Source organism: Ranitomeya variabilis, chromosome 2 (genome assembly GCF_051348905.1).
Source record: "Ranitomeya variabilis isolate aRanVar5 chromosome 2, aRanVar5.hap1, whole genome shotgun sequence".
In the NCBI taxonomy this organism is placed as follows: domain Eukaryota; kingdom Metazoa; phylum Chordata; class Amphibia; order Anura; family Dendrobatidae; genus Ranitomeya; species Ranitomeya variabilis.
This window is the reverse complement of record NC_135233.1, coordinates 39,441,478-39,670,770: the sequence shown is the minus strand read 5'-3', so window position 1 is coordinate 39,670,770 and position 229,293 is coordinate 39,441,478. Positions and strand designations below refer to the sequence as shown.

Below are 229,293 nucleotides of genomic sequence, written 5' to 3'. Positions count from 1 at the left end.
TTTTCTGCCTGAAGTTCCAAATGAGGTTCCTCATACAGCAAGCCCAAGGCCAAAAAAAACGCATCCACATTGCGCAACGCAGGATCCCCTGGTGCCAATGCAAAAGCCCAGTCTTGAGGGTCGCCGCGGAGCAAGGAAATCACAATCCCAACCTGCTGTGCAGAGTCTCCAGCAGAACGAGATTTCAGGGACAAAAATAGCTTACAATTATTTCTAAAATTCTGAAAGCTAGATCTATTCCCTGAGAAGAATTCCGGCAAAGGAATTCTCGGCTCAGATACCGGAGCATGAATAATAAAATCTTGCAAATTTTGTACTTTCGTGGTGAGATTATTCAAACCTGCAGTTACACTCTGAAGATCCATTATTAACAGGTGAACACAAAGCCATTCAAAGATTATAAGGAGAGAGAAAAAAAAGAAAGACTGCAGCATAGACAGACTGGCAAGTGATCCAATTAAGAGCACAGAGGAAAAAAAAAAAAAAAACTCTCAGCAGACTTCTTATTTCTCTCCTTTCTCAGCCAAGGATTTTAACCCTTTAGTGGGCCGGTCAAACTGTCATGATCTCCATGGCCAGAGAACTAGCATAAGCCTCTATAGGAACAAGCTCTTGGAAGATGTAACTGTACTGACCATGAACTAAACCTACCGCATCATCTAGAAGTAGCCAGGTAGCATGTCCTACTTTTTATCCCTATATGCCCAGCGCCGGCCGGAGAACTAAATAATGCTAGCAGAGGGAAATATAAGACCTGACTCACCTCTAGAGAAATGCCCAAAAGGAGACAGAAGCCCCCCACATATATTGGCGGTGATATGAGATGAAACAACAAACGCAGCAGGAAAATAGTTTTAGCAAATTTGAGGTCCGCTTTCTAGATAGCAGAAGACAGAAAGCATACTTTCATGGTCAGTAGAAAACCCTAACAAAACACATCCAGAAATTACTTTAGGACTCTGGCATTAACTCATAATACCAGAGTGGCAATTCCTGATCAACAAGAGCTTTCCAGACACAGTAACGAAACTGCAGCTGTGAACTGGAACCAAAATACAAAAACAAAACATGGACGAATGTCCAACTTATCTAGTAGATGTCTGGGAGCAGGAACAAGCACAGAGAGGCTTCTGATAACATTGTTGACCGGCAAGCATCTAACAGGGAAGCCAGGTTATATAGCGACACCCAGATCTAATCAGAACAGGTGAACAGGGAAGATGATGTCACAAGTTCAATTCCACCAGTAGCCACCGGGGGAGCCCAGAATCCAAATTCACAACAGAGCCCATACTAGAATGTAATGGCTGTAGTCAGGACCTGCAGGGAGCCCATACATTCTAGCTACAGCCGAGCAGGAGCTGCGCAGCCGACTAGGTAAGATGGCCGTGGACAGCTCCAAAGAGGCTCTGGGGCCCCAGCGCCGACGTGTGCACTGCAGTGCACAGTATTTTAGTGCACGATGGGCCCGATCAGTAGAAGCACAACAGTGGGGCACCGGATCTGCAAGCCCCTCTGTGTACTGCTGCTGACCGGACCCCATACAGCAGTAAGGGCAGTAATGCCCTGATGGCGGCCCTGGGGACACCAACAATGAAAGGGGGTCTGGTTTATGTAAGCTCCATCCAAAAGTGTATATTTTATGGGAGTGGTGGGACATTCCCAGGAGGGAAGGGGGCTGAACCTAAAAACCCATCCCAGGACAGTTACCAATATTGTAACTACAGTAATGAGCTGTGTACCTGTGCATCCAGCACATGACCCAAAAGATAGTATCGGGCTGACTGGGTATACTGAGAGTTGTAGTTACGCTACACAGTAGAGACCACTGACTAAAGACTCATTCAGACTGCCAAAGTGAGAATGCATGTAAGTCTAAATGTCAGAACTCCGCACAGTTCTTGCGATTTGAACCAATATCTTTTTATTGAGGTCCAAATTGAGTTCACTACTACCAGATCTGGCAGACACACAATATGGACATTGTAGCTGCATTACAACCGTTTACACAACAGTCTGTGCACAATTTTACAAAAACATGGCTATTTTTTCCCCAAATCAGCTCCACATTTTACTGCAGGTTGAGTTTGGTATTACAGCCTAGTTTTATTCACTTCATTGGAGCTGCAGTACCTGGCACAACCATCGGACAGGTGGAGTGCTGTGGAGTTATACATCTCTTCCCTCAAAGTGGCGGGTACTTCATCTTTAGGCACCGCCTTCTGGACACTTTGTGGGAGTGCTGAGCGCCAGATTAAAGCTACAGCTACACTTTCTCATTTATGCTGCTCTTAAAACCATACAGGACATATTTAAACACCGGTACACCTTTTATATCTCAGATTCCCTTTAATTGCAAATATTGTAAACCACGGGGCTGTCTTTTATCCCTCACCATTTATTTTTTTTTAAACTAATCCTATGTGGCATATCCACTTTATAAAGTTCAGGTTCCGGCAGAGTCATAAACACATTGTTTTATTTAGTTTTCATCACATTAGCAACAAGGAACAACTTTCTTTTTTATATATCTCATCTGTTGATTTTTCATTGTGTGTTTTTACCCCGGCATGTAAAAAAAAAAAAAACATTTTTAATTGTGGCCTTTGCTTTTGCAGAAGTAATAATGAAAGTGGTTGTATAAAATTGGCCAGTCTTCTGTAATTTAGAAGTCAGCTGTACAGAATGTTTGGTCTCATGATATCTTACTTACTCTAGGAAAACACAGAGTCTTCTTGTTGAGGTGTTGAAGCCGAAACTCAAAGCTTTTTAGGAGTTTTGGAGGATGAGTTGGAGAGAATTCGCTCCTCGAAAAATGGTGTGCCCAAAGCTTTAGGCTATGTTCACACATCGCGTTTTTGAAGCTTTTTTTTTTTAATGCCAATGAAGTTGCTTTTTACAGTACCAGCAAAAGCTATGAGATTTCAGAAGTCTCCTGCACACTCTTGTTTATTTGTTTTTTTTCCTGACGGAATTGAAAAACTGCAGCGTTTTTTTTAAATCTGCGACGCGTCAATTCTTTCAGCGTTTTTGCAGCATTTTTTTCACCCATATAATAAAAAAAAATGCTGAAGCATTTTGGTGAATAAAACTAACTTTAATAAACATGTGCTGCAGACAAAACACATGTAATCCGCAACTTAAAAAGTCAGCAAAAACTAACAATAAAAAAAACAAACAATCACAAAAGGTGCAGAAAAAAACTCTGAAGAACTCGCACTTTAAAAGCAGCATTTTCACTGCCAAGTGAGCAGGTTTTGGCTGCAGAAAAAAAAACACAGCTAAAATGCTGCATGTGAACATAGCCTTACGGAGTTATTGCAACCACTTTCAAGATACGTCCTGCTGTATTTGGTATAGAAAAGTCAACAAAAAATTGAGAATAATTTTGGCTGCAAAATGATCACCGGAAGAGAAACATGCTGATACCTCTGTAACTACATACAGCCACCCCCTTTAACTACTCCTGTAGACCAGTCCATCAACCTCTATATATCCCACTTACTCTCCCTGCATATCCCAAAAAATACCCTTTATAAGTCTTCTGCACCAGCATGGTCCGGTCCGATGGCTGTTTCTAGCCTGCGCCTCCTCTATCAGCAGAATTGCCATCCTGGACATGATCGTTGATGTGGACATGATCGTTGTCATTAGGGTTGAGCGAAACGGATCGTTCATTTTCATAAGTTGCCGACTTTTGGCAAAGTCGGCGTCTCATGAAACCGAGCCGATCCCTGTGTGGGGTCTGCCATGCGGTACGCGACTTTCGCGCCAAAGTCGCGTTTCAATTACGCTAAAAGCGCCATTTCTCAGCCAATGAAGGTGGACGCAGAGTGTGGGCAGCGTGATGACATAGATCTCAGTCCCCACCATCTTAGAGAAGGGCATTGCAGTGATTGGCTTGCTTTCTGCGGCGTCACAGGGGCTATAAAGGGGCGTTCCCGCCGACCGCCATCTTACTGCTGCTGATCTGAGCGTAGGGAGAGGTTGCTGCAGCTTCTTCGGAAGCAGGGATAGTGATAGGCAGGGTACATAAAGCCACAAACCGCTTGTGCTGTAGCGATTTCCACTGTCCAACACCACCTTTTGTTTGCAGGACAGTGGAAGCTACATTTTTTTTTCCTCAGCGCTGTAGCTCATTGGGCTGCCCTAGAAGGCTCCCTGACCCTGATAGCTGTGTTGCTTTGTGTGTGTACGCCGCTGTGTAAACCAACTGCTTTTTTCAAAGCACAAATCCTGTTTTTCCTTCCTTTCTGCACAGCTATCTTGTGTGTTTGTCCACACTTTTGTGTGCAGCAGTCCTTTTTATAGCTGCCTGCCATACTTTTCTGAGATTACTGCAGGGAGATAAAGATTGGCAAGTCTGCCTCTGTGCCATTGCTGTGGGTGGCATCTCTCTCTCATTCTGTGGCACCGAAAACACTGTGTAATACTTGGCCTTTTTTTTTTTTTTTCTAAATTCTCCCTTTTCCCAAAAAAAAATTAGTGGGAGATAAATATTGTCAAGTCTGCCTCCGTGCCATTGCTGTGTGTGGCATCTCTCTCTCATTGTGTGGCACTGAAAACACTGTGTAATAGTTGGCCATTTTTTTTGGGGGGGGGTACATTCTCCCTTTAAAAAAAAAAAAAAAAATATTGGGAGATAAATATTGGCAAGTCTGCCTCCGTGCCATTGCTGTGTGTGGCATCTCTCTCTCATTGTGTGGCACCGAAAACACTGTGTAATACTTGGCCTTTTTTTTTTTTTTTACAAATTCTCCCTTTTCCAAAAAAAAAATTAGTGGGAGATAAATATTGTCAAGTCTGCCTCCGTGCCCTTGCTGTGTGTGGCATCTCTCTCTCATTGTGTGGCACTGAAAACACTGTGTAATAGTTGGCCATTTTTTTTTGGGGGGGTACATTCTCCCTTTTAAAAAAAAAATAAAATATTGGGAGATAAATATTGGCAAGTCTGCCTCCGTGCCATTGCTGTGTGTGGCATCTCTCTCTCATTGTGTGGCACCGAAAACACTGTGTAATACTTTTTTTTTTTTTTTTTCCCTAAATTCTCCCTTTTCCCAAAAAAAAAAATTAGTGGGAGATAAATATTGTCAAGTCTGCCTCCGTGCCATTGCTGTGTGTGGCATCTCTCTCTCATTGTGTGCCACTGAAAACACTGTGTAATAGTGGGCCTTTTTTTTTTTTTTTTTAGGGTAAATTCTCCCAGAAAAAAAAAAAAAAATAGTGGGAGATTAAGATTGGCATTTCTGCTTGAATGCTGGGCCTGTGTGTGCCATCTGTCTCAAATTATTGGGCCACAGAAAACCTAGTGTGTAACATTGGGCCTGATTTTCCTTTCAGTGTCAGGCACCTATAAAGGTATATATAAATCCTACAGAAGTTTGAGTTCACCTTATAAGTTGTTTTACAGTAACAAATAGTGTTACTTTGGTCACGTTTTGCAAGCAATGAGGAAGTCTAGTGGAAGAGGTCGTGGCCGTGGGCGGTCATTGTCAGCTGGTAATGATGGTAGTGGTGGTGGAGCATCAGGTGGTCGTGGTAAAAACAGTACAGCACCTAAGTCTCGAGTTGTTGAGCCAGGTTCGTTGTCTGGCTACACAAGGCCTCGAACGCTCTCTTTTCTGGGAGTAGGAAAACCACTTTTGAAGCCGGAGCAGCAGGAACAAGTATTGGCTTTCATTGCTGACTCTGCCTCTAGCTCTTTCGCCTCCTCCTCGCAAAGTGCCAAATGTCAGAGCAGTGCATCGTCAGTGGATGCTCCCGGTCAGGGACAAGTCGCTTCCTTGTCTTCTTCACCCAGAACAAGAGAGAAGGATGCGTCAGGAGACACAACGGGTTACTCCATGGAGCTCTTTACACATACCGTTCCTGGGTTAGACAGTGAAACAGTTAACAGGCCATGTCCATTAGAAGTTGAATCGGACATGGAGTGCACAGATGCACAGCCACAGCCAGATTACTATGCTGTTCCATTGACTCAGACCAGAACATTGCCCTCGCAGTGTACTGAGGCAGAATCAAACCCAGCGGAGACTATGGTGCCCCGTCACGGACGCTATACCACCGGCTTACACGGTGACACAGACGAAATCGCACACGACATAGAAGAGGAGGTCATAGATGACCCAGTTGTGGACCCCGATTGGCAGCCATTGGGGGAACAGGGTGCAGGCGGCAGTAGTTCTGAAGCGGAGGAGGAGGAGCCGCAGCAGGCATCAACATCACAACAGGTTCCATGTACCGGGCCCGTATCTGGCCAAAAACGCGTGGCAAAACCAAAACCAGTTGGAGGACAGCGTGGCCATCCGGTTAAAGAAGCTCAGTCTGCAATGCCTGAAAAGGTATCCGATAGTAGAAAGAGTGCAGTCTGGCATTTTTTAAACAACATCCAAATGATCAGCGCAAAGTCATCTGTCAAAAATGTTCAACAACCTTAAGCAGAGGTCAGAATCTTAAAAGTCTAAATACAAGTTGCATGCATAGACATTTATCCACCATGCATTTGCAAGCCTGGACTAACTACCAAACGTCCCTAAAGGTTGCAGCACCCTCGGCCAATGAAGCTAGTCAGCAACGCTACATCCCTTCCCTCCCTGTAAGCTGACCATTTCCCACACCACCTGCAGTATCTGTGCAGCTTTCGTCGCCAGGCCAAAGCAGTCAGGGAATCACCAGTTTAGTAGTAGGAAACACTGCATGTAGGGTACCGGCAAGTCACCCATGTCCACCGGCACCACCGCTAGTTCCACGATCTCCAGCTCTCCAGTCCAGCTCACCCTACATGAGACTCTTGTTAGGAAAAGGAAGTACTCATCCTCGCATCCGCGTACACAGGGTTTGAATGCACACATTGCTAGACTAATCTCATTAGAGATGATGCCCTACCGGTTAGTTGAAAGCGAAGCTTTCAAAGCGCTGATGGACTACGCTGTACCACGCTACGAACTACCCAGTCGGCACTTCTTTTCTAGAAAAGCCATCCCAGCCCTCCAACAGCATGTTAAAGACCGCATCGTCCATGCACTCGGGCAGTCTGTGACTACAAAGGTGCACCTGACAACAGATGCATGGACCAGTAGGCATGGCCAGGGACTTTACGTGTCCATCACGGCACACTGGGTGAATGTGGTGGATGCAGGGTCCACAGGGGACAGCAATATTGGGACAGTTTTGCCTAGTCCACGGTCAAGGAAAGAGTTGGCTGTAGGCGTTCGCCCCCCCTCCTCCTCTTCCTCCTCCTCATGCAGAAGCGAGAGCTCGTCCACACACCGCAGTCGCACATCCACTCCATCCGCAGCTGCCACTGTTGCACACCAGGTGTGCCATTATGGGACAGCTAGTGGCAAGCGTCAGCAGGCTGTATTGGCAATGAAGTGTTTGGGCGACAACAGACACACCGCGGAAGTTCTGTCAGAGTTCTTGCAGAATGAAACTCAGTCATGGCTGGGCACTGTACATCTTGAGGCAGGCAAGGTTGTGAGTGATAACGGAAGGAATTTCATGGCTGCCATAGCCCTTTCCCAACTGAAACACATTCCTTGCCTGGCTCACACCTTAAACCTGGTGGTGCAGTGCTTCCTGAAAAGTTACCCGGGGTTACCCGACCTGCTCCTCAAAGTGCGCAGACTTTGCTCGCATATCCGCCGTTCGACCGTACACTCCAGCCGTATGCAGAACTATCAGCGGTCTTTGAACCTTCCCCAGCATCGCCTAATCATCGACATTTCAACAAGGTGGAACTCCACACTGCACATGCTTCAGAGACTGTGCGAACAGAGGTGTGCTGTTATGTTTTTGTGGGAGGATACACATACACGGGCAGGCAGTTGGATGGCAGACATGGAGTTGTCAGGTGTGCAGTGGTCGAAGCTACAAGACCTGTGTCAAGTCCTTCAGTGTTTTGAGGAATGCACACGGCTGGTTAGTGCAGACAACGCCATAATAAGCATGAGCATCCCCCTAATGCGTCTGCTGATGCAAAGTTTGACGCACATAAAGGAGCAGGCGTCTGCAGCAGAGGAAGAGGAAAGCCTTGATGACAGTCAGCCATTGTCTGGTCAGGGCCGTGTAGAGGACGCGGTAGCGGGCGAAGAGGAGGAGGAGGACGAGGAGGATGATGGGGATGAGTACTTTTTTAATGAGGAAGCTTCTCCTGGGCCAACAGAAATTAGTGGCGTTGCAAGGCCGGGTTCTGTTTTTTTAATGGAGACAAGTGACGTAGATTTGCCTGTAACTGCCCCTCAAACCAGCACAACCGCAGATTTGCCAACAGGAACTTTGGCCCACATGGCGGATTATGCCTTACGTATCCTCAAAAAGGACCCACGCATTACTAAAATGATGAGCGATGACGATTACTGGTTGGCCTGCATCCTTGACCCTCGCTATAAAGGCAAATTGCAAAATATTATGCCACATGAGAACCTCGAACAAATCTTAGCAACCAAACAAGCTACTCTTGTAGACCGTTTGATTCAGGCATTCCCAGCACACAGCGCCGGTGATGGTTCTCACACAAGCTGCAGGGGGCTACATGGCAGAGGTGTTAGAGGTGCACAAATCAGAAGTGGCGTTGGACAGAGGGGTTTTCTGACCAGGTTGTGGAGTGATTTCGCAATGACCGCAGACAGGACAGGTACTGCAGCATCTATTCAAAGTGACAGGAGACAACATTTGTCCAGTATGGTTACTAACTATTTTTCTTCCCTTATCGATGTTCTCCCTCAACCGTCATTCCCATTTGATTACTGGGCATCAAAATTAGACACCTGGCCTGAATTGGCAGAATATGCCTTGCAGGAGCTTGCTTGCCCAGCAGCTAGTGTGCTATCAGAAAGAGTATTCAGTGCTGCTGGTTCAATATTAACCGAAAAAAGGACTCGTCTGGCTACCCAAAATGTGGATGATCTCACCTTCATTAAAATGAACCACTCCTGGATTTCAAATTATTTTGCCCCACCTTTCCCGGCTGACACCTAGCTTTCCTATAAAAAGGTCTTGCTTGTGGACTGGTCTTACTGAGTGTTCCAATCTGTTAATTTGCAGCAGCTGTTTGTCCAGCATACGACATGTTTACACCTCCCCCAATGGGAAAAATCACCCCACGGGGCCGTTGTCTCGCCACTTGGCGCAAGCACCCGTTACAGTGCTGATTGTCTGAGGAGGCGGGTGTGCCCGCTTTTGGTTGACGGCATTGCCACTGGGTCCCTCATAGTACAATGTAGTGTCTCTGGCGGTGGTGGTGCGCACCCAATGTCAGACACACCGTTGTAACATGAGGGGCCCTGGGGCGGTACCGCCGGCCACAAGAGAGTTCCCCCCCAGCTCAAACTGTGCTCTACCACGTGCAAAATTATCTCGCACAGCTCCACCAATGTTTAGTCTATGCGCTGACATCATTCAATGCCTGGCACTGACAAACAATACCAATTTGTTTGCATCTATGATGCTAGTTAAAGTAGTCTGGGTCAGTGTCCTATATTGACACCAGTAAATACTAATTTACTGCCAAATTACTTTGTCATAAACTCTGCAGATGAGCCCACCCCTGTACCTAAGCATGCCAAACCTTTTTTTACTTATAGTTGTTTTGCGAGACATTAACATCTATTTATTTTTTTGTAGTACTAACTGTGTCAGACACTCCTTGCAATACTCCTCCACTGACCACAATGCTGCCTGGAGTGCCTGCCTGTGTATCCATGTAACCGATTTCAAACTGCCATGACTGCCTACTGTTTGTTATTTTAGGCCTTAGTGAGCCTGTCTGCGGCCCCTACTTGCAATACTCCTCCACTGACCACAAAGCTGCCTGCCTGTGTATCCATGTAACCGATGTAAAACTGCCATGAGCCTATTGTTTGTTATTTTAGGCCTTTGATAGCCTGTCTGCCGTCCCTACTTGCATTACTCCTCCACTGACCACAATGCTGCCTGGAGTGCCTGCCTGTGTATCCATGTAACCGATGTAAAACTGCCATGACTGCCTACTGTTTGTTATTTTAGGCCTTTGTGAGCCTGTCTGTGGCCCCTACTTGCAATACTCCTCCACTGACCACAATGCTGCCTGCCTGTGTATCCATGTAACCGATGTAAAACTGCCATGACTGCCTACTGTTTGTTATTTTAGCCCTTTGTGAGCCTGTCTGCGGCCCCTACTTGCAATACTCCTCCACTGACCACAATGCTGCCTGCCTGTGTATCCATGTAACCGATGTAAAACTGCCATGACTGCCTACTGTTTGTTATTTTAGGCCTTTGTGAGCCTGTCTGCGGCCCCTACTTGCAATACTCCTCCACTGACCACAATGCTGCCTGCCTGTGTATCCATGTAACCGATGTAAAACTGCCATGACTGCCTACTGTTTGTTATTTTAGGCCTTTGTGAGCCTGTCTGCGGCCCCTACTTGCAATACTCCTCCACTGACCACAATGCTGCCTGCCTGTGTATCCATGTAACCGATGTAAAACTGCCATGACTGCCTACTGTTTGTTATTTTAGGCCTTTGTGAGCCTGTCTGTGGCCCCTACTTGCAATACTCCTCCACTGACCACAATGCTGCCTGCCTGTGTATCCATGTAACCGATGTAAAACTGCCATGACTGCCTACTGTTTGTTATTTTAGCCCTTTGTGAGCCTGTCTGCGGCCCCTACTTGCAATACTCCTCCACTGACCACAATGCTGCCTGCCTGTGTATCCATGTAACCGATGTAAAACTGCCATGACTGCCTACTGTTTGTTATTTTAGGCCTTTGTGAGCCTGTCTGCGGCCCCTACTTGCAATACTCCTACACTGACCACAATGCTGCCTGCCTGTGTATCCATGTAACCGATGTAAAACTGCCATGACTGCCTACTGTTTGTTATTTTAGGCCTTTGTGAGTCTGTCTGCGGCCCCTACTTGCAATACTCCGCCACTGGCCACAATGCTGCCTGCCTGTGCATCCATGTAACCGATGTAAAACTGCCATGAGCCTATTGTTTGTTATTTTAGGCCTTTGATAGCCTGTCTGCGGCCCCTACTTGCAATACTCCTCCACTGGCCACAATGCTGCCTGCCTGTGCATCCATGTAACCGATGTAAAACTGCCATGAGCCTATTGTTTGTTATTTTAGGCCTTTGATAGCCTGTCTGCGGCCCCTACTTGCAATACTCCTCCACTGGCCACAATGCTGCCTGCCTGTGTATCCATGTAACCGATGTAAAACTGCCATGAGCCTATTGTTTGTTATTTTAGGCCTTTGATAGCCTGTCTGCGGCCCCTACTTGCAATACTCCTCCACTGACCACAATGCTGCCTGCCTGTGTATCCATGTAACCGATGTAAAACTGCCATGACTGCCTACTGTTTGTTATTTTAGGCCTTTGTGAGCCTGTCTGCGGCCCCTACTTGCAATACTCCTCCACTGACCACAATGCTGCCTGCCTGTGTATCCATGTAACCGATGTAAAACTGCCATGACTGCCTACTGTTTGTTATTTTAGGCCTTTGTGAGCCTGTCTGCGGCCCCTACTTGCAATACTCCTCCTCTGACCACAATGCTGCCTGCCTGTGTATCCATGTAACCGATGTAAAACTGCCATAACTGCCTACTGTTTGTTATTTTAGGCCTTTGTGAGCCTGTCTGCGGCCCCTACTTGCAATACTCCTCCACTGACCACACCAATGCTGCCCGTGTACCCCTGGAACCTATTTAAAAGTTCATAGAGCCTAGTTATATATTTTATTTACTATTAATAAGGCCATGATGGACTACGCTGTACCACGCTACAAGCTAACCAGTCGACACTTCTTTTGCGAGAAAAGCCATCCCAACCCTCCACCAGCATGTAAAAGACCACATTGTCCATGCACTCTGGCAATCTGTGAGTACAAAGGTGCACCTGACAACAGACGCATGGACCTGTAGGCATGGCCACGGAAGATTACGTGTCCATTACGGCGCAATGGGTTAATGTGTTGGATGCATGGTCCACAGGGGACAGCCTACTAAGTCTGTCTGCAGTCCCTAATTCAAATTGTCCTCCACTGTCTAAATCGGAGCTTCCACCTTCTGGCTTTCGGCCTATAGTATCAGAAATTAAACTGCATTTGGCCTTCAACTTTGGTGAAGGCCTACTAACGGTGTCTGCCCCTGCCTGGTGTTTTTCCTCAACTGAATAAAGCTGAGCTTCAACCTTCTGGCTCTCATTAAGTGCTGTGTTTTCAAAAATTGGTGGTTAGAGCCTACTAACGGTGTCTGCCCCTGCCTGGTGTTTGTCCTCAACTGAATAAAGCTGAGCTTCATCCTTCTGGCTCTCATTAAGTGCTGTGTTTTCAAAAATTGGTGGTTAGGGCCTAATAACGGTGTCTGCCCCTCCCTGGTGTTTTTCCTCAACTGAATAAAGCTGAGCTTCAACCTTCTGGCTCTCATTAAGTGCTGTTATTTTAAAAATTGGTGGTTAGGGCCTAATAACGGTGTCTGCCGCTCCCTGGTGTTTGTCCTCAACTGAATAAAGCTGAGCTTCAACCTTCTGGCTCTCATTAAGTGCTGTTATTTTAAAAATTGGTGGTTAGGGCCTACTAACGGTGTCTGCCCCTGCCTGGTGTTTGCCCTCAACTGAATAAAGCTGAGCTTCTACCTTCTGGCTTTGGCCTATAGTATCAGATATTAAACTGCATTTGGCCTACTAGTGTGGTTGGGCCCTTAAAACAGTGTCTGCTGCTCCTGGGTTTGCTACTCCACTGAACAAAGCAATGCCGCCTGTTTAGTCCTGTCCTCTTACCAATTTTGAACTGCATTTAGCCTACTTTATTCTTTGGCCCTATATCTGTTTCCTCCTCATCCTGCCCATTGCCCAGCCACTGCTAGATGAGTCTGCTGGTACATTGACCTAGACCACTACATTCCCCTTATACTCTACACAGCCAGAATCTGACCTTGCTGAAAGTAAGGTTCCCCTTCCCGCATGTTATACCACCTTACACAGGGACAAAGAGGAAGGTGCAGATGAAAGTGCAGGTTCCTTCATCAGGTGGGGGGGGCATACTCGTTGGCGATGTCACTGGCACAGGGCCCCTCAGAGTACGCAAAAGTGTCGCTGCTGGTGGGAGGCGCCCCCGCCGTGCAAACACACCGCTGTACTTTGAGGGGCCCTGTGCCAGTGCCAATGCGAAAAAGTGTGCCCCCTGCTTGCTCAGGATCACAGCACTTGCAACGTTGAAATACTTTCCTCTCCCTGCTCCACCGCCGTGACGTAGTCCACGATTCCTGGGCCCACTAAAACCTTGAACCAGCCCTACCCCCCACAAATTTGCCAAATGACCCCCAAGTTCCATTGAACAACTATTATTATAAAGTTAATTAAGATTGACAAGCTTCAGAAACAAGAATGGATGTTTTTGGCATTAAAATGGGCACTGTAGGTGTTTTCCTGGCCTCCACTTACTGCCGACTATGCTTCCCCATTGACTTGCATTGGGTTTCGTGTTTCGGTCGATCCCCGACTTTTAGCGATAATCGGCCGACTTCACTCGACTCGACTCTGGACAAAGTCGGGTTTCACAAAACCCGACTCGACCTTAAAAAAATGAAAGTCGCTCAACCCTAGTTGTCATTTCTCCAAACTTTGCATAAATCAATAGTCTAAGCGAATATACAAAATTCCTTAACCTGTTTTATGAAATAAATATGCTTCTTTCTCAGTGTATGAGCCACTTCTCCCCACTGCCTCAAAAACTCATCAGTTACTTTTACAAAAATCACTAAAATCCAGACAAGAATAACAGCAAGCTCACTGAGGGATCAGGTTACAGCTGCCTACTGAAGTCTATAGAAAAGGGATAGGAAGGAGCTAAGCAATGCAGAGAGCCACACAGACAAGTGCTGCTGTTTTATGGTGTGTTTTATCTCATCCCAAGAAAAGATGCATCGAGAGGGCGCAGCAAAATATAATGGGGGGGCTACAATTGCAGGTTATTATAGAAAAGCACCTGTGTTTGGTGGGAAAATATGGCATACATGTACAACAATCATGAAGTGGAATAAGAAAGAGATAAGTGTGGGTTACACCAGATTAAAGTACTGTTTTATATGATATACGATATACAGTACAGACCAACAGTTTGGACACACCTTCTCATTTAAAGATTTGTCTGTATTTTCATGACTATGAAAATTGTACATTCACACTGAGGGCATCAAAACTATGAATTAACACATGTGGAATTATATACTTAAAAAAGTGTGAAACAACTGAAATTATGTCTTATATTCTAGGTTCTTCAAAGTAGCCACCTTTTGCTTTGATGAATGCTTTGCCCACTCTTGGCATTCTCTTGATGAGCTTCAAGGCTTCAAGAGGTAGTCACCGGGAATGGTCTTCCAGCAATCCTGAAGGAGTTCCCAGAGATGCTTAGCACTTGTTGGCCCTTTTGCCTTCACTCTGCGGTCCAGCTCTCCCCAAACCATCTCGATTGGGTTCAGGTCTGGTCTGTGGAGGCCAGGTCATCTGGCGTAGCACCCCATCACTCTCCTTCTTGGTCAAATAGCCCTTACACAGCCTGGAGGTGTGTTTGGGGTCATAGTCCTGTTGAAAAATAAATGATGGTCCAACTAAACACAAACCGGATGGAATAGCATGCCGCTGCAAGATGCTGTGGTAGCCATGCTGGTTCAGCATGCCTTCAGTTTTGAACAAATCCCCAACAGTGTCACCAGCAAAGCACCCCCACACCATCACACCTCCTCCTCCATGCTTCACGGTGGGAACCAGGCATGTAGAGTCCATCCGTTCACCTTTTCTGCGTCGCACAAAGACACGGTGGTTGGAACCAAAGATCTCAAATTTGGACTCATCAGACCAAAGCACAGATTTCCACTGGTCTAATGTCCATTCCTTGTGTTCTTTAGCCCAAACGAGTCTCTTCTGCTTGTTGCCTGTCCTTAGCAGTGGTATCCTAGCAGCTATTTTACCATGAAGGTCTGCTGCACAAAGTCTCCTCTTAACAGTTGTTGTAGAGATGTGTCTGCTGCTAGAACTGTGTGTGGCATTGACCTGGTCTCTAATCTGAGCTGCTGTTAACCTGCGATTTCTGAGGCTGGTGACTCGGATAAACATCCTCAGAAGCAGAGGTGACTCTTGGTCTTCCTTTCCTGGGGCGGTCCCCATGTGAGCCAGTTTCTTTGTAGCGCTTGATGGTTTTTGCCACTGCACTAGGGGACACTTTCAAAGTTTTCCCAATTTTTCAGACTGACTGACCTTCATTTCTTAAAGTAATGATGACCACTCGTTTTTCTTTACTTAGAATTTGTATTATGGCAAGAAAAAAGCAGCTAACAGTCTATTCAGTAGGACTATCAGCTGTGTATCCACCAGACTTCTGCACAACACAACTGATGGTCCCAACCCCATTTATAAGGCAAGAAATCCCACTTATTAAACCTGACAGGGCACACCTGTGAAGTGGAAACCATTCCCGGTGACTACCTCTTGAAGCTCATCAAGAGAATGCCAAGAGGGTGCAAAGCAGTCATCAAAGCAAAAGGTGGCTACTTTGAAGAACCTAGAATATAAGACATAATTTCAGTTGTTTCACACTTTTTGTTAAGCATATAATTCCACATGTGTGAAAATACAGAAAAATCTTTAAATGAGAAGGTGTCTCCAAACTTTTGGTCTGTACTGTACAGATATAAATTTACCTAATGACTTGACATCAGTTTTTGATGTAAACCACACCAAAACAATGCCAAAAATCATGACGGGTGTCATATTTTATGCCACACACTATAAAAAGTGAAAACCGGTGTGTGGTCTTATACCTGAAAAGCTGTGCACAAATTGTGTGACTTTCCTCGTTTTTACTTACGCCAGGCCCGGGCTAGCTTGTGATGTGTGGAGTTTGAGCAGGACAGGACATAGCCCATCAAACCACAGAAGTGGTGTGAAAAATGAAGGAAATGTATACCAGACCCCGGTAGCGCACGGTAGTTGAACCTGCACCAAATTCAATAAGAAGAGTGTGTATAAAATGCCAGGCTTAATGAATCGGGTCTTTCGTTCACCTTTGCACTGCAACTCTTCTTATTTTGATTTACTGCTGCACAAGTTCACAACAAAAACCATTCCCAATTTATCATGGTGTTTGCACACTTTCTGGAGTAAAAATGGTTTTACGAGTGACATAGGCCTCATTCTTTACAAGTGACATAGGCCTCATTCATTACGAGTGACATGGGTCTCATTCACACGTACAATTTTTCCAAGTACGAGAAAGACAGACCAATTATCCTGATCAGACTTTGATTAGAGTGTGGTCTGAGCGTCATCCATTTTTCTTGTACGTAGATGTAAGGAAAAAAAAGTCACATAATAGACAGAAAAAGAGGATAATCATAACAACTCCATGGATCATGGGCAGCACACGGGCTCTCTGTAGATGTTCTCTGTTGGAGATGCTTATTACACAGCACAGATTCTGATTCTCCATTTCTAGGTGACAGTTCCCGAGAAGTACCTATAGTGAGGAGATTACTGCAGTCATTGCGGATTCTTTGTAGGATTAGCTGCTGCCCTGGATATGTTAATCAGAGCAGCCGGACTGATACCACTAATGTAAAGAGCTGGATTATCAGTCTCAGAATCCTGCCTGCAATAATCCAGATTAAAAGGAAGCTCTGCTGTCTGCAACATACCTAGACATTAGGGTCTCTGTCAAATATCGCCCCCCCCCCCCAAGGTGATGCATGTGAGAAGTTATGGTGAGAAGGCGACAGGTGATCAATGACATAACCTCTATACACTCCATATAATTATAAATATATACATTTCCACACAAAGTGCCCAATTTGCCCCTGGTCAACACATTATAGGAGGTTTATATAGATCCGATACAGGTAATTTCTGTCACATTGTATGTATCCATTTCTATTTTCAATCCCGGATTTGTATAATTTTTTTTTTCCAAGGCTCATCCTCATTGCTTATTTTTGGAAGATCAAAGACAGCGAAAACTGAAATTTATCTTTAGCAAATGAGTGATAGAGCAGAAAAATATAATATGTCTACTTCATCATATCTTAATACTTAGGAGACACTTACAATACTGTATATTCTTGTACATAGGAGCATTATTATAGTAGTTATATTCTTGTACATAGGGGCAGTATTATAGTAGTTCTATTCTTGTACATAGGAGCAGTATTATAGTAGTTATATTCTTGTACATAGGGGCAGTATTATAGTAGTTATATTCCTGTACATAGGAGCAGTATTATAGTAGTTATATTCTTGTACATAGGAGCAGTATTATAGTAGTTATATTCTTGTACATAGGGGCAGTATTATAGTAGTTATATTCTTGTACATAGAGGCAGTATTATAGTAGTTATATTCCTGTACATAGGGGTAGTATTATAGTAGTTATATTCCTGTACATAGGAGCAGTATTATAGTAGTTATATTCCTGTACATAGGGAGCAGTATTATAGTAGTTATATTCTTGTACATATGAGCAGTATTATAGTAGTTATATTCTTGTACATAGGGGCAGTATTATAGTAGTTATATTCTTGTACATAGGAGCAGTATTATAGTAGTTATATTCTTGTACATAGGAGCAGTATTATAGTAGTTATATTCTTGTACATAGGAGCAGTATTATAGTAGTTATATTCTTGTACATAGGGGCAGTATTATAGTAGTTATATTCCTGTACATAGGAGCAGTATTATAGTAGTTATATTCCTGTACATAGGGAGCAGTATTATAGTAGTTATATTCTTGTACATAGGAGCAGTATTATAGTAGTTATATTCTTGTACATAGGAGCAGTATTATAAGTAGTTATATTCTTGTACATAGGGAGCAGTATTATAGTAGTTATATTCTTGTACATAGGAGCAGTATTATAGTAGTTATATTCTTGTACATAGGGAGCAGTATTATAGTAGTTATATTCTTGTACATAGGGGCAGTATTATAGTAGTTATATTCCTGTACATAGGAGCAGTATTATAGTAGTTATATTCCTGTACATAGGGAGCAGTATTATAGTAGTTATATTCTTGTACATAGGAGCAGTATTATAGTAGTTATATTCTTGTACATAGGAGCAGTATTATAGTAGTTATATTCTTGTACATAGGGGCAGTATTATAGTAGTTATATTCTTGTACATAGGAGCAGTATTATAGTAGTTATATTACTGTACATAGGGGGCAGTATTATAGTAGTTATATTCTTGTACATAGGGGGCAGTATTATAGTAGTTATATTCTTGTACATAGGGGCAGTATTATAGTAGTTATATTCTTGTACATAGGAGCAGTATTATAAGTAGTTATATTCTTGTACATAGGGAGCAGTATTATAGTAGTTATATTCCTTTACATAGGAGCAGTATTATAGTAGTTATATTCTTGTATATAGGAGCAGTATTATAGTAGTTATATTCCTATATGTTAGAGTTTTTTTTAATTGAAATAAGGTATTCAAAGTCTTTTACTTTCATAAAAGTTTTATTTTTTTTCTTAAGAAAATATTTGCAGATTTTGAACTTTATAAACAGCAAAAAATTTAGTAAAACACAAAACCTTAATTAATGTAAATGGATTTGTTAAGTCCAACAATAAAAGCAGGAATAAATAAAAGGTCTGCAGTGATGTTCCTTGATTCAGAAGGTTATAAAACAAACAAACTTAAAAAAATAAACTAAAATCTCGTGTTATAGCTCCAGCCGGAACTTGGCCAGTAACGAGAGGTGATCCGATGAGTTGATCTCATTAGGAAGGCCATTTACGCTCCAGAGATCCTGTTCGTTGAGAAGTGACAATCGGCCGAGGAGCTGCAGGCGATTACATGCGATATCGGAGCCTGGAAAGAGAAACAATGCAACTTCTGATTATTGATCATGTGAGCCAGATAAGCGGTGTACCTACCATCAGAGTAAGCCATTGCCACTTCTAGGAGTTAAGGTGACAATCAAAAACATCACATCTAAAAGTATTAAACATGGTCTTTGTGCCATCTAGTGTTTGGTTAAGAGAAATAGCATATAACTTATGCACTGGTTGATACATTTATCATTTTTTCATTTACTTTATTAACTATTTTACTTTTTGAAGTTTTCAAGCATATGAAAAAAAAACCAAAATGCAAAAGTAACAGATTTCTCAAATTTTACTTCCTGGATTCACTCACAATGAGGGATATTTACTACTGCAAAAGTTTACATCAGATTCGAATAGAAAACTGCATCAGCATTTCGGGCCACGGTCTTCGCGCCATTTTAACATAGAAATGTACCACAATGAGTACCGAAAAGACAAGTGTGACACTTTAGTGTATTGTTTGACGGTGGGTATTGCTAATCTGTGTCTATTTTGTCCATACATTTATTGAAGAGGACCTTCAATCAAATTTGTTTGTGTTGAATTGGACACTTGATGTTATAGTGGCTGCAGAGCGGAATAAAACATTTTTTTCATTGATTTCAAATGCCCTTTGCAAGATATTATCAAAGTATTTGGCAGCTAATGAGTTAAAATAAAAAGTGTTAAGTTCAAGTGGGTGTTATCAGTTATTTTCCACTAGGGGCGTGTACTTCTTCACCCTGTATGAGGGGTCCAATCATAAGCAAGTAGTAACACAGCAGAAAAAGAACACGCCCCCACAACAGCTCAGTTTTCTTAGTGTGGAATGCGAGGATACAGCTCTAATCTCCTACATAATTAAAAAGTGCTGGGAGATTACAGCACAGATAACTCACTCAGATAAGGTCCCTGTGGGGCAAGGGGTTAGCTGTGTCACATTACAAACCCTCCTCCCCTTTGAGCACTGTCAGCTCTCCTGCACTACACCTCCTCCACACTGCCTAGTCGAAGAGGAGTCACACTTATGTCTGATGTGCTAAGGGCAACTTGTAATCATTTGGATTATTCCCAAATGCTTCTTTATATGATACAAATAACACAAGAAAAAAAAATAAAAGTGTATTAAAAATGCCTGTAAGGTATAGCTCTCTTGCTCCCAGCCTTTCCTGACATTTGAAAAAGATTGGACACCACTGTTGGATTTGATAGGAGCAGCTGGCAATCTTGCCACTTCGTGGATTACCCTTCCAAATAATGTCTTAACCTTACTGCCTGTTCCCTGAAGAGTCAAGGTAGTTATTGCAATTTAACAAAGGGCTGTGTTTTTAGGACAGTTAGTCGGTCAACGCAGTCAGACAATGTGTGTATTTTCTTCTCACTTTCACAATGCTCTCTTATTTTTGGAAAGCAAGCAATATTATCAGTCATTAATTAAAAGGAGATATCTGGGACTTGGTGCATAGTAAAAATAAATAAATAAATAAAAACTGCCTAACAGCCAGGTAGTAGCTACCCCGCCTGTTGTGCCCAGCGCCATTCTTTGAAGACGGCTCCTGCAGGCGATTCAGCTGCATTTGCTGACATCACGCCGACAGAGCAGCGGCTTCTTTTCCACTTTCCACTCCTCACTCTATGGGACGTGAATGCTGAAGTCATGCTGATTGGCAGTCGGATCCTCGCTGCCCAACTGGGGGAGCCAGCTGTCAATCAGAATGACATAAAAAAAAATCACGCCCTGGCGACAGAGCAGAGTACAAAAGAAGCCGCCGTCTGTGACCGCTCTGTGCTGGTAAAGATTGGCACCGGGCACAACAAGGAAGTAGTTAGTAACTACTTGTATTTTAGAGCTTAGGTGTAATATATATATATATATATATATATATATATATATATATATATATATATATTTATTTTACAAATTCCCAGATATCCCCTTTAATATAATATTGGCAGCAGTGAAATATAGATCATATTTTTCGGACTATAAGATGCACCTTACCATGAGACACACCACAGGTTTGGACAGCAGAAAATAGTAAAAACTTTTTTTCCTATTATTTAAAACTTTCTTGGTGGTGTAAAGTGGTCACTATCACCAATTTTAATGTACTAGGGTAGAATAGGGAAGGAATATATGCAACGCTGGTGTTTCTCTGCATTGTATGTATTATATACACAGCTCTGCTACATATGCACATACGGTACAGACTAAAAGTTTGGACACACGTTCTCATTTAAAGATTTTTCTGTATTTTCATGACTATGAAAATTGTACATTCACACTGAAGGCATCAAAACTATGAATTAACACATGTGGAATTATATACTTAACAAAAAAGTGTGAAACCACCTTTTGCTTTGATGACTGCTTTGCACACTCTTGGCATTTCACCTGTGAAGTGAAAACCATTCCCGGTGACTACCTCTTGAAGCTCATCAAGAGAATGCCAAGAGTGTGCAAAGCAGTCATCAAAGCAAAAGGTGGCTACTTTGAAGAACCTAGAATATAAGACATAATTTCAGTTGTTTCACACTTTTTTGTTAAGTATATAATTCCACATGTGTTAATTCATAGTTTTGATGCCTTCAGTGTGAATGTACAATTTTCATAGTCATGAAAATACAGAAAAATCTTTAAATGAGAAGGTGTGTCCAAACTTTGTCTGTACTGTATAGACACACAGCTCTGCTACATATGCACATGTAGACACACAGCTCTGCTACATATGCACATAAAGACACACACAGCTCTGCTAGATGCAGACTACATACACACACTACATTACCCCATCATGGAGTTCCTACCAAGCATGTGACTGATCACATGACCTGAGAGGTCCTTCAGCTGCTCCGGTAAGCTTCCTCGTCTGCTTGACACCAATCACATAGATCAGTGTGGGGCAGTTGGAGAGAGCAGATCTGTGATCGGGAAGGACGCTAGGTCAGTGTTCTCCTCCTTCACAGGAAGCTGCCTCTGCAATAAAATACGCTTTTTTTTTTTTAGTTTTTCCATGTTAAAAAGTGGTCTTCTAAAGAACCATATTTTTCTGACTAGAAGAGGATAGAGGATTAGGCATATCATCATGTGGTGTAAAGAAAAAAAAGAGTGAGTGAGAAGGAAGATTTATTTCAATGAATGCTGCTCCTACTGTTCGCTCCATTATCCAGTGGGGATATAGAGCGGGAAGAAGAAATAAGAAAATACACATTTTTATATATTTTTCACCAGTTCACTATTCTGCACATAGATAGTAGAAGTTAATCATACCCTTGCCATTTTAAACAGTGAAATGACGGATGTGGTTTGTCAGGGGACTATTTGCATCACATTTCATTGACGTCACTCACTGTGCACCCATTTTGCTCATGTAAGTGGTACACAGGGGGGTGACTGCTCGTACCTGGCTGCCCGAAAACCTCATTATTAGCAGCAGAGTAGAAGATATAATCCACAGTGATGGCAGACTTGGAGTGGCAGGTTGTGATCTCAGGCAGTCCGGTGTCAGGGAAGTAATGGGAGTATACAGAGGACAGGCTGAAGTGATGATGCAAACTGGATTCCACCCTATTAAAAACAAACCAGAGGAAAATAAAATGTGGATGTTGATTAATTAAAGGCTATACTCAGAACAGCATGCACAGTTCTTACTTTACTTTAAAAGATTCTTCCCATTTCGGTCATTAATTTCAGATGTCTGAGATGGAAATAACCCTTTAAACCAGGCTGCCCCCACTTACAGCTGTCACTTAAGCTCATCTATAAAACACATGTTGGGAGGATGTATGTGAAAAGGGCAAAAGTTTTTAAAAATGATCTGATTGAAGAACAAAGGGGCAAACATTTGACTGCAGGATCAGACTACACAAGGTTTGTTTGTAGTCTGTTACCATAGAGACACAGATCAACATAGAATCTGTGCACACAAAAAGTTCCGTTGGGAAGAGAAGAGGATTCTTAAGAAAGTATACCTTTTATCCGATTCTGCAGTCCACTCATCGGGCTTCTTGGTTTGTTCTTCTGAACATTTCTCTAACAAATAAAGATATTGAATGTTACATGTATAATCTGCATCAGACACATGGCACAATTGTTACAACACATCCTTACATGATCTACATTAAATGTCCCTTTATTTTGCTCCCCACCCACTGTATTCTGCAGGGTGTAGAAATTAAAGAGGTATTCCCCACATAATTCTATGGCAAAATCTACAAGATCAACCATGTGAGATCGGGGCGGCCCTGCACGCTGAGGTCAGTGGAGAGGTAGTTGGAATTTTCACATAAATGAATAATTCCGACCATGTCTCCATAGAGCGGCGCTCATCAGGGCCCTGTTATCAAGATAGATGTGGCTCCTACCAATGGAACCAGCCCACAGGTGTGAAAATGATGGGAAGGGTGGGGACCCCCAACATTTTCTGAAAGCCTGGACCCCGCAGCAGCCTTGCACCACCGGACACCCCCTCATACCATCCATTTGCCTGCAGCATCAGCCCCACTCCTGCCACCACCAGCGACTCTGCCTCCTTGGACCCCGCTCCACCGCAGCCACCCCACCCACCCGGTAAGCTAAGACGCAAAAAAGTGCATCTTGTAGTCCAAAAAGTTATAGTTTGATAGGTCGGACATTTCAGAGCACAGTGATACCAAATATGTGAATTTTTTCAAATCTTTTTGTTTTAAATGGGGCAAAAGGAGGGCGATTTTAACTTTCGCATTTTAAAAAAAAACAACTTTTTACTGTATTTAATAGTGAGAAGACTTGCATGGGCGATCATCCGATCTACTGCGCTATGTGTAGTAAAAATAAAAAAAATCACAATCTCCTATGAACGCTAGCCACAAGCCAGTGTTCACAGAAGGATCGTGATAACAAGCACAGGGGTCTTCTGCAGACCCCCAGCTTTTATGACAACCCATCAGCACCTAGTGATCACGTGACGGGGCGCCAATGGCAGGGATGTATGATGCCCTTCATGCCTGTGCATGTTAAATGCCACTGTCAGTAATTGCCAGCGGCATTTTGTTGGTTAACAGCCGTGGGTGGATCTTGGATCCACCAGCGGCTGTTAGAGGCACATGTGCAGGGAAAGATGCGGCCCCAGCATGCGAGTCTGCATCAAAAGCAAGGACATGGTCGTCAGTTGTGAAGGGGTTAAGTTATACGGATTCATTTAGGCTCCAAATTATGCACTTCATAGGTGTTGGCCAGGATTAGAAAAACAACATGGATACTTTATTTACAAAAAAAAAAAAACTGCCACCTCCGTCCATTACTTACACCTGCTCCTGCAAGTCAGTTTCATAGAATCGAGTAGGGCGAAGCTGAAATACCCTACACTACCTGTAGACCAAGTTTTGGAAAAAAAAGCAGCCATGTTTTTCAAATTCTAGAGGACCCCTTTAAGGATAACTTGCAAAATAATAGGACAGAAATAAGAGATTGTAAGTGATGTGCCATCAGTGTCTGGAGATTCAGGACTGATGTGGCGGTCAGAGGGAAGGTGGACTGTGTCGCTCGCAATTTAAGGACTTGTTAAAACACTGAACTTTAATAAAAAGTCCTTTTTGGTCTCAAGACTGGAGGGATGTTTAAATTTTATCGATAACTGCACATTTCCTAGCTTACCGGCCACCTCTGCAGTTTATCAAAGGTGGCCGGTCTCATAGGCGACAAGCACACACAGTGATGACCAGCTTTGTTATAGAACTCGGAAGCACTGCGTTGGTACAGATTCAGTGCCCCATTCAGTGCCCCCTCCTCCCCTTGTGAATTTAGGGTGCAAGAATATAAAAACTAGAGATGATGCACAGTATTGGCTATTTTGAGGTGAAAGAAAAAAAAAAAAAAAAAAAGATATTGGCTTCCTAAAACCGATCTGAAAACGCAGGATTCATAGTTTGCGACCAGACAGAATGCGGACTATTATTATTTATTATTATTATTTATTATTATAGCCCCATTTATTCCATGGCGCTTTACATGTGAAGAGGGGTATACATATTATATAGTATATTATTCAGGCGTCATGGTACCTGGCTGCTCCTGATCCCTTTCCGGCGATTCGTACACACATTTCTGGTTGATGCCCAGGCTTCTCGGCCATATTGGGATAGATAAAATCCTTTGTCCTTTGTGGTACTTCTCTTGGCCGGACACCTGCAGAAAATGATGGCAGCAGTTTTTACCTTTTTTTGTGATGAAATGATAAACTTACTCTGCTGTTAGTTTGGAGTAACTTCTACAAGCCCCTGGAGCGAGGCTTCTGCGTTCATCGCTACCTCAACGTATGGTACAATCAGATGGATTGTAAGAGGATTTAAAGGGGTTGTCCACGACTCGGGCAACCCCTTCTGAATCCTTTTTTGCCCCCAATAAAATAACAATAATTACACTCTTCAGTGGTGCCGGCTCTTTCAGGGCTCACTTGACATTGTTATGTCATGCAATCACTGTGGCCAATCAGTGCTGGCTTCACGCTCCCAGATGGTGGACAATTCAAGAAATCTGGAGAAAATGAGAGAGCAGCTGCAGCTCTAACTTCTTCCGAATGTCAAGGAGGAGAGTGAAGCCAGCGCTGAATCTCAAGAGCCAGTGCCGACACGGTGTTATTATTTTACTGGGAGAAAACACAGGGATTCAGAGTAGTGGACATCCCCCATTAAATCTTGTTTTTTCCCATTCCATCAGCCACAGACGATTGGGAATACCACCTCTTAGATGATGGTAGCCATGGCTCTATCTTTGATTAGCCAACCTGGGGCAGAGACAATGACGCTGCACCCGGATTTTGGCAGGTAAGAGGCAGTGCTCCTGCTCCAGTACCGCGGTCATAGACCATGGTCACCAACTCTAGTGGGCGGCCATTGAGGGGTTTATGTTGGATCGGTTGATTATTACCTTCCCGATGGTCATCCCCTCATAGTGAAGTCTCCCTTCCTTTATAAATCGATGCAGTGGTGACCCCGGCACAGAGTTAAAATCACCGCATAAGACAATGGGGCAGAAGCCCCCATCCTGTATCTGGGCGACCTCGGTAATCTCCGCCAGGAGAATGGCCAGCTGGGTCAGCTTGATGTCTCCCCTCCTGGGGTTGTACAAGAGGTGGGTGTTGGCCACACAGATCATTGGGACGTCTCTTCTCTGGGTTTTAGGTTGTAACATCAGCACCAAACCGATGTTGTCTCGGTCTAGAAGGGCGATGTGTTGTCGGAAATATTCCACCGGCTTCACTAGACGCAACTGAAATCTACTGGATTTGAAGCAAATGGCGCAACCGTCGGGTTTACTTCCGGTGCGGGCCTTGTATGCGCACACGTACCCTGCGACACGGGAAAAGTCAGAGCAGAACATTAGAAACACAGACAATATAGACATAGAGCATTTACCCCGCACCTCTATTACCGCACAGTCTGCAGATTATACACCGCCTCTGAGGGTAGGGCCGACATGAAAATCAAAGCAGAACGTGTCATCAGAAAGTTCCCCATTGTTTACTTCATGTACTGGCACATTGGTGAGGGGTCTTGGTCACGAGACCCCCACAGTTGGCGTAATAGACCCCAAACTGTGTGACACAGCAAACAAAAACACACAGTTCTCCACAAATCCGCAGGCAATTATACATGGTCATAGATTAGTTACTTTTATTGTTAGGACCATTTTTTATCCAGATCCATGTTAAAAAAAAAAAAAAGCAAATATTCTCTTCCCCTATAGGAAGTAGCGAAGCGATCCTACAAGTCAATGTCTTAACGAATCTTACCACATGACTTAGCATAAAAGCCAAACCAGAATCTCAGTTTGCAGACACGGTGTTTCGGGTTATTTGCTCCTCATCAGTGCAAAGCAGAATAGATTTGTTTGGGGCAAGTGACCTCTGACGAGGATCTCTCCTTGTTGAGAGGGCCAAGTCAGAGAACAACCTGAAACACGTATTTAATAAGTGGCATTACAGTTCTAGTCCTCTCTGAAGAGACTCTTTGCATATTAATTTCTACCTACGCTGACCTGGCATTCTACAGAAGGAGAAACTTACCCGTAAGACAATATGTTAGGAAAATATAGGAAGCCTAATACTACAATATTAAAGGGCCACTGTCGCCCCCCCCAGCCGTTATAAACTAAAAGAGCCACCTTGTGCAGCAGTAATGCTGCAGTCTAACAAGGTGGCTCTTTTAGTTTTTGATTCATTTATTACCTCAATAAAGCGTTTTAAAAATTGGCCACAAATACCAGATATTGTACCTGGAGGCGGTCCAAATCGTTCTCTATGAATCTCCCAACTGCCGTCACTCTTCTCTTCAGGGGCGATGGTCGCCGCCCCCTTCGCGGTGTTCCTTCTTAAATCCGGCGCCTGCGCTGTGCGTGCCTGCCTGGGGCCTGCGCAGTGTTCATTGTCCGTCATCGCTCAGATGCCGGGTGCCTGACTGCGACTGTGCGGGCAGTGCGCCCACCCTGTTGCTGAATCCCCGCCCCGCACTGTGTTATTCATTATGCACAGTGCGGGGCTGGCATTCCTGGGCATGCGCACTGCGCTTGTCAGACGCTCCCCCGGTCCCCCGCCTTCCAGCGTTGTTCTTTGTGGCTGTTCCAAACGTCGGCAATGAAACCTGTATATTCGGGCAACGCTGGAAGGCGGGGGACCGTCTGACAAGCGCAGTGCGCATGCCCAGGAATGCCAGCCCCGCACTGTGCATAATGAATAACAGTGCGGGGCGGGGATTCAGCAACAGGGTGGCCGCACTGCCTGCACAGGCGCAGTCAGGCACCCTGCGTCTGTGCTGTGACTGACAATGAACACTGCGCAGGCCCCAGGCAGGCACGCACAGCGCAGGTGCCGGATTTAAGAAGGAACACCGCGAAGGGGGCGGCGACCATCGCCCCTGAAGAGAAGAGTGACGGCAGTTGGGAGATTCATAGAGGACGATTCGGACCGCCTCAAGGTACAATATCTGGTATTTGTGGCCAATTTTTAAAACGCTTTATTGAGGTAATAAATGAATCAAAAACTAAAAGAGCCACCTTGTTAGACTGCAGCATTACTGCTGCACAAGGTGGCTCTTTTAGTTTATAACGGCTGGAGGGGGGTGACAGTGGCCCTTTACAGTAGGCATCACAAAATGTACTATTCACAGTAGGTGATGTCACAGCTCACCTCCTCCTCCTGTACAATGACTGATAACACCTCTATATACTGTAGATAACACAGGATCCACCATTCACAATAGGTGATGTGACAGCTCACCTCCTCCTCCTGTACAATGACTGATAACACCTCTATATACAGTAGATAACACAGGATCCACCATTCACAATAGGTGATGTCACAGCTCACCTCCTCCTCCTGTACAATGACTGATAACACCTCTATATACAGTAGATAACACAGGATCCACCATTCACAATAGGTGATGTCACAGCTCACCTCCTCCTTCTGTACAATGACTGATAACACCTCTATATACAATAGATAACACAGGATCCACCATTCACAATAGGCGATGTCACAGCTCACCTCCTCCTCCTGTACAATGGCTGATAACACCTCTATATACTGTAGATAACACAGGATCCACCATTCACAATAGGTGATGTCACAGCTCACCTCCTCCTCCTGTACAATGATCTTCGCCCAAACCAGAGCATGCTCATTAAACACTTCTAAGTGCTATCTGTGTTTTTTCACTGATAGCACTTGTACCTATGATAGCGAAAGGGGCCATTCACACGTCTGGGATTGTTTGAGGACTGTGCGGTTCATGCAATATTGCGAAGATATGCCAGGTATTGAGTGACAGATCATATTGGCAATGTAAGCCTATGGCTCTGTGGATGTTGTTTCAATCTGCTGAAACTCTTGATTAAAACAGAACAAAAAACAAAACAAAAAAACACTGGCAAAACACGGACATGGCACTCATTTTAAAAAAATATTTATTGCATTAGTTTTTTTTTTTTTTAAACAAACTCCCAACATACTAGCCAGAAGCTGGAGAGCTACATACCAAGGGCTTCCAAAATGGGCTTCATCTGTTCTTGATAGTGATCTTCTTGAACCTCTTGTAAACAAAGAATCTAAAACAAACAAACAAACAAAAAAAAGCAGCACAATGTGAACAGGCTTTATGGTACAAAAAGAAAACAATAAAAAATGTGACTTATTAAAGCAATGACTGTGTGGGTGTGTGGAGTTTTTCAAAACCTTATGTGGAAGAAAACCCCAAAAAAGACTGCACCAGCTTGAAAAAAAAACACCTCAAAATACTCCATGTGAACACAGCCCTATACTGAACTGACCGCTGCCTGCACCGCTGGAGTCCACAAATTCTAACGATCTAATGACACTAATTAGTGGAGATTTTTAGTACAACTCCATAATGATGTCACCATTGCACCATCCCATGCTGGAAGCAGCCGAGCGCTGGACTCCTCCGGCAGGACAGTGTGTTCCAATGGGGCATTTCAGGGCTCCGTGCCCGAGATCACAGGGGGCTGCAAGGTAGAATTTTGCAGCTGGACTGTTGAGAACTTTTAATGATGGGAGTAACCCTAAATCAACTACAATTACAGCCTGAAATTGTCAGGGCATGCTGGGAGTTGTAGTTTGTAAACAATTAGAAACTCAAAGTAGTGAGTTGGAGACCAGTGCATGTATGTATCTGTCCATTTCAAAACATCTTTGAATCTAAGTGCAGTATAATCCCAGATCTACTATATAATTGTCTAAGGGTCACTTCCGTCTGTCTGTCTGTCACAGATATTCATTGGTGGCGGCCTCTGTCCGTCATTGAAATCCAAGTCGCTGATTGGTCGTGGCCGTTTTGCCGCGACCAATCAGCGACGGGCACAGTCCAGTGGCAAAATGGCCGCTCCTTCCTCCCCGCAGTCAGTGCCCGCTCCATAATCCCCTCCGGTCACCGCTCACACAGGGCATCAATAGTTAAAAGATCTAATGTTAAAAATAATAAAAAATCGTTATATACTCACCGGCTGTCGGCCCCTCGAATCCAGAACCGGCCTTTCCCGCTCCTCGCGACGCTCCGGTGACTGCTCCATGCATTGCGGTCTCGCGAGATGATGACGAGACCGCAATGCACTCTTGGGACTGGAGCGCGCGAGGAGCGTCGGTAAGCGCTTCGCCTGGATCCGGGGGCCAACGGAAGGTGAGTATATAACTATTTTTTATTTTATTTTTTATTTTTTTTAACAGGGATATGATGCTCATATTGCTATATACTACGTGGGCTGTGCAATATACTACATGGCTGGGCAATATACTACGTGAGCTGTGTTATATACTGCGTGCCTGGGCTGTTATACACTCCGTGGGCTGTGCTATATACTCCGTGGGCTGTGCTATATACTCCGTGGGCTGTGCTATATACTCCGTGGGCTGTGGGCGGCCGCGAACAATCAGCGACAGGTGCAGTCCAGCTGCGAATTGGCGCGGGATTTGAACCACGCTTCGCTAATTGGTCACGGCCGACCGAATCCTATGTATTCAATGTATTATTCTAAAATCTTTAAATAAACTACATACATATTATAGAATACCCGATGCGTTAGAATCAGGCTACCATCTAGTATACCATAATCCCAGTCATGCTGTAATCCCAATCTCCGATGTGCTGTAATCCCAGAGGTACTACAAATACAATCCCAGATAAACTATAATCCCAGATGTGCTGTAATCCCAGATGTGCTGTAATCCCAGATGTGCTGTAATCCCAGATGTGCTGTAATCCCAGTCCCATAAAACCAAGACTAGATGGGTAAACCAAAGAATAATTATCCAGATTAGGGTCCTCATCTGGGGACCTCCTCTATTAATTCAAAATAAGGGATTTCAAGTGGGTTCTACATCAGACAAGTGCTTCAAAAATGTATAAATCCTGGTACTTACATCAGCGTTCATCTCCTGCAGCTCTCGCAGGATGTTCGGGAGCCGGTAATTCCAGAATAAGTATGGCCGCCGGCAGTGGCTGTACAGACTAGAGTTGTCCTCCAGCAGGTCCTGAGATAAGATGTTATACGACATCACCGTGAAGTCAAACGTCTCTTTACTAGATCCGTCCTGGGAATGATGGCCGACGTCCTCCCATCTTCTCTTCACTATGGCTGCTGAACAGGACAGGCAGACAGGGTCACTACGCCGCCCTACATCTGGTTCCACACACCAAATCTTATGTGTCAGTCCAAGGCCAGAACTCAGCCTTGTCCTTTGTTTTATCATGGTTTGTAATTTTATCCCTTAAAGGGGTCAGACTAATCATTAATTTTATTTTTTTAGCCAAACATTGATTAATAATAAAAAACGGAGGCGTACTCCCCTTTCAGTGCCCCCAGCAGTCAGGTGACCAGTACAGCGCTGCACATCAGCACCGCGGCAGAGGTCAGGTGACCAGTACAGCGCTGCACATCAGCATCGCGGCAGAGGTCAGGTGACCAGTACAGCGCTGCACATCAGCATCGCGGCAGAGGTCAGGTGACCAGCACAGCGCTGCACATCAGCACCGCGGCAGAGGTCAGGTGACCAGTACAGCGCTGCACATCAGCACCGCGGCAGAGGTCAGGTGACCAGTACAGCGCTGCACATCAGCACCGCGGCAGAGGTCAGGTGACCAGTACAGCGCTGCACATCAGCACCGCGGCAGAGGTCAGGTGACCAGTATAGCGCTGCACATCAGCACCGCGGCAGAGGTCAGGTGACCAGTACAGCGCTGCACATCAGCACCGCGGCAGAGGTCAGGTGACCAGTACAGCGCTGCACATCAGCACCGCGGCACAGGTCAAGAACAGCGCTGCATTGGATGTTTGTCCTCTATTCACCTGCAGTCCTGTGAAATGGGACCATATCTCCTACCGGAGACCTCAGGCGCGACCTGCACTGGATCTGTGGAGGCGCTGTAAGGTTACCATGTCTCCATTTATTTATATAGGTGTATAAAAAAAAAATACTGTTGGCCAAACCATTTAAAAAAAAATCTCAGCCTATCATAGGACGTCAGGATGCTGTAAATAAGTCAGAATAGTTTGTCCTCTTATGGACAACCCCTGCCCATAAGTCGTATTTCAGCATGTAAACCCGATATTTGGGGGTCTCCCTCCTCTGAGTCAGAATGAAACGTTACTCTACACGGGGCAGCCATTAGTGATGAGCAGACGTGCTGGGATAAGGCGTTATCTAGGCATGCTCGGGTGTTTTCGGTGTGTTTAAAAAATATATTCGAGTCCCCGTGGCTGCACATTTCAGAATTCTATTGCACTGTTGGTTCCCCCAGGACTGTCAGGTCGTCAGCTAGTTGTCAGTGACAGCTTTAGAAAGATCAGTGATCTCTTTGTTAGCAGCTCGCCAATATAAGGGGTCCCCCTCCTTTGACGCACACCCTGATAGAGCTTGTGGAGAGGTTGCGGCCCCCCGTAAGCTGATTATGAGGGGACTGGATGACCCACCGTAAACTCTACATGGGAGATGTGTTATTTTATGGTCGCCCTGTACACAAATCGGGTCATCATTTATATATATATATTAAAAAAAAAAGCATTCTGATTAGCGATGGTCCAACCGCATGGACTCCATCCAATCTGAGAACCAGGCCTTGTCGGAAAGCTGCGGTGGTCCCGCACGTGGGCCACCACTTTATTCACCCTTTATGAAACTGCTGGTAAATCCGAGCACTGTGCTTTGCCATCTCTGGTAGCTCCATGGAGACTGTATAGAATGGCGGAGAAGCATGGCGACCTATACAGCATGATGGGGACTTCAGAGCCCTGTTCTGAGGATGGGTAAGGGGTCTCAGAGGACAGCCCCCTCGACCAGAAAATTTATCACCTACACTGTGAATAGCCGATAACAATCAATACAGATAATAACACTTTAATACATGTTATGCAAAGATGTCCAGTGGGGTCCTCCAGTAGCCCCATTAAAGGGGTTTTCTGGTTTTGGAAATGAGTGGTACCAATGAATTTACAATCCCGCATACTGCCCCTTAAGGTATGTGGGTTGTAACGTCATTGCTAATGCTCACTTCTGATGCAGAAGGGAATGGCGGTGGACAGCCCCTTTAATGTTCCCCCACAGCCCACCTCCTGTAATATATATTGTTGTTATAAAGGGGTAATAATGACGTCCTTACCTTTAGCTTCCATTTGAGGACCAGTTGGGACAAACACCTCTGGCGTTCCAGGAATGGGTGGAACCCGTAGATCACTTGCTGGAGGGTAGGGTCTTTTAGTCCACGGTTTACCCTTGTGCTCGTCGTCCTCCGCACTTTTCTTTCGTTTTCTGAATTGTTCATCTCCTTTGGCGTCCATATTGAAATTAGATATGTGAAGCCACGATGACTGAGGTGGGAACCAGGGAAACGAATAACTGGCAGGAAGGGCAGGACTGTGGGGTCCAAAATAATAATATGGCCTGGAGTTGTCCTGAGGGGGCCAGATGTTCACTGGGAAGAAAGTAGATGTCTGGTAATGTCCAGTCCACCATTGGTGTCTAGGGAAACTTCCACTCATGCAAAGGGATCGTGAGGAACTGGCACGGGTGATACACCTACCACCCACAGTCTGCAGATGCCGAGGCAACATCTGATACCCTGCGGAAGACACAGGTCATTAGTGAAGGGTGCAAACATGATGGTCACCATTAGAGCTCAAAGAGACGTCGTCACTCAGCTTTCCCAAAATCCTGAATGGCAAATAAGACAAATATGAAGTCCATGCAAATATCAGGAGTGACTACAGGTGCACTCTGCAGCCATGGAGACACATACGTCTGCATAGGAGCTGTAGACACAAAGCTGTAGGAGGTTTTATATCAACTATTGAATGGTTGCTTCATTTATTTTGCACCAGACCTTTAAAAAAATGGTTGCAAAGATGAACATAACCCCTAAAGGGCAAAGCTAGTAAGAATCTGATCATTGGGGGTCCACTGATCATTAGAACGAGGGTATCTGTAATCCATCCCTTGTACCTCCTCTCAGTGAACAAGTGTGGAATTCGGCCATCTCCATCAGTCCATTGGATATTAACGGGTGCAGGAACAGTCGTGTAACTAACTATGTCGCATCATCTAATCTCAGAAAGGAAGAATGGCGCCCGATCTAATGATCCTGGGGTGTCAATTAGAATCTATCCTATTGATAACTGATCCTTCAAGAAAAAAAGAAAAGAAAAGAAAGCCTTTTAACCTCTTCCCAACGTGGGACATACATGTTGCCGCCATCTTTGTATTCCCAAGACGCTACAAAGCTTGAATCGCCCTGATAGAGATTATAAACATTTAGTATCGCCACATCCATAAAAGTGCGACCTATCAAAACAAAGTCAAATGACCCCGCACAGCAAACGGCATAAAGTGAAGATCAAAATGGCAGAATTGTGGCCTTTTTCAGACAACTTCATTTCCCTTAAAAAAAAGTGATCAAAACAACATATGTATCCCAAAATCAGTCATTAAAAGTGACAGCTCACCAGGCAAAAAACATCCTCACAAAGCTTCATCAAAGGAGTCTGATGTTGTGATTTTTTTTAACCCGTTAAAATATAAAAATAATAATAAAAAAAAATTCAATCGCTGTACTTGTACTGACCTGGAGATTCGTGCTGTCGGGTCATTTTTAATCGCACAATGAACACAGTAAAAACGAAACCTAAAAAAAAACAATTGCGGGATTGTGTTTATTTTCACCATTTTAGTGGATTTAAAGGGGTTTGTCCAGGACTTTCAGTGATGTCCGATCCTTAGGATAGATCAATGCTGAATTGGTGGTGGTGGGGGGGGGGGGACACTCGGCACCCCAGCTGTTCTCGGTGGCGGCCAGAACAGGTCAGCACAGTGCTGTCGGCGGATAGTTCTCACGGCCGGGCACTGCACATCCGCCCCCTGTTGATTTGAATAGTGGATGTGCTGTACCCCGCCACTGCCATTGTTGGTAGACGGAGCTGTGCAGCCTCGGCCACCGGAGGTGCGGACTGCTCCAGCCCCAAACATCAGCCGTTGAGGACCTATCCTAAACATGGGCCATCAATGTTAAAGTTCTGGACAACCCCTTTAAAATTTTTATGTCCCCATTTTTCAGCACATTATATGGTAAAGTGAATGGCGATAATCAAAAATTACAACCCGTCTCACAAAAATAAAATTAAAAAAATACAAAAAGTGGCTTTTGGAAAAAAAAAAAAAAAAACACAGAAAAATAACCCGGATGGGTGGTCTCATGTTATAAAGTGATGGGTTATTGTTAAGAAATTAGATTACAGGCTCAACCAGCTGATAACAGAGAACAATAGCACCTGGAGACATGGCGACTTCCGGGTTGGAGACCTGCGGGCCCCTCACCCCGGGCAGCAGCACACAGAGCGGGCCCCAGCACGTACCTGACTAGCTCAGCCCAGCCGGTGCAGCTCCACTATGGCAGCAACCACCACAGCCGGCGTCCATGTCAGGGAGCAGAGCATGCCGGGAGGAAGAAAGGTCAGAAATGCTCTCGCGGCTGATTGGTTAATGCAGCCGTGATACATTGTATCGTGTCAGTCATCAGTCAGTGCTCACGTGACTGAACCTGAACACGAATACAGTCTCTCTATCCACCAATCAGAAGCAAGAACTATCATCCAATCAGAACGCTCCTTACAGCTCCAGCTGGCGGAAGGGCTCTAGGCTCAGTACGGTTATGCGGTTCATTCACCGGAAGCGGAAGTCGGGATTGAGGTGTGGCTTACAGGGCTGTGTGAGAGTGGGGCAGGCTGTGTCTGTAGGTCCTGTGACACAGTGTGCGGTATATGGAGGGTGCTGTGTCCTGTGTCTCCGGCATTATGGCTGCCTGGGGGTGAATGATGTGTGCACTGGCTATGGGCAGTAGTGAGTGAGAGGTGCAGGTTACATGGCTGCTGGTCAGGGTGCTGATCCTTTGATGGACTCTCTCTGGGTGTAACTGGAGCAGTATGATATCCCAAAGAGACAAAGCAGGGGATCTGGCCCGCTTCTACACCGTCACCGACCCCAGGAGGCACCAGAAAGGCTTCACTATCTACAAAGTCACCGCCAGGGTAAGTGCCAGTGTGCGTGCAGGCGACACACTGACCAAAACGGATCGGCGACTAGTCTGTCTGTGACCGCAGAGCGGATGTGTATGGTCATGTGACTGCGCACTGGCGCTGTCAATACCGAGGAATCAGGACAGTGTGGACATTGCGCTCCGTCATCCACAAGTCTGTAGTAACGTACAGGGACGCTTTGAGTATGGAAAACCCCTGTGTATTCCAAGATCCTATCCCAATATCTATTAGGTGTAATAATATTAGCAAATACCTCCAATTAGAAATGTAGACAGTTCTTCTGATAAGCAATGTCGCTTACCCCATGTGCAGAACAGCAGCAGCTTAGGTAGCCATGGTTATGACCACTAACAACTAAGTGTCACTTTATGAGTGGTCGTAACCATGGATAGCTAACCTGCTGTGATGCCTGCACATAGGGTAATCGAGATAACTGATCAGAAGAACTATACTACATTTCTAATTGGAGGTGTTTGCTGTTATTATTAATACATATTGGGATATGATAATATCCCTTTAAGGATGATACTTTGACTATACATTAAGACTTGCATTGTCAGCAGAGATATGGGGAATAGGGAAGAACTGCCGCGGTTATGACTTCTCTATTGTCCAGAGGCTGAAAGAAAGGCGCGCTCCTCCCAGGGCTGGGGAGTCGGATTTTTAGGTTTGGCTTACCAATTTCACAGCCCTGGCTCCTCTGACATGTCACTATGGGGACAAAGTTGCTGGGTTTGTGCTCCTGCTCACAAAATTGCAAAGTGCTTAGAAAATCAAACAATTTTGCACTTAACCCCTTATTAAAAATCCTTTGTGCTCTCAAAAATGGAGGGATTTTTAATTTGATAGTGTACTGCTCATTGCCTAGGTTACCGGCCACCTCTGCAAAGACAGTTACCCACTTAAAGGGACTCTGCAAGCAGAGACTGACTGTTCAAACCAAGCCCAGGCGCTCGGTGCATCATGGCGGGGCCAAACATTTAACTCTACCTCCCCATCTCCTTGTTTTCCCGCTATCTCTTTGCCCACCTCTTCTTTGATTGACAGTTCTGGCTTTATAGAGCCGGGGAACGGTGGAGATAGATAGAAAAACAAATAGAGGCAAGGTTTTTATAAAAGATTGGGGGCTGGCGCTTCCCTTAATTTGCATACACGATACAGAAACTTTCTAATACCGTATATGCAGAAAAGCTTGTGCCCCCTGCAAATTCCACCCCAAGAGCTTTTCTCACCTCCCATTATACAGCCATAGACATTAATGTGGAGTCAACCCCTCTGCAGATATAACGGCTTCTTATCTTCTGGGAATGAATTTCTATAAGATTTTGGAGGAGTCTTTTGGAATTTTTGCCCCTTCATCCAGAAGAACATTTGAGGAGCGATATTGAGGTTGGGGAGAGTCCGGGCTCACCATCTCCATACTATATAATCCCATGCTGGGGTCCGGGCTCTGCGCGGCCGGTCATGGTCTCCCCTCCATGTCTGTATGGACCTTGTGCACTGGGCACAGTCATGGGGAACAGAGAAGGGTCTCCCCAAACTTCCACAAAGATGGAAGCTAAAAGGGTGTCCTTACCAGGACTTATACAGTCGTAACCAATAGTTTCAGTAGTAAATGGTCCTGACAGGTTGCGGCGCCTCCTGTGCCTCCGGGAACAGACTATTGCTGATTTCCATCTTTCTCGTTCATTAGTGTCATCCGCTGTAAGTTGCTGCTTGTAACATGAAGCCTCCTCCGAGCCGCACGTCCGCTGGTGTTTTCTCCGTCTGAGAAATGTAATGGATGTCGGCGATGTCTCCTGGGAGGCGGCTGCTGCTCTGCACGGCTGTTACGACCTGACGTGACACCGGCTCAGTGGCAGAAGGATAATAGCAGTGGGCCTGGCAGCCGCAGGGTGGGGTGCTGGTCATATTTTAGGCTGTGCCTCCATCAGGGCTTTTGGTCATTGTAAAATTGCAACCGTCACACATCCTTAGGGTAAAAAAAAAATGACAAAGTGAGGGATTCTGCACAATCGCCAGCGCCATTTTCTTGTAGCCATTTTTTTTTCTCTAGCAAAATGGCGATACATGCTAGTGCGAATGCGCCCCCACCATTTTCATGAAGGTAATTTTATTTATTTTTTTTTTTAGAGGCATAATCCTTTACATGCTACTGTGCCTCCGCCATTTTTCTCAATGTAAATGTATTTTTTCGAACCCCACAATATTCTATGCAATATGTAAAATAGGGGGCCGGTTACTGAGTAAACCGCAAGCAAATGGTTGTCAGCTATAAGGATGAAAATTGTGTTTGACATTGTTTTATCCCTTTTTAGTTTTCAACATTTCATTAGTTTAAAAAAAACTTTTTTAAGTTTTTGATTAAAACAGAGGCAGATTTATCTCCAGATGTCAGGAAGCTGCATATTCTGAGAATGAAGTCAGGCAAAAGCGAAGAAGAGGGAACTAAGGAATTTACCTGTTCTCAGTCAAGTGTCGCCTATAATAAAGAAACGGAAAAAAAAGTTCTAGAACAGCTGACAAACCTAGAAGTGGATGACCACCGAAAGCTTCCTCCAAAGTTAATCACTTAAGAAAAAATCAGTATCTGATGTCCATAAGTGCTGTACAGATTTTGTAGGAAATGAAGAATATGGGGCCGAAGTGAATCGCCAAACTGTGGCACGACGGCTAAGAGCAGTGGGGTTGAATGCACGAGTTCCAGTAAGGCCAGTCTCACACGTCTAGATAATTCCGGTACCGGAAAAAAACGGTACCGGAATTGTCCGTGTGCCCCTGCGTTTCTGTGGCACATCAGTGTGGCACACGTGTGCCTCCCGTGTGCCCACTGGGTACCACACACACCATGCAGGAGACAACGCTAAAGTTTAGCGCTGTCCCCTGCATCATGCTGAAGCCGCGATTCATATCTTCTGTGCAGCAGCGTTTGCTGTAAAGAAGATATGAATAATCCATTTTTTTAGTGGTATTTCGTGATTAAAATAAAGCTCCATGTCCCCCCCCCCGCTGTTCTGAAAATACTCACCCGCCTCCCTCGTTGGCTGTCACTGCTTCCTGTCCTGGCCGCATCTTCTACTGTATGCGGTCACGTGGGGCCACCGATTACAGTAATGAATATGCGGCTCCACCTCCCATAGGGGTGGAGCCGCATATTCATTACTGTAAATGAGCGGCCCCACGTGACCGCATACAGTAGAAGGTGCGGCCAGGACAGGAAGCAGCGACAGCCAACGAGGGAGCCGGGTGAGTATTTTCAGAACAGCGGGGGGGGGGGGGGGGCAAAGAACACTGTTTATGGAAAGAGACAGATTGGTCTACGGTGTAGTAGTCGGATGAATCCAAGTTCACTCTATTTGGTAGTGATGACAAGCACTGTACATACTGCCCAGTTGGAAAACGTAATGATGTAAGATACCAAACACTTACAGTGAAACATGGTGGTGGCAATGTATTGGCTTGGGGCTGCTTTTCTGCATCTGCCATAGGCCCTCTGCATAGAATTGATGGATAAATGCTACCATGTATTAGGATATACTGGAGGTGGTAATGCTGCCACATGGTAAAACCAAAGTAGGCCGGGGCTGGAAATTCCAGCAAGACAATGATCCTGTGTTCGCCTGTTGCAATGGCCGAGCCAATCCCCTGATTTACACCCTATAGAGCACCGTTGGGATGAGTCAGGGCGACGAGTTGGGGGCCGTACCCATAGCAATAAAGATGAATTGTTTGCAGATTTGCAAATGGAATGGAGCAAGATCCCTCAGGATGTCTTATACCCAAGTGGCTTCAATGCCCCATCGGTGCGGTGCAGTAATTGCAGCAACCAGACAGAAGTAATCACACTTAACAAAAATGCCACTGTATGTGTGTATATTTATATTTACAAATAAATATATAATATACAGGTTTGCTAACTCCATAATTATCCTGACCTGGAGAATCATGTTAGGTTATTTTTTTTTTCTTTAAAATGAGCGCTGTAAAAAAAAAAATTGATTTTGTTTGTTTTATGGGATTTGTAATATATTCTTTATTTTTCTGTTACCTGGAACTGTGTGAGGGTTTGTTTTTTGCTTGCCGAGCTGCAGTTTTCATTGATACCATTGTGGTGTTAACAGAACAAATAGATCAAAAAAAAAAAATAAAAAAAATAAAAAAAAAAAAAAAAAAAATATATATATATATATATATATATATATATATATATATATATATATATATATATATATATATATATATATATTCTACTGTGGATTAGCCACTGAGCCCCTGAATCCCATGTACTTCTCTCCCTCTGTTCTAAGTGGTACTTTGCTTCTTTTTCCCTGACGTTAATTCCTGTATCATTCTGAAAACTTTTCTGACTGCATATTGATATCTCTGTGCTCCTCACACCTAGCCCCATCTTTTGATCTTATCCTGCCTCTGTCTCCATCTTTGGTAGTCAAATCTTGTATTATCTGCAATCTGTTAATTGTCCCCTGCTGTGGACTTTCCTCCACCTCCTTCCTCCGCTCCCTGTCTCACCTGGCTTCATTTCTTGGTCATTAGAATGGTATAAGTTGCATGGAGCGGGTTAGATTTGACTTTAGTCAGATGTGACATAATTTCAAGTTACATATTTGAAGTGTGTCATCTGAAATATACCAGAAATAGTCCAGAAATCGGCCAGACGGTAAGACTACTCACTGTATTCTAACTTTACTTGCCTTTCTTTTCTCCCCCGCTCTTTAACCCCTTACCGACATCGGACGTACTATACCGTCCGATGTCGGCTCCCCTGCTTTGATGCAGGGCTCCGCGGTGAGCCCGCATCAAAGCCGGGACATGTCAGCTGTTTTGAACAGCTGACATGTGCCCGCAATAGGCGCGGGCAGAATCTAGTTAAATGCTGCTGTCAAACGCAGACAGAGGCATTTAACTACCGCATCCGGCCGGGCGGCCGGAAATGACGTCATCACCGACCCCCGATCATGTGATCATCGGCGATGCATCAGGAAGGTAACCATAGAGGTCCTTGAGACCTCTATGGTTACTGATCCTCGGTAGCTGTGAGCGCCACCCTGTGGTCGGCGCTCACAGCACACCTGCATTTCAGCTATATAGCAGCGATCTGATGATCGCTGCTATATAGCAGAGGCGATCACGTTGTGCCTGCTTCTAGCCTCCCATGGAGGCTATGGAAGCATGGCAAAAGTTTAAAAAAAAAAAGTAAAAAAAAGTGAAAAAAATAAAAAAAACATAAAAGTTTAAATCACCCCCCTTTCGCCCCAATCAAAATAAATCAATAAAAAAAAAAATCAAACCTACACATATTTGGTATCGCCGCGTTCAGAATCGCCCGATCTATCAATAAAAGAAAAGCATTATCCTGATCGCTAAACAGCGTAACGAGAAAAAAATCGAAACGCCAGAATTACGTTTTTTTTGGTCGCCGCGATATTGCATTAAAATGCAATAACGGGCGATCAAAAGAACGTATCTGCACCAAAATGGTATCATTAAAAACTCCAGCTCGGCACGCAAAAAATAAGCCCTCACCTTTCCCCAGATCACAAAAAATGGAGACGCTACGAGTATCGGAAAATGGCGCAATTATATTTTTTTTTTTTGCAAAGTTTGGAATTTTTTTTCACCACTTAGGTGAAAAATAACCTAGTCATGTTAGGTGTCTATGAACTCGTACTGACCTGGAGAATCATAATGGCAGGTCAGTTTTAGCATTTAGTGAACCTAGCAAAAAAGCCAAACAAAAAACAAGTGTGGGACTGCACTTTTTTTGCAATTTCACTGCACTTGGAATTTTTTTCCCATTTTCTAGTACACGACATAGTAAAACCAATGATGTCGTTCAAAAGTACAACTCGTCGTGCAAAAAATAAGCCCTCACATGGCCAAATTGACGGAAAAATAAAAAAGTTATGGCTCTGGGAAGGAGGGGAGCGAAAAACGAACACGGAAAAACGAAAAATCCCACGGTCATGAAGGGGTTAACCATGCTCACATTTCCCACACTTTTTTTTGCTCCACTAATACTCACTCTCCTCCAGTAACCCCATACCCTCGCACCCTCAACCACATAACTACCTCCCCTCTCTCTTACCCCCCCCGCCTCATTCATCACTAATCCTCCACCTATCCTTCTCACACTATGAGAAACTATTGCAACCCCTCACACTTAAAATCTGTGCCACTGACCCCCACCCCCCTACTTCCTCTCCCTGGGGCACTTTGGAATGCCCGCTCTATATGCAACAAGCTCCACATGATCTCTTTACTTCCCGCAACCTTTCCTTCCTGGCCCTCACTGAGACCTGGCTGACGCCCCCTGACACGGCCTCACCTGCAGCACTGAGTTATGGTGGCATCCAATTTACCCACACTCCTCGCTCTGGCAACAGACATGGTGGAGGAGTGGGTATCCTTCTTTCTAAAAACTGTTTTTTCAACCCTATCCAAACCCCACCCTCCCTTATCCTCCCTTCTTTCGAGGTTCACTCTGTCCGTATCTACGCTCCCTCCAATCTCCAAATGGCTGTCATATACCGACCACCGGGCTCAGCCACTGCCTTCATCGACTAATTCTCCACCTGGCTCCTTCACTTTCTCTCCACTGACATCCCCACCATCATCATGGGCGACTTTAATATCCCTACTGACACCCGCCAGCCAGCAGCCTCCAAGCTACTGGCCCTTACTTCATCCTTTGGGCTCACCCATTGGTCCACCACAGCCACCCACACAGACGGACATACACTAGACCTCATCTTCACCTGCCTCTGTTCCTTATCTTATCTCACAACCTCTCCCTTCCCCCTATCTGACCACCATCTACTCACCTTCTCATCCTTGTCCTCCTCACCCGCCCCCCATGTCCAGCCATTACCACATACACGCAGAAACCTCGCACATCTAGACATTCACAGACTCTGACTCTCTCCTACCCCTGTCCTCCATATCTTCACTCCACAACAGGGACAGCGCCACCGCTTTCTATAACTCCACTCTCACATCAGCCATAGACTCAGTCGCCCCTCTCAGGCATGGCAAAGTGCGACGAACCAATAGGCAACCCTGGCATAACAATCTCACAAAAAAACTTAGACAAGCATCCAGGGTTGCAGAGCGACGTTGGAAGAAAACACGCCTGCCAGAGGACTTCACTGCTTTCAAACAAGCTACATTTGACTTCAAATTAGCCCTCACCTCCGCTAAACAGACCTATTTCACTAACCTTGTATCTTCACTATCCTACAACCCAAAACAACTGTTCAGCACATTTAACTCCCTCCTCCGCCCACCACTGCCACCTCCAACTCCACTCATCTCCTCCGAGGACTTTGCCACCTACTTCAAAAACAAGATCGACCAAACAAGGCAAACCTTTACTTGTCCACCACCCCAACCACTCCATCTACCAGACCTCTGCCCTTCCCTAATAACCTCCCTCTCCAACATCACTGAAGGAGAGCTTACTCACCTCTTCTCCAGATCACACCTCACCACCTGTGCACTTGACCCCATCCCCTCCCACTTGCTCCCCAACCTCACTAACACGCTCATTCCAGCTCTAACCCATCTCTTCAACCTATCGCTATCTTCTGGCACCTTCCCCTCTGCCTTCAAACATGCCACCATCACACCCATCCTCAAAAAAACTAACCTTGACCCAACTGCTATGCCCAGCTACCGCCCCATATCATTGCTCCCGTTTGCTTCAAAACTCCTTGAGCAGCATGTCCATGGTCAACTTTCCTCCCCCCTCTCACCTAACTCTCTCCTTGACAACCTCCAATCTGGCTTCCGCCCCCACCACTCCACCGAAACTGCCCTGACCAAAATTACTAATGACTTACTCACAGCCAAAGCTAACAGACAGTTCTCCATCCTCCTCCTCCTTCTTGACCAGTCCTCTGCTTTTGACACAGTCGATCACTGCCTACTGTTACAGATTCTTTCTTCCCTTGGCATCAAAGACCTTGCCCTGTCCTGGTTTGCCTCGTACCTTTCCGACCACACATTCAGCGTCTCCCACTCCCACACTACCTCCTCATCCCGCCCTCTCTCTGTTGGAGTCCCTCAAGGCTCTGTCCTAGGACCCCTACTTTTTTCCATCTATACCCTTGGCCTAGGACAACTCATAAAGTCCTATGGCTTCCAGTACCACCTGTATGCGGACGACACTCAGATCTACCTCTCTGGCTCAATGTCGCCTCTCTTCTGTCCAGAATCCCGGAGTTTCTGTCAGCCATATACTCCTTCTTCACCTCTCGCTTCCTAAAACTCAATGTCGACAAAACCAAACTCATCATCTTTCCCCCATCTCGCGTATCTCTCCTACCTGGTCTATCTATTATGGTAAACGGCATCACGCTCTCTCTCGCACCTGTAATCCGCTGCCTCGGGGTAACTCTCGACTCTGCCCTGTCCATCAAACCGCACGTTCAAACTCTTGCCACCTCCTGTCGCCTCCAACTCAAAAATATTGCCAGAATCCGTCCCTTCCTCACACCACAATCTACTAAGACTCTTGTGCATGCCCTTATCATCTCCCACCTCGACTACTGCAACACCCTCCTCTGTGGCCTCCCCGCTAACTCTCTTGCACCTCTCCAGTCTGTCCTCAACTCTGCTGCTCGGCTAATCCACCTCTCTCCTCGCTACTCCCCTGCTTCTCCCCTTTGCAAATCCCTTCACTGGCTCCCAATTCCCCAACGAATCCAGTTCAAACTACTAACACTGATCTACAAAGCCATCCACAACCTGTCCCCTCCCTATATCTCTGAACTAGTCTCCCAATACCTTCCCTCATGTAATCTCCGATCCTCCCAAGACCTCCTACTCTCCTCCACACTTATTTGTTCCTCACACAGCTGCCTCCAAGATTTCTCCCGAATATCCCCCATCCTCTGGAATTCCACGCCTCAACACGTCCCGACTATCCTCCACCCTCGGATCCTTCAGACGGAACCTGAAAACCCATCTCTTCAAGAAAGCCTACAGCCTACAATAACCGAGCTGCCGCCTCACCACCGCCAGAGCTGCCGCACCTCTGACCTTTTGTCTCTTCACCACTATCCCATAGAATGTAAGTCCGCAAGGACAGGGTCCTCTCCCCTCTGTACCAGTCTGTCACTGTAAACGTGTTTACTGTAAATGATATCTATAACCCTGTATGTAACCCCTTTCTCATGTACAGCACCATGGAATTAATGGTGCTATATAAATAAATAATAATAATAATAATCTACTATACAATTGTCTAAGGGTCACTTCTGTCTTTCTGTCTGTCTGTCTGTCTGTCGCGGATATTCATTGGTCGCGGCCTCTGTCTGTCATGGAATCTAAGTCGCTGATTGGTCGTGGCAAAACGTCCCCGACCATTGCCACGACCAATCAGCGACGCGCACAGTCCGGAAGAAAATGGCCGCTCCTTACTCCCCGCACTCAGTGCCCGGCGCCCGCATACACCCCTCCGGTCACCGCTCACACAGGGTTAATGCCAGCGGTAACGGACCGCATTATGCCGCGGGTAACGCACTCCGTTACCGCCGCTATTAACCCTGTGTGACCAAGTTTTTACTATTGACTCAGCCTATGCAGCGTCAATAGTAAAAACATCTAATGTTCAAAATAATAAAAAAAATAAAAAATCGTGTTATACTCACCCTCCGTCGGCCCCTCGGATCCACAACAGGCCTTTCCTGCTCGCGACGCTCCGGTAACCTTATCGCTCCATGCTGCATAGCACGAAACGGCCGTTGTCTACTCCTGCTCACAAGAGCTCCACTCCTCACTCCCCCGACCATGTAATTTTTAATATGAAGACGGAATAAAGTTGGGAATTTTAGATTGGTGAGTGCCTTCTCTTTCTTCTTGCATACGGTCATGGAATTTCATGTATTTTCAGAAGAGCACCTATGATCTTTCATGTGCGGCTGATGCCAGGATATTTATTTATCAACACCTGGGCCCGAAGTACTGGATAACCTCGTTTCACAGACAGTGCCGTTCACTGTTGGTCTTGCTGGCGTTTTATATAAAATATATATATGTTTATATTATGTATAATATATTAATATATATATATATATATATATATATATATATATATATATATATATATATATATATATATATATATATATATATATATATATATATATATATATATATATATACCGTATATATATATAAAATTTATTTTTGATGGAACTGAAATGACTGCAAAACTTCATATCTGGATTCTTGATTTTTTTTCTTTCTTTTTTTTTCTCTTTAACGTTCATTGTAGGTTTTGTATAGTTTTATATTTTATCATGCACACAATGATACCGTGTTTCTTATTTCGTTATTTTAAAATTGGTATAAGGGGAGTAATTTAAACGTTTTATATATGTTTGTTTCTACACTTTTTTATTTTAAAATTTATATGCTAGACCCACAGCTTTTGAGCTGCACTACCTGAGAACGACCACTACACAGTGTGTGGCGCTGTGGTGTTCGCTCCGGTTTTGGTTACTTGCAGATGTGTTCACAATGGGGGAACTTTAGACAACACAAAGTTTCGCGTAAAAACAGATTTTACGGATTTTTCTGGTGTTATGTTACATTGAGATTTTCTTTCTTTTTTTTTTAGATTGTTTCCAGGAAGAACCCTGAAGATGTGCAGGAGGTAATCCCGCTCTGAATAATTTCTGTGTGCACTCAGATTGATCAATATCAAAGATTATCTCCAAGAAAACTTTACTTTTTAAGTGTAGTTTATCCCAATCCTTCTCTACCCACAAATCTGTCCTCTCCGGGGTCTTGGGAGCAGAGATCTAGGCTGCTGTATCCGAAAACCACAATCGTTCCAGCGCCCATTGACCGCCGCCGTGCAACAATGGAGGACATTATAGATGGCAGATCAGTGATTTATCTACATACTCAGTACTGTAGAATTACAATGTAAAGAACAAGTGATAAGACTGTCTTGGTCTTGACGGGGACTAAATAAAATAAAGGAAAAATTCATTTAAAAAAAGTAAAAAGCTTTAAAAAAAATATTAAAAAGGTAAAGAAGTTTAACTTCAGATCTATCAAAATATGAAATGATTTAAACTGTATGTTTAAAAAGAAAAATCAACGTGTCAGAGTTTTGCAGCATTTTTTAAAAAAACAGCAAAAGCAATGAAAATGTCACATACCTCCAAAAAGTATCCACAAAATGTCTCTTCACTTTGCTCTCATAGAGGTCTAGAGGCAGAAAAAAAGTTGCGGGTCACATAAAAGGGCGAGTCAGTAATCTGAGCGTAATTCCCAGCGCACGGAGTATAAAGGGGTTATCCTCTGATGGAAAGGCTTTCCCTATAAGCTCCATTAGGGCTTTTCTCAATATTCCCAGGTCCAGTGCTGAGTCTCCGCTGCTTCAGCTCCCGGCATATATTATTGTCTGATGTAATGCCGACAGCACTGCAGCCAATCGCTGAGCTCGGTGGCTCTGCTGAGTTGATGACAAGATGTTCTGAACCCTGTGATTGGCTGCAGCTCTGTCAACGTGATATAAAAAAACTCTGCTCTGGACCTGATGAGGGTGAGTAAAGCGCATTTATTTATTAGTTTTTACTAGTAACAAAAGCTGATAGGAAAAACTTTTCTGAAAGGGGACACCCCTGTAATTCATGTAATCTGATTTTTTTTCTTTTTTTTTTTTTTTTTTACATCCGGAAAGTCTGATAATCTCGCCTTAGTATCGGCACAGAACGGATGGGTATGTTGGGCAGGGAGTATTTCTGCACCGGGAGGATGCATTTACTGTGACGGGCGATATTTGGGTGTTGTCCTGATTGCAGAGTGACTCCTCGCTCTCCTCTCTCTTCAGATTGTGACTTGGAAAAGATTCAGCGACTTTAAGAAGCTCCATCGGGATCTGTGGCAGATACACAAGAATCTCTTCCGGCAAACTGAGCTCTTCCCTCCTTTTGCTAAAGCGAAGCTGTTTGGTGAGTGCCTGCAGAGGACGGCGCGGTGCACACGGCCTCCGCTCATGTCTGCACTTGTCCTCCGTGCCTGACGCCTGCTTCACACCCTCCTGTTCTCCTTATGCACATCTGTGTCTTTAAAGGGATTGTCCACTTTAGCTTAATTTTTCACAGACGTGTTCGGGACATAATTCTGCGGCACTCACTGATCTGTAAGTATTACCGGTTCTCCTCCTTCTTCCTTATAGTCTGCACAGATCTCCTGATCTCACAATGGCCGCTGATGGCCCTCTGTGATGGACAGGCCTGGTCAGACGCTCCTCCACCTGTGGCCATCGTGAGATCAGACATTACGGCCGCAGACGTCCTGGAGTCATTGGATCGCGTGGAGCCATATATTAATGTTAACCACGCATTATACAGATTATATACCCATAACCTGATGGCAGTATTACAAGTCACATGCCGACATGGAGTCGTCATCATCATCGGCACGTACGCACCATCGCCCTATATGAAAAGCAATGCAATACAGTGTAGATACAAGATAGAAACAACTATACACCCATGGGAATTGTGAAATATATCTTTTATTTAATGGAAACGATAATATCAGACAAATTTATTAAAACCATACATAGATATTAAACACGCAGGGTAAAAAATCAAATCCTAGCTTAGTCCCCATAAAAATGCGAGAAAATTCCTTGCAAATTATTGCTGCAACTTGATAATGCACGTGAAATATATATAAAAGAATAAAATATATAGATTATTATAGAAAAATGAGAATCGATAATATGCTAAAGTGACCAAGTGCATCAAAGTTATAAATTTATAAATAAATCACTCAATAAACCAGCTCCAAAAAATTCTATAAGGAGCAAACTAAAGTGCAAACAGTGCCTCACACTAGGGTGTTGGTTGCTCAATCAGCTTAGGCTCAGAGCAGTATAAGACCCAAACTAATACCATAATGTGCAAGAAGGTGCGTGAAAAAAAGTTCAGCAATATCACAATAAGGAAGGAAGAGCTTATTGTCCCCCCAGGTATTTATGCATGTGATATTGCTGAACTTTTTTTCACGCACCTTCTTGCACATTATGGTATTAGTTTGGGTCTTATACTGCTCTGAGCCTAAGCTGATTGAGCAACCAACACCCTAGTGTGAGGCACTGTTTGCACTTTAGTTTGCTCCTTATAGAATTTTTTGGAGCTGGTTTATTGAGTGATTTATTTATAAATTTATAACTTTGATGCACTTGGTCACTTTAGCATATTATCGATTCTCATTTTTCTATAATAATCTATATATTTTATTCTTTTATATATATTTCACGTGCATTATCAAGTTGCAGCAATAATTTGCAAGGAATTTTCTCGCATTTTTATGGGGACTAAGCTAGGATTTGATTTTTTACCCTGCGTGTTTAATATCTATGTATGGTTTTAATAAATTTGTCTGATATTATCGTTTCCATTAAATAAAAGATATATTTCACAATTCCCATGGGTGTATAGTTGTTTCTATCTTGTATCTACACTGTATTGCATTGCTTTTCATCTATTGTAGGCAGTGGTCTCCACTGTAACCTTGCACAGTGCACCTGGTGGTCACTTTTTGGTATTATAAGGATTTCCTCTATGATATTGTATATGATAATAAGGAGATAAAAGGGTCACCAGAGCCTACACTGTGTTATCAACTAAACCATCGCCCTATATGTAGACTTAAATGGAACCTGTCACCCCCAAAATCGATGGTGAGGTAAGCTCACCGTCATCAGGGGCTTATTTACAGCATTCTGTAATGCTGTAGCTAAGCCCCCGATGTAATCTGAAAGAGGAGAAAAAGAGGTTATAATATACTCACCCAGGGGCGGTCCCGCTGCAGTCTGGTCAAATTGGCGTCTCAGGTCTGCTCCGGCGCCTCCTATCTTCATTCCATGACGTCCTCTTCTGGTCTTCACGCCGCGGCTCCGGCGCAGGCGTACGTTGTCTGGCCTGTTGAGGGCAGAGCAAAGTACTCCAGTGCGCAGGCGCTGGGCCTCTCTGACCTTTCCTGCCCACTGCAGTACTTTGCTCTGCCCTCAACAGGCCAGACAACGTACGCCTGCGCCGGAGCCGCGGCGTGAAGACCAGAAGAGGACGTCATGGAATGAAGATAGGAGGCCACGGACCGGACCTGAGACACCCATTTGACCAGACCGCAGCGGGACCGCCCCTGAGTGAGTATAATCTAACCTCTTTTTCTCATCTTTCAGGTAACATCAGGGGCTTATCTACAGCATTCCAGAATGCTGTAGATAAGCCCCTGATGACAGTGAGTTTACCTCACCATCGATTTTGGGGGTGACAGGCTCCCTTTAAAGGGAACCTGACAGCTGATACATGCTGACAAAATCCCAGGCAGCATATTTGTATAATAGAGATATATATATATATATATATATATATATATATATATATATATATATATATATATATATATATATATATATATATATATATATATATATATATATATATATATATATATATATATATTTATTTTTTTGCTTGTATAACTATTGAAGGAGCTACAGCTTGCTTTTTATTGTTGTTTTTTTGCACGGCATGCTATAGTTTTTATCAATGCCATTTTGGGGAACATGCGCTGTTTTGATTAATTTATATTGCAATTTTTTGTACTTAGATTTTCAAAAATTGCTGTGCTAAAATTTTTAAATGTCATTGGGTTTACGGTTGAAAAAGCTGAGCCCAATGGTTTGCTGTAGTGGGTCACTAGGAATTATCCATCCGAAGGGGTAAAAGATGCAACTAAATGTATACTTATTGTTTAAAATACTCACCAAGCCCATCATAAAGTTGTATTCTTGTACCTTTTTTTTTTTCTTCTTCCCATTTCCTTCTGCTCCTCTTTGTTTCCTGCTGGACAGAGCTGAATTTTTGGTCCTATTCTTGCACTGCTAAATCTACATTTCTAAGCAGAAATCCTCCTCCCCTGTGTGCTCCTAACTGGTCCCAGATCTCTGAATTCATGACTCGGCTGTGCTGGAAACTGGCTGACTATTCAATGTGTAAAATAGCGCAGGCTTACACCACAGCATGCTCCTGTACACAACTCTGCCTGAATGATTTTATCTTCTGCCTTATGCATCAGTATAACTGCATGAGCGTGTTCTTACATTATGTATCTGCTAGATGGATTTCAGCAGAGATCAACCGTTCTGCACTCCGCTTTGCACTTCCTAAACAGTTGACAAAAGAAGGTCTGCGTTGCGACAGTATACCAGTGATGCAAAATCGCATATTCTTTGTTGATGCACATGGTAAAGGATTGTTTTCTGCCATATGCATTGACAAAGCGGCATTTGCATTTTCGCATCGCTGATCTGTGGGCTGGAAGCATAAAATGCAGCCCTGCAGTGCTCCGTTGAGCAGGACGGTTGATCTCTGCTTGAAACCAGCTAACAGATCAGTGAAGTCAAAACACATATGCTGCTAAACTGATGTAGATGGCAGAAGATAAAATGACGGACTACTGTACAGGACCATACAGTCCGCACAAGAAAAGTGTGTATTCTAAATGTATACACTCTGCCACTGGTGGAGGCACGGCAGAACTATGGTGGCGCGCCACTAAACGAAATGGAATTGCACAGGATCGACCATAAGCTGGATGATTGAATGGCAAATGAAGGAATAACTGGATCCCAGTTGTTACATACAGCAATATTTGCCTGTAACCGCAGCAAACTGGTTCAACCACTTAAGTGCTGCACGATTCAACTTCTTTTGACCATCCGCAGCTCAGTCATGGGAAACAAATGGGTTATCATTCCAGCCGGGGGCCACATTTAGACCCCTATAATTTCTGTCTTGATCCTCCTGTAAAGCTCAACCACAAGCTCAGCTCCATGGGAGACCTGCGATTTCACTATATATTCGGTAACTGTGTTACCGAATATAGTATACTATAAGCCATCAAATGATCGCAGGTTCAAGTCCCAAGATGGGAACTAAAAAAAAAAAAAGAAAAAATGTAAATCCCTGACCTTTTCCCATACATTACATGATAAAATTCACTGTCTCCTTCAAATCTACAACTCATCCCTGTGTTGACAGAAAAAGTTGAAAAAGTTAAGACTTTTAGAACAAAGGTCGGAAAAAAGCAAAGATCAAACTTGGCTGCGTCCTAAAGGGCTTAGCAATAAGTAATATTGGCACAAATTAGCTATGTGCCCACGTAGCAGAAATGCGGAAATGTCCACAGCATTTCTGCAACTCCCTGCCGCGGGTAAAACGCATACGGAATTTGCATGCATTTTCCTGCAAAACACAAGCGTTTTTAGCTTGCAGAATGCTTGCGCTTTTCCAAGCTATTTGAACCATCACTTGGAAAAGTGATTGACAGGTTGATCACACCAGCATAGTGCTTGACAAGTGTGACCAACTTTTTACTATTGATGCTGCCTATGCAGCATCAATAGTAAAAGATAGCGTGTTAAAAATAATAAAAAAAAATCTGGTTATTCTCACCTTCCGACGGCCCCCGATCTCTGCAGCGCTCCCGGTACGTTCCGTTTCCAGGGATGCTTTGCGCGAAGGACCTTTGTAACATCATGGTCGCGTGACCGCGACGTCATCTCAGGTGATTTGCGCAATGTTTCCCTGGGAACAGAAGCCGCCGCGTGCACCGCTGAGAGCAGGGAGGACTCCGGGGGCCATCAGAAGGTAAGTATATCCCTATTTTTATTTTAATTCTTTTTTTTACAGGTATGTGGTTCCCAGGGCCTGGAGGAGAGTCTCCTCTCCTCTAGACTTTGTACTCTCCGCACATGAAGCGCTCACTTTACGCATGGTGGGCATAACCACATGCATAAAGTGAGCGTTTCAATGCAATCCTAAGGCGGCGGAGTTGCCGCGATTCCGCAGAAATAATGAACATGCTGCAGATTTTACCGCTATGTGATTCCGCAGCGGGAAAATCCGCAGCATGGGCACGGCAACTGCAGAATCCTATAGGATTGCATGGGAATGCTTTTTTTAGCGTTTCTGCTGCGGCAAAAAGCGCGACGTGGGCACACAGTCTAAAAGGTAGAAAACCACCTTTGATTGGCTCCTATTTAGCCTGTTAAACAGGTCTCCCTCTGGTGGTCTCTTCTGGCACAACATCTATTTTCTATACTACTGAACCAGCAGTGAGTCTTGTACAATATGTATTTTTATTTATTTTTTTTTTTTTTACAAATGCACAATTTTGTGAATCTAAATAAATATCAATATAGTTGGATTTGATGTAAAGGGTCTGTATGGGAAGTCTTCCCAGAGGGTCTGCATTGGAAATCCTCTCCATTCTCATGTAGATTCCGCAGTGATACAACAACATGCACTGCTTGCAACCAAGTGTACCTTAGTTACGGACAGAGCGTTACCACATTAGCACCTTATTCTCTATACGTTTTATGCCACTATTTATATTGTCTTTTTATTTTTTATTTTTCCTCAACAAATTTGCTTATCAAAATGTTTAGATAGATTCATAAAATGCAACTTCTACGAAATGTCACCTTTTAAAAAAAAAAAAAAAAAAATTCTAGTCCCTGCTTGGAGTAAGGTTTCTGGAGGAGCTTTCAATTTGGTGCATTTTTACGATTTTTGATGCTTTTTAAAAGTTGCAGAAACTGGTTAAAAGGGTTGTCTGATCCCTAAAAAGCCCTCTATAAATGTCTATCTTTAAGCCCTAACCAATTTTGTAATTTTTTTTTTATTATAAAAATTATTATTGGTACTCTCCCTATGCAGCTATACAATTTCTGTCATTTTTTTTTCTTTGCTTCCTGTGATGTTTTGTTTGAGGGGAGTCTCAAATGGGACATCACAGGAGGATGTGACTGCAGTTTCTGTTCTCACCACCCACATCTGATTTAAAAAAACAAACAAACATTTTTTTATTGATTATTTGATATTATAAACTATTACATACATTATAGTACAAACACAGTAAACTTAATAAACAAGTTTAACCGTTAAAGTTTCACCCACATCTTTAATGGCTGCTGCCTCTTTTCCTGAAATGAGATCAGGGGGTGGTGATAGAAGCACGGTGAGTGTCAGCAGCGCTGGTCCCTGATAATGATTCGTTTCATGGTGGTCATGGACACTGTGGATTGGCATTGCTGTCACTCACCCTGCTTCTATCACCGCACCCTGATGACTTCTCATTTCCGGGAAAGAGCCTGCGGTGTCAGAACTTGGGACTGTGCTGGCGGCAGCCACTGACCAAAAAATGAAATAAAGTTACCTTAAGCGCCAACTTCTCCTTCGCCTCATTGGGGGACACAGGACCATGGGTGTTATGCTGCTGCCACTAGGAGGACACTAAGCAAATACACAAAAAGTTAACTCCTCCGCAGTATACACCCTCTGCTGGCTCTCTCGTGAACCAGTTTTTGCCTAGTGTCTTTAAGAGGCACTAGGGTCTGATTTCAGACCCAGACTTTGTTATTTTATTTTTCAATTTTTTTTCACTCCCTGGGTCGCCGCTTTCGCCTGGCACCCAGAATTAAGCAATCTCTCAGGTGGTGGACTGAAACATCATCTTTAGATCAGGGAAAGTCCTTTCTGCCGGTCCACTGGCTGGTAGTGACCACCGATGCCAGCCTCCTTGGATGGGGTGCGATCTTTCATCACCACACGGCTCAGGGACGTTGGTCTACTCAGGATGCCAACATTCCGATCAATATCCTCGAGATCCAAGCGCTAACGCCAGCTCTTCATTAATTCCATCACCTCTTGGCCGGACTTCCTGTCTGGATCCAATCGGGCAACGCCACAGCGGTGGCATACATCAATTTCCAGGGAGGCACGCGCAGCAGAAGAGCGATGATCGAAGTTTCGCACATTCTACAATGGGCCGAGACAAATTATTCGCTTATTTCCGCAGTTCATATTCCGGGAGTAGAGAATTGGGCGGCGGACTTTCTCAGCCGCCAGGGCATAGCCTCAGGAGAGTGGTCTCTTCACCCAGAAGTGTTTCACAGGATTTGCCAGCGTTTCGGCACTCCAAATGTGGACCTCATGGCCTCCAGGCTGAATGCAAAGATTCCGGCATTTGTAGCCCGATCCTGCAACCTGTTAGCCATCAGCTCGGATGCACTAGTACTTCCATGGAGCCAATTTCGCATCCCTTTCCGCCTCTTCTGCTGCTCCCAAGGGTCATCCGGAAAATCAAAGCAGAAGGCATTCCGGTGATCCTTGTCGCTCCAGACTGGCCAAGCTGAGCTTTGTATGCGGAGCTGGTACATCTAGTCACAGATGTTCCCTGGCGGTTACCGGATCATCCGGATCTACTCTCCCAGGGACCCATTTGGCGCCAGAACTCGAGAGTTCTGAGTTTAAAGGCCTGGCCATTGAATCCTGGATCCTAGCCCAGGCCGTCTTCTCGTGTTAAGTGGTGTCTACCATGATCAATGCTAGGAAGCCTGTTTCCAAGCGTATTTACCATCGCATTTGGAAAACGTTTTTCTCATGGTGCAAAGATAAGGATCTTTCTCCATTGGTGTTTTCCATCCCCTCCATTCTGGAGTTTCTCCAGGCGAGTTTGGATTCAGGCCTAGCACTGGCCTCTCTCAAGGGCCAGATCTTGGCTCTATCCATCCTTTTCCAACAACGGTTTGCTTCCAAGCCTCAGGTTAAGACCTTTATGCAGGGAGTTTAGCATCATGTCCCTCCATACAAGATGCCTTTGGAACCTTGGGACCTTAACTTGGTCCTCAGTGCCTTACAAGAGACCCCCTTCGAGCCATTACAGGATGTTTCTCTCTTTCATGGAAGGTTGCCTTTCTCGTGGCAATAACATCCATCAGACGGGTCTTGGAACTGGCAGCTTTGTCGTGCAAACCTCCATTTTTTATTTTCCACTAGGACAAAGTGGTGCTCAGGACGTCCCCGTCCTTCCTGCCTAAAGTCGTCTCGGCCTCTCATCTGAATGAAGACATAGTTCTGCCCTCGTTCTGTCTGGCTCCAGTCCATCGTACTGAGAAAGCCCTTTACACTTTGGACTTGGTGAGGGCTCTCAGAAAGTACATTTCCAGAACAGCGTCTTTTTGCAAAGCTGATACCCTTTTTGTGCTTCTGGAGGGACACAGAAAGGGTTTGCCTGCCTCTAAGGCCACGATAGCCAGATGGATTCGTTCAGCGATCCACGAAGCTTACCGTTTCAAAGGCCAGCCTATCCCCACGGGGATTAAGGCACACTCCACTCGGTAAATGGGGGGCCTCCTGGGCCATTCGGCACCAGGCATCCGCACAGCAAGTGTGTAAGGCTGCAACTTGGTCCAGTCTTCACACGTTTGCTAAACATTACAACATTCATGCTCAAGCCTCCTCAGATGCGACCGTCGGCAGACAGATTCTGCAATCGGCACTTTCGCATCTGTAGGACTCATTTAATCACTTAATTCTTTAAGCATTGGGTGCGAGAGGTTTCACCTGTTGTGACGTTTTCCCACCCAGGGACTGCTTTAGGACGTCCCATGGTCTGTGTCCCCCAATGAGACGAACGAGAAACAGAGATTTTTGTGTACTCACCGTAAAATCCTTTTCTCCGAGCCATTCATTGGGGGACACAGCACCCACCCTGTTAGCCCGTTGGCTTGTAGTCATTGTTGGTTTTGACATATTGCAATTCTGTTGGTGAGCTCCTACTGCTTTGGCACTGAACTGGTTCACGAGGGAGCCAGCAGAGGGTGTATACTGCGGAGGAGGAGTTAACTTGTTGTGTATTTGCTTAGTGTCCTCCTAGTGGCAGCAGCATAACACCCATGGTCCGGTGTTCCCCAATGAGTGGCTCGCAGAAAAGGATTTTACGGTGAGTACACAAAAATCCCTGTATTCATTGGGATCCTGAGCTCCTACATTTTTTTTTCTTTTTTTTTCAGATCGGATTCCTAAAATTAATCGAGCGTCCATAATTTATCATACCCTTATAATGGACCCCTACGAATTATCATTACAGCCCAATACAGATTCCTATAATTACACCTCCTTAACAAACCCCTAAAATGAGTCGTATCCCCCTCAAATGTGACCTGACAATTTATAAAACCCTAGAACAGTGCTCTAAAATTAATCATGCTGCAGGACAGCCCCTAGAGTTAATCATGCACAAGAGCAGACCCCCTAAAATATATTATCACCTATAACAGAACCCAAGTCTAATTATTATGTGTCCAGAGGGGAAAAAAAAATAAAACCTTAACACTCTGGCCGACGCACTTATGATGTTAGGTCTGCAGGGTCCGGAGCACTGATGCCCCTCGGTACGCAGCTAGACTGCACTTTGCCTGTTAATTACATCATATATACAGGACATCACTGGGAACAGCACAGCAGACCCTTCTTCCTCTCTGCACAGGTACTGGAGCATGCTCAGTACACTCTCCCATAGAAGTCAATTAATCATTTTCTGTGATGTGTACATTATGGCTGCCACCGTTATCATGTAAAAAAAAAAAAAAATTATCGACCTTAATGAGAAAACAAGTTTAATTTAACCCTCGGCCTTGGATCTTCGCCCTGAGTAAGTCTGGTCAGGGGTATCTGGGAATTTCCACATCACGTTGCTTCATTTTCTTTTTTTGGGTATTTCCACATTAGTCAAAAAAAAAAAGTTAACTGCTAAATGGATTGGATCCCACTCAGAAGACCCCTGGCAGCGTCTCCTGTTGTTTTCCGTCCACTCCTTTTGCAGGAAATAAACTCGCGGTTTATCATTGATGATAACGGATCCATCCTGTCATATCTGCACTTTGAGTTCCAGCCGGCGCTCCACTACCTGTTATAGGGGGTGATAACATCGGCTTGTTGCAATGTGAAATCCCCCTCTGTTATGTTGTTCTGTTTACCTATCCAGAGGGGGCATTTATTTCCTGTAAGACCCCCCGTCCTGATTCAACGTGTTGCTGTGTACTGCCTCCGTTATACTTTATTTACAGGCAGTGATCTAAATAAAATCTGTGCTGTCAGTGGATGGAAATATTTTCACTTACACTCAGCAGCAGGTGCAGCTCGTTGCCTTCCTGAAACGCTCAGGGCGTGTTCACACGTACAAGTTTTCCTCTGCAGATTTCACCTTGTGCTTTACAGGGTAAAATCTGCAGCTTGTAAAAGCAAAATGATGCTAAATTTTAAATGAAGCCCAATTACAAAAAAGTTTAGCCCCAAATATATGCAAAAAAAAATAAAAATAGTGGTCCCATCTTCAAAGGTGGACCCCAATTTATTAACCGGTCTCCAGTTTTCTATGAATTATAAATAACTTGTAATATTATACTCAAGAAAAGCGTCCAGCCCCATTTTGTACTTCTTTTACTGATTGCACGAATACCATTTTTTCAGGTAGAGGCTCCATAGTCTTGCTGCTCTTACAGTAAAGAATCCCCTTCCATTTGGCTGCAGAAACCGATAAGTCTTGAATAGAGCTGGGCGAACCCGAACTTTAAAGTTCGGTGTCCTTACCGAACACCTTGTGTCCATGCACGAACCCCAAATACTGACTTCTCCATGAAGTACATGTTACTGTTCAGTTTCTGCTGCCCGAACATTTGGCGTTTTCCATGTAGTAATCTGTGTGACAGCGTGAGAGACACCAGGTCTGATCAGCGGTAAGTCCGTTGCCGCCAGTCATATCGTGTGCATGCACATGACAGCTTGTGAGCCAGCAGCTGTGACTGGCGGTAAAAAGGTTACCACCGGTCACAGGCGTCAGGTGATAGAGTACTATTGTCATCATTGTACACCTGGTCTCGCTGAGACCAGGTGTACGTTGATGAGACTGAGACTATTCATAAGCGGGCACCTGTGCAATAAGTAAAATTGAAAAATCAAATGTAGGGTCTCTCCTATTCTTCATAACCAGCGCAGGTAAAACAGACAGCTTCAGACTGCAGACCTCAGCTGTCAGCTTTATGTTGGCTGGATATCAAGAATTGAGGGGTCCCCACGCCATTTAAAAATAAAAAAAATTATTTAAATAAATAATTTAAATAAAAAGGCGTGTTGTGCCCCCCTCCCCTTTTGACAACCAGCCAAGCTAAAGCAGACATTTGGAGGCTGGTATTCTCTGGCTGGGAAGGGGCTATGGACAATGGACATAGCCCCCCAGCCTAAAAATAGCAGCCCACAGCCGCCCTTAAAAAGGTGCTACTGTTAGATGCGCCAATTCTGGTGCTTTTCCCGACGCCTCCCACGTTCCAAGGTGCAATGGCAATTGGGGTAATATTTATGGGGTTGATGTCAGCTTTGTAATTTCAGCTGACATCAAGCCCAATGGTTAGTAATGGAGAGGTCTCTAAGGCACCACCATTGCTAACCCTAAATAAAGATACACACAGAAAACTACTTTATTTGAAATAAACACTCCCCACCCTTTTTTACCCATTTATTAATGTAAAATTAAAAATAATAAAATACCATGTTCCTCATCTGTCCGCCGATAATCCATTAGTCCCACAAAGAGGCCAGATCTGCTTCATCTGGATTGCATGGCTGAGCGGTGGCATGATGCAACCGCTCAGCCGTGAATCCAGGGGACCTAGCTGCGCCTGAGAACTGCTGCCTCTGTCACTGAAGCTGTGCTCTCAGGCTCAGCTAGGTCCCCTGGATTCATGGCTGAGCGGTAGCATCATGTCACCGCTCAGCCATGCAGTCCAGGTGAAGCAGAGCTGGCCTCTTTTGTGGGACAAATGGATTATTGGCGGACAGATGAGGAATATGGTGTTCCATCACTAGTCTTGAACCCTTCCTCACTACAGAACATAGAACATTACGCTGCCTTCCCTTACAGTCAATCTGATAATTGTACTGCCGTGAAACCATGCATCTATGTGATTAATCACACGACCGCGGAGAGATCTATTCCAGATTTACTAATGTGTATGCGCCTAGAGATGTGTAGAAATGACCTCAAATTTAATGCATTTTGGCTCATGATGTTGCACTGTTTTTTACTTTTTTTTTTTGCCGATTGGTTAATGGAGGTGTGGCCTAGGGGAGTGTCAAATGAGAAAGGGTGTGGCTTAGTGAAAGGGCGTGGATGACTGCGTCAATGTGTCCAAATTGTGCCAAAATTTAAGAGCAAAAAATTGACATAAAAAAAAAAAAAAAGCAACAAAGAGGTGTGGTGTCAAGTTAGACAAAAGTTTCTGCAAAGAAAGAAAAGAAAGGGTGGCTGCCATGAATTTAATAAATAACCCTCTTATAAAAACACTGGTAATTAATTGAAAGATCTCTTTAGTTTGTTGCAAATTGAAATTAAAAAAAAATTCTATTCCCTTGTGTATATAAATCATCGTCACAAAAAGAAGAGCACACCCTTAAAAACACGACTATCCCATTGCAAATTCCCTAATCCTCTTGAGGACACCGGTAAGTGGGGAAACATTTAGAGGGGACCCTGTTCTGTTTTAATGTCAAACTGATTCTCTATTGTATGACTACTGTGGACTTCAGCTTTAATATCAGTACCGTACTTATATACCGGCTAGTCTTTACTGGTGAAGCAATTGGTCAATGTAGTAATCCAGTACATGAACATAATTGGCAGTGGGATAGTCTTTGTTTTTGACCCTTTTGTTTTCTCTTCTATTTTATGTTTTCTTTTCTTGATGGTATGTAGTGATGGGCGAACATGTTCGAATAAAGCTTTATCCGTGCAGGCTCGGGTGTTATCCAACTCTTTTGAGAATGCTCATTTTTTATGTTAGAGTCCCTGCAGCTGCATGATTTGTGGCTGAGACAGCCTCAACACATGCGGGGATTGCCTGTTTGTTAGACAATCCCCCCCCCGCATGTGTTGAGGCTAACAAACAGGCAAACCCCACATGTGTTAAGACTGTCTAACAGATTTGCCCATCACTAGTCATAAGTAGTGTTGAGCGATACATTCCGATATTCAAAAGTATCAGTATCGGATTGGAACGGCCGATACCGGCAAAATATCGGATCTCGCCGATACCCGATACCAATACAAGTCAATGGGACACAAATATCGGAAGGTATCCTGGATGGTTCCCAGGGTCTGAAGGAGAGGAAACTCTCCTTCAGGCCCTGGGATCCATATTCATGTAAAAAATAAAGAATAAAAATAAAAAATATGGATATACTCACCCCTCTGGCGGACCCTGGACCTTAGCGATGTAACTGGCAGCCTCTGTTCCTAAGAATGCAGGGAGTGAAGGACCTTCGATGACGTCGCGGCTTGTGATTGGTCGCGTGACCGCTCATGTGACCGCTCACGCGACCAATCACAAGCCGGGACGTCATCGCAGGTCCTACACTCACTGCATTCTTAGGAACGGAGGCTGCCGGTTACACCGCTAAGGTCCAGGGTCCGCCGGAGGGGTGAGTATATCCATATTTTTTATTTTAATTCTTTATTTTTTACATGAATATGGATCCCAGGGCCTGAAGGAGAGTCTCCTCTCCTCCAGACCCTGGGAACCATACACTGGGAACTTCCGATTCCGATTTCCGATATCACAAAAATATCGGAACTCGGTATCGGAATTCCGATACAGCAAATATCGGCCGATACCCGATACTTGCGGTATCGGAATGCTCAACACTAGTCATAAGCAATAAATTTGCCAAACCCAATTGGCAACATCAAGTTACTACAACTGTATCTGAATTTTTTTTTAGATAGATAGATAGATAGATATATAGATAGAATACATACTCGAAATAAACAACATTCTGTGTAAAAACTTTGCAGGTTTGGAACGTCATTTGCATGTCTTGAATTGCTGGGAACAAAACGTTGTTCAGACTCAAACATCAATATTGTTCATAAATAGAAGTGTTATTCAGCATTCCCAAATCAGAGTATTGCTTTTTAGATCTAATAATATAGCAAGCGGAAAAATGCCAAAATATTGAAGTACTGCAATACAATCTTTTATTATACTCACAGAAAAGTAGATTTTTTTTTTTTGCTCCCTGGATGAAGCGACTTGGGCGAAACTCAAGACTAATCTTGTTTATATATGCTGTGTTTTTTTTTTTTTTTTTTTTTTTACCAGTTTTCTGTGGTTTATAATAAGGATCTTGAAGTCAATTTATTACAATGTATCTCCCTTTGGGGATTTCTCCGGCATTTTCTGTATGATTAGAGCTAAGAAGCAATGATCTGGGTGATTTTAGAAAGCTGAACTTGGATGATGTGGGAAATAATCTATTTGTGAAAAACCTAGATGTTTGATCCTGAAGAAAGTTTATTTTCCAGCAGATCAATTCATTTCCTGTCCCAGAAATGAGGATTGGTTTGATCCCTATGGAGTATTCATCCTTATTCCGGTGCTGCGTCGCATGATGCAAGATTTGTATCAGTCTGTATGGTCTTCTCTGCCTTCTAATGAGTCGTGTCTATTCCAGGGAGATTTGACGAGTGTGTCATAGAGGAGAGACGCCAGTGTGCCGAGGATCTGCTGCAGTTCTCCGCCAACATCCCGGCTCTTTACAACAGCGCCCAACTGCAAGACTTTTTTAAGGTAAATGCAATTAACCTGCATGAGCAACACGTGTGAATAGGTCTTGATGTAAACTACATAAATGTTTCCTGCACTGACAGCACAGATATTGGAAATTTTGAGAAAGTAAAACTTCAGTCTAATCGAACTCTTTTTTTAAAGTTTGGTTTTCAGGCATTTATTTTTTTAGACTCAAATTCTTAATGGCTTTTGTGCCATTTTTACACTAGTTTTTTTTTTAGGTTTACTTAACGATCTGGGACTGGTTTTGGACCTATTGATCATGCTAGACTAAATGTTAGTAAATGTTTCTGTAATTGTACTCTAGAGGGGTGCAAATTATTATTATTATTATTATTATTATATTTTTCAATTTACTAACATTTTAAAGAATATTGAGACATTTAAAAAGGTTCAAAAAAAGAGAAAATAGAGGAATCTTTGAAATTGAGCCTAATTTATCAAACCTCATGCACCATTTTGAGGAATTTGGTGCAAAATCTGCCAGCACAAACAAAACAAGATGAGAAAAATTACTTAAAGAAGTGTCCCTCCTCGCTCTCCTGTCCCTCCTCGCTCTCCTGTCCCTCCTCGCTCTCCTGTCCCTCCTCGCTCTCCTGTCCCTCCTCGCTCTCCTGTCCCTCCTCGCTCTCCTGTCCCTCCTCGCTCTCCTGTCCCTCCTCGCTCTCCTGTCCCTCCTCGCTCTCCTGTCCCTCCTCGCTCTCCTGTCCCTCCTCGCTCTCCTGTCCCTCCTCGCTCTCCTGTCCCTCCTCGCTCTCCTGTCCCTCCTCGCTCTCCTGTCCCTCCTCGCTCTCCTGTCCCTCCTCGCTCTCCTGTCCCTCCTCGCTCTCCTGTCCCTCCTCGCTCTCCTGTCCCTCCTCGCTCTCCTGTCCCTCCTCGCTCTCCTGTCCCTCCTCGCTCTCCTGTCCCTCCTCGCTCTCCTGTCCCTCCTCGCTCTCCTGTCCCTCCTCGCTCTCCTGTCCCTCCTCGCTCTCCTGTCCCTCCTCGCTCTCCTGTCCCTCCTCGCTCTCCTGTCCCTCCTCGCTCTCCTGTCCCTCCTCGCTCTCCTGTCCCTCCTCGCTCTCCTGTCCCTCCTCGCTCTCCTGTCCCTCCTCGCTCTCCTGTCCCTCCTCGCTCTCCTGTCCCTCCTCGCTCTCCTGTCCCTCCTCGCTCTCCTGTCCCTCCTCGCTCTCCTGTCCCTCCTCGCTCTCCTGTCCCTCCTCGCTCTCCTGTCCCTCCTCGCTCTCCTGTCCCTCCTCGCTCTCCTGTCCCTCCTCGCTCTCCTGCCCCTCCCCGCTCTCCTGTCCCTCCCCGCTCTCCTGTCCCTCCCCGCTCTCCTGTCCCTCCTCGCTCTCCTGCCCCTCCCCGCTCTCCTGCCCCTCCCCGCTCTCCTGCCCCTCCCCGCTCTCCTGCCCCTCCCCGCTCTCCTGCCCCTCCCCGCTCTCCTGCCCCTCCCCGCTCTCCTGCCCCTCCCCGCTCTCCTGCCCCTCCCCGCTCTCCTGCCCCTCCCCGCTCTCCTGCCCCTCCCCGCTCTCCTGCCCCTCCCCGCTCTCCTGCCCCTCCCCGCTCTCCTGCCCCTCCTCGCTCTCCTGCCCCTCCTCGCTCTCCTCCTCTTTCCATCAAAGTTTTATCCTCCTAATATATCACAGTCATCATATTATACATATACAGCAATGTGCACTTACAATTGCTCATTTTGCCTTTCTACCAAGATAATTCTTCTCTTTTCCATTAGGTTTATGATATCACATCTACTATATAATTGTCTAAGGGTCACTTCCGTCTCTGTCCTTCTGTCTGTCTGTCTGTCTGTCTGTCACAGATATTCATTGGTCGCGGCCTCTGTCTGTCATGGAAATCCAAGTCGCTGATTGGTTGTGGCTGTTTTGCCGCGACCAGTCAGCGACGGCCACAGTCCGTAAGAAAATGGCCGCTCCTTACTCCCCACAGTCAGTGCCCGGCGCCCGCATACTCCCCTCCAGTCACCGCTCACACAGGGTTAATGGCAGTGTTGAGCGTGGTGTAACACACTCGGTTAACGCTGCTATTAACCCTGTGTGAACAGCGTTTACTATTCATGCTGCCTATGCAGCATGAATAGTAAAAAGATCTAATGTTAAAAATAATTAAAAAAATAAAAAAGTTACATACTCACCCTCCTTTGGCCCCGGATCGAAGCGGTTACCGATGCTCCCGGATCGAAGCGGTTACCGACTCTCCTCGCGACGCCCCGGTGACCGCTCCATGCATTGCGGTCTCGCGAGATGATGACGTACGGTCTCGCGAGACCGCTACGTCATCTTCTCGCGAGACCGCAATGCACTCTTCAGACCGGAGCGCGCGAGGACCATCGGTAACCGCTTCGATCCGGGAGCCAACGGAGGGTGAGTATGTAACTATTTTTTATTTTAATTCTTTTTTTTTTTTAACAGGGATACGGTGCATACTACGTGACTGGCCAATATACTACGTGACTGGGCAGTATACTACGTGGCTCTGTGCTGTATACTACGTGGTCTGGGCAATATACTACGTGGTCTGGGCAATATACTACGTGGTCTGGGCAATATACTACGTGGTCTGGGCAATATACTACGTGGGCTGGGCAATATACTACGTGGGCTGGGCAATATACTACGTGGGCTGGGCAATATACTACGTGGGCTGGGCAATATACTACGTGGGCTGGGCAATATACTACGTGGGCTGGGCAATATACTACGTGGGCTGGGCAATATACTACGTGGGCTGGGCAATATACTACGTGGGCTGGGCAATATACTACGTGGGCTGGGCAATATACTACGTGGGCTGGGCAATATACTACGTGGGCTGGGCAATATACTACGTGGGCTGGGCAATATACTACGTGGGCTGGGCAATATACTACGTGGGCTGGGCAATATACTACGTGGGCTGGGCAATATACTACGTGGGCTGGGCAATATACTACGTGGGCTGGGCAATATACTACGTGGGCTGGGCAATATACTACGTGGGCTGGGCAATATACTACGTGGGCTGGGCAATATACTACGTGGGCTGGGCAATATACTACGTGGGCTGGGCAATATACTACGTGGGCTGGGCAATATACTACGTGGGCTGGGCAATATACTACGTGGGCTGGGCAATATACTACGTGGGCTGGGCAATATACTACGTGGGCTGGGCAATATACTACGTGGGCTGGGCAATATACTACGTGGGCTGGGCAATATACTACGTGGGCTGGGCAATTAACTACGTGGGCTGGGCAATATACTACGTGGACATGCATATTCTAGAATACCCGATGCGTTAGAATCGGGCCACCATCTAGTGATTAATAACTGACTAGCTGAATTCTTGTAAGCTCTATGTAGGAACTGGAGGTCAATTTTCTCTGCGTGAGTCATGAGTCACTGCAAAAGTCCTTGGTATTAGAAGGAGGGAACAACTGGTTCAGGAGATGAAGAGAGGAATCATAAATGCAGGGACAAGAGACTTCCTATTTCTAAATAGATTAGAGAAAAGAGAAGTTTTGTGATCACAGGGCGCCAGTGGGCTGCCATAAGGGATGTTCAAGGGATTTATTTCACTATGGGAGCTAACTAATACATGGTAAAGTTTAAAACATAAAAATTTATATTAATTCCAAGCTCTGCCCCCTGACTCCCCCAGGTAAAAATAAATAGATCAGTAACACCAAATATATTTTTTATCAAAATAATAAATTATATAACCCAGATGTCAGACTCCATAAATAGAGAAAAAAAAATTTAAACTACCAAAACAGTCTTTTTTTTGTTTTTTGTTTTTGTCCCCACCAAAGCCCTGAAAAAAAAATTTGCCTCCTTAAAGGGAGGTTTCTCATTAAGTTTTATGTTGCATTTTTCTGAACATGGAAATTGTACTGGCTGTCTCTAGTTTGTACTAGTCCGATGTTTAAAAACAAAAAACAAAACCCTGCAGCTCCTCTATTGAAGGAAATCACATTAGATCCCCCTACTCGCTGCCTCATGATCCTAATTTGCAGCGCACAGATATTAGATCCCGTGCATCTTTACTACAGAAGCAATAGGCGCAGAAAGCCAAGAAGAGACGCGTGGGTTAATGGTGAGTTTCTGTGCCAGACTTCTATTTTCCAGGTAAAAAAAAAAGTGTTCCCCTTTTCATCATTGCTGGGACACGGCAGAATTTCTAAAAAGTCCAAATCCAATGATGAAATGCAGCCACTAGGGGCAGCGCACTACATATATTCAATCTAATATATAAAGCTGAATGTGTGTGTGTGTGTATGTATGTATGTATGTATGTATGTCCGGGATTGGCATCTGAACCGTAGCAGCTACAGCCACAAAATTTTGCACAGTCACACGTCTGGACCCCGAGAGCGTCATAGGCTATGTTGTGAGGTGAAATTTTAACCCCGCGCTTTCCAATTCACCAAACAATTTTGCCCCTATCTACATAATGGGGAAAAAGTGAAAGGAAAAGTGTTGGAGGCGTCGCAGCTACAGGCACAAAATTTTGCACAGTCACACGTCTGGACCCTGAGAGCGTCAAAGCTATATTGTGAGGTGAAATTTTAACCCCGCGCTTTCCAATTCACCAAACAATTTTGCCCCTATCTACATAATGGGGAAAAAATGAAAGGAAAAGTGTTGGAGGCAAATTAACAGCTGCCAGATGTGAACAAGGGGGACTTAAAGAATGACAGCGATGGCACCAAAGAGTATATACTGTACAGTTGCTAAGGTGGGGCCCCAACATGGGATAATCACACCACCACGGGGATATGAACACACACACAAAATGCGCCACACACTACCACGTGCTCGAACACATATACCACCCTCAGTGCACATTTCACCACACATACACCAACCTCGCCACATAAAAGTAGAAACACAAAAGTCGCCGCTCAAAACTCGCCACGCGCAAAACTCTCCACATGCAAAACTCGCCACACGTGCAAAACTCGCCACACGCAAAACTTGCACACGCAGAAAAATTGCCACACGCAGAAAAATTGCCACATGCACAAAAGTTGCAACACATGCAAAAGTTGCCTCACACAAAACTTGCACATACTCAAAAGGCACCACACATAAAACTCGCCACGCGCAAAACTCGCCATGCGCAAAACTTGCTGCACACAACTTGCTACACTAACCTGTCACATGCAACTCGACACACAAAAAGTTGCTACACGCATGTCGCCACACAAAACTCATCTCACAAAAGTCCCTACATGCATGTCGCCACACGCAACTCAACACACACAACTTGACACACGAAACTCGCCCTAAAACACACACAAGTCTGGTATCCTTCAAAAATAAAAATCTGATTAATAAGCAGACAAACTACAAGAGCAACAAATGTACCATATAGGAATCCGGCAGCTGTCAGTCACATGACCAGTCTATTATGTGTATGTGTGAGCTAATATATACTGCCAGGGGGTGGGCTTACTGTTGGCTGGGGATTTATCAGGCTGCCATTTTAGCTTACAAATACTGAGGTAAAAATACTGACCAAATAACGTGTGAACGAGGGCTAATACAGGAGGAGATGGCATACAGCTATATACTATATACAGGAGATGACACACAGGTATATACTATTTACAGGGGAGATGACACACAGGTATATACTATATACAGGAGGAGATGACACACAGATATATACTATATACAGGAGAGATGACACACAGGTATATACTATATAGAGGAGGAGATGACATACAGGTACATACTACATACAGGAGGAGATGACATACAGGTATATACTATATACAGGAGGAGATGACACACAGGTATATACTATATACAGGAGCAGATTACCTACAGGTATATAGTATATACAGGAGGAGATGACACAGGTATATGCTATGTATAGGAGGAGATGACATACAGGTATATACTATATACAGGAGATGACACACAGATATATACTATATATAGGTGAGATGACACACAGGTATATACTATATACAGGAGATTACATACAGGTATATCTAATATATAAAGCTGAATGTGTGTATGTATGTATGTGTGTATGTCCGGGATTGGCATCTGTACCGTCGCAGCTACAGCCACAAAATTTTGCACAGTCACACGTCTGGACCCCGAGAGCGTCATAGGCTATGTTGTGAGGTGAAATTTTAACCCCGCGCGTTCCAATTCACCAAACAATTTTGCTCCTATCTACATAATGGGGAAAAAGTGAAGGGAAAAGTGTTGGAGGAAAATTGACAGCTGCCAGATGTGAACAATGAGGACTTAAAGAATGAGAGCGATGGCGACAAAGAGTATATACCGTACAGTTGCTAAGGTGGGGCCCCGACATGGGATACTCACCACACACGGGGATATGAACACAAACACAAAATGCGCCACACACTACCACGTGCTTGAACACATATACCACCCTCAGCACACATTTCACCACACACACACACCAACCTCGCCACATAAAAGTCGAAACACAAAAGTCACCACTCAAAACTCGCTACATTCAAAACTCGCTACATGCAAAACTCGCCATATGCAAAACTAGGCTCACGCAAAACTCGCCACACGTGCAAAACTCACCTCATGGAAAACTCACCTCATGCAAAACTTGCACACACAGAAAAATTGCCACATGTACAAAAGTTGCACCACATGCAAAATTTGCCTCACACAAAACTTGCACATACTCAAAATGCACCACACATAAAACTCGCCACGCGCAAAACTCGCCATGCACAAATCTTGCTGCACACAACTTGCTACACTAACCTGTCACATGCAACTCAACACACAAAATGTTGCTACACGCATGTCGCCACACAAAACTCATCTCACAAAAGTCGCTACATGCATGTCGCCACACGCAACTCAACACACACAACTTGACACATAAAACTCGCCCTAAAACACACACAAGTCTGGTATTGTCCTTCAAAAATAAAAATCTGATTAATAAGCAAACTACAAGAGCAACAAATGTACCATATAGGAAATACGGCAGCTGTCAGTCACATGACCTGTCTATTATGTGTATGTGTGAGCTAATATATACTGCCAGGGGGGAGGGCTTCCTGTTGGCTGGGGATTTATCAGGCTGCCAATAGCAACCAATCACAGCTCAGCTTCTATTTTGCTACAGTTAATTAACCTGAGCTCTGATTGGTTAATATAGGCAACAAAGACATTCTCAGTATAACAAAGCTAATATATGTTGTGAAATGCTTCTATTTGCTTAGTTTTTGCCTTTTAATAATTACATTTCTATCTATTTGTTTTGTGGTTTTTGTGTGCAGAATAAATTTTTGTTAACACATTCTATTTTGCTAACAGCAGTCATTAACCCGGGCGAAGCCGGGTAGTACAGCTAGTCTAATATATAAAGCTGTATGTATGTATGTGTGTGTGTGTGTGTGTGTGTGTGTGTGTGTGTGTGTGTGTATGTCCGGGATTGGCATCTGCACCGTCGCAGCTACAGCCACAAAATTTTGCACAGTCACACGTCTGGACCCCGAGAGCGTCATAGGCTATGTTGTGAGGTGAAATTTTAACCCCACGCTTTCCAGTTCACCAAACAATTTTGCCCCTATCTACATAATGGGGGAAAAAGTGAAAGGAAAAGTGTTGGAGGCAAATTGACAGCTGCCAGATGTGAACAAGGGGGATTTAAAGAACGAGAGCGATGGCGCCAAAGAGTATATACTGTACAGTTGCTAAGGTGGGGCCCCAACATGGGATAATCACCACACCACCACGGGGATATGAACACACACACAAAATGCGCCACACACTACCACGTGCTTGAACACATATACCACCCTCAGCGCACATTTCACAACACATACACCAACCTCGCCACATAAAAGTTGAAACACAAAAGTCGCCGCTCAAAACTCGCCACGCGCAAAACTCACCACATGCAAAACTAGGCTCACGCAAAACTCGCCACACGTGCAAAACTCACTTCATGGAAAACTCGCCACACGCAAAACTTGCACACGTGGAAAAATTGCCACATGCACAAAAGTTGCAACACATGCGAAAGTTGCCTCACACAAAACTTACACATACTCAAAAGGCACCACACATAAAACTCGCCATGCTCACAACTTGCCATGCGCAAAACTTGCTGCACACAACTTGCTGCACTAACCTGTCACATGCAACTCTGCACACAAAAAGTTGCTACACGCATGTCGCCACACAAAACTCATCTCACAAAAGTCGCTACATGCATGTCGCCACACGCAACTCAACACACACAACTTGATACATGAAACTCGCCTTAAAACACACACAAGTCTGGTATTATCCTTCAAAAATAAAAATCTGATTAATAAGCAGACAAACTACAAGAGCAACAAATGTACCATATAGGAATCCGGCAGCTGTCAGTCACATGACCAGTCTATTATGTGTATGTGTGAGCTAATATATACTGCCAGGGGGAGGGCTTCCTGTAGGCTGGGGATTTATCAGGCTGCCAATTTAGCTTACAAATACTGAGGTAAAAATACTGACCAAATAACGTGTGAACGAGGTCTAATACAGGAGGAGATGACATACAGATATATACTATATACAGGAGGAGATGACACACAGGTATATACTATTTACAGGGGAGATGACACACAGGTACATACTATATACAGGGGAGATGACACACATAAATACTATATACAGGGGAGATGACACACACGTATATACTATATACAGGAGATGACATACAGATATATACTATATACAGGAGGAGATGACACACAGGTATATACTATATACAGGAGAGATGACACACAGGTACATACTATATACAGGGGAGATGACACACATAAATACTATATACAGGGGAGATGACACACACGTATATACTATATACAGGAGGAGATGACACATAGGTATATAGAGGAGGAGATGACATACAGGTATATACTATATACAGGAGAGATGACACACAGGTATATACTATTTACAGGGGAGATGACACACAGGTATATACTATATACAGGAGGAGATGACACACAGATATATACTATATACAGGAAAGATGACATACAGGTATATACTATATACAGGAGGAGATGACACACAGATATATACTATATACAGGGGAGATGAGACGGATATATACTATATACAGGGGAGATGACACACAGGTATATACTATATACAGGAGGAGATGACATACAGGTATATACTATATACAGGGGAGATGAGACAGATATATACTATATACAGGAGGAGATGACACACAGGTATATACTATATACAGGGGAGATGACACACAGGTATATACAATATACAGGAGATGACAAACAGGTATATACTATATACAGGAGGAGATGACACACATATACAGTGGGGCAAAAAAGTATTTAGTCAGTCATCAATAGTGCAAGTTCCACCACTTAAAAAGATGAGAGGCGTCTGTAATTTACATCATAGGTAGACCTCAACTATGGGAGACAAACAGACAAAAAAATCCAGAAAATCACATTGTCTGTTTTTTTTATCATTTTATTTGCATATTATGGTGGAAAATAAGTATTTGGTCAGAAACAAACAATCAAGATTTCTGGCTCTCACAGACCTGTAACTTCTTCTTTAAGAGTCTCCTCTTTCCTCCACTCATTACCTGTAGTAATGGCACCTGTTTAAACTTGTTATCAGTATAAAAAGACACCTGTGCACACCCTCAAACAGTCTGACTCCAAACTCCACTATGGTGAAGACCAAAGAGCTGTCAAAGGACACCAGAAACAAAATTGTAGCCCTGCACCAGGCTGGGAAGACTGAATCTGCAATAGCCAACCAGCTTGGAGTGAAGAAATCAACAGTGGGAGCAATAATTAAAAAATGGAAGACATTCAAGACCACTGATAATCTCCCTCGATCTGGGGCTCCACGCAAAATCCCACCCCGTGGGGTCAGAATGATCACAAGAACGGTGAGCAAAAATCCCAGAACCACGCGGGGGGACCTAGTGAATGAACTGCAGAGAGCTGGGACCAATGTAACAAGGCCTACCATAAGTAACACACTACGCCACCATGGACTCAGATCCTGCAGTGCCAGACGTGTCCCACTGCTTAAGCCAGTACATGTCCGGGCCCGTCTGAAGTTTGCTAGAGAGCATTTGGATGCTCCAGAGGAGTTTTGGGAGAATGTCCTATGGTCTGATGAAACCAAACTGGAACTGTTTGGTAGAAACACAACTTGTCGTGTTTGGAGGAAAAAGAATACTGAGTTGCATCCATCAAACACCATACCTACTGTAAAGCATGGTGGTGGAAACATCATGCTTTGGGGCTGTTTCTCTGCAAAGGGGCCAGGACGACTGATCCGGGTACATGAAAGAATGAATGGGGCCATGTATCGTGAGATTTTGAGTGCAAACCTCCTTCCATCAGCAAGGGCATTGAAGATGAAACGTGGCTGGGTCTTTCAACATGACAATGATCCAAAGCACACCGCCAGGGCAACGAAGGAGTGGCTTCGTAAGAAGCATTTCAAGGTCCTGGAGTGGCCTAGCCAGTCTCCAGATCTCAACCCTATAGAAAACCTTTGGAGGGAGTTGAAAGTCCGTGTTGCCAAGCGAAAAGCCAAAAACATCACTGCTCTAGAGGAGATCTGCATGGAGGAATGGGCCAACATACCAACAACAGTGTGTGGCAACCTTGTGAAGACTTACAGATATACTATATACAGGAGGAGATGACACACTGGTATATACTATATACAGAGGAGATGACATACAGGTACATGCTATATACAGGGGAGATGACACACAGATGTATACTGTATACAGGGGAGATGACACCCAGGTATATACTGTATACAGGGGAGGTGACACACAGGTATATACTATATACAGGGAGATGACACACAGGTATATACTATATACAGGGGAGTTGACACACGTATATACTATATATAGGAGGAGATGACACACAGATATATACTATATACAGGAGCAGATGACACACAGGTATATACTATATAAAGGAGGAGATGACACACGTATATACTATATACAGGAGGAGATGACATACAGGTATATACTATATAAAAGAGGAGATGACACATAGGTATATAGAGGAGGAGATGACATACAGCAGGTATATACTATATACAGGGGAGATGACATACAGGTATATACTATATACAGGAGATGACATACAGGTATATACTATATACAGGGGAGATGACATACAGGTACATACTATATACAGGGGAGATGACACACAGGTATATACTATATACAGGAGGAGATGACACACAGGTATATACTATATACAGGAGGAGATGACATACAGGTACATACTATATGCAGGAGGAGATGACACACAGGTATATACTATATACAGGAGGAGATGACACAGGTATATACTATATACAGGAGGAGATGACACACAGATATATACTATATACAGGAGCAGATTACACACAGGTATATACTATATACAGGAGGAGATGACTTAAAGGTATATACTATGTACAGGAGGAGATGACACACGTATATACTATATACAGGAGGAGATGACATACAGGTATATACTATATAAAAGAGGAGATGACACATAGGTATATAGAGGAGATGACATACAGCAGGTATATACTATATTCAGGGGAGATTATATACAGGTTTATACTATGTACAGGAGATGACATACAGGTATATACTATATATAGGAGGAGATGACATACAGGTATATAGTATATACAGAAGAGATGACATACAGGTATATAGTATATACAGAAGAGATGACATACAGGTATATACTATATACAGGAGGAGATGACAGCAGGTATATACTATTTACAGGGGAGATGACATACAGGTGTATACTATATGTAAGGGAGATGACAAACATGTATATACTGAGGGGAAAATGAGAGGTGTGAGGTGAAAATGAGGGGTGTGAGGTGAAAATGAAAAGGTGTGAGTTCAAAATGAGAGGAGTGAGGGAAAATAGTGGAGTGATCGGAAAATGACAGATGTGAGGTCGAAATGACAAGTGTTAGGGGGGAATGAGAGGAGTGAGGGGGAAAATAAGAGGAGTGAGGGAGAAAATGAGAGGTGTGAGGGGGTAAATGAAAGATGTGAGGGGGAAAATGAGAGGTGTGATGGGAAAATAAGAGAAGTGAGGTGCTATAACTAACCACAGATATTTACTATGCCCAGGCAACGCCGGGCTCTTCAGCTAGTATATTTATAAAGCTGGAGGTTTTCAGCTATGAATAGCATTGTCGTCAATTGTACAGGCGATCGAGAGATTCAAAACATGAAAAAAATGTTTCCCCCTACCCCATAACTATAAAGTCTACTTCGCCATCCTTGCATCTGTGCGGTTTTCTTCGGTGGCGATGAGGTCTTTTTCGCCAGTGACCGTCCCCCCTCCTTACATTTGTTCCCCTGCGCTTCTGTGTAAATGGAGGGCAGGTTTGAACATGTGATATATTCTTTTTTTTTTTTTTTTTATTCTGCAGGGTGGAGACGTGCATGACGGCTCAGATCTGATCGGTCCAGCAGAACCTTTTGGAGATTTTCCCGATAGCCTCTCGGACTGTAGTTCTGATGGTGAGTTGTCTTGTCCGTAGACTGTGTCTGGTATTGAAGCTCGACCACTTATATGGGCTACTTAAAATGTACTAACTTTAGTACTTATTTTAAAAAAGGGTCCACCAAAATGATGATAAAAAAAAATATAAAAAAAAAACTGATCGCAGCCTATGGTACTGTATGTGGTAGGTGGAATAGCAAGGTGCTTGACCCACCGGACCATACACATTGCATTTACGGGAACCTGTCGCCAGGTTTGTTCTATGTGAGATGCGGCTACCACCTTTCCGGGGAGATATAAAGCATTCTATAATGCTCTACATCTGCCCCCAATGCGGCCTGCAGGACAAGAAAAAGACCTTTTATAATACTCGTCTCGTGCCTCCCTTCTTCTTGAGGTAGCCTGACTGCCATTAGGTACCGAGATGAGATCCTCAGACCATATGCTGGTGCGGTTGGCCCTGGGTTCCTCCTAATGCAGGGCAATGCCAGACCTTATGTGGCTGGAGTGTCAGCAGTTCCTGCAAGATGAAAGCATTGAAGATCTATGGACTGGCCCGCTCGTTCCCCAAACACATCTGGGGCATCATGTCCCGCTCCATGCACCAACGTCACGTTGCACCACAGACTGTCCAGGAGTTGGTGGATGCTTCAGTCCAGGTCTGGGAGGAGATCCCTCAGAAGAACATCAGGAGCATGCCCAGTGTGATGCAGCGTCCCATACTGTAGCTAGGGGGCGCTGTGTGTGCTCCTCGGGCTATGCATGGAGGCGTATCTGTTAGGCTAGGTTCACATTACGTTTACAGCAGCCCATTCAACACATACGGTAACGGGCTGCTGTAAACATAAGTGCCGGTATGGCAGCATACTAGCGCAGATAGAGCATCTGCTAGCTCTATCTGCGCTAGCAGTGACGGACCTGGAAACGCTGCAGCCCGCGTCTCAGGGTCCGTCACTCAATGACGGCACATCCCTAGCGCACGCCCATTGTGGGCGGGCGCTAGTGATGCGTCCGACATTGGAGTCAATGGTGGCGTTAAGCAGACTACGTTACACCGCGTTATGCCGCTGTGTAGCGTAGTCCGTCTAATGGACGCCACTAACGTAATGTGAACCCAGCCTTATGGTGATAATGAAACAGTGTCCGGCATGATTGTAAATGGCCGGTATGTTTCGCAGAGGGAGTCTGCTCTGTAAGCCTGAAGTAATGTTGTTCTGGGACCTGTAGTTCCACAAGTATTTGTATAGTTTGTAAGGGGAGGCTTGCTGAGCGGGTCTGGCTAACCACACACATCTCCCACCCAGAGCGTCAGGTTACAGGTTAATAATGTGACCAGGATGTGGGTTACATGGTTCTGAGTGTATGGATCTATTTGGTCCATGTGCAAGGTCCTGGAAGCCTATGTGTTGGGAGTGATCTCTCCCTGAATAGAACGTGGTGGGGCTTTGGCACTGAAGGCTTGTGTGTTGGGAGATCCTGGGAGTAGGATCGGATCCCTGTTTAGCGCACTGAGAGGCCGTCTGAGAGGTCCAGAATGTGGACCGGATTCCTGAAGAGCACGAGGTGAGGCCATGGATTTGCAGAGTCGGTGACGGCTACTGTGTTGGGGAAGCTACCGTCCCTCAGTGGGTCTGGACTGACTGATGTGTGCCTGGCAGGCAAGTTGGTGATCCCGGAAGGCTGCTTCCCAGGGAGAGCGAGAACTGACAAGGAGTCAGCGTGTGGAGCAGGAGCTCCCATAAGGTACCTTCAGACTGTTGGTGCTTATTGTGTTCCACGATCTAACGAACGGTGCGGCATGCTTTCACCCATGGCAACTGGACAAAGTAAGGGCCAGCATGTGTAGTGTCTGTGATATGAGCCGTATATGTTCGTGGTTGCGGTTTATGACACCTGAATAAACCGCATGGACTGTTTTTGTGAGAAAAACATGCCTGTGTGACTGAATCCCATTGCTAAGCGAGTGTCTCCAAACACATGCTGTAAGCGCTATCTCACACCAGGCGTTGTAGGGAGGTCATACAGGCACGTGGAAGCCACACACAATACTGAGCATCATTTCCTTGTCTTTAGGCATTTCCACTGATTGTGCAGTAAAAAAAAACCTAACTATGCAATTTGATTCTTCAGGTCAGAAGGAAAGGGTTAAATGATCTAGCAAAAATAATAAACTTTAGACTATTAAAACCAAGTGTATGAAAACACAGCAGTGTGTGCCTTGTCTTGATAAGACCAGCCGTGCCATACATTTTTTTTTTTTTTTTCTCGATGGCTGTAGGCTGGCATTTTTATCCTGTAGCATAAATGGTAATTTTCCACAGGACATTTGATAAATCCATTTTCCGATGAGGCAGGATGTTGTCGCTGACAGCCGTGCACCTCCGGTATAAACAATAGGGATACCATGGGGAAGTAAGGTGCCGTTCCAGCTTCCGCCTCTTGGTGGCAGCATTGCTGTGCGTTGTCGCCTCTCCCCGCCCGCGGCTCCTGATGAATCCGCTGCATAAATATTTGGAATTTAATGTCGGAGCCTGGAAACATCTGTGATTGAGAGATGCAAATTTGATATGTTAACAGCATTCAAACCGGCCTTCAAAACACTTGAAACATGAATACCTGTCTTTTTTTTTCCTTTATTTCCTTTTTTAAAATTTTTGTTTTTTACCCATTTAATTTTTTCTTTTTCCTTAAGTGACGGCGCCAATTAAGTGTTGTGGCACTCGGCGTCAATGATTGCTCATAATACAGCTGTCAGTGGTGACCCGCAATAATCTACAGAATCTGAATTAATCAACTGCTAATTTTGTGGGGCAAGTAAATGGCATTTTTATGAAGGATGGTGCGGCGGTGGCCACATACGCCGCAGACCCGGGAACTATGCAGTCCTTATTCCTGCCTGGTTAACCGTTTAAAGACATCTGACTCCTGGAGTATTCAAAATCGCTCGTTTTTAGGGCGTTTCCAAATAGTGAAGGGCTCCATATTACCCATCTTCGGTCCACATGCAGTTTATAGCTGCCAATGTGAACAGGCCATAAAACAAGCGTCCATGTATATAGTCGCTCAGCTCTCATTTTTGGCAGAAATCGGCCCGTGTGAACAGACCTCACATCTCAATGTCCCCTGATCGTAGGCTTGTCATAACTTATCCCCCCAGTCCCCATAGGGTCCTTAAAAAAAGAAATAGAAGTTTGAGAAACCGCCGTTTTTTTAAAAGAAAAACTGAAACACTAATGAAAATTTTTCAGTTTTCACACGTGACCTTAAGACGACCGTCTGAGGTCTAAGGGTATGTGCACACGGTCAGTATTTGCAGCCGAAATATCTGCTGCAAATACTAATGTGATAGCAAGGAAACCCAGTAGCATAAATTTCATGTTTTTTTTTTTTTTTTTTTTTTTTTTTTAATGCATTTCCCCCCCCCTTATTTATTAGCATGGTTGATGTCTACAGCAAAAACGCTGAAATGCAAGGATAACCTAACCAATGTGTGCATGAGACATCAGGAATTTTTCACTTGCTGTGACTAGGAAATCCTTAAGGTTTTGTGACAAATCTGCGAAGAAAAAAAAACTTGATAAAAATGCAGTGTGTGCATGTACCCGAAGTGTGCAGTTTTCCTACAGTACCACCGCAGTAGAAATGAAGCATTACATGCTGTCAGCTCATATCAAAACCTGATGGTTGGTTATAGAAATATGTTCTATTACACTGGAACAATAAACAAAAACACATACATACATACATACATACATACATACATATATGTACACACACATACACTCACTCATATAATATATATAATATACAGTACACATACAGTTGAAACCAGAAGTTTACATACACTATATAAAAAGACACATTCATGTTTTTCTCAATATCTGACCTGAAATCAGAATAAACCTTTCCCGTTTAAGGTCATTTAGGATTATCATAATTTATTTATATTTGCCAAATGCCAGAGTAATGAGAGAGGGAATGTTTTAAGGCATTTTTATTACTTATTGCAAAGTCAAAAGTTTACATACATTTCATTAGTATTTGGTACCATTGCCCTTAACCTGAATGACTTCGGTTAGACGTTTGGGTTCTCCTTCCATGAGCTTCTCACAATGGTTGGTCGGAATTTGAGCCCACTCCTCCTGACAAAACTGTTGTAACTGATCAACGTTTGTAGGTTGCCTTGCTCGCATCAGCCTTTTCAGCTTTGCCCATATATTTTCTATTGGATTGAGATCAGGACTTTGTGATGGCCACTCCAAAACATTGATGTTATCATGAAGCCACGTTGTTACCATTTTGGCAGTGTGCTTCGGGTCATTGTCCTTTTGATAGACCCATTTATGCCCAAGCTTTAACTTCTTGTCTGATGTCTTGAGATGTTGCTTCAGTGTTGCCCCATAATCTTCTTTTCTCATGATGCCATCTATTTTGTGAAATGCACCAGTCTCTCCTGCAGCAAAACAACCTCACAACATGATGCGGCCACCGCCGTGTTTCACAGTAGGGATGGTGTTCTTAGGCTTCCAAGCTTCTCCCTTTTTCCTCCAAATGTAACGATGGTCATTATGCCCAAAAAGTTCAATTTTATTTTTTCATCAGACCACATTACATGTCTCCAAAAATTAAGGTCTTTGTTCCTGTGTGCATTTGCAAACATTGATGTGGCTTTTTTATGTTTCTTTTGGAGTAATGGCTTCTTCCTGGCATATTGATACAGTACTGGTTTCACTGTAGATATTGACACAATCTTACCAGCTTCCACCATCATCTTCACAAGGTCTTTTGCTTTTGTCCTTGGGTTGATATGCACATGTCAGACCAAACCATGTTCATCTCTGGGACACAGATCCCTTCTCCTTCCTGAGCGGGATGATGGCTGGACATTCCCATCTTGTTTGTACTTGCGTATAATTGTTTGTACAGATGAACGAGGCACCTTCAATTATCTTGAAATTGTACCCAAGGATGAGCCAGACTTGCTCAAGTCCACAATTCTCTTCCTGATATCTTGGCTGATTTCTTGACTTTCCCATGATGCTTCACAAAGAAGCCGTGTGTTTCAGGTGTGCATTAAAATATATCCACAGGTGTGTCTCTAATTAACTCGGACCTAATTGACGTAAAACAGGAAAGGTTTATTCTGGCTTCATATCCGATATTGAGAAAAACATGCAGATGTGTCTGTTTATATAGTGTATGGAAACCTCTGGTTTCAACTGTGTGTATATATGGTATATATATATTTTTATTAAACACAGTGTTCAGTTGTCGATGTGCATCACTTTTATGCCTCTTCTCTTTCTCAATTTGCACAACTTAACCTTAAATGAAATATTTTCTTGCTTCAAGTATCATGTATTAAAAAAAAAAAAAATGTTGAATAGCGCATAATGCACTCCTTTCCTCTGTGGGGAATGTTACAGTCATGTGCCATTTGTAGTATTATTTTTCCTTTTTTTGTCTGTTTTCCGTCTCGTGGATAAGTCCCGCTTTCTTTCAGCGCCTTCTTTGCTTGCTCACCTGTAGCACAATAATAATTGTTAGTTTCTTCTGTCTCGGCGTCGGAGGCTGAACAGGGAGCGGCGCTGCCAGGAGCGGGCGCAGAAGTGTGCATTCATGAGCACCTCTGAAGGATGGCTGCCGCACTTACCATGTGAAAGGCTTGTCTGTAATCATGTAAGATGCCTGCGAGACAATCTCTCCTTCTGACAGAGGTCGAAACTGATGCATATTCATTTTTATCCTGCACTTACATTCAAATTGCCTGACAAGCATTTACAAGGGGAATGTTAAGTTCATATTATGACACCTTACATGGGGCGCTGCCCGGATTGTGCTTTTTTTTTTTTTCTTTTCAAATAGCTCAAAAGAGTCTGATAAGACTGAAGATTTTTTTTTTTAACGTGTGTGTGTGTGTGTGTATGTATATGTATGTATGTGTGTATATATATATATATATATATATATATATATATATATATATATATTTATTATTATTCATTATTATAGCCCCATTTATTCCATGGCGCTTTACATGTGAGGAGGGGTATACATAATAAAAACAAGTACAATAATCTTAAACAATACAAGTCATAACTGGTACAGGAGGAGTGGGGACCCTGCCCGCGAGGGCTCACAATCTACAAGGGATGGGTGAGGATACAGTAGGTGAGGGTAGAGCTGGTCATGCAGCGGTTTGGTTGATCGGTGGTTACTGCAGGTTTTAGGCTTGTCGGACGAGGTAGGTCTTCAGGTTCCTTTTGAAGGTTTCGATGGTAGGCGAGAGTTTGATATGTTGTGGTGGAGAGTTCCAGAGTAGGGGCGATGCGTGAGAGAAATCTTGTATACGATTGTTGGAAGAGGAGATAAGAGGGGAGTAGAGAAGGAGATCTTGTGAGGATCGGAGGTTGCGTGTAGGTAAGTACCGGGAGACGAGGTCACAGATATATGTGTATATATACACATGCCACATTGGGGGGGACACAGGACCGAGGGTGTATGCTGCTGCCACAAGGAGGCTGACACTAAGTGAATACAAAAAAGTTCGCCTGCAGTATACTGATTGAACAGTGGTGCTGCAATGGGCCGGACGGTCCCTCTCCACCTCCCCTGCAAAAGGGGACAGTGGATTGAGGGTTCCTGCATCGTCCGCATAGCAGCCCTGACCTGCAAGCAGAGTGGCAGCTCTGCTTTTCCTCCTCCTCCAGGCTCCGGTGGTGAGTTTCGGATCTGGGGGGGGGGGGGGGGCTTCTGTAGCGTGTCGCGGGACCGGTCACCTTTTCCGGCCCGGCACCGCTAATTTAATCGCAGCGGCGGTCCCACCCACATGCTTGGCGCTTCTCGCTCATTGCGAGAGCGCCTTCCTGATCTCGGCGGCCTTCTTCAGTCCACACACACCGCTCCAGGAGTAAAGAAGGACTGGATTGCGTCTTTCATTGAGCCCATACAAAGCTGTTCCGGAGTTTCTGCAGCCATACCGCACCTGCAAAGGGACAAGGCTACAGGGGCACAGGACCTGGGTAAGTGCTCTGCCACATTACCCACAGACCTCCCTCCCTCTTTTTGTGCAAAATGCACTGCTGCATTTTTTTTTTTTCAGAGCTGTGTTGCCTTAGAGCTGTGTGTATGTATGTATGTATGTATGTATGTGTATATATATATATATATATATATATATATATATATATATATATATATATATATATATATATATATATATATATATATATATATATATATATATAATATATATACATACACACAGTTAGGTCCATATATATTTGGACAGAGATGACATTTTTCTAATTTTGGTTGTAGACATTACCACAATGAATTTTAAACAAAACAATTCAGATGCAGTTGAAGTTCAGACTTTCAGCTTTCATTTGAGGGTATCCACATTAAAATTGGATGAAGGGTTTAGGAGTTTCAGCTCCTTAACATGTGCCACCCTGTTTTTAAAGGGACCAAAAGTAATTGGACAATTGACTCCAAGGCTATTTCATGGACAGGTGTGGGCAATCCCTTCATTATGTCATTCTCAAATAAGCAGATAAAAGGCCTGGAGTTGATTTGAGATGTGGTGCTTGCATTTGGAAGGTTTTGCTGTGAAGTAAACATTCGGTCAAAGGAGCTCTCCATGCAGGTGAAACAAGCCATCCTTAAGCTGCGAAAACAGGAAAAACCCATCCGAGAAATTGCTACAATATTAGGAGTGGCAAAATCTCGCTATTAGGAGCAGTGCCTAGTAAAAGGCTGTAAAGGCACAGATGATTGGCCTCGGGGAGACCAAAACATCCAACACCGCGGAGACACCATCACGTGTTTCTCAACGCAGTGATCCAGAACACTGCCCCCATCCCTTATGGGAAATATGCAAATGCATGTAGGATAGCTGCGGAGACACCATCACGTGTTTCTCAACACAAGCAGTGAATAGCCAGGCCTTTCCCCGGGAAGGAACAACCACGGGAAGGGCAGCATCCAATAAAGGAAAACATCCAATACAGGAAAACCACCTATGCCAAGCATGGTATCCATCCACAGACAGCTGTTTCGGGGTGTTTGCCCCTCATCAGTGTGGAGTAGGAATCTACAGCCTTTTAATTGGCACTGCTCCTAATAGCCAGATTCCTACTCCACACTGATGAGGGGCAAACACCCCGAAACAGCTGTCTGTGGATGGATACCATGCTTGGCATAGGTGGTTTTCCTGTATTGGATGTTTTCCTTTATTGGATGCTGCCCTTCCCGTGGTTGTTCCTTCCCGGGGAAAGGCCTGGCTATTCACTGCTTGTGTTGAGAAACACGTGATGGTGTCTCCGCAGCTATCCTACATGCATTTGCATATTTCCCATAAGGGATGGGGGCAGTGTTCTGGATCACTGCGTTGAGAAACACGTGATGGTGTCTCCGCGGTGTTGGATGTTTTGGTCTCCCCGAGGCATATCATCTGTGCCTTTACTAGTGGTTATTGATGATGTGACACAGGACAGAAGCAGCCGAATGAATTCTGAGGTATTCAGAGCCGCCATACTGTGTGCTCAGATCCAGCCAAATGCAGCCAAACTGATTGGTCGTCGTTTCATACTACAGATGGACAATGACCCAAAACATGAAGCCAAAGCAACCCAGGAGTCTATTAAAGCAAAGAAGTGGAATATTCCTGAATGGCCAAGTCAGTCACCTGATCTCAACCCAATTGAGCATGTATTTCACTTGTTAAAGACTAAACTTCAGACAGAAAGGCCACAAACAAACAGCAACTGAAAACCACCGCAGTGAAGGCCTGGCCGAGCATCAAAAAGGAGGAAACAGCGTCTGGTGATGTCCATGAGTTCAAGACTTCAGGCAGTCATTGCCAACAAAGGGTTTTCAACCAAGTACTAGGAATGAACATTTTATTTAAAATTATTTAATCTGTCCAATTACTTTTCGTCCCTTTAAAAACAGGGAGGCACATGTTAAGGAGCTGAAACTCCTAAACCCTTCATCCAATTTTAATGTGGATACCCTCAAATGAAAGCTGAAAGTCTGAACTTCAACTGCATCTGAATTGTTTTGTTTAACCCCTTTCTGCCAGCTGACGGAATAGTACGTCAGCTGGCAGATCCCCTGCTTTAAGGTGGGCTCCGGCGCTGAGCCCACCTTAAAGCCGCGACATGTCAGCTGTTTTGTACAGCTGACATGTGCGCGCAATGAGCGCGAGCGGAATCGCGATCCGCCCGCGCCTATTACCTAGTTAAATGCCGCCGTCAAGCGCTGACAGTGGCATTTAACTAGCGCTCCCGGCCGCGCGGCCGGAAGTGCTCGCACTGCTGACCCCCGTCACATGATCGGGGGTCAGCAGTACATCGCCATAACAACCAGAGGTCTCCTTGAGACCTCTATGGTTGTTGATGGCCGAATGCTTTGAGCGCCACCCTGTGGTCGGCGCTCAAAGTACACGACCATTTCTGCTACATAGAGGTGATCTGTATTTCACCTCGATGTAGCAGAGCCGATCGAGTTGTGCATGCTTCTAGCCTCCTATGGAGGCTATTGAAGCATGCCAAAATTAAGAAAAAAAAGTGTTTAAAAATATTAAAAAAATAAAAAATATATAAAAGTTCAAATCACCCCCCTTTCGCCCCAATCAAAATAAAATAATTAAAAAAAAATCAAACCTACACATATTTGGTATCGTCGCGTTCAGAATCGCCCGATCTATCAATAAAAACAAAGGATTAACCTGACCGCTAAATGGCGTAGCGAGAAAAAAAATCAAAACGCCAAAATTACGTTTTTTGGTCGCCGCGATATTGCATTAAAATGTAATAACGGGCGATCAAAAGAACGTATCTACACCAAAATGCTATCATTAAAAACGCCAGCTCGGCACGCAAAAAATAAGCCCTCAACCGACCCCAGATCATGAAAATTGGAGACGCTACGGGTATCGGAAAATCGCACATTTTTTTTTTTTTTTTTTTTTTTTTTTTAGCAAACTTTGGAATTTTTTTTCACCACTTAGATAAAAAATAACCTAGACATGTTAGGTGTCTATGAACTCGTAATGAGCTGGAGAATCATAATGGCAGGTCAGTTTTAGCATTTGGTGAACCTAGCAAAATAGGCAATCAAAAAACAAGTGTGAGATTGCACTTTTTTTGCAATTTCATCACACTTGGAATTTTTTTCCCGTTTTCTGTTACACGGCATGGAAAAACCAATGGTATCGTTCAAAAGTACATCTCGTGCCGCAAAAAATAAGCCCTCACATGGCCATATTGACGGAAAAATAAAAAAGTTATGGCTCTGGGAAGGAGGGGAGCGGAAAACGAAAAAACGGAAAAAGCTCCGGGGGTGAAGGGGTTAAAATTCATTGTGGTAATGTTTATAACCAAAATTAGAAAAATGTTGTCTGTGTCCAAATATATATGGACCTAACTGTATATACACTCACCGGCCACTTTATTAGGTACACCATGCTAGTAACGGGTTGGACCCCCTTTTGCCTTCAGAACTGCCTCAATTCTTCGTGGCATAGATTCAACAAGGTGCTGGAAGCATTCCTCAGAGATTTTGGTCCATATTGACATGATGGCATCACACAGTTGCCGCAGATTTGTCGGCTGCACATCCCAAAGATGCTCCATACAAGGCAGGATGGATCCATGCTTTCATGTTTACGCCAAATTCTGACCCTACCATCCGAATGTCGCAGCAGAAATCGAGACTCATCAGACCAAGCAACGTTTTTCCAATCTTCTACTGTCCAATTTCGATGAGCTTGTGCAAATTGTAGCCTCAGTTTCCTGTTCTTAGCTGAAAGGAGTGGTACCCGGTGTGGTCTTCTGCTGCTGTAGCCCATCTGCCTCAAAGTTCGACGCACTGTGCGTTCAGAGATGCTCTTAGGCCTACCTTGGTTGTAACGGGTGGCGATTTGAGTCACTGTTGCCTTTCTATCAGCTCGAACCAGTCTGCCCATTCTCCTCTGGCATCAACAAGGCATTTCCGCCCACAGAACTGCCGCTCACTGGATTTTTTTTCTTTTTCGGACCATTCTCTGTAAACCCTAGAGATGGTTGTGCGTGAAAATCCCAGTAGATCAGCAGTTTCTGAAATACTCAGACCAGCCCTTCTGGCACCAACAACCATGCCACGTTCAAAGGCACTCAAATCACCTTTCTTCCCCATACTGATGCTCGGTTTGATCTGCAGGAGATTGTCTTGACCATGTCTACATGCCTAAATGCACTGAGTTGCCGCCATGTGATTGGCTGATTAGAAATTAAGTGTTAACAAGAAGTTGGACAGGTGTACCCAATAAAGTGGCCAGTGAGTGTGTGTGTATATATGTGTATATATATATATATATATATATATATATATATATATATATATATATATATCTATATATCTATATATATATCTATATATATATCTATATATATATCTATATATATCTATATATATATCTATATATATATCTATATATATATATATATATATATATATATATATATATATATATATATATATATATATATATCCATATATATATATATATATATATATCCTTCCCTGCAGTATACATTGGAGGTTGCACAAGAGTACAGCATGTCCCTAAGACTTCCAAAAAGGCTAACAAAACAGTGTTTTTCACCTCATGTATCTCCTATGTATGTCAGGCTGCGTTACCGAGGGGACGCAATACCCCGCTTTGTGAAACCTGTGATCCAAAATGCGCTCAGGAGCCCCCCCGCCGTGACCAATCCCACCGTGGCTAGTCCCCCTGAGTTGGTTTCTTCCATGTCGCAGTCCATGGCTTCCCTAACTAAGGCAATTGAGTCTCTTCAGGATCCCTCCAGGTGCAGGGGCAGTAATCCGCCTGTCTTAGAGAATTTCTCTAGATCACGGGCATCGTCGGCCTGCAGAGGCCGTTCTCACTTAAAGCAGACACAGGCATCTAGGAAACGGATGCATAGCACGTCTCCCAGGCACTCTGGCGCCTCGTTATCCGTAAGCTCCGTTTCTCGCTCTCCCTCTCCAGGGATTGATAGCGAACTAGAATCTGAGTACGAATCTGATGGGCCCCTCGACCTACAGTCACCGGGTTACCAGACAACAGTAGATAGTCTCATAGAGGCCGTCAACCAGACGTTGCAGGTTGACGAGGAGCCTACTTTTACCCACGTGGATAACGCGGTGTCCCATTCTGGACCTAAAGCTCCTAAACAAATTTGCCAGAGTTCTACATTTCAGGATGGAGTCTCTCCGTTACATCATCTTCTCGATGGAGCAAGGGGAGTTCTTAGCCTCCATCGATATTCGGGATGTGTATCTTCACATCCCAATATTTCCCCCTCACTAAAGGTTCCTGCGCTTTGCTGTTCGCGAAGAACATTTTCAGTTCACAGCCTTGCCCTTTAGCCTTGCCTCCGCCCCTAGGGTGTTTACAAAGGTCATGGCTGCCGTCATGTCCATTCTACACTCTCGGGGCTTGGTAGTCTTCCCTTACCTAGACGACCTCTTGATAAAGGGACAGTCCTTCCAAGCCTGCGCTGAGTGCGTCCGCATTTCATTGGATACCCTTTCTCAGCTTGGCTGGTTGATAAACCTGAGCAAATTTTCTCCTGTCCCAGCTCAGCAAATTTCCTTCCTAGGGATGATCCTGGACACTTCCTGAGGGTTGGTGCTTCTCCCTCAGGACAAAATCTTAGCCCTTCACCAGGGGGCCCAAGCACTTCGTCAACCATCTCCTCGTTCCATCCGCTTTGGCATGAGGGTCCTTGGAAAAATGGTGGCCGCAATGGAAGCGGTTCCATCCTCTCAGCTGCATCTATGTCCCCTACAACATATGCTTTTGGATGCATGGGACAGGAGCCCCTTCTGCCTTGATCGACCGTGCCGGCTACCCCTGCGGGTCAAACAGGCACTCAGGTAGTGGATGTTTCGGTCCTCCTTACTTCAAGATAAATCCTTTCTCCCGGTCCATTGGCTGGTGGTCACTACCGACGCCAGCCTTCTGGATTGGGGCGCTGCTCAGGGGCGTTGGTCTCCTCAGGAGTCACATCTTCCCATCAATGTCCTGGAGATTCAAGCGATTTGGCTGTCCCTGCGACGGTTCCATCGTCTCCTGACAGGCCGCCCCTGAATTCAATCAGACATCAGACAATTCCACGGCCGTGGCTTACATCAGTCATCAAGGGGGGCACCCACAGCAAAGCGGCAATGCGCGAGATGGAACACATCCTTCGTTGGGCTGAAAGAAACCACTCGGTTATCTCGGCTGTTCACATCCCGGGCGTGGAGAACTGGGCTGCGGGTTTCCTCAGCCGCCAAGGCCAGGCCTCTGGTGAGTGGTCTCTCCATCCGGAGATTTTATAGCGGATCTGTCTTCGCTGGGGGACCCCGGATGTGGATCTGATGGCATCATGGTTGAATGCCAAGGTGCCCGAGTTTGTAGCTTGGTCCTGGGACCCGAGAGCCATCGGGCTGGATGCGCTGGTCCTTCCATGGAGTCAGTTTCGCCTTCCTTACCTGTTTCCCCCATTGCCTTTGCTTCCGAAGGTCCTCAGGAAGATCAAAGAGGAGGGGGTACCGGTGATCCTAGTTGCTCCAGATTGGCCACTCCGAGCGTGGTATGCAGAATTAGTGCAACTTGTCGGAGACGTCCCTTGGCGACTACCAGATCGACCGGACCTGCTTTCCTAGGGCCCTATTTACCACCAGAACTCAGGGGCGCCCTGTGTTTGACGGCTTGGCTGTTGAATCCTGGGTCCTAACCCAAGCTGGTTTCTCCCAAGAGGTGGTCTCCACCATGATTAATGCTTGGAAGCCGGTGTCTGTACGCATCTATCATCGGACTTGGAAAGCATTTTTTGGTTGGTGTTGAGACCGAGGTTGGCCTCCTCTGTTTTTCTCTGTTCCCACCTTTTTGGAATTTCTTCAGTCTGGTCTGGACTCTGGCCTAGCGCTGAGCTCCCTCAAAGGACAGGTCTCTGCCTTGTCTGTCTTGTTTCAGCGTAAGATCGCTTCCAAACCACAGGTGAGAACTTCCTTTCAGGGAGTCTCCCACGCGGTACCTCCCTACAGAGTGCCCTTAGACGCCTGGGACCTTAACCTGGCCCTACGTGTCCTACAGTAATCTCCCTTCGAACCGTTGCAGAACGTCTGTCTGTCTCTCTCTCTCTCTCTCTCTCTCTCTCTCTCTCTCTCTCTCTCTCTCTCTCTCTTCTATCTCCTCTCTCTCCTCTCTTCTCTCTCTCCTCTCATGGAAGGTCGACTTCCTAGTCACGGTAACGTCAATCAGAAGGGTTTCGGAGTTGGCTGCTCTGTCCTGCCGGGCTCCCTTTTTGACTTTTCATCGGGACAAGGTGGTTCTCAGGCCGTCCCCACTCTTCCTACCAAAGGTGGTGTCTTCATGTCATCTTAACGAGGACATTGTCTTACCCTCGTTTTGCGTGCACCGTGTGGAGAAGGCTCTTCACACTTTGGATCTCGTGAAAGCTCTCAGAAGGTGTGTTTCGGAACGGCGTCTTTTCGTCAGACGGACGCGCTGTTCGTGCTTCCGGAGTGCCACCTGAAGGGATTGGCCGCTTCTAAGTTGATAATAGCCAGGTGGATTAGCTCGGCTATTCAGTAAGCTTACCGCGTCCGAGGCAAGCCTACTCCAGCGGGGATCAAGGCACACTCCACTCGGTCGGTAGGTGCTTTATGGGCCATTCGGCATCAAGCGTCAGCAGAACAGGTTTGCAAAGCGGCAACCTGGTCTACCCTGCACACTTTCTCAAAGCATTGCAATGTCCACACTCAGGCCTCAGCCGATGCGGGCCTCAGCAGATGTATTCTGCAGACAGTGGTGGCGCACCTTTAGACAGCGGGTACCTGGGGTTTACTCTGTTGTGTTATTTCCCCACCCAGGAACTGCTTTAGGACGTCCCACGGTCCTGTGTCCCCCAATGTGGCGAAGGAGAAACATGGATTTTTGTGTACTCACCGTAAAATCCTTTTCTCCGAGCCTCTCATTGGGGGACACAGCAACCCACCCTGTTGCCCTGATGGCTATGATTGTTCACTGGTGTGACATGTTGTACCTATTGTTGTTGATCATAGTTTTTTACTGCTTGGTCACTGAACTTGTTCGGTCTGTATTTTTGTTTTCCTTTTTTGGCTCTGGTAAGTATGGTAAATAAGTCAAATCAAAAAGAAGCATTTTTTTTTATTTTTTTTTATAAATGTTACTCTCAATACGATACTTTGACAACTTTCTTTTTTTTTTTTCTTTCTTTAAGTCAGAGTATTTGCATGTGCATGGAAAACCATTCTATGTATTTAATTATCACTGACAAAAGAGTTTTTGTTCTTTCCTCTTCTTTATTTGATAAAGCGCAATTAAACAATCTCTAGATCAGAAAGTGGAAACTTGCCAACGAAATGCCAAGTTTTTTTATTTTCACCAATATGTCAATGTATGTGCTCATCTACAAAACAATGTATGTGAATATGAAAATGTATATGTATATGTCTACACATCCCTGTTTAAAATGACAAGTTTTTGTCATGTAAAAAAATCATACGAATAAAAATAACTTCATAACTTTTTCTACCTTTTTAATGCCTTCTATTATCTGTACAATTCAATCGAAAAATAAACTGAAATGTTTTTTTGTGGAAAATAAAAATAAGCTAAAATAATGTGGTTACATAAATATGCACACCCTTAAACTAATACTTTGTTGACGTTCTCATTTAATTTAGGGTAACATTTCATATCTGGAATTGTCATTCTTTGCCTACTCTTCCTTGAAGTAGCTTCACATCTTTCAGATTGTTGGGGCATCTCTTGTGTACAGCGCCCTCTTCAGGTCTTCCACAGATTTTCAATTTGATTCAAGTCTGGGCTCTGGCTGGGCCATTCCAAAATGTTTATCTTCTTGTGGCAAAACCATTGTTCTGGTAATTTCCAGGTATGCCTAGGGTCGATGTCATGCTGGAAGGTGAAATTCCTCTTCCTTTTCAGCTTTTTAGCAGATGCCTGAAGGGTTTTGATGCAAAATATTGAATGATATTTGGAACTGTTAATCATTCCCTCCACATTCTGTAAAGCCCCAGTTCCAGCTGCTGAAAAACAGCCCCAGAGCATAACACTGCCTCCACCATGCTTTACTGTGGGTATGGTATTCTTTTGGTGATGGGCAGTGTTGGTTTGCACCAAACATAACCTTTTGGAATTATGGTCAAAAAACTCCACCTTGGTCTCGTCAGACAGAAGACGTTTTCCCACTTGTTTTTGGCAGACTTGATGTAGGATTTGGCAAAATTTAACTGGGCTTTAATATTTTTCCTTGTAAGAAAAGGCTTCCATCTTGCCACTTTTCCCCAGAGGCCGGACAAATGCAGAAGATGGGAGAGTGTACATGCAGTACACAACTAGTACTTACCAGAATGTCCTGCAGCTTTAATGTTTCTGTAGGCCTCTTGGCAGCTTCCCGGAACAATCCATGCTAATTACATGTTGATGTAATATATAGACTGCAGGAAACTTATGTTTTATTGTAAATGTCTGGTATATTTTATGGATAAAAGCCGCATTGTGTGAATAGAAGCTAAACCCAGTTACATTATATTTTGTCTGTAGCAGAAAAAGTCTATTCTGAAAATGTCTGAATATTGAAAGCAATACTTTTCATTATTATTTAGTTATTTATTTAACCTTTTTTTATTTTATTTTTTTTTTTAGTAAGGAAGGACTCTTGTGGACTAGATGAAGTGACATTTACCAGCCAGTCTGAATGTGGGGGTGAGTTATTTATTGGCACACTTGCACCTGAATTTTTATAATTTTTACTACTGTGGTTAACTAAACCTGTTGACTTTTTAAAACGGGCACTAAACTTATAAAATTAATCAAGAAATATAGCCCTCTTCCCTGTTTTATTGGTCCACCACATCTTCTGCATGATCCTGAAACTGTCAGTCTTGTAAAAATCATACAGAGCGCACAGGGCTTAATTTCTGCTGCTGAATTCCATCTTCAGATGATGGATAACTGAAAGCTGGAAGTCAGAGGGGCAGGGCTATGGTTCTACTGCAGTCAGTAGGGGGAGGCTCCTGCTGCAGGCAGTTGTATTACAGTGACCCACAGGACAGTAAAGAGGAGGAGGGGGTATGGCTGAGTTTCTATGACACAACGAGAAGGCTTCTTTATATCTTTCTGTGTTATAAGGTCTGTAGTTAGTGGGGGATCAGCTTTTCAGAATACTTTAAAGGGAACCTGTAACCTTATACAGTGGGACAAAAAAGTATTTAGTCAGTCAGCAATAGTGCAAGTTCCACCACTTAAAAAGATGAGAGGCGTCTGTAATTTACATCATAGGTAGACCTCAACTATGGGAGACAAACTGAGAAAAAAAAAATCCAGAAAATCACATTGTCTGTTTTTTTAGCATTTTATTTGCATATTATGGTGGAAAATAAGTATTTGGTCAGAAACAAAATTTCATCTCAATACTTTGTAATCTATCCTTTGTTGGCAATGACAGAGGTCAAACGTTTTCTGTAAGTCTTCACAAGGTTGCCACACACTGTTGTTGGTATGTTGGCCCATTCCTCCATGCAGATCTCCTCTAGAGCAGTGATGTTTTTGGCTTTTTGCTTGGCAACACGGACTTTCAACTCCCTCCAAAGGTTTTCTATAGGGTTGAGATCTGGAGACTGGCTAGGCCACTCCAGGACCTTGAAATGCTTCTTACGAAGCCACTCCTTCGTTGCCCTGGCGGTGTGCTTTGGATCATTGTCATGTTGAAAGACCCAGCCATGTTTCATCTTCAATGCCCTTGCTGATGGAAGGAGGTTTGCACTCAAAATCTCACGATACATGGCCCCATTCATTCTTTCATGTACCCGGATCAGTCGTCCTGGCCCCTTTGCAGAGAAACACCCCCAAAGCATGATGTTTCCACCACCATGCTTTACAGTAGGTATGGTGTTTGATGGATGCAACTCAGTATTATTTTTCCTCCAAACACGACAAGTTGTGTTTCTACCAAACAGTTCCAGTTTGGTTTCATCAGACCATAGGACATTCTCCCCAAACTCCTCTGGATCATCCAAATGCTCTCTAGCAAACTTCAGACGGGCCCGGACATGTACTGGCTTAAGCAGTGGGACACGTCTGGCACTGCAGGATCTGAGTCCATGGTGGCGTAGTGTGTTACTTATGGTAGGCCTTGTTACATTGGTCCCAGCTCTCTGCAGTTCATTCACTAGGTCCCCCCGCGTGGTTCTGGGATTTTTGCTCACCGTTCTTGTGATCATTCTGACCCCACGGGGTGGGATTTTGCGTGGAGCCCCAGATCGAGGGAGATTATCAGTGGTCTTGTATGTCTTCCATTTTCTAATTATTGCTCCCACTGTTGATTTCTTCACTCCAAGCTGGTTGGCTATTGCAGATTCAGTCTTCCCAGCCTGGTGCAGGGCTACAATTTTGTTTCTGGTGTCCTTTGACAGCTCATTGGTCTTCACCATAGTGGAGTTTGGAGTCAGACTGTTTGAGGGTGTGCACAGGTGTCTTTTTATACTGGTAACAAGTTTAAACAGGTGCCATTACTACAGGTAATGAGTGGAGGAAAGAGGAGACTCTTAAAGAAGAAGTTACAGGTCTGTGAGAGCCAGAAATCTTGATTGTTTGTTTCTGACCAAATACTTATTTTCCACCATAAAATGCAAATAAAATGATAAAAAAACAGACAATGATTTTCTGGATTTTTTTTTCTCAGTTTGTCTCCCATAGTTGAGGTCTACCTATGATATAAATTACAGACGCCTCTCATCTTTTTAAGTGGTGGAACTTGCACTATTGCTGACTGACTAAATACTTTTTTGCCCCACTGTATAATGCTATTTACTTACGGTTGTAGGATAAATGCCCAGTGTCTAATGATCCCTAGGAAATGCAAGTGTCTCCCTCATCCTGCATGGGGCAAACACAACCTGACTTCCACCTCTGACACTTCATACACTGCCTTTATTATGGTCATTCAGAGTGTAATATGGGGGTAGGGAGTGGTGTGCATGTGTCAAGAAGGATCCTCCCCATGGGTGGGCCCAGGAAGGAGCAACCAGCCTAATGAATGGATTATTTCCCAGCTAGTTGGACTTGTTCACACTCCTGACCCATGACCCTAGGACCGGGAGAGGACTTTACTACAGAAAACTGCTAAGTATAAAACTTTGCTGTTTTTCATCTTTTTGTTTTTATAACTTTTCATGGTGTGTGTGTGTGTGTGTTTACATGCATACATACATACACACACACACACACACACACACACACACACACACACACACACACTAGATGGTGGCCCGATTCTAACGCACCGGGTATTCTAGAACATGTGTGTATGTATTGCCCAAATAGTATATAACACTGCCCACGCAGTATATAGCACAGCCCACGCAGTATATAGCACAGCCCACGCAGTATATAGCACAGCCCACGTAGTATATAGCAGTGTGGGCACCATATCCCTGTTAAAAAAATAAATAGATAATTAAAATAAAAAATAGTTAGATACTCACCCGCCGGCGTCCAGCGAAGCCGTGTCGATGCGAGTGCGGCTGCTGCCGGCTTCCGTTCCCAGGATGCATTGCGAAATTACCCAGATGACTTGGCGATCTCGCGATCTTTTTACTATTGATGCTGCATAGGCAGCATCAATAGTAAAAAGTTGGTCACATAGGGTTAATAGCAGCGCTAACAGAGTGCGTTACACCGCGGCATAACGCGGCTCGTTAACGCTGGCATTAACCCTATGTGAGCGGTGACTGGAGGGGAGTATGGAGCGGGCGCCGGGCACTGACTGGACGGAAGTAGGGAGGGACTAATTCTTGGCCGGACTGTGCCCGTCGCTGATTGGTCGCGGCCTGGCGACTGCGACCAATCAGCGACGGGGGCTTTCCGTTACAGACAGACAAACAGACGGAAGTACCCCTTAGACAAATAAATATATATATATTATAATATAATATAATAACACCTTAATATTTGGGGAATTTTCTCCCCTGATTCCAAGAGCCACAAGTTTTTTTTTTTTTTTGTCTTGTCGACACAACCATATGAGGCTTGTTTTTGTGGGACGAGTTGCACTTTTGACACCATCCATTTCAGCATGTGATGTACTGCAAAGTGTGGCGATATAGCAAAAAAAATCCCGCACAATTGTGCAATTTTTTGGGGGGCATAAACTTCTTTTATATTATAATAGATATCAAATATATGTTTTTGTGTTTTTTTTTTCATTTTTTTAACGGGTGGGTGACTGGTAATTTGAACTTGTATTTAAATAATTTTTTAGATACTTTTCACTGTATTTTGTTAGTCCCCTTAGGGGACTTGAACATGCAGTATCTTATGTTATACACATCAATGCAACAGAATTGCTGTACTTGAAAAAAAATCACTGTGTCTCCATGGGCTGGCTTTCACAGGAGTATCCTCCTGACAGGACTTGGGGGTCTTCAGCAGACCCCTGCCTATCATGGCAGCCCAGCGATCCCGTCACGGGAGCTCCGACAGGCACATAGAACGCCGTGCCCCCCTTACCGTCTTTTCGGTAAGTGGTGGCTGCATTGGGGGTGTGGACTGGTTTTGTGTACCTACTGCGTTCAAGCTGATGGGCGAGTGTGAGATTGAGGTCTACATTGATGTGGACCCCCTATAGTCCCCCCCCATCCCACGTCACGGAAGTAGACTGACTGAGGGCCTGACCGTGATGGACAGTTTTACTTTTTAGATGCAGATCCTACCTCTGGGACTGGCTCCTATCCTGAAAAGGGTCGCCCCTTCCGGAATAGAGGGGTGCATGGGTCCGTCCATTGACTTCTATGGGTCATTTTGATTTTCTTCTCTTTCTCAGGTCTCTCCAGTGACAGCGACCTCCTCTCCCTGACCGTGGACATAGACTCTCTCTCCGGCACAGATGATGGAATGGCTTCCAATCAGATTTCACCCAGTAAGCCGTTCTCCGTTCCTCCGTCCCCTGGTTCGGTAGCGTTGAACTTTCCAGGTTCCAGCTACGAAGGGGTTAAAACGGAGTCAGAAAAAGAGAGCCGCAGCTTGTTCACCGTCAAACTGAAGCAGAAGCTCGGCAAGTCGGATTACCTGGCGAGGGCCGGAGAGCTGATCACCTTGGCCATGAAGAAGGAGACGGAGCAGGACTACGAAGCCGCGTTCGGGTTTTACAGAAAGGGTGTCGATCTCCTCCTGGAGGGGGTACAAGGTGACTAGGCCAAGGACGTAGCCTTACCTGCAGATTGCTTAAAGGGTTATTCCAGAAAATGAAAGTTATTGCCAAAGTTTGTAGTTCAGTTTATAGATTATTTTTGCCATAGGGTTTTTATTAAAACTTTGCACGGTTTGGTTTCTGTAAGCTTCGGTTTCCCTGCACCTCTGTGGGTGCAGAATGAGTTATCTGAGGATCTGTCAGTGAGCTCATTCTGACTCCTTTTATGAGTTCCTCTGCGCTGATTTATGACCCCAGACCTCATGAACGTTTATCTAAACTTTTGATGTGGTTTATAGTCATACATCAGAACAAGAGGAGCTCAGAAAAAAAAAGTGTGAAGAATTATAGAGTCAGAATTATATAGTCAGAAGTAGTTCACTGATTGATTCTCAGTTAACTCATTCTGCAGCCAGGAATGTGCAGAGAGCCCAAATGTGCAAAACACAAAAACTTCAGGGAAAAATAATTTCACACCACAATACATGCATTTAAAGGGATTGTCCAGTCATGAGGCTTTGATGAATAATAAGTCGTCATCATCATGTCTTATCCCTATGACAGGTCATTAATGTTGCATTGGTGGGGGTCCGATATCTATGACCCTCACTGATCAACTGGTGTTCTCTCCAGTGTCGCAGGGTGGAAACATTGAACACAGCTTTAATGCTCAACTCAATTCAATGTGTAGTGGCCACTGCCGGGTCCCGAAGTTCAGTGTTTACATCTGGTCACCCCACCAGAGCATAAAACGGGGGACCCCCACCAATGCGATATTGATGACCTGTCCGAGGGTTAAGCCATAATTATCTTGCAACCAGACAACCCCTTTAAGTAAAAAAATAAAATAGTTATAATTGTCCTTGAAGGTGTCCATATCTTTCTAAGTCATCATTTCCCGCTGGATATAAAATTAATGGGGCATGGAAATTAGTGCTGTGGGGTCTTTTCACCAATTTCGAAAAATTCTCCAAACATCTACAATACTGTCAGAGGGTCTGCACCTCTATGGAAACTAAGGTAAGTGATCGTTATAAAGCCAAATACGTACTTCTCACCCCCTCCTAACCCCAAGTGCTCCTGGAGTTGTGCCACTACCATCTGCAGAAGGAGCCGGCTGTTAAAGGGGTTGTCCACTCCTCGAACAACCCCTTCTCAATCCCAGTGCCCCCCCTTCCCGCTTGTAAAATAATAACACTTGTACTCGCCTCTGGTGCCGGTGTCGGCGTTGCATTGGTTGTGATGACACTGGCATTCCCGGGGATCGCATGACATTGTCACACAATCCCTGCTGCCGATCAGCGGCCGCTTCCCTCCTACCGATGAATCTCATATATCTGGAGGAAGTTAGAGAGCAGCCATAGCTGTCATTTTATCCCATCTCATTTTCTCCGGATATATGTCTGGAGGAGGGGAGAGTGAAGCCAGCGCTGATTGACCGCAGGGATTGTGTGACATAAAAATGTCACATGATCTCTGGGAGAGCAAATGCTGATTCTGGCAACATAGGCGAGTATAAGTGTTATTATTTTACAAGGTGGAAAGATGGGGATTGAGAAAGACCTGTCCGAGTAGTGGACACTGCGGTGTGTACTCGTTGGATCCAATCGCAGCACTGAAACTGTTCACATGCCGCTGTCAAAAATGACCGCAGCGTGTGAGGCGGTTGACAGAGGAAGATTGCTGCATCTGCGCCCATCGTGCGCTGTATCATACTTTTCTTATTTTTAGCTTGTGTAATGAATCGGTGCCATTGCTTCTGGTTAGAATCAAGCTTCTTTCTCACAGAGCTGCCCATAGGCATGTGCCTGTGGTGCCTAAATAAAAATCTGGTTTCGGTTAACCTCACGTCAACATCCGATAACCATTTGGTTTGTTGTGTGGTTGTCCTGGGACCCCCCAATTTGTACAGTGGGTGGCCTAATTAGCACGAATGGATACAACCAATGGTCTCCATATGGGGTATTAGTCTATATGTTGTGTGTCACGCTCCGGGTTACAGCAATCCAGTGTCTCGCCTCCGTCTGCACCATAATGTTTTCCCACCGCGCGCATTATTTACATTCCGCATTAGAACAGTTATTTGCCTCCCTGCGATTCCGACGCATTTCTGTAGGTCGCATTGTGTAAAGCAAACTCTGCCCCGTTAATTGGCATTCTCAGACAGCGCGTTGTTCCCGGGAGATGGGCACCGAGGCGTGTTATTGGGACGTTTCGGAGCAAAGGAGTAATTTCTCGTCTGCCTGGAAATGTGCGTTAAGTTTGGTTTTACAGGTAATTAAGTAGCTTTTTGAGTTTATGTTCTGTTTGCACTACCAGAAAAAAAAGGCCTGCGAAATAAGCACTTGCACATCGCCGCCGCGCCGTCATTTGCTTAAAAAGACTTATAATTACAGTTGACGAAGCATGGACACCATAAAAATGCATTAGTTAGGCTTGACACGTTAATTACCTGTTTTTGCAGATGTTTTTATGTATTGTTATGCGAGCAGTTTACAAAATAATTACAGGAAAGTCAAATGGAAAATAAACCGAGGGGGAGGATTCTGTAGCTGAAATATTTTCATTCATGCGGATCTGGATTAGACGCAGCTGCTGATTTCCCTGGTAAAAGCCGGGAATCTCGAAGGGTTTATATTAAGGGTCTTTAATTTCGGGAGCTGTGCTGCATTTTTATAAGTGTGAGCAGACAATATATCATCAGTGCAGGCGGCAGAGAGCGCTCCATGGATATGCACAGGCGACAGGAAATGGCGCGTCTAATTATGGAGAGGATTTAGGTGTAAGGTTTATATCTGCTGCTCAGGGGAAGAAATTGTCTGAATGGAAGACTGTTGTGCGCTCTCGCTCCCTAATTTATTCTAAAGAGATCCAGCTCCTGCCATCTCTCTTCCTCCCATGTTTAGTGTACCTCAGCTCTTGTGCTCCCAGCTGCTGCCCCTTCTCTTGTGCTCCCAGCTGCTGCCCTGCTCTTGTGCTCCCAGCTGCTGCCCTTTCTCTTGTGCACCCAGCTGCTGCCCCCGCTCTCGTGCTCCCAGCTGCTGCCCTCGCTCTTGTGCTCCCAGCTGCTGCCCTGCTCTTGTGCTCCCAGCTGCTGCCCTTTCTCTTGTGCTCCCAGCTGCTGCCCCCGCTCTTGTGCTCCCAGCTGCTGCCCCCGCTCTTGTGCTCCCAGCTGCTGCCCTCGCTCTTGTGCTCCCAGCTGCTGCCCCCGCTCTTGTGCTCCCAGCTGCTATCCCCTGCTCTTGTGCTCTCAGCTGCTGCCCCCGATCTTGTGCTCTCAGCTGCTGCTCCCGCTCTTGTGCACCCAGCTGATGCTCCCGATCTTGTGCTCTCAACTGCTGCCCCCGCTCTTGTGCTCTCAACTGCTGCCCCCGCTCTTGTGCTCCCAGCTGCTGCCCTCGCTCTTGTGCTCCCAGCTGCTGCACTCGCTCTTGTGCTCCAAGCTGCTGCCCTCGCTCTTGTGCTCCCAGCTGCTGCCCCCGCTCTTGTGCTCCCAGCTGCTGCCCTCGCTCTTGTGCTCCCAGCTGCTGCCCTCGCTCTTGTGCTCCCAGCTGCTGCCCTCGCTCTTGTGCTCCCAGCTGCTGCCCTCGCTCTTGTGCTCCCAGCTGCTGCCCTCGCTCTTGTGCTCCCAGCTGCGGCCCCCGCTCTTGTGCTCCCAGCTGCTGCCCCCGCTCTTGTGCTCCCAGCTGCTACCCCTGCTTTTGTGCTCTCAGCTCCTGCCCCGATCTTGTGCTCTCAGCTGCTGCCCCCGATCTTGTGCTCTCAGCTGCTGCCCCCGCTCTTGTGCACCCAGCTGATGCTCCCGATCTTGTGCTCTCAATTGCTGCCCCCGCTCTTGTGCTCCCAGCTGCTGCCCTCGCTCTTGTGCTCCCAGCTGCTGCCCTCGCTCTTGTGCTCCCAGCTGCGGCCCCCGCTCTTGTGCTCCCAGCTGCTGCCCCCGCTCTTGTGCTCCCAGCTGCTACCCCTGCTTTTGTGCTCTCAGCTCCTGCCCCGATCTTGTGCTCTCAGCTGCTGCCCCCGATCTTGTGCTCTCAGCTGCTGCCCCCGCTCTTGTGCACCCAGCTGATGCTCCCGATCTTGTGCTCTCAATTGCTGCCCCCGCTCTTGTGCTCCCAGCTGCTGCCCTCGCTCTTGTGCTCCCAGCTGCTGCACTCGCTCTTGTGCTCCAAGCTGCTCCCCCAATCTTGCATGATCCTGGAAGTTGTTCCACTCGCTCATCCCAGTGTCAGCTGCCCCCGAGTTTGCTCCGCCTTAGCTTTTGCCAGAGGCAGCTGCCCCCCTTTCGGGAGCTGTCACCCCCCCCCCCCACGCTCTTACTCCGCTCTCGACAGCCGTGCCCCCCCCCCACTCCTGCTCCGCTATCAGCAAACAACCCCCTCCCCCAGTCTTGCACCACACTCTGCAGCAGATGAGCCCCCCTTCCCCCTCCTCTGCTCTCTGCAGCTGCCTCCCCCCCTCCCCACGTCCATGCTCCACTCCTGGCAGCTTAAATATAGTGTACGTATCTTTGAAGAGCAGCAGTTGAAAGCAGCTTGTAAAAGACCATGAGATGGGACGAGCAGAGTGGTGTTTTGAAAGAGAAGGGGCAAATTGAATATTTGTTTACAACAAATCATAACTTTGCATCTCCTAAAGTGTAAGGAAATAAAAAAAATAGTTGCTCTTTAATTTAAGATGAATGATGGTCTGTGATCGGTTGGCAAAAATGATTAATTACGTTTTATCCGAAAAGTGATCGTTTTGGTTGAAATTGACCATTTTCATAAACTAATGTGTATGCGCATGCTTAAGCTCTTGGACACATCCTTCTGCCCTTTATGACACTCGTGTATTCTTGGACCCACTAAAGCACCTCCTCAAAAAGTCATATTAAAGGGCTATTTTCATTTTCATAGATGGACATTGTCAGAGCTGGTAAATACGAGCACTTTTGCAATTTTCTGCTAAAATTTTCAGCCTTTTTCGAGATATTGAAACTTTCTTTTGTTTACAGCTCGTTGCCTAGGAGACCGACCACCTCTGATGACTAGCTTTTAAGTAATGCGCTGAAGCTGGCCGGGATTATGAGGAAACAATGTGCTGCAGCGATGCTGGCCAGCTTCAAAACAGCGCTTACAGGCTCCGTAGAAAAGATCTGGTAAGCACTGCGCATGTTCTGCTGCCTAGCAGCGGTGGTCGGTCTCCAAGGCAATGAGCTGTAAACAAAAGTGCTAATATCTCCAGAACGGATGAAAATTTGAATAAGCAGTAAATTGCAAATTTTCTTGTATTTACAAGCTCTATCCGACAATATATCATTTATGGAAATGAGAATAACCCTTGTAAATCTAGATACACAGGTAAATAAGCCCTTTAGTAATGGACCATAATGTCGGTCTCTACATGAGATCACAGCTAGAGATGTCACCGCAGTGTTGCTGCTTTCCTGCCATTTTGGCCATTGTTCCTCGAGCCGTAAATGTCACGCTCAAGACTTTCTGTGCCGTCCACGTCCCTCGCCTCTCTGGGGCTCGTACAAGATGCGAGGAACCTTCCAGTGTTAGTTGGACTCTGTACACTGGCCGTGAACTGGTGAGTGATGGATGGATTCATGCATTGCTTGGTCAGCATCTGGTTATCAGATCGCTCCCAAAAGCTGCCATTATCCATCTGCCCGGTAAAGATTGCCTGCTGCCGTCCTTTATCCAGGATCTTGGGAGCTGCCGATTACACAGTCCATGTGCGCTTTTTGGACTCTGCATTTGTGACTCCCTTGTGAAAAGCCCACAGCCGAGACCTTCACAAATGTGCCACAGTCTTAAAATCCACTTTTTTTATTTATTTATTTTTTTATTTCAGGTTTATTTCTAACAAAGGCTTTTCTATCTCGAGTAAAGAGTTGAGTATATACATTAGTGATATAGAAACTTATTGGAGAAAAAATAGCTGTGCACAAGGATATAAAGTAATAAACTAGACATGACAGGAGGTGAGGAAAAAAAATAAAAAAACATATACATATTAGAAAAAGTGTTACATTGCAATCATATATAGGAAAAAAATATAATATATAATTTATTTGTATTTACAATTCTAATCAATTTTTTTTATATATATATACTAGATGGTGGCCCGATTCTAATGCATCGGGTATTCTAGAATATGCATGTCCACGTAGTATATTGCACAGCCCACGTAGTATATTGCACAGCCCACGTAGTATATTGCCCAACCACGTAGTATATTGCCCAACCACGTAGTATATTGCCCAACCACGTAGTATATTGCCCAACCACGTAGTATATTGCCCAACCACGTAGTATATTGCCCAACCACGTAGTATATTGCCCAACCACGTAGTATATTGCCCAACCACGTAGTATATTGCCCAACCACGTAGTATATTGCCCAACCACGTAGTATACTGCCCAGCCACGTAGTATACTGCCCAGCGACGTAGTATACTGCCCAGTCACGTAGTATACAGCACAGTGCCACGTAGTGTATTGCACAGCGACGTAGTATACAGCACAGAGCCACGTAGTAAATTGCCCAGCCACGTAGTATATTGCCCAGCCACGTAGTATATTGCCCAGCCACATATGTCACAGGTTTAAAAAAAAAAACATATACTCCCCTTCCGAGGGCGCCTTGTAGTCCAGCTTCCGGTCCCAGTGTTGGTATGAGCTTAGGACCTGTGATGACGTCGTGGTCCGGTCACGTGACTGTGACGTCATGGCAGGACCTGTGATGACGTCGCGGTCACATGACCGTGACATCATGGCAGGTCCTTGTCGCATACCATCCTTGCCACCGGAACCTGTCGCATGGATCGGTCACCGGAGCGTCGCGAGGAGCGGGAAAGGCGGCGGAAGGTGAGTATATAATGATTTTTAATTTTATTAAATTATTTTTAACATTAGATATTTTTAGTATTGACGCTGCATAGGCAGCATCAATAGTAAAAACTTGGTCACACAGGGTTAATAGCGGCGGTAACGGAGTGAGTTACCCGCGGCATAACGCGGTCCGTTACCTCTGGCATTAACCCTGTGTGAGCGGTGACTGTGGGCAGTATGGAGCGGGTACCGGGCACGGACTGCAGGGGAGTAGGGAGGGACTAATCGGACTGTGGCCGTCGCTGATTGGTCGCGGCAGCCATGACAGGCAGCTGGCGAGACCAATCAGCGACTTGGATTCCATGACAGACAGAGGCCGCGACCAATGACTATCCGGGATGGACAGACAGACAGACGGAAGTACCCCTTAGACAATTATATAGTAGGATATGTACAGTGGGGCAAAAAAGTATTTAGTCATTCAGCAATAGTGCAAGTTCCACCACTTAAAAAGATGAGAGGCGTCTGTAATTTACATCATAGTTAGACCTCAACTATGGGAGACAAACTGAGAAAAAAAAATCCAGAAAATCACATTGTCTGTTTTTTTTATCATTTTATTTGCATATTATGGTGGAAAATAAGTATTTGGTCAGAAACAAACAATCAAGATTTCTGGCTCTCACAGACCTGTAACTTCTTCTTTAAGAGTCTCCTCTTTCCTCCACTCATTACCTGTAGTAATGGCACCTGTTTAAACTTGTTATCAGTATAAAAAGACACCTGTGCACACCCTCAAACAGTCTGACTCCAAACTCCACTATGGTGAAGACCAAAGAGCTGTCAAAGGACACCAGAAACAAAATTGTAGCCCTGCACCAGGCTGGGAAGACTGAATCTGCAATAGCCAACCAGCTTGGAGTGAAGAAATCAACATTGGGAGCAATAATTAGAAAATGGAAGACATTCAAGACCACTGATAATCTCCCTCGATCTGGGGCTCCACGCAAAATCCCACCCCGTGGGGTCAGAATGATCACAAGAACGGTGAGCAAAAATCCCAGAACCACGCGGAGGGACCTAGTGAATGAACTGCAGAGAGCTGGGACCAATGTAACAAGGCCTACCATAAGTAACACACTACGCCACCATGAAGTCAGATCCTGCAGTGCCAGACGTGTCCCACTGCTTAAGCCAGTACATGTCCGGGCCCGTCTGAAGTTTGCTAGAGAGCATTTGGATGATCCAGAGGAGTTTTGGGAGAATGTCCTATGGTCTGATGAAACCAAACTGGAACTGTTTGGTAGAAACACAACTTGTCGTGTTTGGAGGAAAAAGAATACTGAGTTGCATCCATCCAACACCATACCTACTGTAAAGCATGGTGGTGGAAACATCATGCTTTGGGGCTGTTTCTCTGCAAAGGGGCCAGGACGACTGATCCGGGTACATGAAAGAATGAATGGGGCCATGTATCGTGAGATTTTGAGTGCAAACCTCCTTCCATCAGCAAGGGCATTGAAGATGAAACGTGGCTGGGTCTTTCAACATGACAATGATCCAAAGCACACCGCCAGGGCAACGAAGGAGTGGCTTCGTAAGAAGCATTTCAAGGTCCTGGAGTGGCCTAGCCAGTCTCAAGATCTCAACCCTATAGAAAACCTTTGGAGGGAGTTGAAAGTCCGTGTTGCCAAGCGAAAAGCCCAAAACATCACTGCTCTAGAGATCTGCATGGAGGAATGGGCCAACATACCAACAACAGTGTGTGGCAACCTTGTGAAGACTTACAGAAAACGTTTGACCTCTGTCATTGCCAACAAAGGATATATTACAAAGTATTGAGATGAAATTTTGTTTCTGACCAAATACTTATTTTCCACCATAATATGCAAATAAAATGATAAAAAAACAGAAAATGTGATTTTCTGGATTTTTTTTTCTCAGTTTGTCTCCCATAGTTGAGGTCTACCTATGATGTAAATTACAGACGCCTCTCATCTTTTTAAGTGGTGGAACTTGCACTATTGCTGACTGACTAAATACTTTTTTGCCCCACTGTATATATACTTACACATATATAATGTACTTGATGGTATCCCGATTCTAACGTATCTGGTATTCTAGAATATGTAGGTAGTATATAGCACAGGCTATGTACTATATTTCACAGTGACATAGTATATAACACAACCGACGTAGTATATACAAAGCTACATAGTATATAACAGAGCTACGTAGTATGTAACACAGCGTACGTAGTATATAGCAGAGCTACGTAGTAGATAACACAGCCACGTAGTATATAACATAGCCACGTAGTGTATTGCACAGGCACATAGTATATTGCATAGCCACGTAGTATATAACACAGTCACGTAGTGTATTGCACAGCTACGTAGTATATTGGTCAGCGACGTAGTATATAGCAGAGCCACGTAGTATATAACATAGCCACGTAGTATATTGTAGAGACGCGTAGTATATTACATAGCTACGTAGTATGTTGCACAGCCACGTAGTATATAACAGAGCCACATAGTATATTGCACAGCTATGTAGTATATAACACAGAGCACGTAGTATATTGCACAGCCACGTAGTATATTGGACAGTCAAGTTGTATATTGCCCAGCTACATAGTATATAGCACAGAGATTTAGTATATAACAGAGCCCACGCAGTATGTAACACAACCCACGTAGTATATAGCAATATGGGCACTATATGCGTGGTTAAAAAAGACTTAAAATAAAAAATAAACATATACTCACCTTCCGAAGGCCCCTTGAAATCCTGGCGCCTGTGTGCGGTGCACGTGGCAGCTTCCGGTCCCAGGGTTGGTATGAGAGCAGGACCTGTGATGACATCGCGGTCACATGCCGTGACGTCATGGCAGGTCCTTCTCGCATAGCATCCTTGGCACCGGAACCTGCCGCTTGCACTGCCGAGGACAGCGCGCGACGTCGGAAGGTGAGAATAACCTTTTTTTATTATTATTTGCAACATTAGATCTTTTTACTATTGATGCTGCATACGCAGCATCAATATTAAAAAGTTGGGGACACACAGGGTTAATAGCAGCGTTAACGGAGTACGTTACCCGCGGCATAATGCGGTCCGTTACCGCTGGCATTAACCCTGTGTGAGCGGTGACTGGAGGGGAGTATGTGGGCGCCAGGCACTGGCTGCAGGGGAGTAGGGAGGGACTAATCAGACTGTGCTCGTCGCTGATTGGTCGTGGCAGCCATGACAGGCAGCTGGTGAGACCAAACAGTGACACGGGATTTCCGTGACGGAAGTTGCAGACAGAAAGACGGAAGTACCCCTTAGACAATTATATATATATATATATATAGATGTCTGTGCATTTTATACAAATAAATATTAAAATTAAATACATATATTAATAATTATATATTTTTTCTAATATGTACAGGTGCTTCTCACAAAATAAGAATATCATCAAAAAGTGAATTTATTTCAGTTCAATACAAAAAGTGAAACTCATATATTATATGGAGTCATTACAGATCTATTTCAAGTGTTTATTTCTGTTAATGTTGATGATTATGGCTTACAGCCAATGAAAACCCAAAGGTCATTATCTCAGTAAATTAGAATACTTTATAACACCAGCTTGAAAAATGATTTTAAAATCCAAAATGAAGGCCTACCGAAATGTATGTTCAGTAACTGCACTCAATACTTGGTCGGGGCTCCTTTTGCATCAATTACTGCATCAATGCGGCGTGGCATGGAGGCGATCAGCCTGTGGCACTGCTGAGGGGTTATGGAAGCCCAGGTTGCTTTGATAGCAGTCTTCATCTCGTCTCCATTGTTGGGTCTGGTGTCTCATCTTCCTCTTGACAATACCTCATAGATTCTGTGTGGGGTTAAGGTCAGGCGAGTTTGCTGGACAATCAAGCACAGTGATACTGTTGTTTTTACACCAGGTATTGGTACTTTTGGCAGTGTGGACAGGAGCCAAGTCCTGCTGGAGAATGAAATTTCCATCTCCAAAAAGCTTGTCGGCAGAGGGAAGCATGAAGTGCTCTAAAATTCCCTGGTAGACGGCTGCGCTGACTTTGGTCTTGATAAAACACAGTGGACCTACACCAGCAGATGACATGGCTCCCCAAACCATCACTGATTGTGGAAACTTCACACTAGACCTCCAGCAGCTTGGATTGTGACCTCTCCACTCTTCCTCCAGACTCTGGGACCTGATTTCCAAAGGAAATGCAAAATTTGCTTTAATCTGAAAACAACACCTTGGACCACTGACAACAGTCCAGTTCTTTTTCTCCTTTCCTCAGGTAAGACGCTTCTGGCGCTGTCTATTGGTCATGAGTGGCTGACACAAGGAATGTGACACTTGTAGCCCATGTCCTGGATACGTCTGTGTGCGGTGGCTCTTGAAGCAATGACTCCAGCAGCAGTCCACTCCTTGTGAATCTCCCCCACATTTTTGAATGGCCTTTTCTTAACAATCCTTTCAAGGCCGCCGTTATCCCTGTTGCTTGTGCACCTTTTTCTACCACACTTTTTCCTTCCACTCAACTTTCCATCAATATGCTTGGATACAGCACTCTGTGAACAGCCGGCTTCTTTAGCAATGACCTTCTGTGGCTTCCCCTCCTTGTGGAGTGTGTCAGTGACTGCCTTCTGGACATCTGTCACGTCAGCAGTCTTCCCCATGATTGTGGAGCTACTGGTACAGACTAAGGAAGCTTTATAAATGCTTAGGAAGCCTTTGTAGGTGTTTTTTGTTAATTATTCTAATTTACTGAGATAATGATGTTTGGGTTTTCATTGGCTGTAAGCCATAATCATCAACATTAACAGAAATAAACCCTTGAAATAGATCACTGTTTGTAATGACTCTATATAATGTATAATTTCCCTTTTTTTTATTGAAGAACTGAAATAAATTAACTTTTTGACGACATTCTTTTTTTGTAAGAAGCACTTGTATATGTAGGCGTTATCAGTCATTGTACAGGAGGAGGAGGTGAGCTGTGACCTCACCTATTGTGAATGGTGGATCCTGTGTTATCTACTGTATATAGAGGCGTTATCAGTCATTGTACAGGAGGAGGAGGTGAGCTGTGACCTCACCTATTGTTAATGGTGGATCCTGTGTTATCTACTGTATATAGTGGTGTTATCAGTCATTGTACAGGAGGAGGAGGTAAGCTGTGATATCACCTATTGTGAATGGTGGATCCTGTGTTATCTGCTGTATATAGAGGTTATCAGTCATTGTACAGGAGGAGGAGGTGAGCTGTGACATCACCTATTGTGAATGGTGGATCCTGTGTTATCTACTGTATATAGAGGTGTTATCAGTCATTGTACAGGAGGAGGAGGTGAGCTGTGATATCACCTATTGTGAATGGTGGATCCTGTGTTATCTGCTGTATATAGAGGTTATCAGTCATTGTACAGGAGGAGGAGGTGAGCTGTGACATCACTATTGTGAATGGTGGATTCTGTGTTATCTACTGTATATAGAGGTATTATCAATCATTGTACAGGAGGAGGAGGTGAGCTGTGACATCACCTATTGTGAGTGGTGGATCCTGTGTTATCTACTGTATATAGAGGTGTTATCAGTCATTGTACAGGAGGAGGAGGAGGTGAGCTGTGACATCACCTATTGTGAGTGGTGGATCCTGTGTTATCTTCTGTATATAGTGGTGTTATCAGTCATTGTACAGGAGGAGGAGGAGGTGAGCTGTGACATCTATTGTGAATGGTGGATCCTGTGTTATCTGCTGTATATAGAGGTTATCAGTCATTGTAATCTTATCTGTGATGATATTGAGACTGCTGAAAAGTCATCTGTGCTGAACAGAAAGTGTGAGTCTAATATTACAGGTAGAACCCTGACACTCGTTCAGACTCTCAATCCAAGTGTAAATGTTTCTTGATATACGGTAATTTAACCAAGGACAACTAATGTTTTGTTCTGTTCCAGACTTTGCTCATTTGCTATGTTTGTTTTTTTTCTTTTTGCACAAGTATTTTCATTCTTTTTGCTCTATTTCTCTCCTCTCGGTGCAGGGGAAGCGAGTCCTACGCGGCGAGAAGCGGTGAAGAAGAAGACAGCGGAGTATCTAATGCGAGCAGAAACCATTTCCAGCTTATGTCTGAACTGTCCGTCGGAGAGGCGCGTGCTCCAAGATGTAAGTCGCTTCTTACTCTACGACGTCTCGATCTGTGACACTGGATGACACTTTCCCATAAAATGTGCGGACTCCGCGCGCCATGACTACTGCTGCATAGGAACCTGCAAATAATATTTATGTATAATAAGATACGACTCGGGGGAAGTTGTAATAATTGGGGAAATCTCATCACAGATGTTAAAGGGATTGTCCAGGACTTAGATGTTGATGTCCTATCCTCCGGATTGGTCATCAATAGTGGATTGGTGGGGTCTAAGCTCTCAGCGTCCCCCACCATGGTCGGCAGTTTGCAGGTCCCTCAGCAGCTGAATGCGCAATGCACAGGTCCGTGTTCCATGTTCTGCCGACTGTGTGGTGTTACTCCGCTACTATTAACGTTAATGGGAGCTGAGTTGCAGTACCCAAAAATGGCCACTACGTAGAGTATGGAGCTCTTCTATTGTGGCTCATACTACATATACAATTGGCTGCTACAGGACCGGTGGATTGGAGGGAGTACCAGGTGTTGGATCCCCACCAGTCTGATATTGTTGACCTATTTCTTGGAAACTCCTTTAAAAAGGTTGTCCCACAAGAGCAGAAGTTTCAGAGACTAGTAGTGAGCATGTGCGACCATTGCTATACTCGCGGTCTATAGGTGGTCGCACATGCTCACTCCTGATCTGTTTACTCATGAATTGAGGGATCTGCGCCCTAGCGATCTTACGTTATTTTTCTATACAGTGGAGAAATGTGGGGTCACACGTGCCATGTTGGGGAAATTTTACACCTTCCATTGTTCCAATTCATTGCTAAACCATTGAAGAATAGTTCGGGAAAGAATGACCGGATCTATCACACCAGTGCAATCAGTCAGCTCAAAAACAAAACTTTATTGTAACAACTTTTTTTGTGATTTTTTTTTTTTTGTGTGGAATGAATTGTATTGCAAGAACATCCTGCAAATTGCGCCACCGTGAAAACGACTACTTTTAATATACGGTGTACTCGGTGCGCTAAAGGCTTCACTTAATTGCCATGTTCCAGATGTCACCATTATCAATATTTCACGTAGTTTTATTGCATGGTCTCTGTTGGTTGGTTAAGAGATAACTTGCTGATTGGCAGGGGTCCAAGTGCTGTGCCCCCAAGATCATGGCACTGGAACTCCCGAGAATGATGCTGCAAAGCCCCATCTTGACGGGAGCGCAGGTGCTCATACTTGACCTCTGATCCATTCATTGTGAAGAATGGAGGAAGTTGAGCGCTTTACTTGGCTACTCCATTGATGATGAACAGAGCAGAGGTCGAGCATACGCACATCCGCTCCCTTCAAGTCGGGGCTCTCGGTTACCGGGGTTCCAGAGCCCAGCGCTCAACAATTATTCCCTTATTTCCAGGGAATAACTTTTTTTTTTTTTTTTTAATAACCCTTAAATAACTTTTTGTCATGATCGAACTTAACCTCCCAATGGTGTCCGACTTCTGAATTATTTGTGTCAAGTAAGTTCTGCTTTATAATTACTTTCTTGTAGAAAGACCGACAAGCCATTGATTTGCATAGACACCATGTAATACCTAATTTCTCCACTGGGGGTGCTGCAGGGAAATTGAATACTTCTTACCATGTTCTTCACAGCGGATTGTTGTGGATTCCAGCAGAGGAACACATTGTAATGTTATACTTTTCCACAATCCGTTCTAAAGATGAAGATATTGAGGACCTATCCATGGGGCAGGTCATCAGTATCAGATAGATAGGGGTCTGACACCCGGCACTTCCCACTGATCAGCTGTAATCTGGTCCAAAAATACAAGTGTAATAGAGTCAGCAGCACGGCTCCGTACACTGTGTAGTGGCCATTCTTGGGTATTCTGCTCCCATGCTCTTCAATGAGAGCTGAGCTGCAGTACCCAAGAATGGCCAGTAATGAGTGTGGCACTGTGGTGTTCCGGATCCGTACATTGTGCACTTCCGGCAGCCGCTGATCAGTGTGAATGGCGATTGTCGGACCCGCACCAACCTGATATTGATGACCTCCTGTAAGGATTGGCTTTCTGCATGGCTTCTATCCCCGTCTCCATTGCTTCCCGTAATTCTCGTCACATGGTTTTGATTCCGATGCAGAAAAATAAGTTTCAGAAAAAACAATTTTTGGCAAATGTCGTTAATGGCAGGCATCAAGAACTGCACAAACTACTATTTGTTTTTGTGTTTTTTTTTCTTTTCTTCACCGTTTTGCTCAATGACGACAAGCTGCTCTGGTTTTATATCCGCCCTCGGATTGTTAATCGCCACTTCTGCCATGTTTGTCTTCTTTACTACCGCACCTGTGCTCATCCATTCTGCTATAATGTGCCCAGATACCTCTGATTACAGACAGGAGGCTGCGACCACGGCTCTGCTGTAACGTCGGTCTCCGCTAAGTGCTGGGGTCACGTTCTAGCTTTCTTTTTCTTTTTCTATTGTTTTTATCTTATCAAAACATTTATCTTAATTTCATATAAACAAAATAAAGCTGACCACTCTTTTGGGAGCTAGTTAGGTCCATATTCATTGTCACCCAGTGTTAAGTGGTTGTCTAGGCTCGGGGAACATAGTGACTGCAGACTTGTGAATCCTCACGGCGTGCACAATGCGCACTGTCAGGATTCTTCGGTAGCGTCAGGCCCGTATGATTTACATATATATTGTCACATGCAGACTAGACTTAAGTGTCCTGGTTCAATACAAGTGCATTGAAGAAGGCTGGATACGTCTAGTCGGAATGTTGCTGGACATGTGCAAATTGCATACTTATGGTCACATGACCGGCACCTAAGAATCTTGACAGTGTGCACTGTGCGTGCTGTGAGGTTTCACAAATCTGCATTCACGTAGTTATCCCAAGCCTGGATAACCCCTTTAAACCTGCCGGGTTCAGACAGCCCTTGTAAAAAAAAAAATCATCTGAGCCGTATTCTTAAATTGCACTGGCTCCACGTGCCGCTCCGTGTGTCGGTGCACATCCCGGTTTGGTACAGGAGCCGCCTACTATTTCATGCACTACTTTACTCCGTAAAAAGCATTGCGTCGGCCATTGTGATGAACGACTTCTCCAAGTACGTTCTCTCATCACTAGTAATCACTGCTTAACCCATTGATCGATTGTCGCTATGTCTCAGCGCCACCTAATGGAAAGTGCACAGGAGCGCCATCCATGTCCATGTGGCTGTGCCTGGTACTGCAGCCTCAGTATTATTCAGGTGGGGCTTCCCTGGTCTCAGCGGCTGATTTATCTCTGCATCTGAGTAATTGTCCCAAATAACAACCAGTAAATTCTGATCTCTTTTCTTCTGCTACTTTTCTGAATTTCCCTTTTTTTTTTTTTCCTGTCCTTTTTTTAATTTCCCTTTAAAAAAATAAATAAATAAATGAAATAAAGTTCTGTGCATGATTCTCAATTACATTTTTTTTCCTTCTCCATCCTCTTAATTTATTTACTCGCAAGTTAATAATTAGGAGCACACATAAACCGTCATCTTTCATCTGGGGCTCTGTGATTTATGATAAATTTAGTTTCCTTCGGCCTGGCATTTGCTCCAGCGGGCGGCCTTCCTTCAAGTGCCTCACTGATTGATGTCTTATCTTTGATATGTTCCATTAGCCTCCAGGAGCAGAGAGTTCAAGGCCCTCTCCGAACCTGAGGAGTCCTGCGGAGGAACTGAAGGCCTTCAGAGTCCTTGGGGTGATTGACAAGGTAATTCTTCAGCATCTCTTCAAGAGTTCACTCATAAATCGGCCGCATGCTGACATGGCCTCTTTGAAGCCGAGGATCTTAAGGATATGAAACAGAAGGGGGAAAATGACTCGAATGCATCTGCACTTTTAAAATGACAAAAGCAACGGAAGGGAAAAAAAAAATAAAAAATTATATATAATAATAATAATAATAATAAAAAAAAAAAAGTAGGTGAGCTTTATGTAAGCAATTCATCTAGGCACCTGCAAATTCTCTCCGAGATGGAGGGCAGTGGACGTCTTCTTGGTCACCGGCGCGGATCACAAAGACGGGTCATGATGGGTAACGGGAGACTTGGTTTCCTGCTAATTGGAGGTCAGACTGAAAGGAAGCCGGTTATGTTTTACCTGCTGCTGAACACACAATGATCGCGCCTTACCAGGTAAAGGTCTCAGGAATGAGATATTGATGACCTCTTGTAAGGGTGGGTCAATCAGTATCCCATCGGCGAGGGTCCGACATCGCTGGTGCACAGAGCGCCAACTGTGTTAACCCAAATCATTCCATTAACACCCTTGGTTCTGGCTAATTCAGCCAGACGCAATTTAGCACTTAGCTGTTAGATTGGTGGGGGTACGATTGTTGGAACCATTATGATTGCAGAACGGACCACCACATTCTCCCCTGCTGTAAGTCTCTGATTATAACGAGAATGACAGTGATGAAGGTTGGGGAGATATTGGGGTACACTGTTATGGAGATTCATCATCATTTTTCTAGCAGTTATCTCCTATACATGGAATAGGTTTGGGCTTTTTAATCTATTTATCGCTTTCGGAGTTGCACCTCTTTTTTTTCCATTCATTTGCTGCACAGATAATATTTGTAATGATAGAATTCTGCATGTCTGCATCCACCACTAGGGGGAGCTCACTGCATACATTCAGCTTACTGAAGTAGCAATGTGTCCTGAGCTCCCTCTAGTGGTGGCTTCAGGAATTATTCTTCAAATTTAGAGCACTATAACAGATGTTTATCCTCTGTAAAGATCTATCTTAGCCCTAAAAGGAACATTGTGATAAAAAAGAGGTTGCTCAAAGTATTTAGTTTATGACAAATTTCCTTGCAGATACTTATTTGACATTGTGCGGACGCTATCCGTGCTGCCATCAGTCGCTTTCCCGGTGACCTTGTCTGTTGTTTGCTAAGGTGACAAATGGCTCGCCCTGCTCCCTTGTTCCATGGGCCTGCCTGTTGCCTGCCTCCGGGTCTGCGCCTCCCCTTCTGCTGACTTGTGCCGGATTCCTTCCATCTCATGTCTCAGGGCTTTGATGCATATGTTCTGAAGGTGGCCACACTGACTTTGGTTGGGAGCAGATGGTAAACCTTCAGGCCGCCACCGGCTATACTGGTGTTAAGTTGGAAAGTTAACGTTTGATGATGGTTCAGCAGTGCATATGAAAGGATTTGACAAGAGAAATATCTTTAATTAAAAAAATTAGCATCGTAAACATTTTTGCATTTGTATTCAATGTAAATATTTAGAAATTACATTTATTAGAAAAAAAAAAAATGCCAGAAGGCGTTCAGATGTGTAGTGCAGGCAGTATATTATTGTATGGGATTCGGGGAAATATCTAGTTTGTAACTTTAGTTATGAAATGGAGATAAGAGATGGATAGTAATTTCAGAATTGACTGATAGTTTAGATAATTAGATAAATGGATTTTTCATTCATTCGTAAACATTAGATGGAGAATAATATTAGATGGATAGAACAATATTGGATGGATAAAATGATAGATAGGGAGGTGGCTGAATATTGGATGCAAGGATGACTAGATATCGGACGGATGGATGTTTGACAGATGGACGTTTATTGGGCGGATGGATGATATTGGTCAGTTATTGGGTGACGGATGGACACACATTTGGTGGGCGGGCAGACGGATGGATATTAGGTGGACGGACTGATATTAGCCGGGCGGATGGATGGGTATTGGGCGGTCAGATATTGGATGGCTACTGGGTAGACCGACAGGCACTGGGTGGATGGATGGATATTGGACAGACAGCTGCTGGACAGTTGGATGGATATTGGATGGATGGACAGCTGCTGGATGGTTTGATGGATATTGGATGGACGGACAGCTGCTGGAGGGTTGGAAGAATATTGGATGGATGGACAGCTGCTGGATGGTTGGATGGATAGACAGCTGCTGGACAGTTGGATGGATATTGGATGGACGGACAGCTGCTGGACGGTTGGATGGATATTGGATGGACGGACAGCTGCTGGATGGTTGGATGGATATTGGAAGGATGGACAGCTGCTGAATGGTTGGATGGATATTGGATGGATGGACAGCTGCTGGACGGTTGGATGGATATTGGATGGACGGACAGCTGCTGGATGGTTGGAAGGATATTGGATGGACGTACAGCTGCTGGACAGTTGGATGGATATTGGATGGACGGACAGCTGCTGGACTGTTGGATGGATATTGGGTGGACGGACAGCTGCTGGACGGTTGGATGGATATTGGATGGACGGACAGCTGCTGGACGGTTGGATGGATATTGGATGGACGGACAGCTGCTGGATGGTTGGATGGATATTGGATGGATGAACAGCTGCTGGACGGTTGGATGGATATTGGACGGACGGATGGATATTGGACGGACGGGCAGCTGCTGGACGGTTGGATGGCTAGATATTGGACAGAAGGATGAATAGACAGAAAATACAAAAAATAAATCTGACCAGCTGGTTTATCACATGTTTAAGAACATAAAGGCTCGTCTCAGTTTTGCCAGAAACATCTTGATGATCCCCAAGACTTTTGGGAGAATACTCTATGGACTGGCAAGACAAAAGTTGAACTTTTTGGAAGGTGTATGTCCCATTACATCTCTCCTATAAGTAACAAAGCATTTCAGAAAGGGCACATCATACCTACGGTAAAATATGGTGGTAGTCTGATGGTCTGGGGTTGTTTTGCTTCTTCAGGACCTGGAAGACTTGCTTTGGTAAATATAACTATTAATTCTGCTGTTTACCAAAGAATCCTGAAGGAGGATGTCTGACCATGTGTTTGTGACCTCCAAGCTGAAGCGCTCTTGGGTTATGCAGCAAGATAATGGTCCAAAACACACCAGCTTGTCCACCTCTGAATGGCTTAAGAAAGACAAAATTAAGACTTTGGAGTGTCCTAGTCAAAGTCCTGTCCTTAATCCAATTGAGATGACCTTTAAAAAGGTTTGTGCTCGGAAACATTCCAACGTGGCTGAATTACAACAATTCCGCAAAGATGAGTGGCCAAAATTCCTCCAGAATGTTGTAAAAGACTCATTGCCAGTTATCTCAAACGCTTGATTTCACTTGTTGCTGCTAAGGGTGGCTCAACCAGTTATTAGGTTTAGAGGGCAATCACTTTTTTCACACAGGACCCTGTAGGTTTGTATTTTTTCCCTTAAAGAGAATCTGTTACCCTCCGGGACATATGTGACCTATTAACATGGGCATACAGGTAGTAGAAATGTTACACTAGTCATACCTTTTCCTCCCTTCTACGGGCACTGCATTATGGATATTCTGCACAGACGCCGGCAAGTCACTGTGACCTCTGGGGTGCGCGACGATAATATGCTCTCCCCACTTCCTCATTGCATAGTCATAGCTAGGAACCATGTGTACATAGCGATGAATATGCAGGGAGGAAGTGGGGAGAGCACCTGATCGTCGCACACCTCGGAGGTCAGTGGAACAAAATTCGCCTGCGCAGAAGATCCCTGAATGTAGCACCCACAGGAGGGGAGGATAAGGCATGTATTTCTGAGGGCGTGCAGGGCGCGGGATTCCAGCACCATAACTGACGTGTATGGGAGGGGGTAGTATTGTAATGAAGACAGGAGGCAGGGATTTGTTCCAGGCACTACATGCCCCAGAGCCTGGAAGTAATCGTGAACATAAACACAGAATATAAGATTTCTAAACAATATGAGGCATACAGGCAGGACTAGTGTAACATTTCTATTACCTGTATGCCCATATTAATAGGTTAGATACATCCTGGGGGTCAGACGGGTTAAAGAGTTGTGTTTTTTCTTGCACAGCGCCGCTCTCTCTCTTTATTTCATACCCCGGGAATCCCAGACGCATGCAGTTTGCATCACTTACACCTTCCCGGTGAGGCGCCCCCTCACCTCTTGTCATTGGGACCGCTCCCCCCACCATATGCGGCAGCCACTTATTGCTCTGCACCCGCCCTATAAGACGACACCCGACTTTTGAGAAGATTTTTAAGGGTTAAAAAGTAGTCTTATACACCAGAAAACACAGTATTTGGTCTCGCCGCATTCAGAATTGCCAGATCTATCACTATATAAAATGAATTACCATAATCCGAATGGTAAACGGCGTAACAAGAAAAAAAAAAATCATATCCAAAGAATTTTTTTTTTTTGGTCGCCTCAACATTACATTAAAAAAAAATAAAGGGAGATTAAAACATTTTATTTACACCAAAATGGTATCAATAAAAACGACAGCTCGGCGCGCAAACAATAAGAGGTCACCCAGCCCAAGATCCAAAAAAATGGAGGCGCTTCGGAAAATGACGCTTTTTATTTATTTTAATTTTTTAAAACAAACTTTGTATTTTTTTTTCACCTCTTAAAGAAAAAAACTATTGTGTAATTGCACCTTTTTTTTTTGCAATTTCACCGCATTTGGAATTTTTTTTTCCCCATCTTCCAGTACATGATGTGGTAAAACCAATGGTGTCATTCAAAAGTACAATTCGTCCCGCAAAAAACAAGCCCTCATATGGCTATATTGACGGAAAAATAAAAAAAAGTTATGGCTCTGGGAAGAAAGTAAGCAAAAAAAATCAGAAACGCAAATACGGAAAATGGCTCGGGTGAAGGAGTTAAAAAAAAAACTTGCATTTTGTGATTACTTGTGATATCTTGGTCTAATATTTATATTTGTTTGGTGATCTGAAACATTTAAATGCAAAATAATAGGAAATCAGGCGGGGGGCAAACACTTTTCACACAATTTTTTTATAATATAATCTTAAACTGCATTGCTGTCATATATACTGTATTATCTCTAGTAGGCAGACATGGTCTGAGCTATTTGTGCTCTTCGTACATAGTTAATTCAGTGATAAAATGTATAATTGGTGGAGAGAAGTTGGACATGATGGACCTATATATATTATATATGAGCTTGCACTCTACAAGTTATCTCTAAGTAGCTAACTCCCTCCTTTCGAATCAGATAATGAAGGAAACTCCTAATGGCTAACAGATGTGAGGCCCTGCATTAGGAATGGAGAGAAGCAGATTTACGCTTTGCTGGGCAAAGGCCACGATCACTCCAATTGATAGATGAAGCTACATCTGTCATATTTGGGGTGTATGCAACAAAAAAATCATTATGCAAAATATGATGGCAATGTTCAGCGCCTGCGACCCTCTGGAGCAATGCTATCATAAATGTAGGGAATCTTATAACAGGGCTGCTCATGGTCATGGGATGTGGCTTCAGTTATGAGTCGTGAAGGGGAGGTAATATAGGAGCTAATAAAAAGACAAGACAAATTATCAGCTGAGCTTAACGCAGAGAATTGCATATCTGTGTAGGCATGATCCACATTTCACTTGATGCTTTCAATCAAAGTGCTCCCCTTCACTAAGCTCTGAGTCGCCTTTGTGACCAGCGCTTGGTAAGTTTCTCTGTTAATCCATTTTGTTTTATGTACAGTAATTTGTATATGCTGTATTGTTTTGTCCCCTTTGAAAAATCTTTTGTTAATTTTTTATAAACACTGCCTATCTTTCTTGATTAAATATAAAATGTGATAGTTCTGTTCCTTTTGTTCTATAAACCGCACCCCTGAAATCCACCTGTACGGTATATGTATAATTGGCCTATAAATGACTGGTTGCAGCAAGTAGTTTTGTTATTGCGGAGCTAGCAGTGACTGTACCGGGGGTATATACAGTACATATATTCCATGCTTCATACGCTATTAGTTATTCAATAACTGGCCTATTAGTGGGAACATCCTGCCTCCTACATTAATCGTTTGTCAATTGTGTAATTGTCCTGACGATAGGGGGCAGCAGAGGGCCGTTCATGACAAAAAGAGAACAGCGTTATGGATTCAGCGTGACCCTGACCCCCTGCCACCCCGGCTGTGGTATTTGCCAATATGTGTGTATATGTATGAATGTTTGTACAGTGGCATGTAAAATTTTGGGCAACCCTGGTCAAAATTACGGTTATTATGAATAGTTAAGTTGAAAATGAAATAATCTCTGAAAGTTAAAGATGACACGCTGATCTACAGGACTTGTTTCCAAAATGCATCAGTCTTGTTTTATATGTTCTTTTGCATACTTCTGGGTCTGAATTTTATGGTGAGGGTGCAGGAGAGGTTTTCTTCTGATGACTACCATGAAGGCCATATTTTTTTAGGTGTCTCTGAACAGTAGAACAATGTACCACAACTGCAGAGTCTGATAAATCTTTCTTAATGTCTTTTGCCGTCAAGTGGGAGTTCTGATTTGACCCTCTAGCAATCCTACGGCTCTCCCTGACATTTTGCTTTGTCTTCCAGACCTTATCTTGACCTCTAACAAATTAAAGTTGCACTCTGTCGTGCTATAACATGAAATATATGAAATCTGAACTGCATTACTGCTCTAGAAAATAGGAAAAATTAAGAATATTTAGCGCATAATTTTGGTCATTCATGTATACCCATAGCTGCGATAAGACGATTCTCTTTGCTGTGAACCTATCCTAATGTGAATCCTCTCCTAGGCTGAAGCCTACATTTACATGAGTAGATACTGCTGTGATTAAAACAGCCACAGGCTGCTGGGTGGAGTGCTCGATCAGAGAGCCGATGTATACAAATAACAAAAGACTGACCATATCCTCCAGACATTAACACAGGTGTGTACAGGTGCATTCTAAGAGTATTTCATGCTATAGCGCTACAGTTATTAGTATTCATAGGCTCTCCGACCGAGCACTCCACCCATCAGCCTGTGGCGGGATTAAATCACAGCAGGATCCTATCTACCCATGTACATTTTTCCTGTTTTATGGAGCAGTAATGCAATTCAGAATTGATATATTTCATGCTATAGCGCTACAGAGTGCTGCTTTATTTGATAGTTTTGTATAGAGATGGCTGCTCTCAGTATGTCCCTGTACACACCTGTTTTCTGTTTGGAAGTGATGGTCAGTCTTTTGTTACTTATCTTGACCTCTGCTGTTCCTGTTTACTGCCATTACTTAATTACATCTGATCTAAGTAAAGGTCAGCTTGAAAACGCTTTGGTATCCTCTTATGGCCGCCTTCTCCTGCTTTATGGACCTCCACTGTTTTTATTTTCAGAGTGTTAGACGGCTGCTTAGAAAAATGATGATGGTGAACAAGCCATAACCCTAACAGGCGAATTAAGGTCTAAAACCTTGGTCAAAGTTATCTGAGCTCACCTATCTCCAAGTGTGCCCAAACTTTTTATTTTTAAAATGTAATAAATGACATATAATACATATATTTTACGTATATAATTAAAATGTATAATAATATATATTTTTTATATATATATTTATAAAATATATATGTATTATTAAAAATATATATAATTTTTATATATATTTTAATATACAATGGGTACGGAAATTATTCAGAACCCTTTAAATTTTTCACTTTTTGTTTCATTTCAGCCATTTGGTAAATTCAAAAAAGTTCATTTTTTTTCCCCTCACTAATGTACACTCTGCACTCCATCTTGACTGAATAAAACAGAAATGTAGTAATTTTTGCAAATTTATTAAAAAAAGAAACTGAAATGTATTATATATTTATTATAAAATATATATTTTAATATATACTGTATATGCTCGAGTATAAGTCGACCCGAGTATAATTTTGCCTCGAAAAACTGGGTAAATGTATTGACTTGAGTATAAGGCGGGTATGCATTGTCCCCTCATCCCTGTCCTTGTATGCTTGGCTCCCCTGTCCCTGTCCTTATATGCATGGCTCCCCATCCCTGTCCTTGTATGCATGGCTCCTTATCCCCTATCCTTGTATGCATGGTTCCTATAAAAAAAAACACATCCTACTTACCTCTCTGCGCACCCTCGCTGCATCTCTTTCCGGCGCCAACAGCTTTTCCTGCTGAACGATCACATGTCCACGCTCATTAAGGTAATGAATATTCAGTCCACATCTATGGGACGTGAATATTCATTACCTTAATGAGCGTGGACATGCGATCGTTCGGCAGGAAGAGCTGCTGGCGCCAAAACGAACGAGATGCAGCGAGGGTGCGCAGGGAAGGTAAGTATGATGTGTGCTGGAAGCCCTCTGCTATAACTGTGCGCGCTATAAGAGAAATGAATATTCACTGCCTTCGCAGTGAATATTCATTTCTCTTTAGCAGCGGGCACAGGCTTTAGCCGTAGTTCCGGCTCCTGCCTCTGTTACCCACTGCTCCATCACTCCCCCACCGTCTTTCTGGGACAGTGACTCGTGTACAAGCCAAGGGGAGGCATTTTCAGCACAAAAAAATTTATATACATACATAATAATAATAATCTTTATTTTTTTTTAATATATATTTTTATACAGCGCTAACATATTCCGCAGCGCTTTACAGGTTGCACACATTATCATCACTGTCCTCGGTTGGGGCTCACAATCTAAATTCCCTATCAGTATTTCTTTGGAATGTGGGAGGAAACCGGAGTACCTGGAGGAAACCCACTCAAACACGGAGAGAACATACAAACTCTTTGCAGTACATACATACATTCATTGTGTCCGTAAAGTCATGGTGCACTTTTGACCAGTCACTGGAACACAACAATGAAAGAAATGTGAAATCTACTCCAAATAAAAAAAAAAAACTCTCCCAGTTTCGTACCTATCACCTTATCATGCATCAGGCCACAGCACACATTCACTTTCAGCTACTTTCACACTTGCTTCGTTTGGCCTCCGTCGCAATGCGTCGTTTTGGGAAAAAAACGCATCCTGCAAATGTGCCCGCTGGATGCGTTTTTTCCCCCAGACTTGTATTGTCGACGGATCGCTACATATAGCCATACGTCGCGTCCGTCGTGCACTGGATGCGTCGTATTTTGGCGGACCGTCGTCACGGAAAAACGTTCAAGGGAACGTTTTTTCGTACGTCGGGTCCTGTATTTTCTACCACGCATGCGCGTCCGGAACTCCGCCCCCTCCTCCCCGGGACTTTTGAATGGGCAGCGGATGCGTTGAAAAACTGCATCCGCTGCCCACGTTATGCCGAATTTTCACAACATGCGCCGGTACGTCGCGCCGACGCTTCGTGACGGCCCCGTACTGACGGAAGTGTGAAAGAAGCCTTAGGGGTGTTACATTCGTACTGAACGTAGGCATGGAGGATGTTCAGCAGCCCATGTTTGGATGTTATGGCGATGAACATGTCCAAAGATGTGGAAGGTCGCCTCATCGCTAAACACAATCTTCTGCAAAAACCTTGCATCGTTGTCGATCTCCTGAAGCATATCTGTAGCAATCGTGCATCGTTTGGGTCTATCCGCCGGTTTGATAGCGTGCAACAGCCGCAATTTGTACCTCGTAAAACAGAGACGTGTCTTTAACACCTTATGAACTGTAGTCTTGCTTAGGTGTAATTGTCGAGCACACGCACGCACAGATTTTTTAGGGCTCCTTAGGAAGCTCTCCCGTATAGCCTCTACAGACTCGTCACTGACTGATGACCTACCAGAACGGGGTTTCTACACCAAACTGCCGGTTTCCTTCAACTGCTCATCCCACCGAGTAATGTTATTCCTATGTGGTGGCGCTTCGTTATAAACGCGCCGATGTTCACGTAGCACTTAGGCCACGGATTAGAATTTAGTGAGCCACAGAACACACTGAACTTTCCTCTGTACCATCCACATCTCGACTGGCATGGAAAACCACACAGCTGGCATAAGCTTGTGGTTGCGTGATGTCACAGACCTGGCAGTGTATTAATCAGAGTTCAGCTTATCAGGGGTTAATCTGACTGGGGGCTCAGCAACAGCGTAAACGAGTTTGTGTTGTTTGGTTCTTGTTCTCTCTCCTCATGAACAGGTCTGGGCCTGAGAAAGGGCGCCAAAATGTAAACTATAAAAGTGCACCATGACTTTATGGACACACTATATATATTTTATAATATTTTAAATAAATATATATACAGGGTGGTCCAAAAGTAGGTGGACAGTATGTGTAATAGGGTCATGAAGGGGCAGATTTAACATGGTGTAAAGTGAAACTGACTCAGTTGCCCTTAGCAACCAATCAGATTCCACTTTTCATTCTTCAGACTTTTTGGAAAATGAAAGGTGGAATCTGATTGGTTGCTAAGGGCAACTGAGTCAGTTTCACTTTACACATTATATATGTAATTGTATAAAAAAAACATATATATATATATATATATATATATAATATAATATATTTTTTTTATTGTCTAAAATACAAAGTAAATGTGTCATCCTTAACTTTAGGTCTTTTGGAGATCATTTCATCTTCAACATGTTATATACGCATACATGTTAAATATTTGCATGCATGTGTGTGTGTGTGCATATGTATATATGTGTATGTGTGTATATATATATATATATATATATATATATATATATATATATATATATATATATATATATATATATATATATATATATATATATATATATATATATATACAAAATGAATATCTAACAAACATATATACACTGCACACTGTAAGAGTACAATATAACAATGGGTAGCCTGAAATAAAACAACACCATCTTTAATAATATCTATTGAGAGTGTGAAAAGCCTCTTGTGCCTTTTTTCCCCTGTCATTGTGGCGGCGGAGCTCCCATTCAGCCCATTGTGTGGAGGGTACTATACGGCAGATGAGACAATCTCATAAGAAGCAGGTTATAGAGGCAGCCATTCTGCGTTACACTATAGCCTCCCATCGCAGCGCCGTCTCCTATTGTACTCTATGCAAATATGCATCTCTCAATGCCGGGAGAATCGAGGAAAAAAAAAACCTCATCAGGGAGAAGAGGAATCTATTAATTGTATTCACGGAGGAAGGTGTTCTATCAAAAGTAATTATTTCCTAATCGTTATTTGTTATCCGCGAATATGTTTTATCACAAAACACAAGATCGCTGTAATAAGAGCCTTTCACTGGGAGGACAATGGGGCCAAATTAGAGCAAAATTAGATTTTTGTCTTTCTAGATTGTTGAACAAACCAATGAGCTGTCGTTATTGGGTCCTTTCTCGGAATATTGCTGCGCTCTTCGCTGGCAGGGAACAGATCCTATCCGTGGGGTTATCGGCGCTCTCCCTCTGTCCTTTATGTCGACAGCTTCATTAGAAATTGGACTCGTGTCAGGACAGCATAAAAAAAGGGAAAGAGCTACTTGGCTGGGTACGATCTGCAGTGAATGGAGCCATCATATTAATACACAGCCGCAGAATTGTTCATTAAGAAACGACTTGCACTAAGAGTGATGCATGTTAAATGCGGACTTCTCCAGATGGTCTGAACGAGAGTTTCCCTTTTTATCAAGCTGGATTGCTGATCACTTTCAGAGGACTTTTGTATACGGCCATACAAATTTAAAGGGATGAAATGTTCAGGAAATTAAGTTTGTTTGTACAGAACGACTGATTATAACCTTCATGGAACTGCCTGATCTGTAAAATTTGAGATTTAAAGGGCATTTCCATGTAAATTTTTTTGGGACCGGAACCCAACCGGCTTTCTTTCGCACATAAAAAATGTCCTAATGTGTATAGGACTTATGTCTAGCTTTACGATCACTAAAACTCCTAAACTGTAGCATTGCTGGAAAACTGCAGCTTTGATTACGCGATGTTAACATCTGCATTGTAATAATATTTTTCAAATATTCAAACATTTTTACAAAAAAGAAATGATTGGCTTCTTGTCAGGCATTACTGTCATAATGAATGTTGTGTTATGTATTCTGGTAAAATGGTACCGCGACGGGGCCTCAACAGATCCCATTATAGTCACAGGGGTCCTTGGGGTGCAATTTGTGTCTGTCATGTGCCAGATCTGTCCCCTTCCTGACTATCGTTTTTGTTCTTCCTATAATGGAATAGAAAATCTGTATTCCTACCTAACAACTTTTAGATAATGTGTAAGACATTTTTGTAGTCCAAAGCTGGCCGTACCTTTCTGAAGTCTGTGGAGGGCCTCCAAGCTGTGTTGCCCGTAAGTGCATTTTTCAGATGACAGGAAAATAAAACAGGACATGTTGGGTTTTAATATGTATGATCCTTGCTTTCCATGGGAAATGAGACACCTTTTTGATTACCATAAATCATATTTCATTTTACTACTTCCTATATTTAATATTTCTAATGTTTACTACGGGTGAGAGACTAGCTCACTATAGAGTAAAAAGACTGAACAGAAGAAGCCAAGCAAGACAATATAATATGCACAATGCATGCAGTCTCTACGCAGTGCCACTGTAAGAAAACCACAGTGACTATTGTTAATTCTGACATATTACAGTAAAAGGTTCGTCTACTTACTGAAAAAGACCCCCAGAGTGCTATAAAATAGTTACACTACCAATGCTCACCTTCCTGACCTCGTTCTGATGAATCTCAGAAGCAGCAGAGATGCTCCTGCATGCACCAAACGTATCTATAGGGCCCCATTGATGCAGAACTTTTCTTCATGGTATCACCCCTCTTACTAATCATTCTGGGTCTGACTTTTCTCCATGTCAATCACAGCCTTTACTGTCATCTTCCCCATTTACCACCTCTGTTGTCCCCCAGGGGGAGGGGTGCAGGCACGTTTCTTCATGTTATCACCCACCTTACCAATGGGGGAGGAGATGTTCTCTTTGATATTCAGTTTGCATAACTCATCACACTTGTACAATCCCCATCATGTCCGGACAGCCTATCAGTCAGGCACCTGTTTAGGAAGTCATACCTTAGGAAATAATATAGCCAAAACACATGTAAACAAGATCTTTAAAGGGAGCTGAGCATATTGATATTCATTTTTTATGGGAAAATTTTCAATTAAATTTATTCATTGAAATCTCGGTGTGCATGAGTCCAGTGGGCGGTCCTAATCAGTGATTTGACAGTCTTCCCATGAAGTGGTGGCGGTACTTAGTAGGACCGCCTCCTGGACTCCTAGATAAAAACACCAAGGGTTTTAATGATTAAAATAGAGCTTATGCTGAATCTTTTCTTACAAACCTATACAGGTCCTTCTCAAAAAATTAGCATATAGTGTTAAATTTCATTATTTACCATAATGTAATGATTACAATTAAACTTTCATATATTATAGATTCATTATCCACCAACTGAAATTTGTCAGGTCTTTTATTGTTTTAATACTGATGATTTTGGCCTACAACTCCTGATAACCCAAAAAACCTGTCTCAATAAATTAGCATATTTCACCCGTCCAATCAAATAAAAGTGTTTTTTAATAACAAACAAAAAAACCATCAAATAATAATGTTCAGTTATGCACTCAATACTTGGTCGGGAATCCTTTGGCAGAAATGACTGCTTCAATGCGGCGTGGCATGGAGGCAATCAGCCTGTGACACTGCTGAGATGTTATGGAGGCCCAGGATGCTTCAATAGCGGCCTTAAGCTCATCCAGAGTGTTGGGTCTTGCGTCTCTCAACTTTCTCTTCACAATATCCCACAGATTCTCTATGGGGTTCAGGTCAGGAGAGTTGGCAGGCCAATTGAGCACAGTAATACCATGGTCAGTAAACCATTTACCAGTGGTTTTGGCACTGTGAGCAGGTGCCAGGTCGTGCTGAAAAATGAAATCTTCATCTCCATAAAGCATTTCAGCCGATGGAAGCATGAAGTGCTCCAAAATCTCCTGATAGCTAGCTGCATTGACCCTGCCCTTGATGAAACACAGTGGACCAACACCAGCAGCTGACATGGCACCCCACACCATCACTGACTGTGGGTACTTGACACTGGACTTCAGGCATTTTGGCATTTCCTTCTCCCCAGTCTTCCTCCAGACTCTGGCACCTTGATTTCCGAATGACATGCAAAATTTGCTTTCATCAGAAAAAAGTACTTGGGACCACTTAGCAACAGTCCAGTGCTGCTTCTCTGTAGCCCATTTCCTGCACACGCCTGTGCACGGTGGCTCTGGATGTTTCCACACCAGACTCAGTCCACTGCTTCCTCAGGTTCCCCAAGGTCTGGAATCGGTCCTTCTCCACAATCTTCCTCAGGGTCCGGTCACCTCTTCTCGTTGTACAGCGTTTTCTGCCACATTGTTTCCTTCCAACAGACTTACCATTGAGGTGCCTTGATACAGCACTCTGGGAACAGCCTATTTGTTGAGAAATTTCTTTCTGGGTCTTACCCTCTTGCTTGAGGGTGTCAATGATGGCCTTCTTGACATCTGTCAGGTCGCTAGTCTTACCCATGATGGGGGTTTTGAGTAATGAACCAGGCAGGGAGTTTTTAAAAGCCTCAGGTATCTTTTGCATGTGTTTAGAGTTAATTAGTTGATTCAGAAGATTAGGGTAATAGGTCGTTTAGAGAACCTTTTCTTGATATGCTAATTTATTGAGACAGGTTTTTTGGGTTATCAGGAGTTGTATGCCAAAATCATCAGTATTAAAACAATAAAAGACCTGACAAATTTCAGTTGTTGGATAATGAATCTATAATATATGAAAGTTTAATTGTAATCATTACATTATGGTAAATAATGAAATTTAACACTATATGCTAATTTTTTGAGAAGGACCTGTATACATTTGTGTCCAGCTTCTCCTTCTCTGTGCTGTCCACAGATCGCGTTCATGAAAAATGACAAGTTCCTTAAAGGGATATCCCCAACGTTAAAGGTTAGCCTAAGTAGGGGATCCAATCTCTAGAGAGGGGTCTCTGATTGGTCCTGTCGGAATGAAGTGGTGGTCGAAAATGCACCCTGCTGCCCTATTCATTCTTTATGGGACTTCTGAATATGGCGGTATGTTCTTCAGCCCTTTTAGTAGGGAATACAATTTTACCATCGCCATCAAAACACTAAAACAACAAGTGTGAACCTGAGTTAATAGAAAGTAATGATCCTTATAATATTGGATGGAACTGCTTTGAGCTGAGCTATTGAAAAATGGGGGGTATTGGGTACAGGATACAACACACCCTTGACATTTTTGCAGTTTTTCTCCAGCCAAGCAACAGTTAACCCCCCTTCTATCCCCAGCATGTGTCGGAGAGCTGCAAGTTGAAGGTTCTTCTCTTAAAGACTGTTGTTAACTAAACATTATTGCCAAACAGATGGGAAGCACTCACCAGCCTGATGTTTTCAGGCCTAATTATATTATCACCAGTCCTGTACGGCTCGGTTGAAGAGGTGTATCCAGGGGCCAATTTATAATCATTTAGGCAACACCTGTTTGGGAAAAACTGACAGTCAAAGGGCACAGTTAAAAAAAATCACATATGTTCTCGTATTTATTACTTGAATGTGGACGGTATCCAGCTGCAAAGCAACCGGGGAGCGTGAAACGCGTTGTGTAGGAAGCTCCAGCCGCTGCCGTGGATCTGTCGAAATAAGGCGTAAATGTCAAAGTGATGATTGAAGGAGCTGCATGCGGAGAAAGCCGTAAGTGCTAAACTTTATTGTTAGCTCTTATTGAGAACTGCATATAATAAGGGAAATCATCTCCTGACAGGTCGTATAAGAGGGGCCAGGTAACATTGGTAGAGGACTGTAGACCCCAATCAACTATTGGGCTTGGGCTAGGTGGCGCCTACAGGTTGTGTGGCCAAAGATTGATCTACGAGGCTTCAACATCGCAGCATAATTCTACCCCAACAAGCAAGCTGCAGAAAGCCCAATGCTCGTCAAGACATGGTACCCTTGGGGGCGCAATTCCTTTTACCTGCACTACACTGCCATGTATTAGCTGCACAGATGGATCTTTGGTTGCACAACCTATGTCGCGGTAAAAGTCGCCATCTAGACAGCCTTAAAGCAGAAAACCCGTATAGATGTCTTTTAAAGTGTCTCCTTTCCTTCCAGGATAAATTTCACAGTGTTGGCCAACACTAAAAAAAAAAAAATAAATCACATCATGCCACCCCCATAAAAATATGTTTTCAAGAAAGGAACACCTCGCATATTGTGTAAATTCCCCCCAATGTTACGGACGCCTGAGCGTCTTCATGCGGTTTGACAAATTTTGTAAAAATTAGAATAAACATTGAGTGCTTCTGAAAGTCTGACCCAAGCAAGTCATGAAACCACAAAACTTCCTAAAAATAAGAGCACGTGCCGTGCAGAGTCCATACATGTCCCGTCGAGTGCATCTACATAAATGTCGGTGTGCTGCCTGATTTTTTTTTTTTTTTAATATAGAGGACAGCAACAGACCCACGGAGTATGTCTCAGGGCTCATTTCCACTGGCGAGGAAAATGGACGAGTGTAATCCGATAAAAAATCGGATTGCACTCGGACCAATGTTATTCAATAGGTGTCTTTTCATTTGCGATTTTTTTCTCAGCCGAAATCGGACTGAGAAAAAAATCGCAGCATGCTGCGTATTGCTGCGATTCTCGGACGAGACTCGCCAATGCAAGTCAATGGGTGCGAGAAAAAAATCGCACAGCACTCGCACCATGCGAGTTCTGTCCGAATTTTACGCACCGGAGTCCTTTGAAAAGCCAGCAATTCAGCGCGGTGTACAGTAAAATCACACTGACAGGTTAGAATAGAGTAGATATATACACATAGAATAGGTATATATACATATATATATATGTCAGTGAGACACCTATATATGTATATCTATATTTAATGCAGCGAAAGATAGCATTAAAGCCGCTAATTCAATTGCCGGCTTTTCATTTCTCCTTTCCATACCCGACATGATATGAGACATGGTTTACATACAGTAAACCATCTCATATCCCCCTTTTTTTTTGCATATTCCACACTACTAATGTTAGTAGTGTGTATGTGCAAAATTTCGGCGCTGTAGCTATTAAATTTAAGGGTTAATTCACGGAACAAATTGGCGTGGGCTCCCGCGCAATTTTCTCCGCCAGAGTGGTAAAGCCAGTGACTGAGGGCAGATATTAATAGCCAGGAGAGGGTCCATGGTTATTGTCCCCCCCCCCCTGGCTACAAACATCTGCCCCCAGCCACCCCAGAAAAGGCACATCTGGAAGATGCGCCTATTCTGGCACTTGGCCACTCTCTTCCCACTCCCGTGTAGCGGTGGGATATGGGGTAATGAAGGGTTAATGCCACCTTGCTATTGTAAGGTGACATTAAGCCAGATTAGTAATGGAGAGGCGTCAATTATGACACCTATCCATTATTAATCCAATTGTATGAAAGGGTTAAAAAAACACACACACACACACACATGATTAAAAAGTATTTTAATGAAATAAACACACAGGTTTTTTTAATATTTTATTGCTCTCTCAATCCATGTGAAGACCCTCGCTTGGAAAAATAATAAACCAACAATATACATACCCTCTCTGATGACCTGTCACGTCCCACGAGGTAATCCATCTGAATGGGTTAAAATATTTTACAAGCAGGAGCCCTGCTAATGCAGCTGTGCTCCGTGCCTGTAAGCCCCGGCGAATGAAGGAAATGTAGGTCAATGACCTATAGTTACCTTCAGTCGCGGTGATGCGCCCCCTGCTGGCTGTCCTCATGAACAGCAGCCTGGGAACTTTTTCCCACGCTCGAGGTCATATGAGGACAACCACCAGGGGGCGCATCACCGCGACTGAAGGTAACTATAGGTCATTGACTTACATTTCCTTCATTCTCCGGGGCTTACAGGCACGGAGCACAGCTGCATTAGCAGGGCTCCTGCTTGTAAAATATTTTAACCCCTTCAGATGGATTACCTCGTGGGACGTGACAGGTCATCTGAAGGTATGTATATTGTTGGTTTATTATTTTTCCAAGCGAGGGTCTTCACATGGATTGAGAGAGCAATAAAATATTAAAACAACCTGTGTGTTTTTTTCATTAAAATACTTTGTAATCATGTGTGTGTTTTTTTAACCCTTTCATACAATTGGATTAATAATGGATAGGTGTCATAATTGACGCCTCTCCATTACTAATCTGGCTTAATGTCACCTTACAATAGCAAGGTGGCATTAACCCTTCATTACCCCATATCCCACCGCTACAGGGAGTGGGAAGAGAGTGGCCAAGTGCCAGAATAGGCGCATCTTCCAGATGTGCCTTTTCTGGGGTGGCTGGGGGCAGATGTTTGTAGCCGGGGGGGGGGGGGCAATAACCATGGACCCTCTCCTGGATATTAATATCTGCCCTCAGTCACTGGCTTTACTACTCTGGCGGAGAAAATTGCGCAGGAGCCCACGCCAATTTTTTCTGCGAATTAACCCTTAAATTTAATAGCTACAGCGCCGAAATTTTGCACATACACACTACTAACATTAGTAGTGGGGAATATGCAAAAAAAAGGGGGATATGAGATGGTTTACTGTATGTAAACCATGTCTCATATCCTGTCTGGTATGGGAAGGAGAAATGAAAAGCCAGCAATTGAATTAGCGGCTTTAATGCTATCTAGCGCTGCATTAAATATAAATATACATATATAGGTGTCTCACTGACATATATATATGTATATATACCTATTCTATGTGTATATATCTTCTCTATTCTAACCTGTCAGTGTGATTTTACTGTACACAGCACTGATTTGCCGGCTTTTCAAAGGACACCGGTGCGTACTAATCGGACAGTAATACGGATGTCATACGGATGATGCGATTAAAAATCGCATTGCACTCGCATGACAATCGCATACGTTACATCCGTTTTTTCGGTCCAGATTACGGACCGATTTGTCTCTCGCCAGTGGAAATGAGCCCTCATTCTAATACTCAACATTGGATCATTGCAGGACCCGCTCTCTGTTTTATTCTCGCACCCTTGATTATCACGGATGTGTTAATGGGCAAGTTAGTCTATATAGGTCCAATAAAAAAAAAATTGGACAACGCTCTGACATTACACATGTATATGTGCTTGTATCCCTATCACTATGTCTACATAAATATATCTTCATTTATTTTACCACAATGTGGTGCATCTGGTGTTGGATGTGGAGATGTTGCCTCTAAATCTAATATATATAATAATTCCCTGTTTAGTGAGAGGGATGATAACATGATGACAAGTTCCTTTATCTCCTCCCTTTGGGGTCACTGCAAGTTGTACATGTTGAATATTGAATGTAGTAATAGGCTATGATTGCAAATAGGGGTGATGGCAAAGAAACGTTCCTGTGTCACCTCCGCTTTATAGTTAAGGGCGGCTCTCCAGGGGTGGGATGGTGGTAACCGTAGTGATTGATGAGGGATGATAACGTGATGAAAAGTTCCTGTTACTGCCATCCGTTAAGGATATAGTCACACATTTGTGTGTAAGTCCGCGTGCTATCCGAATTTTTATCAGACAGTGAGTCTCTCCAGGGGTGGGATGGTGGTATCAGAAACTTTTCATCATGTTATCACCCCTCTCATCAATCACAGACTCATACTTCCATCCCATTCCTGAAGACCCGAAGAGCCATCGCCTCAATTTACATTCATAGCCTGTTACTGTATTCTTCAACGTATAGAGCTTGCAGTGACCCTAAAGTGAGGCGATACAGGGACTTTTCACCTCTCTCTTCAATGACAGACTGTTACCACCATCCCACCCCTCTAAAGCAGGGCTGACACAGGAACATTTCTTTGCCGTCACCTCTATTTCCAGTCGTATCCTGTTACTGTATTCTTTAATATATACAGCTTGCAGTGACCCTAAAGGAAGGTGATACAGGAACTTTTCATCATGTTATCACCCTTCTCGTCAATCGCAGACTGTTTTACAGGAGATTGTGCACAGACATACTCCATATATGTGCTGCTGCAGAAATCTAAACTCCTATTTTAAAGAGGGCTTGATCATTTCGAATCACTGGGACCTCCAACAATTAGTTGATCGGAGGAGCCAAATCCAAATTCTTGGTCATTGTTTGCACAGTCACAGTAGCTCGCCTCTAACGGCAGCTGTACCTGGTACAGCAGCTTGGTAGAATTTTAAGCAATCCCCTCTACGTTCCTGCCCGGCAGGGTTAATATTGGTTAGTCTCCCCATCCTATTATGTGTAGAAGCCTTGTAAGTCATCTATAAAATATGTGCAAGAAAAGTTTCCGATCTGCAATTTATCTAAAGCTTGTCGCAGACAAAAGGAACCCGAATAAAAGCATAAGTTTCTGAATGATATAATTAATTACGCTAAACGATCTGCCCCCCTAACAACTGGTTGCACCTCTTTTAGCAGTAATCATGACGACTGACCTGTTCCTATAAATTAATCTCGGTCTTTCACATCGCTGTTGAGTTCTGTTCACCCCATTCTTCCATGTAACTCTGATTTAATTCCGAAACCTTGATATGTTTTCCTCCAAGAGCTGCACATTTCTGGTCCTGTCACCGCATCTGCACCGGGGTCATAGAGATTCCTCTGTGGTGGCATCAAACATGGCATTGATACTGCAACTACTTTTAATTATAGACTGTAGCTTTATTCACGGTGTTAACGATCACCTTGTAATTTATGATGTTTTCTACATTCTTCATTGATTCACAGGGCAGCATTTCTGAATAAAGCTTGGCGCAGGTCTGAATTTGACTTGGGTACGTGTGACGGTACATGTACAATATTCACGGCACTGTCATGCAGAATAACTAGGATTATTCTATTGGGCGACAGGAATTATTGTCCTTTCTGTATTTTCTCAATCCACCTTAATTACAACACCAAGAAGGAATAGGTGTGGAATAATAGAAATTACAGGATGGATAGACTGGTTGCTGATCTACAAATGCTGAAACATTAAAACAAAGTTTTCAAAATTTTTCAATTTATTCAGTATGGATTACGAACGCCATGTGCCAAATTTCGGCACTTCCAGCATCGGTTGCTATCACTGAATTTATTAATGATCGTCTGAGGAAGGTTCTGCCGCTGAATGCACTTGGGCAATCATCAAGATCCTCTTCTGGCAGCTCCTGTGTAGTCACCGACTAATGACGTCCCAGATGTGCTGGATGGGAGACAAGTCTGGAGACACTGCAGCCATGGGAGCAGGTTTAGTCCACGCAAGCTGCTCATATTAGCACCAGCAACTTGCAGCTTAGCATTGTTGTATTGAGAAATTAGTCTTTGGTCCCATTGGAGAAATGGCCGCACCACTGGTTCCACCACCAATGTAACAATGAGCTGTTAATGTACCTGAAATGAAGACTAGAGGGGTCCGGCTGCTGTGCATTAAGTCACCCCACCCCATCAGAAATTGTTGGCACAACATTGGGCTACAAGCCAGACATCCCGCTACTCGTGCTCCAGTGACCTCACGCCATAGCTCTCGAAGGCTATAATGGTGCAGAGCATAGGTCATAAATATCAGAGTAGTGAACAATCCCTTTAAACAGGAAATGTAGCTGCCCACTCTGGTTGAGTGAGCAGATTTTACTACATGATCATGAAACAGTAAGCGTTGTGTTGTAAACTTCCTGAAGAGAACAAAGTGAAATGTGAATGTTAGAGAATATTTGGAAAAGTAGAGCTGTTTTAACGGGCACCTTGATGTAGCAGAGCTAAATTTGTGGACAACATAAGGAACGCCATTGCCAAGTTGTTATTCAGGCGTCTTGGTATAGTAGAGCCCACCCTCGGCAGATTCTAGTCTACATGCTGGCGTGTGGTAGCAGCACAGCAAGCATATTACTACCTGAATACTCAGGCAGGAGGCCGCTGTCTGAGCCAGCTTTTTAAGGGGTTGTCTGGCCTTAGGAATAACTACAGACTTGTGAATCCTTATATCCCGCACACTGTGTGCTATAAAGATTCTCCGGCACTGGCAGCGGTGTGTGCGTGACTGCAAATATGTGATTTGCATACATACGGTCACATGCCGACTAGACGTGCACGGCCTCGCTCAATGCAAGTGTAATGCGCAAGAGGGGACACAGTCTAGTTGGAATGTGGCCACATGATCGCCCGCTGCCAGCGCCGACATCAGAGAATCCGCACAGCGCGCTGAATCGTAGGAAAATGTTCTTTTATATGTTTCTCAGTTCTGACTATAATTTGGGACAAAATTAGGTTAAAAAAGGCAATTAAGAGCAGAATGGCTAGGAATTTTTTTTTTTTTTTTTTGCATTTTCTTAATTTGTGTTCTTTTTAAGAGCTTGGGAAAGATTGTAATTAGTGATGAGCGAATATACTCGTTACTTGAGATTTCCCGAGCTTGCTCGGGTGTCCGAGTATTTTTTAGTGCTCGGAGATTTAGTTTTCTTCGCCGCAGCTGGATGATTTACATCTGTTAGCCAGCATAAGTACATGTGGGGATTCCCTAACTACCAGGCAACCCCCACATGTACTTATGCTGGGTAATAGATGTAAATCATTCAGCTGCGGCGCTAAAAACTAAAACTCCGAGCACTAAAAAAATACTCGGAGGACCCCCGAGCGTGCTCGAGAAATCTCGAGTAACAAGTATATTCACTCATCACTAATTGTAATTCTATGGTTTTTTTAGATATTCCATGCTGCAAATTAGTGCTGTCCTGAAATTACGCATGCATGTACCTGACATATATGACGGAACACTCTGCATCCCATCGTTTTACTGTAATTAGATGACTTCTGAATTATGTAACCTCATCCTCCTACATTTCCAAATAATTGCCTATTAATGCAGAAAAATGCTGTTCCTCAATTTGATATACTGCAGCTAAATTCCATGTGTTCTAATGCACTGATCATCCTGATCTTCCTGGTTCATGTACAGAAGAGCAGAGCTATTCTATATCTGCATAACAATGTATGATTTTGGGTCTAATGGATCATTTACAAGGGCCCTAAAATCATTGTTTTCGGCAGCACATCTCTCCGTGCATTCAGCGGATGTGCTACTGACAATATTCAAACTGCGTGGGGCGCAAACTATGGTTTTGACAATTGTTCACCGCATACAGTTGTTTGGGACAGTTCAGGAGCGCACCACTCCCCTGCCTTCAAGCTTCTTGCGTGCCAGGGAGGCGGTGTGCTCAAGGATTTTTGGAGAAATCCAGAAACCAGGGCACCAGTCGTCCTCCTTTAGGTAACTATTAGTACAGAAGAATCACAATGTTTCGGCCGTGCAGGGCCTTTATCAAGCCATAAAAATTGTATCTCTTTTTGATAAAGGCCCTGCATGGCCGAAACATTGTGACTTTTCTGTACTAATACAGTACAAAAAGGAGAACGTTTGGTGCCCTGGTTCCTGGATTTCTCTCTATTGCTACAACCTTGTGTACGGATAACAGAGCAGTGCATGGGACTCGCCTATTGCCTGAATGACAGGTCACACTGGCCCAGATTCTTCACTCTCCCCTGCCGCTAGCAGAAGCTGCTGGTCTTGTGCAGCATCGGAGGAGCGTAGCGTGACTAAAGCTGCCACATCCAGCCCGCTTCATAGCAGCTCTTACAGGGCCTAAAATAAAAACGCTCGTTGCCTAGGAAATTGACCTCCTCTGATAGACTGCAGTGGTGGCCAGTAATCTAGGCAATGAGCAGTAAACTGTAGAATAAAAAAAAGTAGAAGTTATTTATTAAGAGAGGAATTGCTAAGTTGCTTATTTTTACAAGCATTTTTGCAATTTTACCCATTTAACAAGGTGAGACCCCCTTTAAACAAGCGGCAGTGGGAAGTAATCTACCCATGTACAGTGCCTTGCGGAAGTATTCGGCCCCCTTGAACTTTTCATCCTTTTTCCCACATATCGTGCTTCAAACATAAAGATACTAAATGTAAATTTTTGGTGAAGAATCAACAACAAGTGGAACACAATTGTGAAGTTAAACGAAATTTATTGGTTATTTTAACTTTTTGTGGAAATTCAAAAACTGAAAAGTGGGGCGTGCAATATTATTCGGCCCCTTTATCTTAATGCTTTTTTGCGCCACATTTTGCTGTGATTACAGCTGCAAGTCGCTTGGGGTATGTCTCTATCAGTTTTGTACATGGAGAGACTGAAATTCTTGCCCATTCTTCCTTGGCAAACAGCTCGAGCTCAGTGAGGTTTGATGGAGATCGTTTGTGAACAGCAGTTTTCAGCTCTTTCCACAGATTCTCAATTGGATTGAGGTCTGGACTTTGACTTGACCATTCTAACACCTGGATACGTTTATTGTGAACCAATCCATTGTAGATTTTGCTTTATGTTTGGGATCATTGTCTTGTTGGAAGACAAATCTCCGTCCCAGTCTCAGGTCTTTTGCAGACTCCAACAGGTTTTCTTCAAGAATGGCCTTGTATTTGGCTCCATCCATCTTCCCATCAATTTTAACCATCTTCCCTGTCCCTGCTGAAGAAAAGCAGGCCCAAACCTTGATGCTGCCACCACCATGTTTGACAGTGAGGATGGTGTGTTCAGGGTGATGAGCTGTGTTGCCTTTACGCCAAATATATCGTTTGGCATTGTTGCCGAAAAATTCAATTTTTTGTTTTATCTGACCAGAGCACCTTCTTCCACATGTTTGGTGTGTCTCCCAGGTGGCTTGTTGCAAACTTTAAACAACACTTTTTATGGATATCTTTGAGAAATGGCTTTCTTCTTGCCACTCTTCCGTAAAGGCCAGATTTGTGCAGTGTACGACTGATTGTTGTCCTATGGACAGACTGTCCCACCTCAGCTGTAGATCTCTGCAGTTCATCCAGAGTGATCATGGGCCTCTTGGCTGCATCTCTGATCAGTCTTCTCCTTGTTTGAGATGAAAGTTTAGAGGGATGGCCGGGTCTTGGTAGATTTGCAGTGGTATGATACTCCTTCTATTTCAATATGATCGCTTGCACAGTGCTCCTTGGGATGTTTAAGGTTTTGGAATCATTTTGTATCCAAATCTGGCTTTAAACTTCTCCACAACAGTATCACGGACCTGTCTGTTGTGTTCCTTGGTCTTCATGATGCTCTCTGTGCTTCAAACAGAACCCTGAGACTATCACAGAGCAGGTGCATTTATACGGAGACTTGATTACACACAGGTGGATTATATTTATCATCATTAGGCATTTAGGACAACATTGGATCATTGAGAGATCCACAATGAACTTCTGGAGTGAGTTGGCTGCACTGAAAGTAAAGGGGCCAAATAATATTGCACGTCCCACTTTTCAGTTTTTGAATTTCCACAAAAAGTTAAAATAACCAATAAATTTCGTTTAACTTCACAATTGTGTTCCACTTGTTGTTGATTCTTCACCCAAAATTTACATTTGGTATCTTTATGTTTGAAGCATGATATGTGGGAAAAGCAAGGCACTGTAAACCTAGGTTAAGATAAAGGCCTCTGAATAGAATATTACACTCTTAAAGTCTGTATATTACATTTTTTGTTTTGTGGTGTAAAGAGCCCATCAGGATCATTTTACTACTGGGACTAGCGCTCCAGGTGCGGGGGCTATCGGGCTCCAGGTGCAGGGGCTATCGGGCTCCAGGTGCAGGGGCTATCGGGCTCCAGGTGCAGGGGCTATCGCTCTCCAGATATTTGGGCTAGCGCTCCAGGTACTTGCCCTTGTGCTCCCAGGCACACGGGCTATCTTTCGCCAGGTACAGGGGCTATCTCTCGCCAGGTACAGCAACTAGCGCTGTGGCTATATAGATCCATGTACAATAAAACTGGTACCTGTCATGTAGAAACCAAGCTTTGACGTCACATGCAAGCTCACCTGGAGCGCACACACATTGACACACCCCTAATGCACTTCCATGCTAATTTGCATATGGCTTCAAAGCTCGATTTCTCTGTGCTGTCACATCGGATTACTACAAGACTGGTATCATTCTTCTTATTCCACTAGGATGCAGACAGCCATATCACTTGTTCAAGAATTTATATAGCCTTGATGGGTTGCGTTTCATGCTTTCAGCACATCTCAGTAGTGAACTCATTTCTATGCCGTAATCTGCATAGAAGGGTTTTATGGCAAAGTTATAAATTTGTGATGTTTTTGCATGGCGGCTGCTCCCGGGTAATAAAATCTCGCCCTTCTGTTTTGCTAACAAATGAATATTCGGTGGCAGAGCCCAGCGCTTTCTGAGTGTGAAGCATTTGCATCTCTACCAGGATTTTGTTTTCTGTGAAAGTCACCAGTCTTCTCTCGGGCAGCGCGCGGGCAAGCACTTGTAATTAGTCTGCAGATTGCCTGCTCCTTCAGACTGAAGATGACCCTTCTGGATATCAGCGACAAGTTAACAGCTGGCATATTCCCCGGTGGCCCGTTTGTCCTTTGGTTTGTAACCAACAGAGTCGCAGCTCCATCCCAAGATCCACAGCAGGACGGCCATGGCCTCCAACACTGGACAGCAGACGAGACACTAATAAATGTGATTACAAGATGTGGGATCTGTATCAAGAAATGCTCCGTGCTAATGCAGCAAATTACAGCCTCCGCTATGTCACCATTTAAAGATATATCGCTTGTTTATCTGAGGACGGCGAGCGGTGCCTTAAATCTGCAGAGCAAGACGTACCGAGCGTTAGGGGAACATTCATTATCTCAGCACTGACTGGTGCGGTTATACGGGAAGGACAAAAGAAAATGCTTCGGGAGGAAATATCCCAAAAATAATATATATATATATATGTGTATAATATATTTATTTCTGAAATCATAGGCAAAAAATCGAGGTTATGGAGATCTTCCCCGTGTTTTTTTTTTTTTTTTTTTTGCTCTTTTTTGATGAAAATACGGTGTGAAATACCACATTGACTTGCATTGTCAGCAGATTTGTTAGGATTTAAGATCCGACTCGGTGTGCCCCACCTGAAAGTTTAAACATACTCCTAAATGGGCCCTGTACTTTTGGACAACTTGATCTCATTTGATAGGTGATGTGATAAATAGAGAATCTGCAAATCGCTTCATTTATAAAATGTTAAGTTACCACAAAAAAAAATAACTGCAAAGTACCGACCGATACATGATCTTTTTTTTTTTTTTCTTACAACTTGTTGTCCACTGCCTGTTGTCAATTGTAATCTGCAACTACCAGCAGAGACACTGAGAATGATGACTGGAAGTCAGTGATTGTGTATGTGTCTTTACCGGTAGTGAGGGCGGGTCTTTTACTTTACCGGTAGTGAGGTCGGGTCTTTTACTTTACCGGTAGTGAGGTCGGGTCTTTGTCCCTATACTGGAAGTGGTGACGGGTCTTTGTCCTTCTACAGGAAATCGAGGCGGGTCTTTGTCCTTAGACCCATCCCCACTTCCTGCATTTCTCCCTCTATTGGACGTGGGAGCGGATCTTTGTTCTATACAGGAAGTGGGGTAGGTCTTTGTCCTTATTCAGGAAGTGGGGACGGGTCTTTGTCCTTATACAGGAAGTGGGGACAGGTATTTGTCCTTATACAGGATGTGGGGACAGGTCTTTGTCCTTATACAGGAAGTGGGGACAGGTCTTTGTCCCTCTACAAGAAGTGGGGGCGGGTCTTTGCCTTATACAAGAAGTGGGGGCGGGTCTTTGCCTTATACAAGAAGTGGGGACGGGTCTTTGTCCCTCTACAAGAAGTGGGGACAGGTCTTTGTCCCTCTACAAGAAGTGGTGGGGGGGTCTTTGCCTTATACAAGAAGTGGGGACAGGTCTTTGTCCTTATACAGGAAGTGGGGACGGGTCTTTGTCCCTCTACAAGAAGTGGGGGCGGGTCTTTGCCTTATACAAGAAGTGGGGACAGGTCTTTGTCCTTATACAGGAAGTGGGGACGGGTCTTTGTCCCTCTACAAGAAGTGGGGGCGGGTTTTTGACTTATACAAGAAGTGGGGACGGGTCTTTGCCTTATACAAGAAGTGGGGGCGGGTCTTTGCCTTATACAAGAAGTGGGGGCGGGTCTTTGCCTTATACAAGAAGTGGGGACGGGTCTTTGCCCTTATACAGGAAGTAGGGATGGGTCTTTGTCCCTCTACAAGAAGTGGGGGCGGGTCTTTGTCCTTATACAAGAAGTGGGGGCAGGTCTTTGTCCTTATACAGGAAGTGGGGACGGGTCTTTGTCCCTCTACAAGAAGTGGGGGCTTGTCTTAGCCCTTATACAGGAAGTGGGGACGGGTCTTTGTCCTTATACAGGAAGTGGGGACAGGTCTTTGTCCCTCTACAAGAAATGGGGGCAGATTTTTGTCCCTCTACAAGAAGTGGGGGCGGGTCTTTGCCCTTATACAGGAAGTGGGGACAGGTCTTTGTCCTTCTACAAGAAGTGGGGGCGGGTCTTTGTCCTTATACAAGAAGTGGGGACGGGTCTTTGCCCTTATACAGGAAGTGGGGGCGGGTCTTTGTCCCTCTACAAGAAGTGGGGGCGGGTCTTTGTCCTTATACAAGAAGTGGGGGCGGGTCTTTGTCCTTATACAAGAAGTGGGGGCGGGTCTTTGTCCTTATACAAGAAGTGGGGGCGGGTCTTTGTCCTTATACAGGAAGTGGGGACGGGTCTTCATCCCTCTACAAGAAGTGGGGGCTTGTCTTTTACTTTACTGGACTTACGTGTCTGGAGTTTCTTTCTACAAGATGTGGCGGCGGGTCCTTGTCCCGCTACAGGAAATTGAGTTGTGTCTGTTCCTCTGCAGGAAGTGGTTTGGGTCCTTATCTCTGTACAAGTAATGGAGAGGATTATTTTCTTTCTACAGAATGAGGTAGTGGGTCTTTGTCTCTTCAGGTAGTGGGGATGCTTTGTTTTTTGCAGGAAGTAGGGCCAGGTCTTTATCTCTTTACAGGAAGTGGAGGACAGCAATGTCTCTTTACAGGAAGTGGAGAGGGTCTTTGTCTCACTACAGGACCTGAGAGCGGCTCTTTGTCTCCCTGCTTCTGCTTTCTCCTGTCTTTAAAATTACAAATACTGTAATTCTCTGCCTTTCCGTTATCAGTTCAAGGCAAGCAAGCCATTGGACCTTGCAAGGAGCAATGCATGCTGGGAAAGTAGGGAGAGAAAGATCTAGTAATGCTGGCAGAATTCTGATAAAGAAATGAAAAGCGGGTCAGTTCCAGGACATATTAGACCGGTGTTTGCAACAAAAATAGTTTTACCTTGTAGGATAGGAAGGCCATGTATTTCTTAAGGTCTTGTTTAAAAACGACAAGTATGCACTGACTAAACAAAAAAAACAAAACTTGTCCTATACTCATTTTCTTAGCGTCTATGCATAAAGTTAAGTTGATTGCACCACATATAGCATAACGTTCTGGGGTCTAAAAAAAAAGTTGGGTGACAGCCCCTTACATTGTGTTCTCATTTGCCCAAAATAAGGTTGAAATCCTCTTTAAAAATTAATTGTGATTGTAGTTACCTTGTGTTTGCGTTTGATGGCAGATGCATCTTGTAGTGCTGACATTGGCAGGTATCTGCTTTTTTTATGGCACTTTTTTTTAACAATTATTGTTTTTGTTCTAGGTTTTGCTCGTCCTGGATACGCAGACCCAGGAGACCTTTATTTTAAAAGTGAGTATTCATAGGAGATGATGGAATTTTTATTTCATAGGTCCTAAGGATGAGTCCCCTCATTTAAAGAGCCCTGTACTGTGTAGAGATTCCCTTTAAACTGCCTTCTCGTAGGTCACACCAGTCATACTGCCTGCAGACACCCAGTAATTTCCATTTACTCTCTTGCCAATTGATATGATGGGATCAGATTACAGAGAACTCGTCACCTCTCCTAACATGTCTGATTTAGTATACTTTTATTTCCCTGGATACATTAAGTATCATTTCTCCCTGAGGAGATTGACATGCTAAGCATGCCGAGATGAGGAGACTTAAAGCCGCAATGCTCCTCTGGGAAATATGCTAATTATGCAAATTGTCTCTTCAGAGAGGACGCAAACTAGAACTCTAGTGCCACCTATTGGAAGGTAGCAATCCTACAAGTCAATGTCGACCCTTTAACGAGCCTTGTCACATGACTTAGGCTAATAGCCAAACCAGAATCTCAATTTGCAGACACTGTGTTTCAGGGTACTGCCCCCTCATCAGTGCAAAGTGGAGATCTGGTTTGGCTGAGTGAGAGACGTCCGACTGATATCCAAGAAGTATCGTTTCTAATTGCGGAGATTGACATGCTAAGCATGCCGAGATGAGGAGACTTAAAGCCGCAATGCAGCCAAACCAGATCTCCACTTTGCACTGATGAGGGGCAGTACACCGAAACAGTGTCTGCAAATTGAGATTCTTGTTTGGCAATTATCCTAATTCTGTATTGTGCCACTCCTCTGTTACTCCTCCTGGAAATGTATGCCTTGCCATTCCCGCTTGTCCCTACGCATTGACAAAGTCCTCACTGATTGGAAACCGTCTAAATGTGTGGAGACACACCCTCTTGACTAAGAGGATGGTAATGCCCAGTTGACATAAAAATAACCAAATACATGTATTTATTGAAACAAACATATAAGAAAAGCGGATGGGCTCACTTTTATCATTTGCATCTTGTCATGTGCTCTTTATTTTTATTTAGGGCATATGGACTTTTTTTTTTAATTTGGGGTCATCTATGTTTAATGCCTCTGTTTGAGCCAGCAGAGAAGCGCTCACAGACCTCGACTTTCACCTTGGAGACCATTCCATGTCTTGCGTGATCGGCCATAATATTTTGAATAGCCATGCGATTCCCCTGCAGGGGCCAGATATGGCTTTTTCTGGGGATAAATGCTGATGGCCAGAGCAAAATGGAGAAACCGAAACTCTGATGATCACAGAGATGGCTTCTGTTTTCAAAAGTGGTTGAATTCTACTTATTCGACCTCAACATCCACATAGACATATATGAGGCTGTTGAGGTCGGGTGACGAGACCCGCTGATGAATGTCAGACTTTTGAAACCAAACGAAAAATGACCAGTTTTTGCTTTTATTTTATGCTCTCTGCTCCCCTGAGTTTTGCGGTGCTTGGTTTTTTTTTAAATCTGCCATATGGTACCAAAGATATGGGCCTTTTTATTCTTTATGGTCTAAACAAGGCGTGGCTAATAAGGTGATGATGCAGAGCAGCCTAAAGACACGCCCCAGAGGATCCTGTCAGCCACGCCCCAGAGGATCCTGTCAGCCACGCCCAAGAGGATCCTGTCAGCCACGCCCCAGAGGATCCTGTCAGCCACTCCCCCTTGGAAAGACCATAAAAATTTGCACAAAATAGAAAGGCCTATATCTCTGGAACCATATGACAAATTAAAAAAAAAATATTGGAATACTCAGGCGAGCAGCAAGAATAAAATTTGGTGACAGGTCCTCTTTTAAATCCAGACACCTATAAGATTTTCATCCTTTAGAAATGATACAAATTCCTGTTCACTAACTAAATCTCAAGATTGACAGTGATTAAGCAATACATGATGAATGTAACAAAATGGTCTAGCTTTTCATTACCTGCCCTGATCTTCCATTACAGTCTTTATAGGCCAGAGCTGCAATCACAATTCTGCAGATTGTCACTGGAAACATAGGAATGGTGACCGCAGCTATTAAACGACAGCTGATGGGCTGTATACAAGACGATCAATGATCTATTATGGTCTCTTTAGACCGGGCTACCAGGAATTCTGTGTGTATAGACTTTCATAGTTATCGGCAGCATATCCCCTGTTTGTCCTACGTAATGTGCTGCCGAGAACTGAGTGATACAATCACTTGATGAGCGAGTGTGAAAGATAAATCGTAGCTTTTCCTGCAGCATCTTACTTCACTCTCCCTATTGAAAGCACATGCACACTCAGCTGAACCGAGCATGCAAGTGTATGAGGGAGTCTATGAGAACTGTCGGCCAAGAGGATGCAGACACCTTAAGGTTCAAAGTCCTGAAAGCCTTTTTTTTTTTTTATTTCAGGAGAAGTTGTGTAATATGAGTAGGACATGCCGTTTTGCTCAATCTGCCCTACAATTTTCCTATTTTCTCACTTTATTCATGTTCCCTTGGGGGCATAACTACAGCAGTTGCAGGAATTAGTCATACCCCGGATGCTGAACCTTAAAGGGGCCCCAAAAGGTCCATGGAAAGACCAATGCTATTAAAGGCTTATGATCATCGGGGGCCCTTGTTGGAGATTTTACATTGGGGCCAACAAGTGATGTGATGGTTCTCCATCATAGTGATAGTTGGGTCACTCCTTCATTACAGAGACTAACTGCATAAAGCCATAAGCACGAAGGTTCCTTAAGTCGGCCCGTCGTCCTATGTGCTCGCAGAAAAAAAAACCGTAAAGAGAGGTCGGCGGCCGAGTACACAAAGTGTCACTCTGATGACTTAGTTTGAGAGTGAGCTACTAATAAAAACGTTGACCCGTGTAATTGATTTTAATGGTAGCTTTGTGCCATCTTCTGTTCTCTGGATACCTGCCAGATGCCATCAGCCGAGCCTCAGGGGATCGAAGGACATGGAGGAGCAGATGAGCGGCTTCTGCGCAGCCCGCAGTCACTCGGACAGATTAGTTTGGTTGATAAACATAAAGCACAGCGGGATCCAAAGGAAGCGCAGGGTACGACTGACCTTTCTGTTCTCTGTCAGGGTCTGAGGAGAAGCAGCGAGGAGTCCGGGAGCAGAAAGACTATCATTCCCCGCCGCGTGCCCAACATGGTCTGTCTGCACAAGTACATCATCGCGGAGGAGTCTGTGTTCCTGGTGCTGCAGCACGCCGAAGGTCGGTCACTGTATCAAAGACGTTTGCAAAGACGGCGCTTAGCTAGGACTCTGAGGTCGCGGAGATGGCCGCGCTCATGTGGTGGCCGCCATTTATCACACTCAGAGGCGCATCCTCGCCAGGAATACATAACATACCAGACCAGGCTTTGTTACACAGTCTGTGGGATTTACCTTGTCGTTTATACCTTTTTTAACTTTTACACCCTCCAGGTAAAAAGTTGAAGGGGAGGCAGCACGTCAGTGGTCCTTTGGCCCCTTTATTATCAGGAGATTGGGGATATCAGGCGCCGGACTATCCCCCCAATTATATAGCGACTAGCGGTGAGCGAACGTGCTGGGATAAAGTGTTATCTGAGCATGCTCGGGTGCTAACCGAGGGTCTTCGGTGTGCCGAAAAATACGTTCTAGTCCCCACGGGTGCATGTCTCACGGCTTTTCGACAGCCGCAACAAATGTACGGATTGACTTTTTGTTACATCATCCCTGCATGTGTTGTGGCTGTTGAACAGCCGGTAGACTTGCAGCAGCGGGGACTAGAACATATTTTTCGAGCACGCCGAAGACCCTCGGTTAGCACCCGAGCATGCTGAGATAACGCCTTATCCCAGCACGTTCGCTCATCAGTAGTAGTGACATGAGTGGAAAAACCCAATTATATGGAGCTGAGCTGCAGTATCAGATTCAGCCTCTTGATTGTGAAAAATATAGTTTTTTCTAATTCTGAATATCCATCAAATAATGATTTTGTTGTCTCCTTTAAGAATAAAATGATGATAAGGATTTGAGACCCCCATTGATTAGTTAATGCCACAGCAAGTGTTCATCTCCCCTATAGCACCATCGTAGGATAAAGAAAGCATTGCACTGCGGCCACTGAAACCAAGCTGTTTTTGTATAGAACAGACATGACGTCCTGTAGACTCTAGGTGTGATCGATCATCACACTGTCGGGCCTTTCGCTTCCCTTTCTACTGACTCCAAATCTCTAATATGGATATTTGCAAATTATAATATGGAAGGGAGTCCCGAAAGAGCGACTGTTGGCCATTGCTGGCCCAGGTGCCTCTGCGGCTGACGTCCGCTCCTGTGGTCCGCGTTGCAGTGGAGATTGAGACCTCTATAAATGTTTTGTTATTAAGAGGGGTTATCTCATCATACACCCCCCAGGGAGGTCTAAGCGGGTGAACAGGTGCATCAGTACATTTCCTCTGCAGTTCACTATTTCCTTATACCCTAATTTTATCTATGAATAATTGTGTGACACAAACTATTTAAAGGCAACATGTCGAGAGCTTCATTGTGGCCGAACCACGGGCAACGTGACATATAGTCATGCTCCATCGTTACAAACCACCATGTAATAGAAACTATAGCTTAGATAACGAACCATGCACTGGTAATGTCGGTCCGGCATGTGGAGTAAAGTGAGGTCTGGACATGAGGACTGGGAGTGGATCCGGGCACTGGTAGTGGATCCAGGCACGTAAGTGTTGTGGATAAAGGCATGGGGCAGGAAGTAGGGGTCCAGACACGGGGAAGAAAGTAGAGGGAGGAGGTCCAGACACGGGGAAGAAAGTAGAGGGAGGGGGTCCAGACACTGGGAAGAAAGTGGAGGGAGGGGGTCCAGACACGGGGAAGAAAGTGGAGGGAGGAGGTCCAGGCACGGGGAGGAAAGTGGAGGGAGGAGGTCCAGGCACGGGGAAGAAAGTGGAGGGAGGGGGGCCAGGCACGGGGAAGAAAGTGGAGGGAGGGGGGCCAGGCACGGGGAAGAAAGTGGAGGGAGGGGGGCCAGGCACGGGGAAGAAAGTGGAGGGAGGGGGGCCAGGCACGGGGAAGAAAGTGGAGGGAGGGGGGCCAGGCACGGGGAAGAAAGTGGAGGGAGGGGGTCCAGGCACGGGGAAGAAAGTGGAGGGAGGGGGTCCAGGCACGGGGAAGAAAGTGGAGGGAGGGGGTCCAGGCACGGGGAAGAAAGTGGAGGGAGGAGGTCCAGGCACGGGGAAGAAAGTGGAGGGAGGAGGTCCAGGCACGGGGAAGAAAGTGGAGGGAGGAGGTCCAGGCACGGGGAAGAAAGTGGAGGGAGGGGGTCCAGGCACGGGGAAGAAAGTGGAGGGAGGGGGTCCAGGCACGGGGAAGAAAGTGGAGGGAGGGGGTCCAGACACGGGGAAGAAAGTGGAGGGAGGAGGTCCAGGCACGGGCAAGAAAGTGGAGGGAGGGGGTCCAGGCACGGGGAAGAAAGTGGAGGGAGGGGGTCCAGGCACGGGGAGGAAAGTGGGGGGTTGTCCAGGCACAAGGAAGGAAGTGGGGTCCAGTCACGGGGAAGGAAATGGCATCCTGGCATGGGAATTTAGATTCAGAGATGGGTAATTGGGTCCAGGCACTGAAAGTAAAATGGGGTCCGGACACCAGGAGCGGAGTTGGTCAGGGCACGGGAAGTTGTGTGCAGTCAAGCATGGGAAACAGTGGGGTGTGGGGACGGGGAATGGTATAAGATCCAGGTATGGAGAATTGAGTGGGATCAGGCATGTCGAGTGGACTGAGGTCCGGGCACATGGAGTGGGGTCTTGACAGATCACTCCAGGAACAAAAGTTAGATTTTTTTTTTTCTGAATCATCACATTTTCGAGTAAAACCTAGTTACAGGGCCGGCGTTAGGGGCAGGCAGACCAGGCAGCTGCCTGGGGCCCCCTCTCCCCCAGCTAGCGGCAAGTCACACAGCCGCTATGGGGCCCCTGTGAGGCAGGGGGGCCCGCCAGCGCCGACTCCCCCGCCGCATTGAACTATACCGGCGTCTGCCGGTACAGTTCAAAGCAACATGGAGGAGAGAGCGTCACCTAACGCTCCTTCTCCCATCATTCCCCACTCTGCCTCTGACACAGCGGGTGCGCGTCATCGCGTACTCGCTGTGTGCCAGGCAGTGCGGCGGCAGCCGCCGACACGGGAGCAGCGTGGGCTCGGGGAGAGGTGCTTGTGTTTTTTTTTTTTTTTTTTTTACTGGACTATGCGGCCATTCTCGGGAGGAGAGAGGCGGGGAGGGAAGGGGGGATGTGGGCAGTGCTGTATACTACTGTGGACAGTGCTGTATACTACTGTGGGCTGTGCTGTATACTACTGTGGACAGTACTGTATACTACTGTGGACAGTGCTATACACTACTGTGGGCAGTGCTATATACTACTGTGTGGGCAGTGCTGTATACTACTGTGTGGGCAGTGCTGTATACTACTGTGGGCAGTGCTGTATACTACTGTGGGCAGTGCTGTATACTACTGTGTGGGCAGTGCTGTATACTACTGTGTGGGCAGTGCTGTATACTACTGTGGGCAGTGCTGTATACTACTGTGGGCAGTGCTGTATACTACTGTGGGCAGTGCTGTATACTACTGTGTGGGCAGTGCTGTATACTACTGTGTGGGCAGTGCTGTATACTACTGTGTGGGCAGTGCTGTATACTACTGTGTGGGCAGTGCTGTATACTACTGTGTGGGCAGTGCTGTATACTACTGTGTGGGCAGTGCTGTATACTACTGTGTGGGCAGTGCTGTATACTACTGTGTGGGCAGTGCTGTATACTACTGTGTGGGCAGTGCTGTATACTACTGTGTGGGCAGTGCTGTATACTACTGTGTGGGCAGTGCTGTATACTACTGTGTGGGCAGTGCTGTATACTACTGTGTGGGCTGTGCTATATACTACGTGGCTATGCTATATACTACTATATGGGCTGTGCTATATACTATGGGGGTATATTATATTCTATGGGGAGGCTGTGTTATATATTTGGGGGGTACATTATACATTATATTCTATGGAGGGGGCTGCATTATATTCTGTGGGGGGCTTTATTAGATTTTATGAGGGTTGATTGCATCATACCCTTTGATGGGGCTACATTATATTCTATGGGGAGGTGGGCTGTATTATATCCTGTTCGGGGCTACATTATATTCTATGGGGGGGGGGCTGTATTATATTCTATGAGGGGTGATTGTATCATACTCTATGAGGGGGCTACATTATACTTTATGGGGGGCTGCATTATATTCTGTAGGGAGGTTTCATTATACTCTGGGGGGGTTACATTATACTCTGGGGTGGCTGCATTATACTCTGTGGGGTAGTGGCTGCATTATACTATATGTGGGCTGAATTATATTGTATCGAGGACTATGGGGAATACGTTATACTATATGAAGAACTATGGGGTGCATTATACTATGGGAAGTGAATTGTACTACATGGATGACTATGGCGGTGCATTATACTATATGGAGCACTGTGAGGAGTGTATTATGCTATATGGAGGACTGAGGAGTATATTTTAATATATGGAGGACTATGAGGAGTGTATTATACTGTATGGAGGACTATGGGAAGTGTATAATACTATATGGAGGACTATGAGGCGTGTATTATACTATATGGAGGACTATGGGGCACATTATATTGTATGGAGGACTATGCGGTGTGCATTTTACAATATGGAGGACTGTGGTGCACATTATAATATATGGAGGAATATGGGGTGTATTATACTAAACAAGCAAAATGCTGCATATTCATTGGGTGATTGGATTGTTTATGCCGGAATAAAAATCATTGTTCTCAGCAGGACGTCGCCGGTGTAAACTGTAGATGTGCTGCTGATAACATGATACTGTATGGTGATCTGTTAGTGATCTATTAGTGATCGTTCTGTCCCCTTCATTCTTTCTCAGATGGTGGAAAGAGGCCGGGAAACAAGCGTCCAACGACTTCAGTATTGTCGATCACACTCGTTTAGCGGCCTGAGATCAGCGCATGTAAATACAACCGAAATGCTTCTATGTGATGTGCAATATGTTAGCATTTGGGGCCCCATTTTAAACTTTGCCTAGGGCCCCACTTTGCCTAAAACCGGCCCTGCCTAGTTGTAGAGGTAGTGTGTCTGATTTGACCACCATGAATCTCCTGCACAGGGAGCAGCGTCCAGGGACAGGCAGAAGAGTCTGCTGAGTAGCTTGATTGATTGAGAAGTTATGTTTTCTTTGAACACCACAGCATTTAGATTATATTTTTTTCTTTCAAGGGAATCTGTTTGATTTGATCAACATGAATTTCCTTACGAGTTCCACTCATCACTTATTTTCTATCATCCAGCAGTACCCCTTCAATAGAAAACTAAACTTTAAAAAAAACTCCAAATATCAAGATTAAAGTTTTTGATCCCTCTTATATCATATTTCAGAATCTAATGGTGGATCATGAATATGTATTCATTGGGAATTAGATATTTTAGTGGCTGAAAACTCCTCTGATGGGAACAAAGGATCGGGCATGTTGAAATCCAGCATGCCCAATCCTGCTTTCCTTTAACATCTGCCGTTAGAGGACAGTTTTGACACCTCCACTCACATTTGTCCATTTCTTTTGAGTGGCGAAAGGATACAAATGTCACCAGATATAAGGATTTATGAGTGCAGCCATCTTTTCATTTTTGGCCACGGTTCGGGTTATATCCGTTATTATGGGATCACTCTTTAATAACACGGAGGCCAGGGAAGTTCTGTGTATTCGGCAAGCACGACGAGATACAAACCTCACCATCTACTTTTTTTTATTCATGAGTCTTTGCCAAGTCCTTCCGTTCCTGTTAAGAGTTTCACTGCTGGAATAAAAAGAAACTACCAAATTCCCAGCTGACTTCATTAGTATGTCGTCTTCTTTTTAACAAGAGGAGATTGTGCCTAACATTTTAACATTCAACATTAATCCCGCAATATTACTGCTAACAATACAGCCAGTGGCGACGCATATGGACACAAAGCAGAAATCCACTCGTACACGCAGTAAAAGTGCTTGTGATGTCCCTTTTTGTGTTCCGATTCCCCTCCACGTGTGCGGAGCAGGTGGCAAATGAAATGTAATTGTCACACCTGGATGGCGATGACTCACTTAGAAGAGCTGCCGCCACGGACTTCACCCTTTCAGTGCTGGCACGATGTGAAATTTCCTTGGTTTGACCATGTAGAGCGAGGCCAAGGTGGTCCGCAGAGTCTTACAATACATAATGTTTAAATCTACATAGTTTACAGATGTCTGTCGAATTTATTGGGTTCACAGGCGTTGCAAGGACGAAAGCACAACATCCATTCCCCCAAAAATGGGTAGTTCTCTACTCAAACTCCCCCCAAAAATGTGGTTACGAAACAGTGATGCTTTAATCCATATAAAAATGACATCCTGCAAAAATATCAATAGCCTTCGCGTTTTGAATGCGTGTGAACCGTTCATGAGTAAGAATCGTTAATACATACAAGTTCGAAACGCGAAGACTATTATTTATTTCTTTTGTTGCCAGGATGTCATTTTTCAATGGATTAAATAAGGTATCGTTGTTTTTTAAGATTTTTTGGAGATCGGACGTTGTACTTATGCTTCATCCATCCAGTGTGGCGCAAACTAAAGTAAGTTGCAGAGTCCATGGGATGCTGCCATTTACCAGGGACCCTCACAAGGAAGTTTACCCCCCCCCCCCCAGTCACGATCCTCAAAATAGACAAGGGTTGGTACTGAGAAACTGTAGTGTATGTAAAACTCGTAAAGTAAGACAGGGCGCTGTCAGAATAAAAGGATCAATCGGGTGATGTAGTCAAAATTCAGACCAGGAATCAAAACCATGAAATATAGGAAAGAACGACAATCCAAAGTGCAAAATCCAAGGAAGAGAAAACACTGAGTCAACATAATTTTATAACAGGCTAGATTCAATACTTGTATAGAAACTGATACTCAGGCAATAAGTGAGAGACCTGGCTGGGCTTAAATAGGGGTCCGGTGCCATCACCAGTAGTGTGAGAGTAGTCTGTTGGAATGCTACCTGAAAACAAAGTAAGATGTGATGTCAGAACATAGCGACACCACTAGTTGATGGGTCATATTATGGTGACCTTCGGTATGACACTGTTGTAAAGTGCTACCTATAGAGAGTGATGCTTTTGCTGACTTTTACCTGCTGCCGTGGTGAAACATGATGTCCCGGCTATGCTGTGAAAGAGATGGGCCAGAAGACTGCTGTGTCTGGTTTCACAAACTCCTACACTGGTTAGAAGTACTTCACCATCGTATTAAACAGTACAGTTTTTATTCCTTGGTAGCAGTGCAAGGGTTAATCTGTTCAGTTGAAAGTTGGAGCTTTCCTGTTTTCCTACCTGGATTGTGTCAGCTGTTCAGTATACTCACCTCCGATTCCAGAACCAGGCAGTAAGAACTACCACTGTCAGAAACACACACACACACACACATACACACACATACATCCTGCCGACTTCAACTCAAAAATATTGCACGAATCCGTTCATTCATCAACCAAGAATCTGCAAAAACCCTAGTCCATGCCCTCATCATCTCCCGCCTTGACTACTGCAACCTTCTGCTCTGTGGCCTCCCCTCAAACACTCTCGCACCCCTCCAATCTATTCTAAACTCTGCTGCCCGACTAATCCACCTGTCCCCCCGCTATTCTCCGGCCTCTCCCCTCTGTCAATCCCTTCACTGGCTCCCCATTGCCCAGAGACTCCAGTACAAAACCCTAACCATGACGTACAAAGCCATCCACAACCTGTCTCCTCCTTACATCTGCGACCTCATCTCCCGGTACTTTCCTACACGCAACCTCCGATCCTCACAAGATCTCCTTCTCTACTCCCCTCTTATCTCCTCTTCCCACAATCGCATACAAGATTTCTCTCGCGTATCACCCCTACTCTGGAACCCTCTACCACAACACATCAGACTCTCGCCCACCATCGAAACCTTCAAAAAGAATCTGAAGACCCACCTCTTCCGACAAGCCTACAACCTGCAGTAACCACCGATCGACCAAACCGCTGCAAGACCAGCTCTACCCTCACCTACTGTATTCTCACCCATCCCTTGTAGATTGTGAGCCTTCGCGGGCAGGGTCCTCTCTCCTACTGTACCAGTTATGACTTGTATTGTTCAAGATTATTGTACTTGTTATTATGTATACCCCTCCTCACTTGTAAAGCGCCATGGAATAAATGGCGCTATAACAATAAATAATAATAATAATAATAATACTCCCCTGTGGCACTTAGTGATTGCCAGTGTTAGGTCTTGCTGCCTGGTTGTGGAGTTGGAGGTGTGGTTGGTGTTGGAGTTTGTTCAGGAGATTGTTGTTTGGAGTTTTGTCTGTGTGCACATCCTCATCCGCTATTTGGTTTCTCCTTCCTTATACTAAATCAAGAAATGGTAGACCTTTTAAGTTCACATACTGGTACTTCTGAAGCATGTAATATGGAAATATCATATAAAAAAAAATTTGCTGCCCAATTTCAAAGTATCTCTCAATCAATTTTATTACAAGAAATGTTCATCGGGAGAATCAGGGATTGAGTTTTCTTGGTAGAACGTCTTTATACGAACCGGAAGACCACCATGTGCAGTGTCAGGCTTCTGCTGGAGTGATGTAGAGTACTGTATATTTCTAGAGGGATAAATCCGCATTGACCAACTGGCAGTCGGGAGGACAAATCTGTTTTTTCTCCTATACCAGAAGAATGCTACATGCCCCAGACGCTTGGTGCCAACTGTGGAAGTTGGATAATGGTCTGGGGGCTGTTGTTTTATGGCCTGGGCTTGGGCTACATGGTTTCAAAAATGATAAATCTTTTTGCAACATGGATGTAGAAGAGGAAGTTCAGTGAGTACATAAAAAGGTGATGATCTCTTGATCTTCTGATGTCTTCACTTGATTGACCCATTATAATTATTGGAAGAAAAAAGAAAGATGGAGATTTCAAATTTCAGGTCAGCATTTGTACCTGATAGTAAAAAAAAAAGCTGCCTTCTATATTGGGAGATGGCTTTGGTCTGGGACAGATACTTTTACATTTTTCTTTTGATCTGGCACCCTATGGTTCCGAAATGTTATCAGTCCAGAGCGTGTTAAAAATAGTCTCAGACCTTTTTGTTTTAATGTGAAATTGTCTGAATCTCGCAGGAATATCAAAAAATGTTGAAAAGACTGAAATGGAGAAATCCAGAAAGGGGAGCAAAAATGGGGAGGACAATGGAGCCTGGCTAGTTGGCTCGGGGGGTGCAGGAGTCTTAGGATGCCGGGTAAATACTTCAATATGTGCAAGTTGTCTTAGTATCAGGGCAGCATTTACAGGAGGAGTATGTTTTTATTTATTTATTTATTTTTAATAATCTGAATTGCCGAAAACAGTAATTTTAGGCAAATTACCCCAATTTATGTTTGGCTTTTGATAACTAAATTATTTTTTATAATTAATTTTATTATTAAAACCAGATCTTGAACCATATTGATTTATTTTAACCGATTTTTATTGATTGATTTTTTTAATTTTTTTATTTATTTATTTTTTTTTACTACTATGCAATGACTATTTTGCATAGTATGGTTATCTTGCTTGATTTCACTTTCACAGAAGTTAGAGATAAGGGGTCATATTCATCAAGAATGGCGTTTTGAACACCAGCCGTAATCTAGGGAGCGCTAGTGTGCCCTTTTTTCATTAAGAGCTTTTTTAAAGGAAAGTTTTTGCTATGTAATCTGACTGTATAGTCCGCCCACAGCTCTGATTGGCAGATTCTGTGAACTATGTCAGTGATAATCTCCAGCTGATAAAACACTGATTGTATTGAAACAGAAACACATCCTAGTAAGCGACACATCACTGGAATCAGGGTTTCCCCCCCTACATCATGCTGCTCTCAGATTACATAGCAAAAAGCTTCTGATAGATTCCCTTCAATGTGGCTCATCTATGAGATGCTGTGTGCTACTGCCAGAGATCTATGCCAGCCAGGTGATGCTGTACATTTCTGTAGAAATTTGTTCCATTCTGTGATGTAAAATTTTGGGGTTGCTTAGTTATGCCTTGTCCTTATCGAGCTGCACCTTTGAGCCGCTGACTTGGACTGGCAGAAAAACATCAACAGTTGCAACATTTTTGCTCAACTCCAAGTTGCAGAAAAATTACGTGACACTTCAATTTTATTCTAGAATTCTGGCGAAAAATTCTTGATAAATCGGCCAACAATTTTCAGCAGCGGCGAGGACCATATACAATAATAGTCTGAAGATGTTGATTGACGTCTATTGGTAAATATTGTGGGGAGAAGACATTGGGAGGGGAAACTGTGACCATCACCCCTTGTCAACGTTGGATGCGGCGTTATTCTTGTAATTGTGATGATTGTGAGATGACTGCTGAGAAGTGATCAATGCAGATCAAGATGTCTCAGTTTGTCGCGAGTCTAAGTGGTCGGTGAAAACTAAGCTAAGATATAGAAAATGTGTTGGGTTGTAAGAAGCCACACTTCTGGTCACCGCAACGTTTCAGGTGATAAACCTTTCATCAGGCATTTGACTACTGGTGAAGGGGCACTATGATTGGGTCAAAGAATATTAGGGCTCATGCAGACGTCCGTGGCATAACAGCTTCATAAATTTCGGTGACGCTGTCACTCTTGGGTCATGATACCCGCGGACTAAGATTCATGGACATCTTCGTAAGCCATTATGGTCCAGGGCGGTCTACCCTTCCTTCCTTGTTTGCGCAGACGAGATGTTGGCGGCAGTGCATCCACCTTGGAAAGCTGATCATACAGATTAGATAGCTGTCGGCCAGACTGCCGTCAGCTGAATGTCTATCTCCTGACTACCCCGTGTAAATGAACTCTGTGCCGTCAAATGTTCCTGTGTTCACTATGAGAGCTGCAAACTGTCTCCTTTGCTAGCAGCAAATCCCCTCTCCTGATATAAGGATTGGCTGTTGAAATTCAGCAGGCCTGACCCTTTTCTTCCCCAACATCATCTGTCTGGAAACAGTCAGGAGACAACCGTAGACATAAAATGGTTACAGTTTGACTGCCTTTAATCTAATGTATAAGGGGGTACGTAAAGAGGACCTGTCAATTGCTCATAAAATTGTGAGTTTAATATTTTGTAAATATCCCTGATTCTGTCACTTTTTTCCATTTTGCACTATGACACTGCGTTACAGAGATATTCACATTTGTTTGTTTTGGAAGGCAGTACGTGAAATTTCTCCTTGTAGTGCAACCAAGCGTTTTTTCAGAGTCTTCTCCAGGGGGCGTTCACTTTCAGCCCTCCCTCATAGATGTTGCCAATCACAGCTCGGTAGCTGACTTAGAAGTTCAGCAGTGTCAGCCGCTTCTGAGCCGCGAATGGTAGCGTCTGGGAAGAAAGGATGAAAGGGAGCGTCCCCAGAGAAGACTCTGAAGAGACACCCAGTTGCACTACAGGCAGAGATTTCACATAATGCGCTCCAAAAGCAACAAATCTAAATATCTCTGCAATGGAAAAATGTGGTTGAATCAGATATTATTTTATATATATTATATTATATTATAGATATTTAAAAGGTATATAAGCTCCAATTTTTTCAGCAAGTGACAGGTTCGCGATGAAGAACCAGTACAAAAAGCACCATATAAAATGACCCCCAAAAAACAATGTTAATGTTAATATTGAATTTTGTGTCATGGATTTTCCTGGGTATGTCCAAAAATCTCATAAAAAAAAGTGTTTTTGGTACTTTGTTCTTTTTTGCCTGGAACTTTTTGTTCTAATTCTAAAGTTTCCGTAATCAAATTTTAAACCTTTTTTTCCCCAAGCAGAAATGTCTTTGAGAATTGACAGATTGCTTCTTTTTTCACTGTGAAAATAAAAGCAAAGAAAAAAAAAATTTGAAATTAATAAGAAGCTTATTCACACAGTATTGGATGCAACTTTTTTTTTTAAACAGAATTTTCTCCAAACTTCACATAAAAACCCCCTCTGTGTGAATTGACCCTGAAATATAGACACTTCCACATCTGCTCTGCCCTCCTCTTCAATATGGGTCACGTCCACGTTTCCACACTTCCCTATATATTTGTAGCAATTACAAGAACATTTAGCCTTTCCGCTCTTCACCTGCATCACACGGGTCTCCATGACCTTAAAGTGTCCTCCCTGCTTTGATTTAATTTGGATCCGTATCTGGGCACGGTCGGACATTGCCATTCACCTGTGCCAGGGACTCGAACACTTATTTGTTGTTGACAGGATTACAGTAAAAAAATTTACAAACTTTTCTAACTGTCAAATAATAATAATTAAAAAAAAAAACCTTTTGCTCTTCGGAAGCTCTTTCCCCCCCTGTCCTATATCTATTACAAAATCCATCTATTCAAATATAGCACCAATAAGATTCCTGGCATTGGCCGGTGTTGTATTTGGAATTGATTGCAGCTTGGCAGTAGTCGCCCTGCTTTGTGCGTAATTAATGCCAAACCGTGATTATGGGCACAGGCAAATAACGCCAGTTTAAAGATACTGTTATATGTTCCAGTTCATTGATGACTTTTTTTTTCCCCTTTTAATGTTGTTCTTCGCCAGCACCTCTACGTAATTTAGATGAGTAAAGTACAAACTCCTATAGAACTCACACATTTTTTGGGGTGTTTCGGACTTGTTAAAAAATAATAATAAAAAAAAAAAAAATATATATATATATATATATATATATATATATATATATATATATATATATATATATATATATATATATATATATATATATATATATATATATATATATATACGTGTACGTGTGTGTGTATATATATATATATATATATATATATATATATATATATATATATATATATATATATATATATATATATATATATATATACACACACAAAAAGCAGCACCAAAAGAAAACAAAGGGTGCAAAAGATCCTTCCAGGTATATACCAAACCTCATACTATTGTACAGAAAAATGAAGGCAGCACTCCAATAGAAAAAATAAAAGTGGTTTATTGGCCCATGTGCGACGTTTCAGTCCAGGATGTGGACCTTTCTCAAGCTTGAGAAAGGTCCACATCCTGGACTGAAATGTCGCACATGGGCCAATAAACCACTTTCATTATATATATATATATATATATATATATATATATATATATATATATATATATATATATATATATATATATATATATATATATATATATATATATATATATGTGTATGTATATGTGTATATATGTATGTGTATATATATATATATATATATATATATATATATATATATATATATATATATATATATAATCAAATCAGCTTTATTGGCAGGACCAAATGAACATCAGTTTTGCCAAAGCACAAGTACAATAGGGAATAGGTAGCAGGGACTGTGGGGATAATGGGTGAGGACTGCGGGGACGATGGATGGGGTGCAGGGTGGGGGTAAGGAAGTCCATGGCATATCATGGTTGTCTTTCTCGCAGTCTATGGCAAGCGCTCACATACTGGGCTGCTATCTCCACCACGCTCTCTTCTTCCCCCAGCAGGATATATGTTTTCTCTTCCTCCTTCATGGAGCTGAAATCCGGGAAGAGATGTGAGAGTCTCCTGAAGTGAATGTCCCTCACTGCTGAGTATTTGGGGCAGTGTAGCAGGAAGTGGGTCTCATCCTCCAGGGTCTCCAGGTCACAGTGTAGGCACAGTCTGTCTTCTCTGGGCTTGTAGCTCTGTCTGTGCCGGCCGACCTCGATGGCCAGATTGTGGGCGCTGAGTCTATACCGGCTCAGGATCTGGCGGTCTCTGGGATCTGAGAGTTTCTCCAGATATGGGGCCAGTCTGTAGTCTCTCTGTAGACTCTGGTACACGGTCAGTTTCTGTGAGCTGCTGATTTCGTTCCTCCAGACACTGACGTACCTCTCCTGCCCCTCCTCTACCATCTTCCTGATTGTGGCTTTTGTCGAGTTGTTTTGGTTGACGGTTCGGGCAGGTTGGGTTTGGGTGAGCTGTTCTGGGGGTCCTGGTTTGTGGGGACCACCTATATGTAGCATGGCTTTATGGTGATGGGAGCTTGGGTTGCTACTCTGCAGGTGAGCCTGAAAGGACAGCACCCTCTTCAGGACAGCTAGGTGCAGTGGGAATCTGCCCAGCTCAGCTCGGCAGGCATTGTTGGTGGTGCTCCGATGGACCTGAAGAAGGTGTTTACAGAATTCCAGGTGGAATATTTCTGTTGGACTGGAGTCCCACTTTGACCAGTCTGGGTATGTGTGAGGGCCCCAGACTTCACTGCCGTATAGGAGGATTGGGGTGATTATGGCATCGAAGATTTTTAGCCAGACCCTCACTGGTGGCTTCAGATGATAGAGCTTCCTTCGGATGGCATAGAAGGTTTTGCAGGCCTTGTCTTTCAGTATCTCTATGGCTTGTTTGAAGCTCCCTGACCGGTGAATTTCCAGGCCCAGGTAGGTATATTTGTCCATTTCTGTAAGAGCGCAGTTGTTTAGCATGAATGGAAGGTGCTGGTTCGGTCTTGGCTTTCTCTTCTGGAACACCATGATGTTGGTTTTCTTTGCATTGACCGGTAGAGCCCACGTGGAGCTGAATTTCTCCAGGATTTTCAGGTTGTCTTGAAGACCTTTCTCAGTTGGTGACAGCAGCAATAGGTCATCTGCATACAGCAAGAATTTCACCTGGGCATTATGGAGTGTGAGACCTGGTGCCGTGGAAGATTCCAGAGTGGTGGCCAGCTCATTGATGTAGATATTGAAGAGCGTTGGGCTTAGGGTGCAGCCCTGTCTGACTCCGCGGCTCTGCTGGAAATCAGCCGTTCTTCTACCGTTCACACTCACACTGCAGCGGTTCTCGGTGTAGGAGCTTTTGATGACATCGTAGGTCTTTCCTCCTATTCCACTCTCCAGCAGTTTCAGTAACAGGCCTGGGTGCCACACTGAGTCAAAAGCCTTTCTGAAATCCACAAAACAAGTGTATATCTTCCCGTGCTTAGTGTTTTGGACGTGGCTCTGAATGAGGCTGTGCAGGGTGTAGATGTGGTCGGTAGTGCGATGGTTTGGCATGAACCCTGCTTGGCTTTTGCTGAGGACGTTATGCTCGGTGAGGAAATTAAGGATCCTTTTGTTCAGGATGCTATTGAACAGTTTCCCCAGGTTGCTGCTGACACATATGCCTCTGTAGTTGGCAGGGTCGTACCTGTCCCCACTCTTGTGGATAGGTGTGATGAGGCCTTGATTCCAGGTACGAGGAAAGTAACCAGCACTCAGCACAATATTGAACAATTTGATCATTGCTGCATGTATTTCTGGTGGGCTGTACTTCAGCATTTCTGGTGGGATTCCATCTGGGCCACTGGCTTTTCTACACCTTATGGAAGATATTCTCTCTGTAACTTCCTGAAGTGTGATTGGTGTATCCAGTGGGTTTTGGAAATGTTTGACTTTTTCCTCCATAGCTTTTAGTTTTTCTGTTATGTTTTTCTGTTCTTGGTTTAGTTCTTCCTTCGGGATGTCTTTGTAAAGGTCTCTGAAGTACTGAAGCCAGATATTGCCATTTTCTATATGGATGATGTTCTTCTTGTTTTTTGTGCCCATGTGGTTCCATAGTTCCCAGAAGGAAATATATATACAATGTTCTCCTCCTATCTCTCTGACCGATCCTTCACTGTATGTTTTGCTGGTTCCTCCTCCTCTCACCTTCCCCTTACTGTTGGGGTTCCTCAAGGATCAGTCCTAGGCCCCCTCCTCTTCTCTTTGTATACCGCCCCTATTGGACAAACAATCAGTAGATTTGGTTTCCAGTACCATCTCTATGCTGACGACACCCAATTATACACCTCTACTCCAGCTTTCACTCCGACCTTCTTAGAAAACATCAGTGATTGTCTTACCGCTGTCTCTAACATCATGTCCTTCCTCTATCTGAAACTGAACCTGTCAAAAACTGAACTCCTTGTGTTCTCTCCCTCTACTAACCTACCTTTGCCTGACATTGCCATGTCCGTGTGCGGTTCCACCATTACTCCCAAGCAACATGCCCGCTGCCTTGGGGTCATACTTGATTCCGAGCTTTCATTCACCCCCCACATCCGATCACTGGCTCGCTCTTCTTATCTGCATCTCAAAAACATTTCTAGAGTTCGCCCTTTTCTTACTTTCGACTCTGCAAAAACTCTTACTGTCTCACTTATTCATTCCCGTCTGGACTATTGTAACTCTCTACTAATCGGCCTCCCTCTTACCAAACTCTCCCCGCTCCAATCTGTCCTGAATGCTGCTGCCAGGATCATATTCCTCACCAACCGTTACACCGATGCCTCTACCTTGTGCCAGTCATTACACTGGCTACCCATCCACTCCAGAATCCAGTACAAAACTACTACCCTCATCCACAAAGCACTCCATGGCTCAGCACCACCCTACATCTCCTCTCTGGTCTCAGTCTACCACCCTACCCGTGCCCTCCGCTCCGCTAATGACCTCAGGTTAGCATCCTCAATAATCAGAACCTCCCACTCCCGTCTCCAAGACTTTACACGTGCTGCGCCGATTCTTTGGAATGCACTACCCAGGTTAATACGATTAATCCCCAATCTCCACAGTTTTAAGCGTGCCCTAAAAACTCATTTGTTCAGACTGGCCTACCGCCTCAACGCATTAACCTAACGATTCCTGTGTGGCCTATTAAAAAAAAAAAACGAAAAAAAAACCCAAACATAATCAGGTTCCTCGCATCATGTTCTCATACACTTCATGCAGTTAATAGCCTCTGTGTCTGTACTGCTACATACTTAGGCTGATAACTGGTTCATGCAGCTTTACATGAACACCCGAGCCTTACACTATGGCTGGTCCGAATATCTATTATGAACTGTGATTTCTGTTATGCTGTAATGTCTATTGTCTGTACAAGTCCCCTCTATAAGTTGTAAAGCGCTGCGGAATATGTTGGCGCTATATAAATAAAATTATTATATATATATATATTATACACTGTTTGTTGCAGAATTATTAGGCAAGTTGTTTTTTTTTTGAGGATTATTTTTATTATTGATCAACAACTATGTTCTCAATCAACCCAAATGACTCGTAAATGTCAAAGCTTAATATTTTTGGAAGTTGGAGTGGTTTTTTTTTTTAGATTTGGCTATCTTAGGAGGATATCTGTTTGTGCAGGGAACTATTACTGTGCAAAATTATTTGGCAACTTAATAAAAACCAAATATATTCCCATCTCACTTGTTTATTTCCACCAGGTAAACCAATATAACTGCACAACATTTAGAAATAAACTTTTCTGACATGCAAAAACAAAACCAAAAAAATCAGTGCCCAATATAGCCCCCTTTCTTTCTGATGACACTTAACAGCCTTCCATCCATAGATTCCGTCAGTTGCTTGATCTGTTTACGATGAACATTGCGTGCAGCAGCCACCACAGCCTTCCAAACACTGTGCCGAGAGGTGGACTGTTTTCCCTCCCTGTAGATCAAACATTTTATGAGGGACCACAGGTTCTCTATGGGGTTCAGATCAGATGATCAAGATGGCCATGTCATTATTTTATCTTCTTTGAGACCTCTACTGGCCAGCCATGCTGTGGAGTAGTTGGAGGCATGTGATGGAGCTTTGTCCTGCGTGACAATCATGTTTTTCTTGAACGATACTGACTTTTTCCTGTACCACTGCTTAATGAAGTTGTCTTCTAGAAGCTGGCAGTAGGTCTGGGAGTTGAGCTTCACTCCATCCTCAAGCCGAAAAGGTCCCACAAGTTCATCTTTGATGATACCAGCCCATACCAGTACCCCACCACCACCTTGCTGGCGTCTGAGTCGGAGTGGAGCTCTCTGCCCTTTACTGATCCAGCCTCTGGCCCATCCATCTGGTCCATCAAGAGTCACTCTCATTTCATCAGTCCATAAAACCTTTGAGAAGTCAGGCTTAAGATATTTCTTGGCCCAGTCTTGACGTTTTATCTTATGTTTCTTGTTCACAGGTGGTCGTTTTTCAGCCTTCCTTACCTTGGCCATGTCCCTGAGTATCGCACACCTTGTGCTTTTTGATACTCCAGTAACATTGCAGCTCTGAAATACAGAAAAACTGGTGGCAAATGGCATCTTGGCAGCTTCACGCTTGATTTTCCTCAATTCATGGGCAGTTATTTTGCGCCTTTTTTGCCCAAAACGCTTCTTGGGACCCTGTTGGCTATTTGCCATGAAACGCTTGATTGTTCGGTGATCACGCTTCAAAAGTTTGGCAATTTCAAGACTGCGGCATCCCTCTGCAAAACATCTCACAATTTTGGACTTTTCAGAGAGCGTCAAATCTCTCTTCTGACCCGTTTTGCCAAAGGAAAGAAAGTTGCCTAATAATTAAGCACACCTTATATAGGGTTCTGATGTCATTAGTCAACACCCCTCCTCATTACAGAGATGCAACAGAACAACAGAAACCCCATATGCATACTTATAAACCGGGGTGGTGACACAAATTGTCCACAACCCCGATCAAATTATATCAGCTCCAATCAATATCGGGGAACAATAGGAGAAAGAAGGAGCAAATTGATTATATATAGTAAAATCAATCATTTCATTTTATTATTTATTTAGTAGAAAATATGTAAAATGTCACAGCAATACATAAAGTGCCACAAACAATGCAGATAGCGAAAAAACCCCACCCCCACCTTTCCACACACCACAAATGTATGTCAACCCCTTACATACCCATAAAGGTCCAGTGACCATAAAAGGGGGGAAAACAATACATTCCAGATAGGCATCTAAAGAGCAACATACATAAGTCAAATAGCTGGGAAAAGAAAGCTCCCAATATATTATTCATTTAAAGTGCGGTAATAGGTAACAAAGTGTGCGATGCTTACCAGAAAAGAGGTGGGGATGAGGGGGGTCGGATAAAGGAGCCGCGTGTGTGTGTATATGTATGTGTGTGTGTGTATGTGTGTGTGTATATATATATATATATATATATATATAATATATATATATATATATATATATATATAATTTATATATATATATATATATATATACAGTACAGACCAAAAGTTTGGACACACCTTCTCATTTAAAGATTTTTCTGTATTTTTATGGCTATGAAAATTGTACATTCACACTGAAGGCATCAAAACTATGAATTATCACATGTGGAATTATATACTTAACAAAAAAGTGTGAAACAACTGAAATTCCAACCCCATTTATAAGGCAAGAAATCCCATTTATTAAACCTGACAGGGCACACCTGTGAAGTGAAAACCATTCCCGGTGACTACCTCCTGAAGCTCATCAAGAGAATGCCAAGAGTGTGCAAAGCAGTCATCAAAGCAAAAGGTGGCTACTTTGAAGAACCTAGAATATAAGACATAATTTCAGTTGTTTCACACTTTTTTGTTAAGTATATAATTTCACATGTGTTAATTTATAGTTTTGATGCCTTCAGTGTGAATGTACAATTTTCATAGTCATGAAAATACAGAGAAATCTTTAAAGGAGAAGGTGTGACGTGTGTGTGTCTGTATATATATGTATGTGTATATATATAATGTATGTGTGTATATATAATGTATGTGTGTATATATAAGGGAGGCAACAAAGTAGGAGGTTGCAGTAGTCAAGGTGGGAGATGATGAGGGCATGGACTAGGGTTTTTGCAGATTATTGGTTATGGAATGTTCCGGTCTGAGAACTATTTTTGGGTTGAATGCGGCAGGAGGTGGTAGGAGCTTGGATATGTGGTTTGAAAGAGAGATCCGTGTCAAGGATTACCCCGAGACAGCGAGCTTGTGGGACTGGGGAGAGTAGGCAGCCATTTACCGTAATGGATAGGTTCGTTGGGGGGGTCGCATGAGATGGGGGAAAGATGATGAATTCTGTTTTGTCCATGTTAAGTTTCAGAAATCTAGCGGAGAAGAAGGATGAAATAGTGGACAGACATTGAGGGATTCTGGTTAGTAGGGAGGTGATATCTGGTCCAGAGATGTAGATCTGTGTGTCGTCAGCATAGAGATGATACTGAAAACCGTGAAATTCTATGAGCTGTCCCAGGCCAAAGGTGTAAATGGAGAAGAGCAGGGGCCCAAGGACTGAACCTTGTGGGACTCCGACAGATAGGGGGCGAGGTGAGGAGGTGGTGTGTGAGTGGGAGACGCTGAATGTCCGGTCTGTTAGGTATGATGAGATCCAGGATAGGGCCAAGTCTGTGATGCCAAGGGATGAGAGGGTCTGTAATAATAGGGAATGGTCCACTGTGTCAAAGGCAGAGGACAGGTCGAGGAGGAGGAGGACAGAGTAGTGTCGCTTTTCTTTGGCAGTCATTAGCTGGACAATCCTACTGAAATCAATAGGTTTGATAAATCGACATCCAATATGAGTGGTCTCCTCTATTTTGTTATAGATTCTAAACTTCAGACTACTTTTGTTCTGACTGGGAGAAAAATTAATATTTCAAGGTTTTCTGATAAATGGATTTTTGTTGAAATTTATTGTACCTCTTAACACTTTTTAAATGTAGTGTGTCCAACCTTTTTTTTTTTGTATGTGTGTATCATGTATGTTTTTGGATCTTTTTTTTCTACTTTTCTTGGCCTAAACAGTAAAGATAGGAAAAGACTAGTGATGAGCGCACCTAAGAGTATCAAAACGTTTATTAACACAAAAATAAATACAATACCGTAATACCATTAAAATATTTGTCTGTATGTATATAATATATATTACATGCACAAACTGACATACACTGGATACAGTACAGAATGGGCAAATGCAACAATGGAGAGCAATCGTGCAATAGAAAACGGGGGGCAAATATATAATATGCTGTCAATCACAACAATCATGAAAAACCGTGCATCCCCCCAAAAAAAACAGTGGCAGCATGACTCATAGAAATTCTTATCCCAAACCCTTTGTAATAAGACAATCTGACAGTATTATAAATGAGGATAGCATAAATGGCAGGTTCAAATAAAAATAAGTACAGTGGCATGCTAAAGTATTCACCCCCCCCCCCCCCCTGGCTATTTACCTATTTTGTTACATTACAACCTTTGTTTAGGTATTTGTGTATTCCGATTTGTGTGTGATGCATCAGCGCTGAATCGTCTACCTTGGTGAAGTAAGAAAAATATAGGCAAAAATTAAATTTATGGGATAAAATAAGTAAAAATTGGCATGTGCATATGTATTCACCCCTTTTGCTAAGAAGCCCCTAAAACTTTCTGGTGCAAGCAATTACCTTCATAAGTCAGATGCTTAGCGACAGGACGTCCCCCTGTGTGCAATCTAAGTGTCACATGTCTGTCAGTATATACACTTTACCTTTTCTGAAAGACCACAGAGGATACAACACCATTAACAAGATGCCCCACTAACCAAACACCACCATGAAGACCAAGGAGATGTCCAAACACCACCATGAAGACCAAGGAGATGTCCAAACAACACCATGAAGACCAAGGAGATGTCCAAAGAACACCATGAAGACCAAGGAGATGTCCAAACAACACCATGAAGACCAAGGAGATGTCCAAACAACACCATGAAGACCAAGGAGATGTCCAAACAACACCATGAAGACCAAGGAGATCTCCATACAACACCATGAAGACCAAGGAGATGTCCAAACAACACCATGAAGACCAAGGAGATGTCCAAACAACACCATGAAGACCAAGGAGATGTCCAAACAACACCATGAAGACCAAGGAGATGTCCATACAACACCATGAAGACCAAGGAGATCTCCATACAACACCATGAAGACCAAGGAGATCTCCATACAACACCATGAAGACCAAGGAGATCTCCATACAACACCATGAAGACCAAGGAGATCTCCAGACAACACCATGAAAACCAAGGAGCTCTCCAAACAACACCATGAAGACCAAGGAGATCTCCAAACAACACCATGAAAACCAAGGAGCTCTCCAAACAAGTCAGGGACAAAGTTCTTGAGAAATACAAGTCAGGGTTGGGTTATAAATAAATATCCTAACCACTGATGATCCCCCCCCAAAGCACCATCAAATCCATTATCATCAAAAGGAAAGAACATGGTACCACACCAAACCTGCCAAGAGAGGGCCACCCACCAAAACTCTCATCCCGGGCAAGGAGGGGATTAATCGGAGAGGCAGCACAAAGACCAAAGGAAACCCAGGAATTGCTGCAGAGTTCCCAAGTAGAGACTGGAGTATCTGTGCAGACGACCACAATAAGCTGTATACCCCATAGAGGTGGCCTTTAAGGAAGATTGGGTAGAAAAAAAACCTTTACTTACACACAAATATTGTGAGGCTCATTTTGAGTTTGCCAAAAGACATGTAGGAGTCTCTCCTAATGTATGGAGGAAGGTTCTGTGGTCATATGAGACCAAAATTAAGCTTTTTGGCCACAAAGGTAAACGCTATATCTGTTGCCAAACCAACGCAGCTTATGACCCCAAGAACACTATCCCCACAGTTAAACGTGGTGGCAGCATCATGTTGTGCGGATGTTTTTCGGCGACAGGGAAAATGGTAGTAGTCGAAGGGAACATGGATGGTGGAAATACAAGGATATTCCTGAGCAAAATGTGTTTGTTAGTGATTTGAGAGGGGTCAGCAAGACAAAACATTCTGTTAGAGATGGGCGGACATCTGGATGTTGGGGTCCGGAGGGTTCGGACTAACAGTTACAAAAAGTTCGGGTATCAGAACAGTACCTGAACCCGGACCCCAGTCACTTGAATGGGGTGCTCGAACATCCAGTGTTTGCCACGCTGTCATGTGCATGACAGCAAATACCGCTTCTGACCGATGGTGAAATCATCCCCCCCCAGTCAGAGAGCCGCAGTTCCCACTCTGTCAAAAGACAGCGTGAGGTCTCAGCTGTGATCGGAGGTATAAAGTTTACCTCTGGTCACTGGTGTTAGCTGTTAACGACACCCATCATCCGTTATCTAATGTATAGTATTATTAGTCTCTGTAGAGACCTGAAAATGGCCGTCCACCAACGTTCACCGTCCAACCTGACGGAACTGGAGAGGATCTGCAAGGAAGAATGGCAGAGGATCCCCAAATCCAGGGGTGAAAAACTTGTTGCATCATTCCCAGGGAGACTCATGGCTGTACTAGCTCAAAAGGTGCTTCTCCTCAATACTGAGCAAAGGGGCTGAATACTTATGACCATGTGATATTTCAGTTTTTCTTTTTTATTAAATTTGCAAAAATTAAATATATTATATAAGTAATCAGTTTGGTTGGGGCCCCCTGAAAGGATGAATGGAGCGTGAAACATGAACACTTATTTTCTCTCTTCCTTTTATTACAGTCCCAATAAACATTATAAACTTTGCTTGAACTAGTTTCACATGCAAGTTAAAGCTAATGTAACTTGGCGCTTGCAAGAGTATTGACCGATGGGGGTCTAAGCTCATCCTGTGTTCTCTATAAGAGTCCAGACGGAGGATGTCGGGGGGTCCCCATACACATTAAAGGTTGGCTGATACCGCGGTATTTGTCGGGTTGTCCTACTTTTTATCTGAAGTATTCCGAAGTCTTTCTACAGTTCTTTAATTTTATGAATTTTTTTTTTCTTAACTGACCCTGACTGCAGCTAACAAGCTAACACGTAGTATTATTATCCATTGTTGCTGTTGTTGTTTTGTGTTTTTTTTTTTTTTTTTTTTTTTCATGTTATATATTCAATTTTTGTTTTGGTTTTCATGCCTCATATATACAAACAGTATAATTTAAAAATGTAATCTCAGGATAACACATTCTGAAAATGAAGCCACCACACTGGTAAATGAGGTACTAAGTGTATGCGTGTAATGATCGTTTTCATTACTGTGCTAGCAATAAGGCATATGTGCAATCTCTGCTATTTGCATATGAGTAATCATGTTTAATTTCAGTGTTTTGTTTTGATTGCAGGTGGGAAATTATGGTCCTACTTAAGTAAGTTTTTAAGCAGGAGCACAGAAGGAAGCTTCGACGTCCCGCTGGCTAAAAGTTCTCAGTCCAATGAAGATCTACTCAAAAATCTAGCTCCATGTCCCAGAAATAGCGTGGAGTCTAGGACGAGCAGTAGCGGAAACTGGCTTTCAGTGCGGCCCCTACATAATAGCCTTACCCTAAGTTCTCAGGATGATAGCAGCACTCAAGATGAAGAAGTGAGGGAAAGTCCATTGAAGTGGGTCGATTCGGCCTCCAGCTCGGAGGAGGAATGCACTACAAGCTATTTAACACTGTGCAAAGAATATGGACAAGAACAAATTGAGCCCGAAACTCTAAGTGATATCCGTTCGCTAAAACTCGGGGAAGGGGACAGTACCAAAGATTTGGATCTAATGCAAAAGCCTCTCCCCAGCAATTTTAATAAATTTAGCTCTGAGCTTGACTTCGATGAGTTGAAATCCCTAAATGAACTTGATGAGCAGGAGACGAGTGGATGCTCAGGGATGTCCGATGCCTTGAGCAAATCCAGGAATAGCCCAATGGAATTTTTTAGGATAGACAGCAAGGAAAGCGCTAGTGATTTACTTGGGAGTGATTTTGTTGATAAGGGATACAAACTAAAACCTGAAAATTTCAAAACCTTGTCTCCGTTCAAAGATGACGAAGTTGACCCCGAGACTCAAAGCTTGGATGTTGATAAGCCAAGCACTCATGACACGATGAGCCGTGGATCTAATGACTCTGTCCCTGTTATTTCCTTCAAAGAGGCGGCACTCGATGATGTGAGCAGCATCGATGAAGGAAGGCCCGATCTGCTGGTCAACTTGCCCGGTGCTCCCCCAGTAGACAATGAGCAAAACTTGAAGAAAGATTACATAGAAAGTGAAGTCCTTGATTCCAAGCTGTTGGAAACTCCCGATGTCTTACAGATAAAAAGTAGCATAGATAAAATAATTGACATCGGAGAACATTTGACTCAACCTCAATCCCAAAACATCACCCTACGCCCCATTAGTGTTGACTTACAGTCTACCAATTCTGATATCACCTGTACCTTAAAACCTTTGGACCCCTTATTGGTTAATTCATCTGCTTCCTCCTTATCTCACAACTCTACTATTCTAGAGGTTTCTCAGGTAGACCATGAACAAGCCAACAAACCCTTTGACCCTTGCGAACCTCAACAGTCCTCCGACCCTGGACTTCCGAAAGAGTTGACCACCAACTTAATGCAACTTCAGATCAAAATCGAGGACATGGATGAGCTTTGGGTAGGACGGAGAGATCTCCGGGAAGACAGCGAGATACATAAGATATTTCAAGAACTGGATGCAAAATTGTCAGAAGCCTGCCACTTCTTCATTCCCGAGTCTTGCATCCAGAGATGGGCTGCCGAAATCGTCGTAGCCCTTGACGCCCTACACCGAGAAGGAATTGTGTGTCGGGATTTGAACCCAAACAACATCTTATTGAATGATAGAGGTCAGGAACTTTTGCAAATGCATTTCTTTTTATTCCGATGTTGCTTCCAATTAACTGAGTAGGCGTTTTATCTTGTAATTAGTATCTTCATTTCCTGTCTCCAGCTTCATTATCAGTGCTGCAAATTCACCCACTGTAATAGCTTCTAGTACTTAATGATGCCATTATTCTTAATGATACTGTTTTTAGCTAGAAAAGGAGAGTAATTACAGTTCACTTGTACAGAAAATGGATGGGAAACATGTTTTGATTTCTCCTGTCATTTTGTTTTTAGGACACATTCAGCTAACATATTTTAGCAGGTGGACGGAGGTTGAAGATTCGTGTGACAGCGATGCGGTGGAAAGAATGTACTGTGCCCCAGGTTAGATCAATCACCTCAAGCGTTTCACTTGAAAAGTAGATTAGCAGCTTTCATTTCCTCCGCCCGCGGCTCGTGTAACGTACTTTTATTGGACGTGCAAGTTAATGCATGGCCTGAAATTCACACTAATTCCTGTCCTGTCATGTCACGTCGTAGATATGGCTAATAATTGAGGCTTTCTTGAAAGGTAAAGTCGTTTTTTTTTGTACGCCAGCTTCATGTCGTTCTGGTATTAAGATATGGGGACATTAACCAGACGTACATTCGTGGCTGGCAACGGGAGTAGAAGGAGTTAAGAATTTTTGAGAAACATCCGTTTTCTTCATCCTCTTCAAGTCTTAGGACAAGAAAAAAATAATCAAGTTTTAGGGATATAAAAAAAAAATCTTACAAAAAATAAAAAAATTTGCTCAATTTTGTTTTGATTAACGTTGGCATGTATTATGGTAGACTGATTGAATTAAAGGGGTATTCCGGGATCAGAGAAAAGTTGCTACAGGATAGAAATGGGATAAAATAAACACCAAATACTCGTTAAATCCCAAACTATTCCACTCCGGTTCTCACTTGTGGTCACTGATTACTTGGCTACATGCGCAGCCATTGTTCTATTCTGGTGGGACATTCCAGAGTCTTGTTCTTGAGGTTCCAGTGGATGGACCCCCCTGATCTGCAACTTATCACCTATCCTCTACCCTTAATGAGGTTTTCCAGCTTTATGATGTTGATACTTGGGTTGGATCGACAATATCAGATTGGTGTGAGTCCGACATCCCCACGGTCACCTCTGGTGGCGGTCGGATTTAAACAGTGAATGACCTGAACAGCTTTTCGGTGGGGATTTTAGTTGTCGGCCCCCCTCTCCTGTCTGATATAGAGTATCTTAAGGGGGAGAGGTCAGAGGGCCGTATAACTCGGACTACGATTGAAACGCAATGGTTGTACTGGGCGGTGGCCAAAAAAAAATTAAATATTCCCCTTTGGATATTCAAGTAACTTTGACCTCTATTTAATAATTTTTTTTCCATGATATGTAGGGCCTAACTTTTTAATGTTTAGTTTATTTCTCTTGCTGATATCGGGGTAAAATGTAAAGAATAAAAAAGCAATATATATAATATAATGTGTGTGTTTACCTAGCTCGGTAGTGTTTGATTAGAAGCACCTGCAATGTTTATCTAAGAAGCAGGAATTAGGTTAATTGTGTGTCTGTGTCCTGAAGGAGCGTCTGCTGGATAGAGCGGAGGTGAATGAGTTAGCTGGTGAATTCACATGTGCCGGAGCTGTGTTGGAGAGATTGCCCTCAGACAGGGATTTTGTCCTATCTCTCCAACACAACCCCAACACGTGTGATTTCCCCAGCTAACACCTTCGCCTCTGCTCCATCCAGCAGACACTGACACGCAATGAACCTACTTCCTGCTTCTCAGGTAAACACTGCAGGTGCTTCTAATCAAACACTGCGGAGTGTCCTTCCCAGCTATGCAGATGTTTAGGACCTCAAAGGATCACTAAATTGTGCTTCCTTTCCTTTTCTACTGCAATATTTTGTATGCATCAGTCACATGGACTCATATTTGGGAGTGGCGCTAGAAGCCATTATTTGGATTGACAGTGCTTTTTTGGTGGTTGTTATATATATTGTTTCTAATTTATTTGATACATCGTGCCCACCATAGTCACAAAGGATCTTTGGAGGGACATTTCATTATTTACTATATATATATATATATATATATATACGTATATATATATATATATACACGTATATATATATATGTATATATATATATGTATATATGTATATGTATATATGTATATATATATATATATATATAATATATATATATATATATATATATATATATATATATATATATATATATATATATATATATATATATATATATATATATTTGATTTCCCCTGTAACTGGGGCTGGTATATTATCCTCGATCACAGGGAAAGCTCAGCTTGGTGCCTGCACTGCAGAGCTTATCTGGATCTACTAATGCGCAGCATCTCCTATACCATCTGGTGATCACATAATCACTAGGACAGGAGTAGGAAGAGCTTTTCTACAACTATCAGAAAGGCAGAAATGGCAATAAGCCTTCTCTGCCTTCTCTGACAGCCGGCTTTTTGCTTTTAGTAACATTTTAAACCGTCTTTACAGAGTCATATGTGGACTTCCCCCGTGTTTAATGTTGTTGGGTGATGAACAAGAATATAAAGGACAAGTATAATCATGGGGCAGAGACAGATGGAAAATAATTACGTAGGTGGGAAGGTAACTCGCTAAGGATGAATTGAGCGCCTATGCTTGGTTTGGACAGTCGTTTTTGTGCTGACATGCTCCCATAGTTGACTTCTATATAGATTTGCCTGTCTCCTGTTCTTGCCATCTTAGATGTAGCGTTACTGTGTAGTTTGTGTAGATCATGTACGTTACATGCTTGCGTGATGAGTGCTCCGGAGGAAGATTGACAAGGGGCCAGATGGCCGATCGCCCACAGGGGCTTGTCCTTGCAGATGAGATCCACCAGTCTGTACCAGTGGCTTTCCATCTGTCATACAGTAGCAATTCTCCCATCATCCATTCCACTTATTCTTCCATGTTTATCAGTGCACCAGTGGGAAATTTTAGAATGTGGAATTCCTTGATCTATACATTGTGCTGCGGGTTACAATATTCATAGGTCTAGGATGAAAATTCAACGTTGAAACCACAACTCTGTGGGAACTTCCTAATTCACCTCCAAAAGAAGAAAAAGAAAAAAAAAAAAAAGCCTAAAAGTAATAAAAATGAATCAAATATTCGTCAGGAGGAGCTGCGGGACGTAGATAACAGGAGCTTCTTCAGGATCCTGTAGAGTACACAGCGCACCATAAAAGTAACGTGAAGCCGCTCTCGCCCTGGAGCAGGACAGGACATGTAATACTGCGCTATGCCATGGAGAGGCGCCACTACACAGCCAATCAGGGCATGCGCTGCAGAAATACAGGTGCTTAACCAGCCCATGAATGTGGCCCCTGAGTGGTACTGGTGCTCTCTCCCCTTCACTCGCATGGGACGATATGCAGATACCCCCCGATCTGTCATTGACGTCCTATACCCAGTATTGTCTATAGGACTGTTCACAGATCCACAAAATCGCAATGACATGTCTGATATTGATCTGAGCGTTGGATCAAAAGTGGGAATGAAAGTCTGTATAGGCCCATGCCGAAAACCGAACTGCACTCGGATGCCGTCCTACTGCTGACACTTTTTCATGTAATTTTAGATAGAATATGGAGAAACTTTTTTTTTTTTTTTTTTTTCTGTTCATAATCTGAGAAAAACTGATGAAGCTCTGGATGACATGATGAAACTCAGAGCGATTTTCTCGTACGTGAAAAAAACGTACGTCTGGATGCAAGTGTGAACAGAAAGCAAGCTGCTGTGACTGCATAATATACAAGCAAGCAGCCTCTGTGCAGGGGCGTTCACATTGCATTTAGCTCCCTGTTCATTGGCCCCGTCCGGGCTTATGTCCGCGAACCCTCCTGCAAAACGGGATGTGGATGTAAGCGCCAACCGGCCATGGACTATAATGTTATACAGAATGAACGTGCGCTCTGTTGTGCATCATATTAGGTCACAAAACCTACTGGAGCCGAACACCCAGATCTATCTATCTATCTATCTATCTATCTATCTATCTATCTATCTATCTATCATTTATCTATCTATCTATCTATCTATCTATCTATCTATCTATCTATCTATCTATCATTTATCTATCTATCTATTATCTATTATCTATCTATTATCTACCTATCCTTCTCCTATCTATTATCTATCTATTATCTATCTATTATCTATCTCCTATCTATTATCTATCCATCTATTTATCTATCTATTATCTATCTATCTATCTATCATCTATCATCTATCTATTATCTATCTATCTTTTATCTAGAAAAAGAAAACACAGCAGCACTCCATATATTTGCCAAGATATATGCAAACACTGAAAACATTGAAACTAAATGGTTATTTCTCAGTAAGATATACTTATAAAAATGAAGGTTCTTAACGCATAATTTGGCCAATTCATGTGTGCCCATCAACCACAGCAAGGTGACCTCCCCCTGATGGGTCCCTGTTCTACTGTACATACCTCTCTTGAGCTATCAGCCTACAGTTAAATGGAGAAACATGTCTTTCCCGGGCTATAGAGTGCTGCTGTGTTTTCTTTTTCTATATAATGCCGCTATCACAGCTTACACCTGTTCACACTTAGGAGGTGCTGGTCAGCTTATTCTCTATATTTTTCTCTATATTATCTATCTATCCATTATATATCTATCCATCAATTATCTATCTAATATCTATTATCTAATATCTATCTTTTATCTATTTACTGTATTTACCTATTATCTATCCTCTATCTGTCTGTCTACCTATGTATCTATTATCAATCTATTATCTGTCTATTATGATTATCTATCTATTTATCTATCATCTATTATCTATCTATTATCCATCTATTATCTATCTATTATAATTATCTATTATCTATCTATTTATCTATTATCCATTATCCATCTATTATCTATCTATTATAATTATCTATCTGTCTCATGTCCTTTTTTTCTATGTATCCATGTATCCGTTTCTCCTACCATTCTCATCCATCTGTGTCTAATAACTACATGTATGGCAGTTGTCCTTCCTGCTGACCGGCTTCTCCCCCGCTGCCCAGCAGGTGGCACTCCGTCACCAACATTTCCCCCCTTTTCTTTTTTCGTTATCTAATAAGAAAGTTCTTTTTTCCTCTGTGACTTTCTGCTCGGAGCGTCAGGCCGCGGAGTTGTCAGCACAAGTTCATCCTCTCCATTACACCTCATTGAAGTCCCGCGTTATCCTCTGGTGTGTTAGAGGCGAGGCTCATCCCGAAATCCGCAGCCTCTCACATAACCAAACACTTTTTTTTTTTGTCCCCGGCACTTTAAAGTCCTGCCTGAGACTTACTTTGAAGAGTATCCAACCCAAATCATTCTGCCCAACCACGATAACTTCAATTTTAATTTTATTTGTTCCCAAACGCCACGAGGGAAACGAAAACTTATAAATCATTCACCGTCCGTAAAAAAAAAATTGGTGACACGACTTGAAAAGAAAGGCTTTGTGCGGATGCCAGCAAATGGCGCCTTACACATGAAAAAGTCACAAACCGGAGCGCAGCGATGTGACATAGCGCCGGGCACAGGCATGCCAGCGACCGCCCCGCCGTTTGGTAAATAAATAGATGACAGATTATTAGCGGTTTGATGTTTCCGGGATTTTTTTTTTTTTTAGGAGGAAAGTTTATCAGTAATTTAGGATGAAAATGATTCACCTCTGTTCAAACAAGCCTTTGCTCCACTTCACCCCCCTGGGACCTCTTATCTCACATTTCTCTCCAAAACATCATCCACCTGCCCTCCACTTTCTAATGATTGCAATATTTCTTTTATCTGCAGGCCACATGCTCTCTCCATTTGGCGTCCTGTCGAAAAAAAAAAAAAAAAAAATTCCAGAAGTATGCACTTTACACAACAGTTCGAAAAGTTGAGAAAGTTCCATGTGAAGTCGGGAGAATTTGACCTGATCTATAAATAAGTCTCCATTTTCCATCAAAGTGCAAAACGTGACGTCCCGTTATAATGGAGGGGATTTCCCATTAATTAGATCACCGCTTAAAGGGAGTCTGTCACCAGATTTTTTGCTGCCTAATCAGAGTGCAGGATATTGTAGAGGCAGAGACCCTGGTTCCAGCAATGTATCACTTACTGGACTGCTTGCTGTAGTTTTGATAAAATCACAGTTTTCTCTGCTGCACATGTAGTAGTTCTCTGAATGCTGAGCTCTGTATAACCCCGCCCACACTGATTGGTGGTGTTACGTGTACACTGTGCGTAGGCAGAAAGCTGCCAATCAGTGGTGGGGGCGTGGCTGGACTAAATGGCAGCAGGTTTACTAGTCCTCTGTTTATTATTATTATAGCACAATTTATTCCATGGCTTTACATGTGAGGAGGGGTGTACATAATAAAAACAGGTACAATAATCTTAAACAATACAAGTCACAACTGGTACAGGAGGAGAGAGGACCCTGCCCGCGAGGGCTCACAATCTACAAGGGATGGGTGAGAATACAGTAGGTGAGGGTAGAGCTGGTCATGCAGCGGTTTGGTCGGTCGGTGGTTACTGCAGGTTGTAGGCTTGTCGGAAGAGGTAGGTCTTCAGGCTCTTTTTGAAGGTTTCGATGGTGGGGGAGAGTCTGATGTGTTGTGGTAGAGCGTTCCAGAGTAAGGGGGATGCGCGGGAGAAATCTTGTATGCGATTGTGGGAAGAGGAGATAAGAGGGGAGTAGAGAAGGAGATCTTGTGAGGATCGGAGGTTGCGTGTAGGTAAGTACCGGGAGACGAGGTCACAGATGTATGGAGGAGACAGGTTGTGGATGGCTTTGTACGTCATGGTTAGGGTTTTGTACTGGAGTCTCTGGGTAATGGAGAGCCAGTGAAGGGATTGACAGAGGGGAGAGGCCGGGGAATAGCGGGGGGACAGGTGGATTAGTCAGGCAGCTGAGTTTAGAATAGATTGGAGGGGTGCGAGAGTGTTAGAGGGGAGGCCACTGAGCAGGAGGTTACAGTAGTCGAGGCGGGAGATGATGAGGGCATGGACTAGGGTTTTTGCAGATTCTTGGTTGAGGAATGTACGGATCCGTGAAATATTTTTGAGTTGAAGTCAGCAGGAAGTGGAAAGGGCTTGGATATGTGGTTTGAAGGAGAGATCAGAGTCCAGGATTACCCCGAGACAGCGAGCTTGTGGGACTGGGGAGAGTGGGCAGCTGTTTACTGTAATGGATAGGTTCGTTGGGGGGTCGCGTGAGATGGGGGAAAGATGATGAATAATGCTTTTGCCATGTTAAGTTTCAGAAATCTAGCGGAGAAGAAGGATGAAATAGTGGACAGACATTGAGGGATTCTGGTTAGTAGGGAGGTGATATCTGGTCCAGAGATGTAGATCTGTGTGTCGTCAGCATAGAGGTGATACTGAAAGCCATGAGATTCTATGAGCTGTCCCAGGCCAAAGGTGTAAATGGAGAAGAGCAGGGGCCCAAGGACTGAACCTTGTGGGACTCCGACAGATAGGGGGCGAGGTGAGGAGGTGGTGTGTGAGTGGGAGACGCTGAATGTCCGGTCTGTTAGGTATGACAGGATCCAGGATAGGGCCAAGTCTGTGATCCCAAGGGATGAGAGGGTCTGTAGTAATAGGGAATCGTCCTCTGTGTCGAAGTGATAATCTCCTGCTGATATAACAGTGATTTTATCAAAACTACAGCACGTATCCCTGTAAGTGACACATCACGGGAATCCGAGTCTCTGTCCCTACATTGTGTTGCTATCAGATTAGGTGGCAAAAACAAAGTGACAGATTCGCTCTAAAAGAACAGTAAATCTAAAAATGAATAGTAAAAGTAATCAGAAGATCATCTTGTACCTTTTCAGTCTGTAGGTTTTTTTCAGGTTCCAGAAACAAACAGTATTATAGAAATCCTGCTGAGAACACAGGAGTTATTCTCAATTTTTTTCCCCTGTAAATGACTGAAAAGTGTGGGATAACCAGAGGAGTAGACTTAAAGTGAACCTGTCGGCAAGATTTTTGCTCAGTAAACTGCAGGCATAGTCGTGTTGGCGCTGTTATACTGATTACAATGATACCTGGTGATAAAATCCGTCTTGTGGTTCTTGTGTAATCAGTGTTACAAGTTTTCAGTAGGTAGAGTCTTATCTACCTGTTCTAAGCCAGAGAAACCAAGGAAAGACCTGCCCACAGACCGCCCCGAAGCACAAACCTACCCGACAGATGCCAGCTGTGACACGCAGGTTGCTTGTAACAGCAGCGACCAGAGCTAGCGCCAATCGCTGCTGTTTAACCATTTAGATGTTGCTTTTTATTACTGGCATAGACATTTTAAATGACTGACTTTCCCAGCAAGATGATCGTTGGGTGCAAATATGGCTGCAGTCTTAGTCCTCTTGTGAAGCCCAAGCTGTGGCTGGCCTTCATAGGAGAACATCATTTTGACTATATACCAGTAATACAAACGATCGAAGGTTCAAGTCCCCTAAGGGAACTAAAAGTGTAATAAAAGTAAATGTAAAAACTTTAATTGCCCACTATCCCCATAATTAAAAATGGCATATTTGGTATTGTCGTGTTCCTGTCTAACTCTAATAAATTAAACGTACAGTAACCTATGTAAAGAGAAAAAAAATTGGATCTCCAAAATTGCATTTTTTCAGTAGCCGCATTTTCTAAAAAAAATAAATAAATAAAAATTATATAAAAAGCGATCAGAACATTGTTTGTACTCCAAAATGGTATCAATAAAAACATCTTCTAGCCATGCAAAAAAACCAAGCCTTCAAACAGCTCTATCAACTGGAAAAATGAAAAAAAGTTAGGGTACAAATTTTCAAATATTCTTTTTGCACCTCTGAAATAAAAAACAAAAAATTCAGGTTTGGTAAAGGCGTAATCGTTCTGACCTGTAGAATCATTTTACAATGAACATTGTTGAAACAAAACCCAATAAAACAGTGTTGGAATTTGTTTTTGGGTTTTTTTTTTCCACCATTTCATTGAATTTGGAATTTTTATTTTTTATTTTTTTTTTTCATACATGGTTAAATGAATGGTGTTCAAATCTATGACTTTACAAGTTCGTACAGCAATGTCTATAAAAAAAAATGAAAAAACTTATGGCTCTTGGAGGAAGGGTAGGAGAAAAATTAAAGGGTGAAAACTGAAATTGGCTGTGTGGGAAGGTGTTAAAGGGCAAGCGGTGACGTATTAGTGATTTTAGCATTTCTTGTTGGTCCTGATTTGGGAATTGTTCCTGGATTGCAATCCAAATAAAAATTTCTGCAACTTTCTAATATACGTTTGTGTTTTAATTCTTCAGTATTTTTTAGATCACTTTGAGTGACTGAGAAGACTCCGGGTCTCAGTCCGGGGCTGCAGTTTGGGTGTTTAGCGTTGTTTTCGCATTTTTTTTTGTTTTTTCCCAATGCATTAAAATGCGAAAAAAAAACGCAAAATGATAATGAACATGCTGCTTTTTTTACCGCGATGTGTTTTTTTTTTTTTCGCGGAAAAAAACGCATCATGTGCACAAAAATTGTGGAATGCATTCTAAATGATAGGATGCATATGTATGCGTTTTTTATGCGTTTTTATCGCGAAAAAACACGAAAATTCCTGAACATGTGCACATACCCTTATAGAAAGTTATAAAATTATTCACCTTATAAAAGTAGAAAATAAGAAATAGTCCTATAAGAATAGTGCAGTCCCGGCGTCACGTCATGGAGCCTTCCTGTGTATCTTATATTTAACATCTCAGGTCATTGCTACGAGATCTGCCCTTGATAAATGGCTCAGCGGAGCCGCAGCTTGTGAAACATTAATAGACAAACATACAGCTGAAAAGTTCCAGATCCATGTTTTCTATAAAGTTTTGAAAACTTTCCAACTTTTCCAGAAGCACAAAATGCTACCAAAAATGTGCAGCGTGCCAGACGAAAAAGTATCCGCTGTGCATGCCGACTGTCACAGATGTTTTACAAATGTAGAGCGACCCCTACCCCAGGGGTGTCAAACCACATTCCTGGAGGGCCTCAAACCATGAGTGTTTTCAAGATTTCCTTAGCATTCCACAAGGTGGTGGAATCATTCTGTGCAGGTGATTAAATTATCACCTGTGCAATACAAGGAAATCCTGAAAACATGACCTGTTTGCGGCCCTCGAGGAATGCAGTTTGACACCTCTGCCCTACCCAACCTATAACACGACCTGTAAGGCCTCTTTACTGGAGCCTTGTGAGCCTGTCTGTGTGATGTCCGGCATAGGCTCCTCGCTCATCCACCAGACTTAATGTTAGGTTTGACCTTCTCCTGATAAGGGGAAGCCGGGTTGTCGATATGGTTTATTTACCTGGTCATCCATTTATTTGAATGACCTGCTTGTAATAGCACAACACCTCTGCAGTCACCACTGCGATTGATTTTTATTGTAAAGAGGGGTCTTAATACCCCCAAACCAACCAGCAGCAAATACTAAATGACAGTCAGTAGTATATTGTATAACTTTTGATTATATAATATCACTATGTTGAAAAGAAATCAGAAATCTTGCAATTTTCACACTGACTTCTAAGAAAAATACTAGACTTCTTGTTCTGTACAGAAGATTTTTCAGCAGTCTCATTATCATCACTGACAGATCACACGGGATCCACGATTCACAATAGGTGATGTCACAGCTCACGTCCTCCCCCTCCTGTACAATGACTGATAACCCCTCTATATACAGTAGATAACACAGGATCCACCATTCACAATAGGTGATGTCACAGCTCACCTCCTCCTCCTGTACAATGACTGATAACACCTCTATATACAGTAGATAACACAGGATCCACCATTCACAATAGGTGATGTCACAGCTCACGTCCTCCTCCTCCTGTACAATGACTGATAACCCCTCTATATACAGTAGATAACACAGGATCCACCATTCACAATAGGTGATGTCACAGCTCACCTCCTCCTCTTGTACAATGACAGATAACACCTCTATGTACAGTAGATAACACAGGATCCACCATTCACAATAGGTGATGTCACAGCTCACCTCCTCCTCCTGTACGACTGATAACACCTCTATGTACAGTAGATAACACAGGATCCACCATTCACAATAGGTGATGTCACAGCTCACCTCCTCCTCCTGTACAATGACTGATAACACCTCTATGTACAGTAGATAACACAGGATCCACCATTCACAATAGGTGATGTCACAGCTCACCTCCTCCTCCTGTACAATGACTGATAACACCTCTATATACAGTAGATCACACAGGATCCACCATTCACAATAGGTGATGTCACAGCTCACCTCCTCCTCCTGTACAATGACTGATAACACCACTATATACAGTAGATAATACAGGATCCACCATTCACAATAGGTGATGTCACAGCTCACCTCCTCCTCCTGTACAATGACTGATAACACCACTATATACAGTAGATAATACAGGATCCACCATTCACAATAGGTGATGTCACAGCTCACCTCCTCCTCCTGTACAATGACTGATAGCACCTCTATATACAGTAGATAACACAGGATCCACCATACATATTAGGTGATGTCACAGCTCACCTCCTTCGGCACAATGACTTTTGCCCAGATAACCCTTCTGTACAGACACATGAGTGAGTCTGTTGCTGCTAATATCCGTGTGCCAAACAAGAAGTAGGAGTCTAATATCAGGCCTAGTGGCCAATGTAAAAAATTTTCACTTATTTTAAAAATAAGTTTTAGCATAAAATCCTGATCTAAATAATAGTTTATTTTCTGATGATTTATTCTGTTTAATTGTTGGTGTTTGTTCTTTGTCGTTTTCACCTTCTCAGAGATTGGAGGTATTACAGAGGAGACGGAGGCCTGCGACTGGTGGAGCCTTGGGGCACTTCTCTTTGAGCTTCTCACTAGGAAGGTACGTCTCAGTTTGGAAGGATTTTATACACCGTAAATACAGTGTGTAGATGACTTGTTTGTGAGGAACCTCTAAAAGGTGGGTGTATGAGAGCAGAAAAACATGGTGCTTCCTCCAGAAACTGCGTTAGGGGACAGCACGGTTTCTCTGCTTATTGGAGGACAATTCTCAACATTTCAAAAGTTTTTAAACATTTTTTTTGGTAAAAACGTCACTTTTATGCAAAAACTCTAAATGTTTACAGCTTTGACCCTTATTTTTCCAAACTTCTGCCCTTCGCCCTGGTAGCTGGGTATGAGCTTCTGGGCCAAATCCTGACTGATGGTCACCTATTCTCGCCTGATCAATAATTGAGTTTATCACAATTTCTGTGTTTTTGTTTGTTCTCCAGCTTTTTGAGGATTGACCAAAGGTTCTCAATGGGATTGAGATTTGGGGAGTTCCTGGTCTTGGACCTAAAAATGTCAAGGTTGTGTTCTCCGAGCCACTTGACATGGTCTTCACCGTTCTGGAAAAACCATTGTTCACCACCAGATTGTCCTAGATGGTTAGGAGATGTTGTTCTTGGAGGTTTAGATCACATTCCTTATCCATGGCAAAATTGTGGTGAGCCCCCTTCATGGATGAAAACCCCCTCCAGCCATGAATGGTCTCAGGACATGTCAGACATGGGCTTTTGGTGGTAGGTCTGGTGTTCAGAAGGCTGTCAAGGAAGCCACTTCATGTCTCCAAGAACGGACATTCTGCAGAAAGTACAGGGATTGTTTTTCAGAGAATGGGGTAAAATTATTTTCTCTTATGAAGCCCACCTTCAGACTGTTTGGGACTTTTGGAAGAATGAGTGTCCGAAAAAGAAAAAGTGAGCGCTATCATGAGTCCTGTGTCTCCCACCAGGAAAGCCTCCTGAGACCTCTGGGGTGGGGGCTTTTGATCCATTGAAGGGAATCGCTCGCAATTGTGCCTAAAAGCACGACTATAAATAAAGAATTGGGATCTAAACATCCTCCAAGATAACTCGAGCCCACCAGCCAGGAGCAATCTGGTCACGATCAATGCTTTTCTGCAGCTTGATCGTGGGAGATTGAGCTTCTCTAGCCTGTGACCACTACGGGGAGAGTGCGGTATTTGGAGCTCGTGGAGCCTCTCTTTGCATCTGTCTTCTTGTGCCAGCTAGTGGATGGATGGCCCCTCTTAAAAGATTCATATGTTTTGAAATGGCAAATTACTTGTCCAGCCTTTAAGGTGCCAGAGGGTGATAAGGTGATACAGTCACACTCGCAACAAGACTCCTTAAAGGCAATGAGTCCTAAACAAAACTCCTAGTGGTTGCATCAGATTTTTTCTAAATGTATCTTCATTTATTTATTTTTAGATCACAATCTGTATATATATTTTTTTTAAATAGAGAATTTTCACATTGGCCACTAGGGCTATTCTAGACTTATACTTACTGTTTTTTCCAGGAAAATGCACATGTACATTAGCAGCAATATAATGAAACACGCCATATTTATTGTGTTGAAGCATATAATGAGTGTGTGCACAGGTCATTGTGAAGGCAGGAGGTGAGCTGTGATATTGCTTATTCTGACTGGTGTATCCTGTGTGATCTACTGTATATAGAGGTGCTATTAGTCATTGTACAGGAGGAGGAGGTGAGCTGAGACATCACCTAATGTGAATGGTGGATCCTGTGTTATCTACTGTATATAGAGGTGCTATCAGTCATTGTACAGGAGGAGGAGGTGAGCTGTGACATCACCTATTGTGAATGGTGGATCCTGTATTATCTACTGTATATAGAGGTGTTATCACTCATTGTACAGGAGGAGGAGGAGGTGAGCTGTGACATCACCTATTGTGAATGGTGGATCCTGTGTTATCTACTATATATAGAGGTGTTATCAGTCATTGTACAGGAGGAGGAGGTGAGCTGTGACATCACCTATTGTGAATGCTGGATCCTGTGTTATCTACTGTATATAGAGGTGCTATCAGTCATTGTACAGGAGGAGGAGGTGAGCTGTGACATCACCTATTGTGAATGGTGGATCCTGTGTTATCTACTGTATATAGAGGTGTAATCAGTCATTGTACAGGAGGAGGAGGTGAGCTGTGACATCACCTATTGTGAAGGGTGGATCCTGTGTTATCTACTGTATATAGAGGTGTTATCAGTCATTGTACAGGAGGAGGAGGTGAGCTGTGACATCACCTATTGTGAATGCTGGATCCTGTGTTATCTACTGTATATAGAGGTGCTATCAGTCATTGTACAGGAGGAGGAGGTGAGCTGTGACATCACCTATTGTGAATGGTGGATCCTGTGTTATCTACTGTATATAGAGGTGTAATCAGTCATTGTACAGGAGGAGGAGGTGAGCTGTGACATCACCTATTGTGAATGGTGGATCTTGTGTTATCTACTGTATATAGAGGTGTTATCAGTCATTGTACAGGAGGAGGAGGTGAGCTGTGACATCACCTATTGTGAAGGGTGGATCATGTGTTATCTACTGTATATAGAGGTGTTGTCAGTCATTGTACAGGAGCAGGAGGTGAGCTGTGACATCAGCTATTGTGAATGGTGGATCCTGTATTATCTACTGTATATAGAGGTGTTATCAGTCATTGTACAGGAGGAGGAGGTGAGCTGTGACATCACCTATTGTGAATGCTGGATCCTGTGTTATCTACTGTATATAGAGGTGCTATCAGTCATTGTACAGGAGGAGGAGGTGAGCTGTGACATCACCTATTGTGAATGCTGGATCCTGTGTTATCTACTGTATATAGAGGTGCTATCAGTCATTGTACAGGAGGAGGAGGTGAGCTGTGACATCACCTATTGTGAATGGTGGATCCTGTGTTATCTACTGTATATAGAGGTGTAATCAGTCATTGTACAGGAGGAGGAGGTGAGCTGTGACATCACCTATTGTGAAGGGTGGATCATGTGTTATCTACTGTATATAGAGGTGTTGTCAGTCATTGTACAGGAGCAGGAGGTGAGCTGTGATATAATACTGCTTCTGATGATTAATGGTTAATGAGACTTCTGAAAAGTCTTCTTTAAAGAACGGGAAAAAATGAGTCTAAAATGGCCCCATAGGTTAAAATTGCAAGATTTCTAATTTTTTTTCTTTAATAAATACATATTGATACAGGGGGAAAAACCTTGTTAACTTTTTCTGATAAAAAACCCCCACAAACTCCTGATATAACCAATGCGTTTTCTGATACATTAGCTGTAATACACATTATGTGCTGCTTGGAGACGTGTATAATAATGACCGGTCTGTCTTCGGCAGCCTGTTGAAGATTTCCTATAAAATTAAGAAAAAAAAAAAACATTGTACTGTATAATCAGTGGTAACCAATGGTGGCTGATGAATGATAGACTTGTCTTTGGCAAGGAAGAACCTGCACAACATGGGAGCGTGGGGGGTATGCAATCACCGAGCATTATGAAAGGCGCTCCCATCACACGGTTAAATAATAAATGGTGCCTGTGAAGCCGGAGAATAATGCATAGGAAGTGTCTTATGTTACACTTTCAGATTTCAGCTGTACAAGCAGCTTCCTTGCTATTCTGGGTTACCACTAATATATAGGGACGGAAGATGAAAGGTAAGGTTATCAGATTTATGATGCTTACAACTTCAGTTTTCTATTTCGGTGCACTTGCTGTACATGTATGCGGGTACGTGTCTGCGCCAGCCAGTGCCTACATATACTGGTAACGGGGGGTAATAAAATGGGGATGAAATAAGCAGCATTGATGGTGCAGAGCAGGTTTACTGGTGGATCAGTGCTACTTTGCATTTTTCTTTGTCCCTTACAGGCCCTGGTTGATTGTCACCCTGCCGGAATCAGCACCCACACGTCCCTCAACATGCCACAATATGTGTCCAAAGAGGCCCGGTCCCTTGTCCAGCAGGTAATGCCACTAGGACCACCAGGGGACTAATCCGTAGGTGGCGCAGTGGTTAGCACAGCAGCCTTGCAGCGCTGGGGTCCTGGGTTCAAATCCCGCCAAGGACAACCTCTGCAAGGAGTTTGTATGTTCTCCCCGTGTTTTCGCGGGTTTCCTCCGGGTACTCCGGTTTCCTCCCACATTCCAAAGACATACTGATAGGGAATCTAGACTGTGAGCCCCAATGGGGACAGTGATGATGACTGTGGAATTAATGGTGCTATATAAGTGAGTAAAATAAATAAATATATGTATGGAGGGGGCTGTACAGTCCCTGGGATTTCGGGAGAGGCACTGTCTACATAACTGGACGACTCTGACCCGAGAACCAGAGGAGCACAGCGTTCGGAGTACAGTTTATCTTGGGTGGGACCATAAGTTGGTAGAACTTTGCCGCAGTTCTTTGTTCCATGTCCTCCGGTCTGACTTTTGACACGTGCGTCGCTCCCCGTTTCCCGCCAGACTCGTTATTCCGCACAGGCCTCCTATTTATTTTGACTTCAGCATCAAATAACCGGTTGACGTCGGTGAATCAAACAATGGGATTTGATAATGGTTTTCTCCAGCTTTGCTTATTTTTGAGCAGCTGGTTCGGAGGTTTTTTGTTTTGTTTTTTTCTTCCCGCCCCTGGTGAAATGCGTCGGCTCACTGATGAAATATTTTAAAAAAATGAATAAAAGGCTAATGTTGTCAAACGCCGGGGCCCGCCTGACACCGAACTTCTGAAGACGCAGCCGCCATTTCAGGTGCCTTTAACCGGAGTCAGCAAATCGCTCCTGATCTTGGCTCGCTCGTTTCTACATCTTGACAGGGCTGGCGACGGAAAGAGAGAAAAGAAGTGCAAAGAATTCCCTCTGCCATCCCGCTCTGTGGTGCCTAGAGCAGGTTTTTGGCTCAGACGACGAGCATTAGAGGGGTGGGGGGCAGGGGGTTCTGATGATCTGTGTTCGTTCCCCTATTAGAAATGGGATCATTTCAGACATCTGTGTTTTACAAATTCTCTCTGATGGCAGCCTTGTCTCATTTTGTCTGCCTCGCACTTGTCAAAATACATCCTCCTCTTTGCACATCACATCTGAGACCCCGGCGGTCTGTTCTAAGGGAGATCCAAGGACAGCGGCTCCCCCGAGATCAGCGTGCAGGAGGTAGCACAGCGGCGTCTACTAGAAGGGCAATTATGTAAGGTGATTTTTTTTAACTTTTACAGAAATTAAGCTTCAGAAGCAATGAGCGTTGGGTTCTTATTACGGGATCTTCTTCCGGCACGGCTTATTTGTCGCGTAGTCTGTAAAGTACGATGTTTGGGTAGGAAAAATATGTTGGCATGCCAAATGCAAGAAAAAAATGCACGCAATATCACTTAAAAATTAAATACAATCTCTTAAAGGGAGTCTGTTAAACCAAACGAACAGTACAAACTAAGCACATGGGCTCGTAGGGGATATTACCCCTGTAAAAAATCGCACCTTTAATCTTCTGTTTGCTGCCTCCTTTCTGCAGAAATAACTGTTTAATTACGTATACCAATTATTTTTCAGGGCACCCTAGGTGTGGCCAAGACGCTCCGTGCATTGTTTTTTTTTTTTTTATGCCCCTCCTCCCTCACTTACCTGGAGTGAGAACTCGGCAAAGAAAGCTTAAGCAGCCAATCACCAGGAAGAGAGGCGGGGACATGCAAAACTAGTGCACGGAACATGGAGCCTCTTGGCACTCTCAGGGTGCACCGAGGATCCTAATTAGCATATTTGATCAAACAGCAATTTCAGCAGAGTGGAAGTAGCAATTAGCAGACTAAAGTTGCTCCACTCGCGTCTGAATAACCGCTATCATATGCCGGGTTCAGAAAGTCAGGGAGCTGACATATGACGTACCATTACGTTTTTTATTGGTAAGGAGTTGAGGCGTAACTAGCATTTTAGTTATTTTTTATAAATTATTAGTACACATGAAAATAAACTTTGTAATATATCTTTTCAGAAAAATCTGCTTATTTTTGTTTTCTTCTCCTGATCTGATTATTCATTCTCAATTCATGAGTAAAATCTGTTTTTGCAGACTTTCTCATTACTGAGATGACAGTTAGTGCTCATAAAGTTCTATGGAGACGTTTCAGGAGAACTTGCAGCAGAATGTCTGTGTCTGCGTCAAACTACTCCCCTTCCCATCTACGTAGAATTTTAAAAGCACCAACTGTCATCTCCATTCTCAGTTATGGGAAAATCTGTCTTCACCCAATAAAGATTTTACCCAAGAATTGAAAGGGGAAAAATCAAGGCGATTTTCTCTGATAAGATATATTACAAAGTTACTTATTTTCATGTTTGTTATTGATTTATGGAATAAAATTAAAAGTCTGGTTACTCTTTAAGTTAGATTTTTGTGTCAGGTGCTATACACAGAGATGCTACAGATGGCAAACACATTCATGAGTAAGGTGGAGTCAGAAGGGAGCTGGCCACCCACACAATTGCTTGAAAGGCAGATGTGTAATACTGTATTTCCCCAGCAGAGGCCACTGTAGATAAACTGCACGGTCAGTGGCAGCGTTCCCGGCGATCATCAGTGATTCCCAGGGTGAAATCACCTCTCGTGATCCGCCAACATATTGGTTTTCACCCTGTTTTCCCTTTGAAGCAATCATGAGTAAAGAATGGCCAAGAAAAGGAGGAAATATTGAGATTTTACACACTGAAATTGTTTTTTATATACTTCCCACCATTTTCCACATATTTGTCCATCGTGTGCCCGTCCAGTGCATGCCTTGTGTAGTTTGTAGCTCCTTATCCTTCAATGTGTCACAGACGCAGGGGTCGGACTATAACTTGTTGTTTCTTGCCCCCCCTCCGGCCTTTTGTCTGTGGATATACCAATCTATGGAGACCACCGGTCTGAGGTCAACATGGTACAAAGTGTCTGGAGAATCCTTGACGTCCACCTGTGCCGGAGGACCAGAAGTAATAACCACTGGGAAGGCCGGCTCCCAAATTAACCTCCTGACCCTCCGCGACCCTCCATGACCTTGCCACTTCATTACACCTCATAACACCCTCACAAGTGCCCACCGGGGAGATGCCGGATTGTCCCTGTTGTTTACCCAAGGAAGCGGCCCTGAGTGTTCTCAGGAAAGGGAAAGGCTCGAGTAGCAGCCGCGGAGCTCAGGGGCGGCTTTTCCTTTCCTTTCCTTTCCCATTTACAAATGTTGCAGACACATCCAGGGGGAATATCTGGTGAGGCAGTGGGGAAATGTGCGCCAGACTCACTGTGTATGCAGCCAGGGCCTCCGACTTTTACTTTTTGTGCTTTTCAAATCTTTTATCTGTCTATCTTTTTATCTATTCGTCTGTCTTTATCTTATATCTAACTTTGTTTGTCTATCGCATGTGTCCTTTCTTTCATTCTTTATTTTTCTTTCTATTTTCTTTCTATTTTTCTTATTTCTTTATTTTATCTTTCTTTATTTCTCTTTCTTTCTATTTCTTATTTTATTTTTTTATCTTTTTTCCTCTTTTTTTCTTATTTTCTTGTTATTTCTTTTTTTTGTTCTTTCTCTTTTTTTTTCTCTCACTAGCTTTCTCTTTTTTTCTTTCTATTTTTCTTATTTCTTTTTTTTTCTTATTCATTCATTAATTCATTCTTTCCATTTTCTTGGTTTTTGTTTTCTTTGTCTATTTTGCCCTTCCGTCTCCCCTTCCGTCTCCCCTTCCGTCTCCCCTTCCGTCTCCCCTTCCGTCTCCCCTTCCGTCTCCCCTTCCGTCTCCCCTTCCGTCTCCCCTTCCGCCTCCCCTTCCGCCTCCCCTTCCGCCTCCCCTTCCGCCTCCCCTTCCGCCTCCCCTTCCGCCTCCCCTTCCGTCTCACCTCCCTCCTCCCCTTCCGTCTCACCTCCCTCCTCCCCTTCCGTCTCACCTCCCTCCTCCCCTTCCGTCTCACCTCCCTCCTCCCCTTCCGTCTCACCTCCCTCCTACCCTTCCGTCTCACCTCCCTCCTACCCTTCCGCCTCCCCTTCCGCCTCCCCTTCCGCCTCCCCTCCCGTCTCCCCTCCCTCCTCCCCTCCCTCCTCCCCTCCCTTCTCCCCTCCCTTCTCCCCTTCCGTCTCATCTCCCTCCTCCCATAGATATCCATCTACCTCAAATCTACTGATTTTTATCTATTTTGCTTATGCTGATTCATTTTTTGGGGTTTTATATTTTGCTTAAGAAAAACTCACTTTTTCTTGAGCCGAAACATTGCCGCGTGTTCACATGGGCCAATAAAGACACGTGGTTTTTTTGCATGGAATTTGCTAGTGAGTGCTCTCTCTTTGCAAAGTAATATTAGAACATGAAGATTTTGGTATTAGGCACCAAACAAGCCTCGTCTTCTGTTACATTATTACTGGATTTTATTCTACATGTGGCAGATTGTGAGGCTATGTGCACACGTCACGATTTCTTGCAGAAGTTTCCTGAACAAAACCGGACATTTTCTGCAAGAAATCCGCATGCGTTTTTTCGCGTTTTTTGTGCATTTTTTTTGCGGATTTTGTTGTTTTTTTCTGGAGGTTCCCAATACAATAATATAGTGGGAAATCCGCAAAAAAATTCGCAAAATTAATGAACATGCGGCGTTTTTTACCGCCGCAATGCGTTTTTTTTCGCAGAAAAGAACGCAACATATGCACAAAAACGGTCACTCCGTAGTGTATACCCTGAGTATACTGGACCGCCCGGAACTGCAGCATCTAAAATATCGTCTTCACACTGATCTGATGCTCTCTCCTGGATAACTTGTATAATGTTTCCATAATTAACGATCCTTATATTTCCACATTGTCTTTCAGCTCCTGCAGTTTAACCCTTTGGAACGCCTGGGAGCCGGGGTCTCCGGGGTTGAAGACATCAAGTCTCATCCTTTCTTTAATGGTGTGGACTGGGAGGACTTCACTAGATGAATTTATATTTGTACGGACCTCTGAAGGAGACGTCTCCTTATATTTTATTCGCTGCTCGTATGAAAAAACCAAGACATTGGACCTATAGAAAAAGAGGATTGTGTATGTGTGGACCCCCGCAGTTATTTTATACAGTGACCTAAAGGATCGCAATACTGACAACACATGATCAATAACGGAGCCAGACGTCGCCCTACAGATAATACTGCATTCCCCCAAAATATTAGACAAGGTCAATGATCCGTCCATAGTGGTGTGATATGCATGTGGAGTGAATGTGTCGCAAAAACATGAAGTGGATGGACTTAGGATAATGTGTTAGAGGTAGCAGAGCTGAGTTTGTCATCAATAGATATCTGTGTTTTTACATAGTTAATAATGACTAACTTTTATTATTTAATGTTTTGATCAGCCTTTGCAAAGTTATGAATTTTTGTAACATTTTCCGATTCCTTATTTTATTTTTTTCTCTCCAAAATCCAGTGCTAAAAGTGCTGTTTTATCTGCCTTGTTTATGCTCTTTTAGAAGCTGCTTTCATCTGCTGCTCTAACCAGAAATTGTACTCCAACACCATTTACAAACACTCTCTCTGTAAACCTGTCTTCTTCTTATTTTCCTGATGCTCAAAGAGTGACAGTGTTTATAAACCGTGTTTAAAGGGTTGTCCAGGCTTGGGGCATAAGTCTGTAGTCACTCTGTGTGACTGCAGACTTGTGGATCCTCAGAGTGCACACAGTCAAGATTCTCAGGTGCCAGCGGTCATGTGACCACAAATAATGTGGTTTGCATTCTTCCAGACAATTTCTTACTAGACGTATTTGGTTTCACTCAGTTCAATTGTGTTGAACAAGACTGCGCACGACTAGTCAGCATGTGACCGTGTAATGCATTCAAATTGCATATTTGCAGTCACATGCCTGCCAGCTGCCGGCACTGGAGAATTGTGACCTTGCACACACCAGGAGTTGTGGGTTTCACAAGTCAGCAGTCACATAGTGACTGCAAACTTGAACCCCAAGGGAAGACAACCCCTTTAAGTATAGATTTCTAGTAGAGCAGCAGGTGAAAGCTGCTTCTAAAAGCACATGAACTGGAAAGTTAAAGCAGTAATTCTATCATGGTGTTTGGGAGAGAAGGAAACAAAATAAGTTAATGTAGTACATTACAAACTATTCTTAATTCTGACATAACGGGCATTACAAATGGTGGTGTCTCATTTTGCTGGGCTTTACACTACCAGATATTACTCTCATGCACCATTTGTTACAAAACCGTACCCCCCTCAGCCCCCCGAAAGCTACCTCAAAGACCTCCCACCTAGTTAACATGTATATTCTTACTTATAGGGCTGCTACCATTAATACTGTTACTGTTTTTTTTCCCCCTTTTTAAGGAGAGCTAATTTGCATACTCATTTTCCCAGGTTGCACTGTAAGACCCCCTTGCCAGCTGCAGTATAGGATTAGGAAAGCATGGCTGGTACCTTACAGAAATAGCGCCACTCCTGGCCAGGGGCTGTTTTTAGTGTTGTAGCTCCGCTCCATTAAAGGGAATGGTGCTGCACTGCAATATCACACACTACAGGCTATCTTTTTCTTAATTCAGTACAATCCCTTTAAAGGGAACCTGTCAGCAGGATTGTGCACAGTGACCTACAGACACTGTCAGGTCAGCACTGTTATAGTGATTACAAAGATGCCTGGTGATGAAATCCGTCTTGTGGTTCTTGTGTAATCTTTATTTTCAGTTTTGAGTTAATGACATGCTCGTGCTCCGGGGCAGCCTGTGGGGGTCTTCATGTGGTGCCCTGATTAGATATTCATGCTATGGCAGGTCACTGCTCCTTCACTGACCTGCCCCCTATTTTACATACTGCATATAATAGTGCTGACTTTGAAAAAAAAAATGTAACCTCCAAGAAAATGGCACCAGTGGCAGTGCCTGCATAGTAGCATCTATGGCCATCTTGCTAGAGCCTTTTTTTTTTCCTCCAACAAAATTGTGCCGGTGGTGCTTATGCAGTAGCTTCTACCGGCAAGTGAAAGATGCTACTGTGCTGACGCTGGCGCCATTTTGCTGGAGGCCCATAAGGATGAATATCTAAATCAGAGCACCATATAAAGCCCCGCCCCAAGGCGCGTGCATCTCATTAACCACAAATAAAGATTACACAACAACCACAAGACAGATTTCATCACCAGGTATCATTATAATCAGTATAATGGCGCCAATCTGACACTGTCGGTAGTTTACTAAGCACAATCCTGCTGACAGGTTCCCTTTAAATGACAGGAGTTTTTAGTGACCTCCTACCTCCTCTCTACCAGTGTATCGCCTAGACGGCTATTCACCTGAAGTGTCTGAAGGCCTCGGCCCCTGCAAAACCAGCAGTTTGCTGGAAGCTGGGGATCACTGCAGTGACGGCAGTATAAAAGGAGACTGATAATTGATGGCCTGTCTGCTGATCACCTGCGGAACGGGGGGCAGTGATCCCCACCAATCATTATATTGGCACCCTATTAAGGGGGCAAACTTAGCTCTGCTGCATCTGTATGTAGTGATGGGTTTTAAGTAAACCAATATATATTGAATTATCTGACAATAAAGGCATCTACTGGGCGAGTTCTGCCGCCTGCTGTCTCCATACCACATCGCGGATCTCCTGAACCTTACACCAGAAACCTTTGGATGAACCGCCCGATGGCTCCTCTGTGTACGGCAGGTTCGTCATTCTCGCTCCATGTGCCCCTGATCTGCCTGCTCCTGTGCAGCCGCTTCATATTGGAGGATCGTATGCTATCTGGCCATTAACGCCCCCATTTCCACACATTTGCAGGCTCCATATGTCCAAAATAATAGAGAATATTTTGTTGAAGGGAAACTATTTGGCTCCGTTGTCTTCTCTTGTGCTGAGCAATGTTATTTTTATAACTCCAGGTAGGAAGCTGTCGCCAGATGATGTCTCCGATAAGTATAGGGATCCAGATTCTGCAAGGTTTATGTGCCGCATTCACTTTCTCCATATTCCAGACACATAGCATTTGTGTACTTGTGTGCCTCGGGGTTCATTAGATATTCCTACAATCTGTGGTCGCCCTAGGAGTTCCCGAAGGAAAGAAGGAGAGAGTAACGGTGACTGAGAGAAGATCTCACCCCCCTACAGGGTTTATACAAGATCAGCATAAATCATCATGTACTTTATATCATTCATTCATCTGATAAATACATATGTGTGTAAATATATAAAAAAATATATAGAAATAAAACAAAATAAATATTTTTATCCGCTTGGAGTCATTAAATGACCCTCACAAAAAAAAAATATATATATATATATATATATAATTAGTGAGGGTCATTCAATGGCTGCAAGCAGATACAAATATTTATTTTGTTTTATTTTTATATATATTTTTCTTATATATACTTTATATTTTTTTCCACTTAGGAAGCAACACTGATTGACAATCAATGTCACATGCTGTTGTGCAAATGGAATAAACAACAGATGGAAAATATTGGCAATTATCAAGACACCCTCAATAAAGGAGTGGTTCTGCAGGTGGGGACCACAGACCACATCTCAGTACCAATGCTTTCTGGCTGATGTTTTGGCCACTTTTGAATGTTGGTTGTGCTTTCACACTCGTGGTAGCATGAGACGGACTCTACAACCCACACAAGTGGATCAGGTAGTGCAGCTCATCCAGGATGGCACATCAATGCGAGCTCTGGCAAGAAGGTTTGCTGTGTCTGTCAGTGTAGTGTCCAAAGGCTGGAGGTGCTACCAGGAGACAGGCCAGTACACCAGGAGAAGCAGGAGAAGTGGAGGGGGCCGTAGGAGGGCAACAAACCAGCAGCAGGACCGCTACCTCAGCAGAACAGGAGGCGCACTGCCAGAGCCCTGCAAAATGACCTCCAGCAGGCCACAAATAAGCATGAGTCTGCACAAATGGTTAGAAACCGACTCCATGATGATGGTCTGAGTACCCGACGTCCACAGATGGGGGTTCTCACAGCCCAACACCGTGCAGGACTCTTGGCATTTGCCACAGAACACCAGGATTGGCAAATTCGCCACTGGTGCCCTGTGCTCTTCGCAGATGAAAGCAGGTTCACACTGAGCACATGACAGAGTCTGGAGACGCCGTGGAGAGCGATCTGCTGCCTGGAACATCCCTTCAGCATGACCGGTTTGGCAGTGGGTCAGTAATAGTGTGGGGTGGCATTTCTTTGGAGGGCCGCACAGCCCTCCATGTGCTCACCAGAGGTAGCCTGACTGCTATTAGATACCGAGATGAGATCCTCAGACCCCTTGTGAGACCATATGCTGGTGCGGTTGGCCCTGGGTTCCTCCTAATGCAGGACAATGCCAGACCTCATGTGGCTGGAGTGTGTCAGCAGTTCCTGCAAGATGAAGGCACTGAAGCTATGGACTGGCCCACCCGTTCCCCAGACCTGAATCCGATTGAACACATCTGGGATATCCTGTCTCGCTCCATCCACCAACATTACGTTGCACCACAGACTGTCCAGGAGTTGGCGGATGCTTTAGTCCAGGTCTGGGAGGAGATCCCTCAGAACACCATCCGCCGCCTCATCAGGAGCATGCCCAGGCGTTGTAGGGAGGTCAAACAGGCACGTGGAGGCCACACACTAGTGAGCATCATTTCCTTGTTGAGGCATTTCCACTGAAGTTGGATCAGCCTGCCATTTGATTTTCCACTTTTATTTGTGAGCATCATTCCAACTCCAGACCACCATGGGATATTAGTTGTGATTTACATTGATAATTTTTAGGTTTTACTGTTCTAAACTAGTGATGAGCGAGTATACTCAATGCTCGGTTTTTCCCGAGCACGCTTGGGTGGTCTCCGAGTATTTGTGACTGCTCGGAAATTTAGTTTTTGTTGTCATAGAGGCATGATTTACAGCTGCTAGCCAGCCTGAGTACATGTGGGGGTTGCCTGGGTGCTAGGGAATCCCCACATGTAATCAAGCTGTCTAGTAGCTGAGACAAGGAAAACTAAATGTCCGAGCACTCACAAATACTCGGGAGACCATCCGAGCGTGCTCGGGGAAAACCCGAGCAACGAGTATACTCGCTCTTCACTATTCTCAACGCATTCCACTACATAATGAATAAAGATTTACAACTGGAATATTTCATTCAGTGATATCTAGGATGTGGGATTTTAGTGTTCCCTTTATTTTTTTGAGCAGTGTATATATTATATTACATATCATATCCAGTAGGATTTTGTAGATAGAGTACAGTCCTGTGGAAAAGATTTAGGCGTGTTTGTGTAAAAAAAAATAAAATGATGCAAAGTGAGAATGTGAGCGTTTAGTAAAAAACAAAAGCAAAATCTAACTCAAATCCATTTGGTGTAATCACCATTTGCCTTAAAATGGGATCAATTCTCGAGGAACTTGCCCAAAGACAGGGATTTTGTAGGATTATAGTCAGACGTATCAGTAACCAGTTATACCAAACAGCTGATAACGATCATCATATGTAGGTTGAACACTGTAATAAACATATATAGCAGTGTAGGAGGCTTTACAAGTGGGGTGGCCAAATTCTGCTACAAAGGTGAGGTTATGGAAGACGGTTCCATGTCACAGGTCTAACACCATGGCAAGACACAAGGTAGTTATACTGTGACTCGAAACTTTCTTCCACAACCTCACCTTTGTAGCAGAGTTCGGCTGTTCCTCACTGAGTTTTAAGATCGTCACATAGATCTTTGCCATCCCAAACAGGTTTTGGAAAATATGTGTAATGTCCTTTTATATGGTCCAATAATCAGCCGTTCAAGCCTTTGTAAGAACACTTTCCCAATTATTGCCCCACCAAATGTGTCAGAGATCAGCCGGTGATCTAGCATTTTATCGCATTGATCATCTTTTTTTTTTATATAATCATAGTATGTGCAGCGGACAGTATGCAAACTATACTGTAGAAATGCAACAATATACCGCACGCTATGAGGACTCACAAGTCTGCAGTCACTTATGGTACAAGTTACATTCTCTATAAGGCCGGACAAACCCTTTAAGATGTTGATAATCATTGGATGAATGTCGAATGAACCTTACAATTTTGGCTGTTCTGGCCAACTATATAATGTGTATTATTATTTATATAGCACCATTAATTCCATGGTGCTGTACATGAGACAGGGGTTACGTACAGAGTCATAGATATCGTTTACAGTAAACAAATTTACAATGACAGACTGGTACAGAGGGGAGAGGACCCTGTCCTTGTGGACTTACATTATGTCTAGTGGATGCCAGAATTTTATCCTTACTGTTGCACATACCGGCTTCACCCTGTCAAATGGATCCGCTAAGCTCAAAGTCCGGGTGAGCACACGCAACATGGACCCTTAGAATAAAAACTAAAAGTTCAATAAAGTCCTGGAAACCTCAGACATCAGAGTTACTGAATAACGTAGGCAGACAGGAGGCATCATGGAGATGCAAACTATGGAGTAACGTGGACATGGAAGCCGCACACAGACAGGAAGATGTCCTGGAAACTGCAGATGGGCATGTAGAAGGAGTCCTAGAAGATTGGGGACAGGTAGCAGAGAGAACTTCAGAGAAACTAGAAAATCTGAATACCTTGGAAGCTACAGACAGCCAGGAAGACGTTCTGGAAACCGCAGGCTGGTTGATTTTGGAAACCGCAGGCAAGTAAGTAATTGTACTGGAAATATCAGGCAAGTAGGTAATGATACTGGATATTGGGAAGTAAGGGAGGTCCTCCACAGAAAGGTAGCAAGGTTACTGTAAACCGCAGGCAAGTAGGTAGCGGTACTGTAAACGGCAGGCAAGTAGGTAACTGCTGGAAATCTCAGGCAAGTAGGTAACAATACTGGATATTGCAGGGAAGTAGGGGAGGTCCTGCACAGACAGGTACCAAGGTTACTCTAAACTACAGGCAAGTAGGTAGTCATACTTGAAACCGCAAGCAGGTAGGAAGTGATACTGGAAACCACAAGCAGGTAGGCAACAATGCTGGATATTGCAGGGAAGAAGGTGAGGACCTCCACAGACAGACACCAAGGTTAGTCAAAACCGCAGACAAGTAACTCAGGCACTGGAAACCACAGGCAAGCAGGAGACGCACTAATGACTGCGGACTGGAACTCTGCACAGAAAACTAATAGAACTACTACAAATCTTAGAGCAAGACCCAGGTGTCTCCAGGCATCCACTATAAAGGCCTTGGAAATACAACATTCGGAGCAGACCGGGCTGCTGGCAAAGCCCAACGTGGAGCACCAGGGCATTAAACGGACCGGGGCAGGTGCGTAACAGCTGTTTTGGAGCTCTAATAGAAAAACTCTGAAGTGGCTGAAAAAAACAAAATATTTGTCAGCTGAAATAAATGGGCACACAAATTAACAAATTACATATACAGAGCTGCACGCCTTAATGCTACGGGCAATATCCTAAAGGATTGTTTCATTCTGTGTGGCCTTTAGGAAAGGACAATGATCACAAGTTACCTCCGTAATCTGTACGCAGCGCAATGCATCTGTCTCTTAGGTACATTAAATGGAAATATGGTTCAAAGGGAAACCTGATCACATATTTTCCTTTTACAAAAATCCCCGTTGCTCTTCTTTCCTCTGTTTTCACGTGCTCCATGACAAGTGTAGGACTGCAATAACACTGCGCTCGGCGATAGGTCACTGGTATCACTGAACAGAGCGCAGTCTGAGATGACATCAGCGCTCCGCAGCCGCCTGCTCATCTTCACTCCATACAGGATGTCCCGCAGGTAAGCCACAGGAACCGCGTCCTGAATGGGACTTGGAGGAAATATCTGTTTGCCCCGGTCCCCAGTGCTAATAAAGCTTCCTTCCACCTTTTCTCTGGCTGTCACTCTTAAGCTTGTCAGGTGGGATCCCGAATTCCCACGTCTCCAAAATCCTGTGAACATTGTGCTTCAAAGTATCGGAGGAGGGGAGATAACACGACTTGGAAATTCCAAAATGAAATATGCCTTGTCCGCTGTTCAGAAAAAAATGAACTGGAATTGAAAGTTACATTTGGCTCAGTTATTTTTCATCCTTAAAGTGAATGTTCGTCTCAACTTTATTTTTCTCTAAATGGTTTCAAAATTCTATTCCTGCTAATTGGTTAATACATGTTTATGGCAATCGGAGCTCCAGATTTCAAAATTCCATGCTACTTGAAGCCACCTCTAGAGGGAGCTCACGTCTTACGGAACTCAGTATGCAGTGAGCTCCCCCTAGTGGTGGATCAAATTCAAAAATATTTTATTTTAAAGGGTTTTTCTAGAATCACAAGTTATCCGTTATTCCAAAGGTGCTCACATCCCTTTAAAATCTGTTGGACAAATGTTAAACTTACACCTATTCCTCCCAGACTTCCACCTACATATATTAAGTTCACCAAATGCCCATATGTTTTCAATGGGGAGAGGAGAGTAAGTCGACAGATTCCTCTGATGGCGGCTGGTCTTCCCTTGATCAAAAGGATCAGTCCTTGAAATGTAACATGCCCCATTCTTCTTCCTACATCATGTGTCGGCAGGTCCCCCAGGTGCTGCTAGTGAGGAATTATCATACATCGGTGGTCTCTGGCCTCTTTTCTGCAAGGATGCTCCAGAATTGGATATCCATTAGGTACCACCCATCGACCCGCCCTAAAACCCCCATTATATCTGAAAATTGGGACAATCCTGGCAAGTTCCTCTGATATTTGGCAGCTAGGATTAATCTATTACCAATGATGAAGGCTGGAATTCTTCTGCAGTCAGGCTCTTAACTACTTGGTTTAAAGGGAGAAGCCCTGCTGTGACCACTGGGGGAAAAGAAGGCCCTGTTGTGATGGAAAGGGTAAGCCATGCACTCACTAAAGGAGGAAAGGTGGAAAATGTCCTGCTGTGTCCACTGGGGGAAAAGGTTTAGACCCTTCTATGACTAGTGAGTAAAAAGGGGGCTAAGTGGGCAAGGCACTAAACTGATTGAAAGGGGGAGCCATGCTGTGACATGAGGAAAGTTGAGGAGGCCCTGCTATGATTAAGTGGGAGAAAATGTTGAATATGGGTAAACTGTTAGGCCCTCTCATGCCTTGTTAGCAAACCGGATCTCTGCAGACTAATGGGCAAAGCACTGCATTGATAGAAAGGGGGAGATGTGCTGTGACATAAGGAAAGTTGGAGAGGCCCTGCTATCATTAAGAGGGAGAAAATGGAAGTGTTAGGCCCTCTCTTGAATTGTGGGTAAACGGAATCTCTACATACTACTGGGCAAGACACTGTATTGATAGAAAGGGGGAGCTATGTTGTGACATAGGGAAAGTCGGGGAGGCCCTGCTATGATTATGCGGGAGAAAATATGGAGTGTGGGAAAGTGTTAGGCCCTGCCATGACTTGTGGATAAAAGGGGTGTATACTTATTAATAGGCAAAGGCACTGCTTTGATAGAAAGGGGAGCCATTCTGTGACATAAGGAAAGTTGAGGGCCCTGCTATGATTAAGGCTTCTTTCACACTAGCGTCGGGCTCGGCCCGTCGCCGTGCGTCGGGCCGAGGTCCCCGACGCTAGCGTTGTCCCCGCCGCACAACGGGGGCAGCCAATGCATTTTTCCAGCGCATCCGCTCCCCCATTGTGAGGTGCGGGGAGGTGGGGGCAGAGTTCTGGCCGCGCATGTGCGGTCGGAAAAAGCGGACCGTCGGGAGCAAAAAAAACGTTACATGTAACGTTTTTTGCTCCCGACGGTCCGCAACAGCACGGCGCAACCGTCGCACGACGGTTGCGACGTGTGTCATTGCGTCGCAAATGCGTCGCTAATGTTAGTCAATGCAGAAAAAACGCATCCTGCAAGCACTTTTGCAGGATGCGTTTTTTCGGTCAAACGACGCATTTGCGACGTAATGCAGTTAACGCTAGTGTGAAAGTAGCCTAAGTTGGAGAAAATGGGGGAACGTGTTAGGCCTTACCTTGACTTGTGGGTAAAAAGGAGTCTATAATTATTAATACGCATGGCACTGCATTGATAGAAAGGGAGCCATTCTGTGACATAAGGAAAGTTGAGGGCCCTGCTATGATTAAGAGGGAGAAAATGTGGAATGTAAGAAATGCTAAGCTTTTCCATGTCTTGTGGGTGAAAAGGAGTCTAGAATTATTAATACCAGGACACTGCATTGATACGGGGAGCCATGCTCTGACATGAGGAAAGTTGGGGGCCCTGCTATGATTAAGTGGGAGAAAATGTGGAACGTGGGGAAAGTGTTAGTGTTAGGCTCTGCCATGACTTGTGGCTACTAGGGGGTCTCTACTTACCACTGAGCAAGGCACTGCATTGATAGAAAATGGGAGCCATACTGTGACATGAGGAAGGTTTGGGAGACCCTGCTATGACTAAGAGGGGGAAAATTGATAAAATCTGAAATGATGTGTCTGGGCCGGCTCATACTTGTAAGTAGTTACTGTGGCTTTTGATTATCTCTATTATTTACTTTCCTTTGTTCCTAAAACTAAAAGGTTATTTCTGCATTTACAGCCTCTGAATTATCCCTTTGTATCTTGGAAAACATCGCTGTGTTGTGTTCCGCCAGCAAAAAAAAAAAGGAACATTTTGAAGAAAATTAAACTAGAGTTATACTTATTGGCATCGGGGCATTATTTTCGACAGGCGTTTTAATTATTCTATTTGCATATGTAAATACAGACAAAATAACAGCTGTGCAAGCAAAACCCCGAGCCCATACGGCCTTGTAGCAGCAAAATATTGACTACCAGGACTGTGCCTGGATATCGGTGTGATAAATACAGTGACAGGCCGGCTCCGGGCATCTGTCGGGGGTTCGCTCTCGCTTTGTCCACGCCAGTCTTTTCAATTGTGTAGATAATATATCGCCGGAGAAGGAATTGGAAGTCGGAGTAAAGGGAAATCTGTAATAATTGGAGAATTCAGTGGACACGATTTGTGGACCCCATGTAAAATGATGGCAGGTGACCATGGGACTGCGATGTGGCCTCAGACATAGGTGGCCTCATTTGTCTCATCTGTCTTTCTTCTGCGAGATGAGAATCTTCAAGACTCAACGGAGGAAGAATTGGCACAGGGATCATGAAAAGACTGTAGAGGGGCTCTGTAATGAGGGGCCCAGTTTGATCTTTGCTTGTTGCCCCCTCCCGTTTCCTTTACAATTTAATATCCATAAGCAAAGTTTGGTGCACAATGGAGCAGCATCAGATCAGCCTTCGGTTTGTTGCTTCTTGTGCCGTCTATTGACGTCAGCCTTCTGGTGTATCCTATAATGCCAAAATAATTTTGCCCATAAACAGCTGCTCAGGTTTGCATGTGGGATTGAACACTTAATGCTCAAACAACTTTTAGCTTGCCTTCCCTATATAAATGATTGGGCAAGCTTACAGCAATACTATTTGGGCACTGCATGGCACACATGATTTAATTGTCGCGGGTTCACCGTAACAGAAAGGGGTGACAAGACCGCAGTGCCTGATTTCACATAGTCCTGCAATGAACAGAAGCACTTCTTCATATTTAATGGTGCAGGGTTCTACTAGCCATGTGTTGTGAATTCTGCTCTTGGGCTCCCTCCGGTGGTTGTAAGTGGTAGCGCTGCTGTCTCTGAATCGCAGCATTTATCAGGTGTGTTCACTTTCTGCAAATCTGACTGGGCTATTTAGTCTTGCTTCACCCTTTAGTCAGTGCCAGTTGTCCATTGTTCCTGGAGGATTCACATCTCTGCCTGGTCTCTCCTGCTTTGCCGTTCTTTTCAACAAAGATAAGTTCTGGCCTTGATTTTTTGCTGTCCACATGCTGTGGCCTTATGGTTCAGTTCTTTTCCATGTTTTTTGTCTTGTCCAGCTTGGTCTGTATAAGGATTTGTTTAGCCAAGCTGGTATCTCTGGAGATGCAGATATACCCTCCATATCTTTAGTTAGCTGTGGAGTTTTTGTATTTTCTGTGGTGGATATTTTCTAGTGTTTTAATACTGACCGCATAGTACTCTGTCCTATCCTTTCTATTTAGCTAGAAGTGGCCTCCTTTGCTAAATTCTGATTTCAGTCTGTGTATGTTTTTTCCCTCTCCTCTCACAGTCAATATTTGTGGGGGGCTGCCTATCCTTTGGGAATTTTCTCTGAGGCAAGATAGTTTTCCCTTTTCTATCTTTAGGGGTAATTAGTCCTCCGGCTGTGTCGAGATGTCCAGGGAGTGCTAGGTACATTCCACGGCTACTTCTAGTTGCGGTGTTAAGTTCAGGGTCTGCGGTCAGTACAGGTACCACTTTCTCCAGAGTACGTCTCATGCTGCTCTTAGGCCACCAGATCATAACAGCCATGCAGGGGTTTAACTGTTCAGGCTGAAGTCTCTGAAGCTTTCCTGCTTGGATGATCTCAGCTGTTCAGTATTGGCCACTCCTCTCTTCTATATATACTGGCCTCTGGCAATCTAAATTGCCAGTGTTAGTCTTGTACTGCATGGAGTGGAGGTGTCGGTTGTTGGTAGAGGCGTTTGGAGTTTGGATCTGTCACTATTTCTTGGTGTTTCAGCTGTGTGCAATTTCTCATCCCCTCCTTTTTCATTTACCTGCCCTTTCTCCCCAGTCTTCCTCTCTGTCTGTGAGTGCATATTTGTATGTTTGGTATTTTCCTTTACCCCTATACGTCCTCCCTTGTTAGTCTGGTTTGTGTATATACATACACTATTACTCCCAACATCCCTGGGTGGGGGAGGGGGATAGATATAGGGCTGATTCAGGAGGTCAGCAAGGTAAGTGGCCCCGGCGTATTCACCACCAGAAGTAATCTGGGGTGCGCCTAGCATTAGGTACAGGGAAGGAGCCCCTGGCCCCGGGTGTTCCAACAACAGAGTTGTGACTTATATTGAACAGAGCAGAACCGTCAAAAGGCCGATCGTGACTGCAACCCATTCAGCTTGTTTTGGGATTCGCGTATAGCTCCAAGATCCAAATTTAGTAGACTTATGAGGGCTTATTCAGACATCCAGTTTTCACGTACAAGTGCTATCCATGGTTTTCACGGATAGCATTCATACCTGTGACCATTCACATGTCAGTGATTTTTCACGGACCGAGAGATCCTCAGAAAATTACGGTCACATATCTAATTTTGATCCGAGGGTAAGATCAAAATCAGCAATGCAAACCAAGTGATCCATGAAATATCAGACTGCATTCGGATGACATCTGAGAGCGGTTGGATTTTCATGGACTGTCAGAATGGAGAAGGTGGAGAATTTTTTTGTATGAGAAAAACAGATGGAACTCGGACTACACTCTAATCAAATTGTGATCAAAATTAGTCTGTTATTTTCCTACGTGGAAAAACCGGACATGTGAATGAGCCCTAATGTTCACCCATAGTGCCAATTAGTTTAACCGCCCCACTATGGCCACATCAATTAAACATATGAACCTATAGTAAAGGAAATATTGGATCATCAGTGTTTTTGGCAAGATTATCTTGTATGCACCCTGGAGATCCCCTAATATTATGCTGGTAAACTTCTCTACGGTGTGTGTATATACCGTGCATTGTATTTACTTACCTGGCCATAAAAAAAGCCTCCGAGAGCCAAGATGTCAGTTATTAGGTAAATAAAGTGCACAATGCCTCGGTAATAAGGAATTGACAAAACGGGAAGTAGCACTTGGCAGATTGTAGAAAGTGATTTCATGTTGTATCCCAAGGACAATATATATAGGAAGTTAAACTAGCAGCGACTTCCTCTTGTACAGGATTTATGAGATGGTAATAATTAAGTTATTAAAACAAAGTGCTGAGGACATTGTCTCTGAGGGTTTATGACGAGTGGAGCATTACTTCGAGGAAGAACACGCACATCGTAATGACCTGAATGAATTGTTTTATTGAGACACAATGGGATTTTCCCGAGAGTCTACAATGTAGAAATTCACGCATGTCACATTAGGCTCAGAGGAGTCATATGAGAATAGAAAAAAAAAACCATTGCTACATCCTCCTTCTTACTTCTCACAGGCTCATCTTGAAGCTTCTTAGTTCAAGGCGTGCTGAAGTCCCACCAAGGAACACTTCCAATCTGACCACAGCCACCTGCTTTTGGATGGGGTTTCCATAAACTACGCACCTTTATGACCATGGAGAAGACCAGATTTTCTAGGATTAGTTGCAAAAAATTGGGACAGTACCGTTTCGGCATGCCTGTGTTGGCTTCAATGCAAAATCTGAAATAAAATCATAGAATGTTAGAGTTGGAAGGGACCTCCAGGGTCATCTGGTCCAACCCCCTGCTCAATGCAGGATTCACTAAACCATCTCAGACAGATGTCTGTCCAGCCTCTGTTTGAAGACTTCCATTGAAGGAGAACTCACCACCTCTCATGGCAGCCTGGGCCACTCATTGATCACCCTCATTGTCAAAAAGTTTTTTCTAATCTGTATCTCCTACCTTTCAGATTCATTCCATTGCTTCTCGTGTTTCCATGTGCAAATGACAATAAGGATGATCCCTCCACACTGTGATATCCCTTCAGATATTTGTAGACAGCAATTAAGTCTCCTCTTAGCCTCCATTTTTTGCAAGCTAAACACTCCCAGATCCTTTAGCCGTTCCTCGTAGGACATAATTTGCAGTCCGCTCACCGTCCTGGTCAATCTTCTCTGAACTTGCTCCAGTTTTTCAATGTCTTTTTTTTTTAAATGGGGTGCCCAGAACTGGGCGCAGTATTCCAGATGAGGCCTGACCAAAGAGGAGTAGAGGGGGATAATTACTTCACGTCATCTACACTCTATGCTTCTCTTAATACATCCTAGAACTGTTTGCCTTTTTTGCTGCTGCATCACACTGTTGACTCATGTGCAGTCTGTGATCTATTAGTACACCCAAGTCTTTTTCACACGTGCTGTTGCTTAGTTCTATTCCTCCCACTCTGTAGAGTAATTTTCCGCTTTTCTTGCCCAGATGTAGAATCTTGCATTTCTCCCTATTAAATACCATTCTGTTAGTTGCTGCCCATTGTCCAAGCTTATCAAGAGCCTTCTGAATCCTTTCTCTTCCTTCTTTTTTTGCAAGCTAAAGGACGCTCACCAACCTATCCCCGCGGATCCATGAAGTGACTGCCACCTCGGCACCTGCTTGTAGCTATAACCTTGCTCAGCTGAGACTGCTTGGCCCTTTCCATGTGGCCCACGCTCCATAACACTCCTGGACATTCACTGAAACTTCACCAGTGACTGTAGGTTATAGTAATTTGCCAATAGCACAGATCTCCTGTATGTTTATGAAAAGTATCTGAAGGGTAATAATTTACTATGTGAAAAACTCCTTCAATATGAATCCCCACATTGTCCGGATGTCTCCTATAGATTTAAATACTAAGTCTCTGATCCACTAATAAACCTCATTCCCAGTATACATAGCCACACTTTCTTCCTTTAGGAACCCCAAATAAGTTTCGCACTTGTTAAGATCAGATACTCAATAATGGCACTACATCTATTCTACCGATACGCCATTTAATGGATGTGTTTTTTTTTTTCAAAAGATGCTATCAGGTCCTTGCTTAATAAGTAAGCGCTAAACTACCAATGCTATAGATTAAAAGATTACAGTGTCGGACTGGGGTGCCAGGGGCCCACCAGCAACATTGACTTTGGGGGCCCAGTTTTCACTTTGGGGGTCTGTATACAAATATTACAAGACCCTGGTTAACAAATATATAATAATAAACTGGGCAGTTTGGATAATTAATGATGAGATGCTGCTTTTTTGTGAAAATAGTGAATCAAATGAATTATGACAAGTACTGCGCATACAGTAAGGTTGGGGGCCCTGATTTGCCCAGGGGCCCACTGGGGGATTCCCCTGTACCCCTATGGGCCAGTCCGAGCCTGCGTGGGCATAAGCTTTTATGAGATCTCATTTATGACCCAGCTAATGAAATGGTGAGTGATGAGCGAGCGTGCTCGGATATTGTGTTATACGAATATGCTTGGGTGCTATCCGAGTATCTCTGGCGTGCTCGGATACTATGTTCGAGTCCCCATGGTTGCATGATTCGCGTCTGTTAGACAGCGGCAACACATGCAGGGATTGCCTAACAGCCGCGGAACATACAGGACTTGAACATAATATTCGAGCATGACCAAGATACTCGGATAACACGATACCCAAGCATGCTTGCTCATCCCTAATCCTTATGTATATGCTGTGTGGGCGCATACTCTTTATATTTCAATTTTAACTGTAGTCTGGGTCTCCAGAAACAATGTCACTTGTGAGCCACCGAGGGTGTACCTGAGCCACAACCTAAAATATATAACTCATCCCACGTGCCATGTGATATTTCTAAGAAGCTGAAAGTCAACAAATCGTATAAACCTTGTACCTCCCACAATGGAATAAATAAGTACTCCCTGATGCTATTCTATTTGTTGCATGAGGATCGGTCCCAACTTTAACGGAAGCCAACATTAAAGGCGGCATCACTTTCCCGCAAACACAATAAGGTTGTGCCACCACCAGACTTCGAATCTATTGAACTAGTGGCCTGGGCAATTTTAGTTGGTCAGGAACAAGGTTAGTGGTCCCTAATGGGCTAAGGCCACCCTTAGATGGAACAGTCACGGGTCTGGCCACTGTACTGGTGTCTTCTGATTTGGCTGAGGAGCCTTTGGGATCCCTTATGCATCCAGTCCCATGTACGACTGCTACATCTGCTCCTGCCCCTGGATGATGGAGTGACATGTTATGTCTCCTTAAATTTATTCAAGCTGTACCAGAAAAATCTGACTCCTAAGGCTACTTTCACACTAGCGTCGGGAACAACCCGTCGCCGTGCGTCGGGCCGACGTTCCCGACGCTAGCGTGGTCTCCGCCGCACAACGGGGGCAGCGGATGCATTTTTCCCACGCATCCGCTGCCCCATTGTGAGGTGCGGGGAAGTGCGGGGAGGTGGGGGTGGAGTTCCGGCCGCGCATGCGCGGTCGGAAAAAGCGGACCGTCGGGAGCAAAAAACGTTACATGTAACGTTTTTTTCTCCCGACGGTCCGCTACCACACGCCCAAGCGTCGCAAAACGGACGCACCGTTTGGCAATGCGTCGCAAATGCGTCGCTAATGTTAGTCTATGACGAAAAAACGTATCCAGCAAGAACTTTTGCTGGATGCGTAGTTTCGGCAAAACGACGCATTTGCGACGTATTGCAGTTAACGCTAGTGTGAAAGTAGCCTAAGAAACATGAATTAGAAGAATAAGATTTTTTTTTTTTGGATAGAAGGAAGAAATTCCAAAAAACAGGTGACAGACCACCGGTAGGAGAGGTCATTGGTTTTAAGAGCCCAAGGAAGGAAGTGACAGTGTCCAGGAAGACAACAATAATGAATAACCACGACAGGACTCAAGGTTTACTGAATTGTCTCCTAAACAATGAGAGGAACATGTGGACGGAGGAAGCCCAGGAGAGAAAGTGCGAGAGGGAGACACGCCACAGTGAGTCAAGTTCAAACAACATTGGGCAAGATTATTAATAGTGTCGTAAAATACTTACATTTTATAAGATGGAAAAAAATTGCACAAAATTTAGCAAAATATGTACATGTAAAATCATAAATTTGATGCTGCATATTAGACATGTTTTCTGCTGTATAGACTTCACGGCAGTATTTTGAAATAGATGATGGGCCTGTAGAAAGGGAATAAATGTCCCTGATAGGACAACCCCTATTCTTAATGTAACACCCCAGGGTCTTGGTTGTTACAGTGGCATTGCTTTCACCACGGGGAGAGTGATGTCACGTTTGGAAACGAAGGAAGATCTTTTATCAGGTAACCACAAAACACACAACATGATCACACTCCAGGCCAGAAGGGGGAGCTCTGATCCAGCTTGTGGGTGGCTCCCCTATATATATATTCTGGTCTGGAGGGGAAGTCAGGGAGGGCCAAACAGCAGATCGGAGCAGTCTGAGGCAGAGAGAAGAACTGGAGGAGCCGTGTAGCCAAGAAGGTGCTGCAGCTCCTGGACAGAGGATACAGAAGGAAGAACAGCTTGTAGTGAGCGTTCAGGAGAGCGAAGCACAGGAGAGAAACAACTGGGGAGAATAGCTGCAACTGAGCTACCTCCTTGCAGAGCGCAGACACTGGTAGCCGGAAGACCGAGGTTGTCAGACTCTAAGAGGCACAGCAGAAACCGGCAGGACTGCTGGACTACACATCTCCTGTCCGCCCTAACACCTGAGACACAGTAATGCATAGAGCCCGGGTCATGATAGAGATCCTGTAAAAAGGCTCGAGTTACCTGTCATGCAGGTATTGTCCCACCTTTAAGTAGGACAGAGAGAACAAGTGAGGACTTTGTGTGAGGCCTAAGGCAGCAAAGAACTACACCACCTCGCTAGTAGAAGATTTCTAACTCCACCTGGTAAAGCGGACTCTGAACTCGCATCCAAGCCGGCTGGACCCTGCCTGTACCTGTGATCTGGTGCCCTGGACTGTGGCTGCCTGAAGTCTTTAGTAACCAGGTAAAGAGACTGCAAACCTGTGTCCTCCGTTTCTTGCTGCACCACTCACCATCTCCATCTACACACCGGGAGCCCTGGGGACATACTTCACCTGTGGGAAGGTATACCATCTAGCTGCCAGAACATCACCCCAGAGGACCCCTTAAAGCAGCGTCGGTTATCTGTGACCGAGTACCACAGGTGGCGTCACGAACACAAACTTTATTCACAAATCTTCTTTAAAACTTTTCCCTTTCACTTGGGTGTCCAGGGCCACAGACCGGGTCGCAGCCACGTGACAACCCCTTTAATAGTGACCGGACCCGGTACCGAGTACCCCTAGGCCCTGGCGTTCATCACATTAACACTTCGTATGCCTTTGCAGTAATAGATTGAGAATCTGAATTTCAGGATCTTTAGTGGCTACCCATTTGCATAGCCATATTGGCTATCAATGCTGCTCTCACTTGTATGGACACTAGGGTAGAGGTGGGCAAATTGTTTCACAGGATCCCGACCAATTGCCACGTGAATAATTTCTGGCCTTTAGACAGGAGCCCTACTAACTGCGCAGCCAGGGCTCTTCTTTTGATAAGCCAACCTGGCATGATATCATTGTTGCGGTATCATACGCATGAGACGTTGCAAAAGGCTGAATAATTGCAAGAAAAGTTGCAGATCCCAAGAGTTAGGAGGTGATTCTCAGGACAGACTGATGTGGCTGTTGGGCCAAGTCTCGATTTGCACCAACTTTTGTGGACACTATGGCTAACACTTAAAGGGGTCATTGTGCCTTAATATATATGGATATGGATAGGATAGATCATCTGTGTACGATTACTGAAAGTGCCACATAAAGGACCCCAACATTAGACAAAATATCTAAATTAGTTCAGAGCAGGGAAAAACGGGACTTTACAGGATTTAGATGACAATGACCTGTATTGTTAGGTCCTTGCCTTTGGTTTCTGGGCAACAAGACTGATTATGGGTTCTGATTGTGCAGTTGGTCTTAAAGGGATTGTCTGCCCTTGGGGTACCAGTCGGCAGTCACTCTATTACTGTTACTGCAGACTTGCAAGTCCTCACATCGCGCAGTGTGCATGCTGTCATGATGCTGGGCGCTTTGCATACAGTGTGCAGTCATGTACCGACTAGACGTTCTCTGCATTTTTCTATACAAGTGAATTGAGCAAGGCCAGATGTGGCTAGTCTGAATGTGATGTGGAGTATGCATATCGCACACGTCTGGTGACATGACACCCCTGCTCATGGCAGCGTCACCTGAGAATCCTGACAGTGTGCAGTGCGCAAGATGTGGGGATTCACAAGTCTACAGTCACATATAATGACTACAGACTTGAACCTCAAGGTTGGACAACCACGTTAAGGTGAAAAAACACCTTTGGACCCCCCTAGTTAAGAAAAATGCAGCATAGACATATGTTAATCAAAAGAAAAACAGTTGACAGCACCACCAAAGTCTGAATTAGAAAGCCGGACACGCCGACTTACAGCTGAAGCTTGCCACTAGATCACGGGTGCTTAGCCGAAAAAACATGTAGATGCAGTCCATAAATCGAAGAAAAAAGTAAGCAGCACTCACCGATCTTCAAAAACAGGTAAACTTTTATTCAATCATGATAAAATTTTCATGGCTCTGGGGTGTGCAAAAGATAGAGTGTGCAGGTCCGGACGACGGCCGTTTCGCGCCGATCTGGTGCTTCTACGGGTCAGTGGTAGACCCGTAAAAGCACCAGATCGGCGCGTAACGGCCGGCGTCCAGACCTGCATACTCTATCTTTTGCACACCCCCGAGCCGTGAAGATGTCCGTCTTTCTAATTCAGACTTTGGTGGTGCTGTCAACTGTTTTTCTTTTGATTAACATATGTTTACCTGTTTTTCAAGGTCCATGAGTGCTGCTTACTTTATTTTTCGATTTATGGATAAACATATGTTAGCAAAGGCCTAGATTGAATGAATTGGGTGAAATAACATTTCGGGATAAAGCCATAAAAGATGACGAGGACTTGAACTTATACTTTTACGGGATGTAAGTACTACTTGACTTTGCAAATAAAAGGTAACACACAGATGTAATGTCTGAGAATAGAAACCGATCCATCCTTGGCGATGAGTGAAAAGAAATCTGTGTAAAGCCAGAACATTCCTTGTTATAAAAAAACCCACAAATCTTGTTTCATGTTCGGTGCAGCCGTGTCTGGCAGAATGACTGGTTCTTGGGCTGTCGGGGGCCTTAAGGCATGGCACTCTTAGAAAGGGACCACACAATCACTGCAAATATTGAGACTCAATCCTCTCGCGGAAGGCCATGTGTTTGGCATAGGCAGCCCGTGATAACAGCTTGCTCTATAAAGGTGACACTTTTTCCTGAAAGCTTCGGAATTAGATGAAAATGTTGGAGTCAGACGGCATCGGATTCACGAAGCGAATTCTGTGTGCTGGAAACGATTGTCGCTCACAATCCCAGAATCCTGAATTAGAGATGGAGGAAAGAATTAGACTTTTTTTTGCTGCAGGAAGGAAAACGGCTGAGATAAAGAACAGTTTACGAAGCAGCTGAATGTAAAAAATGGATCCGGTATTTGCAGAATTTGGTTTAATACCAAACATTAGGCCAGAATTCTGCGTTATCTGCTCTATACATAGACCGCACGTCTGACAAAAGCAGCCAGCAAAGGATGTTTCTGAAATTGTGACCCTATAATAGAGGCATATAGTAAAGTGGCAACCTGTGATAAATGTAAGAAAAGTCCAACCAATAGGCTGCCATCATGTGCAATGCAGCAAATAGCGACTCTGCATTTCATTTTTATGTCTGGTACTGCAGGTCACCTTCATACATAACTGTAACGCCAGACATTGCCCATAGAGAAAAGAGGCGCTGTTTAAGTGAATGGGGCTAAGGTGCAATACCTGACACAACCATGGAGAAAAGCGGCGCTGTTTCTGGAAAATAGAACAATAGCCCTTTTTGCGGCCTGATACAACCCCACTAACACTCCATGTGATTGACACGACGTCCCAGGCAGTTCAGCAATAATTGGTTGTCGGAGTTTTCTGCAGTTACGGAAAATGTTCTTGCTAATGTATTTTCCTTATGTAATTAATCACAAGTTTGAATAATCTCACAGGAAAAAATACACTTGTGTTCCCAGTTGTGCTCGTAACGGATCAGCAGCTCGTGATCAATTAAGTGCTGGACTATCCCTTTGGCGCTCCTCCCCTCCGCCGCGCTGCGTGCCGCGTCTGTGTGTGTTTGACTTGGCTCACGAGAGAATTCAGCGTTACTGGCACATGAGGCGCTCAGGTTACGTTAGGTGATGATATCACTGAACCTGCGGCTGCCGAGCCGGACCCCGATGCCCATACGTCGTCCTCTCAAATTCTTGGCACAATATTTGGAAACTGCAGATCCCAAAAAAATCCCCGTCTCTCTTTCCTCTAATGGAAAGTTGTACTTAACCTCTGCAATCTGAAAGGGATAGGGTGGCGGCAGCAGAGGAATGTATCTAAACATTTAGGACCGTGATGACCCCTATCACATGCACAAGCAAAGCATAAAATACTACGCTCCATTCATCTGCTGCGGCCGATAAACAGACTATGACGACGGCGAGACACTAAAACTTCTGTCATTTACTAATCTACTTTATCGAGAAAATCAGCAGCGGATCTCTGCTTGTTGTCATTGAATGGCCCTTAATGGCGCATCCAAGGTTCATTTTTCCTCTTTGTTTTTTCTCCACCCTCTTCTTAGAGCCATCATTTTTTTTATTTTTCCACTTTTAAGGGATGGGTTTTAAATGACACCATATAATGTACTGAAAAAAACAGATAAAAACATTACAAATTAGGTGAAAGTGAGAAAATACGCAATTCTGCTTTTTTAAAATTTTTATTATTATTATTATTATTATTATTATTATTGCAATGTGTCAATTGTGCTGTAAAAATAAGCAGGCAGGATGATTCTCCTGGTCAGCACGATTACGGCGATATCGATCTTATGTTGTTTTTACTGTTTTGGAGGCTTAAAAAAAAATTCTGAACATTGTAATATAAAAATTAGTTTTTCATCATTTCCCGAGACCTGGAACTTTTTTTTTATATATATCTTTAGCTATGTGATAACTTTTTTTTTTTTTTTGCTGAGTTTTAACTTTTACTTACCACTTGTTGGGCACATATCATGTTTTGATAACTTTTTCTTGCAGTTTTTGGAAGAGGTGCCAGAACGCCAAAAACTGTGATTCTGGTGTTTTGAAATTTTTTTAACTTATAATATTTATCTTAAAGGATAAGTAATTTTATATTTTGACAGAATGGACTTTTACGGAGGTGACAATAATATGATTATTTTTTTTAATTATTTTTGGATGAAGAAAAGGGGTGATTTACATTTTTTACATTTTTTAATTCCTTTTAGGGGACTTGAACCTGCGGTCGTACGATTTTCTGTACTTTTTATTACAATTTTTTTAGTTCTTTTAGGGGACTCGATCCTGCGGTCGTATGATTTTCTGTTCTTTTTATTGCAATTTTTTTTTAGTTCTTTTAGGGGACTTGAACCTGCGGTCGTATGATTTTCTGTACTTGTTATTGCAATTTTTTTAGTTCTTTTAGGGGACTCGAACCTGTGGTCGTATGATTTTATGTACTTTTTATTGCAATTTTTTTAGTTCTTTTAGGGGACTTGAACCTGCGGTCGTATGATTTTATGTACTATATGATGCAATATTTCAGTAAAAATCTGTGTCTACCCTACAAAGTCCTGTCACCTTTGCTCCTGCTATAGATTCTTCTGCGGAAATTACTCATTTCAAAGCTGCATTGGCACAGTGCACCCATGTTAGTCATGACAAAAGTCTCCCAACTAAAAAAATTCCTTTGGCACCCTTAGCTCTTAAAGGGGATGTCTGTGGATTAAGAGAAGTGACCCAAGAACAGTAAATGTGAAATCCCCTCCTCCCCAGCATCGATGTGCCGGTATTCCCTACCAGTCTCCATTTAGCTTATCGAACTGTTGACATATCACACAACCATGTGACTGCGGCAGCCAATCACTGGATTTTTGTGGTTGAAGACTGTATATGTAATCGTAACTGCAAAGTTTAGTGATTAATAACTTATAGAACTAGTCACCATGGTAACACATAATATTACAGCAATCCGTACCACTAGTGACAAAGACCCACAGGGCCTATCAGCAAATACATATAACTACTTTGAAGAGAACGATTAAATAACGGTCCAAAAAGATATTATACAAAACATATAAACTTTATTAATAATAAACATGACCAAAGTGAGAGGAAGGAGAAATGACACTGCCAGGAAAATGCTGGATAAAAAAGCAGGAGGCACGTGCCCAGGAACAAGTCCCAGAAAAGAATAATTATCTAATTATGTAAGGTTTAGCCATAGAAAAAATTAGCAAAATGCAAACTCAAAAAGTAAAAACTAAAGATACATAACGCAAAAACCTAAATAGAAAATAGTACAAGTGCGGTGAAGCAATAAAGCAGCAATCTGCAGCAATCAGCAAACAACCACTAGTGCAGTACATAGAGGCAAATGGAAATATCAGACCAGAACAATGGCCATAATTACGGCACTTCAAACCATATTACCTCTCCTGTGAAATACCGAAAATGTGGTTGCTGCCGATTACTTACCGCACAAGGAACAAATCCTCCTGGGAACGCGCCTCCGCCCCAACGCGCGTTTCGGCGAACACACCTTCATCGAAGGTGTGTTCGCCGAAACGCACGTTGGGGCGGAGGCGCGTTCCCAGGAGGATTTGTCCCTTGTGCGGTAATTAATCGGCAGCAACCACATTTTCGGTATTTCACAGGAGAGGTAATATGGTTTGAAGTGCCGTAATTATGGCCATTGTTCTGGTCTGATATTTCCATTTGCCTCTATGTACTGCACTAGTGGTTGTTTGCTGATTGTTGCAGATTGCTGCTTTATTGCTTCACCGCACTTGTACTATTTTCTATTTAGGTTTTTGCGTTATGTATCTTTAGTTTTTACTTTTTGAGTTTGCATTTTGCTAATTTTTTCTATGGCTAAACTTTACATAATTAGATAATTATTCTTTTCTGGGACTTGTTCCTGGGCACGTGCCTCCTGCTTTTTTATCCAGCATTTTCCTGGCAGTGTCATTTCTCCTTCCTCTCACTTTGGTCATGTTTATTATTAATAAAGTTTATATGTTTTGTATAATATCTTTTTGGACCGTTATTTCATCGTTCTCTTCAAAGTTTAGTGATTGTCTGCAGCGGTCACATGAATGTACGGCACATTATTACTGCGGCAAAGTAAACAAAGACTGGCAGGATCTATGGGGCAATAACCAGTGGAGCAGAGGAAGAATAACTTTTGCATATTATTATTTTTTCAAGTCTTAAGCAAACCCTTTAATTCTGAAGATGTGGGATCCGACACTTAGCACCTCCATCTGTGGGCTGTGGTAGCGGGTGGAGCTGGGCCGTTTAGCACCGTTCACTGTTTACATCGGAGCAGCATTATTGGTAGATGTACCAGATGCAGGTCCACCACCGATCGGATATTGATGCCCTATCCTAGGCATAGGTCATCAATATTATATTCATGAACAACCCCTTTAAGTAGACCAGTTTAGTATGGAAACTTACTGGGAAACCTCACAAGTCAGCATCCTACTCTTTAAGGAGCTTTGACTCATGACCAAGGATAAATGCCAAGACAGATCCCCATCTAGAGGCAGCTGTTTCGACAGGCGTGTACAGCAGGGTTTGGTGTGGAAAATGAAACTGGGGAAGAGTTACAATTTTCGATGATGGCAGAAATAACAATCACGTGGAATATCCACAGAAATAGTGAGAAGTGAGACAGTTCAAGGCTAAAATGGTCACAAATGAGACTAAAACTTCTAATTTTGCTCCTAAATTGCTGTGACAAAACTCAAACTTGGTTGACCATTGCCGTAAATAGCCAGTGACTCCCCCCTACCAGTCTACATACATATTCATACACTGAGTCGGAGGGAGAATGATCGGAGGCTCCTTTGAAGGATGGTATAAATGGTCGGCATCACGTGCACATTACCACGGGAAATGACAATCCATATTTCGGTTTCGCACAGAAGATGTTTGGGTAGATTCTGTCTGTGTTACAAATGAGACCATGAAACTTGCACAAACACTATTATTATTACCCGTAATTTATCTGTCTTAGAAGTCATCCAGGGAGAGAGACAAGTCTCCGGCGCGGTTCGCTTTTTTTTTTTTCCCACCGACTTTGACAGACAAGACGGATTCCTCATTATTATGGAAAATATAGGGTTTGAAGTAATTGCTATTTAAATATGAATGGGAGCAAAATTGGGCGCAGCCTTAAGTGGCCTTCCTTTGTCAATGTATAACTTTCTTCTGAATTTCCGTGTTAATTATTGCTTATTTTTTTTTTTTAAACTGGCTTAATTGGCAATAAACATCTCAACTTTTTAGGCTCGTTAAAATGCAGTCACCGATGTTTGATGGGAGTTTTAAAGACTCGGAATTAGCTTTTCCTCTGTATGTATAACCTGTAATGATGGCAAACAGCTTCCTTATTACAAACCATTAGGGTACTACACCGAAGATTTTCATTTACCTTGTCTTTTATAGCAGAATTCTTAAAGGGGTTGTACAGGATTAGAAAAACATGTCTGATTTCTTTACAGGTTAAATATGGTATTGCAACTTAACAACCCTTTTATATCTAAGATAAGTGGTTTGGAAGATGGTTCTTTTCTAAGAAAAAGTGCCATAAAAATAACAGTGTGCAGCAGTAGAGTCTATGGAGGCTAGAAATCCGCCAAAGCTTTAAAGTCTGGGGGAGAAATTTTGTAAGATGAGGATTGGCTTATGTAAGCACTAAACTTTTGAGCAGGACTTTGGTCACTTAAGACATAAGAAAATCAGGGAACAGTCTTAATATGCTGTCCATAATCGGGTGCCACAGGTAGCAGCACTCTCTCCGCAAAAGTCTTACTCTTATTCTTGATGTTGGTGCATTAGATGCTTGCTGAAAATTGATGGACTCTTATGTCTCTTTTCTCTTATTATAGCACAGGTGCTGGGAAGCATTTAGTAAAATGTGTGGAGCGCCCCCACACCGCCGCAGGGCCGAAGGGTACCCGGAGCCGGGCCTCTGGGTCTCAGTCCTGGGGTTGTCACGGTGGCTAGACCCGGTCCGTGGCCCTGTCTGTCAGTGGGGGACGTCCGGTGCAGTAAGTGGTGTTGTAACGGTGCAGTTGTGGGGTGCAGGTCGCGGTAAATAACGAGGACACCAGGTTGCAGTCGCTTTACCTCTTTACTGGAGATCTCTGAGTCCTCAGTCCAGAATACGGTTCACCAGGCTGCGCAAGTCCGGCCGGTCCAATGGCACCTCTAGAGTTCTCCTCACAGGTGGAAATCAGTGCCTTCCTTCTTAGCGCTATGTGTTGTAGTCCTCCCCTGCTGTGCTTACGGAAAGTACCCCACAACCGTTGTGTCTGTTTCTTAAGTTCCCTCACAACTCGATTAAATGATGTTCTTCTAATCTTCCGTCCCTTCCTGATGTTACAGTTAGAACGGCACCCGTTTGTCGGATAGGCCTGGAGTTCTTCCGGGACCCTAGAGATGCCCCTCTCCCGCAATTGCCTCCCAAGACTTCATAGGTGATATGTGTTAGACAGCCCGCCTTAAACTGACTGTCCTGCCGCTGTTTAGAGTATTGCTTGAAGCTGAATGTTATAATACTCCCTCGGCGTTCCGGCCACCGGTAGTGCGCCTCAGTAGGGTGTTGCTCCGGTCTTACAGCACGACCCCTACTGGAATTCTCCTATTGCTTGATCTCGTTTCTCACTCAGCACAATCTATCTCGCTTCTAGTCCTTTCTTGGGCACCGCCGCTTCCCGGAGCTGGCGCGGACCCGTTACGTTCTTTTCAATGCCAAGCCTCTGTCAGGATCCCACCCCTGACAGAGACCCTACTGTCTCTTCCTCCACAACACCCTCTGCCACTAGGTGTTGCTTCGTCCAATCCAGTCAGCTTTCTGATCTAACTTCCTGCCTGACCCCCAGTTTACCCACTATGGTGGGGAGTGGCCTAATGAATAGAACCCTTAGCTCCCCCCGGAGGCCCGGCTGTGAAATGTATTGGTGTCTGTGATACCTGGTCAGATGAACTCCTTCAGTGCCATCGGACGCACCATGGCTCCCCATAGTGGCGGAGCCACAGTACTGCAACGACCAGGACTCTGGGGCGCTGCATGTGCATTCACCTGCAAGGTGTCTCCCAGCTAATAGCTTGGAGACATCTTGTATAAAAGGCACCCTCTTCTGCAGGGAGGTGCCTGAGCAACCCCTATAGTTTTGTTAGATGGTTGTTGGTAACTGTATATTGCCAGGTCCCCTTCCCTTGTCTGATAGTGTTCCGTAACCTGAGTAACTGTGAGTCCACCATTGTTGCCCTCGTATTCCTGTGACTGCTTTGGTGGTGTCTGTACCCTGTGGATGCATTGGCAGCTACCTGTCTGCCATCCCAGGGGCTGAACACCCAGGCCAAAACTGTGAACTTATTCCTGTGGCCACCGTGTCTGTACAGGGAGAACCTGCTTCTGTAGCCATCCTGTGTGCACTTGTCTCAAGAGGCCGTTTGATGTGAACTTGTCCCAAGAGGTTGTTCAGTATGAACTTCTCTCAAGAGGCTGACCTGTTTAAAACTTGTCCCTGTCCTGTCTGAACTTGTCCCAAGTAGCTGTCCTGCTCTGAGAAGCAAAAGTAGCGTCTCTGCCCTTTGGGGTCAGCAGCTATGGCCGGACGTCGCCTTGTAGTGGCACCTGGCAGCTACCTGCCACACAAGTCTGACCTCACCACTAGAGGCTCCACAGTGAGCACCAAGGTAGCTACTTAGGTTAGTCACACCCCTCCAGGGTAAGTCCGGTCCGTGCACAGGGGGTCAATGAACCACATTTGCCACATAGGAGCGTAACACTTACTCTAGGTGTCAGTACACCAGGTGCCTGCTCAACGTGGTGTGGCCTCTTTGAAGTGTCTTGTTTCTAATTCTTGATGTCAGTACACCACCTGCCTGCTCAATATGGTGGAGCCTCTTTTCAGTCTCTTGCCATCGGTACACCACCAGGTGCTTGCTGAAGATGGTGGGTTCTCTTTGCAGTCTGTTGTCTCTTATTCTGTGTGTCAGTACGCCTGGTGTCTGCTGAATATGGTGCTTACTTTTTGCAGTCTCTTATTCTGCTTGGCAGCAGCTCGGACTGGCCCAAAGGGGAATCCCCTGGTAGGCCCCTGTGCAAATCTGGGCCCCCAACCCCACTATATGGGCAGTACTTGTCATAATTCACTTGATTCACTCTGTACAGAAAAAAGCAGCATCTCATCATTCATCAACCAAACTATTTAGTCTATTATTATATAGAGATATAGGTACATTTTTGATTGCGGGTAGTGTAATACTTGTATGAAGGTGAAAAGTGCCCCCCCCAAAATCAATATTACTGGTGGGCCCTTGGCATCCCAGTCCGACACTGGGTGATGGTACGCCAGGTGCCTGCTGAATATGGTGTGGCATCTTTGCAGTCTTTTGTCTCTTATTCCAAGTGCCTGTACACCAGGTGCCTGTCGAATTTGGTGTGGCCTTTTTGCCGGCTCTTGTTTGTTATTCTTGGTATCAGTACACCAGGTGCCTGCTGATTATGATGGAACCTCTTTTCAGTCTCTTGCCATCATTACACCAGGTACCTGCTAAATATGGTGGCACTTCTTTTCACTCTCTCGTCAATATGGCGGGTTCTCTTTTCAGTCTCTTGTCTTTTATTCTGGGTGTGGGTACACAAGGTGCCTGCTGAATATTGTGTGGCCTTTTGGCTGTTTTTTGTCTCTCTTCTGGATGTTGGTGTTAAGGTGCCCGGGGCAGGAGCCATAGGTGAGTGTCCGGTGTCTGACACCCCGACACATTGCAGAAAACAGGTGTTCTGTTTCCAGTGTGTGTGTATCGCTGTTATTGACGTAGATACTTCCCGACTCCTCTGGCCGCCATGCTTAGTGTGGCCATGAGTCCCCATGAACCCACGAATGGGAAAACACGACCGTCCATAAAACCAAGATCAACTTTAGTGTCAGTTTAGTTTTTCAACAGAGCACAGGAGGAGATGCAGCTGTCTTCCTTTGGGTTACAGACCAGTGGTATGCCTTCAACACACATTTTCAGAAGCACAGTTGGTGAAACTTCTCACTAGCAGAGTCTGTGACCTTCAAGCTTCTTAGCCAGCTCTGACACTTCAGCTGCTCCTTCCTGTTTTCTCAATCTTCAGCCCACTTTTCGGGAACCATGTAAATGAAGTGCATGAGGCCGACTTCTTTACTGTCTGTGCCCCCAACCTCGCTGACTTGTCTCTTCTCAGACCCACAGCTCTCAAGACTTGGCTGACATTTCCCTGGAGGCCCTTAGGGACTCTCACAAAGTTGCTGAACCAAAGTTCCTTTCTCTAACTTGCCTGGTAGGAGTATTCTGCGGCCACCACTCAAGCTCTTTTCCTTAGTTGTTTTCCTTCTCTGTCTGTTTGCTTCTCTGTTCTCCACTTACACACACATACACACACACACACACACACACACACACACACACACACACACTCCGGTGAAGATCACCTTGACTACAGGGTTGTGCTTACCTTGTCCGAACTCACTTACTCACTGAACTTCCTATTCCTGTTACTAACCCACAATCCCCAATCCTTCTCGCCAACTTTGGCCGGCCCTACAGTTAACCCTGTCTGCAGTATTTACAGCAAACTGCACCAACAGAACAATTACTGTTAAATACAATACAGTAAACATACATGTAAAAATACATTTTCATACACTAAACCACCAGGGGATGTCACAGGAGTGGAACAATATCCTCACCACCCTTACATTGGTACACCAGGTGCCTGCAGAATTTGGTGGGTTCTCTTTGTAGTCTTTTGTCTCTTATTCTGAGTGTCGGTATGCTAGGTGCCTGCTGAATATGGTGTGGTTTCTTTGCAGCCTCTTGTCTCATATTCTGGGTGTCGGTACACCAGGTGCTTGCTGAATATGGTGGGTTCTCTTTGCAATCTCTGATCCCTTGTTCTGGGTGTCGGTGTACCAGGTGCTTTCTGGATACAGCTGTTTCTCTCTAGTCTCTTGTCTCTGATGGCTGCTCTCCTGATCTGTCTGACTTCTATTCTTCAGGTAAGGGTACTGTCACACAGTACCATTTCCATCGCTACGACGGTACGATTCGTGACGTTCTAGCGATATCGTTACGATATCGCAGTGTCTGACACGCAGCAGCGATCAGGGATCCTGCTGAGAATCGTACGTCGTAGCACATCGTTTGGAACTTTCTTTCGTCGCTTGATCACCCGCTGACATCGCTGGATCGTTGTGTGTGACAGCGATCCAGCGATGTGTTCGCTTGTAACCAGGGTAAACATCGGGTAACTAAGCGCAGGGCCGCGCTTAGTAACCTGATGTTTACCGTGGTTACCAGCGTAAAAGTAAAAAAAAACAAACCGTACATACTCACCATCTGCTGCCCGTCAGGTCCCTTGCCGTCTGCTTTCCACTCTGACTGTCTGCCGGCCGGAAAGTGAGAGCAGATCACAGCGGTGACGTCGCCGCTGCGCTCTGCTCTCACTGTACGGCCGGATCTCAGTCAGAGCAGGAAGCGGACGGCAAGAGACCTGACGGGCAGCAGATGGTGAGTATGTACGGTTGTTTTTTTTTACTTTTACGCTGGTAACCAGGGTAAACATCGGGTTACTAAGCGCGGCCCTGCGCTTAGTTACCCGATGTTTACCCTGGTTACCCGGGGACTTCGGCATCGCTCCAGCGCCGTGATTGCAACGTGTGACCGCAGTCTACGACGCTGGAGCGATAATCATACGATCGCTGCGACGTCACGGATCGTGCCGTCGTAGCGATCAAAATGGTACTGTGTGACAGTACCCTAACTGTCTTGGATCTGTCCAACTTTGTACTGCACCTACTTAGTGTATTTGGAGATCTTATATGTACAGTATTGATGGTGGGGTAGAAGGCAAGCATAGCACTATCACTATTCTCACCCACTTTTTTACTGGCACTTTTTCATATTTTTTGCATGTAAAGATAAAATTCCAAGACTCTCCTACCCACCCGTGGATGGAATCAGTGCGCTATCTATTTTTATCATGGACCCATTGATTTGAACAGATGCACTTGATCCATGACTCACATCAAAAAATGACATCTCCTGTTTTTTGCAGATTTTGTCATAAAAAAAAGCACAAATGTGAAAAATATGTCTAGAAATTGTATGTGAAAAACACACATCAGAAAGGGGCCGTACTTCAGGTTGAAATATCACAACTTGGTGGAGAGGAATGTAAAGCACAATATTTTGCACTTTAATCAAATTGACCAGGTCCCCCTCTAAGGTTCAGATTGCGTTAGGGCAATCCATTTAGCGCTAAGCGCTAGCGGATTGTGCTAACTCAATGTCTATTAAGGGGTCGCGTTAAACGTCCCCGCTAGCGCAGATCCCCGATCTGCGAGAGCGGGGAACGGACCTCAGGCGCGCCGCGGACGCTGCAAGCAGCGTCCGAGGCGCGCTACAAAAGAACGGCACATCGCTAGCGCGTGCCGAAAATGACACGCGCTAGCAATGCGCTTTAACATTGCTGGCTAGGGGAGCCCTAACGGACACGGTGCATGGCGTTAATTTCGCCGTGCAACGCTGTCCATTAGCGCTCACCCATTAACACAATGGGAACCTATGCTTTAAGGACCAACAGAAATAATTTTATAAAGCTGATTTCCAGGACGTCATCCTGACAGCACCCTGGAGGACGTCCTCCTCCCCTTGTTGGGACAGGAAATACACGAGTTTAAAAGGTCATGTCCCACCCCTAATCCTCAGTGTGTTTTTCCTGTCCCTGCAAGGAAAGGACGCACGAGTGAAAAGCTGCAAGCTTACCAGAGCTCAGGGGGATCGTGCGGCTTGCCAATATCCTTCCCCCTGTCAAGAGGCTCAGGGCAGACACCCTCCGGTGGGGGGTCCCTCTGCTCCAAAGACCAGGAGTGGACGAGACTCCTGGTGGCAGCCGCTCCTCCCGGTGGGAGGCTCTTGGCTGCGGACGCCATCCACGCTGTGTGGAGCAGCGTGGTATCCAGATCGGCGTCCCTAGGCGGAAGTGACCAGGACGGCGTCACTTCCGGTTTTCGGCATCCGTTACCGTCACTTCCGGTAACGCTGCACTGAAGGGGGAAAGCGTGCGTTCCACTGTGGAACGCATATCGGCTGAAGCGCTCCTGTTCCGACGCTTCAAGCTGCGGGGACCTGCTTCACTCAGCGCTCCTGTTCCGACACTCAGCACTCCTGTTCCGTCGCCTCAGCGCTCCTGTTCCGTCGCCTCAGGGCTCCTGTTCCGGCGCCTCAGCGCTCCTGTTTCAGCGCTCCTGTTCCGTCGCTACAAGCTGCGAGGACCTGCTTCACTCATCATGGATGCAAGTATGCCGGTCGAGGAGGTGGTAAGTGCGCATAGCGCAGACCCCTATCCGCACCTAGAAGCAGGCTTACCCCAGCGCTTATCCCTATCTTATGTCGTTTAAGGATAAGGGAACCCCTGCTGGCCCCTCTGGTTCCTCTGGTCAGGCTAGGAGATCCGGCAAGGCCTCGGGAAAATCTGCTAGATGCCCTATCTGTAATGCGAAGCTCCCGGATTCCCACGGAAAGACTTTGTGTGCAGATTGTACATCTAAGGTCGTGAGGGACGAACAGCCGACATTTCTGTCCGAGATGAGATCCCTTATACGTGAGGAGGTACAGGCTTCGTTATCCAATATGGTGCAGAAGCCCAGTCCTATTCCCAGCCGCAAGAGGGCCAGACAGGAACGAGAACCAGAGTTTACTTCTGAGGACTAATTCAGAGGACTTCGTCTCAGAGGAAGATGGCGAGCTTCCGTCAGGAAGCCAAGACCACCAAAGGAAATATCTCTTCCAGGCAGAAGAGACAAATGATCTGGTACAGGCAGTACGGTGCACCATGCAGATAGAAGAGACTCCTAAACCACAGTCCAGGCAGGACCTGATTTTTGGGGGACTTATGTCACGTCAGCAGACTGTATTTCCCGTTAGCGAACACATTAAAGCCATGATAATGGAGGAGTGGAAGGAAGCGGAACGCCGGCTGGTGTTATCCAAGGAGTTCAAAGCTCGTCTACCATTTGAACCTGAGGACATAAAACTGTGGGAAGAAATCCCTAAGGTTGACGTTCCGGTGGCGAAGGTGGCTAAAAAGACTGCCATACCTTTTGAGGACTCTTCAAGCTTGCGCGTTCCCATGGATAGAAAGTCTGACATCCTTTTGAAAAGAGCCTGGGAATCTTCCGCGGCTCTGATTAAAACCAACATAGCGGCTACCTCGGTAGCTCGCTCTATGTATCTTTGGATGGGTCAATTGGAAGAACACCTGTCCAATAAGACCCCGAGATCTGAAATTTTAAAATCCATCCCTATTATGAGGTCCGCCACGGCCTTTCTGTCCGATATGACTGCTGAATCAGTCAGATTCTCGGCTAGGAGTGGTTCGCTATCGAACGCGGCTAGGAGGGCGGTCTGGTTAAGATCCTGGTCGGGGGACAGTGCTTCCAAATCTAAGCTATGCTCAATCCCCTTCTCCGGAGCTCGAGTATTCGGGCCTCCTCTGGATACTATCCTAGAGTCAGCTTCGGATAAAAAGAAGGGGTTTCCGGAGGACAAATCTAGGAAACCTCAGTCCTTTCGGAGGGGATTCCCCTTCCGAAGACAGACTGACTCTAGAGGAGGTAGATCCCATAGAGGATCTTATAGAGGCTCCCGTAACCAGGGCAATAGAAACAGAAGTTTCTTTTTCAGTCCCTCCTCAAAATCTAAACCGCAATGACACCACACTTATAGGGGGGAGGCTCCGTCACTTCGCGCACAAATGGGCCCGAATCACTCAAAACAATTGGGTTCTTCGGACTGTGTCAGAGGGCTACCGTATCGAATTTTACTCTCCTCCGCCAGACAGATTTATTGCACCTACGGTCATAATGCGAGACTCCCCAGTGATGTTAGACCTAAAGGACATGCTGTCCTCAGAGGTCATAGTGCCTGTACCACCTCGGGAAGTAAGCCAGGGTCATTATTCCTCCCTTTTCTCCATCGCAAAACCATCCGGGGAATCTCGCACTATAATAAATCTAAAGCCTCTGAATGCCTGGGTGAGGTACAAGAGATTCCGTATGGAGTCTATCCGGTCGGCGATCCTTCTCATAGATCGGAATGCTGTGATGTGCACTCTCGACCTGAAGAGTCCACCCCTTGTCTCAGAAGCTTCTGAGGTTTGCGGTAGTTCTGCCATCCGGGACCTGTCACTACCAGTTCCAGTGCCTTCCGTTCGGGCTTGCCTCAGCACCCCGTATCTTTACAAAGCTGGTGTCCGAGATCGTCGCTTTCATAAGAAGTCAAGGGATCATAATAGTCCCATATCTCGACGACTTCCTCCTGGTAGCAAGAACGCCAGAGATTCTATCAGATCACAGGAACGGAACCATTTCGGTGATGGAAGAATTAGGATGGGTCATAAATTGGAAGAAATCCAACCTAACCCCAGAACACAGAAAAACATTTCTGGGAGTATATCTGGACTCGACAAACAGAATATCTCTCCTCCCCGAGCCCAAGCTGGAAGCAATACAGTCCCAGATCCGGATCCTTTTAAGGCAAGGAGGGTCAATAAGAATGGCCAAGAGAGTCCTCGGCCTAATGACTGCCTGTATTCCGTGCGTAAGATGGGCTCAGTTCCATTCCAGGCCGCTGCAGAAACTAATCCTGTCCAAATGGGACAGACGTCTAGCTTCTCTGGACAGAACGTTGAGACTAACTCCTCTGGTAAGAGAGTCTCTCCTTTGGTGGACAGAACCAGAAAACCTAAGGAAAGGGGTATTATGGTCTGCCGAGACCCACGTAGTAGTCACTACAGATGCCAGCGCCTGGGGCTGGGGAGCACACTTAGAAAACAGGTTCCTTCAGGGAAGATGGCCGGAGGAAGTCACCCAGAGCTCCTCCAACTTCAAAGAACTGTACGCTGTTTGGGAAGCTTTGAAGAGGAACCGACACATCCTGGAAAATCGCCATGTCAGGATAATGTCCGACAATGTGACAACAGTCTCTTTCCTGAAACATCAGGGAGGCGCAAGACACCATCTGCTTCAGAAACTGGCGGATCGGATATTTCGGTGGGCAGAAAGATCGGTTCTTTCCATCTCAGCGATTCACCTGGAAGGGTCCCAAAACATCATAGCAGATTACCTCAGCTGGAGAAGGGTGTTCCCAACAGAATGGGAACTCAACCAGGACATCTTCCAGGAGTTGTGTCTTCGCTGGGGGACTCCTTGCATAGACCTATTTGCAACCAGGAAAAATTCGAAGGTCTCAAAATTCTTCTCACTGAACCCTCGAGATCTTCCGGAAGGGATAGACGCTCTGAGCCAAGTCTGGACGGAACCTCTCTCATATGCTTTTCCTCCTCTGGCATTAATCCCGGCTGTTCTCAGGAAGATCAAACAGGATCAAGCCCGGGTCATATTGGTCGTCCCATACTGGCCAAGAAGGAGCTGGTTCTCCCTTCTACTACAGCTGGCAATAGCAGATCCACTAGAGCTTCCTCTCAGACCGGATGTCATCCACCAAGGCCCGGTTCTTCACCCAAACCCAGAGAAACTCCGTCTCTCAGCATGGATCCTGAGCGGCTCATTCTGAAAGCAAAGGGCCTATCAAGTCGAGTGATAACAACTATCAAGTCCAGTAGAAAGCCTGTTACTTCAGCAATCTACCTTAAAATCTGGAGGCGATTCTGTCTGGAAGGTGGCAGGTCTGAGGTTACGGCAGGCACTCCTGACTTACCCAGAATCCTGGATTTCCTTCAGGCTGGGTTTGACAAAGGTCTCAAACCTAGCACCTTGAAGGTGCAGATCTCGGCACTTAGCTCCTTCCTAGACTATCCCCTAGCCTCTCACCCGTGGATAGTTAAATTCATCAGAGCCACACAGAGGTTGCGCCCTACTATTAGGCATTTATCGCCTTCTTGGGACCTTAATCTGGTCCTTAGGTTCCTCTGTAAGGACCTTTACGCTTCTTCCATTGATATGCCCATTTCCGTACTCACTCGCAAAACGGCATTTCTAGTGGCAATCACCACGGCTAAAAGGGTGGGGGAAATTCAGGCCCTGTGTACTAGGGACCCGTACCTCCAGGTTAGAGACGATTGGCTAATTCTTAAACTGGACCCCTCCTTCATCCCAAAAGTAGGAACAATTAAAAATAGAAACCAAGAAGTCGTGTTGCCATCATTCTGCGATAACCCCACTAATGCTAAAGAAAGGGAATTACATTCTCTGCATGTCAGGCAGGCGGTTCTAGACAACCTGGTAGCTACCAGCCCTTGGTGTACTGATCCGAATTTATTTATTCTATATGGGGGGAAAAATAAGGGTAAGAAGGCCTCTAAGGCCTCTATCGCTCGGTGGATCACGTCCGTGATCTCAGAGGCCTACCAGTCTCAAGGGGTCCCTCCCCCAGAGGGTCTCCACGTACATTCTACCAGTGGGATAGCTACTTCTTGGGCAGAGAGGGCAGGGGCCTCTTTAGAACAAATTTGTAAGGCCGCGACTTGGGCTAGTGCCAACAC

General features: G+C 44.1%; 2 protein-coding genes across 5 annotated transcripts; one reads left to right on the top strand and one right to left on the bottom strand.

The window, feature by feature from the left end:
• Nucleotides 1–18,488: 18,488 nt before the first annotated feature.
• ANGEL2 (angel homolog 2) lies at nucleotides 18,489–35,514 on the bottom strand. 3 transcript variants are annotated; one of them, XM_077282286.1, is made up of 10 exons: nucleotides 35,248–35,514; nucleotides 34,461–34,520; nucleotides 33,003–33,461; nucleotides 30,767–30,984; nucleotides 28,869–28,938; nucleotides 25,762–26,183; nucleotides 24,897–25,020; nucleotides 22,827–22,887; nucleotides 22,259–22,422; nucleotides 18,489–18,858 (listed from the first exon to the last, which is right to left on the bottom strand). In XM_077282286.1, the coding sequence occupies exons 2-10, from the start codon at nucleotides 34,483–34,485 to the stop codon at nucleotides 18,710–18,712; spliced, it is 1,692 nt and encodes a 563-aa protein (XP_077138401.1). In that variant the 5' UTR covers nucleotides 34,486–34,520; nucleotides 35,248–35,514; the 3' UTR covers nucleotides 18,489–18,709. The 3 variants fall into 3 exon arrangements, with proteins under 3 accessions (XP_077138401.1, XP_077138403.1, XP_077138404.1); XM_077282288.1 differs by having other exon boundaries at nucleotides 30,767–30,981; nucleotides 35,248–35,406; XM_077282289.1 differs by lacking the exon at nucleotides 34,461–34,520 and having other exon boundaries at nucleotides 35,248–35,444.
• Nucleotides 35,515–35,537: 23 nt separating this feature from the next.
• On the top strand, nucleotides 35,538–194,617 carry RPS6KC1 (ribosomal protein S6 kinase C1). Of its 2 annotated transcripts, XM_077282284.1 has the most exons (16): nucleotides 35,538–35,919; nucleotides 46,571–46,606; nucleotides 47,795–47,915; nucleotides 62,334–62,449; nucleotides 74,914–75,004; nucleotides 91,717–91,776; nucleotides 95,894–96,256; nucleotides 109,144–109,265; nucleotides 112,895–112,987; nucleotides 142,581–142,628; nucleotides 145,683–145,815; nucleotides 169,616–171,121; nucleotides 171,396–171,485; nucleotides 183,009–183,091; nucleotides 186,936–187,031; nucleotides 191,884–194,617. In XM_077282284.1, the coding sequence occupies exons 1-16, from the start codon at nucleotides 35,815–35,817 to the stop codon at nucleotides 191,992–191,994; spliced, it is 3,174 nt and encodes a 1,057-aa protein (XP_077138399.1). In that variant the 5' UTR covers nucleotides 35,538–35,814; the 3' UTR covers nucleotides 191,995–194,617. The 2 variants fall into 2 exon arrangements, with proteins under 2 accessions (XP_077138399.1, XP_077138400.1); XM_077282285.1 differs by lacking the exons at nucleotides 35,538–35,919; nucleotides 46,571–46,606; nucleotides 47,795–47,915 and adding an exon at nucleotides 47,978–48,106.
• Nucleotides 194,618–229,293: the final 34,676 nt, after the last annotated feature.

What these genes read in the sequence shown, in the direction of transcription:
- RPS6KC1 (XM_077282284.1), top strand. Translation starts at nt 35,815, where the DNA reads ATGATATCCCAAAGAGACAAAGCAGGGGATCTGGCCCGCTTCTACACC. An exon ending in AGAGGCGCGTGCTCCAAGAT is followed by an intron (nt 109,266 to 112,894) that starts GTAAGTCGCTTC and finishes ATGTTCCATTAG; the next exon opens with CCTCCAGGAGCAGAGAGTTC. An exon ending in CCCGGTCCCTTGTCCAGCAG is followed by an intron (nt 187,032 to 191,883) that starts GTAATGCCACTA and finishes ATTGTCTTTCAG; the next exon opens with CTCCTGCAGTTTAACCCTTT.
- ANGEL2 (XM_077282286.1), bottom strand. Translation starts at nt 34,485, where the DNA reads ATGACCCGACAGCACGAATCTCCAG. An exon ending in TCCTCAAATGGAAGCTAAAG is followed by an intron (nt 30,985 to 33,002) that starts GTAAGGACGTCA and finishes TGTCCTGTTCAG; the next exon opens with CAGCCATAGTGAAGAGAAGA. An exon ending in TGCAGGAGATGAACGCTGAT is followed by an intron (nt 28,939 to 30,766) that starts GTAAGTACCAGG and finishes TGTTTGTTTTAG; the next exon opens with ATTCTTTGTTTACAAGAGGT.